At 47.5% G+C, this 288,358-nt stretch overlaps 1 protein-coding gene and 1 long non-coding RNA gene across 8 annotated transcripts; one reads left to right on the top strand and one right to left on the bottom strand.

Moving 5' to 3' along the window:
• Positions 1–103,573: 103,573 nt before the first annotated feature.
• Positions 103,574–281,624, bottom strand: LOC135047580 (mitochondrial glutamate carrier 1-like). 7 transcript variants are annotated; one of them, XM_063955462.1, is made up of 12 exons: positions 281,473–281,624; positions 199,540–199,635; positions 196,168–196,210; positions 150,322–150,419; positions 138,263–138,388; positions 138,090–138,145; positions 129,430–129,520; positions 108,988–109,106; positions 108,568–108,772; positions 106,709–106,863; positions 106,458–106,533; positions 103,574–105,770 (listed from the first exon to the last, which is right to left on the bottom strand). In XM_063955462.1, exons 4-12 carry the CDS (start codon positions 150,339–150,341, stop codon positions 105,608–105,610), a joined length of 1,011 nt encoding a protein of 336 aa, XP_063811532.1. In that variant the 5' UTR covers positions 150,342–150,419; positions 196,168–196,210; positions 199,540–199,635; positions 281,473–281,624; the 3' UTR covers positions 103,574–105,607. The 7 variants fall into 7 exon arrangements, with proteins under 7 accessions (XP_063811532.1, XP_063811531.1, XP_063811534.1 ...); XM_063955461.1 differs by lacking the exon at positions 281,473–281,624 and adding an exon at positions 281,170–281,329; XM_063955464.1 differs by lacking the exons at positions 196,168–196,210; positions 199,540–199,635; positions 281,473–281,624 and adding exons at positions 182,766–182,871; positions 182,968–183,064; positions 183,532–183,803.
• LOC135051198 (uncharacterized) lies at positions 190,492–192,301 on the top strand. Its single transcript, XR_010242110.1, has 5 exons — positions 190,492–190,635; positions 191,013–191,108; positions 191,574–191,670; positions 191,767–191,872; positions 192,053–192,301. It is a non-coding gene; the product is annotated as an uncharacterized LOC135051198 (long non-coding RNA).
• Positions 281,625–288,358: the final 6,734 nt, after the last annotated feature.

Below are 288,358 nucleotides of genomic sequence, written 5' to 3'. Positions count from 1 at the left end.
TGTTCTTTAACCAAGTTGGGTGATGATTGCTGTTTTTTGGGATGTATGACTTACTGTCAGTTGGTTTATTAAAGTTTTTCGTTTGTAAACAGTTGTTTTTGATGTCTATTGTCAGATCTAGGAAGGTTACCTCTTCTTTACTGATATTATATGTCAAGTTGATGTTAGCTTCGTTTTTATTAAGCTCCTGGCAGAAATTGTTTAGATCTTCCAGTTCATCTTCCCATATGAATATTATATCGTCGATAAATCGATGCCACAATACAATGTTATTAATAAATTTGTTATTGTTCAAAATAGTTGATTCCTCCCAATGTCCCATAAATAGGTTGGCGTATGCCAGTGCGAAACGAGTTCCCATAGCTGTTCCCCGTTTTTGTTCGTAGAATGCCCCATTATGCCAAAAGAAGATGTTCTTCAAAATAAACTCAATGCTTTTAAGGGTCAGTTCCTGTCTTGATGAATCCATATTCGATTTCTCTAGAAAGAATTTTGTGGCTTCTATTCCTTTCTGATGTTCAACTATTGTGTATAAGGTGCTCACGTCCGCTGTAATTAATGTATAATTCTCCTTCCATTCTATGGTCTTTAATTTCCTGAGAATGTCTGCAGTATCCTTTATATATGATTTTAATTTCAGGACTTCTGGTTGTAGATGGTAATCAAAGAAATGTGACAAGTTGGAGGTTATGGATTCTGTTCCTGCCACTATCGGCCATACAGGTGGATTTTTTTTGGTCTTTGTGGATTTTTGGTAGAATATAAAACACTGGTAGCATAGGATTGTTATGACCAATGTATTTAAATTCGTTTTCAGATAATGTTCCTTTTTCCTTGTACTCGCCCAATACATTTTTGAGTGACTTCTCTATCCGTTCACTGGGGTTGGTTTTCAGGACGTTATACGTTTCCTTATCGTACAGTTGTTTTTTTATTTCTGCTTCATATTTTTTGGTATCCATAATAACTATACTACCCCCCTTATCGGCTGGTTTGATGGTTATTTTTTCATTCTTTTCTAAATTCTTACGAGCTGTTCTTTCTTTCCTTGTAATATTTTGATCTTAATTCCGTTGGGGTTTAATTCCTTCTATTTCCATGCTTACTGCTTTCTGGAAGCTTTCGATGAAGCATCCTCGATTTAAGGTCGGATTGAAGTTTGATTTTGGTTTGAAAACTTCGCTTCTGTAATTTGCTTCTTCTTTCTGATTAATAAAATATTTTTTCAATGAAACTTTTCTTACAAACCTTTGTATATCTATGTAGGTGGCAAATTTATTTAGTTTATTATCAGGAGCGAATTTCAATCCCTGTAAAATGGATTCTTCCTCTTTTAATAAAGTGTGTTGACTGAGGTTGTAAATCTTCATAATAGTTGCTCCTTCATTATTTCGAGTGGGATCTCATGTTTTCTTTCCTAATTTTTCTTTTCCCTCTATTCCCCCTTTTAGTTTGTTTGTTGCTCCGCCTTTTTTCTAGAATCTTGTTTTCTTCCTCCAACTCCGCTCTAAAAAATGATCCTCGTTTAGTATTTTGAAACGATTGAATGTTGTCATTTGTTCAGGTCTTGATGTTCATGCATCAGGATACCATTCATCTTTCAAAAAATATTCTTGTCTTCTTGGGGCATTCCTATTTTTTCTCATGTTCAGGTTTCTTTTTGTCGTCCCCTCATAATTGTAATTTCTTTCTGTTCGAAATCTTTCTTTCCTGTATCTTCCATAATTATTCTCAGGTTTTGATGTTCTCTCTTCCATTTTTCTTCTTTCCTGGTAATGTGGTGTGATATTTTCTCTCTCCACTCGTCAACTCTCAGGTGTTCTTTTCTTGCATATTACAATCACAGTGGGAAAGTGATCTTTTCCTTTCTCTTTCTCTTCTTAGCCTTTGTTTTGGAGGAGTTTCTTTCCTTGCGGATCTGTCATCAATTTCCTCTATAGTGAGATCTTCATCAACATCCCTATTTTCATTATTACTTTCCTCTTTATCTCTAACATTTTTTCTCTTCTTTCTAAGGATGATTTCTCTTTCTTTCCTTATAACACGTGCTTCCATTTCTCTCTCAATATCTGGATAACCTTCTACTGATCTATAGGGTAAAATTCTAGTTGTAAGGTCTTCAATCTCTTTCTCTAAAATTTCTAGATCCTTCTTTCTTTCCCCCACTATGAGGTTCATTAGAGAAATGGAACACTCCTTCAAAATATTATCCCATTTTTCTAAAAAGGATTCTTCCTCGTTATTCCCTGATGCTATTTTAGTAATTTTTAATTCCTTTGGGATCATCCCTTCAGATATATATTTTTCTAAGGTTACTAATTCCCACCATGTTTTGCTTTCTTTGCATAAAATGTTTTCTAGAAGTTTAAGGTTTTCTCTGACTTCTTCATCTATTTGTGGAGATCTAGTCTCCCCGTCATCTACATCAAATAATGTATTAATTTATAATTTTCATTTGTCACGATATCCCAACATGATGCAACAACAAATTTAAATACAAGTAAAAGACAAATGCAATAAAGGTATAAATTTGGTGCTTCAAAACGGAAAGCTGCAAAAAGCTCTATGCCCACCTGTAGTGCTAAACAATAGTTCTAGAAGGTACAAGGGTGTGGTTTCTGCGCAATTTCCTATTGTGATATAATACAGTCACAGTTCCATATCCTTGTTCCCCCCTTATTAGGTGGGATTTATATAAAAAAAGTAGATTCACAATGTCTGATTCCAATAAAGGTGCCCAAAATACGTGATTCCCTTGTTCTCTCAAGTCCGTTTGAGTTATAGGTTCTCCAATTCTCTCTTCACTTTTGGTTCAGAAAAATTTAAATTCTTCATCTCCAGTATATGTAAAGAAAAAACAGGAGGGACCACAATAGTGTAACTCAATTTTAATGTAAGAACAAGGGTATTAAAACATAAGGCTGGCAGCGTACCTCAAATTAAGGTGTATAATTCACACCAAGTCTCTCTTTGTATAGTGTCTGTGGTGCCTCTCTGGAACAAGGATCCACCGTCAGAGTCCAAAACTGGGTTGCTGTCCAGGCAAATGCTGTTCACCGACGCGTTTCGGCTCACCAGAGCCTTTATCAAGGTGTTTGGGCTAGTGTAAATATGGGGGTATATATACCCCTTCCTGGAATCTCATTGGTGGATCCATTCCAGGAAGTAAAATTCCTTAATACATTCAATTGTTTCAAATTTCAATAAAATTCATATGAAAATAATCTCTCTTTTACATACATTTCATTATAATACACATTACTTTAAAATTATTTTTTATAAACCTCAAAATAATTTAATAAAATTTCTTAAAAATGGCTTCCGGTGTGATCCCGGACGTAGCCGATGTCCCTATGTGTGCACTTAATTCACTCCCCCCGTCTCAGAGCTCAGGCTGATTCTCTGTATAAGCGGAGCTCAGCGTGTGGTAGTGTACTAATCCCCCGGCAGAAGTGTCTCCTCCCGACTTCCGCCTTGCGTTCCACCTCGGCGCTTGCGTTCCACCTACGGCCGACGTTTCCTGCTTTGCGTTCCACTCGCTCTGGGACGTAGGAATCAGGAGTATTAGCCTCCACTGACTTTTCCTACTACATGGGGGATTTAGATAAAAAACTGTTTCCCTAAATTTTCTATTGAGGTGAAAAAACTCTGTTATTAAAAAAATATATAGAAATAAAGGAAGTTTATGACATGGCTTTTGTGTTTCTTATTCACTCCCATTAAAGCATATAAACTTGGAATTCTTATTTTGAATAAGACTAAAATAAATTAAAACAAATAAGGTGCAGTTATATAGAGCACTAGGTGGCTTTAGCTCAATTGTGCAGAAATTATATAGACGGGTTTTATCCTGCTGATAACAATTTCATGGAAAGTATGTATAAATATACAATAGGAACCATTTAATTTCGAAATCAGTGTTTATTCCATTTGGATGGAGGGTTTTCATCTCATAAATAGTTCTCATTTCAGTGGTGGCCAAATTATTTTTTATTGATTTTTTTCTCCATTGTTTTTCCACTATTTTAATCCCTATAACATTTTTAATTCCTGATATTGGACTTGAGTGTTTTTCTTTAAAATGTAAGGATAAGGAGTGTTTTTCATAGCCTTTCTTGATGTTTCGAAGATGTTCAGACCATCTCTCTTTTAATGGTCTTGTGGTCCGTCCTATATATTGTAAATTGCATTTACATTCTATGATGTAAATGCAATTGCTGCTGTTACACGTGATGAAGTTGGATATTTCAAAATCATGTTTAGGAGACTGCGAAGAAATTGCACAGAAACATCAACATTTTTAGAACAAGCAACAGATCTAAAGGAAAAATTCCTTACCAGAGGCTACACAGAAGATGAACTACAGAAACCTTTGGAAGAAATCACCAGTATGGAAAGAGAAGAACTGTTAGGAAACAAAGAGAAGATCAACCCAAACAAGGAAGAGATTCTACTGCCGTTTATTACCACGTATAATGGGCAATACAAACAAGTAGAGAAAATTATCTCTAAACACTGGCATCTTTTGACCAAAGACCCCATAATAGGTACCGTTATTCCAAAAAAAAACAAATTTATTTACAAAAAAGCTAATAATGTGAAAAGCAAACTGGTCAAGAGTTCATGCCACCCAAAAGAGAAGGTAGAATTAAAACAAAAGAATTCCATAGATGCGGACTGTGTCTAATGTGCAGAAACCATCAGGGACAAATCAATAAGACCACCCATTATTAGTCGGCATCTACTAAACAAGATTTTGAAATATCCAACTTCATCATGTGTAACAGCAGCAATTGCATTTACATCATAGAATGTAAATGCAATTTACAATATATAGGACGGACCACAAGACCATTAAAAGAGACATGGTCTGAACATCTTCGAAACATCAAGAAAGGCTATGAAAAACACTCCTTATCCTTACATTTTAAAGAAAAACACTCAAGTCCAATATCAGGAATTCAAAATGTTATAGGGATTAAAATAGTGGAAAAACAATGGAGAAAAAAATCAATAGAAAATTATTTGGCCACCACTGAAATGAGAACTATTTATGAGATGAAAACCCTCCATCCAAATAGAATAAACACTGATTTCAAAATTAAATGGTTCCGATAGTATAATAAGTTATGATATTTATACATACTTTCCATGAAATTGTTATCAGCAGGATCAAATCCGTCTATATAATTTCTGCACAATTGAGCTAAAGCCACCTAGTGCTCTATATAACTGCACCTTATTTGTTTTAATTTATTTTAGTTTTATTCAAAATAAGAATTCCAAGTTTATATGCTTTAATGGGAGTGAATAAGAAACACAAAAGCCATGTCATAAACTTCCTTTATTTCTATATATTTTTTTAATAACAGACTTTTTTCACCTCAATAGAAAATATAGGGAGACAGTTTTTTATATAAATCCCCCATGTAGTAGGAAAAGTCAGTGGAGGGTAATACTCCTGATTCCTATGTCCCAGAGCGAGTGGAACGCAAAGCAGGAAGCGCCGGCCGTAGGTGGAACGCAAGCGCCGAGGTGGAACGCAAGGCGGAAGTCGGGAGGAGACACTTCCGCCGGGGGATTAGTTCACTACCACATGCTGAGCTCTGCTTATACAGAGAATCAGCCTGAGCTCTGAGACGGGGGGAGTGAATTAAGTGCACACATAGGGACATCGGCTACATCCGGGATCACACCGGAAGCCATTTTTAAGAAATTTTATTAAATTATTTTGAGGTTAATAAAAAATAATTTTAAAGTAATGTGTATTATAATGAAATGTATGTAAAAGAGAGATTATTTTCATATGAATTTTATTGAAATTTGAAACAATTGAATGTATTAAGGAATTTTACTTCCTGGAATGGATCCACCAATGAGATTCCAGGAAGGGGTATATATACCCCCATATTTACACTAGCCCAAACACCTTGATAAAGGCTCTGGTGAGCCGAAACGCGTCAGTGAACAGCATTTGCCTGGACAGCAACCCAGTTTTGGACTCTGACGGTGGATCCTTGTTCCAGAGAGGCCCCAGAGACACTATACAAAACGAGACTTGGTGTGCATTATACACCTTAATTTGAGGTACGCTGCCAGCCTTATGTTTTAATACCCTTGTTCTTACATTAAAATTGAGTTACACTATTGTGGTCCCTCCTGTTTTTTCTTTACATACACTGGAGATGAAGAATTTACATTTTTCTGAACCAAAAGTGAAGAGAGAATTGGAGAACCTATAACTCAAACGGACTTGAGAGAACAAGGAAATCACGTATTTTGGGCATCTTTATTGGAATCAGACATTGTGAATCTACTTTTTTATATAAATCCCACCTAATAAGGGGGGAACAAGGATATAGAACTGTGACTGTATTATATCACAATAGGAGATTGCGCAGAAACCACACCCTTGTACCTTCTAGAACTATTGTTTAGCCCTACAGGTGGGCATAGAGCTTTTTGCAGCTCTCCGTTTTGAAGCACCAAATTTATACCTTTATTGTATTTGTCTTTTACCTGTATTTAAATTTGTTGTTGATCTCCACAAATAGATGAAGAAGTCAGAGAAAACCTTAAACTTCTAGAAAACATTTTATGCAAAGAAAGCAAAACATGGTAGGAATTAGTAACCTTAGAAAAATATATATCTGAAAGGATGATCCCAAAGGGATTAAAATTTTTCTTAAATAGCATCAGGGAATAACGAGGAAGAATCCTTTTTAGAAAAATGGGATAATATTTTGAAGGAGTGTTCCATTTCTCTAATGAACCTCATAGTGGGGGAAAGAAAGAAGGATCTAGAAATTTTAGAGAAAGAGATTGAAGACCTTACAACTAGAATTTTACCCTATAGATCATTAGAAGGTTATCCAGATATTGAGAGAGAAATGGAAGCACGTGTTATAAGGAAAGAAAGAGAAATCATCCTTAGAAAGAAGAGAAAATGTGTTAGAGATAAAGAGGAAAGTAATAATGAAAATAGGGATGTTGATGAAGATCTCACTATAGAGGAAATTGATGACAGATCCGCAAGGAAAGAAACTCCTCCAAAACAAAGGCTAAGAAGAGAAAGAGAAAGGAAAAGATCACTTTCCCACTGTGATTGTAATATGCACAAAAGAACACCTGAGAGTTGACGAGTGGAGAGAGAAAATATCATACCACGTTATCAAGAAAGAAGAAAAATGGAAGAGAGAACATCAAAACCCGAGAATAATTATGGAAGATACAGGAAAGAAAGATTTCAAACAGAAAGAAATGACAATTTTGAGGGGACGAGAAGAAGAAACCTGAACATGATAAAAAACAGGAATGCCCCAAGAAGACAAGAATATTTTTTGAAAGATGAATGGTATCCTGATGCACGAACATCAAGACCTGAACAAATGACAACATTCAATCGTTTCAAAATACTAAACGAGGATCATTTTTTAGAGCGGAGTTGGAGGAAGAAAACAAGATTCTAGAAAAAAGGCGGAGCAACAAACAAACTAAAAGGGGGAAGAGATGGAGAGGAAAAATTAGGAAAGAAAATATGAGATCCCACTCGAAATAATGAAGGAGCAACTATAATGAAGATTTACAACCTCAGTCAACACACTTTATTAAAAGAGGAAGAATCCATTTTACCGAAGGGATTGAAATTCGCTCCTGATAATAAACTAAATAAATTTGCTACCTACATAGATATACAAAAATTTGTAAGAAAAGTTTCATTGAAAAAATATTTTATTAATCAGAAAGAAGAAGCAAATTATAGAAGCAAAGTTTTCAAACCAAAATCAAACTTCATTCCGACCTTCAATCGAGGATGCTTCATCGAAAGCTTCCAGAAAGCAGTAAGCATGGAAGTAGAAGGAATTAAACTCCAACGAAATCAACATCAAACTATTACAAGGAAAGAAAGAACAGCTCTTAAGAATTTAGAAAAGAATGAAAAAATAACCATCAAACCGGCCGATAAGGGGGGTAGTATAGTTATTATGGATACCGAAAAATATGAAGCAGAATTAAAAAAACAACTGAACGATAAGGAAACGTATAAAGTCCGGAAAACCAACCCCAGTGAACAGATAGAGAAGTCACTCAAAAATGTATTGGGCGAGTACAGTGCCGGCCCTAGCCAATGTGATGCCCTAGGCAAGATTATGTCTGGTGCCCCCCCCCCCCCTCTTCCCCAAGACAGGGAGATAGTGGGTGACAGAGATAGTGATTGACTGGGGAGGGAGGGGTAGCACGGAGATGATGAGTGACTGGAGAGGGAAAGGGAGACAGGGAGATAGTGGGTGGCAGGAAGACACTGGGTGACAGAGAGAGGGTTAGAACAGAGGGAAAAGGGACTGGACAGAATAGAAGGGACAGGAGAAAGTGGTGACAGGGACATGACAGTGGGGACAGGACCAGGACAGGTGACAGGGACAGGACAGTGATGGCAGAACAAAAGGCAAGGCAGGACAGAAGTGACAGGGACAGTACATAAGTAATAGGGCCAGGATAGAGCTGGCATGAACGGGCTAGAACACAAGTGTCAGGACCAGGACAGGACAGAACAGTGGGAACAGGAGAGAGGAGTGACAGGAACAGGACAGAGGAGACAGGGAAAGGTCAGAGAAGATAGGGACAAGACAGAAGGGACAGGAGAGAGGAGTGATAGTGCTGGGACAGAGGGGACATGGATATGACAGTGGGGACTGGGACAATACAGTGAGGACAGGACAGAGGGGACAGGACAAAAGTCATAGGACCAAGATAGGGAGGATAGGACAGAAGGAACAGGAGAGAGGGGTGACAGGTACAGGACAGAGAGGTCAGGGACAGGATAGAGGTATGGAGGAGATAATGCTGCGGGCACCCGCAGCATAGGGGAAGTGGTAGAGAGGAAAACTACACACACAGCAGGATTTTAGTTAGGATTGTAGTTTTATTATAAGTGAGTGCCCAGTTCACTACATGGATATCAGGGACGTGCAGTCAGGGGAGGTAGGAGGCAGTGCCTCCCCTGTCATTAATGATTAAAATAATACAAAGAAGATACATAAGACACATATTAAGTGTCATATGTATCCTCTTTATATTATTCTAATCATTTTTAGAACATTTAATTAGTTTGGGAGGCACTGATAGATAGTGCCTCCCGTAGACGGTAGGAACGGGGACAAAGCAGGGGGGCCAAGCGCTGGGCTGTAAAAGCCCATTAGAAAAAAGGGGAATGCGGCACTTATACAAGTGCCTCGCTGGCAGGGGAAGCACGCTTCTGCCACATGTGATTGGACAGCGGATCCAGTGCTGGATCCGCTGGCCCAATCAAACATACGCAGCGGGAGAAGCGGCGCAGGACCCGGCAGTTTCTGTCACTACAGCAGCGGCCCCGGGAAGCTCAGACCAGGAATGTATGCGGCGGCGGTGGCCAGCACTCTCCCCTCTCGTTCCTCCTCCTCTGTCCCCCAGTCAGCAGCAGCGGCGCCTACCCTCTGGGGACATCTCAGGTGAGAGATGGGGGGCAGATATATATATATATATATATATATATATCTATGTGCCTCCCCTGACAAAGACTTCACCGCACGTCACTGATAGATATATATATATATATATATATATACATACATAGAGAGAGTATGTATGTATGTATATATATTATATATATGTATATATATATAATATATACACACTATACACATACATATATACACACCCTTACGCAGCCCACCAAAATTACAGAGACACTGACACCAAATTAATAAAACTGCCTTACTGTTTTTTGATATAGTACTGGCCACCCCTTCACTTTTAAAGCTGCTGCTCTGTTTTGCGTTGGTGGTCTAGAAGAGCAGTGGCTCAGTCACAGTTGCTGACTCGTTGCGCAGTGGTGCCCGGAGTCAGCCTGACTCCGCAAAGGAGTATGGGAGGAGGAGCTGCTGCTGCCGAGCATGTGCAGCAGCCCTCCTGCCGATGCGGTGGCCATCTTTGTTAGGGGCAGTGGGCGCTGGAATGCCCAGGCTGCCCTTCAACAGCTCCGTAACTGCAGGTACTGTCTGGAGCTACCGCAGGCGGCTCCGGTCCATGCACTATTGGGGTATATATATATATATATATATATATATATACACAGTCAACATTTTATATATCTTTTATTCATACATCTTTCGTCAGGTTCTGACAAAATATGTATGAATAGAAGACATCTGAAATGTTGACTATTATAACAGTACCACTGGAGTGTGCTTTGCCATGTATATTATATATATATGTATATATTTTATATACACATATGTATTTATAATATAGATATCTAATAAATATATATCGGCGGCAATGAGGCGACACTCACCAGACTTGCTACGATACTCGTCCCTGACAACGGGCGCAAGCCTGAAACGTAGGATTAAAGGACGCAAATTTTCTGTTTACAGAATTCCGATGAGTTCCGCCTCATTGTCGCCGATATACATAGGTTTACAGGGTTCACTACGATCTGCCGGCGGCCTGCTTCCCGGCGACCAGCATACCGGCGCCGGGAGGCCGGCCGCCGGCTTACCGACAGTGTGGCGAGCGCAAATGAGCCCCTTGCGGGCTCGATGCGCTCGCCACGCTACTGGCACGGTGGCGCGCTACGCGCGCAACACTATTTTATTCTCCCTCCAGGGGGGTCGTGGACCCCCACGAGGGAGAATAAGTGTCGGTATGCCGGCTGTCGGGCTCCCGGCGCCGGTATGCTGGTCGCCGGGAGCCCGACCGCCGGCATACTGAAGACCACCCTGTTTACAGGCCTTAGGATGGCACCTCAGCAAAGGTTACAATAGGAGTGCCAGCAAATTGAGGGAAAAAATAAATAAATATATATATATATATATATATAATATATATTATGTATTTACAGTATATATATATATATATATATATATATATATATATATATTGGCAAAATGACAGAGTGGACACTGAATTAATTAGACTGCCTTACTGTCAGCAGCTGTACTTTTGCTGCTTTGCGGTGGTGGTGTCAGGGTGGAATTAGCCGCTCCCTTGAGTCCCACTCCCTTCGGCCTTCCAACTACATTGATGGCGCAGTGCCCAGAGTCTTACTGACTCCGCTAAGGACCATGGGAGGAGGAGCTGCTGCGGCCGGACATGCGCAGCAGCCCTCCTCCCGGAGCGGCGGCCATCTTTGTAAGGGGCAGCCCGGCAGCAGACGCTGCTGGAATACCCACACTGCCCCTGAGTAGCGCCGCTGCGCCGGCGCCGTAACAGTTAAACGCCGCACGCACAGCCACGTACATTTTTCACCCTCACTCGCTCCATGCTCCGGCGCTACCGCAGGCAGCTCTGCTCTAATAATGGAAGAGCAGAGACGCCGACAGCGCCGAACAGCGGGTGCCCCCCCTCACTACCAAATGACAGCTAAATCAGCAACTAGGTAAAGGCAGATGCCCTAGGCAATTGCCTAGTCTGCCTATAGCTAGGGCCGGCTCTGGGCGAGTACAAGGAAAAAGGAACATTATCTGAAAACGAATTTAAATACATTGTTCATAACAATCCTATGCTACCAGTGTTTTATATTCTACCAAAAATCCACAAAGACAAAAAAAATCCACCTGGATGGCCGATAGTGGCAGGAACAGAATCCATAACCTCCAACTTGTCACATTTCGTTGATTACCATCTACAACCAGAAGTCCTGAAATTAAAATCATATATAAAGGATACTGCAGACATTCTCAGGAAATTAAAGATCATAGAATGGAAGGAGAATTATACATTAATTACAGCGGACGTGAGCACCTTATACACAATAGTTGAACATCAGAAAGGAATAGAAGCCACAAAATTCTTTCTAGAGAAATCGAATATGGATTCATCAAGACAGGAACTGACCCTTAAAAGCATTGAGTTTATTTTGAAGAACAACTTCTTTTGGCATAATGGGGCATTCTACGAACAAAAACGGGGAACAGCTATGGGAACTCGTTTCGCACCGGCATACGCCAACCTATTTATGGGACATTGGGAGGAATCAACTATTTGGAACAAAAACAAATTTATTAATAACATTATATTCTGGCATCGATTTATCGACGATATAATATTCATATGGGAAGGTGAACTGGAAGAGCTAAACAATTTCTGCCAGGAGCTTAATAAAAACGTAGTTAACATCAACTTGACATGTAATATCAGTAAAGAAGAGGTAACCTTCCTAGATCTGACAATTTACATCAAAAACAACTGTTTACAAACGAAAAACTTGAATAAACCAACTGACAGTAATTCATACATCCCAAAAAAACAGCAATCATCACCCAACTTGGTTGAAGAACATTCCAAAGGGACAAATGAGGAGACTGCAAAGAAATTGCACAGAAACATCAACATTTTTAGAACAAGCAACAGATCTAAAGGAAAAATTCCTTACCAGAGGCAACACAGAAGATGAACTACAGAAACCTTTGGAAGTAATCACCAGTATGGAAAGAGAAGAACTGTTAGGAAACAAAGAGAAGATCAACCCAAACAAGGAAGATATTCTACTGCCATTTATTACCACGTATAATGGGCAATACAAACAAGTAGAGAAAATTATCTCTAAACACTGGCATCTTTTGACCAAAGACCCCATAATAGGTACCGTTATTCCAAAAAAAAACAAATTTATTTACAAAAAAGTTAATAATGTGAAACACAAACTGGTCAAGAGTTTCATACCACCCAAAAGAGAATGTAGAATTAAAACAAAAGGATTCCATAGATGCGGACTGTGTCTAATGTGCAGAAACCATCAGGGACAAATGAGTAAGACCACCCATTATCAGTCGGCATCTACTAAACAAGATTTTGAAATATCCAACTTCATCACGTGCAACAGCAGCAATTGCATTTACATCATAGAATGTAAATGCAATATACAATATATAGGACGGACCACAAGACTATTAAAAGAGAGATGGTCTGAACATCTTTGAAACATCAAGAAAGACTATGAAAAACACTCCTTATCCTTACATTTTAAAGAAAAACACTCAAGTCCAATATCAGGAATTAAAAATGTTATAGGGATTAAAATAGTGGAAAAACAATGGAGAAAAAAATCAATAGAAAATAATTTGGCCACCACTAAAATGAGAACTATTTATGAGATGAAAACCCTCCATCCAAATGGAATAAACACTGATTTCGAAATTAAATGGTTCCTATAGTATAAGTTATGATATTTATACATACTTTCCATGAAATTGTTATCAGCAGGATCAAACCCGTCTATATAATTTCTGCACAATTGAGCTAAAGCCACCTAGTGCTCTATATAACTGCACCTTATTTGTTTTAATTTATTTTAGTCTTATTCAAAATAAGAATTCCAAGTTTATATGCTTTAATGGGAGTGAATAAGAAACACAAAAGCCATGTCATAAACTTCCTTTATTTCTATATATTTTTTTAATAACAGAGTTTTTTCACCTCAATAGAAAATAAAGGGAGACAGTTTTTTATATAAATCCCCCATGTAGTAGGAAAAGTCAGTGGAGGCTAATACTCCTGATTTCTACGTCCCAGAGCGAGTGGAACGCAAAGCAGGAAGCGCCGGCCGTAGGTGGAACGCAAGCGCCGAGGTGGAACGCAAGGCGGAAGTCGGGAGGAGACACTTCCGCCGGGAGATTAGTACACTACCACACGCTGAGCTCCGCTGATACAGAGATTCATCCTGAGCTCTGAGACGGGGGGAGTGAATTAAGTGCACCCATAGGGACATCGGCTACATCTGGGATCACACCGGAAGCCGTTTTTAAGAAATTTTATTAAATTATTTTGAAGTTAATAAAAAATAATTTGAAAGTAATGTGTATTATAATGAAATGTATGTAAAAGAGAGATTATTTTCATATGAATTTCATTGAAATTTGAAACAATTGAATGTATTAGGGAATTTTACTTCCTGGAATGGATCCACCAATGAGATTCCAGGAAGGGGTATATATACCCCCATATTTACACTAGCCCAAACACCTTGATAAAGGCTCTGGTGAGCCGAAACGCGTCGGTGAACAGCATTTGCCTGGACAGCAACCCAGTTTTGACTCTGACGGTGGATCCTTGTTCCAGAGAGGCACCACAGACACTATACAAAACGAGACTTGGTGTGCATTATACACCTTAATTTGAGGTACGCTGCCAGCCTTATGTTTTAATACCCTTGTTCTTACATTAAAATTGAGTTACACTATTGTGGTCCCTCCTGTTTTTTCTTTACATATACTGGAGATGAAGAATTTACATTTTTCTGAACCAAAAGTGAAGAGAGAATTGGAGAACCTATAACTCAAACGGACTTGAGAGAACAAGGAAATCACGTATTTTGGGCATCTTTATTGGAATCAGACATTGTGAATCTACTTTTTTATATAAATCCCACCTAATAAGGGGGGAACAAGGATATAGAACGGTGACTGTATTATATCACAATAGGAGATTGCGCAGAAACCACACCCTTGTACCTTCTAGAACTATTGTTTTGCCCTACAGGTGGGCATAGAGGTTTTTGCAGCTCTCCGTTTTGAAGCACCAAATTTATACCTTTATTGTATTTGACCTAATGGGTGTTGACCAAGAGTCCCATACCCTGCAAGACAGCCTTTGTATGTTTTAACTTTGATCATTTGTTAACGTGGCCAACCTAGCATTTCTATCATAAAAGGAATAACTACGCTTTGTAAATGACCCTTTAAATGGCACAGAAGGTCCCACAGGGGGCATAAGTTGTGTTACAAGCATATTTGAAAATGCAGCCCAAGGTTGATCCTGATTTGCCACAGGTGCTGCGGGCTGTCTAGGGGGTGCAGAACACCCAGTACCTGAACCCTCAGCAGAAATCTTTTTTTCAGGTAAATCCGTGGCGCCAGCACTGCATGATGCAGGAGCATCTGCGGATTTCCTGCCCTGTGTAGCGGGCATTATTGGGAATGTAGCCTTAGGCCATATCAGTACAATATAGCCAGACAAAAGAAATACCTGACAAAAAACCTCCTAAGATATGTGACTGCAATTGCAGAGCACAAACAGAGGATTTAAGTGGTATGAGGTGACTGAAACACAGTGAAAAATACAAAACAGTATATCCCGTGGAACACTATATGGTATATGAGACCCTGACACACTTAGACCCCCAGGTCACAGAATATAAGGATAGCAATATGTGTGATACACAGAATAGAATCCACACAGCAGCTATAGGCACACACAGTCACAGGTACAATGCAGAAATGATTACATATAAAAAATAAAACTGCACTGGACTAGCAATACTACATAAAGATATGTATGTATACAGATACAACAATGCACAGTAAACATTGGATGTATATCACAGAATACTTGTACTAAATATTCATATAGAAGTGCACTTGTTCTTAACTAACACTGTCTAAACGACATGTAGAATACTTAATTGTCCTGTAAATGCACAGCGCTGATGAGACAGGTGGCTTTACAGAGGAGAAAGTGCCCAGCAGTCCCAGGATGAGCGCAGCTATGTGAAATGGCGCCCAAACGCTGACAGGGAGTGAGGGAGAGAGAGAGATGCAGCTCCAGGGCAGGAACATCTGCTGTAGTTGCTGTACAGCTCAGCGCCTTATCCCCTCTGCTGGACTTCAGCACCGGGTACTATGGAGCCTATAATAAACGGATTTTAGTAAATCTGACCTGTGCTCCTTGACCTGGTGGATATAGTGGCGTCCCTACATGGCCACAGTGTCCACGCCAGTGGCGCGGTCCGTCTCCTGGGACCGCGACCGGATCGCAACCCTCTTACCTCCTCTCTGAAGTGCGGCCACACAATCCAGGAGAGTAGCACCGGTGATGTGTGTCTGATGACTGGAGCGCCTCCGCTGCAAGCACCCGGCCACCAGGGCGTGGGAGTATGCAGTGCCGCTGGGGGAGCATCTAGTTCCTGTGCTGCGGCCCTTAAAGTCTTCCTTCTTAAAAAGCTCTTATTAGGGCTGCCTAACGCAGCCCCCCCCCCCCCTGTTAGTGACCTGCACTGCAGGCACCAACTTGCAAACTGAGCTTAGCTCCAGTGCCTGGAGGTGGGGCTATAGAGGAGGTGGTGCAGTGCATCCTGGGAACAGTCAAAGCTTTAGCCTGTTGGTGCCTCGGATCAAGATCCAACTGTATACCCTGATGTTATTCCCTGTGGAATACCAGTGTACCCCGCTGCAGAAACAAAATTCTCTGGTCTGATGAGACAATGATTTAACTCTTTGGCATGAATGCCAAGCGTTATGTTTGGAGGAAACCAGGCACCGCTCATCACAAGGCCAATACCATGTTATGGGGATGTTTTTCAGCAGCAGGAACTGGGAGACTAGTCAGGATAGAGGGAAAGATAAATGTAGCAATAAACAGAGACATCCTGGATGAAAACCTGCTCCAGAGTTCTCTTGACCACAGACTGGGGCGACGGTTCATCTTTCAGCAGGTCCACGACACTAAGCACACAGCCAAGGTATCGAAGGAGTGGCTTCAGGACAACTCTGTGAATGTCCTTGAGTGGCCCAGCCAGAGCCCAAACTTGAATCTGAATGAACATCTCTGGAGAGATCTGAAAATGGCTGTTCACCGACCCTTCCCATCCAACCTGATGGAGCTTGAGAGGTGCTGCAAAGAGGAATGGGCGAAACTGCCCAAAGATAGGTGTGCCAAACTTGTTGCATCATATTCAAAAAGTCTTGAGGCTATAATTGCTGTCAAAGGTTCATCAACAAAGTATTGAGCAAAGGCTGTGAATACTGATGTACATGTGATTTCTTAGTTTTTTTAAAATACATTTTCAAAAACCTCAAAACTTTTTCACATTATCATTATGGGGTATTGGGACAGATGTATTAACCTTGAGACGGCATAAGGTAGTGATAAATCAGTGATAAGTGCAAGGCGATAAACGCAGCAGCCAATCAGCTCCTAACTGTCAATTTGCATTTTGGAGCTGATTTGCTTGTGCGTTTATCACCTTGCACTTATCACTGGTTTAACACATACTTATGCCTTCTCCAGGTAATACATCTGTCCCATTGTGTGTAGAATTTTAGTAAAAAAAATAGGATTTTAATTACCTACCAGTAAATCCTTTTCTCGTAGTCCGTAGAGGATGCTGGGGTCCACATTAGTACCATGGGTAAAGACGGGTCCCTTGGGAGCCATGGGCACTTTAAGAGTTTAATAGTGTGGGCTTGCTCCTCCCTCTATGCCCCTCCTACCAGACTCAGTCTAGAAACTGTGCCCGAGGAGACGGACATACTTTGAGAGAAGGAAATACACAGATAGTGGTGAGTTTCACACCAGCTCACACATAACAAGACAAACCAAGCTAACCAGCTTGAAATAGTCAGCAACAGCTGAACAACAGTACTTAACCAAGTAACAATGCAGTACTTAACCAAGGAACAAGGTAGTACCAAACCAAGTAAGAACTGCAGGAGAACAAAGCGCTGGGCGGGCGCCCAGCATCCTCTACGGACTACGAGAAAAGGATTTACCAGTAGTAATTAAAAATAAGAATTTACTTACCGATAATTCTATTTCTCGTAGTCCGTAGTGGATGCTGGGAACTCCGTAAGGACCATGGAGAATAGCGGCTCCGCAGGAGACTGGGCACAAAAAGAAAGCTTTAGGACTACCTGGTGTGCACTGGCTCCTCCCCCTATGACCCTCCTCCAAGCCTCAGTTAGGATACTGTGCCCGGACGAGCGTACACAATAAGGAAGGATTTTGAATCCCGGGTAAGACTCATACCAGCCACACCAATCACACCGTACAACTTGTGATATGAAACCCAGTTAACAGCATGATAACAGAGGAGCCTCTGAATAGATGGCTCACAACAAGAACCCGATTAGTTAACAATAACTATGTACAAGTATTGCAGACAATCCGCACTTGGGATGGGCGCCCAGCATCCACTACGGACTACGAGAAATAGAATTATCGGTAAGTAAATTCTTATTTTCTCTGACGTCCTAGTGGATGCTGGGAACTCCGTAAGGACCATGGGGATTATACCAAAGCTCCCAAACGGGCGGGAGAGTGCGGATGACTCTGCAGCACCGAATGAGAGAACTTCAGGTCCTCCTCAGCCAGGGTATCAAATTCATAGAATTTTGCAAACGTGTTTGCCCCTGACCAAGTAGCTGCTCGGCAAAGTTGTAAAGCCGAGACCCCTCGGGCAGCCGCCCAAGATGAGCCCACCTTCCTTGTGGAATGGGCTTTTATTGATTTAGGCTGCGGTCATCCTACCGCAGAATGCGCCAGCTGAATAGTGCTACAAATCCAGCGCGCAATAGACTGCTTAGAAGCAGGAGCACCCAGCTTGTTGGGTGCCATCAGGATAAACAGCGAGTCAGTTTTCCTGACTCCAGCCGTCCTGGAAAAATAAAATTTTCAGGGCCCTGACTACGTCCAGCAACTTGGAATCCTCCAAGTCCCTAGTAGCCGCAGGCACCACAATAGGTTGGTTCAAGTGAAAACCTGAGACCACCTTTGGGAGAAACTGAGGACGTGTCCTCAACTCTGCCCTATCCATATAGAAAATCAGATAAGGGCTTTTACATGACAAAGCCGCCAATTCTGACACACGCCTGGCCAAGGCCAAGGCCAACAGCATGACCACTTTCCACGCGAGATACTTTAGCTCCATGGTTTTAAGTGGCTCAACCAATGCGACTTTAGGAAATCCAACACCACGTTGAGATCCAAAAAGTGCCACAGGAGGCACAAAAGGAGGCTGAATATGTAGTACTCCTTTAACCAAAGTCTGAACTTCAGGCAGTGAAGCCAGTTCTTTCTGGAAGAAAATCGACAGAGCCGAAATCTGGACCTTGATGGACCCCAATTTGAGGCCCAAACGTCACCCCTGCTTGCAGGAAGTGCAGGAATCGACATAGTTGAAATTCCTCCGTCGGGGCCTTCATGGCCTCCCACCAAGCAACAAATTTTCGCCAAACGCGGCGATAATGTCTTGCGGTGACATCCTTCCTGGCTATGATCAGGGTAGGGATGACTTCCTTCGGAATACCCTTTTCCTTTAGGATCCGGTGTTCTACCGCCATGCCGTCAAACGCAGATGCGGTAAGTCTTGGAACAGACAGGGTCCCTGCTGCAGCAGGTCTTGTCTAAGCGGCAGAGGCCAAGGGTCCTCTGCCAGCATCTCTTGAAGTTCCGGGTACCAAGCTCTTCATGGCCAATCCGGAACCCCGAGTATGGTTTTCACTCCTCGCCTTCTTATTATTCTCAGTACCTTGGGTATGAGAGGTAGAGGAGGAGACACATAAACCGACTGGTACACCCACGGTGTCACTAGAGCGTCCCCAGCGATCGCCTGAGGGTCCCTTGACCTGGCGCAATATCTTTTCAACTTCTTGTTGAGGCGGGACGCCATCATGTCCACCCGTGGTCATTCCCAACGGTTTACCCGCATTTGGAAAACTTCTGAATGAAGTCCCCATTCTCCTGGGTGTAGGTCGCCCATCGGAGAATCCTTGTGGCTTCTGCCATCGCCATCCTGCTTCTTGTACCGCCCTGTCTGCTTACATGGGCGACCGCCGTGATGTCGTCTGATTGGATCAGTACCGGCTGGTTCTGAAGCAGGGGCCTTGCTTGGCTTAGGGCATTGTAAATGGCCCTTCGCTGCAGAATATTTATGTGAAGCGAAATCTCCTTGGAAATTTCTTCCCTGTGTGACTGCACCCCAGCCCCGAAGGCTGACATCCGTGGTCACCAGGACCCAGTCCTGTATTCCGAATCTGCGGCCCTCTAGTAGATGAGCCCTCTGCAGCCACCACAGCAGCGACACCCTGTTTCGCTGTTGTATCTGTAGATGGGACCCGGACCATTAGTCCCACAGGTCCCACTGGAACGTCCTTGCGTGGAGTCTTCCGAATGGAATTATGCTTCGTACGAAGCTACCATTTTTCCCAGGACTCGTGTGCATTGATGTACCGACACCTGTCCTGGTTTTAGGATGTCTCTGACTAGAGATGACAACTCCTCGGCTTTTTCCACTGGAAGAAACACTCTTTTCTGGTCTGCGTTCAGAAACATTCCCAGGAACAGAAGACGTGTCGTCGGGACCAGCTGTGACTTTGGAATATTGAGAATCCAGTCGTGCTGTTGTAGCACTTCCCGAGAGAGTGCTACCCCCACTACCAACTGTTCTTTGGACCTCGCCTTTATCAGGAGATCGTCCAAGTACGGGATAATAAAAACTTCCTTCTTGCAAAGGAGTATCATCACTTCTGCCATTACCTAGGTAAAGACCTTCGGTGCCGTGGACAATTCCACCGGCCGCGTCTGGAACTGATAGTGACAGTCCTGTACCACATATATGAGGTACTCCTGGTGAGGAAGATAAATGGGGACATGCAGGTACGCATCCTTGATGTCCTGGGAGACCCTGTAATCCCCCTCGTCCAGGCTCGTAATATCCGCCCTGAGCGATTCCATCTTGAACTTGAATCTTCTGATATAAAAGTTCAAGTATTTTAATTTCAAGATGGGTCTCACCGAAACGTTTCGGTACCACAACCACTGTGGAATAGTAACCCCTTCCTTGCTGAAGGAGGGGCACCTTGACAATCACTTGTTGTGATTTTATATGGTTGAATATCCACCAACACCGTCTCCCTGGCAGAGGGAGGTGCCGGTAAGGCAGATTTTAGGAAATGGCGGGGGGAAGAACGTCTCGAACTCCAGCCTGTACCCCTGAGATACTACTTGAAGGACCCAGGGATCCATGTGAGAGAGCCCACTGTCCGCTGAAATTTCTGAGACGGGCCCCCACCGTACCCGGGTCCGCCTGAGCAGCCCCCGCACCATGCTGTGGACCTACCGGACGCAGGGAGGACTTCTGCTCTTGGGAACTAGCTGTGTGTTGCAGCTTTTTCCTCTACCTTTGCCTCTCGGCAGAAAGGATGAGCCTCTAGCCCTCTTGCTTTTCTGGGGCCGAAAGGACTGTACTTGATGATACGGTGCTTTCTTTTGTTGTGGGGTAGCCTGTGGCAAAAAAATCGATTTCCCAACAGTAGCTGTGGAAACGAGGTCTGAAAAACCATCCCCAAACAGTTTTACCCCCTTATAGGGCAACTTCCATGTGCCGATTCGAGTCGGCATCGCCTGACCATTGCCAAGTCCATAACCCCCGTCTGGCGGCAATGGATCTAGCGCTTATTTTTGATGCCAGCCGGCAAATATCCCTCTGTGCATCACGCATGTATAAGACCACGTCTTTTATATGCTCTATTTTCAGCAAAATATTGTCCCTATCCATAGTTATTTTCCGACAGGGAATCTGACCACGCAGCGGGAGCACTGCACATCCATGCCAAAGCAACGGCTGGTCGCAATATAATGCCCTAGTGTGTGACTATATCTTATAGGGTAACCTCCTGCTTTCTATCAGCAGGTCCCTTCAGGGCGGCCGTATCCGGAGACGGTAGTGCCACCTTTTCTGATAAGCGTGTAAGCGCTGTATCTACCCTATGGGGTGTTTCCCCGCGTGACCTATCCTCTGGCGGGAAAGGGTACGCTGCCAATAACCGTTTTAGAAATTATCAATTTCTTACCGGGGGAAGACCACTCTTCCTCACACACCTCATTTAATTTCTCAGATGCAGGAAAAACTACTAATAGTTTTCGCTCACCAAACACAATACCCTTTTATGTGGTACCTGGGGTATAATCATAAATGTGTAATACATTTTTCATTGCCTCAATCCTGTAACGGGTGGACCTATTTGGAGGGTACACCAGTCTCATCGACGTCGACACTGGAGTCAGTATCCGTGTCGACATCTGTGTCTGTTATCTGAGGTAGCGGGCGATTTTAGAGCCCCCCATGACATTTGAGACGCTGGAACAGGCACAAGCTGAGTAGCCGGCTGTTCTGTGTCGTCGACCTTTTATGTAAGGAGTTGACAATTTCACGTAATCCTTCCATAAGTTCAACCACACCGGTGTCGACCCCGCAGGGGGTGACAACATATTTACAGGCATTCGCTCCGCCTCCACCTCATTATCCTCCACGTACCTGTCGACACAGCCGTACCGACACACAGCACACACACAGGGAATGCTCTGATAGAGGACAGGACCCCACAAAGCCCTTTGGGGAGACAGAGGGAGAGTATGCCAGCACACACCAGGGCGCTATATATCACAGGGATAGCACCTATAAAAAGTGTTTTCCCTTATAGCTGCATATATATATATGTATACTGCGCCTAAATTTAGTGCCCCCCCTCTCTTTTTAACCCTTTCTGTAGTGTATTAACTGCAGGGGAGAGCCAGGGAGCTTCCCTCCAACGGAGCTGTGAGGAAAAAATGGCGCCAGTGTGCTGAGGAGATAGGCTCCGCCCCTTTTTCGCGGACTTTTCTCCCGCATTTTTATGGATTCTGGCAGGGGTTAATGTACATCCATATAGCCCTGGGGGTTATATGCATACCCTCCAACATTTTACACAGAAAAATCGGTACAAATCCGAAAAAGGGGCGTGGCTGCTGGTAAAGGGGGCGTGGCCACGCCCCTTTTCCTATACTTTCAATGGAAGTTTGGAGAACCAAAAATCGGTACAGACCATGAAAAAATGGTACTGTACCTATTAAAAAGGTACAGTTGGAGGGTATTGTATATGTGATGTATTTTTGCCAGCCAAGGTGTTAATATTGCTGCTCAGGGCGCCCCCCCCCAGCGCCCTGCACCCATCAGTGACCGCAGTGTGAGGTGTGCATGAGGAGCAATGGCGCACAGCTGCAGTGCTGTGCGCTACCTTGATGAAGACTGATGTCTTCTGCCGCCGATTTTCCGGACCTCTTCTTGCTTCTGGCTCTGTAAAGGGGCCGGCGGCGCGGCTCTGGGACCGGACTCCGAGGCTGGGCCTGTGTTCGATCCCTCTAGAGCTAATGGTGTCCAGTAGCCTAAGAAGCCCAAGCTGGCTGCAAGCAGGCAGGTTCGCTTCTTCTCCCCTTAGTCCCTCGATGCAGTGAGCCTGTTGCCAGCAGGTCTCACTGAAAATAAAAAACCTAAAACTAACTTTTATCTAAGAAGCTCAGGAGAGCCCCCTAGATTGCACCCTGCTCGGTCGGGCACAAAAATCTAACTGAGGCTTAGAGGAGGGTCATAGGGGGAGGAGCCAGTGCACACCAGGTAGTCCTAAAGCTTTCTTTTTGTGCCCAGTCTCCAGCGGAGCCGCTATTCTCCATGGTCCTTACGGAGTTCCCAGCATCCACTAGGACGTCAGAGAAATCCTATTTTCTCTTACGTCCTAGAAGATGCTGGGGTACACATTAGTACCATGGGGATGTACCAAAGCTCCCAGTACAGGAGGGAGAGCGCGGAGGCTCCTGCAGAACCGATTGACCAAACCATAGGTCATCAGAGGCCAAAGTATCGAACTTGTAGAACTTAGCAAACGTGTTCGACCCAGACCAAGTTGCTGCTCGGCAAAGCCAAGACACCCCGGGCGGCCGCCCAGGAAGAACCCACTTTATGAGTAGAGTGGGCCTTAACGGATTTAGGACACGGCAATCCTGCCGTAGAATAAGCATGCTGGATAGTAAACTTGATCCAGCGAGAAATCGTCTGCTTAGAAGCAGGCCACCCAACCTAGTTGGGATCATAAAGGACAAATAGAGCGTCCGACTTTCTGTGAAGAGAAGTTCTCTTCACATAAATCTTCAAAGCCCTCACAACATCCAAAGACTTTGAAGAGATTGAGGAGTCAGTAGCCACTGGCACCACAATAGGTTCAAATAGTGAAAAAGTGACATCACTCAGTGCTCCCAAAGATGTAATCTACATAAATTTGTAATACACTCTCCTTTCGATTAGGAAGGATAATGCTTAATTCAAAGCCGCTGTGGGAATGAAAGAACAAACAACCACAATGGTGCAATATAGAAAAACTACATAGGATACAAAATTAATTTTATTGGTCCCACTCACAATTGTACAGGCTATTCAGTGCGTATCACCCTCATAGGGTCAGTCGTCCACAAGAAATAGGTCTCTTCTTTAAAACTGGAACTTAAAATCATGTATATAGTGCAAAACTGTTTGCTTAAAAACAAATAATTAATATACAAATGCACTCACAAAGATAAAAAAACAAGTAAGCATATCACCAAGCTGTATTGTCCCCACTGGAAACACCATTCAGTCCAAAGGTGGCACAATGAATCCTACGGCTCCGGAACAGTGGTGGATGGCTCCAATCCTTCTGGACATCCATGGTGTAATCGTTTGGAGAATTACAGCAATCTAATGTCCCACAGCTTAAATGTGTTTTCGGATGTATTCATCCTTCATCAGAAGCACGGATGTCCAGAAGGTTTGGAGCCATCCTCCACTGTTCCAGAGCCGTAGAGGGATTCATCGTGCCACCTTTGGACTGAATGGTGTTTCCAGTGGGGACAATACAGCTTGGTGATATGCTTACTTGTTTTTTTTATCTTTGTGAGTGCATTTGTATATTAAATATTTGTTTTTAAACAGTTTTGCACTATATACATACAGTTTTAAAGAAGAGACCTATTTCTTGTGGACAACTGACCCAATGAGAGTGATATGCAATGAATAACGGGGGTCATTCCGAGTTGTTCGCTCTGCAAATTTTTTCGCATCGCAGCGATTTTCCGCTTAGTGCGCATGCGCAATGTCCGCACTGCGACTGCGCCAAGTAAATTTGCTATGCAGTTAGGAATTTTACTCACGTTTTTTTCTTCGTTCTGGTGATCGTAATGTGATTGACAGGAAGTGGGTGTTTCTGGGCGGAAACTGGCCGTTTTATGGGTGTGTGCGAAAAAACGCTACCGTTTCTGGGAAGAACGCGGGAGTGGCTGGAGAAACGGAGGAGTGTCTGGGCGAACGCTGGGTGTGTTTATGACGTCAAACCAGGAACGACAAGCACTGAACTGATCGCAGATGCCGAGTAAGTCTTGAGCTACTCAGAAACTGCACAGAGATGTCTTTTCGCTATATTGCGAATCTTTCGTTCGCAATTTTAAGAAGCTAAGATTCACTCCCAGTAGGCGGCGGCTTAGCGTGTGTAAAGCTGCTAAAAGCAGCTTGCGAGCGAACAACTCGGAATGACCCCCAACCTGTACAATTGTGAGTGGGACCAATAAAATTCATTTTGGATCCTATGTAGTTTTTCTATATTGTGGTTGTTTGTTCTTTCATTCCCAGAGTGGTTTTGAATTAAGCATTATCCTTCCTAATCGAAAGGAGAGTGTATTACAAATTTATGTAAGATACCTTTGATTACATCTTTGGGAGCGCTGAGTGATGTCACCTTTTCACTATTTGCACTTATTTAAGATTTTTTGATGAAGGCTCTTTTTGTGATATTACTGGCAGCAACCCAATTCTAAGCGCGGTCTAGATCTTATAATTTTCTGTAATTCTGTCTTACTTACCACAATAGGTTGATTGATATGAAAAGCCGACACAACCTTCGGAAGAAATTGCTGACGCGTCCTGAGCTCAACTCTATCTTCATGAAAAATCAAGTAGGGGCTCTTGTAGGACAATGCCCCCAATTCTGACACACGTCTAGCAGATGCCAATGCCAACAGTGTGAAAGAAACTTGACCTCAACCTCCTGCAAAGGCTCAAACCAATCCGATTGCAGGAAGTGTAGTACCATGTTAAGGTCCCAAGGTGCCGTTGGAGGCACAAAGGGAGGTTGGATGTGCTGCACCCCTTTCAACAAAGTCTGAACCTCAGGGAGGGCAGCCAATTGTTTCTGGAAGAAAATGGACAAGGCCGAAATCTGGACTTTTATGGAGCCCAGGCGCAGGCCGACATCCACCCCTGCTTGCAGGAAGAGGAGAAACTGTCCAAGTTGAAAGTTCACCATAGGAAACTTCTTGGATTCACACCAAGACACATACTTTTGCCAAATCTGATGGTTATGTTTTGACGTTACTCCCTTTCAAGCCTGTATCAGGGTAGGAATAACTTTGTTCGGAATGCCCTTCCGAGCTAAGATCTGGCATCCAACCTCCATGCCATCAAACGTAGCTGCGGTAAGTCTTGATAAGTGAACGGCCCCTGTTGCAGAAGGTCTTCTCGAAGAGGAAGAGGCCTCGGATCTTCCAGCAGTAACTCTAGAAGATCCGTGTACCAAGCTCTTCTTGGCCAGTCCGCAGCAATTGAGAATCCTTGGGATGAGTGGAAGTGAAGGGAACACATACACTGACTTGAACACCCACGGAGTTACCAGGGCGTCCACCGCCACTGCCTGTGGATCCCTCGACGTGGAACAATACCTCCAAAGCTTCTTGTTGATGCGTGAGGCCATCATGTCTATTTGAGGTACGCCCCAAACACTTGTCACCTCTGCGAACACTTCTGGGTGGAGGCCCACTCTCCCGGAAGGAGATCGTGTCTGCTGAGGAAGTCCGCTTCCCAGTTGTCCACCCCCGGAATGAAGATTGCTGACAGCGCCACAGCGTGCTTTTCCGCCCACAGGATGATTCTTGTTACCTCTGACATTGCAGCTCTGCTCTTCATTCCGCCTTGTTGGTTTATGTAGGCCACTGTCATTACATTGTCCGACTGAACTTGAATGGCCTGATCTTTTAGATGATGTGCCACTTGTAGAAGACCATTGTACACGGTTCTTAGTTCCAGAATGTTTATCGGAAGGATGGATTCCAGACTTGACCACCTTCCTTTGAAGTTTTCCCCCTGGGTGACTGCTCTCCAACATCTGAGACTTGCATCCATGGTTAGGAGGATTTAATTCTGAATCCCAAACCTGCGGCCCTCTGTAGGTGAGAAGTTTGCAGCCACCAGAGGAGCGATAGTCTGGCTTTCGGTGACAGATGTATCATCTGGTGCATGTGAAGATGAGATCCCGACCATTTGTCCAGGAGATCCAGTTGGAAAGACCGTGCATGGAATCTTCCATACTGTAGAGCCTCGTTGGAGGCAACCATCTTCCCCAGAAGGTGAATGCACTGATGAACTGATACCCGGGCTGGCTTCAGGACATCCCGGACCATTGTTTGTATCACCAATGCTTTTTCCTCCGGCAGAAACACCCTCTGTACTTCCGTGTCGAGGATCATCCCCAGAAAGGACAGTCTCCTTGACGGCTGTAAATGCAACTTTGGAAGGTTCAGGATCCATCCATGATCCTGGAGTAGTTGAGTCGTGAGAGCAATGCTCTGTAACAGATTCTTCCTGGAAGACGCTTTTATCAGTAGGTCATCCAGATAAGGAATTATGTTCACACCCTGCATGTGGAGGAGTATCATCATCTCCGCCATCACCTTGGTGAACACCCTTGGTGCCGTGGAGAGGCCAACGGGCAGCGCATGGAATTGGTAGTGACAGTCCAGTAGAGCAAATCTGAGATAAGCCTGGTGAGGCGGCCAGATCGGGATGTGAAGGTACGCATCCTTGATATCCAGGGATACCAGGAATTCCCCTTCCTCCAGACCTGAGATCACCGCTCTCAGAGACTCCATCTTGAATTTGAATTCCCTCAAGTAGGGGTTCAATGACTTTAGGTTTAATATTGGTCTTACTGAACCATCCGGTTTCAGTACCACAAACAGGTTTGAGTAATAACCCTTGTGGTGTAGGTGAGGTGGAACCGGAACAATGACATTTGACCTCAGCAATTTTTGAATGACTTCCTGTAGGATCCACCGTCATGCCGAGGATTTTGAGGAAGCAGAACCAGGTTTCTCCTCCTGGGAACCTGCGGGTGTAGGTTTTCGGGACTTCCCCTGGCCACCTCCAAAGAAAGTGGGTGGGGATTTGGACTTTTTTGCTTTAGCGGTCCGAAAGGACTGCATCACAGACGTAGAATATGATTTCTTAGTCTGTGGGGCTGCAGCAGAGGGAAGAAAGGTTGACTTACCAGCAGCTGACGTGGAGATCCACGCATCTAACACTTCCCCAAATAGAGCCTGACCTGTGAAGGGTAGGTTCTCCACACTCTTCTTAGATTCTGCGTCCGCAGACCATTGGAGCAGCCAGAGTTCCCTGCATGCCGAGACAGCCATGGAAGACGTCCGTGCATTCAGATGACCAAGGTCCTTCATGGCCTCCACCATGAAACCTACAGTATCCTGTATGTGACTTAAAAACATTTCAATATCCCTTCTATCCATTGCATCCAAATCCTGACCACTGTTTAGACGCAGGGAAGGTAAGGGAGGCTTTCTTATTGTCTGTAAAGTAAGCCTCCTCGACCTGCTCAGGTACTTTGTCAACAATGTGTAAAATGTCCCTAATGGGCTCAATCATGAGCTGCACCCCCTTAGCAAGGGATGCCTCACCCCCCCCCCCCCCCCCCGTATATCCCCATCACTGTCTCCCGTATGAGAGTCGGTATCAGTGTCGACTTGCATTATCTGGGCAAGAGCGCGTTTTTGTGGGCATATACCAGGGGATCTTAAGGAGGCATTGGGAACATAACACGACAAAACCTCTACAGATTTCCTCAAAACCTGTGTTTCAGTCTCATTATGAGTTATTCTAGATGAAATCTGGGATATTATTCCCTTAATTGAAGCCACCCACAATGGTTCGAATTCAGCAGGCTGAGACATTCTATTACATTCCTGAGTACATGGAATGGATTCCTCTGGAGAAGATACACACTCTGCAGCACAAGATCCAAAGTCCCTGGACATGGCCATGTGAGATATATGTACACACACACACATACTTGTTTTTCTATCCTCATCGGGACATTTGTCTGGTACCTTCCTCATGGGGACACCTTTTTCCTTGCACCCCAGCATCATGACCAGGGGGTCCGCACCCAACGAGGGAATCACATTCACATTACGCCTTACCAAATTGACCGATAAATCAGTATCAAATACCAGAAGGACCCTGGACCTCATGGGGACCTATTCAGGAATACCTGCCTCGTGAGACACCCACATAACTGATTTATTTTCAGGGTTAACCAGAGATAGAGGAAACATGTATGCAGCAGCAGATACATTTTATTCAGGAAAGGCTCTTTCTCATTTCAGCAGTAATTCGGTTCTTAATGTAAAACTTAACCGAGAGCCAGTTCTGAGCCTTCAGAGCTTGTCGTTCTGCCCTTAGGCACGCATCACAGTCATTCTTGCCCGGCACCTTGAATGAGTGAATGAACCGAATCATGTGACGTTCAACAGCTTTCACTTCTGCTGGGGTCCACGGATTGCGCTTGGCGCCCCTTCCATCACCTGTGCGGGAGAGGAAAGGTCAGTCATCCCGCAACGCCACCACCAGTCATGGACGCATCTCAAATGGGATGGACAGTCACACCTACCTTTAGCTGCACCTCCATCCGCCGCCACCACCACGCTGCCGGCTTCTTTTTCCATGTGCCCCATGGGAACCTCGGTATCTTGACTCTCTGGCTCATCCCCAGAGTCATCGCTCACCACCTGGATCAGCTCTGTGGATAGAGAAGGACAGGGAAACCAATCACACCAGCCCACTTAGACAGTCAGTCCCTGGAGCCACACTGTCAAGTGATACCTACCGTTTGGATCAATGGAGATCTCTTCCAGACTGTGACCCCTGAATTCAGCCATTCTCCCTTGCTCGAGAGCCAGAAAGAGCTTGCTCAATTTGGCCAGTTGAAGGGTACCCTCCGGGAGGCGGTAATAATGCCGATGCACACGGATATCATGTCCAAGGAAATCAGCAAGCTGATCCATCTCTGTATCGCTCAGGTTGAGGACCCTGGAAAGTGTAGCCACATGCTTCCGTAGGCGGGTGGAAGATAATGCTTTGGGGTGTTTGGCCCCACACTCCCGGGCGTAGAGACATATGCAGTCGGATCCCCTGTAATGGGACATGGCTGCTGGCCTAGCAAACATGTAGATATTGTGTCGGGTCACACCACATTCTGTCCGCTTCTCTGTGAGGAGCTCCATTGCTTTCTGCATGCTTTGGGATAACAGAACGGGGACTTTCCTGCCTCTTTTCCCAGGTATCTCAATATGGGAGAAGTGACGACAGAGTGCCTTCTCCAGCTCTGACAGGGCCTGGGCCACATCACCCTGCAAATCGGCTGTGTGCCATAAATCGAAGGATGAGACCGCATCTTGGAAACCTCACCTTCTCTCCTGCGGTTGAAGAGAATCAGCTGCGTGAGGGTAACTTTGGCCAGCATGGACCACTGCTTTTTGGAAGGGTGGGCGGACAACTCATCAATGTACTTTTGCTGACGGTCAAGGAGGTACAGGTTCAAGTGCTTAACATCATCAGTGAAGGGCAGAAGCAGTGGTGCATTCCATTTTATTTCTCGAAATTGTCTTCAGGGCAGCAGTGGAGATGAGCTCGCTCCACCTCACCTCATAAATTTTCCGAAAGTTTCGGGCACGCTCCACTGTCAGGGCACTGCCCTCTATCAGTGCCTGACACTCCACCATAGCAGAAATTTTCTGCAAGCTGTGTCCCACCTTCAGAGCCAACGAGGGTATTTTATATATATTGGTGCGGTCATCGTAACCGGCCAGGCTCCTCGCAGCATGCACCACTTGCAGGAAATTCGGTGGGCCATTTAAATCTTCCATACACCACAACGGTGTGACCTTCATCGCCTGCAGCAGAAGCCGCCCCACCTCTCTGAGTTTCTGACGGATGTAATCATGCTTGCTGACATCAGACCCCAGACGGTTGTAGAGGTGCTGGCCGAACTGCATAATACAGCGGTTCCCTTTGATTACCGGTACCACATCATCGTAATTCATTTCGCTCAGCAACTTCCAGAGGCCGGTGCCAAAATCCTTCGGGACGGGTGTGGCGTAAGTGAAGATACCCTGCACCCTGGTTCTTCCAGGTTTGGGGCTGTCACTTTTGCGGAGCGGGCACCTCTTCACATGGTGCCACAGGTGCTTCCTGGAGAATAGCCCTTTACATTTTACACAGTGCATGAAATATTGGGGAGCCGTTGCTTCTTCCGGCTGCTTGCACAGTAGGAGGACTCCGCTGCCCTCACGGAGAACCCCGACATTATGGGCAAAGTTTCCCTGGGTGCGAATCAGGTCTAGCTGCACTGTCCTTTCCCTGGAGCGCTTCGGAAAGCTGAGTGCCCTTGTTACCTCATGCTCATTGTGGTGGACAGCTTGCACATGTCTCGCAATTTTTGAGAATGGCCTCTCGCACCACAGGCAGAAATTGTTCTTGTTACATGCAATCGAACCATCTGCTTTTCGGGTAAGTACCTGGACCGACACTGCGCAGGCCGGATGGAGACATGGGTCGGCCTCCGCGGAGCAAGCCCCGGAACACTTCCAGAACCTGCCTGCCGTGAAAAGACGTCTCGTCCCCTCCACTGTCATCCGAGCTGCTCAACTCTGACGAGTCGGGGAGATAGTCTTCGTCACTGCCGTCGGTTCCGTCCATTGCCTCAAGGGGACCGGCAGACCCAGGACTTCCGGGGTTTGTGGCGCACACACCGTACCAAGCCCGTGCTTTCTGTCTAGCCACGCCCACAGTGAATACAGGGTTCGGGGAAGCAAGGGGCCAGGGCCCGGCATGTGCTTCCTATTGCACATCTGGGGAAGGGGTTCTTATTAGAGTCGCGTATCGGGTGGCGCGCGCGACATTTTTGTGTCACATGCTCCGATTTTCCCCAGGTTCCTGGAAGCCTGTCCCGGCCCAAGGGGTGCCAGTCTCCACTCATCGGCAAGACTTCCACAAATCGCAGTACTGGATTCAGCCCACCAGGGGGCACTGCGATGGGCAAGTGGGGGAGGTATAGAGCGAGGCTGCACGCTCCGCGATTTTTCTGACGAATGCCCTTCTCACACGAGCTCCGCGGACTTGGGCAACCTTCCCGCTTGATTAAATTCAAATCAAACCCGATTTTCGAGCTCCACGAGTTTTTGGACGAATGCCCTTCTCATACGAGCTCCGCGGATTGGTCATCCTTCCCCCTGGATTAAATTAATGTCAACCCGTTATTCGGGCTCCGTGACCTTTTGGCCGAGTGCCCTTCTCACCTGAGCTCCGCGGACTTGGGCAACCTTCCCGCTGGATTAAATTAAAATCAAACCCGATTATTGGGCTCCGCGATTTTACGGCCGAATGCCCTTCTCACCTGAGCTCCGCGGACTTGGGCAACCTTCCCACTGGATTAAATTGATATCAGACCCGATTTTCGGGCTCCGCGATTTTACGGCCGAATGCCCTTCTCACCTGAGCTCCGCGGACTTGGGCAACCTTCCCGCTGGATTAAATTAAAATCAAACCCGATTTTCGGGCTCCACGATTTTACGGCCGAATGCCCTTCTCACGTGAGCTCCGCAGATTTGGGCAACCTTCCCGCTGGATTAAATTAAAATCAAACCCGATTTTCGGGCTCCACGATTTTACGGCCGAATGCCCTTCTCACACGAGCTCCGCGGACTTGGGCAACCTTCCCGCTGGATTAAATTAATTTCAGACCCGATTTTCGGGCTCCGCGATTTTACGGCCGAATGCCCTTCTCATACGAGCTCCGCGAACTTGGGCATACCATCCCTGGAAGCGTGCCCCCTGCTGGCCGAAATAATATAAATAATATTTAAGCCCGGCAAATGTAAGCGGGAGAGAGGGCCCAGGCCCCTGGGTGGCGGGCCCCTGGGTGGCGGAGCCCGGGCCCGTATCCCCGCAGCGGTGCCACCCGCTGGCCGCATGCTGTAACTGCAGCACTTTGTAGAAAAATAAACTGGAGAAAAAAAAAATTATACAGAAAGGGTAGAGTTAAGAAAGTGTAGAGTTGAGTTGGCCGCCTGACGCCACTGCGGGGAGATTTCACGTGTTTCGGGGAAAAAAACAAACAAAAAAAAAAGCCACACGCAAGCAGGCCAGAGGGCCTGGGCCGCAGGATGGCGGGGCTCGGGCACGTATCCCTGCAGCGGGGCCACCCGCTGGCCGCATGCTGTAACTGAAGCACTTCAAAGAAAAATAAAGAAACAGTGAAAAAAAAAATTATACAGAAAGGGTAGAGTTAAGAAAGTGTAGAGTTGAGTTGGCCGCCTGACGCCACTGCGGGGAGATTTCACGTGTTTCGGGGGGAAAAAACAAAAAAAAACCAAATAAACAGCCGGACGCAAGCAGGTCAGAGGGCCTAGGCCGCCGGATGGCGGGCCCCGGGCCCGTATCCCCGCAGAGGCGCCACCCGCTGGCCACATGCTGTAACTGCAGCACTTCGAAGAAAAATAAAGAAACAGTGAAAAAAAAAAATATACAGAAAGGGTAGAGTTAAGAAATTGTATAGTTGAGTTGGGAATAAATATCAATCCCACTCTCCCCACCCACGTAGCCCGGAACTTAAGCCTGGGGAAGGGTGTCCCCGCTGGCCCCGGAGCGGACCAGGGAAGGAAGCCGCCGCGGTCCGCTGCACTCGCGCTGGCTCTCTGTTCGAATGCGGCGCCTCCGGCCAAGTCCCCGGTCGGGACTTGGCTCGCAAGGGAGGGAGAGATAGGGCCTACCCCTCCCGTCGAGTCCACGCGCCCCGGACAGACCGAAGCTTAAGTCCGGCAGAGGAAGCGGATCGTCGGCCCCCTCCTCCCCTCCTGGTGAACCCGCCGGCTTCCGCAGCCCGGGCTCCCTCCGGCTTCCACAGCCTGGGCTCCCTCCGGCTTCCGCAGCCTGGGCTCCATACATACAGATAGAAAATGAAATAATGGACAGATGGATGGAAGGGAAGAACAGCCCGGGCTCTCGCCGGCCTCTGCAGCCTGGGCTCCATACATACAGATAGAAAATGAAATAATGGACGGATGGATGAAAGAGAAGAACAGCCCGGGATCTCGCCGGCGTCCGCAACCCGGGCTCCCGCCGGCTTCCGCAGCCCGGGCTCCGGACGGCTTCCCTTTGCGGAAGGGGGGAGACTGGTGAAGATCAGGCGAGAGGAGGGGTGTCCTCCGCTAGATGGGAAGCCCAGGCTGGGGAGCCACCGCAGGGGACGGCCGGACTGGGGGTTAACCGGGCCGGCTCTGGGCGGGACGAGGAGGAGGCGAGGCCCGGACTAGCTCCCGTCCGGACGGCCTGAGGCTTAAGCCCGGGGAGGGAGGTTGCCTTCCGGCCCCTCCTCCCCTCTCGGTGGACCCGCCCCCGACTATAAAGCCCAGCCAGGGAGTCCACGTCGGCCCCTGGGCGGACCAGGGAAGGACCCCCCTTCCACGCTCCACCATACTTGGAGGCGCTGATACGCCGGGCGGACGGGGCGCCTCCGGCCAAGTCCCTGGCTGGGACTTGGCTGGCGAGCGAGAAAGGGCGAGGTTAGGGCCTCACCCGCCCGTGATACATTCTAGTCCTGTATTCAAGTCCTGGCTCTTAGCTGTTATATTACTCACCTGCTGTCCATAATCAGTGTAAAGTGTGGTGCTGCACATTCCAGTATTAAAGGGAGAGTCCATAGTCTGCTAATCTTTAATTCTGCTACAATGTGCTCAAGTTATTACAGTATTCCCCAGTCAAGTCTGGTTAACCATTTCTATGTCACACTGCATCTGCCTGCACCTCCAGTAGTAATTCTCTCCTTGTAATTCACCTGCCAAACATTAGAGGCAGGTGAATCGTAACACTAAGAGGAAGTGAAAAAGCTTCTCAGATATACGTAACCCAAATTTAAAAAAACAACAATTAGATCACAAAATCTACGGGGGGTCGTGAAGGACAGAAAAAGCCAAAGTTGGAAAAGACACTGGACTTCAACCACCCACTCAAAGGGGTTTGAGGTGACGCCACAACCTAGACCACCCCACGGCATCCATCCGGCGCTTCTCCAAATCCCTTATCTTCCACACCTCGTGAAGAACATCACCTGCCACCACTTCACAAGGGAGGACTTTTTGTCTGATTGATACCTGACACCGTGCATTCCATGTGAAGTACCTAATCACTACACTAACTAGAAACTAAGTGGTTAAATCAAAATGACCCACTCTCTTGAACGCCCCACTCAGGGTAACTAAGACCCGAAAGGCCCGGGATGCCCAAGGCTCTGGACACTGTCCTATAAACCTCCACATTGAAAGGACACTTGAGCAAGAAATGGTCCATTGTCTCCTCCTCCCCCGGACACTCCTCCCGTGGGCAGCCACGATCATCGGCATTCCTGTATTTCAAGTTTCCTCTCACGTAGAGCCTTCCGTGAAAGGAGAGCCAGGCAATGTCACGAAACTTCAGTTGGATTCTCTGAGAGTTAACCAGAGCCAGCCCATCTGAAGACAAACTACCCGGGCAGTCCTTCAGTGCCAGCGGTTCCCAGAAGTGAGACCGCAAAATTCTCCTCTCCATCTTCCTTCTAGAGGAGTTTTTGACCTCCCCCGCTTCCAGGCCCCATCCCCTTGTAACCTTCAAGCTAGGAGCCACGTAGGCCGGGAGGTATCCGTGCATGACCCGCAAACTCTCACTCTAGCCAAGCGTTGAGGAAGGGAAACATCCAGGCTCTAAAACCCTCTACCCATCGAGGAGTCTCTAACTGGAGACTTTCCAGATGCAACTTAAGAAAGGTCAACAAAAAGAATAGCACTGGGTTGACCATTCTCAAGCCTCCTTCCCTCCTCGATCTGTAGATGACAGTCCTCTTAATCAGATTCAGCCTGTTTCCCCAGAGCATCTGGAAAAACAGAGCATAAATCTTGGTCCATCTAGACTCTGGCAAGAGGCACACGTAGCTGACATACAAAAAGACAGGAATCAGAAAAGTTTTGATCAAGTCAACCCTTTCCCTAAGAGACAGCTTCCATCTCTTCCATTGCTCTACCTTCCGGCCGGCCTCATCCAGTCTAAGAACCCAATTTCGAGTGGCATAATCGCCGGGGCCAAATCTAATGCCTAAAACTTTGATCTCCTGGCTCGCCCGGGGGAGGCCATCCGGAAGGTCAAATTCTTGACCCTCCTCCCCCACCCAGAAAACCTCACTCTTATCCTGATTGAACAGGGAACCCGAAGCATCCGAGTATTCCTGGACAGATGACATCACAGCATCCACCTCAGATGGATCCGACAAGACAACTGTGACATCGTCCACGTAAGCCACCACTTCCAGTGAAAAATCCTGGCTCAGATAGACCCCTCTCACAATGCCACCCTCCAGCCTTCTGACGAAGGGGTCGATAGCAAAGACATATAGGAGGGGGCTCAGAGGACAGCCCTGCCTGAAACCCGTATCCACCGAAAAAGTAGGGCCCACCCAACCATTTATCAGAGGGAAGCTCTCGGCTTGCCTATAGATGACACGCAGCCAATCAACCACCCTCACTGGGAGGCCATATACGCTCAAGCAGAGCCCACAGGTACTCGTGGTTAACCCTATCAAATGCCTTTGACTGATCCAATGCCAGCAGGTACTTTCCCCATCTCTCAGCACGGAACCGTTCCACAGCCTCCCGGACGCCAAGGACGGCACTAAAGGTGCTCCGGCCCTTCACAGTACAGTGCTGGGAAGGAGAAAGTAGAGACCCGGAACTTCCATCAGTCTTTTGAAGAGTACCTTTGCCAGAATCTTACGATCCGTATTAAGAAGGGCGATGGGGCGCCAGTTCTCAATACGGGACAGATCCTTCCCCTTAGAAAGCAAGATAAGGGCAGACAATCTCATGGAAGGAGGGAGCAAACCCTCACCCAGGCTTTCATTAAATACTTCCATAAGACACGGGGACAGGAGATCACCAAAGATCTTATAAAACTCGGAGGTTAACCCATCCGGACCTAGGGACTTCTTCACAGACAGGGAGTCTATGGCCTTCCTGACCTCGTCCACCGTTATCAAGTCTCCCAGGGAATCAAGAGAACTGCCAAAATTCTCGAGACCAGGAGTCTCCCTCAGAAACCGTTCCATCCTCTCTCTGATAAGCAGTTTCTCAGATAAAAGGTCGGAGTAAAAGGTTCGCACAACTTCCAGAATGCCTTCCTTATCCTCACGGAGGACACCCCAGTCATCACGCAACCCCCTCACCTCCTTACAGTTAACCGAGTTCCTGCATGTCTGGTAGGGATCAGGCGAGTGGTATTTACCATAATCCCTTTCCAGAACCAAGGACGCATACCGATCATATTGATACTCTTTCATCTGGGCCTTTACTCTGGAGATCTCACCACTATCCCCCTGCTCAGAAATTAAGAAATCCAGTTTCTTTCTCAAGGCATGGTAGACATTCCTCTTTAAATGTGGTAAATGACCCGCGCTAAAAAGTGTGGAGCTGCTCCTTTAAATTAATAATGACAGTAAAAAGATAAAAACAGGAGCGCTGGAAAGAGAGAAAGATTAAAAATAATAAATTGAAAAAAGTTGCAAACACCTGTGAACAAAAAAGAAAATGGTTACTTTATAATGTTTACAGCACTTCTGTGCTGATGTGAAAGTCCTGTGCGTGAGTCCTTTTGTGGACACCGGAGCTGTGATCCGTGCTGCGGCTGCAGTGGGGAAACCTAACTGTCTGTCTCTCCCTTACTCTGCCTACCTGTAGTCACGTCCGTCACTCTGTTCTCACATGTGGATCGTGTTCCGCTGCCCCGTTCTTGATGCCGTCTTCTGCACTGTCGTTTCCACACCCGTGTGGCGCAGGCGGGATGACGTAAGGCTTTCACTTGTAACTCCTCATCAACGCGTTTCGGACTTGTTTGTCCTTAATCATGGATGATAGATGCACTTCCCAATACGTCCTTTTTATACAGCTTTATTAATTGATGTGCTTAATTGGAGAAGGCTTAATTGGTTAAAAACAGCTGAATAAGATTAGCGTGTTCGTTTCTTTTTTCTAGGTTATTCACTGGTGTTTGCAAAAATAAAAAATAAAAATAAAAGAAGAATGTGTGCATTATGTTAAAATAAATTTTGTAAAAATGATAAATATGTTATAAAAAGGAATTTAAATCAAAATCTATATTGAGACCGGTGGGTTCCAAGGTTTGTAAAATAAAAATCCATTTGTCTTCTGCTCTTTTAAGTTTATCCACTATGTCTCCTCCCCTCCAGTGAGGGGTAATTTTTTGTATCCCCAAAAACCGTAAATTCGCTGGATCTTTATTATGTTTATCTGCAAAGTGTTTTGACACGCTATGCGTTTGCAATCCTTTTTTAATATTGTAGATATGTTCTGCTAAACGAACTTTAAGTTTCCTTTTAGTTTGACCTACGTATTGTAGGCCACAGGGGCACTGTAGAAGATAAATTGCTCCCTCTGTTTCACAGGTTATTTTTTTTTTTACTCTGTGGATTTTTCTTGTTACATTACAAGTAAACATTGTTTCAGGTTTAGTTGAGAATCTCTTCACTGTCCTACATGGTAAGCATTTTGTACATGAAAAAAATCCTTTTGTGTCAACTTTGTGCAGAGTCTCCTTCGGGATGAAACTTTTTACTAATTCTTGTTTGATTGAAGTAGCTCTTTTATAAATGATACGTGGTTTCTCTTGAATCATGGGGGCTATTTCCTTGTCCAATGATAAGATGTGCCAATGTTTGTTAAGTATTTTTTCAAAGGCTAGATGTTGGCTGTTAAATTGAGTGACAAATGTTAATTGAAAGTCCTTTTGTTCTTTCCGTTTGTATTTTAACATCTCATTTCTGTCTATGTTGGCAACTTGATCAAACTGTTTCTGTAAGTCTTCTTCTTTGTATCCACTTTGGACAAACTTCTTCTTCATTTGTGATGATTGTTCCATAAATGTTTCTAACTGTGAGCAATTTCTTTTCAATCGTTGAAATTGCCCACCTGGAATGTTTTTTTTCCAATTGGTATGATGATTGCTGCACGTGGAAATGGTGTTATTACCACTGACGTTCTTTATGTGTGTTCTTGTCTGGATTGTGTTTTCCTGTATGAAAATTTCCAAATCAAGGTATACAACCATTTTGTCACTGGTGACTGATGTGAATTCCAGTTTGTAAGAGTTGTTGTTAATGTATTCTAAAAATTGATGAAGTTCTTGTTGTGGACCGTTCCAAATGAAGAACAAGTCATCTATGTATCTTTTCCAAGTGTGTATGTATTGTAGGTAAGGGTTATTATTCCAGCGCTCCTGTTTTTATCTTTTTACAGACATTCCTCTTTAACAAGTTTCTCTTGGCTACGAGGTTGCGGAAAAAGCTGCAAGCCCTCTTCTTGCATACCTCCCACCACTCAGACCTACTCCAGCCTGCCTCCAAAAGCGACTCCTGAGATTGAAAGAAGTCCCTGAAAGACTGTCTGATCTCATCCTCCTTTAGAAGTTCAGAGTTCAGACGCCACAGGCCCCGTCCCTTCTGAGGAGTTTCCGAGGCGTTCAAGTATGCACACAGGAAAACGTGATCGGAGAATTCTACTAACTTCAGCACCGGAGCCGAAGTTTTCGAACTTTCCTTAACGAAAAACCTATCTATCCTACTCCTACACCTACCTCTAAAATAGGTGAAACCCGTGAGGTCTGGGGAATGGCGAATATGCACATCCACCAGGCCTGCCTGTCTAACCATACTAGCTAAAAAAAGGGAATCATAGCCCAGAGTAGTCTTTGAGCCTCCCCTATCTTTAGGCCTAAGGACGGTGTTAAAGTCACCACCAAAGATTATCTGCCGGGCTGAAAAAAGATATGGCTTTATCTCCCTGAAAAGACACTTCCTGTCCCATTTAGTCTGGGGACCATAGATGTTAATAAGTCTCAGGACGTGCCCCCTCAGGTTGACATCCAAAACCATACATCTGCCTACTTGAATCTCAATAACCCGTTGGACAGTTATCATGCTGGTAAAAAGAACCGCCAACCCACTGTACGGCTCGGCCGCAAGATACCAATAGGAGGGACCGCGGCTCCATTCGGCTTTCGCCTTATGGAGATCAGCAAGTCGACCAACCCTAGTCTCCTGCAAAAGCAAAATATCAACCTCAACTGTGTCGAAAAAATTAAAGGCCATGTAACGAGCACGCTCGGACAGAATAGATGCCACATTAATAGTGGCAAATCTAATAGGTTGGGAAGCCATCCTTACAGGGTTACTTCAAGCGGGACCTAATCACTTCTTCACTTGTCGGAGGGACACGTCTTCGGACGAGCCCAACCTCTTTACACTAACCCCCAGAGGAACCGCCTCACCTTCCCCGAGGTCAACCTCCTCCCCATCAGAAACTGAAATCACAGGGACAGAACCCGATACAACTGCCGACCCCCCTCCTCCATCAGGAGGTTCTGGGGCAGGACACACAGCCGGGTTGGTTGAAGACACAAGGCTAGGGCCAGGCGCAGGGACCTCCACATCAGTCACGAGCAGACTCTGTGTCATGACTACAGGTTGGTCCACAGTCCCAGGAGCCACCACCGGGTCCACCGCACCCCCCTTCTCAGAGACCCTTCGCAGGGTCGGAGCCAGCACCTGTGCCAGAGATGACACAACCTCCTTTCCTCCACTGGCAATGAACTCGCCAAGCACAACTGCCTCCCCTGCCTTCTCACTCCTCCCTCTGGACCTACCCGGGTACAGGGAACCGCCTGCCACCCTCCTTCTCTGCCGTAACTTCCTAGAGTTTAGCACTAACTCCCCAGAATCCTCCCTTACAATTTCACCCTCTTCCTCCTCCTCCTCCTCACTAGAAATCGTAAAGAAGCGATTTGTCAGGACAATGCTATCATCATTCTTCCCCTTCTTATTCTTCTTCGCCTTTGCCCATTTACCCTACACCACAAGTTTAAAGGGGGCCTCTTCGTGCACAACAACTTCAGCCACCGGAGCAGCACCCCCCGCCTTCTTCCATGGGGGCTACAGCGGGAGGCACCACCACAGCCACCGAAGTACTAGGAACCGGGCCCAAGACCTCCTCCTCCATTCTCCTAGAGAACGCCTCTAATTCCTTGTCAAAAGAACGATTGTGAAAGGCTTCAGGACACCTACTGTATGGATGTCCCATCATGCCGCATAGATTACAAGAGATGGTATCGCAATCTTTTGACAGATGGCCCATCCCGCCACATTTGGAACACTTCTGCTCTGGACAGTCCCGACTGAAATGCCTAAAATCGCCACACCTGTGGCATGTACGGGTAGAAGCATTGAATCCTGTCCCTACCTATGTAAGCAGCCGAGGGAATGTGGCTGCCATTCGCTAATTTAACTGTAGCAGTCCACGCGCCCCCCCATACACCAAGTGCACCCGGGACTTTTTCAATGGGGGGAATTACTTTTTCCACTAATCTTTTGAGCCAAAAGCACAAATCGATCTCACTCAGAGACTCGTTCCGGACCAATATGGTAATTTTGGTCCTCTCCTGCCTCTTTATTGCCAAGGCCCTAAACTTGTCCCATGGCCCACTCAACTTAGCCGTACCCCACTTTGCCCAGAAAGCCTGTAACCCATTATAACTGACAAAACTCAAATCGAACTCAGGCGTGCCCACCGGGTGTATACAGGCGAACAAATCAGACGCCTCAAAACCCAAAGAAAATACATTTTTCAAAAAGTCAACTCTACACGGAGGAGGCCCCTCCCCTAGCCATTTTAACTGAACAGCATTACGCCGCTTTGCTGGCTGCCCACCCACGGGGTTCTGCTGAGGAACTCTCCCAGGGCCGCTAACCATGCTGGCGTACGAAGTTACACCCGGGACCACTGAGCTCCGTCCAGCCTGATTAGCTGCTTCACTCACCACCAAACTCAGTCTCCGCTGAACAACCTCCATGGCGGCCAAGGCGGGCCCCACCCATGCAGGAACACTCAAACTATCACCGTAGATGGACTCTACTATCTGCTTCTGGCCGGAACTCAAACCACCCCTATCCAAACCTGTCAACCCCTGAGCCAATGTAACTGGCTTGACCGCAGGCACACCTTCAGGGGGAACCAAACCATTCGACTTCCCACCACCTACTAGAACCGCACCCCCCGCCTCAACAATAGCGGCATTCTCCACTACCATCACACCACCTGCCGCCACAACTGAAGGCCTCAGGGGACTCCACTGACCTTTCCCCCTCTAGACTGCGAATGGAGTTGTACATGGGGTGTTCTACTTCCGGGGGCCCCACAACCTCCAATGTTTGTCTGTTTGGAGGCAGTTCCACCGATGACTCCACCTCCAAACACGCCTTAGTCTCTTCCGCTTTAATTTTCAATCTCCATTCTTCTAACTCTGCCAACTTGGCATCCAGCTCACCCTCCAATGCAGCCAACTCGGCTGAAAGCACCGGCCTCTCCCTACTATAGGCCCGATTTCTATTTCTTCTTTTTGTTGTAACTGCCTTTCTGAGCCTAGCAATCTCTTGCTCCAGGGCAGGAAGCGCAGCACCCAGATCAACGATCGCAGCATCAGAAGACCCTGCAGCCACCACCTCCACAGACGCTGGAGGCTGTGGCTGCGATACATCAACCAAACTCTGCATTTGCACATCCCTCTCCACTGCCACCGATACATCCATTCGCTGATCTAACAGCTGACCTCCCACATCTGTAACTACAATTTGCTGCACCACACTCTGTTTTAATTCAGAAACCAGAATATCCCCACCAGAAACTGCAGTGGAATCAGGCTGTAAAACAGGAGACAGCTGTGCAGGCAAACCCAAAACCTGGACCTGCCCACACTCTCCCTCAGCCTCAGATGAACCTGGCTGCAGCTGCACATTTTGCTGCATATTGATCACCATAACATTTTGTACATTTAAACCAGCAGGTATTGAATTTGTTTCCTGGTCCTGCCCTTCCAGGGAGTTCAGCACCGGGCTTTGCCCGCACCCCCCTGCAGCATACTTGCCTACTTTTGAAAACTAGTTTCAGGGAGACTGCAGGTGGTGTTATACTACGCGAGTGCAGTGTGTCGTTGAGGGTGTGTGACTAGACACATCTAGCTCCACCTATGGGCGTTTCTATTGCCACTCAGGGGTGAGTCCTGCAGCGACAAATGAAAACTAAAGTACTAAGGGGTCTATTCATGAAGCAGTGAAAAGAGTGTAGAAAAAGACCAGTGGAGAAGTTGCCTATGGCAACCAATCCGCTTTGAAGGAAGGCTTTATCAAGTACATTCTATAAAATGTAAGGGAGATTCTGATTGGTTGCCATGGGCAACTTCTCCACTGGTCTTTTTCTCCACTCTTTTCACTGCTGCATGAATAGACCCCTAAGTGCAGCTTACTGCCTTACCCTGAGGGGTTTGTGTCTTCGTGGCATGTTAAGTCACAAGGGTACCGACACACATTGAAAAATAAGTAGTCTGACGTGCCGGCTCACTGCAATATCACTAACGTGCGGCACTCCACCAAATTATTGTACTTGTCCAGCTGCTCTTATACAATAAAGACTAAAACAAAATCCCACAATCGGCATTGGCACTCAGGGAACTTCAAATTGATGAGCCAGCATTCAAAAAATGCATTCCAACGTTTCTGAATTTAATTGTTTCCTTAGGGAACACTCATGTAGGGCCCTAATAAAGTATAAACATAGCCACATGTGCAAAATAGCTACATAAATAATTATGGAAATAAAACATATATGATAGAACTGTATACCACCTAAAATAAAGTTTGACAACAAGACATAAATCAGAAATGCAGAGCAGTGAAAAAAGCATCACATGTAAGACTACAAGCACATATAAACTGGACACCTATATAATAATAATAATAATTTTATTTATATAGCGCTCTTTCTCCAATAGGACCCAAGGCGCTTAACAGATACATAGCATAATATAGTACAGAAAATAATGAAGTACATTTTCATAAAATACAGAAGCATGAAGATACTAAAAGGGACATTATGGAAATGCTTGAGTAAACAGAAAAGTCTTGAGTCTACTTTTGAAGGATTCTATAGTTGGGGCCTCTCGCACTGTGCGGGGAAGTGAGTTCCATAGAGTCGGAGCCGCATGACTAAAAGCTCGACCCCCAGATGAATTACGGTAGATTCTAGGTACTGCTAAAAGTCCTTCATCTACAGATCGCAGTAATCGAGTGGGGCAGTATGGGGTCAGAAGCTGTTTCAGGTACCTTGGGCCTTGGTCATGTAATGCTTTGAAACTCAGTAAGCCAATTTTGAAGATGATTCGCGATCGTACAGGCAGCCAGTGAAGGAAGTAGAGGATGGGTGTTATATGGCTAGAACGGGGCTGGTTGGTTAATAGCCTGGCAGCTGTGTTTTGCACCAGCAGTAAGCGCTGCAATTCTTTTGCTGGTAGACCAAGGTAGAGGGCATTACAGTAGTCTAAATGAGATGATACAAATGCATGTATGACTTTTGGCATATCATCTGAGGGAATTAAGTGCTTGATTCTGGCTATGTTCAGGTGAATTCAGGTGAAAGAATGAGGATTTGATTGTGGCTGATATCTGATGTTTAAGTGTCAAGCCACCATCCAGGACAACGCCAAGATTCCGCACACGATCACTGGTCTGTAATTCTGAATCCCCGAGTGTAGGTCCAGTTGGTTGGCTATGCTGCAGTCTTGTCCTTTGATGTTGCGGTCGTATCATAAGGACCTCTGTTTTATCCGGGTTCAGTCGCAGCCAACTGGCGCTCATCCACTCCTGTAGTTCAGCTAGACAGCCATTTAGGGTTGCTATTGGGTTATCAGTGCCCGGAGCAAAGGACAAGTACAGTTGTGTATCATCTGCATAGCAGTGGTAGACCAGGCCATGGCGCCTGATTATTTCGCCCAATGGGAGCATGTATACTGCAAAAAGCATGGGGGATAGTATAGAACCTTGTGGGACACCACATGGCAATGGCAATGGTGGTGATGAGTATAATCCAGATGATACTCTCTGTGACCTGCCTGTGAGAAATTATTTGAACCAGCTTAGAACTGTGCCATCCAGACCACATAAATGTATCAGTCGCTCAATCAGAAGCCCATGGTCCACGGTATCAAATGCTGCCGAGAGATCCAGAAGGATTAATATTGAACAGTCACCTCTGTCTTTTGCCATCAGAAGATCATTTAACACACACACCAGGGCTGTTTCAGTGCTATGTCTTCTCCTGAATCCTGATTGAAATGGATCATAAATATCATGGGTTGTCAGGCGGATTTCCAGTTGATTTGCAACGACTTTCTCAATAACCTTTCCTAGGAAAGGAAGGTTTGATACCGGTCTGTAGTTGGTCATGCAGTCGGGATCTAAATTAGGTTTTTTAAGAAGCGGTCTAACAATTGCTTCCTTTAGGGGTCCAGGAAAAATGCCTGTCTGCAAAGAGCATTGAACAATTTTTGTAAAGACAGGACCAATTATATCCATACAACCTATTAGAAGCTTGGTTGAGGCTGGGTCCAGATCACAGGTGGTGGAACGCAAAATCCGAGCAATTTCAGCAGTGTCCTTTACATCCACTGGATCAAAGCTGGTCCATGAAGGCAGGTAGCTTATATTGGCAGGCTTTGTAGTTTGGCACTCCTTTGATGGCACTGTGGAGATTCCAGCCCGGATGGTGGATATTTTATCTGCAAAGAAGTTTGCAAACTCGTTGCATCTTGCCTGGGAGAGGGTCTCATCAGTCTGCAGGCATGCTGGCTTGCAAAGCATCTCCACTGTGCGGAAAAGTTGAGCTGGCCTATTGTTTGCTGCTGTGATCTCATTTGACAGGAATTGTGCTTTCTTACGAGTGATTGTCGATTGATATTCTACGTTATGCTTTATTAGTTTTATTTTGTCATCCACTAGGTTAGTCTTCCTCCATCGTCTTTCCAGTCTACGCCCCCTTTTCTTGAGCTCACTAACACTGTTGTCGAACCATGGAGCTTGACGTTGTGGTTTGCAAAGTCTTATACGCACAGGGGCGATAATATCAATTGTAGCCATAACATCCCTATTATAATAACGGACTAGGGAACAGGGATCTCACAGGCACCCAGTATAGCAGAGAGATCCAGATTTGCTGCAAGAGCCTGGGGAGTCATACCCCTCCTTGGACGATACCTGGTCAACTCCACGGGCAGAGATCTTAATTGAGGGGTTGCAACTGAGAACCAGAGGGGGTAGTGGTCTGACCAGATGACTGGGTTTATTTTTAGGTCAGTGACTTCTAATCCAATCTGAAAGACAAGGTCCAGAGTGTGACCACTTTTATGTGTGGCAGAGGGAATGACCTGTGTGAAGCCCAGACCATTCATTGTGCACAGGAGGTCTTGGCCAAGGCGTGAGAGCTCATCATCAACTATGGGCCGATTCAGACCGTATCGCTGCTGTGCGTTTTCGCACAGCAGGCGATTATCGAACTACTGCACATGCATATGCACCGCAATGCACATGCACGACGACAGCAGCAACAGGATGATGCAAAAATTTTGATCGCATGGGTGTTTGCAAGGTGATTGATAGGAAGAGGACGTTTGTGGGTGGTAACTGACGGTTTTCTGGGAGTGTCTGGAAAAACGCAGGCGTTCCAAAGCGTTTTCAGGGCGGGTGTGTGACGTCAGCTCCGGCCTCGATCAGCCTGATTTCTTCTTCAACATTTGATGGTGAGTGAGCTGCGACTGGATTGGCAGCTGCCTCTGACTGAGGGGAATTTTCGAACAGCGTACACATGCATTTGCACACTTGCGTTTTCACTCACCCTGGGCGGTGACTATCTGATCGCAGGACAGTGTAATTTGCAGCACAGCAATCAGGTCTGAATTAGGCCCTATATAAACTATTGAGATTAATCTGAAATACATGTACTAACAAGTAATGACTAAATACTCTAGGCGGGTGCTTTTGGTTAATTAGCGGGTAATTCGAATCTGCAGCAACCTCTCACAGACATGTACACCATCCTTCACCCAGCACACACATGTCAAAGCCACCTCAGAATGAAACATATGCCACAGCCACCTCTTACACACATGTACACCAACCCTGCACCCAGCAACCTCCCCCACACACATATACCATAACCCTGCTCCAGCAACTCCCCCCACACACATATATCCTAGCCCTGCACCCAGCAACTCCCCACACACACACTTATACCCTAGCCCTGCTCCAGCAACTACCCCCACACACACATACCCTAGCCCTGCATCCAGTAACCTCCTTCACCCACACTTATACCATAGTCCTGCCCCAGCAACCTCCCACACACACTTATACCCTAGCCCTGCACCCAGCAACTACCCTCACACACATATACCCTAGCCCTGCCCCAGCAACCTCCCACACAAACTTAAACCCTAGCCCTGCACCCTGTAACCTCCATCACACACATAAAGCCCAGCCCTGCACCCACCAACCCCCCTCCCCCCCTCCTTACATACACCCCAGCCCTGTCCCAGTCACCTCTATGTTCTGGTAGCAGCAGGTGTTCAGATAGCAGCAGTGGGGGGCAGGATCCCTCTGTGTCCGGATCCATTCCAGTCCTTCTGACTCTGTGTTGGAGCCGCAGTGTGCTGGAAGGGGGCGGGGCTACCAGCCAATGGATAAGTGAGACTGCGAGTGAAGAGCAGCCAGCCCAGCAGCAGCTACAGTTATGAGGTGATGGCCTGCTGGGGCTCGGGACTGCACGGGGGAATACTGAAGTTGGCCGTGCTATGACACTTTGGGGAAAGTCTGGCAGTGGCAAGTACAGACACCTGCCCCTCCTGTCCTTACAGTAGCAACTTCCTGGACGATGGTACATGCTCTCCCCCTTCCTCTCTTTGCCGCAGCTATTGGGCGCTAGGTCCCGCCCCCGTCCCTTACGGACTTGCGTATGCGCAGTCCGAATTCGCGAGGGGCATGAGAGAATGCGGGGGATGGATTCAGGTTTGCGGGGCAGCGGGAGACTCCACGCGAAATCGGGAGGCTCCCGCAGAATGCGGGAGTGTAGGCAACTATGCCCTGCAGACATACATAATTCTTTATGCGGCTCCATGTCCTGCCGCTCATAAGAATCCCGCACCGGGCTTTGCCCGCAACCCCCTCCCACCATAAACTTTTCACCCACATGATTAAAGCTAGAGGACCGGCTCCCAGCTGCTACGGGAAACAGCTGCTCTCCCAGTGCCTCTGGCAGCAGATTCACAGTAGCAGACATTGCAGGTAACACAGGAGCCGATTGCTCCATTTCTTCTGCACCTTTTAATTTTTTAGGCACCAATAAAGCCATGTCAAGGACCTGAAACATGCTTGTATTATGCTGCAGATCAGATGTTATATTATTGGCACAAAGCCCCACATTAACTGCTGGGACCTGTGGTTCCACGCTGTCCACATGCTTTATAGGCACATCGCTTTCAGCACAGTCCTGTTTTAAACTGCACACGCCATGCAAAGCCATTTTACCGCTTGGCTGCAGACCCACAGTAGCTGCTGGGACCTGTAGTTCCACATGCTTCATAGACACATTACTTTTGACACAGTCCTGTTTTAAACAGCACACGCCATGCACCGCCATCTTCCCGCTTGGCTGCAGACCCACAGCAGCTGCTGGGACCTGTAGTTCCACGTCTTCCACATGCTTCATAGGCACATCACTTTTAGCACAGTCCTGTTTTAAACTGCACATGCCATGCAAAGCCATTTTCCCACTTGGCTGCAAACCAGATGTTATATTATTGGCACATAGCCCCACATTAGCTGCTGGGACCTGTAGTTCCACACTCTCATAAACTTTTTGCTGTGCAGAGTGACTCCAACTTCTCACCGCATAAAGGCAATTTTCCGCATGGCTGCTGGCCCACAGCGGCCGCCGGGATCCGCAGTTCTTCTGGTCTTTTGGTCACCCCAACTGCGCAGGGGACCAGAACCACACTGTGGTTCAGCCTGCTCGGCGTTATTAACTTGCGTCGGCTAGGCAGAAACAGGCCAATTTCTTCCCCTTGGCTAGAGGTACCTTCACCCGAACTTTCTTCATCCACCAAACTCGCCGCTTGAGATGGGGCCACACCATGTGGCTTCTCCTCTTTTTTTGGGGGTACCCAGCTTGGGCCACCCCCCGAGGCTCTCCAGCTTGTATCCGCCACCTCCGTACTCCCACCCTGCCTGCTACGGCCCCCAGGTGGATCAGGGGGAGGACCAGGGCCAGGCCCTGCAGGCAGGGGACTCTCCTGGGAAGCAGCCCCAAGAGGCTCCATGATTCTGGGGAAAATCCCCCAGGAAAGGTCCTGGCTTCGGCCTAGACACGGTTCTCTGGAGCTCAGCAACTTCACTCCTTACACCGCAGCTGCTGGCACCAGACTTGCCCTCCAATGGGTCCTCGTTAAAGGATTTTAAGTGTAATTCCAATTACAGGGCCTCGAAAGAGTCCTGTATTGTTATTTTTCGTCACTACCTCCCCGAGTCGGGAGTGGGTAATTTGCGCGCCTGCTGCCTTCCTTGGATGTGGTAGCCGTTTCTCAGGCTCCCTCTCCGGAATCGAACCCTGATTCCCCGTTACCCGTGGTCACCATGGTAGGCGCAGAAAGTACCATCGAAAGTTGATAGGACAGACATCCGAATGCGTCGTCGCCGTCACGGGGACGTGCAAGCGGCCCGAGGTTATCTAGAGTCGCCAGAGAGGCCGGGGGCGGCGGGAGGCAGGGGCCGACCCGCCAGGAATCCCCGGATTGGTCTTGGACTGATAAATGCACGCATCCCTGGGGGTCAGCGCTCGTCGGCATGTATTAGCTCTAGAATTACCACAGTTATCCAAGTAACAGGGTCGAATGATCAAAGGAACCATAACTGATTTAATGAGCCATTCGTAGTTTCACTGTACCAGCTGTGTGTACTTACACGTGCATGGCTTAATCTTTGAGACAAGCATATGCTACTGGCAGGATCAACCAGGTAGCTCTCGGTATCGGCCGTTGCGCGCCGTCTCGAAAGCGGCGGGTCCGCCAGACAGGCCTCCGCCCACCAGCGTGTGGCGGGGCGGACCAGGCGCCGGGGCGGGTCTCGAGCCGAGTGGGCGCTCGGAAAGGGGGATGGGAGGAGGAGGACGGCCATCCCGGTCGAGCCGATTGGGAAGCTCGGAGTCAGAGTGAACGGCAGGGCCCGGACACTCCTGGGGAGGGGGACGTCGCCGCGCTCGATTTCACCTGTTTTCGCCTCACCCGACAACCCGTCCGCTAGGAAACCGGAGCAAACCGGCCAGGGGAGTGTTTTTTCTCCCTGGGAAAGCAGCAGCTGCTCCCAGCCCCACCTCATCCCGATCTACGCCTGACGGGTTTCATCTTGTCCCGGGGGGTGAAAGGGTGTAAAGAGGTTCCATCTCGCGGGGCTCCGTCGCCCTTCCAGGATGCCGCCGCCTGGCGCCCGGGCGTCCGCGGCTTCCGCCGGCTCCCTCCGAAAAGCGCCTCCCGCTCTCCCTGTGTCTCCTGGACGGTCTCCTGCCGGCCTCGCTCCGAGACTGCGCTTCTCTCTCGCCTTGCTGCGAGACTCGACTCCTCTCCCGCGCTCTCACTTGCTCTGACCTCCCGTCCATGGCGGGGTGGGACCCGGTGGGCGAACCCTTCCGTGTGGCCGCCGCGCCGGAGCGGGGGCGGCGCGCAGGGCCCTCTCCTGAGGCTGCGAGGAGTGGCCGTCGGGGCAAGCCGCGTCCTCGGATCTCGATGCGACGCTCGTTCGGTTCCTGGGAAATCATGTGTTCCACTGGGGTCCGGGGGCAAGCATGGGGGACACTTACCTGGCACCCCTGGTGGCATCAGGCACCTGCGGGTGCTGACAAACGGAGCAGACCATGCCGCATGGAGTCGGGTGCGAGCCCGCCTGGCTCCGGCCCAGAGCGCTCAGGCGGACACCTGGGGACCGGACGCCCTCAACAGCGGAGGGGTTCCGGGTGCGCCGTGGGCAGAGGGAGGGTCGGGTTCGCCTGAAGCCAGCCGAGACCCCTGGGTTCCGGCCGAGCAATCGTCCCTCCCCGCCGGGACGCAGGGTGCCACATCGATCGGGTTGCAGAAAGAAAAGAGTAATTTTGATTCGGTTCACTGTTTCCATACCGTAATCCATTCACCACCTGCAAATCTCGCTGATGGGTTCTCTCGGATGTAGTGGGACAGGAGGCGCACGCGATACTTTCGCGGTGCGCTCTCCAATTCCCCCCCCCCCCCCCGAGGTCTTGGAAGTGCCTCCCAGCCTGAGGAACACCTGTCCGCACTCATCGGCGAGACTTCCACAAATTGCAGTACCCGATTTGGTCCGCTTGGGGGCACTGCCGCCGGGGAGAGGGAGACGGGCCCGGGCCGTACGGCGGGCTCCAACGGACACCCGTCGCGGACCCTTTATCGGCCTCATAGGGGAGATGGCCCTGCCCCTGCTGTTCTCCGAGCTCCGCAACTCTCCTGTCATGGGCACTTTCGCAGGATCTCCAGGGAATTTGGCTTGTTGGACCCCGAATCCTGGAGCCCTGCCTGGGCAGAATCGGATGCAAGAAGGCCCTGCCCATGCTGATCTCTGAGCTCCGCGCATCTTCTGTGACGGGTCCTTTCGCAAAAGCTCCGGGGAACCAGGCTTCTCGGTCCCTGCCCTCCGCTTGCCCCTAGAGATCCGCCGGAGGTGTGCTGTGGCGGGTAGCGACACGAGTGACCGAGGGTGCGCTTGACCCAGGATTCCTCCTCTCCTCCCCGAACCCCTGGAAGCGCTGGCTGGCCGCGGGCACTCCGGTCTGCAGTCATCCGCAAAACTTCTGCACGGGAGGCGGCCGCTCGTCGGCCGCGTTCCCGGACCTGGGGTCGCCCGAGGAGAGGACCGGCACATGTGGGGGGAGGCGCCGGGTGGCGGGGGCGTCCCAGCGCCTCCCGCGGCGCCCCCCGGTGGCCGTAGCCGGCTCCGAGCGCGCCGCTGGTGAGGAAGGGGGGAAAGGTGGATCGCGAAGCGCCCCGGCCCCCGCGGCCGGGCGGACAGGGGGGAGGTGCTCTGCCTGTCCCGGGCTGCTCCTGCGGCCCCCCACTGGCCGCCTGATGCTACTGCGGGGAGATTTCACGCGTTGTTTCGGGGGGAAATAAATACCCCAGGTGCACGCAAGAGGGACAGAGGGCCCGGGACCTCGTATGTCGGAACCCGGGGCCTGTATCCCCGCAGCGGCGCCTCCCGCTGGCTGCTCGATGCCACTGCGGGGAGATTTTGTGGGTCCTCTCCCCAAAAAATGTACCTGGGCGAAAGTAAGTGGGAGAGAGGGCACGGTCTGCCGGGTGGCGGAGCCCGGGGTCCGTATCCTCTCAGCGGCACCCCCCGCTAGCTGCCCGATGCCACTGCGGGGAGATTTTTTGTGTCATCCCCCAAAATGTTTTACCTGGGTGAAAGTAAGTGGGGGAGAGAGCACGGTCCGCCAGGTGGCGGGGCCCGGGGCCCGTATCCCCGCAGCGGCACCCCCGCTGGCCGCCCGACACCACTGCGGGGAGATTTCACGTGTTCTCTTGGGGAAAAAAATCCCCCGGGGCGAAAGGAAGTGGGACACGGGGGCCCGTGCCCGGATCCCCGCAGCGGCGCCACCCGCTGGCCGCATGGTGTAACTACAGCACTTCGAAGAAAAATTAAGAAACAGTGAAAAAAATATACAGAAAGTGTAGAGTTGAGTTGGGAATAAATATTGGTCCCACTCTCCCTGCCCGGGTAGCCCCGGGGAAGGGTCTCCCCGCCGGCCCCGGAGCGGACCAGGGAAGAAAGCCGCCACGGTCCGCTGCACTCGCGCTGGCTCTCTGTTCGAACGGGGCGCCTCGGCCAAGTCCCTGGCCGGGACTTGGCTCGCTGGAGAGGGAGTCTGCGCTACCCGCTGTCCGCATGCTGTAACTGCAGCACTTTGAAGAAAAATAAAGAAACAGTGAAAGAAATTATACAGAAAGTGTAGAGTTGAGTGGGGAATAAATATTGGTCCCACTCTCCCCGCCCGGAGAATATTCGGGGAATGCTCCCCAGCGCTGCTGGGGAACTGTTTGCTTTAAACACACTCTGCATTGCACACACCAACACCCATTGCAGTCTGGTAAAATAAGATTTTAAACCTACCGGTATATCTATTTCTCCTAGTCCGTAGAGGATGCTGGGGACTCCGTAAGGACCATGGGGTATAGATGGGCTCCGCAGGAGATAGGGCACCTAAAAAGTACTTTGACTCTGGGTGTGCACTGGCTCCTCCCTCTATGCCCCTCCTCCAGACCTCAGTTAGAGAACTGTGCCCAGAGGAGATGGACAATACAAGGCAGGATTTAGCAATCCAAGGGCAAGATTCATACCAGCCCACACCAATCATACCATGTAACCTGGAACATACATAACCAGTTAACAGTTTGAACAAACTACAGTAACGGTCCAAGACCGATGTCAACTGTAACATAACCCTTATGTAAGCAACAACTATATACAAGTCTTGCAGAGTTTCCGCACTGGGACGGGCGCCCAGCATCCTCTACGGCAGGCATGTCCAAACTGCGGCCCTCCAGCTGTTGTGAAACTACATATCCCAGCATGCCCTGACACAGTTTTGCTGTCAGAGAATGCTAAAGCTGTGTCAGGGCATGCTGGGATGTGTAGTTTCTCAACAACTGGAGGGCCGCAGTTTGGACATGCCTGCTCTACGGACTAGGAGAAATAGATTTACCGGTAGGTTTAAAATCTTATTTTCTCTAACGTCCTAGATCCTCTAGGACGTTAGAGAAAATACGATTTTAAACCTGGGGACTCCGTAAGGACTATGGGGTTTATACCAAAGCATCCAATCGGGCGGGAGAGTGCGTATGACTGCAGCACTGACTGAGCAAACGCTAGGTCCTCATCAGCCAGGGTATCAAACTTGTAGAATTTAGCAAAAGTGTTTGACCCCGACCAAGTCGCCGCTCGGCAAAGTTGTAAAGCCGAGACGCCTCGGGCAGCCGCCCAAGAAGAGCCCACCTTCCTAGTGGAATGGGCCTTAACCAAATTTGGTACCGGCAATCCAGCCGTAGAGTGAGCCTGCTGAATCGTATTACAGATCCAGCGAGCAATAGTCTGCTTCGAAGCAGGAGCGCCAATCTTATTGGCCGCATACAGGATAAACAGAGCCTCTGTTTTCCTAATTCTAGCCGTCCTGGCTACATAAATTTTTAAGGCCCTGACTACGTCCAGGGATCTGGAATCCTCCAGGTCACCTGAAGCCACAGGCACAACAATAGGTTGATTCATATGGAACGAAGAAACCACTTTAGGCAAAAATTGCGGACGTGTCCTCAATTCAGCTCGATCCACATGAAAAATCAAGTAGGGGCTCTTGTGTGACAAAGCCGCCAATTCTGACACTCGCCTTGCTGATGCTAAGGCCAACAACATGACCACCTTCCAGATAAGAAATTTCAACTCAACCTTGTTAAGCGGTTCAAACCAGTGTGATTTTAGGAACTGCAACACCACGTTTAGGTCCCATGGTGCCACTGGAGGCACAAAAGGGGGCTGGATGTGCAGCACTCCCTTTACAAACGTCTGGACTTCTGGAAGAGAAGCCAATTCCTTCTGAAAGAAAATCGAGAGGGCAGAAATCTGTACCTTAACAGAGCCTAATTTCAGGCCCATATCCACTCCTGTCTGTAGGAAGTGGAGAAGACGACCCAGATGAAAATCTTCCGTAGGTGCATTCTTGGTCTCACACCAAGACACATACTTTCGCCAGATACGGTGATAATGTTTTATCGTCACCTCCTTCCTAGCCTTTATTAACGTAGGGATGACCTCTTCTGGAATCCCCTTTTTCGCTAGGATTCGGCGTTCAACCGCCATGCCATCAAACGTAACCGCTGTAAGTCTTGAAATACACAGGGCCCCTGCTGCAACAGGTCTTCCCTCAGAGGAAGAGGCCAGGGATCTCCTGTGAGCATCTCTTGTAGATCCGAGTACCAGGCCCTTCGAGGCCAGTCTGGGACAACGAGTATCGTTCGTACTCTTCTTCGTCTTATGATCCTCAACACTTTTGTGATGAGAGGAAGAGGAGGAAACACGTAGACCGATTTGAACACCCACAGTGTTACCAGAGCGTCCACTGCTATTGCCTGAGGGTCCCGAGACCTGGCGCAGTACCTCTGAAGTTTTTTGTTGAGGCGTGACGCCATCATGTCTATTTGAGGAGTTCCCCAAAGACGTGTTACGTCTGCAAAGACTTCTTGATGAAGTCCCCACTCTCCTGGATGGAGATCGTGTCTGCTGAGGAAGTCTGCTTCCCAGTTGTCCACTCCCGGAATGAAGACAGCTGACAGAGCGCTTACATGATTTTCCGCCCAGCGAAGGATCCTTGTGGCTTCCGCCATCGCGACTCTGCTTTTTGTCCCGTCTTGGCGGTTCACATGAGCCACTGCTGTGACATTGTCTGATTGATTCAGAACCGGTAGGTTTCGAAGAAAACTCTCCGCTTGTCGGAGGCCGTTGTAAATGGCCCTGAGTTCCAACACATTGATGTGTAGACAGGACTCCTGGTCTGACCAAAGACCCTGAAAATGTTTTCCCTGTGTGACTGCTCCCCATCCTCGGAGGCTTGCAGCCGTGGTAACCAGAATCCAATCCTGAATTCCGAACCTGCGACCCTCCAGGAGGTGAGCACTTTGCAACCACCACAGGAGGGACACTCTGGTCCCTGGGGACAGGGGCCCTCATTCCGAGTTGTTCGCTCGCAAGCTGCTTTTAGCAGCTTTGCACACGCTAAGCCGCCGCCTACTGGGAGTGAATCTTAGCTTATCAAAATTGCGAACGAAAGATTAGCAAAATTGCGAAAAGACACTTCTTAGCAGTTTCTGAGTAGCTCCACACTTACTCGGCAACTGCGATCAGTTCAGTCAGTTTCGTTCCTGGTTTGACGTCACAAACACTCCCAGCATTCGGCCAGACACTCCTCCGTTTCTCCAGCCACTCCCGCGTTTTTCCCAGAAACGGTAGCGTTTTTTCGCACACACCCATAAAACGGCCAGTTTCCGCCCAGAAACACCCACTTCCTGTCAATCACATTACGATCACCAGAACGAAGAAAAAACCTCGTAATGCCGTGAGTAAAATACCTAACTGCATAGCAAATTTACTTGGCGCAGTCGCACTGCGGACATTGCGCATTAGCGACTAATCGCTCCATTGCGAGAAAAATATAACGAACGAACAACTCGGAATGACCTCCAGAGTTATTTTCCGATGTAAGTGCAGATGGGACCCGGACCACTTGTCCAGAAGGTCCCATTGAAAAGTCCTTGCATGGAACCTGCCGAAGGGAATGGCCTCGTAGGCCGCCACCATTTTCCCCAGAACTCGAGTGCATTGGTGAACTGACACCCTTTTCGGTTTTAGCAGGTCTCTGACCATGTTTTGTATGTCTTGGGCTTTCTCTATTGGGAGGAAGACCTTCATTTGTTCCGTATCCAGTATCATACCTAGAAACGGTAGTCGAGTTGTCGGAATCAACTGTGACTTCGGTAGATTTAGAATCCAACCATGTTGCTGGAGCACTCTCAACGAGATCGCCACACTGTTCAGAAATTTCTCCCTTGATCTCGCTTTTATCAGGAGATCGTCCAAGTATGGGATAATTGTGACTCCATGCTTGCGCAGGACCACCATAATTTTCGCCATTATCTTGGTGAAAATCCTCGGGGCCGTGGAGAGTCCAAACGGCAACGTCTGAAATTGGTAATGACAATCCTGTACAGCAAATCTCAGGTATTCCTGATGGGGGGCATATATGGGTACATGAAGGTACGCATCCTTTATGTCCAGAGACACCATAAACTCCCCCTCCTCCATGTTGGCTATTATCGCTCTGAGAGATTCCATTTTGAATTTGAATCTTCTTATGTACAGGTTTAGGGATTTCAGATTCAAAATAGGTCTGACCGAACCGTCCGGTTTCGGGACCACAAATAGGGTTGAGTAGTAACCTCTTCCCTGCTGGTGCAGGGGAACCTTGATTATCACTTGCTGTATACACAGCGTTTGAATTGCAGCTAACACTACATCCCTTTCCGATGTGGAAGCTGGTAAGGCCGATTTGAAAAATCGGCGCGGGGGCGCCTCCTCGAATTCCAATTTGTAACCCTGGGAAACTATTTCCAACACCCAGGGATTCAGGTCCGAACTGACCCAGGCCTGACTGAAAAGTCGAAGACGTGCCCCCACCGGTGCGGACTCCCTCAGGGGAGCCCCAGCGTCATGCTGTGGGTTTTGGAGCAGCCGGGGAGGACTTTGGTTCCTGGGCACCTGCCGAAGCAGGTGCTCCTCTGCCTCTGCCCTTACCTCTGGCGAGGAAAGAGGATCCCCGACCTCTTTTGGACTTGTGCGACCGAAAGGACTGCATCTGATAGGGTGTTACTTTCTTTTGCTGTTGCGGAATATATGGTAAAAAATTTGATTTACCTGCTGTGGCTGTGGAAACCAGGTCCGTCAGCCCATCCCCAAATAATACATCACCCTTGTAGGGTAGTACTTCCATATGTTTCTTGGAATCCGCATCACCCGTCCATTGGCGAGTCCATAAGGATCTTCTCGCTGAGACAGACATGGCATTGGCCCTAGAAGCTAGCAATCCAATGTCCCTTTGAACATCCCTCATAAATAAGACTGCGTCTTTAATATGGGCTAGAGTTAGGAATATAGTATCCTTATCCATATTATCAAATTGATCTGTCAGCTCATCTGTCCAAGCTGCAATTGCGCTACACACCCATGCCGACGCAATTGTCGGTCTTAGCACAGCACCAGTATGAGAATAAATACACTTTAAGGTAGTTTCTTGCCTGCGATCTGCAGGGTCCTTAAGGGCTGCTGTGTCAGGAGACGGTAGCGTCACTTTCTTGGACAAGCGCGTCAGGGCTTTGTCCACAGTGGGGGGTGATTCCCAAATCTTCCTGTCCTGCTTAGGGAAAGGGTATGCCATATAAATTCTTTTGGGGATCTGCGGTCTCTTATCCGGAGTCTCCCAAGCTTTTCCAAAGAATTCATTTAATTCATGAGATGTGGGAAAGTTAATAATCTGTTTCTTTTCCTTAAACATGTGTACCCTTGTGTCGGGGACAGAGGGTTCATCCTCAATATGCAACACTTCCCTTATTGCCACAATCATACACTGAATGGTTTTAGTCACCCTAGGGTGCAATTTTATTTCGTCATAGTCGACACTGGAATCAGAATCCGTGTCGGTAGTAGTGTCTTGTGTTAAGGGACGCTTTTGAGACCCCGACGGGCCCTGTGAGTCGGTCCAATCTGAGGATTGACCTCCTGATGTCCCCCCTAAATCAGCCTTATCAAGCTTTTTATGTAAAAATGCCACACTTGCATTCAACATATGCCACATGTCCATCCAATCTGGAGTCGGCACAACCGACGGGGACACACCACTCATTTGCTCCACCTCCTCCTTGGAAAAGCCTTCCGCTTCAGACATGTCGACACCACGTACCGACACCCCACACACACAGGGTTTAACCTATAAGGGGACAAAACCCCAACCAGGCCCTTAGGAGAGACAGAGAGAGAGAGAGTATGCCAGCACACACCCAGCGCTTAATAACACTGGAAAAATATGACCAGATAGCGCTTTTATATATATATATATATATATATATATATATATATATATAAAATGACCAGATTCCCACTCACTGCGCTCAAAATGCCCCCCTCCTCAATGCCCCCCTCCTCTTTTTTCCAGCCTGAATGTTCAGTAGGGGAGAGACCAGGGAGCCAGCGTTTTCCTCATGCAGCTTCTGTGGAGAAAATGGCGCTGGTTAGTGCTGAGGATCAAGCCCCGCCCACCCGACGGCGGGCTTCGGTCCCGGTGATTTTTTTATAGAAAATGGCGGGGGATCGTAGAATTACTGCCCAGCAGCCTAATCTACCTTGTCAGTGCCCAAATGTGAGGTTTATTGCTGCCCAGGGCGCCCCCCCCCCCTGCGCCCTGCACCCTTCAGTGCTGCTCTGTGTGTGTGAATGGGAGCAATGGCGCGCAGCTTACCGCTGCGCGCCTTACCTCATGAAGATCTGATGTCTTCTGCCGCCTATGATGTCTTCTGCCTTCTCATACTCACCCGGCTTCTATCTTCGGCATCTGTGAGGAGGACGGCGGCGCGGCTCCGGGACGAACCCCAGGTGAGACCTGTGTTCCGACTCCCTCTGGAGCTAATGGTGTCCAGTAGCTTTAGAAACAGAGCCCAACTTGACAAGCCAGCTCTGCTTCTCTCTCCTCGGTCCCACGATGCAGGGAGCCTGTTGCCAACAGGACTCCCTGAAAATAAAAAAACTAACAAAATTCTTTTTCCACAGAAAACTCTGGAGAGCTCTCTGCAGTGCACCCATTCTCCTCTGGGCACAAGATCTAACTGAGGTCTGGAGGAGGGGCATAGAGGGAGGAGCCAGTGCACACCCATAGTCAAAGTTCTTTTTAGGTGCCCTATCTCCTGCGGAGCCCGTCTATACCCCATGGTCCTTTACGGAGTCCCCAGCATCCTCTAGGACGTAAGAGAAATGTGATTCTCGGGGACTTACGAGAATTGTATGCTGGGTAGTTGAGACATGACTCCCCTATCACCTCCCAGGGTCAGACTCGTGGGGACCTCATTTTAGGTCCCCACCATGTCGGAGGTCCCGCCAGTGTTGGTGTGCTGTCCGGCCCTTGTCCCCATTAGAATAAACAAGTGCGCGCACACACACACACATGAAAATGTCAGACACAGTTTCCCCCCAGTACCTTCAGAGAGACACAGAGTTAAGGAGCTAGCACACACAGCGCCCCAGTAGGCAGTTATAGAATAAAAGCCTGGCACTGACTCAGTAACCTAAATAGACTACACAGTTGTTATGTGATTAAAAAACACTCTCCCCCCCCCCCCTTCTATAACCCCCTGGTACCGCACAGGACAGCTGGAGATATGTGGAGGGTAAGCGCTCCCTGTCAGCGTATTTGTCTGTGGAACTGCAGGGAGAAAATGGTGCTGGTGAGTGCTGGATCGCCTTTGGGAAGAAGCTCCACCCCTTTGTAATGGCGCATCTTCCTGCACTTTAGAAGATTATACTGGCCTGAGGTAATACATTGCTGGCAGTAGACAGAGTCCCTGATAGCTCGAGTGACCAGTTTGTAGGGTATTGCGCTCCCACCCTAATGCCGCCATTCTCACCGGCTCCCCGCTTGTCGGGTCACCGGTGTCCTTATAGGAGTGCGCACGGGGGGTGCCTGGTGCGCACAGGCACCCCGTAATGTCCGGCAACCCCGACATTTGACAGGTGGCAGCGGAGAACGTAAGCGGGCGGGCAATCAGAGCTGGCCCTATCTATAGGCAAATGCCTAGGGCATTCGCAGTGCCTAGGGACATGCCAGAGCTGGCTCAACTAAACGTTGGTCAATGGAAGGACCTGCGAGTTCCCCCCACCGTGGACCAAATGTATTTTTTTTTCTAATGGGTCCATGTCCCGGCGATTGAAGCCCCGCCCCCTCATGGCTATATGCCGCGATTTGCGGGTCGGTGGTGAGGGGCGGAGCCATTATGACATGTTTCTCTTTGAATGGTGTCATATTGGCTCCGCCCCCGCCGACCCGCGAATCGCGGCATAAGCAACTAGGGGGCGGAGTTAAATGATTAAAAGTGCCCTGCACGACCCCCAGCACTGCCAGCACTGATCTGTTCCTGCAGCTACCGCCAGGCTCCATCCTCCAGGTGTCAGTGGGTTTGTGTGTATACTGTCTATATATGTGCATATGTATGTGTTCTGTGTGTGTGTGTTTATATTTACTGCATGTGTATGTGTTCTATATATGTGTATATGTATGTTTTGTATTTGTGTGTATATGTACAGTGTGCGTACTATGTCTGTGTATGTGTTAGGATGCTGGCCATTGTAAGTATAGCCAGAACTTTGACTACTGCCGGCGAAGGGGGGGGGGGGGTAGATTTAGCAAACACTGGAGGGGATAGGGTTAGGCTACAGGAGGTGAGAGGTTAGGGGGTTAGGCTGCGGACAGGGGGGGTTAGGGTAAGGCACCACCGGGTGGAGGTTAGGGTTAGACACTAAGAGGGGAGGTTAGGGTTAGGCTGCGGGAAGGGAGGGTTAGGCTTAGGGGGTAGGGGACAGGGGTTAGATTAGTTAAATCACCCCTGTCAGGATTTCATTCCTCTGGATGCTGGTGTCGGTATTTTGACTGCCGGCATCCCATCCGGCTGTCATGCATACCAGACCCATATGTGTGTTTATATGTATATGTTCTATGTGTATGTATATGTATGTGTTCTATACATAGGCGTGCACATGGGGGTATTGCACAGGCATACCCTAATGTCAGGTACCCCTCAGTGTTAGCCTATTACATATACCAGCTCCACAGTCACAGTGAAGCGGGTCCACTAAGGATCGTGGAGAAGCGGGCTGTGGGACCTTGGCTGCTGGTGGTACTGGAGAGGGTAGCCACCTGCAGCCAAGGTTTGTCCCACTTACCCAACTCTCTGCTTCATGCTGGCTCTTCCCCGTGTCTGTCAGGTCTCCACATTAATGGATGTGGTGTGGCCAGGGTACCTGGTCTTCTCTCAGCTTTTTCATTAGGAGCGTTCTCAATACAGTCCCACCTGCGGCCCACACATGCTCCACTCTCCCCTCACAGCTCCAAATGCCCATCTGCTGCACCCCCAACCTTCCTCCATGCCACCCAGTACGTATCACTAGTGTCTCCCTATGCATGTCACCCATAGTGTGCCCCTCTGTCTATCTCCCATTGCCTCACCCCATTGTCACCCTCTCTGCCTCTCCCCACTACATGTCCCCAGTGTCACCCTCTGCCTGTCATCTACTAAGTATACTCAGTGTCACCCTCTGCCTTTCTCCCACTGCCTCACCCCAGTGCTACCCTCATGGCTGTCACTCTCTCTGCCTGTCACCCACTACATGTCCCCAGTGTTACCATTTGCCTGTCACCCACTGTGTTACCCCAGTATCACCCTCTGTATCCCACTACATGCCACCCTCTGCTTTTCTTCGACTGCATCACCCCAGTGTCACCCTCATGGCTGTCACCCTCTGCCTCACCCCAGTGTCATCCTCTGAATATGAAAACTAGAATATGAATTTCTGCTCATACCGTGTGACATAATGTGAATTTCGGCTCATGCCTTGTGGCATAATGTGAATCTCGGCTCATACCTTGTGGCATATTGTGAATTTTGGCTCGTACCTTGTAGCATATTCTGAATTTCGTCTCATGCCTTGTGGCGTAATGTGAATTTCGGCTCATACCGTGTGGCATAATGTGAATTTCGGCTCATGCCTTGTGGCATACTGTGAATTTCGGCTCATACCGTGTTGCATATTGTGAATTTCGGCTCATACCTTGTGGCGTAATGTGAATTTCGGCTCATACCGTGTGACATATTGTGAATTTCAGCTCATGCTTTGTGGCATAATGTGAATTTCAGCTCAATCTGTGTGGCATAATGTCAATTTCGTCTCATACTGTGCGGCATAATGTGAATTTTGGCTCATACTGTGTGGAATAATGTCAATTTCGGCTCATACTGTGTGACATAATGTGAATAACTCAAATGTTCGCCCCCCTAAATCTCACATACTTTTCAGAGTGTCCCACTCAAAATCAGGGTGTAAGTGCTGGGGGTGCAAGAGAATGCATATGCACCTAGGCCCACCACTCTCTAGTTCTGCCACTGGGTCAGGGATAGGTTGGGGAAGTGTAAGCAGCGACAGGGCGCAGTGGCAGCTGGGGCTCAGGGTTATGCCATAGTGGAGTACTGGTCAGTGGTCTCGCCATTATGCTTCATTTTATTAATTTTATTTCTCTGAGGTGTATTATATCTACATGTACTATTAGGAACTAGGGATAAATTAGATTAAGCCATGTGATTTTACTGAGAGAATGTAAAATAGTGCTAGACAAGCCCCTCTGGCGGTGCACACAATAATAAAATAAGCTACTCACGCCTATGGGTGTCCTACTCACCACTCGGCTTCTTCTGGCTCTGCTAGGGGGTGGCGGCAGTGCTGCGGGAGTGAGCAGTCGCCTAAGGGGCTTGCGATCATCACCCTCAGGAGCTCGGTGTCCTGTCAGCAGAGACAGTGGCTAGTAACCTCTAGGGTTGGACACTACTCCCTCCCCTAAGTCCCACGAAGCAGGGAGGCTGTTGCCAGCAGCCTCCCTGTGCCTGAACTCTTTAAAAAAACAACAAAACTAAAAACTCCTAGGAGCTCCCCTAGCTGTGACCGGCTCCACCGAGCACATTTTCTAAACTGAGTCTGGTAGGAAGGGCATAGAGAGAGCAGCCAGCCCACACTATTAAACTCTTAAAGTGCCCATGGCTCCCAAGGCACCCGTCTATACCCATGGTACTAATGTGGACCCCTGCATCCTCTAGGACGTAAGAAAAAATAGGATTTTAATTACCTACCAGTTAATCCTTTTCTCGTAGTCCGTAGAGGATGCTGAGGTCCACATTAGTACCATCGGGTATAGACAGGTCCACTAGGAGCCACTGGCACTTTAAGAGTTTGAGAGTGTGGGCTGGCTCCTCCCTCTATGCCCCTCCTACCAGACTCAGTCTAGAAACTGTGCCGAGGAGACTGACAACTTCGAGAGAAGGACTTTACACAGAAAGTGGCGAGATTCACACCAGCTCACACACAGAAGTCAAACCATGCTAACCAGCTTGAAAAATCAGCAACGGCTGAACAATATTACTTAACCAAGTAACAAAACAGTACTTAACCAAATACTAAGCAGTACTATACTAAGTAACCACTGCAGGATCACGAAGCGCTGGGCGGGCGCCCAGCATCCTCTACGGACTACGAGAAAAAGATTTATAGGTATGTAATTAAAATCCTATTTTCTCTTACGTCCTAGAGGATGCTGGGGTCCACATTAGTACCATGGGGATGTACCAAAGCTCACAGAATGGGAGGGAGAGCGTGGAGGCTCCTGCAGAACTGATTGACCAAACTTCAGGTCCTCAGAGGCCAAAGTATAGAACTTGTAGAACTTTGCAAACGTGTTTGACCCAGATCAAGCAGCCCCTCGGCAAAGCTGTAAAGCCGAGACACCCCGGGCAGCCGCCCAGGAAGAACCCACCTTACGAGTAGAGTGGGCCTAATCAGACGTAGGGCACGGCAATCCTGCCGTAGAATACGCATGCTGGATAGTGAACCTGATCCAGCGAGACATCGTCTGCTTAGAAGCAGGACACCCAAGTTTCTTGGGATCATACAGGACAAACAGAGAGTCCAATTTTCTGTGACGAGCAGTCCTCTTCACATAGATTTTCAGAGCGCTTACAACATCCAAGGACTTTGATCAAACTGAGGAGTCAGTAGTAACTGGCACCACAATAGGTTGGTTGATATGAAATGCTGACACAACCTTCGTAAGGAACTGCTGATGTGTCCGGAGCTCAGCTCTATCTTCATGGAAGATCAAGTAGGGGCTCTTACAAGACAAATCCCCCAACTCTGACACACGTCTAGCAGAAGCTAAGGCCAACAAAGTGACAGCCTTCCACGTGAGAAACTTGACCTCAACCTCCGGTAGAGGTTCGATCCAATCCGATTGGAGGAACTGTAACACCACGTTAAGATCCCAGGGCGCCGTAGGCAGCACAAAGGGAGGCTGGATGTGCAGAACCCCCTTCTAGAAAGTCTGAACCTCAGGGAGGGAAGCCAATTGTTTCTGGAAGAAAATGGATAGGACCGAAATCTGAACCTTTACTCAGGCCCATATCCACATCTGCTTGCAGTAAGAGGAGAAACTGTCCCAGTTGAAACTCCACCATAGGAAACTTCTTGGACTCACACCAAGAGACATATTTTTTCCAAATAAGATGGTAATGTTTAGACATTACTCCTTTCCTAGCCTGTATCAGGATAAGAATAACCTTGTTCGGAATGCCCTTCCGAGATAATTTCTGGTGTTCAACCTCCATGCCGTCAAACGTAGTTGCAGTAAGTCTTGATAAGTGAACGGCCCCTGCTGCAGCAGGTCCTCCCGAAGAGGAAGAAGCCTTGGCTCTTCCAGCAGTACATACAGAAGATCTGCGTACAAAGCCCTTCTTGGCCAGTCTGGAACAATGAGGATTGCCTGAACTCTTATTCTCCTTATGAGTTTGAGAACCCTTGGAATGAGTGGAAGTGGAGGAAACACGTACACCGACTGGAACGCCCATGGAGTCACTAGGGCGTCCACCGCCACGGCTTGTGGGTCCCTCAACCTGGAACAATACCTCCGAAGCTTCTTGTTGAGATGAGAGGCCATCATGTCTATTTGAGGTACACCCCAAAGATCTGTTACCTCCTTGAACACCTCCGGATGGAGGCCCCAGTCTCGTGTCTGCTGAAGAAGTCCGCTTCCCAGTTGTCTACTCCCGGAATGAAGATTGCAGACAGCGCCACTGTGTGCTTTTCTGCCCAGTGGATGATTCTTGTTACCTCTGACATTGCAGCTCTGCTCTTCGTTCCGCCCTGTCGGTTTATGTAGGCCACCATCGTTACATTGTCTGACTGCACTTGAATGGCTCGATCTCGCAGAAGATGAACCGCTTGGAGAAAACCGTTGTAGACGGCTCTTCGTTCCAGAATGTTTATTTGAAGAATGGATTCCAGGCTTGACCACCTTCCATGGAAGGTTTCCTACTGAGTGACTGCTCCCCAGCCCCGGACTTGCATCCATAGTAAGAAGGACCCAGTCCTGAATCCCGAACCTGCAGCCCTCCAGAAGGTGAGGCATTTGCAGCCACCAGAGGAGTGAAATCCTGGCTTTCGGCGACAGACGTATCCTCTGGTGCATGTGTAGGTGAGAACCAGACCATTTGTCTAGGAGATCCAGTTAGATGGACCGATCATGAAACCTTCCGTACTGTAGAGCCTCGTAGGAGGCAACCATCTTCCCCAGAAGGCAAATGCACTGATGAACCGATACCCGGTTTGGCTTCAGGACATCTCCGGCAGAAACACCCTCTGCACTTCCATGTCGAGGATCATCCCCAGAAAAGACAATCTCCTTGTTGGCTCCAAATGTGACTTTGGAAGGTTCAGGATCCAACATTGTTCCCCAAACAGATGAGTCGTGAGAACAATGGACTGCAATAACATTTCCCGGGATGATGCCTTTATCAGCAGATCATCCAGATATGGGATTATGTTCAACCCCTGTCTGCAGAGAACCATCATCTCGGCCATCACCTTGGTGAACACCCTCGGTGCTGTGAAGAGGCTGAATGGCAGTGCCTGAAATTGATAGTGACTGTCTAACAGTGCAAATCTGAGATAAGCCTGGTGTGGCAGCCAAATCGGAATGTGGAGGTACGCATCCTTGATATCCAAGGATACCATGAATTCTCCCTCTTCTAGACCTGAAATCACTGCTCTGAGAGGCTCCATTTTGAATCTGAACACCCTCAGGTAAGGGTTCAACGATTTCAAGTTCAAAATTGGTCTGACCAAACCATCCGGTTTCGGTACCACGAAAAGGTTTGAATAATAACCCTTGTTTTGCATATGAGGTGGAACCGGGACAATGACCTGTGACTTTTCCAATTTTAGGATGGCTTCCCGTAGGATAGCCCTGTCTGTCAGCAAAGCTGGCAAGCCTGATTTGAAGAATTGTAGAGGCGTGAGTTTTTGAAACTCCAGTCTGTACCCCTGGGACACAATATCCTGTACCCAGGGATCCAGGCCGGACGACACCCAGATGTGTCTGAAACGTCCGAGCCTCGCACTCACAAGCCTGTCCTCCAGGCTGTGTGGTCCACTGTCATGCTGAGGATTTTGAGGATCCAGAAGTAGGTTTCTGATCCTGGGAGCCTGCGGGTGCAGGCTTTTGGGATTTTGCACGACCACCTCTAAAGAAAGTAGTAGGAGGCTTGGACTTTTTTTCCTTAGCGGTCTGAAAGGACTGTGACACAGCTGAAGAAAATGGTTTCTTCATAGAAGATGTAGCAGAGGGACAGAAAGGGTCTTACCCGCGGTTGCCGTGGAAATCCACGCATCCAACACTTCCCCAAAAAGAGCCTGACTTGTGTAGGGTAGGTTCTCCACACTTCTCCTCGATTCCACGTCTGCAGACCATTGGCTTAGCCAGAGTCCCCTGCGAGCGGAAACCGACATGGAAGATATCCGTGCAGTCAGCGTACCCAGGTCCTTCATGGACTCCACCATGAACACCGCAGAATCCTGTATGTTACGCACAAACAATTCAATGTCACTTCTATCCATTGCATCCAAATCCTCTAGTAATGTGCCTGACCACTTTACTATGGCTTTAGAAATCCATGCACAGGCAATAGTGGGCCTTAACGCCTGAAGCAGTGTATATGGATTTGGGCGTAGTGTCAATCTTACGACCAGCCGGTTCTTTTAACTCGGTAGATCCAGGAATAGGTAAAAGCACCTTTTTAGACAGTCTGGAGACAGATGCGTCAACTATGGGTGGGTTTTCCCATTTTTCCTATCCTCCTCAGGGAAGGGAAAAGCAACCAGAACCCTTTTGGGGATCTGTAATTTTTTCTCCGGGTTTTCCCAAGATTTTTCAAATATAGCGTTTAATTCTTTTGATGCAGGGAAGTTTAGTGAGATTTTCTTATTGTCAGTGAAGTAAGCCTTCCCAACCTGCTCAGGTGGCGTGTCATTAATGTTTAACACATCTCTAATGGCCTCAATCATGAGCTGCACCCCCTTTGCAAGGATGCCGTCCCCCTCAGCACGTCCCCAACACCGTCTGCTGTATCAGAGTCGGTATTCGTGACATCTTGCATAATCTGGGCAAGTGCACGTTTCTGTGGGAACATACTAGGAGATTTTGCAGGAATAGGAACAGAACCTGACCAAACTGCCATAGAGTTCTTTAGCACATGAGTTTCAGTCTCAGTATGAGCTACCCTGGTAGAGATCTGAGAGATCATCCCCTTAAGAGAGGACAACCACTCAGGCTCATTAATTGGGATCTGAGACAAAACATTACAATCCTGTGTACATGGAATGGATCCCTGCTGAGAGGAAACATCCTCTGCAGCATATGACAGAGTCCCTAGATATAACTATGTGAGATAACAAACACCCCCACACACAGAAATGTCAAACAGTTTCCCCCCCAAGTATGCCACAGAGAGACACAGAGATTGGAGCCAACCCACACACAGCACTTACTGAGGTAGATATAATACAACTACCTAGCGCTTACTGTGTACCTTAATAGACTACACAGAATTTACACAGCCTCACCCCTTCTACAACCCCCTGGTACCACACAGATTAGCTGGAGTTGCTTGGAAGGACAGCTCTCACTGTCAGCGTCCCTGTTAGGATCTGCAGGCAGGAAAATGGCGCTGAACGCTGCTGGGTCCACTCTGAGAAGCTCCGCCCCCTGAACATGGCGCTGCTTCCTGCTCTTCCATTCTTTATACTGGCCTGAGGATTTCTGCTGGCAGTGTAACCAAGGTCCCTGACAGGCTTTCTGACCAGTGTAGGGTATAGGCGCTGGCTCGGGGCGCCCCTCACAGCGCCGCACTATGTGCCGCTGAGCCTCCGGAACGCAGTTAATACTGCACTCCCACCCTGTTGCCATCTTCATACCAGCTCCCCGCTTGCTGAGGGGGCCAGTGACTCACTTGCCCCTGGCATCTTTTGGCTGTTAGGGGATGTCGGCATGCTGCGGGAGTGAGCGGTCGCCTGGGGGCGGCTAACGATCATCACCCTCAGGAGCTAATGTCCTGTCAGCGGAGATAGTGGCTGAAAACCCCTCAGGGTGGACACTGCTCCCTTCCTAAGTCCCATGAAGCAGGGAGGCTGTTGCCAGCAGCCTCCCTGTGCCTAACTTACTCTTAGAAAATTAATAAATCTAAAGAAGCTCTAGGAGCTCCCCTAGCACATTTTCTAAACTGAGTCTGGTAAGAGGCGCATAGAGGGAGGAGCCAGCCCACACTCTCAAACTCTTACAGTGCCAGTGGCTCCTAGTGGACTCGTCTATACCCCATGGTACTAATGTGGACCCCAGCATCCTTTAGGACGTAAGAGAAAAGTGGATTTATTACATTTTGGAATGAGGCTGTAACATAACAAAATGTGGAAAAAGTAGAGCGCTGTGAATACTTTCCGGATGCACTGTATAAACCTTAGTCTAACCTCACTCCCATCCTGCCATCATGGCAAAAACTTGTAAAAGCAATTCAGCACACTGGAGCCTCCCCTCCGGGATGTAGTTATGTGACCGTTTGTGTCCACTACACCCATAGAGTGGGAATAGAACCAGAGCTCACCACTGAGCCCACAAGGGGCTTTGTTGTGCTCCCCCCCCCACCCCCTTCACAAGACGATAATGGCTTGATGGAGTCTCCCCATGGTGCACACAGAACAGCAGAGGAGGGAAGTTAAAGCAACTAAATGTATGTCCAGAGGGTAGCACTGAATGAGTCTAGGGTAAAAGGGAGATGAAGCTACAACTTAAAACAGAATCTGATAGCGTGAGAAAACCCTCAGCAGTGAAGGGGCTAAACTAGCTTTGCAGTGGAGATTGTTACTGTTTCCAGCATCTGCAAAACCCCACAAAACTTACTATAGGTTAATTGTGTAACCAGTGCTGTAACAGGGCTGTGCTGCGCTCTGTGCCAGCAATACCACCTGACCAATGATGTCACGAAAAGGGGGGGAGGTCTCTATTGATGTCAGTAATTGCAGCATTGACCAGTGTCATATGCTGTGCTGTGGTTGGAAACTGTACCAGCTTTCAACAGAAACCGGTTTGATTTTAGGCACATTTTCTATTCTATAGGTGACGTTTCCATCTCTAATCTCCAATTAGCAGAGATTAAACATAATTACCTAGAAGGTGGAGGCATTCTCTTGCCTTTATAAGGGGACACTAGATCCTAGAAACCTGCTCCACCTCCACCACTGCATATTACTAGTCACTGTTTATGAAACGTGTCGTTGATACCTGCACAAACGTCCGATACATAAAAGCAATGTAGTTTTGGTTCTTGATGAATACAATGGAATTGTGATACATATGTAATACCCTAGCAATCTGTCATAGGAATCGGACAAACAGGAGAAAGTTACTCATTTTCTGAACTTTTGTAATTGCTAAATAAGCCTATATTTATGCACATATTGGGTAATTTTTTGTAAGTCCTCTGTTTTCCTGTCCTCCCTTTCTTGGTATTATCATACTTCAAAGGAGTAAGGAGGTTCATCAAGGAGAATCCTATTACGTTTGGAGTGTTTGATAATAGGATTTTGGTACTTACCTGATAAATCCTTTTCTTTGAATCCACAGGGGTCACTGGAGTACTCTTGGGATTATGGACGGGGAGTTAGCAGGATAGGCACAATTTAAATTAGTAACTCTCCTCCATACTCCATACTCCCATAGTACCTCAATGTTTTTTACTGAGCCGAGCGATAGAGAAGATGAACAATGGAGAATTACATATAAATATTTTAACATAATGGACAACAATGAAGTTGACACATAACGTAACGGACAACTAAACAGTTGGCACAATAATCGATATAACCTGAACATTTGAACAAGTTGGTGAGAATGTGTTACCATAAGATGCACTGAACTTACCACAAGACAGGTAAAACTGCTCTGGGTGGGCGTCCAGGGCCCCCTGTGGATTCAAAGAAAAGGATTTATCTGGTAAGTACCAAAATCCCATTTTCTTTTTCATCCACTAGTGGTCACTGGAGAACTCTTGGGATGTACCAAAGTTTCCCCCTTGGGCGGAAGAGCTGTTTGGTACCTGTAACACTAGACAGCCAAAGCTAGATGCTGATGCCGCAAACGTATCAAACTTGTAAAAGCGCACAAACGTGTGCACTGATGACCATGTAGCCGCACGGCAAAGTTGCGTCGTAGAAGCTCCACAACCTGCTGCCCATGACGTTCCCACAGAATGTGTGGAATGAGCTGAAACTGATGTAGGCAGTTGAAGCGTATAGTCAGCTTAATCCATCTGGATAAGTTGAGACCAAAAGCAAGAAAATCCTTCTGGATAAGGTCTGCTTGGAAGCTGGCCAACCCATTTTGACTGCATCATAGAGAACAAACAACGTATCTGTTTTACGTACAGTTGATGTTCGGGCTACATAAACGCGTAGTGCGCGTACCACCTCCAAAGTAGCTGGTTGATTGATGTGAAAAGATGACACTACCTTTGGTAGGAAAGCGGGATTCGTCCAAAGTTCAGCTCTATCATCATGAAACAGCAAATACGGTGGCTTGCATGACAAGGCACCCAATTCGGAAACACGCCTTGCCGAAGCTAAGGCTAGCAGAAAAACTGTTTTCCAAGTGAGAAACTTAACATCCACTTGTTGTAAGAGCTCAAAAGTTGAAGACTGTAAAAAATCTAAAACCAGATTCAAGTCCTATGGCGCTGTAGGTGGTATAAATGGAGGTTGTACTCTGAGGACACCTTGTAGAAAAGTGTGTACTGTTGGCAAAAGGGCCAACCGCCTTTGAAAGTAAATTGGCAAGGCAGAGACCTGCACGTTTAGTGTAGATAAACGTAGTCCTCCATCTAACCCAGTCTGTAAAAACAGCAAAAGACGGGATAACTTGAAAGATGATGTCGGATACTTCCAAGCTTCACACCAACCTATATAGGCACGCCAAATTCTGTGATAATGAGCTGCCGTAACTGGCTTCCTAGCGCGTAACATGGTTGGTATAACCGATTCTGGAATGCCCTCTCTTAAGGGGGCGATTTCAACAGCCACCCCGTCAAATGCAGCCGCGCTAAATCGGGGTAAAGGAACGGACCCTGTTGCAACAGGTCCGGATGTAGCGGGAGCGGCCAAGGATTGTTTGCGAGTAGCCCGCAGAGATCAGAGAACCATGCTCTCTGAGGCCAATGAGGCGCCACTAGTATGACTGTGGTGGACTCTCGTTTGATCCGTTTAAGCAACAGAGGAAGCAGCAGAAACGGTGGAAACAGATACACGAGGCAGTACGGTCACGCGATCATGAGAGCATCCACTGCCACCGCCTTTGGATCTCATGTTCTGGACACATACTGGGGTGTTTGATGATTTTGGAGAGATGCCATCAGGTCCACCTGTGGGTAACCCCACCTCTGGACCAACATGTGAAACACTTCTGGATTTAATGCCCATTCTCCTGGACGAAAAACCAGACGGCTGAGATAATCCGCCTCCCAGTTGTCCACTCCCGGAATGAACACTGCCAACAATATCACCTGGTGATGCTCGGCCCATTTGAGGATTCGAGCCACTTCCCGCATGGCCATGCGGCTTATTGTTCCTCCTTGTTTGTTTATGTACGCGACTGCTGTCGCTTTGTCTGACTGCACCTGGACAGTCTGAGACCGGAGCATGTGCACTGCTTGTTGCAGCGCGTTGTAAATTGCCCTGAATTCCAGGACATTTATATAGACAGCAATCTTTAATGATCTGACCAGAGACCCTGAAGCTGACAATTTTGGATCACAGCTCCCCAACCTCTGAGCCTCGCGTCCGTCGTTAGAATTATCCAATTTCAGATGCCGAACCTTTTCCCTGCGGTGAGATTGTGTTCTTGGAGCCACCAGAGTAGTGATACTCTGGCCCGTGGAGCCAACCGCACCATCTGGTGAATCTGCAGATGCGAGCCTGACCGGTGTGCGAGAACATCCAGTTGAAAAGGACGCGAGTGAAATCTTCCAAACTGGAGTGCTTCGAAAGCCGCCACCATTTTTCCTAACAGTCGAATGCACAAATGTACCAAGACTGTGCTTGGCTTGAGCATTAACTGTACCAGGTGACGAATACTTTGTACCTTCTGTTCTGGCAGGTAAGTTCTTTGATTCACCGTATTGAGAATCAATCCTAGGAATTGAAGTCGTTGAGACGGAATCAGATTTGATTTCTTGCAGTTGACAATCCAACCATGCTGAACTAGCACATTGTATGTCAGCAAGGCATGTAGGAGGAGTATCTGTTGAGACGGAGCTTTGATGAGCAGATCGTCCAAGTACGGAACTATGATCACTCCCAGGGATCTGAGATGAGCTATCATCACAGACATCACTTTGGTGAATACCCGAGGCGCTGACGAGAGGCCAAACGGTACAGCCTGAAATTGATCATGGTTGTACCGCAAACCTTAAGTACCCCTGATGCGGTGGCCAAATTGGAATGTGTAAGTATGCATCCTTGAGATCCAGCGTAATCATGAATTCCTGTGGCTCAAAACCTGCAATTACTGACCGCAGGGATTCCATCTTGGAGCTGTAGTAAGTGACGTACTGATTGAGGCCCTTTAGGTTCAAGATCGGTCTGACCAAGCCATCCGGCTTTGGTACTACAAAAATAAGATTTTACTCACCGGTAAATCTATTTCTCGTAGTCCGTAGTGGATGCTGGGAACTCCGTAAGGACCATGGGGAATAGCGGCTCCGCAGGAGACTGGGCACAACTAAAGAAAGCTTTAGGATTACCTGGTGTGCACTGGCTCCTCCCTCTATGACCCTCCTCCAGACCTCAGTTAGGATACTGTGCCCGGAAGAGCTGACACAATAAGGAAAGGATTTTGAATCCCGGGTAAGACTCATACCAGCCACACCAATCACACCGTATAACTCGTGATATTATACCCAGTTAACAGTATGAAATATATCTGAGCCTCACTAACAGATGGCTCAGAACAATAACCCTTTAGTTAGGCAATAACTATATACAAGTATTGCAGACAATCCGCACTTGGGACGGGCGCCCAGCATCCACTACGGACTACGAGAAATAGATTTACCGGTGAGTAAAATCTTATTTTCTCTGACGTCCTAGTGGATGCTGGGAACTCCGTAAGGACCATGGGGATTATACCAAAGCTCCCAAACGGGCGGGAGAGTGCGGATGACTCTGCAGCACCGAATGAGCAAACTCAAGGTCCTCCTCAGCCAGGGTATCAAACTTGTAGACTTTTGCAAAAATGTTTGAACCCGACCAAGTAACAGCTCGGCAAAGTTGTAAAGCCGAGACCCCTCGGGCAGCCGCCCAAGAAGAGCCCACCTTCCTCGTGGAATGGGCTTTTACAGATTTAGGGTGCGGCAGTCCAGCCGCAGAATGTGCAAGTTGAATCGTGCTACAGATCCAGCGAGCAATAGTCTGCTTAGAAGCAGGAGCACCCAGCTTGTTGGGTGCATACAGGATAAATAGCGAGACAGTTTTCCTGACTCCAGCCGTCCTGGAAACATATATTTTCAGGGCCCTGACTACGTCCAGTAACTTGGAGTCCTCCAAGTCCCACGTAGCCGCAGGCACCACAATAGGTTGGTTCACATGAAAAGCTGATACCACCTTAGGAAGGAATTGGGAACGAGTCCTCAATTCCGCCCTATCCATATGAAAATCAGATAAGGGCTTTTGCATGACAAAACCGCCAATTCTGATACACGCCTGGCTGACGCCAAGGCCAACCGCATGACCACTTTCCACGTGAGGTATTTTAGCTCTACGGATTTAAGTGGCTCATCCCAATGCGACTTCAGGAAATCCAACACCACGTTGAGATCCCACGGTGCCACAAACGGGGGCTGAATATGCAGCACTCCCTTAACAAAAGTCTGAACTTCAGGCAGTGAAGCCAGTTCTTTTTTGGAAGAAAATGTACAGAGCCGAAATCTGAACCTTAACGTAACCCAATTTTAGGCCCGTAGTCACTCCTGACTGTAGGAAGTGCAGAAATCGACCCAGTTGAAATTCCTCCGTTGGGGCCTTCCTGGCCTCACACCAAGCAACCTATTATTGCCATATGCGGTGATAATATTTTGCGATCACAGCTTTTCTCTGACGTCCTAGTGGATGCTGGGGACTCCGTAAGGACCATGGGGAATAGACAGCTCCGCAGGAGACTGGGCACATCTAAAGAAAGCTTTAGGACTATCTGGTGTGCACTGGCTCCTCTCCCTATGACTCTCCTCCAAGCCTCAGTTAGATTTCAGTGCACGGCTGAGCTGGATGCACACTAGGGGCTCTCCTGAGCACCTAGAAAGAAAGTATAGTTTAGGTTTTTTATTTTCAGTGAGACCTGCTGGCAACAGGCTCACTGCACCGAGGGACTAAGGGGAGAAGAAGCGAACCTACCTAAGTGGTGGTAGCTTGGGCTTCTTAGGCTACTGGACACCATTAGCTCCAGAGGGATCGAACACAGGACCCGACCTCGTCCCCCTTACAGAGCCAGAAGCAAGAAGGTGGTCCGGAAAATCGGCGGCTGAAGACTTCTGTCTTCTCCAAGGTAGCGCACAGCACTGCAGCTGTGCGCCATTGCTCCTCATGCACACCACATACTGCGGTCACTGATGGGTGCAGGGCGCTGGGGGGGGGGCGCCCTGAGCAGCAATATTAACACCTTGGCTGGCAAACTGACACCATATATAGCTCCAGGGGCTATATAGGTGTTTATTAACCCCTGCCAGAACTTTTACAATAGCGGGAGAAAGCCCGCCGAAAAAGGGGCGGAGCCATCTCCCTCAGCACACTGGCGCCATTTTCCCTCACAGCTCTGCTGGAGGGATCGCTCCCTGGCTCTCCCCTACAGTCCTGCACTACAGAAAAGGGTTAAAAAGAGAGGGGGGGCACAAATTAGGCGCAGTATATATATATATATATATATATATATTATGCAGCTATAAGGGAAAACACTCTCTATAGGTGATATCCCTGTGATATATAGCGCTCTGGTGTGTGCTGGCATACTCTCCCTCTGTCTCCCCAAAGGGCTTTGTGGGGTCCTGTCCTCTGTCAGAGCATTCCCTGTGTGTGTGCTGTGTGTCGGTACTGCTGTGTCGACATGTATGATGAGGATAATGATGTGGAGGCGGAGCAAATGCCTGTGAATGGGATGTCACCCCCTGCCGGGTCGACACCGGTGTGGATGGACTTATGGAAGGAATTACGTGACCGTGTCAACTCCTTACATAAAAGGTTTGACGACATAGGACAGCCGGCTGCTCAGCTTGTGCCTGTCCAAGCGTCTCACATGTCATCAGGGGCTCTAAAACGCCCGCTACCTCAGATGGCAGACACAGATGTTGACACGGATACCGACTCCAGTGTCGACGACGATGAGACTAGTGTACCTTCCAATAGGGCCACCCGTTACATGATTGAGGCAATGAAAAATGTATTACACATTTCTGATAATACCCCAGATACCACAAAAAAGGGTATTATGTTGGTGACAGAAAACTACCAGTAGTTTTCCTGCATCTGAGGAATTGATATGAGGTGTGTGAGGAAGCGTGGACTTCCCCCGATAAGAAATTGATAATTTCTAAGCAGCGTACCCTTTTCCGCCAGAGGATAGGTCACGTTGGGAAATAACCCCTAGGGTAGATAAAGCGGTTACACGCTTATTAAAAAAGGGGGCACTACCGTCACGGATACGGCCGCCCTGAAGGACCTGCTGATAGAAAGCAGAAAACTACCCTTAAAACTATATACACACACACGGGCATTATATTGAGACCTGCTATTGCCTCGGCATGGATGTGCAGTGTGGCAGCTGCGTGGTCAGATTCCCTGTCGGATAATATTTATACTATAGATAGGGACAATATTTTGCTGAAAATAGAGCATATAAAAGACGCTGTCTTATACATGCGTGATGCACAAAGGGATATTTGCCGACTGGCATCACTAATAAGCGCTATGTAAAACCACTGCCGCCAGACGGGGGTTATGGACTCGCAATGGTCGGGCGATGCCGGTTCAAAACGGCACATGGAAGTTTGCCCTAGAAGGGGGTGGAACTGTTTGGGGGATGGTCTTTCAGACCTCGTTTCCACAGCTACGGCTGGGAAATCAAAACTTTTGCCACAAGCTACCCCACAGCAAAAGTAAGCACTGTATTTTCAGGTACAGTCCCTTCGGCCCCAGGAAAGTAGAGGGCTAGAGGCTCATCTTTTCTGCCATGAGGAAAAGGTAGAGGGAAAAAGCTGCAGCACACAGCTAGTTCCCGGGAGCAGAAGTCCTCCCCTGCGTCCGGTAAGCCCACAGCATGAGGCTGGGGCTGCTCAGGCGGACCCGGGTACGGTGGGGGCCCGTCTCAGAAATTTCAGCGCACAGTGGGCTCTCTCACAGGTGGATCCCTGGGTTCTTCAAATAGTATCTCAGAGGTACAGGCTGGAATTCGAGACGTCTCCCCCCCGCCGTTTCCTAAAATCTGCCTTACCGGCAACTCCCTCTGCCAGGGAGGCAGTGTTGGTGGCTATCCAAAAAACTGTATTCACAGCAAGTGATTATCAAGGTACCCTTCCTTCAACAGGAAAAGGGTTACTTTTCCACAATGTTTGTGGTACCAAAACCGGACGGTTCGGTGAGACCCATCTTAACTTTAAAATCCTTGAACACATATAACAAAAGATTCAAGTTCAAGATGGAATCGCTCAGGGCGATTATTGCGATCCTGGACAAGGGGGATTACAGGGTCTCTCTGGACATCACGGATACTTACCTGCATGTCCCCATTTACTCTCCTCACCAGGAGTACCTCAAGATTGTGGTACAGGACTGTCACTATCAGTTCCAGACGCTGCCGTTTGGATTATCCACGGCACCGAGGGTCTTTACCATGGGTAATGACCGAAATGATGATACTCCTTCGCAAGAAGGGAGTTTTCATTATCCCGTACTTGGACGATCTCCTGATAAAGGCGAGGTCCAAGGAACAGTTGGTAAGGGGGTAGCACTTTCTCGGGAAGTGCTGCAACAGCAGGACTGGATTCTCAATTCCAAAGTCACAGCTGGTCCCGACAAGAATGATTCTGGAAACAGACCAGAAGAAAGTGTTTCTTCCAATGGAAAAAGCCGAGGAGTTGTCATCTCTAGTCAGAAACCTCCTAAGACCGGGACAGGTATCGGTACATCAATGCACACGAGTCCTGGGAAAAATGGTAGTTTCGTACGAAGCAATTCCATTCGGAAAGTTCCACGCAAGGATTTTCCAGTGGGACAAATGGTCCGGGTCCCATCTCCAGATACAGCAGCGGATAACCCGGTCGACAAGAACCAGGGTGTCGCAGCGGTGGTGGCTGCAGAGGGCTCATCTACTAGAGGGCCGCAGATTCGGAATACAGGACTGGGTCCTGGTGACCACGGATGCCAGCCTTCGGGGCTGGGGTGCAGTCACACAGGGAATAAAATTCCAAGGACTATGTCCAAACAGGAGTTTTTCACTTAACATAAATTTTCTGGAGATAAGAGCCATTTACAAGGCCCTAAGCAAAACAAGGCCCTGCTTCACCAACCGTACTGATCCAATCAGACAACATCACGGCGCTCGCCCATGTAAACAGGCAGGGCGGCACAAGAGGCAGGAGGGCGATGGCAGAAGCCACAGGGATTCCCCGTTGGGCGGAAAATCATGTGATAGCACTGGCAGCAGTGTTCATTCCGGGAGTGGACAACTGGGAAGCAGACTTCCGCAGCAGACTCCACCCGGGAGAATAGGGACTTCATCCAGAAGTCTTCCAAATGCTGGTAAACCGTTGGGAAAGACCACAGGTGGACATGATGGCGTCCCGCCTCAATAAAAAAGATATTGCGCCAGGTCAAGAGAACCTCAGGCGATCGCTGTGGACGCTCTAGTGACACCGCGGGTGTACCAGTCGGTTTATGTGTTCCCTCCTCTCCCTCTCATACCCAAGGTACTGCGGATAATAAGAAAAAGAGGAGTAAGAACTATACTCATTGTTCCGGATTGGCCAAGAAGGACTTGGTACCTGGAACTGCAGGAGATGATCTCAGAGGACCCAGGGCCTCTGTCACTCAGACAGGATCTGCTGCAGCAGGGGCCCTGTCTGTTCAAAGACTTACCGCGGCTGCATTGACGGCATGGCGGTTGAACACCGGATCCTGAGTGTAAAAGGCATTCCGGAGGAAGTCATTCTTATCCTGATCAAAGCCAGGAAGGATGTCAGCCTAAAGTTCAGACGTGTAAGGGAGTGCTGCATATTCAGCCCCTTTTCTTTGTGCCCCAGTGGCACCTTGGGATCTCAATGTGGTTTTGGAGTTCCTGGAATCACATTGGTTTGAGCCACTTAAAACCGTGGATTTGAAATATCTCACATGAAAAGTGGTCATGTGTTGGCTCTGGCTTCGGCAAGGCATGTGTCAGAATTGGCGGCTTTGTCATAAAAAAGCCCTTACCTGACTTTCCATATGGATAGGGCAGAGTTGAGGACTCGCCCTCACTTTCTCCCGAAGGTGGTATCAGGTTTTCAATTGTACCAACCTATTGTGGTGCCTGCGGCTACTAGGAACCTGGAGGATTCCAAGTTACTGGACGTAGTCAGGGCCCTGAAAAATTATATTTCCAGGACGGCTGGAGTCAGAAAAACTGACTAGCTGTTTTTCCTAGATGCACCCAACAAGCTGGGTGCTCCTGCGTCTAAGCAGACTATAGCGCGCTGGAATTGTAGCACTATTCAGCTTGCATTTTTTCTGCGGTGGGACTACCGCAGCCTAAATCTCTAAAAGCCCATTCCACAAGGAAGGTGGGCTCATCTTGGGCGGCTGCCCGAGGGGTCTCGGCTTTACAACTTGGCCGAGCTGCTACTTGGTCAGGGGCAAACACGTTTGCAAAATTTTATAAAATTGATACCCTGACTAAGGAGAACCTGGAGTTCTCTCATTCGGTGCTGCAGAGTCATCCGCACTCTCCCGCCCGTTTGGGAGCTTTGGTATAATCCCCATGGTCCTTACGGAGTCCCCAGCATCCACTAGGACGTCAGAGAAAATAAGATTTTACTCACCGGTAAATCTATTTCTCGAAGTCCGTAGTGGATGCTGGGCGCCCATCCCAAGTGCGGATTGTCTGCAATACTTGTAAATAGTTATTGTTACACAAATCGGGTTGTTATTGCGAACCATCTATTCAGAGGTTCCATTGTTATCATACTGTTAACCGGGGTTCCTATCACGAGTTATACGGTGTGATTGGTGTGGCTGGTATGAGTCTTACCCGGGATTCAAAATCCTTCCTTAATGTGTCAGCTCTTCCGGGCACAGTGTCCTAACTGAGGCTTGGAGGAGGGTCATAGGGGGAGGAGCCAGTGCACACCAGATAGTCCTAAAGCTTTCTTTAGATGTGCCCAGTCTCCTGCGGAGCCGTCTATTCCCCATGGTCCTTACGGAGTCCCCAGCATCCACTACGGACTACGAGAAATAGATTTACCGGTGAGTAAAATCTTATTTTCTAGCCTTAATCAGCGTAGGAATGACTTCCTCCGGAATGCCTTTTTCCTTTAGGATCCGGTGTTCAACCGCCATGCCGTCAAACACAGCCGTGGTAAGTCTTGGAACAGGCAGGGCCCCTGCTGCAGCAGGTCCTGTCTGAGCGGCAGAGGCCATGGGTCCTCTGAGATCATTTCTTGAAGTTCTGGGTACCAAGCTCTTCTTGGCCAATCCGGAACCACGAGTATAGTTCTTACTCCTCTCCTTCTTAGTATTCTCAATACCTTGGGTATGAGAGGCAAAGGAAGGAACACATACACCGACTGGTACACCCACGGTGTTACCAGAGCGTCCACAGCTATCGCCTGAGGGTCCCTTGACCTGGCGCAATATCTTTTTAGCTTTTTGTTGAGGCGGGACGCCATCATGTCCACCTGTGGCCTTTCCCAATGGTGTACAATCATTTTGAAGACTTCTGGATGAAGTCCCCACTCTCCCGGGTGGAGGTCGTGCCTGCTGAGAAAGTCTGCTTCCCAGTTGTCCACTCCGGGAATGAACACTGCTGACAGTGCTAACACATGATTTTCCGCCCATCGGAAAATCCTTGTGGCTTCTGCCATCACCATCCTGCTTCTTGTGCCGCCCTGCTGGTTTACATGGGCGACCGCCGTGATGTTGTCTGACTGGATCAGCACCGGCTGGTGTTGAAGCAGGGGTCTAGCCTGACTTAGGGCATTGTGAATGGCCCTTAGTCCCAGAATATTTATGTGTAGGGAAGTCTCCTGACTTGACCATAGTCCTTGGAAGTTTCTTCCCTGTGTGACTGCCCCCAGCCTCAAAGGCTGGCATCTGTGGTCACCAGGACCCAGTCCTGTATGCCGAATCTGCGGCCCTCTAGAAGATGAGCACTCTGCAGCCACCACAACAGCGACACCCTGGCCCTTGGAGACAGGGTTATCAGCCGATGCATCTGAAGATGCGACCCGGACCACTTGTCCAACAGATCCCACTGGAAAATCCTCGCATGGAACCTACCGAATGGAATTTCTTCGTAAGAAGCTACCATCTTTCCCAGGACTCGCGTGCATTGATGCACAGACACCTGTATTTGTATTAGGAGGTCTCTGACTAGAGAGGTCTCTGACTAGAGATGACAACTCCTTGGCCTTCTCCTCCGGGAGAAACCCTTTTTCCTGTTCTGTGTCCAGAACCATACCCAGGAACAGTAGACGCGTCGTAGGAACCAGCTGCGACTTTGGACTATTCAGAATCCAGCCGTGCTGTTGTAGCACTTCCCGAGATAGTGCTACTCCAACGAACAACTGCTCCCTGGACCTCGCCTTTATAAGGAGATCGTCCAAGTACGGGATAATTATAACTCCCTTTTTTCGAAGGAGTATCATCATTTCGGCCATTACCTTGGTAAATACTCTCGGTGCCGGGGACAGACCAACGGCAACGTCTGGAATTGGTAATGACAGTCCTGTACCACAATTTTGAGGTACTCCTGGTGAGGAGGGTAAATGGGGACATGCAGGTAAGCATCCTTGATGTCCAGTGATATCATGTAATCCCCTTCGTCCAGACTTGCAATAACCGCCCTGAGCGATTCCATTTTGAACTTGAACCTTCGTATATAAGTGTTCAAGGATTTCAATTTTAGAATGGGTCTCACCGAACCATCTGGTTTCGGTACCACAAACATTGTGGAATAGTAACCCCGGCCTTGTTGAAGGAGGGGTACCGTGATTATCACCTGCTGGAAGTACAGCTTGTGAATTGCCGCCAGTACTATCTCTCCTCGAGGGCAGCAGGCAAGGCTGATTTGAGGTAACGGCGAGGGGGAGTCGCCCCGAAACTCCAGCTTGTATTCCTGTGATACTACTTGCAGAACCCAGGGATCCACCTGTGAGCGAGCCCACTGGTCGCTGAAGTTCCCGAGACGTGCCCCCACCGCACCTGGCTCCACCTGTGGAGCCCCAGCGTCATGCGGTGGACTCAGAGGAAGCGGGGGAAGATTTTTGATCCTGGGAACTGGCTGTCTGTTGCAGCTTTTTCCCTCTTCCCTGGTCTCTGTGCAGAAAGGAAGCGCCTTTAACCAGCTTGCTTTTCTGAAGCCGAAAGGACTGTACCTTATAATACGGTGCTTTCTTAGGCTGTGAGGAAACTTGAGGTAATTTTTTTCCTTCCCAGCTGTTGCTGTGGATACGAGGTCCCAGAGACCATCCCCAAACAATTCCTCACCCTTATAAGGCAGAATCTTCATGTGCCTTTTAAAGTCAGCATCGCCTGTCCACTGTCGGGTCCCTACTACTCTCCTGGCAGAATGGACATTGCATTAATTCTGGATGCCAGCCGGCAAATATCCCTCTGTGCATCCCTCATATATAAGACGACATCTTTAATATGCTCTATGGTTAGCAAATAGTATCCCTGTCCTGACAGGGTAATAGACCACGCTGCAGCAGCACTATCCATGCTGAGGCAATTGCAGGTCTTAGTATAGTACCTGAGTGTGTATATACAGACTTCAGGATAGCCTCCTGCTTTTTATCAGCAGGCTCCTTCAAAGTGGCCGTATTCTAAGACGGCAGTGCCACCTTTTTTGACAAACGTGTGAGCGCCTTATCCACCCTAGGGGATATCTTCCAACGTGACCTATCCTCTGGCGGGAAAGGGTACGCCATCAGTAACTTTATAGAAATTACCAGTTTCTCATCGGGGGAACCCACGCTTCTTCACACACTTCATTCACTCATCTGATGGGGGAACAAAACACTGTCTGCTTTTTCTCCCCAAACATAAAACCCCCTTTTTTTTTTTTTGGTACCTGGGTTAATGTCAGAAATGTGTAACACATTTTTCATTGCCGAGATCATGCAACGGATGTTCCTAGTGGATTGTGTATATGTCTCAACCTCGTCGACACTGGAGTCACACTCAGTGTCGACATCTGTGTCTGCCATCTGAGGTAGCGGGCGTTTTTGAGCCCCTGATGGCCTTTGAGACGCCTGGGCAGGCGCGGGCTGAGAAGCCGGCTGTCCCACAGCTGTTACGTCATCCAGCCTTTTATGTAAGGAGTTGACACTGTCGGTTAATACCTTCCACCTATCCATCCACTCTGGTGTCGGTCCCACATGGGGCGACATCACATTTATCGGCAACTGCTCCGCCTCCACATAAGCCTCCTCATCAACCATGTCGACACAGCCGTACCGACACACCGCACACACACAGGGAATGCTCTGACTGAGGACAGGACCCCACAAAGTCCTTTGGGGAGACAGAGAGAGAGTATGCCAGCACACACCACAGCGCTATATAATGCAGGGATTCACACTACCCACAGTGATTTTTCCCTTATAGCTGCTATAATACACAGATTTTGCGCCTAAATTTAGTGCCCCCCCCTCTCTTTTTAACCCTTTGAGCTTGAAAACTACAGGGGAGAGCCTGGGGAGCTGTCTTCCAGCTGCACTGTGAAGAGAAAATGGCGCCAGTGTGCTGAGGGAGAAAGCCCCGCCCCTTTTTCAGCGGACTTTCTCCCGCTTTTTTATGGATCCTGGCAGGGGTATTTTTCACATATATAGCCTCTGGGACTATATATTGTGATTATTTTGCCAGCCAAGGTGTTAATATTGCTGCTCAGGGCGCCCCCCCCAGCGCCCTGCACCCATCAGTGACCGGAGTGTGAGGTGTGCATGAGGAGCAATGGCGCACAGCTGCAGTGCTGTGCGCTACCTTGTTGAAGACCGAAGTCTTCTGCCGCCGATTTTCAGGACCATCTTCATGCTTCTGGCTCTGTAAGGGGGGCGGCGGCGCGGCTCCGGGACCGGACGATCGAGGTCGGGCCCTGTGTTCGATCCCTCTGGAGCTAATGGTGTCCAGTAGCCTAAGAAGCCCAAGCTAGCTGCAAGCAGGTAGGTTCGCTTCTTCTCCCCTTAGTCCCTCGTAGCAGTGAGTCTGTTGCCAGCAGATCTCACTGAAAATAAAAAACCTAAAATATACTTTCTTTTCTAGGAGCTCAGGAGAGCCCCTAGTGTGCATCCAGCTCAGCCGGGCACAAGACTCTAACTGAGGTCTGGAGGAGGGTCATAGAGGGAGGAGCCAGTGCACACCAGGTAGTCCTAAAGCTTTCTTTAGATGTGCCCAGTCTCCTGCGGAGCCGCTATTCCCCATGGTCCTTACGGAGTTCCCAGCAGGGGCGGAACTCTGGGAGACAGTGGAGTCGGCTGCCGCCGGGCTCCTGGCCTCAAGGGGGCGCATCTCCTCCACTGTCCCCAGTGCCGCTCACCGCGCTGCTGCTGCTGTCTGTGAGGGGAGGGGATCGCAGCGTGCGCCTCCCCTGCCCCTCACTCTCCGGCGGCGGCGCGCTTCAATTCAGCGCCGGTTCGTGAGCCAATCAGAGCTCGCGGACCGGCAGCTAAGGCTGCCGGTCCACGAGCTTTGATTGGCTCATGGACCGGTGCATAATTGAAGAGGGACACAGCCGCCGGAGAGTGAGGGGCAGGAGAGGCGCACGCTGCACTCTCCTCCCCTCACAGACAGCAGCAGCAGCGCGGTGAGCAGCACAAGGGATGGGGGGGGGGGGTCATCTATATGTGGCACTGGGGGCATTGCTGGCACTGTGGGGACCTGTATACCTGGCACTGGGGGTCATATCTGGCACTGTGGGGACACTGGCATTGGGGGCATAGCTGGCACTGTGGGGACCTGTATACCTGGCACTGGGGGTCATATCTGGCACTGTGGGGACACTGGCATTGGGGGCATAGCTGGCACTGTGGGGACCTGTATACCTGGCACTGGGGGTCATATCTGGCACTGTGGGGACACTGGCATTGGGGGCATAGCTGACACTGTGGGGACCTGTATACCTGGCACTGGGGGTCATATCTGGCACTGTGGGGACACTGGCATTGGGGGCATAGCTGGCACTGTGGGGACCTGTATACCTGGCACTGGGGGTCATATCTGGCACTGTGGGGACACTGGCATTGGGGGCATAGCTGGCACTGTGGGGACCTGTATACCTGGCACTGGGGGTCATATCTGGCACTGTGGGGACACTGGCATTGGGGGCATAGCTGGCACTGTGGGGACCTGTATACCTGGCACTGGGGGTCATATCTGGCACTGTGGGGACACTGGCATTGGGGGCATAGCTGGCACTGTGGGGACCTGTATACCTGGCACTGGGGGTCATATCTGGCACTGTGGGGACACTGGCATTGGGGGCATAGCTGGCACTGTGGGGACCTGTATACCTGGCACTGGGGGTCATATCTGGCACTGTGGGGACACTGGCATTGGGGGCATAGCTGACACTGTGGGGACCTGTATACCTGGCACTGGGGGTCATATCTGGCACTGTGGGGACACTGGCATTGGGGGCATAGCTGGCACTGTGGGGACCTGTATACTTGGCACTGGGGATCATATCTGGCACTGTGGGGACACTGGCATTGGGGGCATAGCTGGCACTGTGGGGACATATATATCTGGCACTGGGGTCATATCTGGCACGGTGGGGACACTGGCAATAGGGGCATAGCTTGCACTGTGGGGACATATATATCTGGCACAGGGGGGCATATCTGACACTGGGAACACTGACATTGGGGGCAGAGCTGGCACTGGGGGGACACGTATATCTGGCACTGGGGGCAAAGCTGGCACTGTGTGGGGACATGTATATCTGGCACTGGGGCATATCTGGCACTGTGGGGACACTGGCATTAGGGGCATAGCTTGCACTGTGGGGACATATATATCTGGCACTGGGGCAGAGCTGGCACTGTGTGGGGACATGTATATCTGGCACTGGGGGGCATATATGGCACTGTGGGGACACTGCATTGGGGGCATAGCTGGCACTTTGGGGACATATATATCTGGTACTAGGGGCATAGCTGGCACCGGAGGCATATCTGGCACAGGAGCATAGCTGGCACTGGGGGGACACGTATATCTGACACTGGGTGCAGAGCTGGCACTATGTGGAGACGTATATCTGGCACTGTGGGGACACTGCATTGGGGGCATAGCTGGCACTTTGGGGACATATATATCTGGCACTAGGGGCATAGCTGGCACTTTTGGGACACTGGCATTGGGGGCATATCTGGCACTGGGGGGACAAGTATATCTGGCACTGGGGGTCATGTGTATCTGGCACTGTGAGGCATATATGTATCTGGCACTGTGGGGACATATGTTTCTGGCAGTGTGGAGGCACCCATTTTTTGACATTTTTATATGTATGTGGCACTGTACAGGGGCATTATAGGTGGTCTTCAGTTGCCAACTGTCGGGATCCCGGCGCACAGTATACCGTCGCCGGAATCCCGACAGCCGGCATACCGACAGTTTTTCTCCCTCGTGGGGGTCCACGACCCCCCCTGGAGGGAGAATAAATAGCGTGGCGCGCGTAGCGAGCCCGCAAGGGGCTCATTTGCGCTCACCACGCTGTCGTTATGCCGGCGATATGTAGGGGGGGCACCAACATTTATCATGCCTCCGGGCGACTGGGGCGAACTTACGCCACTGGTTCCCAGCATCCACTAGGACGTCAGAGAAAAGACTGGAATAATAACCTTGACCTTGTTGGTGAACTGGGACCGGAATCAAAACTGCTAAATCTAGCAGAGACTGAATCGCGATCTGCAGAAGCGCCTTCTTGTCTTCTGACACAGGCAGTCCTGTCTTGAAAAAGCGATTTGGTGGGAGACAATCGAACTCTATTTTGTAACCTTTTAACATTAAATTGCAGATCCACCCATCTGTGGATGTCTTGAACCATGCCAAATGGAACGACTGAAGGCGTGCCCCCACAACTGAAGATCCGAGATGGGGTGGGAGCCAGTCATGCCACTGGCTTGTCGGTGGTCTTCGCGTCCTGACGACCGGTGGTGGTTTGTTGAAAACCACATCCTCTACCACGTGTGGTTGTTCCTCTACCATTGCCTCGAAAGGGCTGAGGTCTAAAAGGATTTGAACGCTGGTCCAGAGTATTTCTGTCTAGCCACCTGTGCAGGGAATGGTAGGAAAACAGACTTTCCCCCCGTGGCCTCAGAAATCCATTTGGCCAATGCAGGACCAAACAACTTCTCGCCAGCGTAAGGTAATGCTTCTATTCCTCGTTTGGCCTCTGCCTGCCAAGAACGCAGCCAGAGTGCCCGTTGTGCTGTAACTAGTGACGCTGAAAGGCGCGAACTGACCTGGCAGATGTCCATAGAAGCTGTACATAGATACTCAGCAGCTTCACAGATGTGATCAGCGAGAAGTATAAGGTGGTCATCTTGTAGGGCTGACCTGAGCTGTGCTATCCATATAATCACAGCCTTATTTACCCAAATGCCAACCAAACCAGGTCTCAGCAGCACCCCTGCTGCTGTATACATTGACTTTAGCATAGCTTCTAGTTTACACTCTGATGGGTCTTTAAGCGTAGTAGCAGTTGGTACAGGAATGGTTAACTTTTTAGAAAGTTTTGACACAGACGAATCCACCATTGGAGGATTCTCCCATTTAGATGTCACCGACTCTGGAAACGGGTAACTAGACAGAAACCGGCGAGGTATAGAAAACCGTTTATCCAGATTCTTCCATGCCTCTATTAACTGCTTATTAAGAGATTCTGAAAAAGGAAAACACACCGGAGATCTGTCATTTAACAAATCTCCCCTCATCATTTGAAAGAGGTTCTTCAGTCTCTATAAAATTCAGAGAATGATGTACCGCCCGATGAGATTATCAATCCCCGGGCTGTCAATATCCTCACTATCTGACTCCTGGCCCACCTCACCTTCCTCATGTTCATCTTGCGAAGTGAGGTCTGGCATTGAATAGTCAGAATGCAACATAGCAGAAACTGGTAAATTATAAGACAAATGATAACTATCTTTGTGACCTGAACTAGACTTGGACCTTTGCAAGGTCCTAAACATGTCCCGAGACCCCTCTGGTATCTCTGGCGGTCTCACCCGAGCCTCAGATCTAGCCGTTTCCCGCTTTTGAGCGGCGGCCAATTCAGATTGTAACCCAGACATTAAATCCGCCAGCCTTGCCCATGGAGGATCAGAAGAAATCGTATTTGTAGCTGTATTTACAAAACATACTGTGCATGTGGTAGATCCATCATGTAACACACTGTTACAGACATTGCAGTTAAGCTTTTTTGATTTTGCCGGTGCCTTACTCATTATGTACACAGACAAACAAATATACAACGACAGACAAGTCCCACAACTCCATAAAATGTTACTAAAGTGTGTATACGGCCGAAGTGCAGTGCACGTGGCCAGACTATATGAAACCTGATCCAAATTCCTACTAACATCCCTGCTCCATCTGGCAGTGGAATGTTGTAGGACAACAACTTCCTGCAAGAAGAAGCAGGAAGTAGAGTTAAAATGGCCCCCAGCCATGTGGTTCCATGTCATACATGAATATTCACATTGTCAGGTTATACTAACACAGGCAGCATAATTATGTATAACCTATGTTAAAATAGACATTCCTCTTACGTTTACAGGCTTAATAGCCAGATATGATAATACTACTTGAGGTATAATGCTCGCCCCAGCGATCTCCCCCTGTGCAGCATCGCTGTTTGTGGCGCTGGCAGACAGCGGCAGCAGTGAGATCTGTCCATAGTCTGTGTGAAGACTGCCCACAGCAGAGCTTCCCCCCCCCACTCCCGCTGTTAGCGGAGAGCAGATGGAGGCGGGGAAGTGAGGCAGACGGCCAGCGGCGCAGCTTCCGCCACGATCAGGGAGCGGGTGCAGGAGCCGGAGCTGAGGGAACCGGCGGGGAACGGAAGCAGACGCCCAGTGGCGGCAGCGTGGCTGTCCGCTGCTGGGCGGAGAAGCAGTCAGCGAGAGGCAGGTGCTGGGACGCGGCTGCGGGCGCCAAGAGGCAGAGGGACACATGTTACACAATAGGGTGTCAGCATGATGAGTGCCCCGATCCCCCCACAAGTCTCAATAAAGGAGTGTTACCTTATTCCAGTGGAGGCTATGACGGGGCTTCTGTAGCAAACTCTGTCCAGCTCCTTTCTGCTCAGTGAAAGTAGCTGAGCTGTGGCTGGTCTATGGCGGTGCTCCTCTCTGAGCGCCCACAAGCCAGTAGCTGCTGCAGCAGCACCAACAATCCCGGACCCAAGCTTCTTTGTAAGCTGGGAAGGAATTGTGATTAAAAGTAAAAAATAGAAAATGGTAATAAAGAGTGTGCAAAGCTGACATCAAAGCAAATGGGGGCTACTTTGAGGAATCCAATATAAAACATATTTTGATTTAACACTGTTTACAACATAATTCCATATGTGTTCTTTCATAGTTTTGATGTCTTCAGTATTAATCTACAATGTAGAAATTAAAATAAGTAAAAACCATTGAATGAGAAGGTGTGTCCAAACTTTTGACTGGTACTGTACCCGTAATAGGTTTTTATTGTGCGCCATTTACTTGTAAATATTGCTTTCTCTGACGTCCTAGTGGATGCTGGGGACTCCGTAAGGACCATGGGGAATAGACGGCTCCGCAGGAGACTGGGCACATCTAAGAAAGATTTAGGACTATCTGGTGTGCACTGGCTCCTCCCCCTATGACCCTCCTCCAAGCCTCAGTTAGATTTCTGTGCCCAGCTGAGCTAGATGCACACTAGGGGCTGTCCTGAGCTCCTAGAAGTATAGTTTAGGTTTTTTATTTTCAGTGAGACCTGCTGGCAACAGGCTCGCTGCAACGAGGGACTAAGGGGAGAAGAAGCGAACCTACCTAAGTGGTGGTAGCTTGGGCTTCTTAGGCTACTGGACACCATTAGCTCCAGAGGGATCGAACACAGGACCCGACCTCGTCGTCCGTTCCCGGAGCAGCGCCGCCGCCCCCCTTACAGAGCCAGAAACAAGAAGGTGGTCCGGAAAATCGGCGGCAGAAGACTTCTGTCTTCTCCAAGGTAGCGCACAGCACTGCAGCTGTGCGCCATTGCTCCTCATGCACACCACACACTGCGGTCACTGATGGGTGCAGGGCACTGGGGGGGGGGGGCGCCCTGAGCAGCAATAATAACACCTTGGCTGGCAAAACTAACACCATATATAGCCCCAGAGGCTATATAGGTGTATATTAACCCCTGCCAGAAACGATAAAATAGCGGGAGAAAGCCCGCCGAAAAAGGGGCGGAGCCAACTCCCTCAGCACACTGGCGCCATTATTCCCTCACAGCTTCGCTGGAAGGAAGCTCCCTGGCTCTCCCCTGCAGTCCTGCACTACAGAAAGGGTAAAAAAGAGAGGGGGGGGGCACAATTTAGGCGCAGTATATATATATATATATATATATATATATATATATATATATATATATATATATATATATATATATCTATTATAGGCAGCTATAGGGGAAAACACTCTGTATAGTGATATCCCTGTGTTATATAGCGCCCTGATGTGTGCTGGCATACTCTCCCTCTGTCTCCCCAAAGGGCTTTGTGGGGTCCTGTCCTCTGTAAGAGCATTCCCTGTGTCTGCTGTGTGTCGGTACTGCTGTGTCGACATGTATGATGAGGATAATGATGTGGAGGCGGAGCAAATGCCTGTGAATGTGATGTCACCCCCTGCGGGGTCGACGCCAGTGTGGATGGACTTATGGAAGGAATTACGTGACAGTGTCAGCTCCTTACATAAAAGGTTTGACAACATAGGACAGCCGGCTACTCAGCTTGTGCCTGTCCAAGCGTCTCAAATGTCATCAGGGGCTATAAAACGCCCGCTACCTCAGATGACAGATACAGATGTCGACACGGATACCGACTCCAGTGTCGACGATGATGAGACGAGTGTACCCTCCAATAGATCCACCCGTTATATGATTGAGGCTATGAAAAATGTTTCACACATTTCTGATGATACCCCAGGTACCACAAAAAAGGGTGTTATGTTTGGTGAGAAAAAACTACCAGTAGTTTTTCCTGCATCTGACGAATTAAATGAGGTGTGTGAGGAAGCGTGGACTTCCCCAGATAAGAAATTGATCATTTCTAAACGGTTAATGGCTGCGTACCCTTTCCCGCCAGAGGATAGGTCACGCTGGGAAACACCCCCTAGGGTAGATAAAGCGCTGACACGCTTATCAAAGAAGGTGGCACTACCGTCTCCGGATACGGCCGCCCTAAAAGAACCTGCTGATAGAAAGCAGGAAAGTACCCTAAAAGCTATACACACACACACACACACACACACACTGGCATTATATTGAGACCCGCTATTGCATCAGCTTGGATGTGCAGTGCTGCTGCTGCGTGGTCAGACTCCCTGTCGGAAAACATTGATACCATGGATAGGGACAATATTTTGCTAACGATTGACCATATAAAAGATGCGGTCTTATACATGCGTGATGCACAGAGGGATATTTGCCGGCTGGCATCAAAAATAAGCGCTATGTCCATTGCCGCCAGACGGGGGTTATGGACTAGGCAATGGTCAGGTGATGCCGACTCCAAGCGGCACATGGAAGTTTTACCCTATAAAGGGGCGGAACTTTTTGGGGAAGGTCTTTCAGACCTCGTTTCCACAGCTACTGCTGGGAAATCGACTTTTTTGCCACAGGCTACCCCACAGCAAAAGAAAGCACCGTATTATCAGGTACAGTCCTTTCAGCCCCAGAAAAATAAGCGGGCTAGAGGCTCATCCTTTCTGCCGAGGGGCAGAGGAAGGGGGAAAAAGCTGCAGCACACAGCTAGTTCCCAGGAGCAGAAGTCCTCCCCTGCGTCCAGTAAGTCCACAGCATGACGCTGGGGCTGCTCAGGCGGAATCGGGAACAGTGGGGGCACGTCTCAGGTTTTTCAGCACACAGTGGTCTCTCTCACAAGTGGATCCCTGGGTCCTTCAAGTAGTATCTCAGGGGTACAGGTTGGAATTCGAGACGTCTCCCCCCCGCCGTTTCCTAAAATCTGCCTTGCCGGCAACTCCCTCTGCCAGGGAGGCAGTGTTGGTGGCTATTCAAAAACTGTATTAACAGAAAGTGATCGTCAAGGAAAGGGTTACTACTCCATAATCTTTGTGGTACCGAAACCGGACGGTTCGGTGAGACCCATCTTAAATTTAAAAACCTTGAACACTTATATCAAAAGGTTCAAGTTCAAGATGGAATCGCTCAGGGCGGTTATTGCGAGCCTGGAGGAGGGGGATTACATGGTATCCCTGGACATCAAGGATGCGTACCTGCATGTCCCCATTTACCCTCCGCACCAGGAGTACCTCAGATTTGTGGTACAGGACTGTCACTATCAGTTCCAGACGCTGCCGTTCGGGTTACCCACGGCACCGAGGGTCTTTACCAAGGTAATGGCCGAAATGATGATACTCCTTCGCAAGAAGGGAGTTTTAATTATCCCATACTTGAACGATCTCCTGATAAAGGCGAGGTCCAAAGAACAGTTGATAGTGGGGGTGGCACTCTCAGGAAGTGCTACAACAGCACGGCTGGATTCTAAACATTCCAAAGTCACAGCTGGTCCCGACGACACGTCTTCTGTTCCTGGGAATGATTCTGGACACAGACCAGAAAAGAGTGTTTCTTCCACTGGAAAAAGCCGAGGAATTGTCATCTCTGGTCAGTGACATTCTAAAACCAGGAAAAGTGTCGGTACATCAATGCACACGAGTCCTGGGAAAAATGGTAGCTTCGTATGAAGCAATTCCATTCGGAAGGTTCCACGCAAGGACGTTCCAGTGGGACCTGTTGGACAAATGGTACGGGTCCCATCTCCAGATGCAACAGCGGATAACCCTATCGGCCAGAACCAGGGTGTCGCTGCTGTGGTGGCTGCAGAGGGCTCATCTACTAGAGGGCCGCAGATTCAGAATACAGGACTGGGTCCTGGTGACCACGGATGCCAGCCTTCGGGGCTGGGGGGCAGTCACAAAGGGAAGAAATTTCCAAGGACTGTGGTCAAATCAGGAGATTTCTCTTCACATAAATATCCTGGAGCTAAGGGCCATTTACAATGCCCTAAGCCAGGCAAGACCCCTGCTTCAAAACCAGCCGGTACTGATCCAGTCAGACAACATCACGGCGGTCGCCCATGTAAACAGACAGGGCGGCACGAGAAGCAGGATGGCGATGGCAGAAGCCACAAGGATTCTCAGATGGGCAGAGAATCATGTGTTAGCACTGACGGCAGTGTTCATTCCGGGAGTGGACAACTGGGAAGCAGACTTCCTCAGCAGGCACGACCTCCACCCGGGAGAATGGGGACTTCATCCAGAAGTCTTCCAAATGCTGGTCAACCGGTGAAAAGATATTGTGCCCGGTCAAGAGACCCTCAGGCGATAGCGGTGGACGCTCTAGTGACACCATGGGTGTACCAGTCGGTTTATGTGTTTCCTCCTCTACCTCTCATACCCAAGGTACTGAGAATAATAAGAAGGCGAGGAGTGAAAACCATACTCGTGGTTCCGGATTGGCCAAGAAGAGCTTGGTACCCGGAACTTCAAGAGATGCTTACAGAGGACCCTTGGCCTCTGCCGCTCAGACAAGACCTGCTGCAGCAGGGACCCTGTCTGTTCCAAGACTTACCGCGGCTGCGTTTGACGGCATGGCGGTTGAACACCGGATCCTGAAGGAAAAGGGTATTCCGGAGGAAGTCATCCCTACCCTGATCAAAGCCAGGAAGGATGTCACCGCAAGACATTATCACCGCATTTGGCGAAAATATGTTGCTTGGTGTGAGGCCATGAAGGCCCCGACGGAGGAATTTCAACTGGGTCGATTCCTGCACTTCCTGCAAGCAGGGGTGACGTTGGGCCTCAAATTGGGGTCCATAAAGGTCCAGATTTCGGCTCTGTCGATTTTCTTCCAAAAAGAACTGGCTTCACTGCCCGAAGTTCAGACTTTTGTCAAAGGAGTACTGCATATTCAGCCTCCTTTTGTGCCCCCAGTGGCACCTTGGGATCTCAATGTGGTTTTGGCATTCCTGAAATCACATTGGTTCGAACCACTTAAGACTGTGGATTTAAAATATCTCACATGGAAAGTGGTCATGCTGTTGGCCTTGGCCAGGCGGGTTTCAGAATTGGCGGCTTTGTCTTGTAAAAGCCCTTATCTGATTTTCCATATGGATAGGGCAGAATTGAGGACTCGTCCTCAGTTTCTCCCAAAGGTGGTCTCAGCTTTTCACTTGAACCAACCTATTGTGGTGCCTGCGGCTACTAGGGACTTGGAGGATTCCAAGTTGCTGGACGTAGTCAGGGCCCTAAAAATGTATATTTCCAGGACGGCTGGAGTCAGAAAGACTGACTCGCTGTTTATCCTGTATGCACCCACCAAGCTGGGTGCTCCTGCTTCTAAGCAGTCTATTGCGCGCTGGATTTGTAGCGCTATTCAGCTGGCGCATTCTGCGGTAGGCTTACCGCAGCCTAAATCTGTAAAAGCCCATTCCACACGGAAGGTGGGCTCATCTTGGGCGGCTGCCCGAGGGGTCTCGGCTTTACAACTTTGCCGAGCAGCTACTTGGTCGGGGGCAAACACGTTTGCAAAATTCTACAAATTTGATACCCTGGCTGAGGAGGACCTGGAATTCTCTCATTCGGTGCTGCAAAGTCATCCGCACTCTCCCGCCCGTTTGGGAGCTTTGGTATAATCCCCATGGTCCTTATGGAGTCCCCAGCATCCACTAGGACGTCAGAGAAAATAAGATTTTACTCACCGGTAAATCTATTTCTCGTAGTCCGTAGTGGATGCTGGGCGCCCATCCCAAGTGCGGATTGTCTGCAATACCTGTACATAGTTATTGTTACAAAAAGCGGGTTTTGTTGTGAGCCATCTCTTCAGAGGCTCCATTTTGTTATCATACTGTTAACCGGGGTTCCTATCACGTGTTATATGGTGTGATTGGTGTGGCTGGTATGAGTCTTACCCGGGATTCAAAAATCCTTCCTTATTGTGTCAGCTCTTCCGGGCACAGTTCCTAACTGAGGCTTGGAGGAGGGTCATAGGGGGAGGAGCCAGTGCACACCAGATAGTCCTAAATCTTTCTTAGATGTGCCCAGTCTCCTGCGGAGCCGTCTATTCCCCATGGTCCTTACGGAGTCCCCAGCATCCACTACGGACTACGAGAAATAGATTTACCGGTGAGTAAAATCTTATTATATCGCTCTTTGGAGTCAAATGCCACTTTAACAGCTACCATTGGAACAGCCACCCCAGATGACGCTGATTGGTGGTTTAAACCACTATATACTGTCGTGAAGCTTTGAATTATTCCCTCCCAACTAAACATCTAACAATACATCAATAAACATTCATGGAAGTAAACAAAAAATTAAGGGTTGTGTTCTCATTATATATCTCTGTATTGAACAACCACAATATAAAACACAAAACTCACGCAAAAAACACAAAGCTTTATCATCAAAATGGACTTTATTTCAGTCACCATAATTCAAAAAGAAAAATGCACACATTTAGAAATATTTACTAAAATAAGAATTTACTTACCGATAATTCTATTTCTCGGAGTCCGTAGTGGATGCTGGGGTTCCTGAAAGGACCATGGGGAATAGCGGCTCCGCAGGAGACAGGGCACAAAAAGTAAAGCTTTAGGATCAGGTGGTGTGCACTGGCTCCTCCCCCTATGACCCTCCTCCAAGCCTCAGTTAGGATACTGTGCCCGGACGAGCGTACACAATAAGGAAGGATTTATGAATCCCGGGTAAGACTTATACCAGCCACACCAATCACACTGTACAACCTGTGATCTGAACCCAGTTAACAGTATGATAACAGCGGAGCCTCTGAAAAGATGGCTCACAACAAATAATAACCCGATTTTTGTAACTATGTACAAGTAATGCAGATAATCCGCACTTGGGATGGGCGCCCAGCATCCACTACGGACTCCGAGAAATAGAATTATCGGTAAGTAAATTCTTATTTTCTCTATCGTCCTAGTGGATGCTGGGGTTCCTGAAAGGACCATGGGGATTATACCAAAGCTCCCAAACGGGCGGGAGAGTGCGGATGACTCTGCAGCACCGAATGAGAGAACTCCAGGTCCTCCTTAGCCAGGGTATCAAATTTGTAGGATTTTACAAACGTGTTTGCCCCTGACTAAATAGCCGCTCGGCAAAGTTGTAAAGCCGAGACCCTTCGGGCAGCCGCCCAAGATGAGCCCACCTTCCTTGTGGAATGGGCATTTACATATTTTGGCTGTGGCAGGCCTGCCACAGAATGTGCAAGCTGAATTGTATTACACATCCAACTAGCAAAAGTCTGCTTAGAAGCAAGAGCACCCAGTTTGTTGGGTGCATACAGGATAACAGCAAGTCAGTTTTCCTGACTCCAGCCGTCCTGGAACCTATATTTTCAGGGCCCTGACCACATCTAGCAACTTGGAGTCCTCCAAGTCCCTAGTAGGCGCAAGACACCACAATAAGCTGGTTCAGGTGAAACACTGACACCACCTTAGGGAGAGAACTGGGGACGAGTCCGCAGCTCTGCCCTGTCCGAATGGACAAACAGATATGGGCTTTTTTGAGAAAAAAACCACCAATTTGACACTCGCCTGGTCCAGGCCAGGTCCAAGAGCATGTTCACTTTTCATGTGAGATGCTTCAAATCCACAGATTTGACTGGTTTTAAACCAATGTGTTTTGAGGAATCCCAGAACTACGTTGAGATCCCACAGTGCCACTGGAGGCACAAAAGGGGGTTGTATATGCAATACTCCCTTGACAAACTTCTGGACTTCAGGAACTGAAGCCAATTCTTTCTGGAAGAAAAATCGACAGGGCCGAAATTTGAACCTTAATGGACCCCAATTTGAGGCCCATAGACACTCCTGTTTGCAGGAAATGCAGGAATCGACCGAGTTGAAATTTCTTCGTGGGGCCTTCCTGGCCTCACACCACGCAACATATTTTCGCCACATGTGGTGATAATGTTGTGCGGTCACCTCCTTTCTGGCTTTGACCAGGGTAGGAATGACCTCTTCCTGAATGCCTTTTCCCTTAGGATCCGGCGTTCCACCGCCATGCCGTCAAACGCAGCTGCGGTAAGTCTTGGAACAGACATGGTACTTGCTGAAACAAGTCCCTTCTTAGCGGCAGAGGCCATAAGTCCTCTGTGAGCATCTCTTGAAGTTCCGGGTACCAAGTCCTTCTTGGCCAATCCGGAGCCATGAGTATAGTTCTTACTCCTCTACGTCTTATAATTCTCAGTACCTTAGGTATGAAAAGCAGAGGATGGAACACATACACCGACTGGTACACCCACGGTGTTACCAGAACGTCCACAGCTATTGCCTGAGGGTCTCTTAACCTGGCGCAATACCTGTCCCGTTTTTTGTTCAGACGGGACGCCATCATGTCCACCTTTGGTAATTCCCAACGGTTTACAATCATGTGGAAAACTTCCCCATGAAGTTCCCACTCTGCCGGGTGGAGGTCGTGCCTACTGAGGAAGTCTGCTTCCCAGTTTCCATTCCCGGAATGAAACACTGCTGACAGTGCTATCACATGATTTTCCGCCCAGCGAAAAGTCCTTGCAGTTTTTGCCACTGCCCTCCTGCTTCTTGTGCCGCCCTGTCTATTTACGTGGGCGACTGCCGTGATGTTTTATCCCACTGGATCAATACCGGCTGACCTTGAAGCAGAGGTCTTGCTAAGCTTAGAGCATTATAAATTTACCCTTGGCTATATTTATGTGGAGAAAAGTCTCCAGACTTGATCACACTCCCTGGAAATTTTTTCCTTGTGCGACTGCTCCCCAGCCTCTCGGGCTGGCCTCCGTGGTCAACAACATCCAAAACTGAATGCCGAATCTGCGGCCCTCTAGAAGATGAGCACTCTGTAACCACCACAGGAGAGACACCCTTGTCCTTGGATATAGGGTTATCCGCTGATGCATCTGAAGATGCGATCCGGACCATTTGTCCAGCAGATCCCACTGAAAAGTTCTTGCATGAAATCTGCCGACTGGAATTGCTTCGAAGGAAGTCACCATTTTTTTACCATGGCCCTTGTGCAATGATGCACTGATTTTAGGAGGTTCCTGACTAGCTCGGATAACTCCCTGGCTTTCTCTTCCGGGAGAAACACCTTTTTCTGGACTGTGTCCAGAATCATCCCTAAGCACAGGAGACTTGTTGTCGGGATCAGCTGCGATTTTGGAATATTTAGAATCCACCCCTGCTGTTGTAACAGTATCCGAGATAGTGCTACTCCGACCTCCAACTGTTCCCTGGACTTTGCCCTTATCAGGAGATCGTCCAAGTAAGGGATAATTAAGACGCCTTTTCTTCGAAGAAGAACCATCATTTCGGCCATTACCTTGGTAAAGACCCGGGGTGCCGTGGACAATCCAAACGGCAGCGTCTGAAACTGATAGTGACAGTTCTGTACCACGAACCTGAGGTACCCTTAGTGATAAGGGCAAATTTGGGACATGGAGGTAAGCATCCCTGATGTCTCGGGACACCATATAGTCCCCTTCTTCCCGGTTCGTTATCACTGCTCTGAGTGACTCCATCTTGATTTGAACCTTTGTAAGTGTTCAAATTTTTTTAGATTTAGAATAGGTCTCACCTAGCCTTCTGGCTTCAGTACCACAATATAGTGTGGAATAATACCCCTTTTCTTGTTGTAGGAGGGGTAATTTAATTATCACCTGCTGGGAATACAGCTCGTGAATTGTTTCCCATACTGCCTCCTTGTCGGAGGGAGACCTTGGTAAAGCAGACTTCAGGAGCCTGCGCAGGGGAAACGTCTCGACATTCCAATCTGTACCCCTGGGATACTACTTGTAGGATCCAGGGGTCCTGTACGGTCTCAGCGTCATGCTGAGATCTTGTCAGAAGCGGTGGAACGCTTCTGTTCCTGGGAATGGGCTGCCTGCTGCAGTCTTCTTCCCTTTCCTCTATCCCTGGGCAGATATGACTCTTATAGGGACGAAAGGACTGAAGCTGAAAAGACGGTGTCTTTTTCTGCAGAGATGTGACTTAGGGTAAAAACGGTGGATTTTCCAGCAGTTGCCGTGGCCACCAGGTCCGATGGACCGACCCCAAATAACTCCTCTTCCTTTATACGGCAATACACCTTTGTGCCGTTTGGAATCTGCATCACCTGACCACTGTCGTGTCCATAAACATCTTCTGGCAGATATGGACATCGCACTTACTCTTGATGCCAGAGTGCAAATATCCCTCTGTGCATCTCGCATATATAGAAATGCATCCTTTAAATGCTCTATAGTCAATAAAATACTGTCCCTGTCAAGGGTATCAATATTTTTAGTCAGGGAATCCGACCAAGCCACCCCAGCTCTGCACATCCAGGCTGAGGCGATCGCTGGTCGCAGTATAACACCAGTATGTGTGTATATACTTTTTATGATATTTTCCAGCCTCCTGTCAGCTGGCTCCTTGAGGACGGCCCTATCTATAGACGGTACCGCCACTTGTTCTGATAAGCGTGTGAGCGCCTTATCCACCCTAAGGGGTGTTTCCCAACGCGCCCTAACTTCTGGCGGGAAAGGGTATACCGCCCATATTTTCTATCGGGGGGAACCCACGCATCATCACACACTTCATTTAATTTATCTGATTCAGGAAAAACTACGGTAGTTTTTTCACATCCCACATAATACCCTCTTTTGTGGTACTTGTAGTATCAGAAATATGTAACACCTCCTTCATTGCCCTTAACGTGTGGCCCTAATAAGGAATACGTTTGTTTATTCACCGTCGACACTGGATTCAGTGTCCCTGTCTGTGTCTGTGTCGACCGACTAAAGTAAACGGGCGTTTTAAAACCCCTGACGGTGTTTTTGAGACGTCTGGACCGGTACTAATTGTTTGTCGGCCGTCTCATGTCGTCAACCGACCTTGGCGCGTGTTGACATTATCACGTAATTCCCTAAATAAGCCATCCATTCCGGTGTCGACTCCCTAGAGAGTGACATCACCATTACAGGCAATTGCTCCGCCTCCTCACCAACATCGTCCTCATACATGTCGACACACACGTACCGACACACAGCACACACACAGGGAATGCTCTGATAGAGGACAGGACCTACTAGCCCTTTGGAGAGACAGAGGGAGAGTTTGCCAGCACACACCAAAAACGCTATAATTATATAGGGACAACCTTATATAAGTGTTTTCCCTTATAGCATCTTTTTTATATATTTCTAACGCCAAATTAGTGCCCCCCCTCTCTGTTTTAACCCTGTTTCTGTAGTGCAGTGCAGGGGAGAGCCTGGGAGCCTTCCCTCCAGCCTTTCTGTGAGGGAAAATGGCGCTGTGTGCTGAGGAGATAGGCCCCGCCCCTTTTTCGGCGGCCTCGTCTCCCGCTCTTAACGGATTCTGGCAGGGGTTAAATATCTCCATATAGCCCCCGGAGGCTATATGTGAGGTATTTTTAGCCAAAAATAGGTTTTCATTGCCTCCCAGGGCGCCCCCCTCCCAGCGCCCTGCACCCTCAGTGACTGCCGTGTGAAGTGTGCTGAGAGGAAATGGCGCACAGCTGCAGTGCTGTGCGCTACCTTAAGAAGACTGAGGAGTCTTCATGCCGCCGATTCTGGACCTTCTTCTTGTTTCAGCATCTGCAAGGGGGCCGGCGGCGAGGCTCCGGTGACCATCCAGGCTGTACCTGTGATCGTCCCTCTGGAGCTAATGTCCAGTAGCCAAAGAAGCCAATCCATCCTGCACGCAGGTGAGTTCACTTCTTCTCCCCTAAGTCCCTCGTTGCAGTGATCCTGTTGCCAGCAGGACTCACTGTAAAATAAAAAACCTAAGCTAAACTTTTCTAAGTAGCTCTTTAGGAGAGCCACCTAGATTGCACCCTTCTCGGCCGGGCACAAAAATCTAACTGAGGCTTGGAGGAGGGTCATAGGGGGAGGAGCCAGTGCACACCACCTGATCCTAAAGCTTTACTTTTTGTGCCCTGTCTCCTGCGGAGCCGCTATTCCCCATGGTCCTTTCAGGAACCCCAGCAACCACTAGGACGATAGAGAAATATATATTACAAACTGTATATTACAATTGTAATGTGAAAAATAAAGTATACATTTCAAATATTTGCTTTTACACAACAGGGCATAATTGATACATTATCATGTCATGATAAACCCACTTATTATACACACCAGTGTGAAGCAGTCAGCTTCACAGGTTGAAGCTCAGAGGTTGTAGATGCATTTTGGAACAATTTAAAGTCATTTATTCCACAATGTGAACAATTCATTTCAAATGAACAATAAAAGGGCTGTACCATCATTCAAGGAGTAGAAATCCCAGTCACTTCACCCAAAAGATCAGACCTTGTTATATACATGTATATAATAAATAATCTATAAGCCAGATTCACAGATCTAGATGGTATTCTAGAGAAAACAGGGTGACCTCCCTGTTTTCTCTAGAATACCATCTAGATCTGTGAATCTGGCTTATAGATTATTTATTATATACATGTATATAACAAGGTCTGATCTTTTGGGTGAAGTGACTGGGATTTCTACTCCTTGAATGATGGTACAGCCCTTTTATTGTTCATTTGAAATGAATTGTTCACATTGTGGAATAAATGACTTTAAATTGTTCCAAAATGCATCTACAACCTCTGAGCTTCAACCTGTGAAGCTGGCTTTCTGAAAACGGAATCCTGGATGAAAATTAAGTATCCGGATTAAACCAGCAAATGTAATGAATAGCTGAAATAGAAAACAATCAAAAGACTTCTACCCCAGACACTACAGTAGGACATTAATTGGGCGATTCAATTTTTTTTTTCTTCTTCTTTTTACATGGCACTAACTAATGGGCGCACAAGGGAGCAGTTCAATTGCTTCTGCCTGTCTATTAATTATGGCACCCACACCACAAAAACTTCACACATTTCTGCTTCCCCCTCCCCCCGCAAAACCCTCCTCCAGGAGGCTGTGTGGTCAAGTGTGTCCACCTGTGGCAAACAGAGCAACAACTGAATGCTCTGCCAGGGGCACCAATTAGCCCCGTGATAAAAACAGTAAGATACCTGTGTGTGACTAAAAGTAGTACTGCAAGGAGGAGTGTGCCTAGCTTTCTCAAATAAAAAGAGAAGTAAAAACTTCTATTGAAAACAATTACTTTTTGTTGTATCTGCAAAAGGGATTTCCATAACTTAATTACATGTGAAGTGCACTTTGTTTTTATTTATTTATTTTTACACATGCCTTCTTAAATTTTTTGCTTATTTTAAGACAAATACGGAAACCATCTTATGTTTTTTTTTTTTTGTTTTGTTTTTTTGAGGGGGGGGGGGTTAGCACAGAAGGTTGGATTTATAATATTTAGTATTTGGTGAGCACTAGATGGTTGTTAATGATTATGTCTAGATACTTAAAACATTTTGAGACAAGCTGTACTTTTGCACATAAAAAAAGTACACGATTATCATGGCAATTGGATCACAGTGTGGATAAACAATCATGTACAAAACAGCAAATATGACTGTTTGCTCTGAGGCACCATCTCTATATACATAAAATAGCTCAGTATAATAAAAATATAAAGAAGCAATTTACTCAAATGCTTAAAGATTACAAAGCTGAAACAATTGTAAGCACACACAGAGTCGGGAATTATGTAACCGACACTATGACATCTGCTTCTTCTTCCACAAGACAGGCAAGGTTTCTCATTTCTCCCCTATGTGAGCCCTGTAGAAGATCACTATAAAAAAAAAATGCACATCTAATTTCATGTGACAAGTCTGGACAGAATAAAGCTTGGTTCAGGAATTTCTTTTTTTCTTTTTTTACAGATGTCCATTTACTAAAATAGGGCATGGATAGAACTTGTATTTAAATGTTACAATTTGGGAAACATTTTTCTGGACCAGACATGTTCTCACAAAGAGGAACTGGGACATAAAGCACTTTTTAAAGTTAGGTGAATCGAACGCAGCCCCAATAACCAAGGATTTAGCATAATCCAAATGATGCATAAAACAACACAGATTTCTATCTACAGTATTCATTATATTCTGTGTGCTAAAAACAGAACTCAAATATATAAGATGAACTCATAGCAGCACATTTGTACCTGTGAATTTATTGAGAGACAAAGGGCGGTATCCTATTAGCCGTGACCCGTTTTTCATGAATTTTCACAATTTTATTTTTTTACAGGTGATCCTATTAGATCACCCACAAAAAAAAAAAAAAAAAAAACCCTTCTCCCGAAAACACACAGGTTCAGTTAAACCTGTGTGTTTTCATGAGAAACAACTCAGTTTTTGCTTGTTTCCAGGGATTTGGTTCCACAAAGCAAAAACCTCAATAAGCTGCAGCTCGCGCAGGCTTGTCAGGGCTAATAGGATAGCCCCAGGGGAGACCTTTAGCCGCTGTAATTTACCACGGCCAAAAAGGATAACGCCCAATGTCTAATGTTTCTAGCAGCGATGATGAGGTACATATCAATACTTTATCATATCCATACTGTTATTTCAAGAGGCTTGTAATAAATAAAATAAAAGTTTTTAGGCATCAATGACCAATCTCGCTTTTTTCGAGAAAAGAGCAAACACTTTGTGAAAAGAACATTTTATTTTTATCCCTCATATGTGCTAGTGGTTTCCTTGTCTTGTCCACTGATTTCTTGATCTTTTAAAGCACTAATCCCAAACCGATAACCATAATCTTGGTATTTAACACTTCTCCTTGGTGTGTTGTTTTTCAGGCTATTCTTAATTTTTTATTCTGTATACATGGGAGAGCAAAGAGGTTTTGTACCACCCCTCTGAGCATCCCTCCCACCCCCTCTGCCTTCGCATGACATGCTGAGAGCATAAGCCATAGGGCGACTGTCAGCCAAACAGTATGTTTTGTATCTGCTTTGTACACTGGGAAAGCATCTTATTGCCCCCACCTCCATCTGCAATCACATGACATGCTGTGAGCAGTCACCTTGTGGCAGCCATATTTTATTGCCCTCCAGAATGGGAATGAAAACAAGATAATATGCACACTTAAAAGGGTACTTATCCTGCAATCAAAAAAACCAAAACCCTGTGGGATTATTGCTTTAAAAGCCATATATACACATGAAGAAAAAAATAAATCTTACGACATTCACAAAAGCACACAGTTTCTCTAGAGACTGTATATTGCCCTATAGTAACCAGAATACCACACACAAACATATGCACACAAGATCAGGAATCTGTAAATAGCAAACCACGGCGTTCGGTATAACTTTTCAGCACTTCTTGGCAAGGTCAGCAGTTTTTTTTAGATTTGTTCCTAGCCAATAACAGACCATGTTAAATACACTGACCAGAATTACCTACTGTGTGGAATCAATAGGTTCACCAAGTCATAAACCCCAATTTGGGTCTCAACACATTGTATTTACTGTACACCAATTCATTTGTTTACATGGGCAGCACTGAAGTGCCTCTGCAATAAGGTGCTTGAGACTTAAGGCTGTTCCCTTGATAGCCTTGCAGTTTGAAAGCTTGGTGTGCACAAATAGTATGTTTATAAATGAACAGAATAGACTGATAAAAAACAAAACAAAAACACAACACCTTTGAAAAGCCAAAGCAAAAATAAAAAAACAAAAACCACACACTGATATTCAAGTATACAACCCCCCAGCTACTCTTTTAGTAACCCTACTGTGAGTAAACATCTTCAATTTAGTTAAACTGCTGTGAATAAGTGGCTTCAGTCGCTGGATTTAAATCTAGTAGCCAAAAGTGTCAGAGTTGCGACTGCTTTGCTAAATGCAGCTTAGTAAACTCACTCCTTAGAGCTTTTAAATAGAGTGCTTTGACTATGAATGTTTAACCAAAGTTAGGAATGCAGGACCTATCGAGTCCCACCCATAGGAAAGAACTTCCACTAGCATGTAACAACGATTCTGTGTTCAAGTAAAGGGAGCAGAGGATACGCCCGACACATACAAATATGTCCGATCTTAACCATAATACTTTTACTATAGCTGCACAGAAGACTATTCAAGTTTTGGCACCAGAAGTTATAACAATCAAATATTTAATACTAAAAATAGAATTGGCCCCTATGACCCTTATAACATTCTCTCCCTGACTGCAAACCTATGTTCAGTGTGAAAATTCACCCAAACAAGTCCTGTAACATACCGAAGCTTTCATTTTGCAAGAATAGCAAAAATATCCAAAGTGAGACCATTCCAGCAAGTCTATCGATATCTTGCTAATAACATTTACAGGTGGGGGGGGAAGGGGGTTACGGGTGGGGGTGGAGACTCATTATCCACCACTACAACGGATATCTTCTATCAACATACATGAATGACCCTGATTCCTAAATAAAACAGGGAATGATTAGAAAACGTACAACTCCCTCATTAAATTATGTGTATGTCCTGACACTGCAACAAACAAGTGCTATTTTTCTGCATCAACGTATGGATGAAAGTGCTGAAAATAGAAGGGAACTGAAACCCTTTACACCCTTATTCAAATCAGTGTTAAGATACACCTCCTAGTTCATAAAAAACCAAGTTCAAAACAAAGTGAAAACACAATTTGTGGTCGCCCATTTTCCGTGCAGTGTAGTTCTGTGGAATGCTTCACCTATCCAGCTGTTAAACGGTTCAACTGGGCAAACTCGAGAATGGTTTCTCCCACACCAAGGAAGTACACAACTTGGGCTATGCCAAAAAGTGGAGCAATGACTAATGCTCGACATCCTGATCCCTTCAGAAATGCAGACGGGCCCTCTTTTATCCAAATTTTCCTGGAAAGAGAAATCAAAATTAAATTAAGATAGTGTCATGTAGACAATTCAAATGTACTGTTAAGAAGACTGCATTTGTGATGGTACATAACATACACTACCTAGCAATGTATGTTTGTTTGTATAGGCAGTGTTTTCCCCTCGCTATATAACTTAAGTAGTCTGCCTAGCAAAATTTCCCAGCTGTCCGGCCTTGTGATTCATCCAATAGTCGCACAGCAGTGAGAGTAACTTCAGAGTACTTCCGCTATTTGCTTGGAGCTGCCCTCCTCCATCTTGATCCTGGCCCGCCTTATCGCAACTATGCCTTCCGTTAGGAGGATGCCAGAGACCATGTTGCTGTATACAGGATTGTAGACCCAGGCTGAGACACACTGGAAACTGTTGCGACATGTCCGTTTGCCACCACTCCCTCATTACCTCTCGCAAACGGTGCCTAACTATCAATCACTCTGCAAAGAAAGCCTCTCTGCTACCAACCCCACAAGACCATAGCGGCACATGCAGAGTTGGCCGATAACATTTTTTTTTTAAATTGGGTTTGCGCACAACTCTGAGGCAGGCCTGCAAAAGCTGTGGTTTCCAAAGCAGGAAGCAATAAGGTAAATCTGTTCCACCTCATAACACCAATAGGGGATTAGAGAAACCAGTTCTCCATAAATAATAATAATAATAAAAATTAATTACCTGGCACAATCTATAATTCCACTGTAAGTCTCTTCATTTGCGCCTTTGTGCAGTGATTGAAGACGTGTCTTTATTACTGAAAAAGAACATTTACCAAGTGAAAAGACGCCATATTACAGTGGCAGCATTGTAGCAGATCAAGCTAAGCTTTGTGTATAAATATACATGTACACAAACACAGGGTATTTGAGTTTTTCCCAATACTAAAAATAGAAAATGCATAGCTAACGCATGTCTGAGAGAAGCCTTACCATCACAGGGATTGACAGCCACAGCTGCGGCAGAGCCAGCAATGCAACCTGCAATGAACGAATGGAAGAACGGAGCCCTCTCATCTGGAGAAGACTGCCCCAGTTTGTTGAGGTTGGAAAACAATGGGAAGTAGATAACGGAGAATGGAACATCCCTGTTAAAAGATAGCATGATCAAAAACCACACATAAAACAATTTATTCGGTAACCATGTCCTTTTTGGGGGCAATTAACATGCAGAATACATAAAATGCCTAGGGGCAATCTGTGCAGAGCTGGCAATGCATCATTTTTATATGGCACTAGGATTTGTGTAGCGGTAGCCTGATTGCTGCATCTTTTACTAAAGAATATTTTTTTTTTTACTGTATGTAAACCTGAGAATAAACGCATACAGGCTATTAAGCTGACACACAGGTGGGGGCAGAGGGGACACCACTTTCCATGGTACAGGTTGAGTATCCCTTATCCAAAATGCTTGGGACCAGAGGAATTTTGGATATGGGATTTTTCTGTATTTTGGAATAATTGCATACCATTATGAGATATTATGGTGATGGGACCTAAATCTAAGCACAGAATGCATTTATGTCACATATACACCTTATCCACACAGCCTGAAGGTCATTTTAGCCAATATTTTTTATAACTTTGTGCATTAAACAAAGTGTTTGTACATTCACACAATTCATTTAGGTTTCATATACACCTTATGCACACAGCCTGAAGGTCATTTAATACAATATTTTTAATAACTTTGAGTATTAAACAAAGTTTGTGTACATTGAGCCATCAAAAAACAAAAGTTTCACTATCTCAGTCTCACTCAAAAAAGTCCGTATTTCGGAATATTCCGTATTTCGGAATATTTGGATATGGGATACTCAACCTGTATTTGGGAATTCTTTATATATTGTTGGGGCGTGACTTAAAAGACATAGGGGGTAATTCCAAGTTGATCGCAGCAGGAATTTTGTTAGCAGTTGGGCAAAACCATGTGCACTGCAGGGGAGGCAGATATAACGTGTGCAGAAAGTGTTAGATTTGGGTGGGTTATTTTATTTCTGTGCAGGGTAAATACTGGCTGCTTCATTTTTACAGATATAACATGTGCAGTGAGAGTTAGATTTGGGTGTGGTGTGTTCAAACTGAAATCTAAATTGCAGTGTAAAAATAAAGCAGCCAGTATTTACCCTGCACAGAAATATAACCCACCCAAATCTAACTCTCTCTCTGCACATTTTATATCTGCCTCCCCTGCAGTGCACATGGTTTTGCCCATTAGTTAACAAATTTGCTGCTGCGATCAGATCTGAATTAGGCCCAATGTTTGTTGCAGAACAGCTAGCATTGTATGTCTCTCATTCCTGTTTGCTACGGCATTCTGAATAATGAATAATCTCTACTGCTTAACATCCTTAACAAGTGTTCTTTTTATTACATACATTTGGTCTTAGTGGTATTTTACAGATTGATTATGTAAGTATGCAAGGTTTGGGATAACTTGCAAGGCCACAAACAAATGAAAAAAAGTTTTAGTGCATAAGAAAATACCATAGAGTGGTGCCAGTATTAGATAGTAAGATATCTTGTTACCAGGCATAGGGATATATTTACTAAAGTGTGGGTTTACAAAAGTGGGAGCTGATGTCCATAGCAACCAGATTTGAGCTTATATTCTAGAAGGTGCCAGATAAATAAGTAGAATCTGAATGGTTGCCATGGACAACATCTCCACTTTTGTGGACCCGCACATTAGTAAATATACCCCATAGACTGTAGCTTTGAATTTAGGGACCTTTTCTAATTGTGTATTTTGCAGTAGAGCCCAGCTGCACATACTCATCTAAAAGACATACCTCAGTAAAGTTGCCCCCAATCCTTTGTAAAGTCCTTTAACCCCTTCTGTGCAAAGGAGTCCATAAGCTATCTGCATAGCGGACATTTTCGGAGCTACCAGTGCTGGCCCAACGTTATACGCCCTAGTGATTAGGGGAATGGTATTTAAATGCTTTGCTCCATGCGTGAGGCTTTGTATCCCTGCTGCAGTCTTCTGACAAGATGCTGAAGAACAAACCATAACACAATAAAAAAGTATCATTGATAGCCAATATGACCACACATTTCTTCTCATACTTCAAAAGGACTTACCAGAAAAAAAAAAAAACACAACACCATAGCAAACTGCAAAAAGGATACTTCGAAGAATGGTTCACACTTACTGATACTAATCATTGCAATTCATTCATGAGTTATGAAAAGGTTCAAAAGACAGATACCTAGTCTCCCAGCATCCTGTAGCTGAATCTTCAGCATTTCCATTGGGGTGGTTATAATAACCTGACATGTCCCAGCTCCACATCCTGCCAACATTTCTTGTAATAGGGTCAGTTTCTTGCTAAAAGAAAGGAAAACATAAAATACATTTTAATTAATCATTTTTATGCCCTCACATCTGCATTACTCTGTTCTCAAAGGCATCGGATAAAGCAAAAAGATCCCAGACAACGCTATTTTTAAACCTCAGAACATGAACATAAAGACATTTAGCAGATGGAGGATCGAGTCCAATTTCCCGCAGTGGTAAAATGCTACAGTACTAGGTCATCTGATATGTGGCTGCCATAACATACCTTAGTATGTAGGTCATGAACAGCCTGTGTGCAATCTTCATGTGAGACAGAGTTTGATATCAGCTCATATTAAAATGGAAATTTCCATTTCCTAGAAACAGGTGTTACATGTCAATCATGTCTTTATTCTGCTTGGCCAGAGAAACAAACCATGCTACATCATTATATGCAGCAAGAAGTTACTGCACTATAACGCCATTCAATGAAAAAGTGGACATTGCCTTTACAGCTTGAAAGCTAATAGTGATAAAACGCATTCATGAAAATCACCAGGAAACTGATAAAAATGATATTACAAAGCTTGTGTGTTTATCTGACAATAGAATGCATGTACAAAAGACTTAAGGCAACATTTTCAATAGGAAATGGAACCCACACATAAAGCTGTAGTTTATTTTATTGGCAGCAGTGCTTTCCATTTTTGTTAGTGTGAAGGAGAATACCTGCTCCTGCACACGTGTCCCTGTGAGGAAGTCATCTTACCCGAAGGGTTCCCACGTGAGCATTCAGGAAACCCTTCTGACATATGGATACATGATATCAGTGCGGGCACAATCACATGCGGAGGATGATGGGAGTACTGGACTGGATTTTATGAAGACTGGAGCTGATGTTCCACCCACTCTCTCAGACAGTAACTCATGAAAATGAGCTACAGATGTGTCCTTTTACACCTTTGCTGCAGTCATGCTAAATAGCCCTTCAAATCATGCCATGACGTGGCGGGACTCTGTAGCGCAGAGCTTCTTTTTGTGTTTTTCCGGCGAAAATGCATCTTAGTCACAAGCAATAGGATGCACAAGCAGATTCTGCTTATTAAAATTATATGCAGCATGTCTGTAGTCTGTGTGCAGTTGCAGCTGTATCTGCATCCAAATTGCCACGTTACAGCGATTGCCAGGAAAAAATACTGTAGCATAGCATTTTGTATGCAAATAAAGTCGCAGTCACACAGAATATAGGCATGCTGCATATAATTTTAATCGGCAGAAGCAGGTCATGCGATAGATATAGCATTACCTTGCGACTAAGACGAACATTCGTTGGGGGGGGACGCTCTGCACCACAGAGTCACTCATGCACACTCCAAAACATTGCCCTCTCTAGCACAGGCTTTGACTGGTTTATCTCTTACCTCACTAACTGCTCCTTCTCTGTGTGCCTCTGGCACCACCTCACACCCATCCATCATTCCTGTTGGGGTCCCTCAGGGTTCTGTCCTCTGCACCCTTCTGTTCTCCCTGTACACCTTTTCCCTGGGTGCGCTCATTAACTCCTTTGGCCTTCAATACCACCTCTATGCTGATGACACACAACTCTACCTCTCCTGATCTGTCCCCCTATGTCCTCTCTCAGGTTTCCAGTTACCTCTCCACCATCTCCTCCTAGATGGCTGAGCGCTCTCTGAAGCTCAACATGGACAAAACTGAACTTATCATCTTTCCCCCAGCCAGAGTAACACCCCCTACCAATATCTCTATCACTGTTGACAACACCATCATCTCCCCCGTTCCCCAAGTCCACTGCTTGGGCATCACTCTTGACTCCTCCTCCCTCTCCTTTGCACCCCACATCCAATCTCTGGCACAATCCTGTCCGTTCCAGCTACACAACATTGCTCGCATCAGGCCATTTCTCTCCCTGAGTGCAACTAAACTTATCATCCACTCACTGGCCATCTCACGTCTCAACTACTGCAACGTTCTCACTGGCCTCACATGCTACCCTCCAATCTGTCCTCAACTCGCCAGCTAGGCTTATCTTCCTCTGCAGCCGCTCCACATCGGCCACTCCCCTTTGACAAAATCTGCACTGGATCCAATTCCCCTACAGAATCCTCTTCAAACTCCTCACCCTCACACAAAAGGCCATGTCTAATTCCACTGCTCTGTACATCTCAAAACTCCTCTCCCTTCATACTCCCTCCCGCCCCCTACAGTCGGCCAATGACCGTCGCCTCTCATCTACCCTGGTCACTGCGTCCCATGCTCGAGTTTAAGATTTTGTCCGTGCTGCACCCCTTCAGTGGCACGCGCTCCCCCCGCTCCATTAGACTCTCCCCGACCTTGAAAAGCTTCAAAACGGGCACTGGAAACCCACCTATTCATCAAAGTGTACCCTTCCGATGCATAACCTAGTCCTGAGACTGCTCCTCCATCCCCCTGCCTCATGCCTTGACCATCTCTACTTTGCATACACCCTGCCATCTGGCTACCTCCCGCCTGCTTGCACCTTATGTCATCTGTCGGTCGCCCCTTTCTACTAGATTGTTAGCTCGTCAGAGCAGGGCCCCTCTTTCCTCTTGTTGTCAAAACCCTTTTCTCCACACATTTCACTCACAGCCCTCTCCTACTCAGCAACCATCTTTACCTGCTTTTTCTCCTGCTGGTAAAGACTCATCTCTATCTATGGCTGCCAGCTCCTAGTAGTGCGCTGATCACTCACTCGCTACTTACATCTAAGCTGTATTATGTTTTGAGAATTGTGCTGCTCTTTGTTGCCTGCACTCTATTTTTGTTATTTATTTACTGTAATGTAAAGTTTTATCTCCCTGTACTGGCCTTTGTATCGTGCTGCAAAACACTTGTGGTGCCTTATAAATAAAATGTGGTAGTAATAAAAATAAATAAACAACAACAAATAGGTGTAACATGACTTGTAGCGCACAGAGCAAAGATAACACATCTGTAGTATATCTGCATTTCCTTCTATACCACTCACCCTAATTTCCACTACAAATATTGGGAATATTGTAGATTGCTATGATAAGGACTTTAACATATGACATTTGGAATGTAGGATGGAAAGACAAAACATGGGAGGGACCATTATAAAAAGGATTAAGGCTGAGGTGGGATCCAGAGCAAATGCTGCCAAACTGATAGAGGGAATTGCTTTGCTGCAATATATGGAACCGCAGAGCTACTGCTGCTATCTGGGCATGAAATTGCTAGGATAATGCAATCTCAAAGGGATCGCTATATGGATATGTAAATTATATATGAATACTGAGCTACACTGAACTGTAATGGAACCTGGGATACATATACGCACACATCTCTAAAGCAGTCAATGAGTTTAGAGTAATGGAAACTAGCTATTGTATGTGTCAGATTGTGCTCTAATATTATAGGTTAATGAAAAAACACTACACCTTAAATAAGCCCCCTATCGGAATGCATTTTTGTGTTTTGTTATCTTAGCAGCTGATTCTATTTGTACTGTATGTAATGTACCATGTATACAATAATAAGTCCACATGTAAAGGCCCGTACACACTGGCCGATACATCGGCCATTCTCTTGAACGGCCGATATATCGCGGGTACGTCGGCCAGTGTGTACGGCCGATACGTCTGTGAACTCCGTCGTTCACAGACGTATCGCGTCGTCCCCGCAGCACAGCCGACTGCCAATATATCTACCGATATATTGGCGCATCGCTGTGTGTGTGTACGTACACATGCTGCGGCGGCCAGCGGTGATCGATAGCTGAACTGGGCGGGCGTGTGTACACGCTCGCCCAGTTCATGACGTCAGTCCCCGACGAATCAGGCAGTGTGTATGCTCAACACACTGCCCGATCCGTCCATAGATATATCTGCCGATCAATTGATCAGCAGATATATCTTCCAGTGTGTACCCACCTTAACACATCGGCTATGGTGTGCCTATTACTAGCACATAATAGGGGACGGCAACCCCAAACACGCAATATAGGGAGGCCAAACCCAGGCCACTCTTTCAATACTGGGATGGAGTTAATGGTGGCACTGGCAGGCAGCAATAGGACTCAGTGGCTGCACTCCATCCTCATCTCAAACCCCCCCCCCCCCCCCCCCCCTTCTTCATCTCTCTCAATCTTCCACATTTCCCCCAGAGTACCAGCCACTGCTTGTGTGCTCCTCTCTCTGCGGCAGGTTCCCCACCAAGCAGCAGACAGTTCTCTTCTGCTTGGCATTAAGCGTGGTGCTGGCCCGGCGCAGACTTGTGGGTGAGGCCAGTGTCAGGCTTGCGCAGCGTGACCTCTGACATCAAGTCACACTGTGCACAGCTGGGGATGGGGGCAGAATCTGATCCTCATGCTGCAAGTGCTCAGCGCTGCCTGGCATTTAAAAATAAAATCAAACATTTTTTACTACTCCCAAAATCCTGGGATTGGAAGCTCCAATCCCAGTATTCAAATTCCCAACGATTTTGGCCCAAAATCACGAGATCCCGCCGATTCTGATCCCGGGATTGGCCACCCTAACGCAGAACAGTTTTAAGTGGCACATCAAAGAGTATAAATTTACCAGCTAGTACCAATACCGTAAAATCCAGCTTTACATTATGAATTTAATATTTTAAAATTAAGAGCAATTTGCTTTTGTTCAATTAAAGATAGCAAACAATACCAATACGTCCAAAACTAACCAGATTCCCTATAATCTGAGTTAGTGTACTGGTCAGTCTGGCTGACACCAACTCATTCGGGGTCATTCTGACCCGATCGCACGCTGCAGTTTTTCGCTGTGCTACGATCGCCTCCGCCTGATTGACAGGCAGAGGCGGTTGATGGGCGGGAGGGGGCGAAACCGCAGCGTTTGGCCGCCGTTTCGTGGGCCAATCTCCCATGCTCTGTTCTTGGCACAGTAACAGCTAGTAAATCAGTCTGTTTCAGTAACGTGTGCGGCATCTTCTGATATACAGGTAGCTTGATCACTGCTGTGTAACCAAGCTATGCTTTGTTGTGATTGGAACTAGACAATTAAGAAACAGATCTGGATGTATGTGCCCAATACTCTTGGGGGCTCATTTATCATTGTGAGGATTAAAAAAAAAAAAAAAAAAAAAAAATTGCACATTAACATGAAATATCCCTGAAACGTGTCAGGCTATTACCGCATGGATTTCATGAAAATCTCTTTCCACAGTTCCCATCTTCATAATGGGAACTGTGGTCTTAGATGTTTTAAGCTCCAAAAGTAAAATACTTCCGGATCTTGCTGCACAAAGTCAACGACATGTTCAGATGGCGTTCGTATATAATTTACGGGTTTCACAAGGTTTAGCAACTGACTGGGTAAGGGGCTGTCTGGAGGGCTTTTGATGTGCGCAGAGTACATTTAGTTTGCGCAGGGTTGGGCTGGGCTGTGCACCATCAGATATTCTGAAATGTATGAAGCAATCTGCTGCATAGTACTGAAACATTATAGTAAGATATGGACAGAAAACAAATAAAATATAATATACTGAAACATAACAGATAATCTACACTACAGTATGTACAGAAACATGGTAGCAAGTCAGCTGTCGTAGAGCTACAAGCAGTGAAGAGCTTAATGAATGCTGCAAGTACTCAAGGGGTTAACGTCTGCAGGTCTCTCCCTGAAGTTGCACTTGCCTGGCTGCATGTGCATTGATTGGTCAGATGAAAGGGATGGGGGGGAATGGTCTTTAATTTGAGAAAGAATATCCCCATCTCATAATGCAGCTAATCGCCGGAACAGCCTTTTTCTGCACCTGCTGTCCCGGCACCCTCACCTTCATACAGTCAACCAGTACTGCAGAACACCGCAATGCGATCTGGAGCGATGTTATCGGGAAGATATGGCAATTTATTAATAAATTGAGCCCCTGAACTGTTGACAATGCAAAGCAATAGGTTGCTGACCTATTGGTGACTATGGTACATAGGGCCTAATTCAAATCTGATCGCAGCAGCAAAATTTGTTAGCTAATGGGCAAAACCATGTGCAGTGCAGGTGGGGCAGATATAACATGTGCAGAGAGAGTTAGATTTGGGTGGGGTGCGTTCAAATTGAAATCTAAATTGCAGTGTAAAAATAAAGCAACCAGTATTTACCCTGCACAGAAACAAAATAACCCACCCAAATCTAAATCTATCTGCACATGCTAAATCTGCCTCCCCTGTACTGTACATGGTTTTGTCCATTAGCTAACAAATATGCTGCGATCAGATCTGAATTAGGCCCATAGTGCGACAGTCACCAAACACTAAAAAGCAGGATCCACTTTTTTTTGGGACACACTGGACCGTGTCTTTGCGAGTGATTAATATATCATTCTACCTGTTGAACTGCACTGTATTTTGCACATTATAAAAAAAATAAAAAATAAGAATTTACTCACCGGTAATTCTATTTCTCGTAGTCCGTAGTGGATGCTGGGGACTCCGTAAGGACCATGGGGAATAGACGGGCTCCGCAGGAGACTGGGCACTCTAAAGAAAGATTCAGTACTATCTGGTGTGCACTGGCTCCTCCCTCTATGCCCCTCCTCCAGACCTCAGTTAAGGAAACTGTGCCCGGAAGAGCTGACATTACAAGGAAAGGATTTTGGAATCCAGGGTAAGACTCATACCAGCCACACCAATCACACTGTACAACTTGTGATAAACTTATCCAGTTAACAGTATGAACAACAACTGAGCATCACTCAACCGATGCTACATAACCATAACCCTTTGTTAAGCAATAACTATATACACGTATTGCAGAAAGTCCGCACTTGGGACAGGCGCCCAGCATCCACTACGGACTACGAGAAATAGAATTACCGGTGAGTAAATTCTTATTTTCTCTAACGTCCTAGTGGATGCTGGGGACTCCGTAAGGACCATGGGGATTATACCAAAGCTCCCAAACGGGCGGGAGAGTGTGGATGACTCTGCAGAACCGAATGGGCAAACACCAGGTCCTCCTCAGCCAGGGTATCAAACTTGTAGAATTTTGCAAATGTGTTTGAACCCGACCAAGTAGCAGCTCGGCAAAGCTGTAATGCCGAGACCCCTCGGGCAGCCGCCCAAGAAGAGCCCACCTTCCTTGTGGAATGGGCTTTCACTGATTTTGGATGCGGCAATCCAGCCGCAGAATGAGCCTGCTGAATCGTGTTACAGATCCAGCGAGCAATGGTTTGCTTTGAAGCAGGAGCACCCAGCTTGTTGGATGCATACAGGATAAACAGCGAGTCAGTTTTCCTGACTCCAGCCGTCCTGGCAACATAGATCTTCAAAGTCCTGACTACATCAAGCAACTTGGAATCCTCCAAGTCACGAGTAGCCGCAGGCACCACAATGGGTTGGTTCAAATTAAAAGATGACACTACCTTTGGCAGAAACTGCGGACGAGTCCGCAATTCTGCCCTATCCATATGGAAAACCAGATAGGGGCTTTTACATGACAAAGCCGCCAATTCTGACACACGCCTAGCTGAGGCTAAGGCCAACAGCATGACCACTTTCCACGTGAGATACTTTAGCTCCACTGTCTTAAGTGGCTCAAACCAGTGGGATTTCAGGAAACCCAAGACCACGTTAAGATCCCAAGGTGCCACTGGTGGCACAAAAGGAGGCTGAATATGCAGCACTCCCTTAACAAACGTCTGAACCTCAGGCAGTGAAGCCAGTTCTTTTTGAAAGAAAATGGATAGGGCCGAAATCTGGACCTTTATGGACCCTAATTTTAGGCCCATAGTCACACCTGACTGTAGGAAGTGCAGGAACCGACCCAGCTGGAATTCCTCTGTAGGGGCCTTCCTGGCCTCACACCAAGCAACATATTTTCGCCATATACGGTGATAATGTTTTGCTGTCACGTCCTTCCTAGCCTTTATCAGCGTAGAGACTTTAACAGCCTTTAACAGCAGAGAGTTGTGGTAAATGGAGTGCATTCACAGGAGGGAAATGTTACCAATGGAGTACCTTAGGGATCTGTACTTGGACCAGTGCTTTTTAATAATCTTTATTGGTGACATTGCAAATGGCATTAAAGGGAAAGTATGCCTTTTTGCAGATGACACAAAGGTATGCAACAGGGTAGACACACCAGGTGGGGTAAAACAAATGATTGAGGATCTAGGTAGACTAGAGGAATGGTCAAGAGTCTGGCAATTACAGTTTAATGCCAAAAAATGCAAAATCATGCACTTGGGTCTCAAAAATCCTAAAGCTAAATACAATATTAATGGCACTATACTGGAAACTGCTGAGGAGGAAAGGGATCTAGGAATCACTATTTCAGATGACTTAAAGGCAGGTAAGCAATGTAACAAGGCAATGAGGTAGGCTAGTCAGATGCTTGGCTGCATTGGGAGAGGAATCAGCAGCAGAAAGAAAGAAGTAATAATGCCACTGTATAGGTCATTGGTACGGCCTCATCTAGAATACTGTATTCAGTTCTGGAGGCCATATCTTCAAAAGGATATTAATACATTAGAAACTGTACAAAAGGAGGGCAACTAAAATGGTGCATGGCCTACAATCACAAAACATACCCAGAAAGACTAAGAAATCTCAATATGTATAGTTTGGAGCAGAGTAGGGAAATGGGGGACATGATAGAAACTTTCAAATATATCAAGGGTTTTAACAAAGTCCAGGAGGGAAACATTCTCCAAATGAAGAGAAGCAATAGGACACGAGGACATGCACTGAGACTGGAGGGGGGGAGGTTCAGGGGAAATTTGCGAAAAATTATTTCACAGAAAGGGTAGTGGACAAGTGGAATAGCCTCCCATCAGAGGTGGTAGAGGCTAAGACAGTAGAGCAATTTAAACATGCATGGGATAGACATAAGGATATCCTTACAAAGAAATAAGGATCAAATAAGGTTAGAGATAAAAATTCCCCGTGAGATACTTTAGCTCCACTGTCTTAAGTGGCTCAAACCAGTGGGATTTCAGGAAACCCAAGACCACGTTAAGACACACATATTATATTATATATATATATATATATATATATATATATATATATATATAATCTATCTATCTATCTCTTACCCGGGATTCAAAATCCTTCCTTATTGTGTCAGCTCTTCCGGGCACAGTATCCTAACTGAGGTCTAGAGGAGGGTCTTAGTGGGAGGAGCCAGTGCACACCAGGTAGTCCTAAAGCTTTCTTTAGTTGTGCCCAGTCTCCGGCGGAGCCGCTTATTCCTTATTGCGCCCGTTTGGGAGCTTTGGTATAGTACCCATGGTCCTTACAGAGTCCCAGCATCCACTTAGGACGTCAGAGAAAATAAGATTTTACTCACCGGTAAATCTATTTCTCGTAGTCCGTAGTGGATGCTGGGCGCCCATCCCAAGTGCGGATTGTCTGCAATACTTGTTTATAGTTATTGCTTAACTAAAGGGTTATTGTTGAGCCATCTGTTGAGAGGCTCAGTTGTTATCATGCTGTTAACTGGGTATTGTATCACGAGTTATACGGTGTGATTGGTGTGGCTGGTATGAGTCTTACCCGGGATTCAAAATCCTTCCTTATTGTGTCAGCTCTTCCGGGCACAGTATCCTAACTGAAGTCTGGAGGAGGGTCTTGGTGGGAGGAGCCAGTGCACACCAGTAGTCTAAAAGCTTTCTTTATTAGTTGTGCCCAGTCTCCTGCGGAGCCGCTAATCCCCATGGTCCTTACGGAGTCCCCAGCATCCACTTAGGACGTTAGAGAAAAAAAAAAAAAAGGGGCAGACTAGATGGGCCAAGTGGTTCTTATCTGCCGACAAATTCTATGTTTCTATGTAGGAATAACTGCATCCGGAATGCCCTTTTCTGCTAGGATCCGGCGTTCAACCGCCATGCCGTCAAACGCAGCCGCGGTAAGTCTTGGAACAGACAGGGCCCATGTTGCAACAGGTCCTGTCTGAGAGGCAGAGGCCATGGGTCCTCTGTGAGCATTTCTTGCAGTTCCGGGTACCAAGTCCTTCTTGACCAATCCGGAACAATGAGTATAGTTCTCACTCCTCTTTTTCTTACGATTCTCAGTACCCTGGGTATGAGAGGAAGAGGAGGAAACACATAGACCGACTGGAATACCCACGGTGTCACCAGTGCGTCCACAGCTATCGCCTGAGGGTCCCTTGACCTGGCGCAATACCTCTTTAATTTTTTGTTGAGGCAGGACGCCATCATGTCCACCTGTGGCAGTTCCCATCGATTTACAATCTGCGTGAAGACTTCTTGATGAAGTCCCCACTCTCCCGGGTGGAGGTCGTGTCTGCTGAGGAAGTCTGCTTCCCAGTTGTCCACTCCCGGAATGAACACTGCTGACAGTGCTTGCACGTGATTCTCCGCCCAACGAAGAATTCTTCCACCATTGCCACCCTGTCGGTTTACATGAGCGACTGCCGTGATGTTGTCTGACTGAATCAGCACTGGTTGGTCTCGAAACAGAGGCTCCGCTTGACTCAGGGCGTTGTATATGGCCCGTAGCTCCAGGATATTTATGTGCAGACAAGTCTCCTGACTTGACCACAGCCCTTGGAAGTTTCTTCCTTGAGTGACTGCCCCCCACCCTCGGAGGCTTGCATCCGTGGTCACCAGGACCCAGTCCTGTATGCCGAATCTGCGGCCCTCAAGGAGGTGAGCACCTTGTAGCCACCACAGAAGAGACACCCTGGCCCTGGGGGACAGGGTGATCATCCGATGCATCTGAAGATGCGATCCGGACCACTTGTCCAGCAGATCCCACTGAAAGATCCTCGCATGGAACCTGCCGAAGGGAATGGCTTCGTATGACGCCACCATCTTTCCCAGGACTCGTGTGCAGTGATGCACCGACACCTGTTTTGGCTTTAGGAGGTCTCTGACCAGAGTCACGAGCTCCTGAGCCTTCTCCTCCGGGAGAAACACCTTCTTCTGGTCTGTGTCCAGAATCATGCCCAGGAAAGGCTGACGCGTCGCAGGAATCAGCTGCGACTTTGGAATGTTCAGAATCCAGCCGTGCTGATGCAACACTTCCTGAGAGTGTGCTACGCTGATCAGCAACTGTTCCCTGGACCTCGCCTTTATGAGGAGATCGTCCAAGTATGGGATAATTGTAACCCCTTCCTTCCGAAGGAGCACCATCATTTCCGCCATCACCTTGGTAAAAACTCTCGGTGCCGTGGACAGGCCAAACGGCAACGTCTGGAATTGGTAATGACTGTCCCGTACCACAAACCTGAGGTACTCCTGATGAGGCGGATAAATGGGGACATGCAAGTAAGCATCCTTGATGTCCAGAGACACCATAAAATCTCCCTCTTCCAGGCTTGCAATGACCGCTCTGAGCGATTCCATTTTGAACTTGAATTTCTTTAGATAAATGTTCAGGGATTTTAAATTTAAAATGGGTCTGACCGAACCGTCCGGTTTCGGTACCACAAATATAGTGGAATAGTAGCCCCTTCCCCGTTGAAGGGGGGGAACCTCTACCACCACCTGCTGGAGAAAAAGTTTGTGAATTGCCGTCAACATTATCTCCCTTTCCATGGGGGAAGTTGGTAAGGTCGATTTTAGGTAACGGTGAGGGGGCGTCACCTCGAATTCCAGCTTGTAGACACAATTTGTATAGCCCAAGGATCCACCTGTGAGCGAACCCACTGGTGGCTGAAATGTCGGAGACGCGCCCCCACGGCTCCTGGCTCCGCCTGTGGAGCCCCAGCGTCATGCGATGGATTTAGTGGAAGCCAGGGAAGACTTTTGTTCCTGGGAACTAGCTGCATGGTGCAGCTTTTTTCCTCTACCCCTGCCTCCGGCAAGAACGGACGCACCTCTGACCTTCTTGCTCTTCTGAGAACGAAAGGACTGCATTTGGTAATACGGCGCTTTCTTAGGCTGTGGAGGGACATAAGGCAAGAAATTTGACTTCCCAGCCGTAGCTGTGTAAACTAGGTCCGAGAGACCGTCTATCCGTCCCTGCAGCTACCGCACTACACATCCAGGCCGAAGCAATTGCTGGCCTCAGCAGTGTGCCAGAATGTGTATAAACAGACTTCAGGATAGCTTCCTGCTTTCTATCCGCAGGATCCTTTAGGGCGGCCGTATCCTGAGACGGCAGGGCCACCTTCTTAGACAAGCGTGTCAACGCCTTGTCTACCCTAGGGAAGGATTCCCAGCGTAACCTGTCCGTTGGCGGGAAAGGATACGCCATAAGTAATCTCTTGGAAATTATCACCTTCCTGTCAGGGGAATCCCACGCTTTTTCACATAATTCATTTAATTCATGTGAAGGGGGAAAAGTCACTTCATGCTTTTTCTCCCCATACATATAAATCCTCTGGTCAGGGACAGGATTTTCCTCAGAAATGTGTAATACATCCTTCATTGCTACAATCATGTAGCGGATGGCTTTAGTCATTTTAGGCTGCAACTTTGCCTCATCGTCATCGACACTGGAGTCAGCTTCCGTGTCGACATCTGTGTCAACTATATGGGATAGTGTGCGCTTTTGAGACCCTGACGGCCTCTGCGCTGTAGGATCAGGCATGGGTTGAGACCCTGACTGTCCCAAGGTTACAGTTTTATCCAATCTGTTATGCAAGGAGTTTACATTATCATTTAACACCTTCCACATATCCATCCAATCAGGTGTCGGCACAGTCGGCGGCGACACCACACTCAGCTGCACTTGTTCTGCCTCCACGTATCCTTCCTCGTCAAACATGTCGACACAGGCGTACAGACACAGCACACACACAGGGAATGCTCTGACTGAGGACAGAACCCCACAAAGGCTTTTGGGGAGACAGAGAGAGAGTATGCCAGCACACACCCCAGCGCTATATAACCCAGGGATTACACTGTACCTTAGTGTTTACCCCGTAGCTGCTGTTAAATATATCTCTGCGCCTAAATTTATGTGCCCCCCCTCTCTTTTTTACCCTCTATTGCATCTGTATACTGCAGGGGAGAGCATGGGGAGCGTCCTTCCAGCGGAGCGGTGAAGAGAAAATGGCGCTGGTGTGCTGAGGAAGAAGGCCCCGCCCCCTCAGCGGCGGGCTTCTGTCCCGCTTTAATGTGTAAAAAATGGCGGGGGCTCTGGCATATATACAGTCCCAGACTGTATATATGTCTATTTTTGCCAAAAAGGTAATTAATTGCTGCCCAGGGCGCCCCCCCCCCCCCCCCTGCGCCCTGCACCCTACAGTGACCGGAGTGTGCGGTGTGCTGTGGGAGCAATGGTGCACAGCTGCAGTGCTGTGCGCTACCTTAAGTGAAGACAGGAGTCTTCAGCCGCCGATTTCGATGTCTTCATGCTTCTGCTGCTTCTGTTCTTCTGGCTCTGCGAGGGGGACGGCGGCGCGGCTCCGGGAACAGACGATCAAGGTTAGGTACCTGTGTTCGATCCCTCTGCAGCTAATGGTGTCCAGTAGCCTAAGAAGCGCTACCTAGCTGCCGTGAGTAGGTTTGCTTCTCTCCCCTCAGTCCCTCGTAGCAGAGAGTCTGTTGCCAGCAGAAGCTCTCTGAAAATAAAAAACCTGACAAAATACTTTCTTTTCTAGCAAGCTCAGGAGAGCCCACTAGGAGCACCCAGCTCTGGCCGGGCACAGATTCTAACTGAGGTCTGGAGGAGGGGCATAGAGGGAGGAGCCAGTGCACACCAGATAGTACCTAATCTTTCTTTTAGAGTGCCCAGTCTCCTGCGGAGCCCGTCTATTCCCCATGGTCCTTACGGAGTCCCCAGCATCCACTAGGACGTTAGAGAAATAGGGATTTTTGTTTACTTACCGTAAAATCTCTTTCTCTGATTCCATCTGGGGGACGCTGCGCACTTACTAATGGGTTAGAGTGTGTGGGAAGGGAGTTTGGCACAGAACCTATAGAAATCAACTCCTCCCCCCTCTAACCCCTCCCATCTACATCCTGTTCAGGAATTACCTCAGTTAACGTTTAGCAAAGCCGAAAGAGGCAGAACAGACCATAACCAATAAACTAGATAAAAAGACGGGAGGGATCGCAGCGTCCCCCAGATGGAATCAGAGAAAGAGATTTTACGGTAAGTAAACAAAAATCCCTATTTCTCTTTCATCCATCTGGGGGACGCTGCGCACTTACTAATGGGATTTCCCAAAGCAAGCTAATTAGAGGAGGGAGAACCAGACGGCATAGCTGTCTGTAAAATTTGACGCCCATAGAGGCAGTCTCCAAACCAAAAGTATGAAAATGGTAAAACTTTGTGAAAATATGCACAGACGACCAGGTCGTCACTCTGCACAACTGCTCAACAGATACACCTCTGCGAACAGTCCAGGAGGCTCCAACAGCCCTAGTTCAATGAGCTCTCAGAGGTCCAGGAACAGGAACAGTATAAGGTACATAGGCCTGCCGAATAGCAGAGGTCATCGAACAAGCCACTGTGTTCTTAGAGGCCGGTCAGCCACATCTGGATGCAATCAATCAAAATCAAAATATCTGTACGGCGAATAGACGCCATACGAGACAATAAATGTGTAAGGTCTTAACAACTTCCAATAATGCCAAATGACTATCCTCTCCGGAAGAATTTGGAACAAACGCCGGAAGTACAATGTCCCGATTCAGGTGGAAAACCGACACAATCTTTGGCAAAAAAAAAGAAGGTTTCGTACGCAAGACCACTCGCTCATCATGAAAAAACAAAAACAAAGCGCCGCTAACTCTGAAGAGAAAGCGCCGCTAACTCTGAAAAATTTCTGTCCAAATTAATGGCTAAAAGAAAAACCACCTTAACAGTAAGGAACCGCAATTCTACAGATTCCAGTGGTTCAAACGTAACTTCTGAAAAGCCTTAAGAACTAACTTTAAATCCAGGGAGGAACCGGAAGAACAAACGGAGGATGAAACCTAAGCACCTCGTGAAGGAACGTCTAGGTGAGAGAGCCAAAGATGTTGCCCTTTAAAGGGAAGAAAGATGAAGAACATTAGTCAGACCATCCTGAAGGTAAGACAACAGGCGAGATAAGCGAAAGATGTTCGGCGACAACCCACGTTCTTCACCCCAAGCAATATAGATATGCCATACCCCGTGAGAAATTCGAGAAGTGACTGGTTTCCTAGCTTGGAGCATAGTGCTCACCACCAGTAGAGATGAGCCTTTATTTCTTAGAATGCTAGATTCAAGAACCATACCGTCAAAGTCAGACGATTTAAATTGTGGTGGCGACAAGGTGCTTGTAGAATAAAATCTGGTCGCAGATGTAGACGGAACGGTTTCTTGGTCACCCTGCTGTGCAGAAGAGTGTACCACTGGCGACGAGGCCAGGCCGGAGTCACGAGAATGACCGGTAGACCTTCTCTCCAGATGCGCTGAAGTAGGTGTGGGAGTAGAGGAATTGGCGGGAACACATCCCAGTTGAAAACACTGTGGAGATGTCAAAGCATCGATCAGTGCTGACTTATGATCCTGATCTCGTGAGCCGTACAGAGGTAGTTTTCTATTGAGACGAGATGTCTGCAGGTAATTGTCGGAAGTACCCCACAGCGACATCAGGGTAAGAAAGGCCTCTTGAGGAAGCTCCTCTTCCGCCATATGGACCACCTGACGGCGTAAGAAATCTGCTTCCCAGTTTTCCACTCCCGGGATGCGAACTGCGGAGATGGTCGTAACCCAATGTTCCGCCCACTGGAGAATATGGGAGACTTCCGTCACAACTTTTTAGCTTCGACTTCAGCCTTGTCTGTTTATGTAAGCTATCGCCTTGGAGTTGTCTGATTGAAATCGTACTGGATGACCCCAAACGCTGATTCATAACTGAAGCAGACTATACCGGAGTGCTTTCAATTCCAAAATGTTGATTGGCCCCGTCAATACCTGGCTGTGCCAGAGGCCCTGGAAGTGCTGAAATTGAAACACCGCCCCCCAACCCGTGAGGCTGGCATCTGTGGTGACCGTCATCCAAGACCAAATTGTGAATGGCACCCCCTTGGTCAGACTGTGGCTGTAAAGTCACCAATGTAGAGACTGATGAGTCTGAACTGACAAATGGAACAATTGCAAGTCCAGATGTAGTCCCATTTGAGTCCAACAGATGAGAATCTGAGCCTGAAGGGGTGAAGCATGTAATCTGGCATATGGCACTGCCTCGGTTGCCACCATCTTTCCCAACAGCAGCATACATCTGAGAACTTGAACCCATCGGCAATTGTAACAGGGATCTGATTGTGGATTGTAGATCCTGAACATTGTCCTGAGGAACTTTCTGGCTTGTGTCAAACAAGACACCTAGAAAAAACCATCTTTTGAGAGGGAAGCAGCGAAGATTTTTGGGAAATTCACTATCCACGTGAATGAATGTAGGGTGTTTGTTGTGAGCTTCAATTGCTGGTGAAGAAGTGTCTGTGATGGAGAAAATTTCTAGTCTTGCCCGGATTTGAACACGGGATGTACACATTGCAGACGGACACTGTAACCACTATGCCACCGCTGACCACTCTTCAGCAACAGGTCATCTAAGTAAGGAGTAATGTTGACTCCCTGAGACCTGAGTATCACAGCTATGCGGGCCATGAGTTTCATAAACACCCAAGGGCCTATGGATGGGCCGAACGGGAGATCTCAGAAGATCTGGTGACCTGTCCAAATGGGAACATGTAGGTATGCGTCCTTTATGTATAAGGAAGTAAAAAATTCAGCCGGTTCCATGGAGGCGATGATTTAACGAATGGATTCCATTTTGAATTTCTGTACAGAGAGATACAGATTTAGGCATTTTAGATTTAAAATGGGCCGAAACGAACCGTCCGGTTTTTTAAAAAGAAAAAGACTTGAGTAAAAGCCCTGACTCTGTTGTTTGGGAACTGGAAGAATTACTCTGTAGTATAAAAGCGCGGAAGTTGCGTTAGGAGGGATCGCATGGGAGATAAATGGGACTGGTTCCTCGAGGTCCCAACATATATCTTCGGAATCCGACCCGTCACCCACCGATCTTGTTTTAACAACGGTCATACTTTCCTGAACTGAAGTAACCGAGCCCCAACCACCAAAGATCCCTCCGGAGGACCCGGACAATCCTGCAGCAGGCTTGTTGGTAGGTGTAAGGCTGGTTTATATTCTTCTTGGGCTCTGAGGGTGATTCGAACCCGGGTCTGTCTGTTTGCAGATAGGGGCCTTAGCCTCCTGAGCCACTCGGCTCCACTCTACGAGATGACTGGGTTCCTCTGCCTCAGAATGGTCCTCCGCATGGAAATTGTGAAGAGGCCCGAACGACCTGGAGAATTCACCTAGCTTTAGTACGAAAGGTCCGAAACTTTGTTTGATTCGGTTTCTGAGGAGCAGAACAACCGGAAGAAAGGGCTATTGTCCCCCAGTGTATTGATTTTTGTAAGTTCCGAGCCAAAGAGAAACCCTCCTTCAAAAGAGAACAGCTGTTAAAGTCTGCTTTGAATGCGAGACAGTTTTTTTTTTTTTTTTAACTAATTGTATAGCTTTGGATGGGTCGTCCGGTTGCATTTCAGACACCCCTGTGCAAGCCAAACATCTACGCTGTAAGGACCCAAGCTCCGGCGGGAATTGGACATAGAGAAATATCAAATAAGGCGAATATGGATTTAAGATTTGCCCATGTCTCCCTATCTGTAGGATCCCTCAAGGTCTCCTGGCTGCACCAAAGGATTAACCTTTGCTATCGCCAGATGTTGTAATAGGGGCATCTACCATCGGAGCTGTTTTCCAGGATCTTGTATCCTCTTCTGCACAGGGATACCGAAATCTCAATTAATTTATTTTGTAGGAATTTGAATAAGGAGAGTCTGGCTTCAGCCAGGCCTCTATTAAATCTCTGCAAAATGCGTATATGGAAGGAGTTCGACGTATGACATGTATCAATAATTTGACTCCTGAGCTTGTAGAGGATTCTTGAGCTGAGTCAGAGAGACACCTGCCCATCTTTCTTGCTGTAACATCAACCACATTCCTGGCCCACAGAGGTATTAACAGATCTACAGAACTACCCCGCTGCTCCGTCACAGGTGTTTTAGAGCATGCATTACAGAGGGGACCTGGATCCGTGTTAGCTCTTACAAGTGTGGAGCCGCACTGTGAAACAGGCCAAATAAACAACTGAGCCTGCTTCTTTTGGTAAATGTGTCCGGCTTATTGCCATAAATAATTCTTACAATTAGCTAATAGTAACCCAAATAGTAGTGAAAAATGCAATAGAGAAGTAAGTAGAAATCCCCTCTAATAAATGCCTTGTAAACATATGAACTCCCCTGTAGAAATAACAGGGTGAGTAAATGAATAACAGTGACTCCCCAAAAATAAATTAAGTGACTGTCACTGCACTACAGGCTATATAATTAAGAAAGTAACTATAAACAAGCACAGGTTAACTATAATACTTGCTGTGAGCCAATCCTGGCTGGGATCTCCAGTGTGCTGTGTTCCCGTATTATGCTGTATGCTGCGCAGCATCTCCCGCTGTGTAACTCTACCACAAGCGTGGAGAAGATGGCGCCGGTAAATCACGCCCGCCTAACAAGGAAAATGGAGGCAGACCGTTACTAACTAGTCGAGCGGGGAGAACAAGGCGGGAAGCGCTGACTTCTCCTTCTGTAACACTGCTACGGCTAGCCGTCCAAATCCACTTCAACAAGGGGACCTTCTTCCTCCCTCTGTATTGGGAGCGTGGCTCCTAATAAGGTACAGGCGGGAGCGGAAAGAGTTTACATCTCCGTCAGAACCGCTCTGTCTGTATAAGATCCCGCTGCCTCACCTCTGTGTACAGCAGCGGTAAATCACCGTGGCAGCGTGTCTCATGTAATCGGTCTCTGTCAGACCGCATCTCCCATGCTTAACATACAGTCGCCAGCGGAGGGGAGGGGAGGGGGGGGACTAAACAGACAGCATTTGTATAAATATTAATGCAAGTAATTTAACAGTCCAACTCTGCCCAGGCAGGTTGTGGCTGTCCTACCTGAATAGTGCCTCCTCGGATCTCTGCCCGGAAGAAAACAGAAAAAGCCCCAGTGACCTCAGTATGGTGGCTTCCCAGAGGCTATTTAGAGTGGGAAATCTGGCTTAAACAGCCTCCTCTAGCTAACCCCACTCTACCTATACTTGTCACCTGTAAACAGGGACTAAGTATCCAACAAAACTCAAATAAAAGGAAAAGAAAACCTAACTAAAAACTATAGGCATAGAAACTGTGCCTGTACTCCTCAGGCACAAAACTAAAACTGAGGTAATTCCTGAACAGGATGTAGATGGGAGGGGTTAGAGGGGGGAGGAGTTGATTTCTATAGGTTCTGTGCCAAACTCCCTTCACACACACTCTAACCCATTAGTAAGTGCGCAGCGTCCCCCAGATGGATGAAAGAGAAAGTTCTATGTACTATTTATATGATTTCACAAATATATTATTTGTACGTTCATGATAAATGAGATGCAGTAAGTGGAAATATGGTCCCAAACCTCAGAAAATGCAGTTTCCAAAGGTTTGGCCGCATACCCACCAAGCCCCGCAATGTGATCGATTCTGGAGGCTTGGATGCGGTGGGCAACTTCATCTTTGGATTATCGCACAGCCCCTTCCGATAGGTATCCAACTTCCCAGTATCCCCTGTGATAGTCACTCCACACATGCACAGATAGGACTTCCAGGTCCTAAACACGGAAGTCCCATCATTGCAAAGGACAGCTCTTACCGCAGGAGCGGTCCTTTGTGATTTTCTTCATGCATACGGTGTTAGTAAACACCGATATGCATGCGGAGAGTGGTGGGATATATCACAAGCAAAGTGCAAGCTTGCTGCATCCTGTCCAAAGAATGACTGAAAAGACTCTACATACAATACATTCTGGTTACTCATGAAATCCTAGCAGTGTGCGTTTCATGGTATTTTCTGAAATAATTAGTAACACCTGTCAATCCAGCGTGTTGGTTAACACTCCTGTGTTCCATAGCTTTCCATATCATCTAGCTGGAAGTGCTTACACCACAAGATGGCTCCCTACTTTAGGTAGCATAAGAGGGGGCAGGGGTTACCAGTACATTTAACATCCTGTTAGCTGTATGGGTGGTTGAGCACCTCACTTTCTTAAACGAAAAAAACCCAAGCAGAGAGCATGTTACATCTGCTTTCATGTTTAACCTGGCCGACATCTATACAATGGATGTAACCCTTGTTCAGTTACTGCTAATAATAAACTCTTAACTATGTGCATCACAAATCCTGGTAGCTGAAGGGGCAACATTTATACGGCATCCAAACTTTGATGACAAAAGCAACGAGTGTACATAGCAAATGCCAGTACCAAGGCACAACACTACTAAACACTGATCATTGATTTGATTTATTAAACACGGTAAGTACAATAACAAAATATTTATTCAACTCAAAAATAACTTACCCATCTTTTGCCAAGTTGTGTCTGAAGAAGTCATTAGCAGCTAATTTAATTGCCTTCTCCGGAGTTACAAGCGTTAAGTTTACTGCAGCACCTTTAAAGAACACAACTCTTTACTAAACCTCAAGGGATACATCAATTTCCTACAATGAATGTGCTGCTAATAGCACTAACAGACACTACAGGTAAAACAATATTTGAAGCATTACTTGGTGAACTTATACATACGAGAAAGACAGAAAAGCAGAAGTTGCAAGAGGGAATCGTTTAAATGGATCTTTGTGACTAAAATGCAATCTATTAGGTTCTCCAATCATCTTTTAAAACTCATTGATGACCAGCTGTTTCAGTCCTTATATATCAGACTAAACATGTACCAACTTCAGTGTCTATTTAAAATGTATGTAATAACAAGTGTATGTAAACATAAGCACACTTAATGGCCTATACAGGAGTCTAAATTATTGGACAGGTTGAGTATCCCATATCCAAATATTTCAAAATACTGAATATTACGAAATACAGAATTTTTGAGTGAGAGTGAGATAGTGAAAACTTTGTTTTCTGATGGCTCAATGTACACAAACTTTGTTAAATACACAAAGTTATTAAAAATATTGTATTAAATGACCTTCAGGCTGTGTGTATAAGGTGTATATGAAACAAATGAATTGTGTGTATGTACACACACTTTGTTTAATGCACAAATTAAAAATATTGGCTAAAATTACCTTCAGGCTGTGTGTATAAGGTGTAAATTAAACATAAATGCATTCTGTGCTTAGACTTGGGACCTATCACCATGATCTCATTATGGTATGCAATTATTCCAAAATACAGAAAAATTCGATATCCAAAATACTTCTGGTCCCAAGCATTTTGGATATGGGATACTCAACCTGCATATAGTTATTTATATATGTTATAGTGTACATTTAACATTCCACTACCACAAAAAAGTGGCAAACCATTTCAAAATGGCTACAGAACAGGGATGTGCTGTAAGTGAAAGAACCAATGAGAAATGTCAATGTCCAGGATTGTATCCTGCCATTGGTTCTTTTACTCACCCTACTCCCGTCAATCCAAAACATGTCACTGCCCAGTTTGCAGCCCAGGTTGCGAAACTAACCGCAGATCCTGGGGAAACGGCAGAGCAGCTTTATGGTACTGCAGCTTTGAGCATGTTCAGAACTCTATTGTCGTTGCTTACAAGGACACTGGAAGAGTATCATATGAAAGCAGTATTTGCAGACCGTTAATGATGAATAGCATATAAAATTGTTATCTAACTTGTGATTACAGCAAGCCTTTTGTGGGTGCAGAATGGAGAAAAAACAAGAATTGGGCATATCTAAAGTGAAAGTCTCATGTGACATATGAGGAGGGAGAAAACCACGAACAATATGAAGAACAGTTGATAGTGTTAATAGGAATGAAAGAAAGACAATGGGACATGCATATGCACTTTTATTTTCATCAAGACAGTTCTTGAAATTCCAATGCAAAAGAAAATAAGTTCCGCCTTTTGAGTTTTTAGGTTCAACTTTCATGCTACAACCACTTAACAGATTGGAAGTGGTATTAGATCAGACAACTGGTTCTAAAATTCAACAATTATAATATAGGTTTGTTTGTTTTTTAAATAGGTTTTAAATTATATTTGTACTCCCTAAACTGCTGCTTTCCAGGCAATAAAATGATTGGTTGCAAGGCTCTGGAGCGGTCTCACGTACTAATGCAATGATGCCAAGATTGGCTCAGACGTGCAAACAAAAATGTCAATTTCTTTAAATGATTTGTTCATAATAATAAAAAATAAAATAAAAATAATAGGGATAGATTTATACACTACACACAATATACTTGAGTTGTGATTCAATGATCATTCACAATTATGCACTGCCTTCTTAGAGGAAGAGAAATCAAAAGGCTCACCAATGTGTTTATTCATTGACAAGTCTCATAGGAGTTATCCTCGCTAAGCTTTTCAATGAACTGTCTTGCAGAAGGAGAAGTTAGCATAAGCTGCAGGAAAGCAAAGAAGGACAAAAAGCCTAACTTTTACAACAATAACAGAAAAAAACTCCAAAAAAGGAGAGAACAGAAAGGAAATAAATAAATATGAAATATGAGTTTTCCTAATTACAATTGTAGTACATTTAATGATCCACCGTGGCTTCGCCACATCGGCTAGCCCTCAAAATCCACGGCGATAGGTCTGCAATATGAAAAACACAGATGCAAACAAACATTCTACTGAAAACAGTCTAGCATGTGAAAATATAGGACTACTAAGACTGGAATTCTAATCAAATTAAAATGTAAGGATACCCAATTATAATAAATGTATTGCAAATAAACAATAAAATAACTGTTCCAAAAAGTGTTCTTTACTGTGCCAAGTTTAAAATGTAAAGACCATGTTTCTGTAACAATGCAATAATAATAGGATTTTAATTACCTACCGGTAAATCCTTTTCTCGTAGTCTGTAGAGGATACTGGGGTTCGTTTTAGTACCATGGGGAATAGACTGGTCCACTAGGAGCCATGGGCACTTTAATAATTTGATAGTGTGGGCTGGCTCCTCCCTCTCTGCCCCTCCTACCAGACTCAGTCTAGGAAACTGTGCCAGAGGAGACAGACATTCTTTGAGAGAAGAAGGATATAAAGGATAGTGGTGAGATTCCGAATCAGCACACACAAGTCAGAGGAAAGCTATGCTAACCCAACTTTAAACATGAACAGCAACAGCTGAACCAACAATACTTAACCATGTAACAGTGCAGGAAGAACAAAGCACCGGGCGGGCGCCCAGTATCCTCTACGGACTACGAGAAAAGGCTTTACCGGTAGGTAATTAAAATCGTATTTTCTCTTATGTCCTAGAGGATACTGGGGTCCATTTAGTCCCATGGTGATGTACCAAAGCTCTCAAACCAGGTGGTAGAGTGCTGAGGTTCCTGTAGAACTGATTGGCCTCTGAGGACCTTCAGTTTAGTCAAAGTATCGAACTTGTAGCACTTCGCAAACGTGTTCAAACCAGCCCAAGTAGCTGCTCGGCAGAGCTGTAAAGCCGAGACACCCCAGTGAGACGCCCAAGAAGAACACACCGACCTAGTAGAGTGGGCATGTACAGATTTTGGAACCGGCAAACCTGTATTGGAATAAGCATGCTGGATAGTGAGCCTGATCCAGCATGCAATTGTCTGTTTTCAAGCAGGACACCCAATTTTATTGGGATCATAAAGAATGAACAGAGAGTCAGATTTTCTGTGACGAGCTGTCCTCTTTATGTATTACCTTCAAAGCCCTCACAACATCCAAAGACTTTGAAGTAGCAGAAGTGTCGGTGATAACCAGAACCACAATAGGTTGGTTGATGTGAAATGCCAACACCACTTTAGGAAGAAATTGCTGATGAGTTCGGAGTTCAGCTCTGTCCTCATGAAAAATTAAATAGGGACTCTTGTGAGACAATGCCCCCAGCTCCGACACACATCTTGCTGAAGCCAAGGCCAACAGTGTGACTGTCTTCCACGTATGATATTTTACGTCCACCTCCTGTAACGGTTCAAACCAGTCCGATTAAAGGAACTGCAGCACCAAATTAAGATCCCAAGGTGCTGTGGGAGGCATAAAGAGAGGCTGGATGTGCAGAACACCTTTCAAGAACGTCTGGACCTCAGGGAGAGAAGCCAATTGTTTTTGAAAGAAAATGGACAAGGCCGAAATCTGGACTTTTATGGAGCCCAGACGTAGGCCCACATCAGTCTGCAGAAAAAGCAGGAAACGTCCCAGATAAAAATCCAACGCAGAATAATTTCTTCTCTCACACCAAGAGACTTATTTCTTCCAAATACGGTGGTAATGTTTACACATTACCCACTTCCTGGCTTGTATCGTACTATCTTTATTAGGGATCCCTCTTCTGGCAAAATCAGCCGTTCAACTTCCATGCCGTCAAATGTAACCGCAGTAAGTCCTGATAGACAAACAGGCCCTGTTGCAGAAGATCCTCGCGAAGAGATAGAGGCCAAGGATCTTCAAGGAGCATTTCTAGAAGGTCCGCATACCAGACCCTTCTTGGCCAGTCCAGAGCAATGAGTATTGCTTGAACCTTTTCCCTTTTTATTATTTTTAGAATTCTTGGGATCAGAGGAAGTGGAGGAACGTGTACACCATCTGATAGACCCATAGAGTCGTCAGAGCGTCTACTGCCACTGCCTGGGGGTCTCTCGACCTGGAACAATACCGCTTGAGCTTCTTATTGAGTCGAGAGGCCATCATGTCGCTTTGTGGATATCCCCACTGACGTGTCAAGCAGGGTGCAGGTCTTGTTTGCTGAGGAAATCTGCTTCCCAGTTGTCTACTCCCGGAATGAAGACCGCTGACAACGCCACAGCGTTTTTTCTGCCCAGAGGAGAATTCTTGACACCTCTGACATTGTTGCTCTGCTTTTCGTTCCGCCCTGTCGGTTTATGTACGTCACATTGTCTGACTGAACCTGAATGGCCCGATCGTGAAGAAGATATGAGGCCAGCAGAAGGGCATTGTATATGGCCCAGAGTTCCAGAATGTTGATTGGAAGGATGACTTCCTGACTTGACCATCTTCCTTGAAACTGCACCCCCTGGGTGATTGCTGCCCAACCTCTGAGGCTTACGTCCGTGATTAACAGGATCCAGTCCTGAATTCTGAACCTCCGACCCTCGAAGAGGTGAGAAATCTGTAGCCACCACAGAAGGGAGATCCTGGCTTTTGGCGATCGACGGATTCTCTGGTGCATGTGAAGATGCGATCCGGACCATTTGTCCAACAGATCGAGCTGGAAGGGTCTTGCATGAAACCTTCCGTATTGAAGCACCTCGTAAGAGGCCACAATTGTCCCCAGAAGGCGAATGCATAGATGCACAGATATCCAGGTTGGCTTCAGGACATCCCGAACCATCGACTGGATGAACAATCCCTTTTTCCAATGGAAGGAACACTTTCTGCGATTCCGTGTCCAGACTCATTCCCAGGAATGGTGGTCTCTGTGTTGGCTCTAGGTGAGATTTCGGAAGCTTCAGAATCCACCCATGATCCTGGAGAAGTTTGGTTGAGAGACCAATGCTGTCCAGCAACCTCTCCCTGGACGGCACCATTATCACAAGATCGTCCAGGTACGGAATTATATTCACTCCCTGTTTGCGGAGTATAAACATCATCTCTGCCATCACTTTGGTAAACACCCTTGGTGCCGTGGAGAGACCAAATGGCAGGGCCTGGAACTGGTAGTGACAGTCCTGCAGTGCAAACTGTAGATAAGCCTGATGAGGCGGCCAGATCGGGATGTGAAGATACGCATCCTTGATATCCAGAGACAATAGGAATTCCCCCTCCTCCAGACCTGAGATCACGGCTCTCAGAGACCCCATCTTGAACTTGAACATTCTTAAAGAACGGATTCAAGGACTTGAGGTTCAGAATCGGTCGTACCGAACCGTCCGGTTTCAGTACTACAAACAAGTTGGAATAGTACCCCTTGTTGTACAGAAGAGGTGGAACTGGAACAATGACTTGAGTCTGTACCAGTTTTTGGATGGCATGCTGGAAAGTTATACTTGCCTCTTGTGAAGCTGGTAAGCCTGATTTGAAGAATCTGTGAGGTGGGAGCTCTTGGAACTCCAGTCTGTAGCCCTGGGAAATAAGATCTATGACCCAGGGATCCCGGCACGAACTTGACCAGATGCGACGGAAGAATTTTAGTCGGGCTCCCACCTGGCATCGCGGTCCACCATCATGCTGAAGGCTTTGAGGAAGTAGTGCCTGAACGCTGCTCCTGAGAACCTGCAGTTGCTGGTTTACCTCTTGCGCTTCTGGAGGCTGTAGAAGCACCTCTGGATTTGCCCTTAAACTTGGCCGTCCGAAAGGACTGTAAATTTGAAGCTGAATAAGCTTTCCTGGCTGTGGGAGCTGCGGAAGGAAGATACGTAGACTTACCCGCAGTAGCTTTGGAGATCCATTTGTCTAGTTAGTCTCCAAACAAAGCAACTTCTGTGAATGGTAGGCCTTCCACGCATTTCCTGGAGTCCACATCAGCAGTCCACTGGCGTAGCCACAAGCCCCTGCATGCTGACACTGCGATAGCGGTGGTGCGTGCATTAAGCAAACCAATATCTTTTATGGCTTCCACCATAAAGTTTGCAAAGTCCTGTATATGCTACAGGAGTAAAACATCCCTCTAGACAAGGAATCTAACGCTTAATTAGGTTACCTGACCATTTAGCAATGGCTTTTGTGATCCACGCACATGCAATAGTGGGTCTCTGGGCCACCCCAGCAGCTGTATACAATGATTTGAGTGTAGTCTCAATTTTATGATCAGCCGTGTCTTTTAGAGAGGCTGCACCAGGGACAGGCAATACAATTTTTCTTGACAGCCGATGCGTCCACTATCGGTGGATTTTTCAATTTTTTTCCTATCCTCCAGGGGAAAAGGAAATGATTAGAGCAACCTTTTAGGGATTTGAAATTTCTTATCAGGATTAACCCATGGTTCTTCAAACAGGGTATTCAATTCCTAGGACGCAGGAAAACTGAGGACTTTTTTTACTTTAAAATATGAATCCTCACACTCCTCTGACGCCTTCTCAGGAATTTGCAGAACATCTCTGATAGCCTCTATAAGAGCCTCTATTCTCTGTGACAGAGTAGCAACCCCCCTACAAATCCACCTCAAAATGACCCTCCTCCATGTCTGACCCGTCAGTTAGGTCTTCCCGCTTTTTTTATACTGTCTGAGGTAATCTGTTGCTTAAAATGGAGAGGAAACAGTTTTAAGGGGTATATTCAATAAGAGTCGGATCCATTCCGACATGCAGTTGTCGGAATGGATCAGACAACCCCTATTCAATGGACGGCCAAATCAGTCTGTTTGATTTGGCCGTACACAGGGTCCTGTCCTGCGGCTGCGCTGACAGCAGCGGCCAAGAGCAGGACGGCGTCGGGGGTAAGCTGGGCAGCGGGGGGGAGCAGTGATCGGTGGCCGGAGTTGGCTGTGGGGGGACATGTCTGGGGCGTCGGGGGGAGGCGCTGCAGGGAAAGAGGTCGATCTCAGCTCCCACAGCACCGCTCGTCTCCTCACCTCAATCAGACTTGTTTTTAAGTCGGATTGAGTTTGTCGGAAAAGGAGCCAAAACCGGTCGGATTTGGCCCCATTTCCGACAGAAGCACGTGGATCTGCGGCTATTCCACCGATCCATGTGTTTTCCGACAACTCGGGAATTCCCGACTTGTCGGAAAAAAAATCAGCCCCTATTGAATAGGTCGGAACCCATCCGACCTATTTCTGTCGGAAGCTGCCGTCTTTCCGACAAGACGGCAGCTTCTGACCGTTATTGAATACACCCCTAATGCTGTTTTTGCCAGTGTGGGTACTGTGTACTGAGACGCAGCTTTGTGCTGTGTCTGGAGACGCATTCCGCCCCGGTTAGAAGCCGTGCGTCTCTGTACCCTCATGCCGCCATAATGGCCAGCGACCCGCTAGCCGGGACGCCGGCTTAGTACTCACCACTCTTCATTCTTCTGGCTCTGTTAAGGGTGGCGGCGTGCTGCGGTAATGTACGCTCGCGGTGATGGGGCCCGTGAATAGTTCCCTCAGGAGCTCAGTGTCCTGACAGCAGGGAATGGGACCATAAACCCTTCAAGAGGTTGGGCCGTTCCACCCCCTAAGTCCCACGAAGCAGGCAGGCTGGTGCCAACTAGCCCTGCCTGAAAATAACAAACATAAAATAAATGCAGAAAACTCTTCAGGAGCTTCCATAAGCGTGACCGGCTCATCCGGTTTTTACTAAATTTACTAAATTGAGGCTGGTAGGAGGGGCATAAAGTGAGGAGTCAGCCCACACTATCCAATTCTTAAAAGTGCCCATGGCTCCTAGTGGACCAGTCTATACCCCATGGTACTAAATGGAACCCCAGTATCCTCTAGGACGTAAGAGAAAAAAAGCTTATCAGTGCTACACCAATTGCTATTAATGATCACACTTGTGAAGAAAAAAAAAAACAAAAACAAAAAAAACACATGGCAGAAACAAATAAGCAGGGACCTATCATTACCAAGCAGCATTTATAACAAGTCTCCTAGCAGCATACATGGGAAAAAAACATTACGATGCACTAGTCAAGCAAACATACTAAAGGTGTGTACACACAGTGAGAGATTTTCTTTCGATTTTGACTATATAGTCAAAATCATAAGAAAAGTTAGTGCAGATCACAAGGTGTTATATCACTTGCGATCACGGTGCGCGGTCCCGCCAGGTCGGTATTGCAAGAAAAGATAGACTGTGCAGGCAAGTCGATCCTTGCTAGATCGGTGTACTATCTAGTTCATCTCACATGTCAATTAAATCTCACATAAGCCAAAATCGTAAGCACACACAGTCCATATCTCAAGAAAAGTTAGTCAAAATCGGTGGTGCTGGGCTCCGGGGAGTTCAGGGGAAATCACAAGTGAAAATCGGGCATAGCAAGGATCTCACCGTGTGTACACACCTTAAGGTATGCTTTACCATGTGTATTGATTAAAGCTGTAACTTTTTTGCAGGTCTAACATCTATAATGTTTATTATTTTGTGTCCATCTGAACTAAAACACCTCCCCCAAACAAACATACCTCTATACATGCCAAAGTAACCCTCCGACCGCACAGTCTTTCTCAAACAGTCCCATCTGCAATAGAGGTGAAACATGATTTTAAACACAGTAACTTGTTGAGCTGAACTTCTCCCTGATGCCTTCTCTTGCTGTCAGTAACCAGTTACCCCCCACCCCCCTCCCCCCACTCACATGTTTTTGTAGATTTGTTGCCCGTTCCTCTGGTTTTGAAGCCGTGTTTTGGTCAAGTCAATTGGAAAAACACAAGTCACTCCAATGATTCCGGCAATTCCACCACTGATGAGTTTGCCGGGTAAACTGGAAAAAAAAAAACCCAACCACATTTAACGGGCAAAGATAATAATAGAATGGAAAGAGTTTGCCATACCAACTGGGAGAGCACATTTTGTAGACAGTTTATAACCTTATAAATGTGAGCAAGCCTTGACTAATATAACCAAATTGTATTTAATAACAGTTTCAAATATAGCGCAGCAAATTCTGTTGCGCTTTACAATTGGAATATAAATTCACTAAAAGAAAGCCACACTGCATATTCACGAATATCATCACATTTCACTATCATTTTGCCACACTTGACTGTAGCTTTGACATGCACTAGTCCAAAAATATGTGTAACAGAAGGATAATAAGAATTTACTTACCGATAATTCTATTTCTCATAGTCCGTAGTGGATGCTGGGGACTCCGAAAGGACCATGGGAATAGCGGCTCCGCAGGAGACTGGGCACAAAGTAAAAGCTTTAGGACTAGCTGGTGTGCACTGGCTCCTCCCCCTATGACCCTCCTCCAAGCCTCAGTTAGGATACTGTGCCCGGACGAGCGTACACAATAAGGAAGGATTTTGAATCCCGGGTAAGACTCATACCAGCCACACCAATCACACCGTACAACTTGTGATCTGAACCCAGTTAACAGCATGATAACAGAAGGAGCCTCTGAAAAGATGGCTCACAACAATAATAACCCGATTTTTGTAACTATGTACAAGTATTGCAGACAATCCGCACTTGGGATGGGCGCCCAGCATCCACTACGGACTATGAGAAATAGAATTATCGGTAAGTTAATTCTTATTTTCTCTAACGTCCTAGTGGATGCTGGGGACTCCGAAAGGACCATGGGGATTATACCAAAGCTCCCAAACGGGCGGGAGAGTGCGGATGACTCTGCAGCACCGAATGAGAGAACTCCAGGTCCTCCTCAGCCAGGGTATCAAATTTGTAGAATTTAGCAAACGTGTTTGCCCCTGACCAAGTAGCAGCTCGGCAAAGTTGTAAAGCCGAGACCCCTCGGGCAGCCGCCCAAGATGAGCCCACTTTCCGTGTGGAATGGGCTTTTACAGATTTTGGCTGTGGCAGGCCTGCCACAGAATGTGCAAGCTGAATTGTACTACAAATCCAACGAGCAATCGTCTGCTTAGAAGCAGGAGCACCCAGTTTGTTGGGTGCATACAGGATAAACAGCGAGTCAGATTTTCTGACTCCAGCCGTCCTGGAAACATATTTTCAGGGCCCTGACTACGTCCAGCAACTTGGAATCCTCCAAGTCCCTAGTAGCCGCAGGCACCACAATAGGTTGGTTTAAGTGAAATGCTGAAACCACCTTAGGGAGAAATTGAGGACGAGTCCTCAATTCTGCCCTGTCCGTATGAAAAATTAGGTAAGGGCTTTTATAGGATAAAGCCGCCAATTCTGATACACGCCTGGCTGAAGCCAGGGCTAACAGCATTACCACTTTCCATGTGAGATATTTCAAGTCCACAGTGGTGAGTGGTTCAAACCAATGTGATTTTAGGAATCCCAACACTACATTGAGATCCCAAGGTGCCACTGGAGGCACAAAAGGAGGCTGTATATGCAGTACTCCCTTGACAAACGTCTGAACTTCAGGAACAGAAGCTAGTTCTTTTTGGAAGAATATCGACAGGGCGGAAATTTGAACCTTAATGGACCCTAATTTGAGGCCCATAGACAGTCCTGTTTGCAGGAAATGCAGGAATTGACCCAGTTGAAATTCCTCCGTAGGGGCCTTCCTGGCCTCGCACCACGCAACATATTTACGCCAAATACGGTGATAATGTTGTACGGTTACATCCTTCCTGGTTTTGATCAGGGTAGGGATGACTTCATCCGGAATGCCTTTTTCCTTCAGGATCCGGCGTTCAACCGCCATGCCGTCAAACGCAGCCGCGGTAAGTCTTGGAACAGACATGGTCCCTGCTGGAGCAGGTCCTGTCTTAGAGGTAGAGGCCACGGGTCTTCCGTGAGCATCTCTTGAATTTCCGGGTACCAAGTCCTTCTTGGCCAATCCGGAGCCACGAGTATAGTCTTTACTCCTCTCCTTCTTATGATTCTCAGTACTTTTGGTATGAGAGGAAGAGGAGGGAACACATACACTGACCGGTACACCCACGGTGTTACCAGAGCGTCCACAGCTATTGCCTGAGGGTTCCTTGACCTGGAGCAATATCTGTCCAGTTTTTTGTTGAGGCGAGACGCCATCATGTCCACCTTTGGTTTTTCCCAACGGTTTACAATCATGTGGAAGACTTCTGGGTGAAGTCCCCACTCCCCCGGGTGAAGATCGTGCCTGCTGAGGAAGTCTGCTTCCCAGTTGTCCACTCCCGGAATGAACACTGCTGACAGTGCTATCACATGATTTTCCGCCCAGCGAAGAATCCTTGTCACTTCCGTCATTGCCCTCCTGCTTCTTGTGCCGCCCTGTCCGTTTACGTGGGCGACTGCCGTGATGTTGTCCGACTGGATCAATACTGGCTGACCCTGAAGCAGAGGCCTTGCCTGACTTAGGGCATTGTAAATGGCCCTTAGTTCCAGGATATTTATGTGAAGTGACGTTTCCATGCTTGACCACAAGCCCTGGAAATTTTTTCCCTGTGTGACTGCTCCCCAGCCTCTCAGGCTGGCATCCGTGGTCACCAGGACCCAATCCTGAATGCCGAATCTGCGGCCCTCTAGGAGATGAGCACTCTGTAACCACCACAGGAGAGACACCCTTGTCCTTGGAGACAGGGTTATCCGCTGATGCATTTGAAGATGCGATCCGGACCATTTGTCTAGCAGATCCAACTGAAAAGTTCTTGCGTGGAATCTGCCGAATGGAATCGCTTCGTAAGAAGCCACCATCTTTCCCAGGACCCTTGTGCACTGATGCACTGACACCTGGCCTGGTCTTAGGAGTTTCCCGACTAGGTCGGATAACTCCCTGGCTTTCTCTTCCGGGAAAACACCTTTTTCTGTACTGTGTCCAGAATCATCCCTAGGAACAGCAGACGTGTCGTCGGAATCAGCTGTGATTGTGGAATATTTAGAATCCATCCGTGCTGTCGTAGTACTATTTGAGATAGTGCTACTCCGACCTCTAACTGTTCTCTGGACCGTGCCCTTATCAGGAGATCGTCCAAGTAAGGGATAATTAAGACGCCTTTTTTTCGAAGAAGAATCATCATTTCGGCCATTACCTTGGTAAAGACCCGGGGTGCCGTGGACAATCCAAACGGCAGCGTCTGAAACTGATAGTGACAGTTCTGTACCACAAACCTGAGGTACCCTTGGTGAGAAGGGCAAATTGGGACATGGAGGTAAGCATCCTTGATGTCCAGAGACACCATGTAGTCCCCTTCTTCCAGGTTCGCTATCACTGCTCTGAGTGACTCCATCTTGAACTTGAACCTTTTTATGTAAGTGTTCAAGGCTTTCAGATTTAAAATGGGTCTCACCGAGCCGTCCGGCTTCGGTACCACAAACAGCGTGGAGTAATACCCCTTTCCCTGTTGTAGGAGGGGTACCTTGATTATCACTTGCTGGGAATACAGCTTGTGAATGGCTTCCAATACCGCCTCCCTGTCGGGGGTAGACGTTGGTAAAGCAGACTTCAGGAACCGGCGAGGGGGAGACGTCTCGAATTCCAATTTGTACCCCTGAGATACTACCTGCAGGATCCAGGGGTCCACTTGCGAGTGAGCCCACTGCGCGCTGAAATTCTTGAGACGGGCCCCCACCGTGCCTGAGTCCGCTTGTAAGGCCCCAGCGTCATGCTGAGGACTTGGCAGAAGCGGGGGAGGGCTTCTGGTCGTGGGAAGAAGCTGTCTGTTGCAGTCTTTTTCCCCTTCCTCTGCCCCGGGGCAGATATGAGTGGCCTTTTGCCCACTTGCCCTTATGGGGACGAAAGGACTGAGCCTGAAAAGGCGGTATCTTTTTCTGCTGCGAGGTGACTTGGGGTAAAAAGGTGGATTTCCCAGCCGTTGCCGTGGCCACCAGGTCCGATAGACCGCCCCCAAATAACTCTTCCCCTTTATACGGCAATACTTCCATATGCCGTTTGGAATCCGCATCCCCTGACCACTGTCGCGTCCATAATCCTCTTCTGGCAGAAATGGACATCGCACTTACTCTTGATGCCAGAGCGCAAATGTGTCTCTGTGCATCTCGCATATATAGGAATGCATCCTTTAAATGCTCTATAGTCAATAATATATTGTCCCTGTCCAGGGTATCAATATTTTCAGTCAGGGAATCCGACCAAGCCACCCCAGCACTGCACATCCAGGCTGAGGCGATTGCTGGTCGCAGTATAACACCAGTATGTGTGTATATACTTTTAAGGATATTTTCCAGCCTCCTATCTGCTGGCTCCTTAAGGGCGGCCGTTTCTGGAGACGGTAACGCCACTTGTTTTGATAAGCGTGTGAGCGCCTTATCCACCCTAGGGGGTGTTTCCCAACGAGCCCTAACCTCTGGTGGGAAGGGATATAGTGCCAATAATTTTTTAGAAATTAGCAGTTTTTTGTCGGGGGTAACCCACGCTTCATCACACACTTCATTCAATTCATCTGATTCAGGAAAAAATAAGATTTTACTTACCGATAAATCTATTTCTCGGAGTCCGTAGTGGATGCTGGGGTTCCTGAAAGGACCATGGGGAATAGCGGCTCCGCAGGAGACAGGGCACAAAAAGTAAAGCTTTTTCCGATCAGGTGGTGTGCACTGGCTCCTCCCCCTATGACCCTCCTCCAGACTCCAGTTAGGTACTGTGCCCGGACGAGCGTACACAATAAGGGAGGATTTTGAATCCCGGGTAAGACTCATACCAGCCACACCAATCACACCGTACAACTTGTGATCTAAACCCAGTTAACAGTATGATAACAGCGGAGCCTCTGAAAGATGGCTTCCAACAACAATAACCCGAATAAGTTAACAATAACTATGTACAATTTATGCAGATAATCCGCACTTGGGATGGGCGCCCAGCATCCACTACGGACTCCGAGAAATAGATTTATCGGTAAGTAAAATCTTATTTTCTCTATCGTCCTAGTGGATGCTGGGGTTCCTGAAAGGACCATGGGGATTATACCAAAGCTCCCAAACGGGCGGGAGAGTGCGGATGACTCTGCAGCACCGAATGAGAGAACTCCAGGTCCTCCTTAGCCAGAGTATCAAATTTGTAAAATTTTACAAACGTGTTCTCCCCTGACCACGTAGCTGCTCGGCAAAGTTGTAATGCCGAGACCCCTCGGGCAGCCGCCCAAGATGAGCCCACCTTCCTTGTGGAGTGGGCCTTTACAGATTTAGGCTGTGGCAGGCCTGCCACAGAATGTGCCAGTTGGATTGTGCTACAGATCCAACGAGCAATCGTCTGCTTAGACGCAGGAGCACCCATCTTGTTGGGTGCATACAATATAAACAACGAGTCAGATTTTCTGACTCCAGCTGTTCTTGCAATATATATTTTTAATGCTCTGACAACGTCCAGTAACTTGGAGTCCTCCAAGTCACTTGTAGCCGCAGGCACTACAATAGGCTGGTTCAGATGAAATGCTGACACCACCTTAGGGAGAAAATGCGGACGAGTCCGCAGTTCTGCCCTGTCCGAATGGAAAATCAGATATGGGCTTTTGTAAGATAAAGCTGCCAATTCTGACACTCTCCTGGCAGAAGCCAGGGCTAGAAGCATGGTCACTTTCCAAGTGAGATATTTCAAATCCACCTTATTTAGTGGTTCAAACCAATGAGATTTTAGAAAATCCAAAACTACATTGAGATCCCACGGTGCCACTGGAGGCACCACAGGAGGCTGTATATGCAGCACTCCCTTCACAAAGGTCTGGACTTCAGGGACTGAAGCCAATTCTTTTTGAAAGAAAATCGACAGGGCCGAAATTTGAACCTTAATAGATCCCAATTTGAGACCCATAGACAATCCTGATTGCAGGAAATGTAGGAATCGACCCAGTTGAAATTCCTCCGTCGGAGCACTCCGATCTTCGCACCACGCAACATATTTTCGCCAAATTCGGTGATAATGTTGCACGGTTACTTCTTTCCTTGCTTTAATCAAAGTAGGAATGACTTCTTCCGGCATGCCTTTTTCCATTAGGATCCGGCGTTCAACCGCCATGCCGTCAAACGCAGCCGCGGTAAGTCTTGAAACAGACAGGGACCCTGCTGAAGCAAGTCCCTCCTTAGAGGTAGAGGCCACGGATCTTCCGTGATCATCTCTTGAAGTTCCGGGTACCAAGTCCTTCTTGGCCAATCCGGAACCACTAGTATCGTTCTTACGCCTCTTTGCCGTATAATTCTCAATACTTTTGGTATGAGAGGCAGAGGAGGAAACACATACACCGACTGGTACACCCAAGGCGTTACCAGCGCGTCCACAGCTATTGCCTGCGGATCTCTTGACCTGGCGCAATACCTGTCCAGTTTTTTGTTGAGGCGAGACGCCATCATGTCCACCATTGGTCTTTCCCAACGGGTTACCAGCATGTGGAAGACTTCTGGATGAAGTCCCCACTCTCCCGGGTGAAGATCGTGTCTGCTGAGGAAGTCTGCTTCCCAGTTGTCCACTCCCGGGATGAACACTGCTGATAGCGCTATCACATGATTCTCTGCCCAGCGAAGAATCCTTGCAGCTTCTGCCATTGCACTTCTGCTTCTTGTGCCGCCCTGTCTGTTCACATGGGCGACTGCCGTGATGTTGTCCGACTGGATCAACACCGGTTTTCCCTGAAGCAGAGGTTCTGCCTGGCTTAGAGCATTGTATATTGCTCTTAGTTCCAGAATGTTTATGTGAAGAGACGTTTCCAGGCTCGTCCATACTCCCTGGAAGTTTCTTCCTTGTGTGACTGCTCCCCAGCCTCTCAGGCTGGCGTCCGTGGTCACCAGGATCCAATCCTGTATGCCGAATCTGCGGCCCTCCAATAGATGAGGACTCTGCAACCACCACAGAAGAGACACCCTTGTCCTTGGAGACAGGGTTATCCGTAGGTGCATCTGAAGATGCGACCCTGACCATTTGTCCAACAGATCCCTTTGGAAAATTCTTGCGTGGAATCTGCCGAATGGAATTGCTTCGTAAGAAGCCACCATTTTTCCCAGGACTCTTGTGTATTGATGTACAGACACCTTTCCTGGTTTTAGGAGGTTCCTGACAAGCTCGGATAACTCCTTGGCTTTTTCCTCCGGGAGAAAAACCTTTTTCTGAACCGTGTCCAGAATCATCCCTAGGAACAGCAGACGAGTTGTCGGCATTAACTGGGATTTTGGAATATTTAGAATCCACCCGTGCTGTTTTAGCACTTCTTGAGACAGTGCTAATCCCATCTCTAGCTGTTCTCTGGACCTCGCCCTTATTAGGAGATCGTCCAAGTATGGGATAATTAATACGCCTTTTCTTCGAAGAAGAATCATCATCTCGGCCATTACCTTTGTAAAGATCCGAGGTGCCGTGGACAATCCGAACGGCAGCGTCTGAAACTGATAGTGACAGTTTTGTACAACGAACCTGAGGTACCCCTGGTGTGAGGGGTAAATTGGAACGTGGAGATACGCATCCTTGATGTCCAAGGATACCATAAAGTCCCCCTCTTCCAGGTTCGCTATCACTGCTCTGAGTGACTCCATTTTGAACTTGAACTTCTTTATGTACAGGTTCAAGGACTTCAGATTTAGAATAGGCCTTACCGAGCCATCCGGCTTCGGTACCACAAAAAGAGTGGAATAATACCCCTTCCCTTGTTGTAGAAGAGGTACCTTGACTATCACCTGCTGAGCGTACAGCTTGTGAATGGCTTCCAAAACCGTCTCCCTTTCGGAGGGGGACGTTGGTAAAGCAGACTTCAGGAAACGGCGAGGTGGATCCGTCTCTAATTCCAACCTGTACCCTTGAGATATTATCTGCAGGATCCAGGGATCTACCTGCGAGTGAGCCCACTGCGCGCTGTAATTTTTGAGACGACCGCCCACCATCCCCGAGTCCGCTTGAGAAGCCCCAGCGTCATGCTGAGGCTTTTGTAGAAGCCGGGGAGGGCTTCTGTTCCTGGGAAGGAGCTGCGTGTTGCTGTCTCTTCCCTCGACCTTTGCCTCGTGGCAGATATGAATAGCCCTTTGCTCTCTTATTTTTAAAGGAACGAAAGGGCTGCGGTTGAAAAGTCGGTGCCTTTTTCTGTGGGGGAGTGACTTGAGGTAGAAAGGTGGATTTCCCGGCTGTAGCCGTGGCCACCAAATCTGATAGACCGACTCCAAATAACTCCTCCCCTTTATACGGCAAAACTTCCATATGCCGTTTTGAATCCGCATCACCTGACCACTGTCGCGTCCATAAAGCTCTTCTGGCCGAAATGGACATAGCACTTACCCGTGATGCCAGTGTGCAGATATCCCTCTGTGCATCACGCATATAAAGAAATGCATCCTTTATTTGTTCTAACGACAGTAAAATATTGTCCCTGTCCAGGGTATCAATATTTTCAATCAGGGACTCTGACCAAACTACCCCAGCACTGCCCATCCAGGCAGTCGCTACAGCTGGTCGTAGTATAACACCTGCATGTGTGTATATACTTTTTTGGATATTTTCCATCCTCCTATCTGATGGATCTTTAAGTGCGGCCGTCTCAGGAGAGGGTAACGCCACTTGTTTAGATAAGCGTGTTAGCGCCTTGTCCACCCTAGGAGGTGTTTCCCAGCGCTCCCTAACCTCTGGCGGGAAAGGGTATAATGCCAATAATTTCTTTGAAATTATCAGTTTTTTATCAGGGGCAACCCACGCTTCATTACACACGTCATTTAATTCTTCTGATTCAGGAAAAACTATAGGAAGTTTTTTCATACCCCACATAATACCCTGTTTAGTGGTACCTGTAGTATCAGCTAAATGTAACGCCTCCTTCATTGCCAAAATCATATAACGTGTGGCCCTACTGGAAAATACGGTTGATTCGTCACCGTCACCACTGGAGTCATCGCCTGTGTCTGGGTCTGTGTCGACCGACTGAGGCAAAGGGCGTTTCACAGCCCCTGACGGTGTTTGAGTCGCCTGGACAGGCACTAATTGATTGTCCGGCCGCCTCATGTCGTCAAACGACTGCTTTAGCGTGTTGACATTATCCCGTAGTTCCAAAAATAAAGGCATCCATTCCGGTGTCGACTCCCTAGGGGGTGACATCCTCATATTTGGCAATTGCTCCGCCTCCACACCAATATCGTCCTCATACATGTCGACACACACGTACCGACACACAGCAGACACACAGGGAATGCTCCTAACGAAGACAGGACCCACTAGCCCTTTGGGGAGACAGAGGGAGAGTTTGCCAGCACACACCAAAAGCGCTATATATATATCAGGGATAGCCTTATAATAAGTGCTCCCTTATAGCTGCTTTGTTATATCAAATTATCGCCATAAATGTGCCCCCCCCTCTCTGTTTTACCCTGTTTCTGTAGTGCAGTGCAGGGGAGAGACTTGGGAGCCGTCCTGACCAGCGGAACTGTGAGAGGAAATGGCGCCGTGTGCTGAGGAGATAGGCCCCGCCCCTTTTCTGTCGGGCTCGTCTCCCGCTATTTAGAGAAATCAGGCAGGGGTTAAATATCTCCATATAGCCTCTAGGGCTATATGTGAGGTATTTTTAGCCTTTATAGGTAATCATTTTGCCTCCCAGGGCGCCCCCCTCCCAGCGCCCTGCACCCTCAGTGACTGCCGTGTGAAGTGTGCTGAGAGGAAAATGGCGCACAGCTGCAGTGCTGTGCGCTACCTTTTGAAGACTGCAGGAGTCTTCAGCCGCCGATTCTGGACCTCTTCTGTCTTCAGCATCTGCAAGGGGGCCGGCGGCGTGGCTCCGGTGACCATCCAGGCTGTACCCGTGATCGTCCCTCTGGAGCTTGATGTCCAGTAGCCAAGAAGCCAATCCATCCTGCACGCAGGTGAGTTGACTCCTTCTCCCCTCAGTCCCTCGCTGCAGTGATCCTGTTGCCAGCAGGAATCACTGTAAAATAAAAAACCTAGCTAAACTTTTTCTAAGCAGCTCTTTAGGAGAGCCACCTAGATTGCACCCTTCTCGGCCGGGCACAAAAATCTAACTGGAGTCTGGAGGAGGGTCATAGGGGGAGGAGCCAGTGCACACCACCTGATCGGAAAAAGCTTTACTTTTTGTGCCCTGTCTCCTGCGGAGCCGCTATTCCCCATGGTCCTTTCAGGAACCCCAGCATCCACTAGGACGATAGAGAAACTACGGGTAGTTTTTTCACACCCCACATAATACCCCTTTTTGTGGTACTTGCAGTATCAGAGATGTGCAAAACCTCCTTCATTGCCGTGATCATGTAACGTGTGGCCCTACTGGAAAATACGTTTGTTTCTTCACCGTCGACACTGGAGTCAGTGTCTGTGTCTGGGTCCGTGTCGACCCACTGAGGTAACGGGCGTTTAATAGCCCCCGACGGTGTTTGAGACGCCTGGACAGGCACTAACTGAGCTGCCGGCTGTCTCATGTCGTCAACAGTTTTCTGTAACGTGCCGACACGGTCACGTAATTCCTTAATTACGGCCATCCATTCAGGTGTCGACTCCCTAGGGGGTGACATCACCATTATAGGCAATTGCTCCGCCTCCACATCATTTTCCTCCTCATACATGTCGACACACACGTACCGACACCCAGCACACACACAGGGAATGCTCTGATAGAGGACAGGACCCACTTAGCCCCTTGGGGAGACAGAGGGAGAGTTTGCCAGCACACACCAGAGCGCTATATATGTATAGGGACAACCTTACAATAAGTGTCTATCCCTTATAGCTGATTATATCTGTTATTTTGCCAAATAAGTGCCCCCCTCTCTTTTTTACCCTGTTTCTGTAGTTGCAGGATGCAGGGGAGATTCTGGGAGCCTTCCTACCAGCGGAGCTGTGTGGGAAAAATGGCGCTGTGTGCTGAGGTGATAGGCCCCGCCCCCTTCACGGCGGGCTCTTCTCCCGCTTTTTTCTGGAATATAGCCCAGGAGCTATATGTGATGTATTTTTTGCCAAATAAGGTAAATTCATTGCTTCCCAGGGCGCCCCCCCCCCAGCGTCCTGCACCCTCAGTGACCGAAGTGTGAAGTGTGCTGAGAGCAATGGCGCACAGCTGCAGTGCTGTGCGCTACCTTATGAAGACAGGAAAGTCTTCTGCCGCCGATTTATGGACCTCTTCTTGCTTCAGCATCTGTAAGGGGGCCGGCGGCGCGGCTCCGGGACCCATCCATGGCTGGGCCTGTGATCGTCCCTCTGGAGCTAATGTCCAGTAGCCTAAGAAGCCCAATCCACTCTGCACGCAGGTGAGTTCGCTTCTTCTCCCCTTAGTCCCTCGATGCAGTGAGCCTGTTGCCAGCAGGTCTCACTGAAAATAAAAAACCTATTTAAACTTTTACTCTAAGCAGCTCAGGAGAGCCACCTAGATTGCACCCTTCTCGTTCAGGCACAAAATCTTAACTGAGGCTTGGAGGAGGGAGGGTCATAGGGGGAGGAGCCAGTGCACACCAGCTAGTCCTAAAGCTTTTACTTTGTGCCCAGTCTCCTGCGGAGCCGCTATTCCCATGGTCCTTTCGGAGTCCCCAGCATCCACTAGGACGTTAGAGAAAATAAGGATATCTGTTGGGATGAGGAGGTATGCAAGGGTTGTCGCTGGAGAAACAAATAAGCATTGCTCTGATGTTTCAGTAAATGTAAGGGAAACTTATATAAGCCACATACATCCTCAAATCCATATACACAAGCATTGCATCCTTAGATGTTCAAAAGGCTATTCTGTAATCTTATTTTAAATATTTGTCAATCTATAATGAAATGATTAAAAGCAGTAACTTTGCGTGTTTTTTCTTTTTCCATTTAAGAAAGTATAAAATGTAAACAAAAATCAAGTAGGGTAGAAACACTTGTCACATTACCTGATCTGCTTCTCAGCCATTTTTTAAATTTTCGTCTTAGGGAGATCTCTTTGGTCACCGGTGTACAGGCTCCGTGCTGCACGGAATCCAACTGTGCTCTGCAACGAGATGACAGTCTGAAGTACATGAGCTGTGTGTCTATAAATATACCAATGACATCCGCTCACGTGTAAAAAGATCAATGAACGCAAATTACTCCTTTACGGCTCACTACACATACCAATAAACTGAGCAATTTAACAAATCCTTGCACTAGAAAAGCAACAAGCATCACTCCACATAACAGACTAAGAGTCATGTGATTTCGCCTCAATAACATGAAGCATGCAAACGGGCTAGACTTGACATTTATCATGAACAAGAGAGGAGGATTAAAATGACTCCAGCTCAATAGCTCCTAACCCCCGGCTAACATTGCTGTATGACTAAAAACCTCTGCAATCTTTCTGAATCATTATGCAATAGGTAGCACCGATCCTTGTGTAGCAATGCCACTTTCCCTACAGATTGTAAGCTTGCGAGCAGGGCCTTCCTACCTATGCCTGTCTGTCATTACCCAGTTTTGTCCTATTACTGTTTCCAATTGTAAAGTGCAACTGAATATGCTGCTCTATATAAGAAATGGTTATTAAATAATGGCTAGTGCCAGGGGGAGTAGTCAGAACTTAATGGGCCCCATATCAACATTTAAAAGGGCCCCTGCCCCAATGCTTCAACAGCAGTTGTTAATTTTATACCAGATAATAGTGCCCTAGTTCATTTTTTTGAACCATAGTAGTGCTCTAGTAGATTTTATGAACCACAGTAGTGCTCTAATTCACATTATGTGTGACATTGTAGGGCTGCCAGTACACATTATGTAACACAGTACCCCCAATTCACATTATGACAGTGTCCCCAGTTCACATGCCACACTATAGTGCCTCCACTTTATATTGTGATACATTACAGTGCTTTAGTTTATATAATGTAACATTAGAATGCCCTCCAGTTCGTTTTATATCATATTACAATTAGGAAGTTCAGGGTCATAACTAGATATATTGTATGCCCCAAGGTAAAAGTTTGTAAGTGTCCCTATGTATCAACCAATGGCGAAAAATATATACTGTACAGCATGTAATTTTGACAGGGAAGATGGGCCCCTCTCAGGTCTGGGCCCCATAGCAGCTGCATTCCCTGCACCAATGGTAGCTACGCCCTTGGCAGGTGCTGAGAAATGCATATGATAGCCATCTGTGCAGGCTAAGAGCAAGGTCTGTGTTCTTGCACAGCAGAGGACACCACCATGTCATATACCTCTTTCACATTAGGCAAAGACCCCAAGCTATTGTATGGGGAGGGTTATTACAACACAACAGACTATGGTGTGTACACACGGTGAGATCCTTGCTATGCCCGATTTTCACTTAGCTATTTCCCCTGAACTCCCCAGAGCCCAGCACCACCGATTTTGACTAACTTATCTTGAGATATGGACTGTGTGTGCTTACAATTTTGGCTTATGTGAGATTTAATGGACATGTGAGATGAACTAGATAGTACACCGATCTAGCAAGGATTGACTTGCCTGCACAGTCTTTCTATTCTTGCGATGCCGACCTGGCGGGACCACGCATCGGGATCGCAAGTGGGATAACACCTTGCGATTTGCACTAACTTTTCTTGCGATTTTGACTATATAGTCAAAATCGAAAGAAAAAAATTTCACCGTGTGTACACACCATTACAGGAGATGTCTGCTGACAGAGAAATGGATTCTGGGTTGAAGAATGTAAACAACTAAATAATGCATGTACATGAAGCCACAGAAGTCTATGACTGGCCTCAGTGTGCTAGAAGCAGAGAAACATTTATTCTAAAGGCCCATACACATTAGACGATGTCGCTCTGTGAGCGACATCGTCTAACGTCTCCCCCTCCCGGGCCGACCGGCCGGCGGCCGCCTGTACGCACTGAGCGATATGACCGCTCATATCGCTCAGTGAAGGTCGTGGACGACAGTCCACATCCTTCATGCATGCCCTACCGACAGCGACGATCATTGCCGACCCGCGCATCGGTCGTCGCTGGCGGCATACACACTTAACGATACAATGAGCGACGTCGCTCAAGGAGGGGGAAAATGAGCGACGTCGCTCATTATATCGTTAAGTGTGTATTGACCTTAATGGTGTGCACTGTATATTTATAGCGTGAGTGAGGAGTACCATACATTGTCTACTGCCCAACAGCATGTGACATTTCTTTTCTTATTTAATTACAGAATATATGGCAGTATGTAGAGAGTACAGAAAATAAGAATTTACTTACCGATAATTCTATTTCTCATAGTCCGTAGTGGATGCTGGGGACTCCGAAAGGACCATGGGGAATAGCGGCTCCGCAGGAGACTGGGCACATCTAAAGAAAGCTTTAGGACTATCTGGTGTGCACTGGCTCCTCCCCCTATGACCCTCCTCCAAGCCTCAGTTAGGATACTGTGCCCGGACGAGCGTACACAATAAGGAAGGATCTTGAATCCCGGGTAAGACTCTTACCAGCCACACCAATCACACCGTACAACTTGTGATCTGAACCCAGTTAACAGCATGATAACAGAAGGAGCCTCTGAAAAGATGGCTCACAACAACAAAAAACCCGATTTTTGTAACAATAACTATGTACAAGTAATGCAGACAATCCGCACTTGGGATGGGCGCCCAGCATCCACTACGGACTATGAGAAATAGAATTATCGGTAAGTAAATTCTTATTTTCTCTAACGTCCTAGTGGATGCTGGGGACTCCGAAAGGACCATGGGGATTATACCAAAGCTCCCAAACGGGCGGGAGAGTGCGGATGACTCTGCAGCACCGAATGAGAGAACTCCAGGTCCTCCTCAGCCAGGGTATCAAATTTGTAGAATTTAGCAAACGTGTTTGCCCCTGACCAAGTAGCTGCTCGGCAAAGTTGTAAAGCAGAGACCCCTCGGGCAGCCGCCCAAGATGAGCCCACTTTCCGTGTGGAATGGGCTTTTACAGATTTTGGCTGTGCAAGCTGAATTGTACTACAAATCCAACGAGCAATCGTCTGCTTAGAAGCAGGAGCACCCAGCTTGTTGGGTGCATACAGGATAAACAGCGAGTCAGATTTTCTGACTCCAGCCGTCCTGGAAACATATTTTCAGGGCCCTGACTACGTCCAGCAACTTGGAATCCTCCAAGTCCCTAGTAGCCGCAGGCACCACAAATAGGTTGGTTCAGGTGAAACGCTGAAACCACCTTAGGGAGAATCTGAGGACGAGTCCTCAATTTCGCCCTGTCCGAATGGAACATCAGATAAGGGCTTTTTCAGGATAAAGCCGCCAATTCTGACACGCGCCTGGCCCAGGCCAGGGCCAACAGCATGACCACTTTCCATGTGAGATATTGTAACTCCACAGATTTAAGTGGTTCAAACCAATGTGACTTTTGGGACCCAAAACTACATTGAGATCCCAAAGTGCCACTGGAGGCACAAAAGGAGGCTGTATATACAGTACCCCTTTTACAAACGTCTGAACTTCAGGGACTGAAGCTAGTTCTTTTTGGAAGAAAATTGACAGGGCCGAAATTTGAACCTTAATGGACCCCAATTTCAGGCCCATAGACACTCCTGTTTGCAGGAAATGTAGGAATCGACCCAGTTGAATTTCCACCGTCGGGCCTTACTGGCCTCGCACCACGCAACATATTTTCGCCAATTGCGGTGATAATGTTTTTGCGGTTACATCCTTCCTGGCTTTGATCAGGATAGGGATGACTTCATCCGGAATGCCCTTTTTCCTTCAGGATCCGGCGTTCAACCGCCATGCCGTCAAACACAGCCGCAGTAAGTCTTGGAACAGACAGGGTCCCTGCTGGAGCAGGTCCCCTCTCAGAGGTAGAGGCCACGGATCCTCCGTGAGCATCTCTTGAAGCTCCGGCCACCAAGTCCTTCTTGGCCAATCCGGAGCCACGAATACAGTGCTTACTCCTCACCATCTTATCAATCTCAGTACCTTGGGTATGAGAGGCAGAGGAGGGAACACATACCCTGACTGGTACACCCACGGTGTTACCAGAGCGTCTACAGCTATTGCCTGAGGGTCCCTGGACCTGGCGCAATACCTGTCGAGTTTTTCCCAACGGTTTATAATCATGTGGAAGACTTCTGGGTGAAGTCCCCACTCTCCCGGGTGGAGGTCGTGCTGAGGAAGTCTGCTTCCCAGTTGTCCACTCCCGGAATGAATACTGCTGACAGTGCTATCCCATGATTTTCCGCCCAGCGAAGAATCCTTGCAGCTTCTGCCATTGCCCTCCTGCTTCTTGTGCCACCCTGTCTGTTTACGTGGGTGACTGCCGTGATGTTGTCCGACTGGATCAACACCGGCTGACCTTGAAGCAGAAGTCTTGCTAAGCTTAGAGCATTGTAAATGTCCCTTAGCTTCAGGATATTTATGTGAAGTGATGTCTCCAGGCTTGACCATAAGTCCTGGATATTCCTTCCCTGTGTGACTGCTCCCCAGCCTCGCAGGCTGGCATCCGTGGTTACCAGGACCCAGTCCTGAATGCCAAATCTGCGGCCCTCTAGAAGATGAGCACTCTGCAACCACCACAGGAGGGACACCCTTGTCCTTGGTGACAGGGTTATCCGCTGATGCATCTGAAGATGCGACCCGGACCATTTGTCCAGCAGGTCCCACTGGAAAGTTCTTGCGTGGAATCTGCCGAATGGGATTGCTTCGTAGGAAGCCACCATTTTACCCAGAACCCTTGTGCATTGATGCACTGAGACTTGGCTCGGTTTTAGGAGGTTCCTGACTAGCTCGGATAACTCCCTGGCTTTCTCCTCCGGGAGAAACACCTTTTTCTGGACTGTGTCCAGGATCATCCCTAGGAACAGAAGACAAGTCGTCGGAACCAGCTGCGATTTTGGAATATTGAGAATCCAACCGTGCTGCAGCAACACTACCTGAGATAGTGCTACACCGACCTCCAACTGTTCCCTGGATCTTACCCTTATCAGGGAATTGTCCAAGTAAGGGATAACTAAAATTCCCTTCCTTTGAAGGAATATCATCATTTCGGCCATTACCTTGGTAAAGACCCGGGGTGCCGTGGACCATCCATACGGCAGCGTCTGAACTGATAGTGACAGTTCTGTACCACAAACCTGAGGTACCCTTGGTGAGAAGGGTAAATTTTGACATGAAGGTAAGCATCCTTGATGTCCCGAGACATCATGTAGTCCCCTTCTTCCAGGTTCGCAATCACTGCTCTGAGTGACTCAATCTTGAATTTGAACCTCTGTATGTAAGTGTTCAAAGATTTTAGATTTAGAATCGGTCTCACCGAGCCGTCCGGCTTCGGTACCACAACAGTGTGGAATAATATCCCGTTCCCTGTTGCAGGAGGGGTATATTGATTATCACCTGCTGGGAATACAGCTTGTGAATGGCTTCCAAAACGGTCTCCCTGTCAGAAGGAGACATCGGTAAAGCCGACTTTAGGAAACGGCGAGGGGGAGACGTCTCGAATTCTAATTTGTACCCCTGAGATATCACCTGAAGGATCCAGGGGTCTACTTGCGAGTGAGCCCACTGCGCGCTGAAATTCATTGAGACGGGCCCCCCCACCGTGCCTGATTCTGCTTGTAAAGCCCCAGCGTATACTGAGGGCTTGGCAGAGGCGGGAGAGGGTTTCTGTTCCTGGGAACTGGCTGATTTCTGCAGCCTTTTTCCTCTCCCTCTGTCACGGGGCAGAAATGAGGAACCTTTTGCCCGCTTATCCACGAAAAGACTGCGCCTGATAATACGGCGTCTTCTCATGTTGAGAGGCGACCTGGGGTACAAACGTGGATTTCCCAGCTGTTGCCGTGGCCACCAGGTCTGAAAGACCGACCCCAAATAACTCCTCCCCTTAATAAGGCAATACTTCCAAATGCCGTTTGGAATACGCATCACCTGACCACCGACGTGTCCATAACCCTCTACTGGTAGAAATGGACAACGCACTTAGACTTGATGCCAGTCGGCAAATATTCCGCTGTGCATCACGCATATATAGAAATGCATCTTTCAAATGCTCTATAGGCAAAAATATACTGTCCCTATCTAGGGTATCAATATTTTCAGTCAGGGAATCCGACCACGCCAACCCAGCACTGCACATCCAGGCTGAGGCGATTGCTGGTCGCAGTATAACACCAGTGTGTGTGTAAATACATTTTAGGATACCCTCCTGCTTTCTATCAGCAGGATCCTTAAGGACGGCCATCCCAGGAGAGGATAGAGCCCTTACAAGCGTGTGAGCGCTTTATCCACCCTAGGGGGTGTTTCCCAACGCACCCTAACCTCTGGCGGGAAAGGATATAATGCCAATAACATTTTAGAAATTGTTATCGGGGGAAACCCACGCATCATCACACACCTCATTTAATTTCTCAGATTTAGGAAAACTACAGGTAGTTTTTCCTCACCGAACATAATACCCCTTTTTTTTGGTGGTACTCGTATTATCAGAAATGTGTAAAACATTTTCATTGCCTCAATCATGTAATGTGTGGCCCTACTGGAAGTCACATTTGTCTCTTCACCGTCGACACTGGAGTCAGTATCCGTGTCGGCGTCTATATCTGCCATCTGAGGTAACGGGCGCTTTATAGCCCCTGACGGCCTATGAGACGTCTGGACAGACACAAGCTGAGTAGCCGGCTGTCTCATGTCAACCACTGTCTTTTATACAGAGCTGACACTGTCACGTAATTTCTTCCAACAGTTCATCCACTCAGGTGTCGACCTCCTAGGGGGTGACATCACTATTACAGGCAATCTGCTCCGTCTCCACATCATTTTTCTCCTCATACATGTCGACACAAAAGTACCGACATACAGCACACACACAGGGAATGCTCTGATAGAGGACAGGACCCCACTAGCCCTTTGGGGAGACAGAGGGAGAGTTTGCCAGCACACACCAGAGCGCTATATATATATATATATATATATATATATATACACATACACACAGGGATAACATTATATAAGTGTTTTTCCCCTTATAGCTGCTGTATAGTTAAAACTGCGCCTAATTTGTGCCCCCCTCTCTTTTTTTAACCCTTTCTGTAGTGTAGTGACTGCAGGGGAGAGCCAGGGAGCTTCCCTCCAACGGAGCTGTGAGGGAAAATGGCGCCAGTGTGCTGAGGAGATAAGGCCGCCGATAAGGGGGCGGAGCCTATCTCCCGTTTTTTTTATGTATTTTGGCAGGGGTTAAATGCATCCATATAGCCCAGGAGCTATATGTGATGCATTTTTTGCCATCCAAGGTGTTTATTATTGCGTCTCAGGGCGCCCCCCCCAGCGCCCTGCACCCTCAGTGACCGGAGTGTGAAGTGTGCTGAGAGCAATGGCGCACAGCTGCAGTGCTGTGCGCTACCTTGTTGAAGACAGGACGTCTTCTGCCGCCGATTTTCCGGACCTCTTCTGCCTTCTGGCTCTGTAAGGGGGCCGGCGGCGCGGCTCTGGGACCCATCCAAGCTGGGCCTGTGATCGTCCCTCTGGAGCTAATGTCCAGTAGCCTAAGAAGCCCAATCCACTCTGCACGCAGGTGAGTTCGCTTCTTCTCCCCTTAGTCCCTCGATGCAGTGAGCCTGTTGCCAGCAGGTCTCACTGAAAATAAAAAACCTAAACTAAAACTTTCACTAAGAAGCTCAGGAGAGCCCCTAGTGTGCACCCTTCTCGTTCGGGCACAGAGATCTAACTGAGGCTTGGAGGAGGGTCATAGGGGGAGGAGCCAGTGCACACCAGATAGTCCTAAAGCTTTCTTTAGATGTGCCCAGTCTCCTGCGGAGCCGCTATTCCCCATGGTCCTTTCGGAGTCCCCAGCATCCACTAGGACGTTAGAGAAAATAGAAACAGCAGCTCACATTCCTCTGTTATAATTATTAATGTAGAATACCAAAAGAAACCCCAACGGAATCCAGTACAGTTGTGGACGAATGGTAATGCAACAAAGGAAAGAAATCCAAAATGAAACTAATGTAAACTAACCTTGGGGCAATGGCACACATTGGTTCTTTTGCTGTGCAACGCAATCTGTTCTAATATTATTTATTTATTACCAGTTATTTATATAGCGCACACATATTCCGCAGCACTTTACAGAGTATTTTGGTCATTCACATTAGTCCCTGCCCCCAGTGGAGCCTACAATCTATATTCCCTACCACATGTGTATACACACACACACACAGGTTAATTTGTAGGGAGCCAATTAACCTACCAGTACATTTTTGGATTGTGGGAGGAAACCGGAGTACCAGGAGGAAACCCACGCAAGCACAGGGAGAATATACAAACTCCACACAGTTATGGACATGCTGGGAATTGAACACATGACCTCAGTGCTATGAGGCAGTAATGCTAACCATTACACAGTCTGTGCTGCCCAATAACGCATTTCAGTGAGAGCATTTATAATTAATAGGATTTTAATACCTACCGGTAAATCCTTTTCTCTTAGTCCGTAGAGGATGCTGGGGACTCCAAAAGGACCATGGGGTATAGACGGGATCCGCAGGAGACATGGGCACTTTAAGACTTTAAAAGGGGTGTGAACTGGCTCCTCCCTCTATGTCCCTCCTCCAGACTCCATTAATAGAACTGTGCCCAGGGAGACTGACATTTCAAGGAAAGAATTTATCATTAAACATGGTGAGCGTCATACCAGCTCACACCTCCAGCATGCCGCAGACGTGGCATTCAACAGAACACCAGCTGACGGCATGAATAATATGCAGCAAAATGCTGCCAGAAAACGTAACACAACCTGTGTGTAAACACAACCAATAATAGCATATTGCCTGCCACGGCATGAACAACGTCAGCAACAGGCTGACTGAAAAGTAACACCGCATGTGTGTAACCAAAACTAACAACTGCAGAGACCGTACGCACTGGGATTGGCGCCCAGCATCCTCTACGGACTAAGAGAAAAGGATTTACCGGTAGGTATTAAAATAATATTTTCTCATACGTCCTAGAGCAGGCATGTCCCAACTGCGGCCCTCCAGCTGTTGAGAAACTACACTTTCCAGCATGCCCTGACACAGCTTTAGCATTCTCTGACAGCAAGACTGTGTCGGGGCATGCTGGGATATGTAGTTTCACAACAGCTGGAGGGCCTCAGTTTGGACATGCCTGTCCTAGAGGATGCTGGGGACTCCAAAAGGACCATAGGGATTATACCAAAGCTCCAGAATGGGCGGGAGAGTGCGGATGACTCTGCAGCACCGATTGAGCAAACATGAGGTCCTCATCAGCCAGGGTATCAAACTTGTAAACCAAGGTGTTTGAACCTGACCAAGGAGCCGCTCGTCAAATCTGTAATGCCAAGACTCCTCGGGCAGCCGCCCAGAACGCGCCGCCCACCTTTCTGGTAGAATGGGCCTCCACCGATCTCGGCAACGGCACTCCAGCCGTAGAATGAGCCAGCTGAATCGTAGCACAGATCCAGCGCGCAATAGTCTGCTTGGAAGCAGGAGCCCCAATCTTGTTGGGAGCATACAGGAGAAACAGAGAGTCTGTTTTCCTAATCTGAGACAATCCGGCAACATAAATTTTCAAACTCAGCCCACATCGAGATATTTCGATGTCGCCCAGGCGTCAGTGGCCACCGGCACCACAATAGGTTTGTTCATGTGAAACGATGAAACCACTTTTGTCAGAAAGTGCTGACTAGTTCTCAACTCCGCTCTATCTTCATGGAAGATTAAACAGGGCTCTTGTGAAACAAAACCGCTAATTCAGACACCCGCCCCGCGGACGTCAATGCCAACTGCATGACCACTTTCCAAGTGAGGAATTTCCACTAAACTGTATTGAAAAGTTCAACCAATGAGAATGCAGGAACTGCAACACCACGGTAAGATCCATGGTGCCACAGGGGCACAAGGGAGGATGGATGTGTAACACTCCTTTTACGAAAGTCTGAACCTCTGGAAAGGAGGCCAATTGTGTTTGGAAGAAACCCGATAAGGCTGAAACTGAACCTTCAATCGAGCCCAACTTAAGGCCCGCATCCACACAACCTTGTAAGGAAAGAATGGAGAAAAAACGACCCAACTGGAATTCTTCCGTAGGAACTTTCTTGGATTCACACCAAGACACATACTTTCTCCAAAATTGGTGGTAATGTTTTAACGTTACTTCTTTCTGTCTGAAGAAGAGTAGGGATGACTTCACTGGGAATACCCTTTCGGGTTGAGATCCGGCGTTTAACTTCTAAACAGTCAATGGAAACCGTGGTAAATCTAGGAACACACACGGCCCCTGCCGTAACCGATCCTCTTGCAGAGGAAGAGGTCAGGGATCTCCTATGAGTAATTCCTGAAGATCCGGATACCAGCCTTCCTTGGCCAGTCTGGAAGAATGAGGATCACCTGAACCTTAGTTCTTCTTGTGATCCTTTAGCATCTTTGGACAGACTGGAAGTGGAGGGAACACATGTACCGACCGAAACACCCATGGTGTCACTAGGGCGTCCACCGCTATCTTGAGGGACCCTAACCTTGAACAATAACGCTGAAGTTTCTTGTCGAGGCAAGATGCCATCTTGACTATTTTCAGAATTCCCCAAACTTGTCACTTCTGTAAAAAACCGCTTGATGAAGAAGACTCTACTCTCCTGGATGGAGAACGTGTCCACCGAGGAAGTCTGCTTCCCAGTTGTCCACTCTTGGTACGAACATCGCTGACGGAGCGCGTAAATGTTTTGTCGCCAAGCGGGATATCTGTCTGGCTTCTGCCATTTTTTCTCCGGTTTTTGTTTGTAGAAAACAGTTATAAACGGCCCTTAACTCTAGACCGTTAAAGTGGTGATAAGTATCCGAACTTGACACTTGTCCTCGGTGAGAATTTCGCTGCTACCACAAGAGTGACTTTCTGGTCTTGAAACCATGAATATCCCAGGAGGGAACCGGACGACCTGTCCAACAGGTCCCGCCAACACTCTGGCATGCAAACTGCCCACTGAAAAGGCCTCGTAGGCCGCAACACTCTTTTCCAGTAACTGAATGTATTAATGGATTGACCCAGTTGCAGGTCTAACCAGACTCTAAATCCTCAGAGCTTTTTCCACTGGAAGCAAATAATATCGCCCAAGCCGGCTACCGCGTCGTTGGGACCAACAGGGATTCTGGCAAGTTCTGCTGTTGAAGAACTGTCAGGGAGAAAGCAACGTTTTGTACCATTTGGCTTCTTGATCTCTCCGCAATTCGGAGAGCGATCCAGTATAGAACAACTAAGTCTCCTTACTATCGAAGGAAACCCATCATACCGCCATCACTCTGGCGAATTGGTAACGCCAATCCTGAATCGCAAACCTCAGGTAAGCCTAATGCGGAAGAAACCGTAATGAGACCTCCTTTCTCCGTTGTCCGTGTGCAGAAACCCTGCCATGAGAGATTCCCTCAAGGATTTTAAGTAGTAATTTTGAGATTTCAGATAGAGGATTTGGTCTGACCGAGCCTTCTGGCCTCGGAGGCCCCAAAAATTTTTAAGAACAGCTTCTTCCTTTTTTTTTTTATGACCGGGACAGCAGGACAATGACCTGATCCTGACACAACTCTTGTATTGCGTCACATACTACCTCCCTGTCCGGAGGAGAATCGGTAAGGTCTATTTGAAAAAAAAAAAAAAAATCGGTGAGGGGAAACGTCAGGAAAACTCCCATATGTCCTCCTAGGGATTCTATCCTTAACTCAATGGTCCATGTTCTTTGCAGGGCTGACTGAAGAGTTTTAGACGTGATAGACCCAACGTCCTGCGGTGGACGTGGCAGAAAACATAGGAAGAATTCTGCTCCTGCGAACTTGAAAAAGGCAATTGACCTCTTACCTCTTTGTACCTTCCTTTACCTGCAAAGAAAGGGGGAACCTTATCTACTCAGTCGAAATGACTGCATCCTACAAAAATGCGTCACCAACCGTAGGTGAGGGAACCTAGGGCAAGAAGGTAGACTTACCAGAGGCATCTGCCGCGAGAATATTAACAAAACCCTCACCCAACTTGGCTACACCTTCACAGGGAAGAGACTCCACTTGTTCTCGGAGTCCTCCTCAACATCCCGTTTGGTGAATCCACAACAGTGTTGTACCGTGAGACAAAGGGTATGATTGCCTGGTCACTCTTGATTTTGGGTTTCAGGAGATCATACCCTTTGTCTCACGGTACAACACTTCCAGTCCAGTGGTTCCTCGAGCTCTCAATGCGCTGTGGCCCATAGTGGTGACAGATAAAAATCTTACCACGTTACGGAAGAAGAGGCCCATGATGTGTCACACCAAGGGCAAAAGCATCAAAGATTTCGTGGTTCACTCTGATATCACAGGTTTCGACTCCACACCAGTTACCAACTTCTTAACAAAACCAGCAGGCTGCTACAAATGCCTAGGCTGCGAGACATGCAAACACATGATCACTGGCCCGACGTTTACCTCCAGTACGACAGGTAGAACATATAACATCAAGCATGTGCTCACATGCACAACGGCTTATATTGTTTATTTAATCACCTGTCCATGCAAGTACCAATACGTGGGCAAGACCATACGCAATGCCAGGGAACGCTTTGCGTTACATAGATCTGCGCTAAAGGCTGCACTAATACTGAAGAGATCTGAACAACCTGTTGCCAGACACTATGTAGAAAAACATTCCTTGAAGGATCTACATTTTCAAATCATTGACCACATACCCAACAATCTGAGAGGTGGCGATAGGGCAGGTACTCTGCTCAAACGTGAGGCCAGCTGGATGTTCAAGTTGGACACCGTGAGACCGAAGGGTCTTAACGACAGAATACAATGGAGTGTATTCTAAGTCGTATTCCCTTGATGGAACGGGGCCAAATGGAATGTGGTCTACAGTTAGTGCCACACAGTTGAAGCAGGATGTGTTGACAGTTTCTTTACATAAGCCCCATTCCATTAACACTGGTAGTTCTCAGGCAATATAGTTACACGTTGTATCTTTTTCTCTAATTTGGCTGTTTTAGCAATATTACCACTGCCATCTTTTCAGGATGTGTATTTGTTTGGATAAGCATTTGCCAATTTTACCCCATTTTGTCAGATTGACATTATCAGTATGTTTCCATACAATGTTTGTCACTCCAAGACCGTTGTATGCACGCAGCTTGTATTACACCATTTAGTCTCAGACTTATAGATCCTTCTTAAAAATTTATAACCGCACACGTTGTTTTTACACTTGTCACTTTTACTTTGCAGCCCGGTTCCTTGACCTCCGCGATCGGGAGACCACGGAAGTCCCAGGCAGCCATGACAACACCAGCTTGTTAGGATGCCATGGCAACGTAGGCATCCAACGACGCGCAGGACGATCATGTGACCGAGGCGCACACACGTCACACAATCCGGGACGGAAGCGTCACGTTCCCCCGGACACTGCTGTTCTTCCCGCCCGCGGGTCTTATCCACCATAAAGGTAACACTTTGTTTTTGTTCTTATTCACTCTGTATTTGGCTCACCTTGACAAAGGGGCTTTCGTGCCCCGAAACGTTGGATCACCCAGCCTTTACTATGGATTAAAAAGCACCAGCACTTTACTTGTTTCCAGCTGTGTCAGTCCCTGAGTGCCGCTGATTGTACTACAGTGTCCATTTGTGTAATGATATATATATATATATATATATATATAGAATTTTGTTATGCCCGGCACTCCCAATGCAATTAGATTAATCCGGGTGCCCTCCGCAGTAAATAATCCATGGAGTAGAAGAAAAATGGCAGCGGCACTCCGTTTGAAATTATTGAAAAAAATGTATTTCAAATATAATACAACATCACAGTGGTCACATATAGAACCAACGTTTCGGGGTCCTTGGACCCCTTTGTCAAGGCGTCACGCCTTGACAAAGGGGTCCAAGGACCCCGAAACGTTGGTTCTATATGTGACCACTGTGATGTTGTATTATATTTGAAATACATTTTTTTCAATAATTTCAAACGGAGTGCCGCTGCCATTTTTCTTCTACTCCATATATATATATATATATATATATATATAGATAGATAGATAGATAGATAGATAGATATATATACACACACACATATATACACATATATACAAAAAAAATAAGAATTTACTTACCGATAATTCTATTTCTCATAGTCCGTAGTGGATGCTGGGAACTCCGTAAGGACCATGGGGATAGCGGCTCCGCAGGAGACTGGGCACAAAAGTAAAAGCTTTAGGACTACCTGGTGTGCACTGGCTCCTCCCCCTATGACCCTCCTCCAAGCCTCAGTTAGGATACTGTGCCCGGACGAGCGTACACAATAAGGAAGGATTTTGAATCCCGGGTAAGACTCATACCAGCCACACCAATCACACCGTACAACCTGTGATCTGAACCCAGTTAACAGCATGATAACAGAGGAGCCTCTGAAAAGATGGCTCACAACAATAATAACCCGATTTTTGTAACAATAACTATGTACAAGTATTGCAGACAATCCGCACTTGGGACGGGCGCCCAGCATCCACTACGGACTATGAGAAATAGAATTATCGGTAAGTAAATTCTTATTTTCTCTGACGTCCTAGTGGATGCTGGGAACTCCATAAGGACCATGGGGATTATACCAAAGCTCCCAAACGGGCGGGAGAGTGCGGATGACTCTGCAGCACCGAATGAGAGAACTCAAGGTCCTCCTCAGCCAGGGTATCAAATTTGTAGAATTTAGCAAACGTGTTTGCCCCTGACCAAGTAGCTGCTCGGCAAAGTTGTAAAGCCGAGACCCCTCGGGCAGCTGCCCAAGATGAGCCCACCTTCCTTGTGGAATGGGCTTTTACAGATTTTGGCTGTGGCAGGCCTGCCACAGAATGTGCAAGCTGAATTGTACTACAAATCCAACGAGCAATAGTCTGCTTAGAAGCAGGAGCACCCAGCTTGTTGGGTGCATACAGGATAAACAGCGAGTCAGATTTCCTGACTCCAGCCGTCCTGGAAACATATTTTCAGGGCCCTGACTACGTCCAGCAACTTGGAGTCCTCCAAGTCCCTAGTAGCCGCAGGTACCACAATAGGCTGGTTCAAGTGAAATGCTGAAACCACCTTAGGGAGAAATTGAGGACGAGTCCTCAATTCTGCCCTGTCCGTATGAAAAATTAGGTAAGGGCTTTTATAGGATAAAGCCGCCAATTCTGAGACACGCCTGGCTGAAGCCAGGGCTAGTAGCATTACCACTTTCCAAGTGAGATATTTTAAGTCCACAGTGGAGAGTGGTTCAAACCAATGTGATTTTAGGAACCCCAAAACTACATTGAGATCCCACGGTGCCACTGGAGGCACAAAAGGAGGCTGTATATGCAGTACCCCCTTGACAAACGTCTGAACTTCAGGAACTGAAGCCAGTTCTTTTTGGAAGAAAATCGACAGGGTCGAAATTTGAACCTTAATGGACCCTAATTTTAGGCCCATAGACAGTCCTGTTTGCAGGAAATGCAGGAAACGACCCAGTTGAAATTCCTCTGTAGGGGCCTTCCTGGCCTCGCACCACGCAACATATTTACGCCAAATACGGTGATAATGCTGTACGGTTACATCCTTCCTGGCTTTGATCAGGGCAGGGATGACTTCATCCGGAATGCCTTTTTCCTTCAGGATCCGGCGTTCAACCGCCATGCCGTCAAACGCAGCCGCGGTAAGTCTTGGAACAGACAGGGTCCCTGCTGGAGCAGGTCCTTTCTTAGAGGTAGAGGCCACGGGTCCTCTGTGAGCATCTCTTGAAGTTCCGGGTACCAAGTCCTTCTTGGCCAATCCGGAGCCACGAGTATAGTCCTTACTCCTCTCCTTCTTATGATTCTCAGTACCTTGGGTATGAGAGGCAGAGGAGGGAACACATACACTGACTGGTACACCCACGGTGTTACCAGAGCGTCCACAACTATTGCCTGAGGGTCCCTTGACCTGGCGCAATACCTGTCCAGTTTTTTGTTGAGGCGGGACGCCATCATGTCCACCTTTGGTTTTTCCCAACGGTTCACAATCATGTGGAAGACTTCTGGGTGAAGTCCCCACTCCCCCGGGTGGAGGTCGTGTCTGCTGAGGAAGTCTGCTTCCCAGTTGTCCACTCCCGGAATGAACACTGCTGACAGTGCTATCACATGATTTTCCGCCCAGCGAAGAATCCTTGCAACTTCTGTCATTGCCCTCCTGCTTCTTGTGCCGCCCTGTCTGTTTACGTGGACGACTGCCGTGATGTTGTCTGACTGGATCAGCACCGGCTGACCTTGAAGCAGAGGTCTTGCTAGGCGTAGAGCATTGTAGATGGCCCTTAGCTCCAGGATATTTATGTGAAGTGATGTCTCCAGGCTTGACCACAAGCCCTGGAAATTTCTTCCCTGTGTGACTGCTCCCCAGCCTCTCAGGCTGGCATCCGTGGTCACCAGGACTTAGTCCTGAATGCCGAATCTGCGGCCCTCTAGAAGATGAGCACTCTGCAACCACCAAAGGAGAGACACCCTTGTCCTTGGTGACAAGATTATCCGCTGATGCATCTGAAGATGCGACCCGGACCATTTGTCTAGCAGATCCCACTGGAAGGTTCTTGCGTGGAATCTGCCGAATGGGATTGCTGGACTGTGTCCAGGATCATCCCTAGGAATAGAAGTCGTGTCGTCGGGATCAGCTGAGATTTTGGAATATTGAGAATCCAACCGTGCTGGCGCAGCACTATCTGAGATAGTGCTACCCCGACTTCCAACTGTTCCCTGGATCTTGCCCTTATCAGGAGATCGTCCAAGTAAGGGATAACTAAAACTCCCTTCCTTCGAAGGAGTATCATCATTTCGGCCATTACCTTGGTAAAGACCCGGGGTGCCGTGGACAATCCAAACGGCAGTGTCTGAAACTGATAGTGACAGTTCTGTACCACAAACCTGAGGTACCCTTGGTGAGAAGGGTAAATTGGGACATGTAGGTAATCATCTTTGATGTCCAGAGACACCATATAGTCCCCGTCTTCCAGGTTTGCAATCACTGCTCTGAGTGACTCCATCTTGAATTTGAACCTTTGTATGTAAGTGTTCAAGGATTTTAGGTTTAAAATTGGTCTCACCGAGCCGTCCGGCTTCGGTACCACAAATAGTGTGGAATAGTACCCCTTTCCCTGTTGTAGGAGGGGTACCTTGATTATCACCTGCTGGGAATACAGCTTGTGAATGGCTTCCAATACTGCCTCCCTGTCTGAGGGAGACGTCGGTAAAGCAGACTTTAGAAAACGGCGAGGGGGAGATGTCTCGAATTCCAATTTGTACCCCTGAGATACCACTTGAAGGATCCAGGGGTCCACTTGCGAGTGGGCCCACTGCGCACTGAACTTCTTGAGACGGGCCCCCACCGTGTCTGCTTGTAAAGCCCCAGCGTCATACTGAGGACTTTGCGGAGGCGGGAGAGGGCTTTTGTTCCTGGGAACTGGCTGTTTGTTGCAGCCTTTTTCCTCTCCCTCTGCCACGGGGCAGAAATGAGGCGCCTTTTGCCCGCTTGCCCTTATGGGGCCGAAAGGACTGCGCCTGATAATACGGCGTCTTCTTAGGTTGAGAAGCTACCTGGGGTAAAAATGTGGATTTTCCAGCAGTTGCCGTGGCTACCAGGTCTGATAGACCTACCCCAAATAACTCCTTCCCCTTATAAGGCAATACTTCCATGTGCCTTTTAGAATCCGCATCACCTGACCACTGCCGCGTCCATAAACCTCTTCTAGCAGAAATGGACAGCGCGCTAACTCTTGATGCCAGTCGGCAAATATCCCTCTGTGCATCACGCATATATAGAAATGCATCCTTCAAATGCTCTATAGTCAGTAATATACTGTCCCTATCTAGGGTATCAATATTTTCAGTCAGGGAATCCGACCACGCCAGGCCCGCACTGCACATCCAGGCTGAGGCGATTGCTGGTCGCAGTATAACACCCGTGTGAGAGTATATACATTTTAGGATATTCTCCAGCTTTCTATCGGCAGGTTCCTTTAGGGCGGCCGTATCAGGAGGGTAGTGCTACCTGTTTTGACAAACGTGTGAGCGCTTTATCCACCCTAGGGGGTGTTTCCCAACGTGCCCTATCCTCTGGCGGGAAAGGGTACGATGCCAATAACCTTTTAGGAATTATCAGTTTTTTATCGGGGGAAACCCACGCCTCATCACACACTTCATTTAATTCCTCGGATACAGGAAAAACTACAGGCAGTTTTTTCTCACCAAACATAATACCCTTTTTAGTGGTACTTGTATTATCAGAGATATGCAATACATTTTTAATTGCTTCAATCATGTAACGTGTGGCCCTAGTGGAAGTCACGTTTGTCTCCTCATCATCGACACTGGAGTCAGTATCCGTGTCTGTGTCTGCCATTTGAGGTAACGGGCGTTTTAAAGCCCCTGATGGCGTTTGAGACCCTTGGACAGGCACAAGCTGAGTAGCCGGCTGTCTCATGTCGTCAACTGTCTGTCGTAAAGAGCTGACACTGTCACGCAATTCCTTCCATAAGCTCATCCACTCAGGTGTCGACTCCCTAGGGGGTGACAACTGTATAATAGGCAATTGCTCCGCCTCCATCTAATTTTCCTCCTCAAACATGTCGACACAATCGTACCGACACACCGCACACACACAGGGAATGCTCTGATAGAGGACAGGACCCCACTAGCCCTTTGGGGAGACAGAGGGAGAGTATGCCAGCACACACCAGAGCGCTATATATAAACAGGAATACCACTATAAAATGTGCTTTTCCCTTTATAGCTGCTTTAAGTATCAAAACTGCGCCAAATTAGTGCCCCCCCTCTCTTTTTTACCCTTTTCTGTAGTGCAGGACTGCAGGGGAGAGTCAGGGAGACGTCCTTCCAGCGGAGCTGTGATGGAAAATGGCGCCTGTGTGCTGAGGAGATAGGCTCCGCCCCCTTCTCGGCGGCCTTTTCTCACGCTTTCTTGTAAGTTCTGGCAGGGGTTAAAATACATCCATATAGCCCTGGGGGTTATATGTGGTGTATTTATGCCAGCCAAGGTGTTTTACATTGCTGCTCAGGACGCCCCCCCCTAGCGCCCTGCACCCTCAGTGACCGGAGTGTGAAGTGTGCCCGAGTAACAATGGCGCACAGCTGCAGTGCTGTGCGCTACCTTGTTGAAGACTGATGTCTTCTGCCGCCGATTTTTCCGGACCTCTTCTTGTTTCTGGCTCTGTAAGGGGGCCGGCGGCGCGGCTCTGGGACCGAGCTCCAAGGCTGGGCCTGTGTTCGGTCCCTCTGGAGCTAATGGTGTCCAGTAGCCTAAGAAGCCCAATCCACTCTGCACGCAGGTGAGTTCGCTTCTTCTCCCCTTAGTCCCTCGATGCAGTGAGCCTGTTGCCAGCAGGACTCACTGAAAATAAAAAACCTAAAACTTTCACTAAGAAGCTCAGGAGAGCCCCTAGTGTGCACCCTTCTCGGCCGGGCACAAAAATCTAACTGAGGCTTGGAGGAGGGTCATAGGGGGAGGAGCCAGTGCACACCAGGTAGTCCTAAAGCTTTTACTTTTGTGCCCAGTCTCCTGCGGAGCCGCTATCCCCATGGTCCTTACGGAGTTCCCAGCATCCACTAGGACGTCAGAGAAATAAGATTTTAAACCTACCGGTAAATCTTTTTCTCGTAGTCCGTAGAGGATGCTGGGGACTCCGTAAGGACCATGGGGATAGACGGGCTCCGCAGGAGACATGGGCACTTTAAGAAAGTCTTTAGACTTGGGTGTGCACTAGCTCCTCCCTCTATGCCCCTCCTCCAGACCTCAGAGAAACTGTGCCCAGAGGAGACGGACAGTACGAGGAAAAGGATTTTGTTAATCCAAGGGCAAGATTCATACCAGCCACACCAAATCACACCGTATAACTTGTGACAAACTACCCAGTTAACAGTATGAAACATCGCATCAGTTCAGGACCGATGCAACTATAACATAACCCTTATCGAAGCAATATATATATACAAGTATTGCAGAAGTAGTCCGCACTTGGGACGGGCGCCCAGCATCCTCTATGGACTACGAGAAAAAGATTTACCGGTAGGTTTAAAATCTTATTTTCTCTAACGTCCTAGAGGATGCTGGGGACTCCGTAAGGACCATGGGGATTATACCAAAGCTCCCAAACGGGGCGGGAGAGTGCGGATGACTCTGCAGCACTGATTGAGCAAACAAGAGGTCTTCCTCAGCCAGGTTATCAAACTTATAGAATTTTGCAAAGGTGTTTGAACCCGACCAAGTAGCAGCTCGGCACAACTGTAATGCCGAGACCCCTCAGGCAGCCGCCCAAAAAGAGCCCACCTTCCTAGTGGAATGGGTCCTAACCGATTTAGGCAACGGCAATCCAGCCGTAGAATGAGCCTGCTGAATGGTGTTACAAATCCAGCGGGCAATAGTCTGCTGTGAAGCAGGAGCGCCAAGCTTGTTGGCAGCATACAGGTCAAACAGTGATTCAGTTTTTCTGACTCTAGCCGTTCTGGCTACGTAAATTTTCAAAGCCCTGACCACATCCAGGGACTTGGAGTCCTCCAAGTCATGCGTAGCCACAGGCACCACAATAGGCTGGTTCATATGAAAGGATGATACCACCTTAGGCAGGAATTGAGGACGTGTCCGCAACTCCGCTCTGTCGACATGGAAAACCAGATAAGGGCTTTTATGAGACAAAGCCGTCAATTCCGACACTTGCCTAGCCGAAGCCAAGGCTAATAACATGACCACCTTCCAAGTGAGATATTTTAACTCTACCGTTTTAGGTGGTTCAAACCAGTGTGACTTAAGGAAACTTAACACCACGTTAAGGTCCCAGGGCTCCACCAGAGGTACAAAAGGAGGCTGAAAATGCAGCACTCCCTTCACAAAAAAATCTGAACTTCTGGGAGAGAAGCCAATTCTTTTTGAAAGAAAAAGGATAGGGCCGAAATCTGAACCTTAATGGAGCCTAAGTTTTAGGCCCAAATTCACTCCAGTTTGTAGGAAGTGAAGGAAACGGCCCAGATGGAATTCTTCCGTAGGAGCATTCCTGGCCTCACACCAAGAAACATATTTTCGCCATATACGGTGATAATGTTTAGATGTCACGTCCTTCCTAGCCTTTATCAGTGTAGGAATGACCTCATCCGGAATGCCTTTTTCCGCTAGGATCCGGCGTTCAACCGTCATGCCGTCAAACGCAGCCGCGGTAAGTCTTGGAACAGACATGGGCCCTGTTGCAACAGGTCCAGCCTTAGAAGAAGAGGCCACGGATCTTCTGTAAGCCTTTCCTGCAGATCCGGATACCAGATCCTTCGTGGCCAATCTGGAACAATGAGGATTGTTCTCACTCCTCCTTTTTCTTATTATTCTCAACCCTTGGGTATGAGAGGAAGGAGGAGGAAATACATAGACTGACTGGAACACCCACGGTATCACTAGGGCGCCTACCGCTGCTGCCTGTGGGTCTCTTGACCAGGTGCAATAACTCTGCAGCTTTTTGTTGAGGCGGGACGCCATCATGTCTATCTGTGGCAGTCCCCACCGAACTGCAATCTGTGCGAAGACTTCCTGATGAAGTCTCCACTCTCCAGGACGAATGTCTGGTGAGGAAGTCTGCTTCCCAGTTGTTCACTTCCGGAATGAACACTGTTGACAGTGCTCTTACATAATTCTCCGCCAAGCGAAGAATTCTGGCGGCTTCCGCCATCGCCACTCTGCTCCTTGTGCCACCTTGGCGGTTTACATGAGCTACTGTGGTGATGTTGTCTGACTGGATTAGAACTGGTTGGTCGCGAAGAAAGGTCTCCGCTTGACGTAAGGCGTTGTATATGGCCCTTAGTTCCAATATGTTGATGTGAAGACAAGTCTCTTGTGACTCTGACCAAAAGACCTTGGAAAATTTCTTCCCTGTGTGACTGCTCCCCAGCCTCGGAGGCTCGCGTCCGTGGTCACCAGGATCCAGTCCTGAATGCCGAATCTGCAGCCCTCTAGAAGGTGAGCACTCTGCAGCCACCACAGGAGAGATACCCTGGCCCTGGGGGATAGGGTGATCAACTGATGAATCTGTAGATGTGACCCGGACCACTTGTCCAGTAGGTCCCATTTGGGGTGTAGTATGGCTGACCGCCGGTCAGCTTACAGACGCCGGGATCCCGGCGGGGAGGGGCGAGTGCAGCAAGCCCCTTGCGGGCTCGCTGCACTCACCACGCTGCGGGCTCAATGGCGACCTGCGGTCGCCACGGGTTCTATTCCCACTCTATGGGTGTCGTGGACACCCACGAGTGGAAATAGTCCCTGTTGGTCGGCATGCCGGCCATCGGGAAAGTGAGCCGTCGGGCTCGTGGAGGAGGTCATGTGACGGTCGGTCAGCTGACCGGCAGTCACATGAATACCACCCCCCATTTGAAGTCCTCGCATGGAACCTGCCTAAGGGAATGTTTTCCCAGGACTCGAGTGCAGCGATGCACTGACACCTGTCTTGGTTTCAATAGGTCTCTGACTAGTCATGAGTTCCTGGGCCTTCTCTATTTGAAGGTAAACCCATTTCTGGTCTGTATCCAGAATCATACCCAAGAAGGGCAGACGAGTTATAGGAACCAACTGTGACCTCGGGAAATTGAGAATCCAGCCGTGTTGCTGTGACACCTTCAGCGAAAGTGACACGCTGTTGAACAACTGCTCTTTTGTTCTCGCCCTTATTAGGAGATCGTCCAAGTATTGGATAACTGACTCCTTGCTTGCGTTGGAGCACCATTATTTCCGCCAATTACCCTGAAATTGGTAATGACAATCCTGTACCGCAATTGTCAGGTACGCCTGATGGCGAGGATAAATGGGAACAGGAAGGTATGCAGCCTTTATGTCTAGATACACCATCAAATCCTCCCCTTCCAGGCTGGCGATGATCGCTCTGGGCGATTCCACTTTAAATTTGAACCTTTTCCCGTATAGGTTCAGAGATTTTAATTTTAAAATAGGTCTGACCGAACCGTACGGTTTCGGGACTACAGCCAAGGTTGAGTCATATCGCCTTCCTTGTTGCAGGAGGGGAACCTTGAGCACCACCTGTTGGAGATACAATGTGTGAATTGTATTTAATATTATCTCCCTTTCTGAGGGAGAAGCCGGCAGGTCCGATAAGGAAAAACCGTCGAGGCACCTTTCGAATTCTAGCTTGTAACCATGAGAAACAATTTTTATTGCCCCGGGATCCACCTGTGAGTGAACTCAGATGTGGCTGAAGAGTCGAAGACGTGCTCCCACTGGGACGGACTCCCTTAGCGGAGCTCCAGCGTTATGCGGTGGATGTAGTAGAGGCCGGGGAGGACTTCTGTTCCTGGGAACTAGCTGTGCCCTTACCTCTGGTAAGAAAGGACACCCCTCGTACTTTCTTGTTATTCTGCGAGCGAAAGGACTGCATTTGATAATGTCGTGCTTTCTTAGGCTGTGAGGGAATATAATGCAAAAGATCAGAATTACCAGCTATAGCTGTGGAGACCAGGTCCGAGAGCCCTTCTCCACACAATTCCTCAGCCTTGTAAGGTAAACCTTCCATATGCCTCTTTTAGTCGGCATCACCTGTCCATTGCATGTTCCCCAGGACACGTCTAGCAGAAATCGACATAGCGTTGACTCTAGAACCCAGTAGACTACTGTCTCTTTGGATATATATATATATCTCTATCTATCTCTCTCTCCTTTGGGTATCCTGCACTCTCATCAATAAAACATGGATTCTAGACGCGGGTGCTCCTAATGGGCCCAATGGGTCCACTTAAATACAGAAGATTCCGGAAAACATGGAAGGTGCACTCTCGCTAATAAAGTCAATCAGCCAAAGACATGTCTTGTCCACCAGATTTTAATGTCGACGTTTCGGTCCAATAGCAGACCTTCCTCAGGACAGGTGGTACATCGAATTAACAGTTCACATGCAGCAATGAAAGACAATTTCTTATCTGAAAAGAACAATATTCACACTATTAATCACATGCCTCACCGGTCCCTGGAAGATAATAGACCCAAAAGTGATCAAATCACCAAGATCATTCAACAGATGGTGATACAACATCAGGCACTGTAACATTATGTAGTGCGGATGTGACTAGCCTCTACACCTGCATCCGTCATGATGCAGGTGTGGAGGCAGTCAGACAGTTGATTGTGGATAATCCATTATATATGGGTCCACCTATAGAATTTTTTCTGAAACTTTTGTGGCTAGTACTTACACAAAACTACTTTCTACATGATGGGAGATTTTACCTCCAGAGGGTGGGGTGTGCGATGGGGTCCTCTGTGGCCCCATCGTACGCCAACGCCTTCATGCACGCTATTGAGCAAAAGCTGTTTTGGAGGGGTAACATCAGGAACCCTGAAATATGTCTATATGTGCGATTTATAGATGACTTGCTTATTGTGTGGTTAGGGTCACAATCCTCATTGCAGGAGTTATTGGATGATCATAATAGAACTGACAGTACTGCAAAACTGACGTATGAGATTAGTGATAATACCATTCACTTCTTGGATGTTAATATAGTGATAAAAGATATGAAAATCAGTACATCTTTATATGTGAAGCAAACAGACAGGAACACTATCCTGAGGAATGACAGCTTTCATCCGCTATCATTAAGAAATAGCCTGCCACATTCACAGCTATTAAGAGCAAGAAGAATCACATTAGAACCGTCAGCATTAGTCCCCACATTGAGTAATATGGTAAATAAAATTTATTGATCGTGGATATAACAAAAAATTATTGGAACAAACTAAAAATAGGGTATTAAACACCCCACGAGTAGATACCCTGCGGTATGTAGAGAAACACAATCTGTCAAGGGTAAACACCAGTACCATTCCATGGGTGACACAATTTACAGCCAAAAGGTCAGCTCTGACTAATAAAGCAAAGAAATGGTGGCCAATGGTCAGTACGGATAAAGACTTACCATTATAGGAACAATCAAAATTAATGCCTAGCTTCACAAGAGGTAGAAATCTTAAAGACCGGCTTGTCAAGCTAGACATTACAGATATGGGCAAGAAACAGCCAGAACACTTTCTAACCAGAAGGAATGGCTGCTATAAATGCCTGGGTTGTGTAACATGCAGGGCACTCATAGCGGGAAGTACCTTTGGACATCCCCACACAGGTAAAAGATTCTCCATCAGATATGCCTTAACTTGCAGTACCATGTTTGTCGTGTATATGCTAACCTGCCCTTGCGGGTTGGCATATATAGGTAAGACACAGCGACAATTTAAAGAACGCATGGCCCAACACAGAACTGCAATCAGACAGGCATTAGAAACAGGAAAAAGCAAACAACCTGTAGCTAGACATTGTATACAGGCAAGACACAGTGTCGCTAGCATTCGTGCTATTATAGACCATATCCCGTTTAAAATACGAGGGGGTAATCGGGCTATGTTGCTCCTACAAAAAGAATGTTGGTGGATACATACCCTAGACACAATATCACCAAAAGGTCTAAATGAATCATTGGGACTACAATGTTTCCTATGAGTTAACCATGGCAAGCAACAGTGTAGTATTCCTGGGTAGCCTATCTTATAATGAAACAATTGTAACAGCTTTAGAATTATCAGATATGTTCAGTTTCCGATATGGTAGAGATATAGCGTATTACAATGTTATGATCTAGCAATTACGTTTACATAGCATAATATATTAGTAGTAATAATGCTACCTGTAATATGTGCAACGAAGATTGAAAATAAGATTTTACTTACCGATAAATCTATTTCTCGGAGTCCGTAGTGGATGCTGGGGTTCCTGAAAGGACCATGGGGATGCTGGGGTTCCTGAAAGGACCATGGGGAATAGCGGCTCCGCAGGAGACAGGGCACAAAAAGTAAAGCTTTTCCGATCAGGTGGTGTGCACTGGCTCCTCCCCCTATGACCCTCCTCCAGACTCCAGTTAGGTACTGTGCCCGGACGAGCGTACACAATAAGGGAGGATTTTGAATCCCGGGTAAGACTCATACCAGCCACACCAATCACACCGTACAACTTGTGATCTAAACCCAGTTAACAGTATGATAACAGCGGAGCCTCTGAAAGATGGCTTCCTTCAACAATAACCCGAATTAGTTAACAATAACTATGTACAACTTATGCAGATAATCCGCACTTGGGATGGGCGCCCAGCATCCACTACGGACTCCGAGAAATAGATTTATCGGTAAGTAAAATCTTATTTTCTCTATCGTCCTAGTGGATGCTGGGGTTCCTGAAAGGACCATGGGGATTATACCAAAGCTCCCAAACGGGCGGGAGAGTGCGGATGACTCTGCAGCACCGAATGAGAGAACTCCAGGTCCTCCTTAGCCAGAGTATCAAATTTGTAAAATTTTACAAACGTGTTCTCCCCTGACCACGTAGCTGCTCGGCAAAGTTGTAATGCCGAGACCCCTCGGGCAGCCGCCCAAGATGAGCCCACCTTCCTTGTGGAGTGGGCCTTTACAGATTTAGGCTGTGGCAAGCCTGCCACAGAATGTGCAAGTTGGATTGTGCTACAGATCCAACGAGCAATCGTCTGTTTAGACGCAGGAGCACCCATCTTGTTGGGTGCATACAATATAAACAACGAGTCAGATTTTCTGACTCCAGCTGTCCTTGCAATATATATTTTTAATGCTCTGACAACGTCCAGTAACTTGGAGTCCTCCAAGTCACTTGTAGCCGCAGGCACTACAATAGGCTGGTTCAGATGAAATGCTGACACCACCTTAGGGAGAAAATGCGGACGAGTCCGCAGTTCTGCCCTGTCCGAATGGAAAATCAGATATGGGCTTTTGTAAGATAAAGCTGCCAATTCTGACACTCTCCTGGCAGAAGCCAGGGCTAGAAGCATGGTCACTTTCCATGTGAGATATTTCAAATCCACCTTTTTTAGTGGTTCAAACCAATGAGATTTTAGGAAGTCCAAAACCACATTTAGATCCCACGGTGCCACTGGAGGCACCACAGGAGGCTGTATATGCAGCACTCCCTTAACAAAGGTCTGGACTTCAGGGACTGAAGCCAATTCTTTTTGAAAGAAAATCGACAGGGCCGAAATTTGAACCTTAATAGATCCCAATTTGAGACCCATTGACAATCCTGATTGCAGGAAATGTAGGAATCGACCCAGTTGAAATTCCTCCGTCGGAGCACTCCGATCTTCGCACCACGCAACATATTTTCGCCAAATTCGGTGATAATGTTGCACGGTTACTTCCTTCCTTGCTTTAATCAAAGTAGGAATGACTTCTTCCGGCATGCCTCTTTCCTTTAGGATCCGGCGTTCAACCGCCATGCCGTCAAACGCAGCCGCGGTAAGTCTTGAAACAGACAGGGACCCTGCTGAAGCAAGTCCCTCCTTAGAGGTAGAGGCCACGGATCTTCCGTGATCATCTCTTGAAGTTCCGGGTACCAAGTCCTCCTTGGCCAATCCGGAACCACTAGTATCGTTCTTACGCCTCTTTGCCGTATAATTCTCAATACTTTTGGTATGAGAGGCAGAGGAGGAAACACATACACCGACTGGTACACCCAAGGCGTTACCAGCGCGTCCACAGCTATTGCCTGCGGATCTCTTGACCTGGCGCAATACCTGTCCAGTTTTTTGTTGAGGCGAGACGCCATCATGTCCACCATTGGTCTTTCCCAACGGGTTACCAGCATGTGGAAGACTTCTGGATGAAGTCCCCACTCTCCCGGGTGAAGATCGTGTCTGCTGAGGAAGTCTGCTTCCCAGTTGTCCACTCCCGGGATGAACACTGCTGACAGTGCTATCACATGATTCTCTGCCCAGCGAAGAATCCTTGCAGCTTCTGCCATTGCCCTCCTGCTTCTTGTGCCGCCCTGTCTGTTCACATGGGCGACTGCCGTGATGTTGTCCGACTGGATCAATACCGGTTTTCCCTGAAGCAGAGGTTCTGCCTGGTTTAGAGCATTGTATATTGCTCTTAGTTCCAGAATGTTTATGTGAAGAGACGTTTCCAGGCTCGTCCATACTCCCTGGAAGTTTCTTCCTTGTGTGACTGCTCCCCAGCCTCTCAGGCTGGCGTCCGTGGTCACCAGGATCCAATCCTGTATGCCGAATCTGCGGCCCTCCAATAGATGAGCACACTGCAACCACCACAGAAGAGACACCCTTGTCCTTGGAGACAGGGTTATCCGTAGGTGCATCTGAAGATGCGACCCTGACCATTTGTCCAACAGATCCCTTTGGAAAATTCTTGCGTGGAATCTGCCGAATGGAATCGCTTCGTAAGAAGCCACCATTTTTCCCAGGACTCTTGTGCATTGATGTACAGACACCTTTCCTGGTTTTAGGAGGTTCCTGACAAGCTCGGATAACTCCTTGGCTTTTTCCTCCGGGAGAAAAACCTTTTTCTGAACCGTGTCCAGAATCATCCCTAGGAACAGCAGACGAGTTGTCGGCATTAACTGGGATTTTGGAATATTCAGAATCCACCCGTGCTGTTTTAGCACTTCTTGAGACAGTGCTAATCCCATCTCTAGCTGTTCTCTGGACCTCGCCCTTATTAGGAGATCGTCCAAGTATGGGATAATTAATACGCCTTTTCTTCGAAGAAGAATCATCATCTCGGCCATTACCTTTGTAAAGATCCGAGGTGCCGTGGACAATCCGAACGGCAGCGTCTGAAACTGATAGTGACAGTTTTGTACAACGAACCTGAGGTACCCCTGGTGTGAGGGGTAAATTGGAACGTGGAGATACGCATCCTTGATGTCCAAGGATACCATAAAGTCCCCCTCTTCCAGGTTCGCTATCACTGCTCTGAGTGACTCCATTTTGAACTTGAACTTCTTTATGTACAGGTTCAAGGACTTCAGATTTAGAATAGGCCTTACCGAGCCATCCGGCTTCGGTACCACAAAAAGAGTGGAATAATACCCCTTCCCTTGTTGCAGAAGAGGTACCTTGACTATCACCTGCTGAGAGTACAGCTTGTGAATGGCTTCCAACACCGTCTCCCTTTCGGAGGGGGACGTTGGTAAAGCAGACCTCAGGAAACGGCGAGGTGGATCTGTCTCTAATTCCAACCTGTATCCCTGAGATATTATCTGCAGGATCCAGGGATCTACTTGCGAGTGAGCCCACTGCGCGCTGTAATTTTTGAGACGACCGCCCACCGTCCCCGAGTCCGCTTGAGAAGCCCCAGCGTCATGCTGAGGCTTTTGTAGAAGCCGGGGAGGGCTTCTGATCCTGGGAAGGAGCTGCGTGTTGCTGTCTCTTCCCTCGACCTTTGCCTCGTGGCAAATATGAATAGCCCTTTGCTCTCTTATTTTTAAAGGAACGAAAGGGCTGCGGTTGAAAAGTCGGTGCCTTTTTCTGTTGGGGAGTGACTTGAGGTAGAAAGGTGGATTTCCCGGCTGTAGCCGTGGCCACCAAATCTGATAGACCGACTCCAAATAACTCCTCCCCCTTATACGGCAAAACTTCCATATGCCGTTTTGAATCCGCATCGCCTGTCCACTGTCGCGTCCATAAAGCTCTTCTGGCCGAAATGGACATAGCACTTACCCGTGATGCCAGTGTGCATATATCCCTCTGTGCATCACGCATATAAAGAAATGCATCCTTTATTTGTTCTAACGACAGTAAAATATTGTCCCTGTCCAGGGTATCAATATTTTCAATCAGGGATTCTGACCAAACTACCCCCGCACTGCCCATCCAGGCAGTTGCTACAGCTGGTCGTAGTATAACACCTGCATGTGTGTATATACTTTTTTGGATATTTTCCATCCTCCTATCTGATGGATCTTTAAGTGCGGCCGTCTCAGGAGAGGGTAACGCCACTTGTTTAGATAAGCGTGTTAGCGCCTTGTCCACCCTAGGAGGTGTTTCCCAGCGCTCCCTAACCTCTGGCGGGAAAGGGTATAATGCCAATAATTTCTTTGAAATTATCAGCTTTTTATCAGGGGCAACCCACGCTTCATTACACACGTCATTTAGTTCTTCTGATTCAGGAAAAACTATAGGTAGTTTTTTCATACCCCACATAATACCCTGTTTAGTGGTACCTGTAGTATCAGCTAAATGTAACGCCTCCTTCATTGCCAAAATCATATAACGTGTGGCCCTACTGGAAAATACGGTTGATTCGTCACCGTCACCACTGGAGTCATCGCCTGTGTCTGGGTCTGTGTCGACCGACTGAGGCAAAGGGCGTTTCACAGCCCCTGACGGTGTTTGAGTCGCCTGGACAGGCACTAATTGATTGTCCGGCCGTCTCATGTCGTCAAACGACTGCTTTAGCGTGTTGACACTATCCCGTAGTTCCATAAATAAAGGCATCCATTCTGGTGTCGACCCCCTAGGAGGTGACATCCCCATATTTGGCAATTGCTCCGCCTCCACACCAATATCGTCCTCATACATGTCGACACACACGTACCGACACACAGCAGACACACAGGGAATGCTCCTAATGAAGACAGGACCCACTAGCCCTTTGGGGAGACAGAGGGAGAGTTTGCCAGCACACACCAAAAGCGCTATATATATATCAGGGATAGCCTTATAATAAGTGCTCCCCTATAGCTGCTTTGTTATATAAAAATATCGCCATAAATTTGCCCCCCCTCTCTGTTTTACCCTGTTTCTGTAGTGCAGTGCAGGGGAGAGACCTGGGAGCCGTCCTGACCAGCGGAGCTGTGAGAGGAAATGGCGCCGTGTGCTGAGGAGATAGGCCCCGCCCCTTTTCCGGCGGGCTCGTCTCCCGCTATTTTGAGAAATCAGGCAGGGGTTAAATATCTCCATATAGCCTCTAGGGCTATATGTGAGGTATTTTTAGCCTTTATAGGTACTCATTTTGCCTCCCAGGGCGCCCCCCTCCCAGCGCCCTGCACCCTCAGTGACTGCCGTGTGAAGTGTGCTGAGAGGAAAATGGCGCACAGCTGCAGTGCTGTGCGCTACCTTTAGAAGACTGCAGGAGTCTTCAGCCGCCGATTCTGGACCTCTTCTGTCTTCAGCATCTGCAAGGGGGCCGGCGGCGCGGCTCCGGTGACCATCCAGGCTGTACCTGTGATCGTCCCTCTGGAGCTTGATGTCCAGTAGCCAAGAAGCCAATCCATCCTGCACGCAGGTGAGTTGACTCCTTCTCCCCTCAGTCCCTCGCTGCAGTGATCCTGTTGCCAGCAGGAATCACTGTAACATAAAAAACCTAGCTAAACTTTCTCTAAGCAGCTCTTTAGGAGAGCCACCTAGATTGCACCCTTCTCGGCCGGGCACAAAAATCTAACTGGAGTCTGGAGGAGGGTCATAGGGGGAGGAGCCAGTGCACACCACCTGATCGGAAAAGCTTTACTTTTTGTGCCCTGTCTCCTGCGGAGCCGCTATTCCCCATGGTCCTTTCAGGAACCCCAGCATCCCCATGGTCCTTTCAGGAACCCCAGCATCCACTAGGACGATAGAGAAATAATGTGGTATATGTGTATGTATTTGGGTTTTGTGAAACTCGGGAGGTTACTAGGCGACCGGGACTCTCTCGCCGGTGGAAGCGGTGCGCTAATGTCACGGATCTCGCGACACTGAGTTCAGACGCGGGCTCCGTGAATCGGGTGGCCGGCGCCGGCTGGGTGAGTACACCTGCTGCCAGTTTCTGTTAATTGGTGTAGGTATTTATAGGTTTGTATTGTGCACTGTTGTATTCAAGCTGTCCCTGACGACGGGGGATTGTCCCCGAAACGTAGGACCCTAATAAAGGACATTTCTATTCAAGCTATGCAGTCTGGTGAGTGCCGCTTACATTTCGCTATATATATATATATATATATATATATATATATATATATATATATATATATATATATAATGAAATAGAGGAGATGGCGCCAAGGGAGTTATATCAACGCCCTACCTAAAAACGGACCCTCACAGTACTCTCCGGATAAATTACGTCAGATAACAAATACTAACATAAAAATTTATTAAAACAACATATAAACCCGACACAAATGTTCATAAGTATACAGAGTTGATACATTTACATTTCTCGCACAATTTGAACAATCAGTTTGTAGTGATGAGGAAAAAGCGTAGATATATCACTACGATTTCCTCCTTCTCCTTATTGTAGATTCGGAGGTAACATCAGATAATAGATAGATAAATAACCCAACGCGTTTCGTCTTGTTCCAAGACTTCATCAGGGGTAAAATCTACAATTGTAGAATAATAAGTCAACAAATACATAGCAATAAGCATCTTACACTCACATATAACATGACATATTGGTATCAAAAGAACATGACATAGCAACATGAGGAGGAAAACAGAATAAATAACATGAAGAAAGAGGAAAAAAGAGAACCAAAAAGCACAGGTTATGAAAAACATACCTCTTCATTTCAGAACATATTGTCAGCACATAAAAGGTCATTCAAAGATGTATGAACAACGTTTCAATATTTCAATGGGACTTGATTGATACAGCGAGGACCATACCTAATTAAAAAAACGTTTAATAACCTTTATTAATTAAAGGACACTTTTTGTTCAATTAGGCAGAGATTGGGATTAATCCAAGGGAACGGCACATACCTCATATATCATCAGCTTGAGTCTGACATTCAGATATTCGAATATGGGGAAGATTCATATGTGTATAGAATCTAACTGGTTCGCAAGCATAAGGAACCTAATAAATTGATTAATTGGGTATTAATTATAAGAACACCTACGAGTTCATAAATAGACCCCTATCTTATTTTGACACCCATAATTATAAAAATTCTGGTATCATTAATGTCTGATCACTAATGAACAGATCTCATGACTAACCCGTGTGGTTTCTATATATGATACAGAACAAAGCCACAGAATTGGCTATAACAAACACCAATGTTACCACTATACAATGATCCTCTACTAAATGATCTGATTATAACCAGCCATTTATTCATATTTGGAAAACCCAGGACTAATTGTATTAACCATCAGTATAGTGAACCCACATGATATGTTTATTAGGGAAACCCATCCTTTATGGACGGTATCACTGATCTATGATCGAATAATTCAAAGAAATTACTCAAAGTGCTACCCACAGGGGGTGTAGTTCATTAGTGCCAATCATTAAAGAAATCTCTATAATATAGCACATACCTCGTCGGTCAGCAGCTTGAACCTGACACTCAGAGACTCAGGAGTGAAGGCAATTCAAATGGGTATAATGTCTAACCAATTTAGAACACGTGGTAGACCTGGTAAATTAATTGGGTTGATATCAATTAGACCATCTATTAAAGTACCAGTATGGTACAAAGAGTTCCCACCCCATGGAGAAACAAATACTCCTTTCACTTAGTAAGGGGAAGATCTATTAACTATAAAAATTATATAAGTGAGTGTATAACTCATACAACTTAGTTTCATATTCATGAATAAATCTGTCATATTTATATAGTGAATATATATAATTAGTGCATATCATATACTCTTTAAAAAAATTACATTTATAAATGATTAGTGGTTAACCAGTCAATAAAATACATATAGTTGGTACAAAGTGTATACTAATAAATGGGACCACTTTCAAAGTTGATAATAATAAGATTTTACTTACCGATAAATCTATTTCTCGGAGTCCGTAGTGGATGCTGGGGTTCCTGAAAGGACCATGGGGAATAGCGGCTCCGCAGGAGACAGGGCACAAAAAGTAAAGCTTTTTCCGATCAGGTGGTGTGCACTGGCTCCTCCCCCTATGACCCTCCTCCAGACTCCAGTTAGGTACTGTGCCCGGACGAGCGTACACAATAAGGGAGGATTTTGAATCCCGGGTAAGACTCATACCAGCCACACCAATCACACCGTATAACTTGTGATCTGAACCCAGTTAACAGTATGATAACAGCGGAGCCTCTGAAAGATGGCTTCCTTCAACAATAACCCGAATTAGTTAACAATAACTATGTACAATTTATGCAGATAATCCGCACTTGGGATGGGCGCCCAGCATCCACTACGGACTCCGAGAAATAGATTTATCGGTAAGTAAAATCTTATTTTCTCTATCGTCCTAGTGGATGCTGGGGTTCCTGAAAGGACCATGGGGATTATACCAAAGCTCCCAAACGGGCGGGAGAGTGCGGATGACTCTGCAGCACCGAATGAGAGAACTCCAGGTCCTCCTTAGCCAGAGTATCAAATTTGTAAAATTTTACAAACGTGTTCTCCCCTGACCACGTAGCTGCTCGGCAAAGTTGTAATGCCGAGACCCCTCGGGCAGCCGCCCAAGATGAGCCCACCTTCCTTGTGGAGTGGGCCTTTACAGATTTAGGCTGTGGCAGGCCTGCCACAGAATGTGCAAGTTGGATTGTGCTACAGATCCAACGAGCAATCGTCTGCTTAGACGCCGGAGCACCCATCTTGTTGGGTGCATACAATATAAACAACGAGTCAGATTTTCTGACTCCAGCTGTCCTTGCAATATATATTTTTAATGCTCTGACAACGTCCAGTAACTTGGAGTCCTCCAAGTCACTTGTAGCCGCAGGCACTACAATAGGCTGGTTCAGATGAAATGCTGACACCACCTTAGGGAGAAAATGCGGACGAGTCCGCAGTTCTGCCCTGTCCGAATGGAAAATCAGATATGGGCTTTTGTAAGATAAAGCTGCCAATTCTGACACTCTCCTGGCAGAAGCCAGGGCTAGAAGCATGGTCACTTTCCATGTGAGATATTTCAAATCCACCTTTTTTAGTGGTTCAAACCAATGAGATTTTAGGAAATCCAAAACCACATTGAGATCCCACGGTGCCACTGGAGGCACCACAGGAGGCTGTATATGCAGCACTCCCTTAACAAAGGTCTGAACTTCAGGGACTGAAGCCAATTCTTTTTGAAAGAAAATCGACAGGGCCGAAATTTGAACCTTAATAGATCCCAATTTGAGACCCATTGACAATCCTGATTGCAGGAAATGTAGGAATCGACCCAGTTGAAATTCCTCCGTCGGAGCACTCCGATCTTCGCACCACGCAACATATTTTCGCCAAATTCGGTGATAATGTTGCACGGTTACTTCCTTCCTTGCTTTAATCAAAGTAGGAATGACTTCTTCCGGCATGCCTTTTTCCTTTAGGATCCGGCGTTCAACCGCCATGCCGTCAAACGCAGCCGCGGTAAGTCTTGAAACAGACAGGGACCCTGCTGAAGCAAGTCCCTCCTTAGAGGTAGAGGCCACGGATCTTCCGTGATCATCTCTTGAAGTTCCGGGTACCAAGTCCTTCTTGGCCAATCCGGAACCACTAGTATCGTTCTTACGCCTCTTTGCCGTATAATTCTCAATACTTTTGGTATGAGAGGCAGAGGAGGAAACACATACACCGACTGGTACACCCAAGGCGTTACCAGCGCGTCCACAGCTATTGCCTGCGGATCTCTTGACCTGGCGCAATACCTGTCCAGTTTTTTGTTGAGGCGAGACGCCATCATGTCCACCATTGGTCTTTCCCAACGGGTTACCAGCATGTGGAAGACTTCTGGATGAAGTCCCCACTCTCCCGGGTGAAGATCGTGTCTGCTGAGGAAGTCTGCTTCCCAGTTGTCCACTCCCGGGATGAACACTGCTGACAGTGCTATCACATGATTCTCTGCCCAGCGAAGAATCCTTGCAGCTTCTGCCATTGCACTCCTGCTTCTTGTGCCGCCCTGTCTGTTCACATGGGCGACTGCCGTGATGTTGTCCGACTGGATCAACACCGGTTTTCCCTGAAGCAGAGGTTCTGCCTGGCTTAGAGCATTGTATATTGCTCTTAGTTCCAGAATGTTTATGTGAAGAGACGTTTCCAGGCTCGTCCATACTCCCTGGAAGTTTCTTCCTTGTGTGACTGCTCCCCAGCCTCTCAGGCTGGCGTCCGTGGTCACCAGGATCCAATCCTGTATGCCGAATCTGCGGCCCTCCAATAGATGAGCACTCTGCAACCACCACAGAAGAGACACCCTTGTCCTTGGAGACAGGGTTATCCGCAGGTGCATCTGAAGATGCGACCCTGACCATTTGTTCAACAGATCCCTTTGGAAAATTCTTGCGTGGAATCTGCCGAATGGAATTGCTTCGTAAGAAGCCACCATTTTTCCCAGGACTCTTGTGCATTGATGTACAGACACCTTTCCTGGTTTTAGGAGGTTCCTGACAAGCTCGGATAACTCCTTGGCTTTTTCCTCCGGGAGAAAAACCTTTTTCTGAACCGTGTCCAGAATCATCCCTAGGAACAGCAGACGAGTTGTCGGCATTAACTGGGATTTTGGAATATTCAGAATCCACCCGTGCTGTTTTAGCACTTCTTGAGACAGTGCTAATCCCATCTCTAGCTGTTCTCTGGACCTCGCCCTTATTAGGAGATCGTCCAAGTATGGGATAATTAATACGCCTTTTCTTCGAAGAAGAATCATCATCTCGGCCATTACCTTTGTAAAGATCCGAGGTGCCGTGGACAATCCGAACGGCAGCGTCTGAAACTGATAGTGACAGTTTTGTACAACGAACCTGAGGTACCCCTGGTGTGAGGGGTAAATTGGAACGTGGAGATACGCATCCTTGATGTCCAAGGATACCATAAAGTCCCCCTCTTCCAGGTTCGCTATCACTGCTCTGAGTGACTCCATTTTGAACTTGAACTTCTTTATGTACAGGTTCAAGGACTTCAGATTTAGAATAGGCCTTACCGAGCCATCCGGCTTCGGTACCACAAAAAGAGTGGAATAATACCCCTTCCCTTGTTGCAGAAGAGGTACCTTGACTATCACCTGCTGAGAGTACAGCTTGTGAATGGCTTCCAAAACCGTCTCCCTTTCGGAGGGGGACGTTGGTAAAGCAGACTTCAGGAAACGGCGAGGTGGATCTGTCTCTAATTCCAACCTGTATCCCTGAGATATTATCTGCAGGATCCAGGGATCTACTTGCGAGTGAGCCCACTGCGCGCTGTAATTTTTGAGACGACCCCCCACCGTCCCCGAGTCCGCTTGAGAAGCCCCAGCGTCATGCTGAGGCTTTTGTAGAAGCCGGGGAGGGCTTCTGATCCTGGGAAGGAGCTGCGTGTTGCTGTCTCTTCCCTCGACCTTTGCCTCGTGGCAGATATGAATAGCCCTTTGCTCTCTTATTTTTAAAGGAACGAAAGGGCTGCGGTTGAAAAGTCGGTGCCTTTTTCTGTTGGGGAGTGACTTGAGGTAGAAAGGTGGATTTCCCGGCTGTAGCCGTGGCCACCAAATCTGATAGACCGACTCCAAATAACTCCTCCCCTTTATACGGCAAAACTTCCATATGCCGTTTTGAATCCGCATCGCCTGTCCACTGTCGCGTCCATAAAGCTCTTCTGGCCGAAATGGACATAGCACTTACCCGTGATGCCAGTGTGCATATATCCCTCTGTGCATCACGCATATAAAGAAATGCATCCTTTATTTGTTCTAACGACAGTAAAATATTGTCCCTGTCCAGGGTATCAATATTTTCAATCAGGGATTCTGACCAAACTACCCCCGCACTGCCCATCCAGGCAGTCGCTACAGCTGGTCGTAGTATAACACCTGCATGAGTGTATATACTTTTTTGGATATTTTCCATCCTCCTATCTGATGGATCTTTAAGTGCGGCCGTCTCAGGAGAGGGTAACGCCACTTGTTTAGATAAGCGTGTTAGCGCCTTGTCCACCCTAGGAGGTGTTTCTCAGCGCTCCCTAACCTCTGGCGGGAAAGGGTATAATGCCAATAATTTCTTTGAAATTATCAGCTTTTTATCAGGGGCAACCCACGCTTCATTACACACGTCATTTAGTTCTTCTGATTCAGGAAAAACTATAGGTAGTTTTTTCATACCCCACATAATACCCTGTTTAGTGGTACCTGTAGTATCAGCTAAATGTAACGCCTCCTTCATTGCCAAAATCATATAACGTGTGGCCCTACTGGAAAATACGGTTGATTCGTCACCGTCACCACTGGAGTCATCGCCTGTGTCTGGGTCTGTGTCGACCGACTGAGGCAAAGGGCGTTTCACAGCCCCTGACGGTGTTTGAGTCGCCTGGACAGGCACTAATTGATTGTCCGGCCGTCTCATGTCGTCAAACGACTGCTTTAGCGTGTTGACACTATCCCGTAGTTCCATAAATAAAGGCATCCATTCTGGTGTCGACTCCCTAGGGGGTGACATCCTCATATTTGGCAATTGCTCCGCCTCCACACCAATATCGTCCTCATACATGTCGACACACACGTACCGACACACAGCAGACACACAGGGAATGCTCCTAACGAAGACAGGACCCACTAGCCCTTTGGGGAGACAGAGGGAGAGTTTGCCAGCACACACCAAAAGCGCTATATATATATATATCAGGGATAGCCTTATAATAAGTGCTCCCTTATAGCTGCTTTGTTATATCAAAATATCGCCATAAATGTGCCCCCCCCTCTCTGTTTTACCCTGTTTCTGTAGTGCAGTGCAGGGGAGAGACTTGGGAGCCGTCCTGACCAGCGGAGCTGTGAGAGGAAATGGCGCCGTGTGCTGAGGAGATAGGCCCCGCCCCTTTTCCGGCGGGCTCGTCTCCCGCTATTTAGAAAAATTAGGCAGGGGTTAAATATCTCCATATAGCCTCTAGGGCTATATGTGAGGTATTTTTAGCCTTTATAGGTACTCATTTGCCTCCCAGGGCGCCCCCCTCCCAGCGCCCTGCACCCTGTGACTGCCGTGTGAAGTGTGCTGAGAGGAAAATGGCGCACAGCTGCAGTGCTGTGCGCTACCTTTAGAAGACTGCAGGAGTCTTCAGCCGCCGATTCTGGACCTCTTCTGATTTCAGCATCTGCAAGGGGGCCGGCGGCGTGGCTCCGGTGACCATCCAGGCTGTACCTGTGATCGTCCCTCTGGAGCTTGATGTCCAGTAGCCAAGAAACCAATCCATCCTGCACGCAGGTGAGTTGACTCCTTCTCCCCTCAGTCCCTCGCTGCAGTGATCCTGTTGCCAGCAGGAATCACTGTAAAATAAAAAACCTAGCTAAACTTTCTCTAAGCAGCTCTTTAGGAGAGCCACCTAGATTGCACCCTTCTCGGCCGGGCACAAAAATCTAACTGGAGTCTGGAGGAGGGTCATAGGGGGAGGAGCCAGTGCACACCACCTGATCGGAAAAAGCTTTACTTTTTGTGCCCTGTCTCCTGCGGAGCCGCTATTCCCCATGGTCCTTTCAGGAACCCCAGCATCCACTAGGACGATAGAGAAATACTATTGTAAAATCAAAAACAAAACCTTACCCTCCAGTGGTGCAGTGCTGACAGCCAAGTCTCTGTATAATGAGGCATTGGACCTGATAACCACCCTTTATAAAGGGAAAAGTGATTACATCACTTCCCTTGCAATGTGATTGGTGCTCTATATATATGTGCTCCATTTACTATATCAGAATGGAGATAACTTAACCAAAAGTGCATAGATTTATAATTTTCAAATAATCAAACTAAGTGTATTAACGGTATTATTATGAGAATAACTCCTTAGGAGGAAATACCTAATTGATTAATATTACCCATAATGCTTTTCACTGTCTCTCTGGTTACTATTTAGGGAAACCAAACCTGGCTAAATGCCAGGAATGATGTTGGACACACCCCATCTCATTTAACTCAGTTTCATGTCCTACATATTAGACTGATCCCCTGTGGGTAATTCCCCTTGATCGTATTGCATGACGCTGGAGCTATAATAAATAAATAAATAAATAAAAGTAAAATTAAAATAAAAATGGAAATAAAAATAAAAAAACAAAAAATAAATAAAAATAAATACTAATAATAAAAATAAATAATAATAATAAAAAAAATATATGAAACTGAAACATGAAACTGAGTTAAATGAGATGGGGTGTGTCCAACATCATTCCTGGCATTTAGCCAGGTTTGGTTTCCCTAAATAGTAACCAGAGAGACAGTGAAAAGCATTATGGGTAATATTAATCAATTAGGTATTTCCTCCTAAGGAGTTATTCTCATAATAATACCGTTAATACACTTAGTTTGATTATTTGAAAATTATAAATCTATGCACTTTTGGTTAAGTTATCTCCATTCTGATATAGTAAATGGAGCACATATATATAGAGCACCAATCACATTGCAAGGGAAGTGATGTAATCACTTTTCCCTTTATAAAGGGTGGTTATCAGGTCCAATGCCTCATTATACAGAGACTTGGCTGTCAGCACTGCACCACTGGAGGGTAAGGTTTTGTTTTTGATTTTACAATAGTATATTATCAACTTTGAAAGTGGTCCCATTTATTAGTATACACTTTGTACCAACTATATGTATTTTATTGACTGGTTAACCACTAATCATTTATAAATGTAATTTTTTTAAAGAGTATATGATATGCACTAATTATATATATTCACTATATAAATATGACAGATTTATTCATGAATATGAAACTAAGTTGTATGAGTTATACACTCACTTATATAATTTTTATAGTTAATAGATCTTCCCCTTACTAAGTGAAAGGAGTATTTGTTTCTCCATGGGGTGGGAACTCTTTGTACCATACTGGTACTTTAATAGATGGTCTAATTGATATCAACCCAATTAATTTACCAGGTCTACCACGTGTTCTAAATTGGTTAGACATTATACCCATTTGAATTGCCTTCACTCCTGAGTCTGAGTGTCAGGTTCAAGCTGCTGACCGACGAGGTATGTGCTATATTATAGAGATTTCTTTAATGATTGGCACTAATGAACTACACCCCCTGTGGGTAGCACTTTGAGTAATTTCTTTGAATTATTCGATCATAGATCAGTGATACCGTCCATAAAGGATGGGTTTCCCTAATAAACATCATGTGGGTTCACTATACTGATGGTTAATACAATTAGTCCTGGGTTTTCCAAATATGAATAAATGGCTGGTTATAATCAGATCATTTAGTAGAGGATCATTGTATAGTGGTAACATTGGTGTTTGTTATAGCCAATTCTGTGGCTTTGTTCTGTATCATATATAGAAACCACACGGGTTAGTCATGAGATCTGTTCATTAGTGATCAGACATTAATGATACCAGAATTTTTATAATTATGGGTGTCAAAATAAGATAGGGGTCTATTTATGAACTCGTAGGTGTTCTTATAATTAATACCCAATTAATCAATTTATTAGGTTCCTTATGCTTGCGAACCAGTTAGATTCTATACACATATGAATCTTCCCCATATTCGAATATCTGAATGTCAGACTCAAGCTGATGATATATGAGGTATGTGCCGTTCCCTTGGATTAATCCCAATCTCTGCCTAATTGAACAAAAAGTGTCCTTTAATTAATAAAGGTTATTAAACGTTTTTTTAATTAGGTATGGTCCTCGCTGTATCAATCAAGTCCCATTGAAATATTGAAACGTTGTTCATACATCTTTGAATGACCTTTTATGTGCTGACAATATGTTCTGAAATGAAGAGGTATGTTTTTCATAACCTGTGCTTTTTGGTTCTCTTTTTTCCTCTTTCTTCATGTTATTTATTCTGTTTTCCTCCTCAGGTTGCTATGTCATGTTCTTTTGATACCAATATGTCATGTTATATGTGAGTGTAAGATGCTTATTGCTATGTATTTGTTGACTTATTATTCTACAATTGTAGATTTTACCCCTGATGAAGTCTTGGAACAAGACGAAACGCGTTGGGTTATTTATCTATCTATTATCTGATGTTACCTCCGAATCTACAATAAGGAGAAGGAGGAAATCGTAGTGATATATCTACGCTTTTTCCTCATCACTACAAACTGATTGTTCAAATTGTGCGAGAAATGTAAATGTATCAACTCTGTATACTTATGAACATTTGTGTCGGGTTTATATGTTGTTTTAATAAATTTTTATGTTAGTATTTGTTATCTGACGTAATTTATCCGGAGAGTACTGTGAGGGTCCGTTTTTAGGTAGGGCGTTGATATAACTCCCTTGGCGCCATCTCCTCTATTTCATTTCATATTTTCACACATTTAGTTCCTCCTAACAGGGAACTTAGAGGATACAGGCAGCCATATAATTAATTAATTTGTGTTTTATTTGAAATAGCGCAGTGGGAGAGTAATTCTTGTCATATATATATATAGACACACACACACACACACACACACACACACACACACACACACACACACACACACACACACATACACTAGGGTCAATAACATGGTATCCTTATCTAGGGTTTCATTCTCCGCTGATAAGGTATCTGTCCACGCTGCTACAGCGCTATAAACCCATGCCGACACAATCGCCGGTCTGAGTAGTGTACCAGAATGTGTGTAAATGGACTTCAAAGTACTTTTACTGCATGCTATCTGCAGGATCCCTGAGGATAGCTGTTAAGTCAGCGCTATCTTTTGGGTAAACGTGACAAAGCTTTGTCCACCCTAGGGGAAGATTCCCATCGTATCCTGGCCCTAGTAGGGAAAGGATACTCCGAGAATTCTTTGTGGGAATCTGCAGTCTCTTGTCTGGAGATTCCCGCTCTTTTTCTTCATGAGAGGAGGGAAATTTACCTCAGCTTTCTTCCCCTTAAACATGTGTACCATCGTGTCAGGGACAGATGAGTCATCAGTGATATGCAAAACATCTTTTATTACAATAATCATATATTGAATACTTTGCTGCCAGTTTTGGCTGTACTTTGCATTATCATAGTCGACACTGGAGTCAGACTCTGTGTCGATATCAGTGTCTATTATTTTGGATAGTGAGCGTTTTGAGACTCTGAAGGTCTCTGCAACACAGGGACAGACATGTGTAGATTCACTGTCTGTTCTCTAATCTTTTGTGCAATAAATTTACCTTAGCACTTAATTTCACATATCCAATCAGGTGTCGGCGTTGTCGACGGAGTCACCACTCTCACACACATTTGCTCCATCTCCTCCTTAGGAGAGCCTTTTACCTCAGACATGTCGACACACACGTACCGACACACCACACACTCAGGGAATGCTCATCTGAAGACAATTCCCCCACAAGGCCCTTTGAAGAGACAGAGAGAGAGTATGCCAGCACACACCCCAGCACTATATGACCCAGGAAAAAACACAGCAATTTAAATGTTTACCCAGTAGCGCGGTTATTATCTGCGCAGAATTATGTGCCCCCCCCCCCCTCTTCTTTAAAACCCTCTCTTCTACCGTGGTATAAGCAGGGGAGAGTCCGGGGAGCTTCCTCTCAGCGGTGCTGTGGAGAAAAATATGGCGCTGGTGAGTGCTGAGGGAGAAGCCCCTCGACGGCGGGCTTCTGTCCTGCTAAAGTGTAAAATTGGCGGGGGCTCCTGCATATATACAGTGTCCAGCTGTATATATGCTCCTTTTGCCAAATAAGAGGTTTATATTGCTGCCCAGGGTGCCCCCCCCTACGCCCTGCACCCTTATAGTGACCGGAGTATGTGAGGTGTATGGGAGCAATGGCGCACAGCTGCAGTGCTGTGCGTTACCTCAGTGAAGATCATGAAGTCTTCTGCAGCCTTTGAAGTCTTCTTTTCTTCTCATACTCACTCAGCTTGTCTTCCGGCTCTGCGAGGGGGACGACGGCGGCGCGGCTCTGGGACGGACGGCGAGGGTGAGATCCTGCGTACCGATCCCTCTGGAGCCAATGGTGACCAGTAGCCTAAGAAGCAGGACCTAGCTTCAGAGAGTAGGGCTGCTTCTCTCCCCTCAGTCCCACGATGCAGGGAGTCTGTTGCCAGCAGAGCTCCCTGAAAATAAAAAACCTAACAAAATACTTTCTATCAGCAAACTCAGGAGAGCTCACTGAAAAGCACCCAGCTCCTCTGGGCACAGTATCAAACTGAGGTCTGGAGGAGGGGCATAGAGGGAGGAGCCAGTGCACACCCAGGTCTAAAGACTTTCTTAAAGTGCCCATGTCTCCTGCGGAGCCAGTCTATCCCCATGGTCCTTACGGAGTCCCCAGCATCCACTAGGACGTTAGAGAAAGCAGAGTTTTTTTTCCTCTTATGTAGTTTATGTTGTAGTAACAGGACTGTGGAATCAATACACCAAACCTTCAACTCATATTTTACTACTCTCCGACTAATAAATGGCAAATGCAGATTTTACAAACTAGCTAGGTTACAATTTGAAACTTAGGGTAATTAAAGCTGTGCATTATATTATTTTATTAATCTTTAAATAGAGTTTAGGTCATGAGACAGTAGAAGAATACCTGTAACCTATGACAGCAGGATCAGTTACTTATACTGCAGTTTAAAGTGTGATGACTGGAAGTGGGTAACTGGTAAGTTTCACAGTGTAGTGGTGATTGCAGCATGGGTTAATGATTGCAGACAAGTAGTGGGTGATGGCGGCAGCTACCGGTAAATCCTTTTCTCGAAGTCCGTAGAGGATGCTGGGGTCCACATTAGTACCATGGGGGTATAGACTGGTCCACCAGGAGCCATTGGCACTTTAAGAGAGTTTGAGAGTGTGGGCTGACTCCTCCCTCTATGCCCCTCCTACCAGACTCAGGCTAGAAACTGTGCCCGAGGAGACGGACATCTTCGAGAAGGATTTTACACATATAGTGGAGAGATTCACACACAAGGCAAACCAAGCTAACTAGCTTGAAACATCAGCAACGGCTGAACAAGATTACTTACCAAGTAACAAAACGGTACTTAACCTAGACTAAGCAGTACTGAACTAAATAACCACTGCAGGATCACAAAGCGCTAGGCGGGCGCCCAGCATCCTCTACGGACTACGAGAAAAGGACTTACCGGTAGGTAATTAAAATCCTATTTTCTCTTACGTCCTAGAGGATGCTGGGGTCCACATTAGTACCATGGGGATGTACCAAAGCTCCCAGAACGGGAGGGAGAGCGGGGAGGCTCCTGCAGAACTGATTGACCAAACTTTAGGTCCTCAGAGGCCAAAGTATCGAACTCGTAGAACTTTGCAAACGTGTTCGACACAGACCAAGTAGCCGCTCGGCAAAGCTGTAAAGCCGAGACAGCCCGGGCAGCCGCCCAGGAAGAACCCACCTTACGAGTAGAGTGGGCCTTAACAGACCTAGGACACGGCAAGCCTGCCGTAGAATACGCATGCTGGATAGTGAACGTGATCCAGCAAGAGATCGTTTGCTTAGAAGCAGGACACCCAATTTTCTTGGGATAATTTCTTGGGTGCAATTCTAAAACTGGAGTCTGGAGGAGGGGCATAGAGGGAGGAGCCAGGTCATACCCCTTAAAAGTCTTAAAGTGCCCATGTCTCCTGTGGATCCCGTCTATACCCCATGGTTCTTGAAGCGTCCCCAGCATCCTCTAGGACGTATGAGAAATATGTTGTGTTTCTACGGGATGCAGAATCTGATTATCTGAGTGACCGTCGGTCATGTGAGTAACCCTCGAGTTACTCTGGATGGCTGGGTTATTCACACATGTGAAGCCACTGAAGCTATATTCAAGGACGCAGTCACTGGCTTCCGATTGCCTAGAAAACATGCCCCTGTATTCTCCAACGTTGCCAGTCACCGCCTCGCTCAGCCACAGCATGTCAGTCATGCTGTGACATGAGGTCACTGCATGCGATCTTGCAGAAAGAAATCTGCACATGCACAGTGTCGCATCCACACAGATCTCTCCCCATTGAAGTCGTACACAAACCATCGGGTTTGCGTACATCTCTGAAACAGGCCCAATATACACCAGCACAAACAGAACACCTTGTACATAGCCAAGCCATCCATCTATGAATTAGTTTGATTTCTTACCAGTCAAAGTATTGAATGTTGAGTTTACAAATTCTCCAGAGTTCTAAGATAAAGAACAACAATTAACATGGTAAAGATTTGTGCTCATCTGTCACTTGACCATTTTAGTCTACTAACATAAGCAAGTATTCAAACAAAAAGCATCTGAACAAATATGGACTAGGGCCTAATTCTGAGTTGATTGCAGCAGCAAATTTGTTAGCAGTTGGGCAAACCCATGTGCACTGCAGGGGGGAGGGGGAACAGATATAACATGTGCAGAGAGAGTTAGATTTGGGTGTGGTGTGTTCAAACTGAAATCTAAATTGCAGTGTAAAAATAAAGCAGCCAGTATTTACCCTGCACAGAAACAATATAACCCACCCAAATGTAACTCTCTCTGCATATGTTATATCTGCCACACCTGCAGTACACATCGGTGGTCATTCCGAGCTGTTTGCTCGCTAGCTGCTCTTAGCAGCATTGCACACGCTAGGCCGCCGGCCTCTGGGAGTGTATCTTAGCATAGCAGAATAGCGAACGAAAGATTAGCAGAATTGCTACTAAATATTTTCTTGCAGTTTCTGAGTAGCTCCAGACCTACTCACAGATTGCGATCAGCTTGGTCCGTTTAGTTCCTGGTTTGATGTCACAAACACGCCCTGCGTTCGGCCAGTCACTCCCCCGTTTCTCCAGACACTCCTGCGTTTTTACCTGGCACGCCTGCGTTTTTTAGCACACTCCCGGAAAACGCTCAGTTACCTCCCAGAAACGCCCCTTTCCTGTCAATCATTCACCGATCAGCAGTGCGACTGAAAAGCGCCGCACAGACAGCAAAACTGCTAAGTTTTTAAATAACTAAGCGCATGCGCCCTGCGTACCATGCACATTTAGCAACAAATCGCAGCATAGCGAAAATCAGCAATGAGCAAACAACTCGGAATGACCACCATGGTTTTGCATAACTGCTAACAAACTTGCTGCTGCAATCAACTCAGAATTACCCCCTATAGGAGTAATATTTACTTAAGTGCAGGTTTATAGAAGTCAAGGTTACCAATAGCAACCAATCAGCTTCTACTTATTTATTTAGCACCTTAAAGAAGAGAACAGTTAGAAACTGTTTGCTATCTGCAACATCGCCACGTCTATGAACCCACACTTTAGTAGCTATACCCCTCAGCAAGATTCAGAGGTGGACGCAGCTGCTGTGTGCAAATATGCTAATGCCGGATGAGTCCTGTGGTAACAGACACAGAGGACGCAGCATCGGATCACTCGTGAGAACATCTCTCAACGTCTCACGTCCATAGCCAAGGCCAGTAAATCTGCGTTGGATGAAGTAGGTAGTGGCCCATTTTCAGACATGCCGCCTGGCACCAAACTGACACAACCTGTCAATAAGGCAGCGGCATAGAGGGCCCAGCTTGTGACAACACAGAATCTGTTCTGTGCATGAATAGGTTCTCTGCAAAAAACACCTCTAAACACAGTGGTGGAACTACAATTGGTGCAGCAGGTGCATTGCAACCAAGGTACATACCACCTGCTCTCTGCACTGCGCAGGACATGTCCTTGTAACACTCACTGCTGTGTGGCATACAGATGTGTCCACTTACATTTAGCCTCCCTAAACAGCCCTTCTAGTCACGCCATGCCGTGGCATGACTTGGAAATGCAAAGCGTCTTTACGTGCAACTTTTTCCATAGTGATGCAAATAAGACACCTTTTCAGCAAAAAATAAATAAAAAATACACCAACGGAGTTGCACGAAACCTGTCAGCTCACTCATGCCAGGCATCTCCCGCTGCATGGTGGGGATCAGTATGAAATGCCTACAATCAAAACCCCGACAACAATTGACCGACGGTCATAATCGCGACAATTCCGACAGGTCAAAAAGTCGTTTTTTCATTTTCGGGATTTTTCCATACTTTACTATCCACGTGGACTATGACTGGAACGTTAGCATGGCGAGCGAAGCGAGCCATGCGAGGGAACACGGTGCACTAATTGGGGTTCCCCATCACTTTACGAAGTAAACAACACCAAAATAAGTCCAAAAACTCATATCGACCTAGTACATGTCAACTTAACTCCCATGTCGACCTAATGACTGTTGACCTAAGTTGAGTCGACCCAATGACCCATACCCGTATTATGCACTTGGGTTGGAGTGGAGGTGGGGAGCCAAAATTATATTTTTGCACATGAGTACACCACTGTCTAGACATGCTTTCTGGGATTATTTGGGCCAACGTTAAAACATTTGAATCGTCTCCTGTTTGTCTTGAAAATATGAAAAGTACATACAGGGCCTGATTTAGGGGTGGACGCTAACTGAACGCATTTACGATCTTTGAGGGGTTATGTGTTCATTCTACTCACTAAACATGTCCTCCTTTCGGTATTTAACAAACAGTGGTAATCTTAAACTGGGTACACACTTGCACGATATCGTGCCGATTTGTCAGAGCCGAGCGAATCGGAACAAAACATCTGTATCACGCAGTGTGCACGGCTGATTGCACACTCCCATGCGAGGTCAAGTGATTGGCCGTGCTAAACAGCCAATCCCATGACCTCGCATGTGATGCAGTGAATATTAATGCAGGATGGAACAGTGGGACAGATGTATTAACCTGGAGAAGGCATAAAGGAAGTGATAAACCAGTGATATGTGCAAGGTGATAAAGGCACCAGCCAATCAGCTCCAAGATGTAAATTAACAGTTAGGATCTGATTGGCTGGTGCCTTTATCACTTTGCACATATCACTGGTTTATCACTTCTTTATGCCTTCTCCAGGTTAATACATCTGCCCCAATGATTGTTTAGTCGCTCATTACTATCTGCCTAGTGTGTACCGGCAATCTCCCAATGTGCAGGGCAAAGGGTAATCGACCCTGTACATCGGCACAATTGCAGCTCACACTAGTGTGTACCCCTTTCCGGCTTCAGTGAAGTCTTCCAGGCATTGCAGAGTCACCGCTAGGTGAAAGTGTAATGTGAATGTGCGGACTTGCGTCACACCTGCGCATTACACAGCAGCAGCAGCAACAGACCGCCAGCCAGCAACACACCGCCGAGGAGGGGTATGTCACTGGACCTCACCGAAGTAATATTAACTACCAGGTGAATATACCTTAGTATCATTGTGCTATTAAATGAAACATGCTACTGATAATCAGCATTAATGTTACATGGGGCCCTATATCCTTTTTCAACATAAATATCCAGCTCCGAGCAGTCTCCACTAATAACCCCATTCCTCTGCGTCACATTACCAGCACACAGAGGAGCCATCCAGTCACGGCCGGGGCAGCGATATCAGAGGTCAGGGAGAGAGCCGCACATACACCCGCTCCCCCACACGGACTCTACTCTCCTTACCGGGTGTGTGCACGGGTGATAACGGAGCCAGCGTCCGAGTTGATGCCGAGGAGATGTGCTGTGCCGAGTCTCTGGCTGCGCCGCTGCTCAGGAACCCTGGAGAAAAAGAATGAAAGACTTTAGAAAGTTCTAGATCACAGCGCAATAGCGGCCGGGCGGGGCGTGACTGACACCTCCGCTGCCAATCATTGCACGGCGACTCGTGTCACAGCCAATCCTAGCGCTGCGTATGGGTTTGTTTGTTGTTGTTGTTTTTTTTTTTTTTTTTGGGGGGGGGAGTGCACAGAAAACACCCAAGTCTTCAGTGATAGTGAATGACGTAGTAAGGGTGTTGGGTGCGGGGCTGCCGCTGGGCTGTTGTTTAGTTTGCTCTCTGTTCTTACTTTCTGTTTAGAACGGGGGTGGCCAACCAGTCAGAGGCAAGGAGCCCAAAAATAGTTATGGTAAAGTTAAAGAGCCGATATCATGCGCAAAAATGGGGCATGGCCTAGCTCAGTGATGGCTAACCTTGACACTCCAGCTGTTGTTGAACTACACATCCCAGCATGCCCTGCTACAGTTTTGCTATTTGTCCATGCTAAAACTGATGCAGGGCATGCTTGGATGTGTAGTTCAACAACAGCTGGCGTGTCAAGGTTAGCCATCATTAGCCTATGCTAGCCATACATCAGACCAACTTTTCTCCAACACTCCAAACTTCCAACCATCCAACTTGTCTGTTCAACTAAAACAGTGCCCCACACATCTCACCAACTTTTTACCAGTGCTCCACACATCTAACCAACTTTTCATCAGACCAACCAACCTTCCAACTTCTGTCCAACTTGTGATGTCACCGAAGTAGGCGGACAGTGCCTGCCTACAGTTCTTCAGTTTTGTTTTGTTTTTTTCATTTCAAAACATGCAGTAGTGTCTTTTTTTCAGTGAAACTGGGCTTTTCTTTCACCACCATACATTTATTAGATTTACTTATTTTTATACTGAACTATGGATACCAGCATGGTTGGGCTGCCAAGGCAAATATATATATATATATATATTTCTCTGACGTCCTAGTGGATGCTGGGAACTCCGAAAGGACCATGGGGAACAGCGGCTCCGCAGGAGACTGGGCACAAAAGTAAAAGCTTTAGGACTAGCTGGTGTGCACTGGCTCCTCCCCCTATGACCCTCCTCCAAGCCTCAGTTAGATTTTTGTGCCTGAAGGGTTAAATCTCCTCTGTCATTGTGCATTGTGTAAATATTGTTTCTTTTTCTTTTGCCTTGGATTTAGCTTGCATTGCATAAAATGAATATAGCTCCACCCATAGTTTGTTGGGAACTGTGTGAAATCACCACCCCTAGATGAAGTACTAGGCTGTATCCTACATCCCCCCATGTAGCCTGTTTTATCCCTCCTATGCAGTAAAGTTAAACCAATAAAGTATTTACTTTTGCCTACCCCTCCCTGGACATTCCAATCCCTCCCTAGACAATGATGCCTTATATACCATTGTTATGAACAATAAAGGCAGAGTGATTCTTAATTACATGGTGTCGTGTATAATCTGTAATTTTAAGGATTGCTCTCACTGACGTCAGTGGCCATCAAATCGAGGGGTACAAGAAGAGGCTGATATCCTTTCAAGTGGGGGCTCAGTCCTGGATTCAGTTGATCGCCCCCGAATCGGTAAGATAGAGAATTCATTGTCTGTCTTTTCCGTAAGGGATTGCGTTCAAACACTGAATTTGAACTCGCTCCGTGTTCCGGGAACACGTGACAAGGTAATATTTAAGTCCGGGACTTAATATTACGTAGTTTTATGTAAAGCCATAAAACAGGTATCAGGGATACCATATAATCTTTAATGTCTGGGACTTAAAGATACGTCTGAGAAAAGCGCAATTCTCCAAAGACGTTAGTATCTGGGATACTTAAAAAAAATAGACCTGGGGTCTATACGTAACGTAGAAAATACCCCGATTTGATCGCCTATATATTCTTGTATGTTTGTAGTGTGATAAGTTCTTATATTTGGTCCAGACGGCTGGTAAGTTTTCGTCTGCCAGATATCTTACTCAAACACTTTTCTTGCTTCCTGTTTAAAACGCTGTATTTTTTCTGACATCTTGTACGAAGGTAAGCGTACCCGTCAAAAGATTTCATGTTCTCATTATACAGATAATATTGTGATATTGTCAATGACTAATTAACTGGTGTTAGCTAATGCATGCATAGAAAGTTTTTAAATTGCATTTTTTGTTGTGAAATTGCATAGAACGTATTTTTGTTGTGAAATTGCATAGAATGTTTTTTTTTGTAAACTGCATTTTTGTTGTGATATTGCATAGACAGTTGTTATAAGTTGTTGTAGAAATTGCGTAGAAAGCTGGTGTAGATTGTATTCTTTACTATGGCAGGGGGTCAGAGTAAGACAGTCATTTATCCTCCACCTTTACCAGGAGAAACATGTAAGGAATATGTTGCCCGTAACTCCACCACAGATTATTATTTAGTTAACCCTTGGGTAGATAACTTAGCGGGGTGGACAGAGAAAGTTGGCAGCCCCAGCCCATTCCCCCGTGATGGTATTAATTATCCATTTTATATGGACATGATCAAAGGGCTTTGTCTGGGAGACAAGGAAGCCTGGCCGTGGTATGATCATGACCCACAATGGGACATGACATATATGCGCGCTGGAGGAGAGCAATGGCTCACGATAGCACCTCATTGGTATGACAAAAATATCAAGCAGAAACAGCGTAGAATAAAATCTGTAACTTCCCGACTACACAAAGCTGAGGAATTTAGAAGCAACAAGTTTCTAAAAAACTCTTCTCCTCCGCCCTACAGTCCCCTATACCCCTCCTTAAAAGACACAGATCTGTTAGCTTCAGTTGCTTTGTCACGAATGCCGATGCAAAGGGGAGGGGGAGGAGGGGAAGGGGAAGGAGAAGGAGGCTCAGTTGCTTTGTCACGAATGCTGATGCAAAGGGGAGGGGGAGGAGGGGAAGGGGAAGGAGAAGGAGGCTCAGGAGGAATAGCCCCCCCTGACAGTACCCTCCACATAGACGTAACCACCCCCGCCCCTAGTGCCCCTACTCCTAACAAACAAATCACCTCCCGCCGTAACGCTGACTCAACTGTTATCATTCACCACCCTCTTACCCCCTCCATAACGCGATCCGGCACTGGTTTCCTTGAAAACAGTGCTGATGCCAGCAGTGTCGCCACCCAGCACCTGCCCTTTATGACAGTAGGGGATCAGTTGTTAAAGAAACCCATTGAAATAGAGGATTTGGACAGAATTGTTAAGAACTGTCCCAAACCCACTGTTGCACCTGACGGCTGCATAGCTTACTTGAAAAAGGCTTGCACAGGACGCAGCTATACTCAAGAAGATATGAAGCTGATCATAGATGGGGTTATAGACCATTACAACGGGTGGGATTGGAAAAAGATTCCCACCATAAACACTCCTACCACCTTTAACGATGCCGTTCGCTACCCTCTCAATACTGAGGACGGTGTAAAGGCGATGTGGACGGAAATTGAGACCCATATGAAAGGGATTTTTAAAACCCGGGCTTCTCTTCCTATTGCCGTAGCATGTAAACAAAAGCCCACTGAAACTGTCACTGAGTTTTGGAAGAGGTTTAAAAAGTGTTGGTCTGAAGATGCAGGTCTTACTCTTGTAGATACAGACCATTTACTAATTTCTACCTTTGTAAATAACTTGACTGGAAGGACCCACCGCTACTAACCTTGATTATAGGAAAGAGAGCAATCCCTTTCCTGGTGGATAGCGGGGCAACTACTAGTGTTTTGTGTGTCGACCTGTACGATGGTCATTTGGAAAAGACTGCTCCTTCAATGGGAATCAATGGGATACCCACAGATACTTACCTGACAGATGCCCTTAGTGTCAGAACCACGGGAGGCACGTATATGGGTAAACACAATTTCACTGTAATACCTGAATGTCCAATTAATCTTCTGGGAAGGGATCTTCTTAGCAAACTCGAAATCTCCATTCTCCCTTCACCCACTAGCAGTGGCCTGGAGGTCGAGTCCCCACACCTACCGGTGTGGGAGGCAACAGACATTACACCTGATTTTGACAAAGTGAACCCTGCTCTATGGTCGGAGGGTCCCTATGACACTGGCCTCATTCCTTGCACACCATATAGAGCAACCCTGAAACCTGACACACAACCTGTCTATCAAAAGCAATACCCCTTGTCACAAGAGAAGGTTGAAGGTCTTAGACCAATGATACAACAGTTTCTCCAACAAGGCATTCTCAGACACATAATCTCACCTTACTGCACACCAGTCAACCCTGTTGCTAAGTCAGATGGTAGTGTAAGGTTTGTACAAGACCTCAGGGCAATAAACCAACTCATTGTGCCCATAGCACCCATTGTACCTGACATTAACTCACTCATTTCAGCTATCCCTGCAGATGCTGCATTATTTTCTGTAATTGATTTAAAAAATGCATTTTTTAGCATTCCAGTGGATGCACAGACACAGTTACTTTTTGCATTTTCTTTTGAGGGCAAGCAACTCACCTGGTGTCGTTTACCCCAGGGCTATATTGACGCACCCGTTGTCTATAGCATTGTACTCCAGGCCACATTGGGGCCCTGGCAACCTCACCATGGTTCAGTCCTGCTACAGTATGCAGATGATCTGCTGCTCTGTAGTCAAACTGAGGAGGCCTGCCGGGAGGATGGTATATCACTGTTAAACTGGCTCTGTGAATGTGGACACAAGGTGTCCAAAACAAAAATGCAATGGTGTAAGAAGCATGTGGATTACTTAGGTTTTGTGCTCACTCAGGGGGAAAGGAAAGTCAGTCCACAGCGCATTCAGTCTGTATTGGGCCTGGTCACCCCAACTACCCAGAGGGAACTACTGTCTTTTCTGGGTATGGTAAATTACTGCAGACAGTGGATATCTGATTGTTCCTATTATGATAACATTTTGAGACAAGCCACACTGAAAGACAAACCTAATATTGTACAATGGTCACAAGAAATGTTAACTGCATATGAAAGCTTAAAGTGTATGTTAATGAAAAGTCCGGCACTTGGCCTCCCCAACTATGTACTACCTTTTCATTTGTTTGCAAGGGACAATTGTAAAACCATGGCGGGGGTGCTCACACAGTTTCATGGAGGAAAGTTGCGCCCAGTGGCATTTTTTTCCAAAGTAATGCCTGTCACTGTGCAAGGTATGCCTGCTTGCCTCAGGGCACTTGCAGCCTGTGCAATGGTAACTGAAATGGCCACCACACTCACCCTAGGCCACACAACAATACTTCACACCACTCATGATGTTCTAACCATTTTAAAAGGGTTACACACACAACACATGTCAGCTCAGCGCCTTAGTGGATATGAGGTTCTCCTTTTGAACAACCCCTCCCTCACCATTAAGTATGCCCTGGTCATTGTAGACATGTTCTCTCGATGGCCAGAGGTATTCCCCACTAAATCTGAGGATGCAAAGACAGTTGCTAGGATCCTAACTCAGGAAATCATCCCCAGATGGGGGTGCCCATTGCAAATCAATAGTGATAAAGGCTCCGCCTTTACAGCAAAAATTACACAGGCCTTGGTAAAGGCCCTGCAGGTGGAATGGAAGTTCCACATCCCGTATCACCCGCAGAGTTCAGGGGTCGTAGAACGCATGAATAGGACCCTCAAAGACAAGCTTAGGAAGGCCACAGGAGGCACCTTCCACAAATGGAAGCAAGTCCTTCCCATTATCTTGGCAGAAATTAGAATGACACCACAAAAGACTTTGGGTTACTCCCCCTTTGAAATATTAATGGGTAGGCCCTTCCCTACACCTTGGGCTAAGAAACCATTAGTAATACAGGAGGGAGATCTAGAACTTATCAGAAAAGAGTATGTCAGGTCCCTGATAATAAAACTGAATGAAATTGAACATGAGGTTGTTTGTAAAAACCCTTTGAATCCACAGGAACCTACACACCCCTTTAAAGTCGGAGACAGAGTCGTGGTGAAGGTGCTCCCCAGGAACAAGAGCCCAGGAGACTTTACCTACGGTCCAGAGACAGAGGTCGTAGCAGTAACCAGAACAGCAGTCCTGACAGAGGAAAGCCCCACCTGGATCCATGCATCCCGAGTGAAAAAGGTTCCTAGACCAGACCTAGAGAGGGAAGCAAGTGATTCCAGCGAGGTACAAACGGGGGCAGACAGCCCTGACCTCCCACCTAGCGAAGACAGAAGAACAGAGGAGGATGAGGAACCTGTCCCCTACCTCTATCCTGGGGACTATGTTGATAATCCTAATGGTCCTCACTTGCCAAGCTACAGCTGAAGTAGACATTACACAAAAATCCGGCACCTACACATTTTGGTATAACTCCTCCAATACTGAGGTTGCCGCCTATAAAATAGATTTCTGTACCATTGCTCCCTGTCTTAACAAACATTATGCCTGGCAGTGTGATCAGTATGGTACACGTAATACCCCCACTGAAGCCTATATTTGTGTTACTAGTAAATATTGGGGAAATAAATGTGCGTATTGGGGATCAGTGGGATGGAATTCTGGCCATAGTTATGGATACCAGCCCAAAGAGGCTCTCTCAAGAAAAGACAAATATGGTGAGTCCCTGCTTACCCGTCTTACCCTTCATAGACAAAACAGATGTGATAGTAAATTCATATTAAGAACAGATGTGATAGTAAATTCATATTAAGCATAAAACATCCCCAGTCTACTGATGCAGGCACCTATGTCCTAGGTGAATCTTTTTTTTTAAACCCATCCCTTACACCATTCTTGTTACAGGATATGTTTAACAATGAAAAGTATGCCCAGCTCAAGCCCCCTAAACCACGCCCCAACCTCTTGAAACCTCATATAACCACCTTCAAGGATATGATGGCCGTTAACAATCCCACCTTTAAAGACACCCTAGCTATTGAAACTGGTTTCTCTGACATCAATTTCTGGTTAGAATGGATGAAGTATAGTGCTAGCAAACATAATAAAAGTAACTGTTATGTCTGTGGCAAATCTAGGCCCCACCTAGGTACAGTGCCCCTTAATATACCCCTAGAACAGGAAAATTGTTTTTTCAGCCTTTTTAATGACACCAAAACAAATGACAGTCAGTGCGAAATGTGGAAAAGGGAATATCCCATATTGTCAAAAAATCCCAACCCAGGAAGCACCATAACCATATATCCTGGAAACTATACCTGTTATACATCTAACACCACCACAGGGAGAAATTTAAAAACCTTCCCACCAGGGTATTGTGCAAATAAAAGAACAACTGTTTTAGTCAACCAAACTAGATCATTAGGCGACATTTATTACATATGTGGGGATATGAAACTTAGAAGTAAATTAGACACACCATGGTATGGTGAGTGTGCCCTGGCCAAAGTCATAATGCCACTCCTAATGATCACCGATGACCCCACTCCTCCCTCTAATACTCCTGCTAATCGAAAGAAAAGAGCACTCCCAGGAGGTAGCTTTGACCCCCACGTATACATTGATGCTATAGGGGTCCCAAGAGGTGTTCCAAATGAGTTCAAAGCTAGAGATGAAGTGGCTGCGGGTTTTGAATCATTGTTCCCTATAGTAACTGTAAATAAAAACGTAGCCTGGATTAATTATATATATTATAACCAACAAAGATTTGTTAATGATACCAAAGATGCTCTTAAAGGTATAGCTGAACAGCTAGAAGCCACTTCCCAAATGACCTTCCAAAATAGAATGGCTCTTGACATGATTCTAGCAGAAAAAGGCGGTACATGTGTTTACATTAGTAAGGTGGAAGGCTGTTGTACATATATTCCTGACAACACTGGTCCTAATGGTAAGGTTACTTTAGCCATAAACAAATTAGAAACCTTATCCATAGAACTTAAGAAAAATTCAGGTGTTGATAACCCATGGAGCCAATATTTTGGGTGGATTGAAAATTGGAAACAGGCTCTTGTGCAAATAAGTATATTCATAATAATAACTTTAATCTTTATAGGTCTCATAGTTTATTGTGTGATTCCCTGTGGAAAGAAACTCACATCTAAAGGTATTGACACAGTCTTGATGTATTATGATGTTACCACTAGCCCCATCACCTCCTCTGATAGCAAAGGCCCCGATGATTATGTTCAATATCTAAAAAATTGGAGAAACAAAAAGGGGGCTCTACAGAAGAATCATGTCGTATAACAATCATGATTCTAAGAGGGGATTGAAGGGTTAAATCTCCTCTGTCATTGTGCATTGTGTAAATATTGTTTCTTTTTCTTTTGCCTTGGATTTAGCTTGCATTGCATAAAATGAATATAGCTCCACCCATAGTTTGTTGGGAACTGTGTGAAATCACCACCCCTAGATGAAGTACTAGGCTGTATCCTACATCCCCCCATGTAGCCTGTTTTATCCCTCCTATGCAGTAAAGTTAAACCAATAAAGTATTTACTTTTGCCTACCCCTCCCTGGACATTCCAATCCCTCCCTAGACAATGATGCCTTATATACCATTGTTATGAACAATAAAGGCAGAGTGAGTCTTAATTACATGGTGTCGTGTATAATCTGTAATTTTAAGGATTGCTCTCACTGACGTCAGTGGCCATCAAATCGAGGGGTACAAGAAGAGGCTGATATCCTTTCAGTGCCCGAACGAGAAGGGTGCAATCTAGGTGGCTCTCCTGAGCTGCTTAGAGTAAAAGTTTAAATTAGGTTTTTTATTTTCAGTGAGTCCTGCTGGCAACAGGCTCACTGCATCGAGGGACTAAGGGGAGAAGAAGCGAACTCACCTGCGTGCAGAGTGGATTGGACTTCTTAGGCTACTGGACATTAGCTCCAGAGGTACGATCACAGGCCCAGCCATGGATGGGTCCCAGAGCCGCGCCGCCGTCCCCCTTACAGAGCCAGAAGAGCAGAAGAGGTCCGGAAAATCGGCGGCAGAAGACGTCCTGTCTTCAATAAGGTAGCGCACAGCACCGCAGCTGTGCGCCATTGCTCTCAGCACACTTCACACTCCGGTCACTGAGGGTGCAGGGCGCTGGGGGGGGCGCCCTGAGACGCAATAAAAATACCTTAGATGGCAAAAAATACATCACATATAGCTCCTGGGCTATATGGATGCATTTAACCCCTGCCAGAATACATAGAAAAACGGGAGATAAGGCCGCCGATAAGGGGGCGGAGCCTATCTCCTCAGCACACTGGCGCCATTTTCCCTCACAGCTCCGTTGGAGGGAAGCTCCCTGGCTCTCCCCTGCAGTCACTACACTACAGAAAGGGTTAAAAAAGAGAGGGGGGGCACTAATTACGCGCAGTATTAAAGATACAGCAGCTATAAGGGGAAAAACACTTATATAAGGTTATCCCTGTATATGTATAGCGCTCTGGTGTGTGCTGGCAAACTCTCCCTCTGTCTCCCCAAAGGGCTAGTGGGGTCCTGTCCTCTATCAGAGCATTCCCTGTGTGTGTGCTATATGTCGGTACGTTTGTGTCGACATGTATGAGGAGAAAAATGATGTGGAGACGGAGCAGATTGCCTGTAATAGTGATGTCACCCCCTAGGGGGTCGACACCTGAGTGGATGAACTGTTGGAAGAATTACGTGACAGTGTCAGCTCTGTATAAAAGACAGTGGTTGACATGAGACAGCCGGCTACTCAGCTTGTGCCTGTCCAGACGTCTCATAGGCCGTCAGGGGCTCTAAAGCGCCCGTTACCTCAGATGGCAGATATAGACGCCGACACGGATACTGACTCCAGTGTCGACGGTGAAGAGACAAATGTGACTTCCAGTAGGGCCACACGTTACATGATTGAGGCAATGAAAAATGTTTTATACATTTCTGATAATACGAGTACCACCAAAAAGGGGTATTATGTTCGGTGAGGAAAAACTACCTGTAGTTTTCCTAAATCTGAGAAATTAAATGAGGTGTGTGATGATGCGTGGGTTTCCCCCGATAACAACTGATAATTTCAAAAATGTTATTGGCATTATATCCTTTCCAGCCAGAGGTTAGGGTGCGTTGGGAAACACCCCCTAGGGTGGATAAAGCGCTCACACGCTTGTAAGGGCTCTACCCTCTCCTGAGATGGCCGCCCTTAAGGATCCTGCTGATAGAAAGCAGGAGGGTATCCTAAAATGTATTTACACACATACTGGTGTTATACTGCGACCAGCAATCGCCTCAGCCTGGATGTGCAGTGCTGGGTTGGCGTGGTCGGATTCCCTGACTGAAAATATTGATACCCTAGATAGGGACAGTATATTTTTTGCCTATAGAGCATTTAAAAGATGCATTTCTATATATGCGTGATGCACAGCGGAATATTTGCCGACTGGCATCAAGTCTAAGTGCGTTGTCCATTTCTACCAGTAGAGGGTTATGGACACGACAGTGGTCAGGTAATGGGGATTTCAAACGGCATTTGGAAGTATTGCCTTATTAAGGGGAGGAGTTATTTGGGGTCGGTCTTTCAGACCTGGTGGCCACGGCAACAGCTGGGAAATCCACGTTTGTACCCCAGGTCGCCTCTCAACATGAGAAGACGCCGTATTATCAGGCGCAGTCTTTTCATGGACAAGCGGGCAAAAGGTTCCTCATTTCTGCCCCGTGACAGAGGGAGAGGAAAAAGGCTGCAGAAATCAGCCAGTTCCCAGGAACAGAAACCCTCTCCCGCCTCTGTCAAGCCCTCAGTATGACGCTGGGGCTTTACAAGCAGAATCAGGCACGGTGGGGGGCCCGTCTCAATGAATTTCAGCGCGCAGTGGGCTCACTCGCAAGTAGACCCCTGGATCCTTCAGGTGATATCTCAGGGGTACAAATTGGAATTCGAGATGTCTCCCCCTCGCCGTTTCCTAAAGTCGGCTTTACCGAGGTCTCCTTCTGACAGGGAGACAGTTTTGGAAGCCATTCACAAGCTGTATTCCCAGCAGGTGATAATCAAGGTACCCCTCCTGCAACAGGGAACGGGGTAATATTCCACACTGTTGTGGTACCGAAGCCGGACGGGCTCGGTGAGACCGATTCTAAATCTAAAATCTTTGAACACTTACATACAGAGGTTCAAATTCAAGATTGAGTCACTCAGAGCAGTGATTGCGAACCTGGAAGAAGGGGACTACATGATGTCTCGGGACATCAAGGATGCTTACCTTCATGTCCAAATTTACCTTTCTCACCAAGGGTACCTCAGGTTTATGGTACAGAACTGTCACTATCAGTTCAGACGCTGCCGTATGGATGGTCCACGGCACCCCGGGTCTTTACCAAGGTAATGGCCGAAATGATGATATTCCTTCGAAGGAAGGGAATTTTAGTTATCCCTTACTTGGACGATTCCCTGATAAGGGTAAGATCCAGGGAACAGTTGGAGGTCGGTGTAGCACTATCTCAGGTAGTGTTGCGGCAGCACGATTGGATTCTCAATATTCCAAAATCGCAGCTGGTTCCGACGACTCGTCTTCTGTTCCTAGGGATGATCCTGGACACAGTCCAGAAAAAGGTGTTTCTCCCGGAGGAGAAAGCCAGGGAGTTATCCGAGCTAGTCAGGAACCTCCTAAAACCGAGCCAAGTCTCAGTGCATCAATGCACAAGGGTTCTGGGTAAAATGGTGGCTTCCTACGAAGCAATCCCATTCGGCAGATTCCACGCAAGAACTTTCCAGTGGGACCTGCTGGACAAATGGTCCGGGTCGTATCTTCAGATGCATCAGTGGATAACCCTGTCACCAAGAACAAGGGTGTCCCTCCTGTGGTGGTTGCAGAGAGCTCATCTTCTAGAGGGCCGCAGATTCGGCATTCAGGACTGGGTCCTGGTGACCACGGATGCCAGCCTGCGAGGCTGGGGAGCAGTCACACAGGGAAGGAATTTCCAGGGCTTATGGTCAAGCCTGGAGACATCACTTCACATAAATATCCTGAAGCTAAGGGCCATTTACAATGCTCTAAGCTTAGCAAGACCTCTGCTTCAAGGTCAGCCGGTGTTGATCCAGTAGGACAACATCACTGCAGTCACCCATGTAAACAGACAGGGTGGCACAAGAAGCAGGAGGGCAATGGCAGAAGCTGCAAGGATTCTTCGCGGGGCGGAAAATCATATGATAGCACTGTCAGCAATTCCGGGAGTGGATAACTGGGAAGCAGACTTCCTCAGCAGACACGACCTCCACCCGGGAGAGTGGGGACTTCACCCAGAAGTCTTCCACATGATTATAAACCGTTGGGAAAAACTCGACAGGTATTGCGCCAGGTCAAGGGACCCTCAGGCAATAGCTGTAGACGCTCTGGTAACACCGTGGGTGTACCAGTCAGTGTATGTGTTCCCTCATCTGCCTCTCATACCCAAGGTACTGAGATTGATAAGATGGAGAGGAGTAAGCACTATATTCGTGGCTCCGGATTGGCCAAGAAGGACTTGGTAACCGGAACTTCAAAAGATGCTCACGGAGGATCCGTGGCCTCTACCTCTAAGAAGGGACCTGCTTCAGCAAGGACCCTGTCTGTTCCAAGACTTACCGCGACTGCGTTTGACGGCATGGCGGTTGAACGCCGGATCCTGAAGGAAAAAAGGCATTCCGGATGAGGTCATCCCAATCCTGATCAAAGCCAGGAAGGATGTAACCGCAAAACATTATCACCGCATTTGGCGAAAATATGTTGCGTGGTGCGAGGCCAGTAAGGCCCGACGGAGGAAATTCAACTGGGTCGATTCCTACATTTCCTGCAAACAGGAGTGTCTATGGGCCTGAAATTGGGGTCCATTAAGGTTCAAATTTCGGCCCTGTCAATTTTCTTCCAAAAAGAACTAGCTTCAGTCCCTGAAGTTCAGACGTTGTAAAAGGGGTACTGCATATACAGCCTCCTTTTGTGCCTCCAGTGGCACCTTGGGATCTCAATGTAGTTTTTGGGTTCCAAAAAGTCACATTGGTTTGAACCACTTAAATCTGTGGAGTTAAAATATCTCACATGGAAAGTGGTCATGCTGTTGGCCCTGGCCTGGGCCAGGCGCGTGTCAGAATTGGCGGCTTTATCCTGTAAAAGCCCTTATCTGATTTTCCATTCGGACAGGGAGGAATTGAGGACTCGTCCTCAGTTTCTCCCTAAGGTGGTTTCAGCGTTTCACCTGAACCAACCTATTGTGGTGCCTGCGGCTACTAGGGACTTGGAGGACTCCAAGTTTGCTAGACGTTGTCAGGGCCCTGAAAATATATGTTTCCAGGACGGCTGGAGTCAGAAAATCTGACTCGCTGTTTATCCTGTATGCACCCAACAAGCTGGGTGCTCCTGCTTCTAAGCAGGCTATTGCTCGTTGGATTTGTAGTACAATTCAGCTTGCACATTCTGTGGCAGGCCTGCCACAGCCAAAAATCTGTAATGCCCACTCCACAAGGAAGATGGGCTCATCTTGGGCGGCTGCCCGAGGGGTCTCGGCTTTACAACTTTGCCGAGCAGCTACTTGGTCAGGAGCAAATACGTTTGTAAAATTCTACAAAATTGATACCCTGGCTGAGGAGGACCTGGAGTTCTCTCAATTGGTGCTGCAGAGTCATCCGCACTCTCCCGCCCGTTTGGGAGCTTTGGTATAATCCCCATGGTCCTTTCGGAGTTCCCAGCATCCACTAGGACGTCAGAGAAAATAAGAATTTACTTACCGATAATTCTATTTCTCATAGTCCGTAGTGGATGCTGGGCGCCCATCCCAAGTGTGGATTGTCTGCAATACTTGTACATAGTTACAAAAATCGGGTTATTATTGTTGTGAGCCATCTTTTCAGAGGCTCCTCTATTATCATGCTGTTAACTGGGTTCAGATCACAGGTTGTACGGTGTGATTGGTGTGGCTGGTATGAGTCTTACCCGGGATTCAAAATCCTTCCTTATTGTGTACGCTCGTCCGGGCACAGTATCCTAACTGAGGCTTGGAGGAGGGTCATAGGGGGAGGAGCCAGTGCACACCAGCTAGTCCTAAAGCTTTTACTTTTGTGCCCAGTCTCCTGCGGAGCCGCTGTTCCCCATGGTCCTTTCGGAGTTCCCAGCATCCACTACGGACTATGAGAAATAGAATTATCGGTAAGTAAATTCTTATTATATACCAGATGTAGATATTCGGCACTACCAATGTAGTAAAATGTACAGCTTGCCTGGTGCCCTCCTGAGCTTCAAAAAGCAAACATATCACAAACGATAGGCGGCACTCTAGGACTTTTCAAAAATCAAGAACATACGTGACCCTGTTCTGACAGCTTAACGTTTCGGTTTCGGTCATTTTCAATCCGCCACAGTTTGCTGGCGGAATCTAATAAAAAAATTTCAAAACATGTTTTTTTTTGGTGTTTTTTTTTGTTTGGTAATAGCATATCTATTTATATTAGAAGGGATTAGGTACTTGGTTTGTCTTTTTTGGAGGCACAAGTATTATTTATATATTTTTAAAAAGATTATTATTATTATTATTTTTTTAAATGGAATGGGAAAAACCCGAAAAAAAATTGCGTGGGGTTCCCCCTCCAAAGCATAACCAGCCTCGGGCTCTTCGAGCCGGTCCTGGTTCTAAAAATCCGGGGGGGAAACGGACAGGGGATCCCCCGTATTTTTAAAACCAGCACCGGGCTCTGCACCTGGTGCAAAAAAATACGGGGGGACAAAGAGTAGGGGTCCCCCGTATTTTTTACACCAGCATCGGGCTCCACTAGCTGGACAGATAATGCCACAGCCGGGGGTCACTTTTATACAGTGCCCTGCGGCCGTGGCATTAAATATCCAACTAGTCACCCCTGGCCGGGGTACCCTGGGGGAGTGGGGACCCCTTCAATCAAGGGGTCCCCCCCCAGCCACCCAAGGGCCAGGGGTGAAGCCCGAGGCTGTCCCCCCCATCCAAAGGCTGCGGATGAGGGGCTGATAGCCTTGAGAAAATGGAAAGAATATTGTTTTTTTCCAGTAGTACTACAAGTCCCAGCAAGCCTCCCCCGCAAGCTGGTACTTGGAGAACCACAAGTACCAGCATGCGGGAGAAAAACGGGCCCGCTGGTACCTGTAGTTCTAATGGAAAAAAAATACCCAAATAAAAACAGGAGACACACACCGTGACAGTAAAACTTTATTTCACACGTCGACACACACATACTTACCTATGTTGACACGAAGCAGTCGGTCCTCTTCTCCAAGTAGAATCCACGGGTACCTGAAAATAAAAGATAATTATACTCACCTGATCCAGGGTCCAGATTATAATCCACGTACTTGGCAAAACAACAAACCGAACACCCGGACCAAACGGACTGAAAGGGGTCCCATGTTTACACATGGGATCCCTTTCCACGAATGCAGAGACACCCCCGTGACAGCTGTCACAGAAGTGTCTCTTCAGCCAATCAGGAAGCGCCACTCCGTGGCACTCACCTGATTGGCTCTGTGCTCGTCTGAAGTGACAGAAGCGCATCGCACAGCTCCCTCCATTAGTTTCAATGGTGGGAACTTTCCGGTCAGCGGTGGGGTTACCCGCGGTCAGCGGCTGACCGCGGGTGACCTCACCGCTGACCGCGGGTGACCTTACCGCTGACCGCGGGTGACTTCACCGCTGACCGGACAGTTCCCACCATTGAATATGTGTGTGTGTGTGTGTGTGTCAGTGTATGTGAGTGTGACAGTATGTGTGTATACCAGTGTATATGAGTGTGTCACAGTGTACATACATGTGTATCAAAGTGTATATGTGTGTGTATCACAGTTTACATATGTGTGTATCAGTTATATATGTGTGTGACAGTATATGTGAGTGTGTCAGTGTATATAGGTGTGTGACAGTGTGTATATATGTATATGTCAGTATGTGTGTGTATCTCAGTGTATGAGTGTGTCAGTGTCTATACAGTACGTGTCTATCACAGTGTATATATGTGTGTCTATCACAGTGTATATATGTGTGTCTATCACACTGTATATATGTGTATATCAGTGTACATATGTGTGTCAGTGTGTGTATATATATATATGTGTGTGTCAGTGTGTATATATGTGTGTCTGTGTGTTATTTTATTGAGATTGTGTCAATTATTTTTAATAAATTTTATTATACTGTTCAATGGCAGCGCTTCTCTGAGTATTTATTGTTCTGTGTATTTTTTGGGTTGAGGATCAGCATCTCGACCTTGGGAAGCTGCAGCCAGTGAACAGTTAAAATATTTTAGGTGTCGTATAGCCATATCTCCTAGCGCCCACCCACTCTCCCTTTTTTTGCTGTCTGTGTGTCTGTCTGGCGGGGTGAATTAGCGGTGCTGGAGCCGGTGCGGGCGGGGGTGAATTATCGGTGCGGGAGCCGGTGCGCTGGCTGAGGGAGGCTGGCGGCCGGGGGGGGTGAATAAGCGGTGCGGGAGCCGGTGCTGGCTGAGGGAGGCTGGCGGCTGTGATGGGAAGGAAGCTGGGCGGGTGAGGTGGCCGGAGGAATAAAGACTGGGCGGGATGGATGGGGCGGCCGGCGGAGGAAAGGGACTGGCGGGCGGAGGGAGGTTAATTTGCGGTGCGGGAGGCTGGCGGTGCGGGACAGAGATGGACGGTGCAGTGTGGCTGTGCGGTGGCTGGTCACTGCGGCTGGGCCGGCGGTGAGGTGGCCGGAGGGGGATTGGTCAGAGAGGGTCCTCTGCAGCCCGAGACAAAAGTAGGCGGACACTAGCAGCCAGTGTCCGCCTACTTATCGTTCAGTTGGGGGGAAAGTTTTCCCCTACACCTGAACGATTGGTTGGGAAAATCAAACAGGTTTGATTTTCCCAACTAGTTGGTCAGACCGTTTCTGACCGTTTTTTAGCGTGTGGGAGCAAACGGCTGATAATCGTTTGCTCCCACACACTGCCAGATTATCTTTCCAACCAGCCAACTAGTTGGAAAGATATCGTCCTGGTGTATGGCTACCATAACTCATACCTCCCAACATTATACGTCCCAACATGACCCTCTCCAGGAGGGACAACATATACTTCTTCTGGACTTTTTGTTTTTGATTGCCGCCGCCTGTTTTGAACACGTTGACCGTTAATGGATAAGAAAGGTGTTTCAGCACAGGTGCATACCCTCCAACTGTACCTTTTTAGCAGGTACAGTACTTTTTTTTTATGGTCTGTACCGATTTTTGGTTCTCCAAACGTCCATTGAAAGTATAGGAAAAGGTGCATGGGCACACAGTCTTGAGGAAGTCTCCAGTTGCTAGGAGACGAAACGCGTTGACGCCCATCCCCTCTCACTCGGCTCTCCAGGTGGTCATACCCGCTAAACAGAACACAGCCTTTCCACAGCCTCAGTCTACTGCCGCACAAAACCTCTGCTACCCGCCGGGTCAATCCAGCTTGACCTCCGCCGTGAGGTCTAATACCTTCTATAGAGAGTTATCTGGCAGTTATACACGCCGCAAGCGGTCAGCACCTACTGCATCTTCTTCGGAAACATGCAGTGTCTCTCATTGGAGTGGCAGACTTCCAGTGCCATTTGAGCTGCTGTATTACGGCACACTTTTACACCACGTGCAATTCACCATTAAAAAGGGCCCTGACTGCATCCAAGTGCAGGAACCAGCACGTGGGTAACTATTACAGATTGCAATTTCTTTTTCATCCACTAGGGGTCACTGGAGTACTCTTGGGATATGGACGGCTTACACAGGAACAGGGCACTGAATATTTAAATTTAGAACTCTCCACCCCTCCATATCCCAGAGTACCTCAGTGTTTTTTCTGTGCTCACAGCACTAACAAGGCTTGTGTGGGGCTCTCACACTTTCTTTGAATATTTTTTGATTTTAATTTTTATTTTTACAACTTCAGCACATCCCTTCCCAGTTTCTACTAAAAACGTGGGTCCGGTATAGTGCCGCTGCACGGAGGCAACACATGGCGTGTCGGTCCTCACAAAGAGCACCCTCACAGCCACACGCAGCCCACTGCCTGCTGCAAGAGCTGGACGGAGCTTACAGAAAGAAGCCCCGTCGCAGCCCTCCCTACAAGGAGACAAGGTATGCTGGGCGGGACGGGGCGGTCAGTGTTATAACCGCCGCCCGCACCCGCCGCTAATACAGCCCGCCCGCCCCAGCCGCTCCGTCCGCGCTGTACGTACCTCAAAGTTTGCTCCAGCGCTAAGAGGGGGAGAACCGCCGCAGCACAGCCGCTCACACTAGCGCCGCTGGAAGCCGCTATGCGCCGTTCCAGCCCGCCGAAATCAGTTCACACGGCCTCTCTCCTCATAAGCGTCCCCCGCCTCCCTGCAATGACACCAAAGTCATATACAGGGGTGTTAGGCTTCCCGGCAACCGCTCCCCGCTGAGACACAGCGCTACACGGAGCACAGGGGGGGGGGGGACAAGTCTGATCAAAGGCAGCGCTGCTGCAAGGGAGAAAAACTTATAAAGACCCTTCAGACGTAAAATAGAAGGGCATTTGGGAAGAATAGGCTGCATGACAGGCTGCCAGATTTCATATGCATAGGTTATATTCAGTGCCGTTTCTAGCGGCGGGCGAGCCGTGCAACCGCACAGGGCGCCCGCCGCGGCACTTTGTGTGTCCTTATCTCCTCTCCTCCCTCTTCCCGAGCGCTCCTGCTCGGGGGGCGGAGTTTCGCGGAATTACGCGTTTGCGTCGTGATGTCACGACGCAAACGCGTCATTCCGCGAAGCCCCGCCCCCCGAATAGGAGCGCTCGGGGAGAGGGAGGAGAGGAGATAAGCCTGGAAGGAGGAGGCGGCCGGCGCGAGGGACGTGAGGCGGCGGGACCCGAAGAGCGGGAAGATGTAAGTATTATCTCTATCTCTCTCTCTCTCCCCCTTCCTCCCCCCCCACTTGACACCTGCCTGCCGCACTGTGTAAAATGGGGATACCTGCCTGCCGCACTGTGTAAAATGGAGATACCTGCCTGCCGCACTGTGTAAAATGGGGATACCTGCCTGCAGCACTGTGTAAAATGGGGACACCTGCCTGCCGCACTGTGTAAAATGGGGGCACCTGCCTGCGTACTGTGTAAAATGGGGATATCTGCCTGCCGCACTGTGTAAAATGGGGGCACCTGCCCGCGTACTGTGTAAAATGGGAATATCTGCCTGCCGTACTGTGTAAAATGGGGATACCTGCCTGCCGCACTGTGTAAAATGGAGATATCTGCCTGCCGCACTGTGTAAAATGGGGACACCTGCCTGCCGTACTGTGTAAAATGGGGGCACATGCCTGCCGCACTGTGTAAAATGGGGGTACCTGCCTGCCGCACTGTGTAAAATGGGGATACCTGCCTGCCGCACTTTGTAAAATGGGGGAACCTGCCTGCGTACTGTGTAAAATGGGGATATCTGCCTGCCGTGCTGTGTAAAATGGGGATACCTGCCTGCCGCACTGTGTAAAATGGGGGCACCTGCCTGCGTACTGTGTAAAATGGGGATATCTGCCTGCCGCACTGTGTAAAATGGGGATTCCTGCCTGCCGCACTGTGTAAAATGGGGATATCTGCCTGCCACACTTTGTAAAATGGGGACACCTGCCTGCCGTGCTGTGTAAAATGGGGGCACGTGCCTGCCGCGCTGTGTAAAATGGGGATATCTGCCTGCAGTACTGTGTAAAATGGGGATACCTGCCTGCCGCACTTTGTAAAATGGGGGCACCTGCCTGCGTACTGTGTAAAATGGGGATATCTGCCTACCGTACTGTGTAAAATGGGGATACCTGCCTGCCGCACTGTGTAAAATCAAATGGGGATACCTGCCTGCCGCACTTTGTAAAATGGGGACACCTGCCTGCCGCGCTGTGTAAAATGGGGACACTTGCCTGCTGTAATGTGTAAAATGGGGACTTTTTTTATTTTTATTTTTTTTTCCCCTGTGGTGGGCGTGATGATATCAGACGAGGCCACGCCCACTTTAATGAGACCATGCCCATTTTAAACAGGCTACACACCCTTGTCGGGAGCGCGCGCGCCTTTGGCGCGCGCATGCTTTTTCTTTTTATAGCTATATGGGGGGGCACGCAATATTTTCTCTGACGTCCTAGTGGATGCTGGGGACTCCGTAAGGACCATGGGGAATAACGGCTCCGCAGGAGACTGGGCACAGCTAAGAAAGATTTAGGACTACCTGGTGTGCACTGGCTCCTCCCACAATGACCCTCCTCCAGACTTCAGTTAGAATCCTGTGCCCGGCTGAGCTGGATGCACACTAGGGGCTCTCCTGAGCTCCTAGAGAGAAAGTATATTTTAGGTTTTTTATTTTACAGTGAGATCTGCTGGCAACAGACTCACTGCAGCGAGGGACTAAGGGGAGAAGAAGCGAACCTACCTAACTGGTGGTAGCTTGGGCTTCTTAGGCTACTGGATACCATTAGCTCCAGAGGGATCGACCGCATGGAACCGGCCATTGGTGTTCGGTCCCGGAGCCGCGCCGCCGGCCCCCTTACAGAGCCAGAAGCAAGAAGAATCCGGAAAATCGGCGGCAGAAGACATCAGTCTTCACCAAGGTAGCACACAGCACTGCAGCTGTACGCCATTGCTCCTCATACACACTTCACACTCCGGTCACTGAGGGTGCAGGGCGCTGGGGGGGGGCGCCCTGAGAAGCAATAAATACACCTTGGCTGGCAAATATATCACAATATATAGCCCCAGAGGCTATATATGTGATAAATACCCCTGCCAGAATCCATAAAAAAGCGGGAGTAAAGTCCGCGAAAAAGGGGCGGAGCTATCTCCCTCAGCACACTGGCGCCATTTTCTCTTCACAGTGCAGCTGGAAGACAGCTCCCCAGGCTCTCCCCTGTAGTTTTCAGGCTCAAAGGGTTAAAAAGAGAGGGGGGGCACTAAAGTTAGGTGCAATGTTGTTTATATAAGCAGCTATTGGGGGAAAAATCACTCAGTTATAGTGTTAATCCCTGCATTATATAGCGCTCTGGTGTGTGCTGGCATACTCTCTCTCTGTCTCCCCAAAGGACTTTGTGGGGTCCTGTCCTCAGTCAGAGCATTCCCTGTGTGTGTGCTGTGTGTCGGTACGGCTGTGTCGACATGTGGGATGAGGAAGGTTACGTGGAGGTGGAGCAGAGGCCGATAAATGGGATGTCGTCCCCTGTGGGGCCGACACCAGAGTGGATGGATAGGTGGAAGGTATTAAACGACAATGTCAACTCCTTACAAGGCTGGATGACGTAAACCAGCTGTGGGACAGCCGGCTTCTCTGCCCGCGCCTGCCCAGGCGTCTCAAAGGCCATCAGGGGCTCAAAAAAGCGCCCGTTACCTCAGATGGCAGACACAGATGTCGACACGGAGTCTGACTCCAGGGTCGACGAGGTTGAGACATATACACAATCCACTAGGAACATCCGTTACATGATCTCGGCAATAAAAAATGTGTTACGCATTTCTGACATGAACCCAAGTACCACATAAAAGGGGTTTTATTTTTGGGGAGAAAAAGCAGCCAGTGTTTTGTTCCCCCATCAGATGAATGAATGAAGTGTGTAAAGTAGCGTGGGTTCCCCCAATAAGAAACTGGTAATTTCTAAAAAGTTATTGATGGCGTACCCTTTCCCGCCAGAGGATAGGTCACGTTGGGAGATATCCCTTAGGGTGGATAAGGCGCTCACACGTTTGTCAAAAAAGGTGGCACTGCCGTCTTAGGATACGGCCACCTTGAAGGAGCCTGCTGATAAAAAGCAGGAGACTATCCTGAAGTCTGTATATACACACTCAGGTTATATACTGAGACCTGCAATCGCCTCAGCATAAATAGTGCTGCTGCAGCGTGGTCTGATACCCTGTCAGATAATATTAATACTCTAAGACAGGGAAAATAGTTTGCTAACATAGAGCATATTAAAGACGTCGTCTTATATATAAAGGATGCACAGAGGGATATTTGCCGGCTGGTATCCAGAATTAATGCAATGTCCATTCTGCCAGGAGGGTATTAGAAACCCGGCAGTGGACAGGTGATGCTGCCTATAAAAGGCACATGGAGATTCTGCCTTATAAGGGTGAGGAATTGTTGGGGATGGTCTCTGGGACCTCGTATCCACAGCAACAGCTGGGAAGAATTTTTTTTTTACCTCAGGTTTCCTCACAGCCTAAGAAAGCACCGTTTTTTCAGGTACAGTCCTTTCGGCTTCAGAAAAGCAAGCGGGTCAAAGGCGCTTCCTTTCTGCACAGAGACAAGGGAAGAAGGAAAAAGCTGCACCAGCAGCCAGTTCCCAGGATCAAAAATCTTCCCCCGCTTCCTCTGAGTCCACCGCTTGACGTTGGGGCTCCACAGGTGGAGACAGGTGCGGTAGGGGCGCGTCTTGGGAACTTCAGGGACCAGTGAGTTTGCCCACAGGTGGATCCCTAGGTTCTGCAAATAGTATCACAGGGATACAGGCTGGAGTTCGAGGCGACTCCCCCTCGCCGTTACCTCACCTCAGCCTTGCCTGCTGCCCTCGGAGAAAGGTAGTACTGGCGGCAATTCACAAGCTGCACTTCCAGCAGGTGAAATCTAGGTACCCCTCCTTCAACAAGGCCGGGGTTACTATTCCAAAATGTTGTGGTACCGAAACCAGACGGTTTGGTGAGACCCATTCTAAAATTGAAAGCCTTGAACACTTATATACGAAGGTTCAAGTTCGAAATGGAATCGCTCAGGGCGATTATTGCAAGCCTGGATGGTATCACTGGACATCAAGGATGCTTACCTGCATGTCCCCATTTACCCTCTTCATCAGGAGTACCTCAAAATTGTGGTACAGGATTGTCATTACCAATTCCAGACGTTGCCGTTGGTCTGTCCACGGCACCGAGGTATTTACCAAGGTAATGGCCGAAATAATGATCCCGTACTTGGACGATCTCCTTATAAAGGCGAGGTCCAGGGAGCAGTTGTTCGGCGGAGTAGCACTATCTCGGGAAGTGCTACAACAGCACGGCTGAATTCTGAATATTCCAAAGTCGCAGCTGGTTCCTACGACGCGTCTACTGTTCCGGAGTATGGTTCTGGACACAGAACAGGATAAAAAGGGTTTCTCCCATAGGAGAAGTCCAAGGAGTTGTCGTCTCTAGACAGAGACCTCCTAATACGTATACAGGTGTCGGTGCATCAATGCACGTGAGCCCTGGGAAGGATGGTTTCTTACGAAGAAATTCCATTCGCCAGGTCCCATTCAAGGATTTTCCAGGGGGATCTGTTGGACATGTGGTCCGGGTCGCATCTTCAGATGCATCGGCGGATAACCCTGTCTCCAAGGGCCAGGGTGTCGTTGTTGTGGTGGCTGCAGAGTGCTCATCTTCTAGGGGGCCGCAGATTCGGCATACAGGACTGGGTCCTGGTGACCACGGATGCCAGCCTTCGAGGCTGGGGGGCAGTCACACAGGGAAGAAACTTCCAAGGCTATGGAAAAGTCAGGAGACTTCCCTACACATAAATATTCTGGAACTAAGGGCCATTTACAATGCCCTAAGTCAGGCTAGACCCCTGCTTCAACACCGGCCGGTGCTGATCCAGTCAGACAACATCACCGCGGTCGCTCATGTACACGACAGGGCGGCACAAGAAGCAGGATGGCGATGGCAGAAGCCACAAGGATTCTCCGATGGGCAGAAAATCATGTGTTAGCACTGTCAGCAGTGTTCATTCCCGGAGTGGACAACTGAGAAGCAGACTTTCTCAGAAGACACGACCTCCACCCGGGAGAGTGGGGACTTCATCCAGAAGTCTTCCAAATGATTGTACACCGTTGGGAAAGGCCACAGGTGGACATGATGGCGTCCCGCCTCAACTAAAAGTTACAAAGATATTGCGCCAGGTCAAGGACCCTCAGGCGATAGCTGTGGACGCTCTGGTAACACCGTGGGTGTACCAGTCGGTGTATGTGTTCCCTTCTCTGCCTCTCTTACCCAGGGTAATGAGAATAATAAGAAGGAGAGGAGTAAGAACTATACTCATTGTTCCGGGTTGGCCAAGAAGAGCTTGGTAACCAGAACTCCAAGAAATGATCTCAGAGGACCTATGGCCTCTGCCGCTCAGACAGGACCTGCTGCAGCAGGGGGCCTGTCTGTTTCAAGACGTACCGCGGCTGCGTTGACGGCATGGCGGTTGAACGCCGGATCCTGAAGGAAAAGGGAATTCCGGAGGAAGTTATCCCTACGCTATTTAAAGCTAGGAAAGAAGTGAACGCTAACCATTATCACCGCATATGTCGGAAATATGTTGCGTACTGTGAGGCCAGGAAGGGCCCAAAGGAGAAATTTCAGCTAGGTCGATTTCTGCACTTCCTACAGTCAGAGGTGACTATGGGCCTACAATTGGGTTCCATTAAGGTCCAGATTTCGGCTCTATCGATTTTCTTCCAAAATGGAACTGGCTTCACTGCCTGAAGTTCAGACATTTGTCAAGGGAGTGCTGCATATTCAGCCTCCTTTTGTGCCTCCAGGGGCACCGTGGGACCTTAACGTGGTGTTGGGTTTCCTAAAGTCACATTGGTTTGAGCCACTCAAAACCGTGGATTTAAAATATCTCACGTGGAAAGTGGTCATGCTTTTGGCCTTGGCTTCGGCAAGGCGGGTGTCAGAATTGGCAGCTTTGTCATGCAAAAGCCCCTATTTGATTTTCCATATGGATAGGGCAGAATTGAGGACTCGTCCCCAGTTTCTTCCTAAGGTGGTATCAGCTTTTCACTTGAACCAACCTATCGTGGTGCCTGCGGCTACTATGGACTTGGAGGACTCCAAGTTACTGGATGTAGTCAGGGCCTTGAAAATTTATGTTTCCAGGACGGCTGGAGTCAGGAAGACTGACTCGCTATTTATCCTGTATGCACCAAACAAGATGGGTGCTCCTGCTTCAAAGCAGACTATTGCTCGCTGGATTTGTAGCACAATTCAACTTGCGCATTCTGTGGCTGGCCTGCCGCAGCCTAAATCTGTAAAAGCCCATTCCACGAGGAAAGTGGGCTCTTCTTGGGCGGCTGCCCGAGGGGTCTCGGCTTTACAACTTTGCCGAGCTGCTACTTGGTCAGGGGCAAACACGTTTGCAAAATTCTACAAATTTGATACCCTGGCTGAGGAGGACCTTGAGTTCTCTCATTCGGTGCTGCAGAGTCATCCGCACTCTCCCGCCCGTTTGGGAGCTTTGGTATAATCCCCATGGTCCTTACGGAGTCCCCAGCATCCACTAGGACGTCAGAGAAAATAAGATTTTACTCACCGGTAAATCTATTTCTCGTAGTCCGTAGTGGATGCTGGGCGCCCGTCCCAAGTGCGGACTGTCTGCAATACTTGTATATAGTTATTGTTAACTACAAGGGTTATTGTTGAGCCATCTTTTGAGAGGCTCTGTTGTGTTCATACTGTTAACTGGGTATATTATCACGAGTTATACGGTGTGATTGGTGTGGCTGGTATGAGTCTTACCCGGGATTCAAAATCCTTCCTTATTGTGTCAGCTCTTCCGGGCACAGTATCCTTATTGAAGTCTGGAGGAGGGTCATAGTGGGAGGAGCCAGTGCACACCAGGTAGTCCTAAATCTTTCTTAGCTGTGCCCAGTCTCCTGCGGAGCCGCTATTCCCCATGGTCCTTACGGAGTCCCCAGCATCCACTATGGACTACGAGAACTAGATTTACCGGTGAGTAAAATCTTATTTTTTTATAGCAATGGGGGGGGGGGGCACATTTTGAAATCTCGCACTGGGAGCCAAATTGTCTAGAAACGGCCCTGGTTATATTAATAGACTATTAAGCCTATATTAAACTGCAGTCAGGTACAGGTTATAAAGGCATGTATTGTAACCTGTAATTGATTCTAACTGTAAGCATGGCATGGGGGCCATTTTAACCATGCTTCCTGTTTCTTCCTGTTTGTGATTCCAGAACGTTCCTGTCCTACATCTCTACTCCACCGGAGGCGCAGGGGTGTTAGTGGGAATTTTGGTTCAGGTTTCATATAGGCTGGCCACATGAACTGTACTTCGGCCATATATATATATATATATATATATATATATATATATATATATATATATATATATATATATATATATATATATATATATATATATATTACACACCTTAAGTAACAATTTTACTGAGTCGTGCAAGTTGTCTGTCTTTGTCTATTGTATTGTCTGTCTGCATAATGAGTAAGGCACCAGCAAAGACTAAAAAGAAGTTTTACTGCAATGTCTGTACATGAATCTACCACATGTACAGTATGTTTTGTAGTGATGTGCACCGGAAATTTTTCGGGTTTTGTGTTTTGGTTTTGGGTTCGGTTCCGCGGCCGTGTTTTGGGTTCGGACGCGCTTTGGCAAAACCTCACCGAAATTTTTTTGTCGGATTCGGGTGTGTTTTGGATTTGGGTGTTTTTTTCAAAAAACCCTAAAAAACAGCTTAAATCATAGAATTTGGGGGTCATTTTGATCCCATAGTATTATTAACCTCAATAACCATAATTTCCACTCATTTTCAGTCTATTCTGAACACGTCACATCTCACAATATTGGGGGTCATTCCGAGTTGTTCGCTCGGTAAAAATCTTTGCATCGCAGCGATTTTCCGCTTAATGCGCATGCGCAATGTCCGCACTGCGACTGCGCCAAGTAAATTTGCAATGCACTTAGGAATTTTACTCACGGCTTTTTCATCGTTCTGGCGATCGTAATGTGATTGACAGGAAATGGGTGTTACTGGGCGGAAACAGGCCGTTTTATGGGCGTGTGGGAAAAAACGCTACCGTTTCCGGAAAAAACGCAGGAGTGGCTGGAGAAACGGGGGAGTGTCTGGGCGAACGCTGGGTGTGTTTGTGACGTCAAACCAGGAACGACAAGCACTGAACTGATCGCAGATGCCGAGTAAGTCTGAAGCTACTCAGAAACTGCTACGAGGTGTGTAATCGCAATATTGCGAATACATCGTTCGCAATTTTAAGATGCTAAGATTCACTCCCAGTAGGCGGCGGCTTAGCATGAGCAAATCTGCTAAAATTCACTTGCGAGCGAACAACTCGGAATGACCCCCATTATTTTTAGTCCTAAAATTTGCACCGAGGTCGCTGGATGGCTAAGCTAAGCGACCCAAGTGGCCGACACAAACACCTGGCCCATCTAGGAGTGGCACTGCAGTGTCAGACAGGATGGCCCTTCAAAAAAATTGTCCCCAAACAGCACATGATGCAAAGAAAAAAAGAGGCGCACCAAAGTCGCTGTGTGACTAAGCTAAGCGACACAAGTGGCCGACACAAACACCTGGCCCATCTAGGAGTGGCACTGCAGTGTCAGACAGGATGGCACTTCAAAAAAATACTCCCCAAACAGCACATGATGCAAAGAAAAAAAGAGGCGCACCAAGGTCGCTGTGTGACTAAGCTAAGCGACACAAGTGGCCGACACAAACACCTGGCCCATCTAGGAGTGTCACTGCAGTGTCACGCAGGATGGCCCTTCAAAAAAATACTCCCCAAACAGCACATGATGCAAAGAAAAAAAGAGGCGCAATGAGGTAGCTGTGTGACTAAGATAAGCGACCCAAGTGGCCGACACAAACATCTGGCCCATCTAGGAGTGGCACTGCAGTGTCACGCAGGATGGCCCTTCAAAAAAATACTCCCCAAACAGCACATGACACAAAGAAAAAAAGAGGCGCAATGAGGTAGCTGTGTGACTAAGCTAAGCGATCCTAGTGGCCGACACAAACACCTGGCCCATCTAGGAGTGGCACTGCAGTGTCACGCAGGATGGCCCTTCAAAAAAATACTCCCCAAACAGCACATGATGCAAAGAAAAAAAGAGGCGCAATGAGGTAGCTGTGTGACTAAGCTAAGCGACCCAAGTGGCCGACACAAACATCTGGCCCATCTAGGAGTGGCACTGCAGTGTCAGACAGGATGGCACTTCAAAAAAATACTCCCCAAACAGCACATGATGCAAAGAAAAAAAGAGGTGCACCAAGGTCGCTGTGTGACTAAGCTAAGCGACACAAGTGGCCGACACAAACACCTGGCCCATCTAGGAGTGGCACTGCAGTGTCACGCAGGATGACCCTTCAAAAAAATACTCCCCAAACAGCACATGATGCAAAGAAAAATGAAAGAAAAAAGAGGTGCAAGATGGAATTGTCCTTGGGCCCTCCCACCCACCCTTATGTTGTATAAACAGGACATGCACACTTTAACGAACCCATCATTTCAGTGACAGGGTCTGCCACACGACTGTGACTGAAATGACTGGTTGGTTTGGGCCCCCACCAAAAAAGAAGCAATCAATCTCTCCTTGCACAAACTGGCTCTACAGAGGCAAGATGTCCACCTCCTCCTCATCGTCCGATTCATCACCCCTTTCACTGTGTACATCCCCCTCCTCACAGATTATTAATTCGTCCCCACTGGAATCCACCATCTCAGGTCCCCGTGTACTTTCTTTGGTGCTGGTGAATGTCTCCACGGAGGAATTGATTATAATTCATTTTAATGAACATCATCTTCTCCACATTTTCTGGAAGTAACCTCGTACGCCGATTGCTGACAAGGTGAGCGGCTGCACTAAACACTCTTTCGGAGTACACACTGGAGGGAGGGCAACTTAGGTAGAATAAAGCCAGTTTCTGCAAGGGCCTCCAAATTGCCTCTTTTTCCTGCCAGTATACGTATGGACTGTCTGACGTGCCTACTTGGATGCGGTCACTCATATAATCCTCCACCATTCTTTCAATGGTGACAGAATCATATGCAGTGACAGTAGACGACATGTCAGTAATTGTTGGCAGGTCCTTCAGTCCGGACCAGATGTCAGCACTCGCTCCAGACTGCCCTGCATCACCGCCAGCGGGTGGGCTCGGAATTCTTAGCCTTTTCCTCACACCCCCAGTTGCGGGAGAATGTGAAGGAGGAGCTGTTGACGGGTCACGTTCCGCTTGACTTGACAATTTTCTCACCAGCAGGTCTTTGAACCCCTGCAGACTTGTGTCTGCCGGAAAGAGAGATACAACGTAGGTTTTAAATCTAGGATCGAGCACGGTGGCCAAAATGTAGTGCTCTGATTTCAACAGATTGACCACCCGTGAATCCTGGTTAAGCAAATGAAGGGCTCCATCCACAAGTCCCACATGCCTAGCGGAATCGCTCTGTTTTAGCTCCTCCTTCAATGTCTCCAGCTTCTTCTGCAAAAGCCTGATGAGGGGAATGACCTGACTCAGGCTGGCAGTGTCTGAACTGACTTCACGTGTGGCAAGTTCAAAGGGTTGCAGAACCTTGCACAACGTTGAAATCATTCTCCACTGCGCTTGAGACAAGTGCATTCCACCTCCTTTGCCTATATCATGGCCAGATGTATAGGCTTGAATGGCCTTTTGCTGCTACTCCATCCTCTGAAGCATATAGAGGGTTGAATTCCACCTCGTTACCACCTCCTGCTTCAGATGATGGCAGGGCAGGTTCAGGTATTTTTGGTGGTGCTCCAGTCTTCTGTACACGGTGCCTGAACGCCGAAAGTGGCCCGCAATTCTTCGGGCCACCGACAGCATCTCTTGCACGCCCCTGTCGTTTTATAAATAATTCCGCACCACCAAATTCAAGGTATGTGCAAAACATGGGACGTGCTGGAATTTGCCCAGATGTATTGCACGCACAATATTGCTGGCGTTGTCCGATGTCACAAATCCCCAGGAGAGTCCAATTGGGGTAAGCCATTCTGCGATGATCTTCCTCAGTTGCCGTAAGAGGTTTTCAGCTGTGTGCGTATTCTGGAAAGCGGTGATACAAAGCGTAGCCTGCCTAGGAACGATTTGGCGTTTGCGAGATGCTGCTACTGGTGCCGCCGCTGCTGTTCTTGCAGCGGGAGGCAATACATCTACCCAGTGGGCTGTCACAGTCATATAGTCCTGAGTCTGCCCTGCTCCACTTGTCCACATGTCCGTGGTTAAGTGGACATTGGGTACAACTGCATTTTTTAAGACACTGGTGACTCTTTTTCTGAGGTCTGTGTACATTTTCGGTATCGCCTGCCTAGAGAAATGGAACCTAGATGGTATTTGGTACCGGGGACACAGTACCTCAATTAAGTCTATAGTTGGCTCTGAATTAACGATGGATACCGGAACCACGTTTCTCACCGCCCAGGCTGCCAAGGCCTCAGTTATCCGCTTTGCAGCAGGATGACTGCTGTGATATTTCATCTTCCTCGCAAAGGACTGTTGGACAGTCAATTGCTTACTGGAAGTAGTACAAGTGGTCTTCCGACTTCCCCTCTGGGATGACGATCGACTCCCAGCAGCAACAACAGCAGCGCCAGCAGCAGTAGGCGTTACACTCAAGGATGCATCGGAGGAATCCCAGGCAGGAGAGGACTCGTCAGACTTGCCAGTGACATGGCCTGCAGGACTATTGGCTTTCCTGGGTAAGGAGGAAATTGACACTGAGGGAGTTGGTGGTGTGGTTTGCAGGAGCTTGGTTACAAGAGGAAGGGATTTACTGGTCAGTGGACTGCTTCCGCTGTCGCCCAAAGTTTTTGAACTAGTCACTGACTTATGATGAATGCGCTGCAGGTGACGTATAAGGGAGGATGTTCCGAGGTGGTTAACGTCCTTACTCCTACTTATTACAGCTTGACAAAGGCAACACACGGCTTGACACCTGTTGTCCGCATTTGTGTTGAAATAATTGCACACCGAAGAGCTGATTTTTTTTGTATTTTGACCAGGCATGTCAATGGCCATATTTCTCCCACGGACAACAGGCGTCTCCCCGGGTGCCTGACTTAAACAAACCACCTCACCATCAGAATCCTCCTTGTCAATTTCCTCCCCAGCGCCAGCAACACCCTATCCTCATCCTGGTGTTCTTCAACACTGACATCTTCAATTTGACTATCAGGAACTGGACTGCGGGTGCTCCTTCCAGCACTTGCAGGGGGCGTGCAAATGGTGGAAGGCGCAAGCTCTTCCCGTCCAGTGTTGGGAAGGTCAGGCATCGCAACCGACACAATTGGACTCTCCTTGGGGATTTGTGATTTCGAAGAACGCACAGTTCTTTGCTGTGCTTTTGCCAGCTTAAGTCTTTTCTTTTTTGTAGCGAGAGGATGAGTGCTTCCATCCTCATGTGAAGCTGAACCACTAGCCATGAACATAGGCCAGGGCCTCAGCCGTTCCTTGCCACTCCGTGTCGTAAATGGCATATTGGCAAGTTTACGCTTCTCCTCAGACGCTTTTAATTTTGATTTTTGGGTAATTTTACTGATCTTTTGTGTTTTGGATTTTACATGCTCTGTACTATGACATTGGGCATCGGCCTTGGCAGACGACGTTGATGGCATTTCATCGTCTCGGCCATGACTAGTGGCAGCAGCTTCAGCACGAGGTGGAAGTGGATCTTGATCTTTCCCTATTTTTTTAACCTCCACATTTTTGTTCTCCATATTTTAATGCGCACAACTAAAAGGCACCACAGGTATACAATGTAGATGGATGGATAGTATACTAATTATTATTAATGGATGACGAGTGACTGACGACACAGAGGTAGGTACAGCAGTGGCCTACCGTACTGCTATATACAGTATAATAAATGGACCTGGTGGACACTGTCAGCAAACTGCTAAACTAGTATAAAGAAAAAAAGCCACCACAGGTATACAATGTAGATGGATGGATAGTATACTTATAGACGACGAGTGACGACACAGAGGTAGGTACAGCAGTGGCCTACCGTACTGCTATATACAGTATAATGGACCTGGTGGACACTGTCAGCAGACTGCTAAACTAGTACTACTAGTATAAAGAAAAAAAGCCACCACAGGTATACAATGTAGATGGATGGATAGTATACTTATGGACGACGAGTGACGACACAGAGGTAGGTACAGCAGTGGCCTACCGTACTGCTATATACAGTATAATAAATGGACCTGGTGGACACTGTCAGCAAACTGCTAAACTAGTATAAAGAAAAAAAGCCACCACAGGTATACAATGTAGATGGATGGATAGTATACTTATGGACGACGAGTGACGACACAGAGGTAGGAACAGCAGTGGCCTACCGTACTGCTATATACAGTATAATAAATGGACCTGGTGGACACTGTCAGCAGACTGCTAAACTAGTACTACTAGTATAAAAAAAAAGCCACCACAGGTATACACTGTAGATGGATGGATAGTATACTTATGGATGAGTGACTGACGACACAGAGGTAGGTACAGCAGTGGCCTACCGTACTGCTATATACAGTATAATGGACCTGGTGGACACTGTCAGCAGACTGCTAAACTAGTACTACTAGTATAAAAAAAAAGCCACCACAGGTATACAATGTAGATGGATGGATAGTATACTTATGGATGACGAGTGACGACACAGAGGTAGGTACAGCAGTGGCCTACCGTACTGCTATATACAGTATAATGGACCTGGTGGACACTGTCAGCAGACTGCTCAACTAGTACTACTAGTATAAATAAAAGCCACCACAGGTATACAATGTAGATGGATGGATAGTATACTTATGGACGAGTGACTGACGACACAGAGGTAGGTACAGCAGTGGCCTACCGTACTGCTATATACAGTATAATGGACCTGGTGGACACTGTCAGCAGACTGCTAAACTAGTACTACTAGTATAAAAAAAAGCCACCACAGGTATACAATGTAGATGGATGGATAGTATACTTATGGACGAGTGACTGACGACACAGAGGTAGGTACAGCAGTGGCCTACCGTACTGCTATATACAGTATAATGGACCTGGTGGACACTGTCAGCAGACTGCTCAACTAGTACTACTAGTATAAAGAAAAAAAGCCACCACAGGTATACAATGTAGATGGATGGATAGTATACTTATGGATGACGAGTGACGACACAGAGGTAGGTACAGCAGTGGCCTACCGTACTGCTATATACAGTATAATAAATGGACCTGGTGGACACTGTCAGCAAACTGCTAAACTAGTATAAAGAAAAAAAGCCACCACAGGTATACAATGTAGATGGATGGATAGAATACTTATGGACGACGAGTGACGACACAGAGGTAGGTACAGCAGTGGCCTACCGTACTGCTATATACATTATAATAAATGGACCTGGTGGACACTGTCAGCAAACTGCTAAACTAGTATAAAGAAAAAAAGCCACCACAGGTATACAATGTAGATGGATGGATGGATAGTATACTTATGGACGATGAGTGACGACACAGAGGTAGGTACAGCAGTGGCCTACCGTACTGCTATATACAGTATAATGGACCTGGTGGACATTGTCAGCAGACTGCTAAACTAGTACTACTAGTATAAAGAAAAAAAGCCACCACAGGTATACAATGTAGATGGATGGATAGTATACTTATGGACGACGAGTGACGACACAGAGGTAGGTACAGCAGTGGCCTACCGTACTGCTATATACAGTATAATAAATGGACCTGGTGGACACTGTCAGCAAACTGCTAAACTAGTATAAAGAAAAAAAGCCACCACAGGTATACAATGTAGATGGATGGATAGTATACTTATGGACGACGAGTGACGACACAGAGGTAGGTACAGCAGTGGCCTACCGTACTGCTATATACAGTATAATGGACCTGGTGGACACTGTCAGCAGACTGCTAAACTAGTACTACTAGTATAAAAATAAAAGCCACCACAGGTATACAATATAGATGGATGGATAGTATACTTATGGATGAGTGACTGACAACACAGAGGTAGGTACAGCAGTGGCCTACCGTACTGCTATATACAGTATAATAAATGGACCTGGTGGACACTGTCAGCAAACCGCTAAACTAGTATAAAGAAAAAAAGCCACCACAGGTATACAATGTAGATGGATGGATAGTATACTTATGGACGACGAGTGACGACACAGAGGTAGGTACAGCAGTGGCCTACCGTACTGCTATATACAGTATAATAAATGGACCTGGTGGACACTGTCAGCAAACTGCTAAACTAGTATAAAGAAAAAAAGCCACCACAGGTATACAATGTAGATGGATGGATAGTATACTTATGGACGACGAGTGACGACACAGAGGTAGGTACAGCAGTGGCCTACCGTACTGCTATATACAGTATAATGGACCTGGTGGACACTGTCAGCAGACTGCTAAACTAGTACTACTAGTATAAAAAAAAAACCCACCACAGGTATACAATGTAGATGGATGGATAGTATACTTATGGACGAGTGACTGACGACACAGAGGTAGGTACAGCAGTGGCCTACCGTACTGCTATATACAGTATAATGGACCTGGTGGACACTGTCAGCAGACTGCTAAACTAGTACTACTAGTATAAAGAAAAAAAGCCACCACAGGTATACAATGTAGATGGATGGATAGTATACTTATGGACGACGAGTGACGACACAGAGGTAGGTACAGCAGTGGCCTACCGTACTGCTATATACAGTATAATAAATGGACCTGGTGGACACTGTCAGCAAGCTGCTAAACTAGTATAAAGAAAAAAAGCCACCACAGGTATACAATGTAGATGGATGGATAGTATACTTATTATTAATAATGGATGACGAGTGACTGACGACACAGAGGTAGGTACAGCAGTGGCCTACCGTACTGCTATATACAGTATAATGGACCTGGTGGACACTGTCAGCAGACTGCTAAACTAGTATAAAAAAAAGCCACCACAGGAGTGTTTTTCAGGCAGACAAACGTATACTGGTGGTCACTGTCAGCAAAACTGTGCACTGTACTCCTGCTATAGCTGCTCCCCAGTCCCCACAATTAAGCAGTGTGAGCACTCAGCACAGATATATCATGCAGCACACTGAGCACAGATATGGTATGGAGCGTTTTTTTCAGGCAGAGAACGGATAAAAAAAAACTGGTGGTCACTATCAGCAAAATTCTGCACTCTACTCCGAGTCCTAACAGCTGCTCCCCAATCCTCCCCACAATTAGTAATAAAACAAGCAATCAACTGTCTCTTCTACAATTATAAACGGAGAGTACGCCAGCCACGTCCTCTCCCTATCAATCTCAATGCACGTGTGAAAATGGCGGCGACGCGCGGCTGCTTATATAGAATCCGAATCTCGCGAGAATCCGACAGCGGGATGATGACGTTTCGGCGCGCTCGGGTTAGCCGAGCAAGGCGGGAGGATCAGAGTCTGCTCGGACCCGTGTAAATAAGGTAAAGCTCGGGTGGGTTCGGTTTCTCGGAAACCGAACCCGCTCATCACTAATGTTTTGTAGGTTTCCACTCCGGAGGCCGGTTTCATTCCCGGGTCCTATGTTAAGCAAATATAATGGCTGGGTTGAAATCAGAATTGGCCGCCGCTTGACACGAGTGGCAAGCGGCAAGATCGGAGTCTCGGGTGAGACCGCCAGAACTAACGGAGGCGTCTCAGTCTTTGCAAAGGTCCAAGTTCACTTTGAGTACAAGGGATAAATTTAATTTGTTATAATTTACCCATTTCTGCTATGTTGCAGTCTGACGATTCTATGCCAGACCTCACGGCGCTAAATAAGGGTGAGGAGGGCAAATTAGACCAGAAGTCAGATAGTGCAGCTTTTGACAGCCCAGGCATTGATAATCTCATCAGGCCAGTGCGTCAGTCTCTGAAGTTTACAGAGACTAAGGAGCCTCTGACATATGATAAAGTCGTATTTACTAAACGACAGAGATCTCCAATGGGGTTCTTATTTAAGAATATCTTAATAAGATGTTAGTAGAAACATGAAAGAATCAGAATAACCAGTTCTATACCTCACAGATTTAAGACTAGTTACCCGTTTCCACAGTCAGTAACATCTACATTGGAGAATCCGCCATTGGTGGATTCGTCTGTGTCAAAACTTATAAAGACCCTTCAGACGTAAGATAGAAGGGCATTTGGGTCACTAAGGCACTAATTGTATGGATAACAGAACTCAAGTCTGCTCTACATGACGATATACTTATCGCTAATCAAATCTGAGAAGCTGCTGAGTATCTAAGTACAGCTTCTGCAGCCGGCTGTCAGCTCACTTCTCGCTTTTCATCGTCGCTAGTTACAGCACGACAAGCACTCTGGCTGCGTTCTTGGCAAGCAGAGTCAGAGGTCAAAAGAATACGGTGGCCAGAAGTTGTTTGGTCCTAAATTGGACAAATGAATTTCTCAGGCCACGGGGGGGGGGGGGGGGGGGGGGAGTTTAGTTTTCTGCCATTGCCTCCACCGGTACCGAAACGGAAATACCCTGGGCCGGCGTTCAAATTGACGGGCACCCAGGCCATCGCGGATTTCCAATTGTGGGAGCACGCCTTCAGACGTTCCATTTGCCGGGGTTCCAGACATCCACTGATGGATGGATCCGCAATTTAGTGTTAAAAGAAAGCTGTCTCCCGCCAACGCGCTTTTTCAAGACAGGACTGCCTCTGTCGGACGACAAGAAGGCGGTTCGGCAAATTGCCATTCAGTCTCTGCTGGATTCAGCAGTTTTAATTCCAGGCCTTGTACACCAACAAGGTCAGGGTTATTATTCCAGTCTGTTTGTGGTACCGAAGCCGGATGGCTCCGTCAGGCCAATATTGAACTTAAAGGGTCTCAATCAGTAAGTCACTTACTACAGATTAAAGATGGAATCTCTGCGGTCAGTAATTGCAGATTTAGAGCCACAGGAATTCATGATTGCGCTAGATCTCAAGGATGCGTACTTACACATTCCGATTTGGTCACCTCATCAGAGGTTCTTGCGTTTTGCAATACGCCACAAACATTACCAGTTTCAGGCTCTACCGTTTGGCCTCTCGTCAGCGCCTCAGGTATTCACCAAAGTGATGTCTGTGATGATAGCTCATCTCAGATCCCTGGGAGTGACAATCGTTCTGTACTTAGACGATCTGCTCATAAAAGCTCCGTCTCAACAGATGCTCCTCCAACATGCGCTGCTAATGTACAATGTACTGGTTCACCACGGTTGGATTGTCAACTTCAAGAAATCACATCTAATTCCATCTCAACGACTTCAATTCCTAGGTATGATTCTCGATACGGTAAATCAAAGAATTTACCTACCACAACAGAAAGTACAGATTATTCGCCATCTGGTACAATTAGTGCTCATGCCACGCACAGTCTCGCTACATTTGTGCATTCGCCTCTTAGGAACAATGGTGGAGGCTTTCGAATCGCTTCAGTTAGGAAGTTTTCACTCACGTACATTTCAACTGGATGTGCTCGCACAGTGGTCGGGCTCACATCTGCAGATTCACCACAGGGTGAGGTTGTCGCCAAGGGCAAGGGTGTCTCTACTCTGGTGGCTCAAGGTACACAATTTAACCGCAGGGAAACTGTTCGGCGGCTGGAATTGGATAATTCTAACGACGGACGCGAGTCTCAGAGGTTGGGGAGCTGTAGTTCAAAATTGTCAGCTCCAGGGTCTCTGTGCGGATCACGAAAGATTGCGGTCTATAAATGTCCTGGAACTCCGCGCAATTTACAATGCGCTACGACAAGCAGTACACATGCTTCGGTCTCAGACTGTCCAGGTGCAGTCAGACAACGCGACGGCAGTCGCATACATCAACAAGCAATGAGGAACGAGAAGCCGCATGGCAATACGGGAAGTAGCTCGAATCCTCAATTGGGCAGAATACCACCAGGTGATATTGTCGGCAGTGTTCATTCCGGGAGTGGACAACTGGGAGGCGGATTATCTCAGCCGTCGGGATTTTCATCCAGGAGAATAGGCATTAAATCCAGAAGTGTTTCACATGTTGGTCCAGAGGTGGGGTTACCCTCAAGTGGACCTGATGGCGTCTCGCCACAATCACCAAACGCACCAGTAGGTGTCCAGAACGAGAGATCCAAAGGCAGTGGCAGTGGATGCTCTCACAATCGCGTGGCCGTACAGCCTAGTGTATCTGTTTCCACCGTTTCCGCTGCTCCCTCTGGTGCTAAAACGGATCAAAAGAGAGTCTGTCACAGTCATACTAGTGGCGCCTCATTGACCTCGGAGAGCTTGGTTCTCGGGTCTCCGCGGGCTACTCGCACACGATCCTTGCCCGTTTCCACTACGTCCGGACTTGTTACAACAGGGTCCGTTCCTTTACCCCGATTTAGCGCGGCTGCGTTTGACGGGGTGGCTATTGAGACCGCACTCTTAAGAAGAGAGGGCATTCCAGAATTGGTTATACCACCCATGTTATGAGCTAGGAAGCCAGTTACGGCAGCTCATTATTACAGAATTTGGCGTGCCTATATAGGTTGGTGTGAAGCTCGGAAGTTTCCGACATCATCTTTCAAGTTATCCCGTCTTTTGTTATTTCTACAGACGGGGTTAGATGGAGGACTGAGTTTATCTACACTAAAGGTGCAGGTATCTGCGTTGTCAATTTATTTTCAAAGACGATTGGCTCTATTGCCGTCTGTACACACCTTTCTGCAAGGTGTCCTCAGAGTACAGCCTCCATTCATTCCACCTACAGCGCCATGGGACTTGAATCTGGTTTTAGATTTCTTACAGTCTTCACATTTTGAACCCTTACAACAAGTGGATATTACTTGGAAAAAAAATTTCTCCTAGCCTTAGCTTCTGCAAGGCGTGTTTCAGATTTGGGTGCCTTGTCATGCAAGTCACCGTATTTGGTGTTTCATGATGACAGAGCGGAACTTCGGACGAATCCCGCTTTCTTACCAAAGGTAGTGTCATCACTTCACATCAATCAACCAATAGTAGTTCCTGTGTTAACCGGACATTCTGGAACTCTGGATGTGGTGCGCACATTACGCGTTTATGTATCCCGAACGTCTACAGTTCGTAAAACGGATACGTTGTTTGTTCTCTATGATGCTGCCAAGATAGGTTGGCCAGCTTCTAAGCAGACCTTATCCAGATGGATAAAACTGACTATACGTCAGGCTTACCTTCATGCTAGGTTACAGCCGCCTACATCAGTAACAGCTCATTCCACATGTTCTGTGGGAGCTTCATGGGCATCTGGTCGTAGAGCTTCTACGACGCAGCTTTGCCGTGCGGCTACATGGTCATCAGTGCACACGTTTGTGCGCTGTTACAAGTTTGATACGTTTGCGGCATCAGCATCTAGCTTTGGCCGCATAGTGTTACAGGTGCCAAACAGCTCTCCCGCCCACAAGGGAAACTTTGGTACGTCCCAAGAGTACTCCAGTGACCCCTAGTGGATGAAAAAGAAAATAGGATTTTGGTACTTACCAGGTAAATCCTTTTCTTTGAATCCATAGGGGGCACTGGACGCCCACCCAGAGCAGTTTTACCTGGTTTGTGGTAAGCTCAAGGGATCTTATGGTAACACACTTTCACCGACTGGTTCAAATTATAAAGTTGTATCGGTTATGGTGTCAACTGTTTAGTTGTCAGTAACGTTATGTGTCAACTTTATTGTTGTCCGTTATGTTATATGTAATTCTCCATTGTCAACCTCTCTATAGCTCCTGTTCGGCTCAGTAAAAAACACTGAGGTACTCTGCGATATGGAGGGGTGGAGAGTTCTAAATTTAAATATTCAGTGCCCTGTTCCTGCGTAAGCCGTCCATATCCCAAGAGTACTCAAGTGCCCCCTATGGATTCAAAGAAAAGGATTTACCTGGTAAGTACCAAAATCCTATTTTTTCTACTGTTGTACCAACTAAGACTGCGTTCATTCATTACGGGATAGCCATACCAATACACACTGGGACGCCAGTGTTTTGACTTTTTGCTGTCACCACCTGAAAAGAGCCTATATTAGTTATAATTGCATGCCTATATACCATCTTTGCTAACAAACAGCTCTTGCTAAAGAGCGATTAACAAGTTATTAACTGCATGTTTAATGTCTGTTGTGTATGTTGTTTTCTCTGACGTCCTAGTGGATGCTGGGAACTCCGCAAGGACCATGGGGAATAGACGGGCTCCGCAGGAGACTGGGCACTCTTAAAAGAAAGATTAGGTACTATATCTGGTGTGCACTGGCTCCTCCCTCTATGCACCTCCTCCAGACCTCAGTTAGAATCTGTGCCCGGCCAGAGCTGGATGCACTTAGTGGGCTCTCCTGAGCTCACTAGAAAAGAAAGTATTTGTTAGGTTTTTTATTTTCAGTGAGATCTGCTGGCAACAGACTCACTGCTACGAGGGACTGAGGGGAGAGAAACAAACCTACCTGCTTGCAGCTAGCTTGTGCTTCTAAGGCTACTGGACACCATTAGCTCCAGAGGGATCGAACACAGGGCCCGACCTCGATCGTCCGTTCCCGGAGCCGCGCCGCTGTCCCCCTTGCAGAGCCAGAAGACGGAAGATAAAGATGAAAAACGGCGGCTGAAGACTCCTGTCTTCATTAAGGTAGCGCACAGCACTGCAGCTGTGCGCCATTGCTCCCATAGCACACCACACACTCCGGTCACTGTTGGGTGCAGGGCGCTGGGGGGGGCGCCCTGAGCAGCAATTAGTTTACCTTTTGGCACAAATAGCACATAATACAGTGTATAACACTGTATATGTGCAAAAACCCCCGCCATTAACATTATAAAAAGCGGGAGAAGCCCGCCGCTGAAGGGGCGGGGCTATCTTCCTCAGCACAGCCAGCTCCATTTTCTCTTCACAGCTCCGCTGGAAGGACGCTCCCCAGGTTCTCCCCTGCAGTATCCAGTACAACAAGGGTAAAAAAGAGAGGGGGGGGCACATAAATTTAGGCGCAAATTGGTCTTAATAAGCAGCTATTGGGAAAAATCACTCAGTATAGTGAAAATCCCTGTGTTATATAGCGCTGTGGTGTGTGCTGGCATACTCTCTCTCTGTCTCCCCAAAGGACTTTGTGGGGTCCTGTCCTCAGTCAGAGCATTCCCTGTGTGTGTGCGGTGTGTCGGTACGGCTGTGTCGACATGTTTGATGTGGAGGGCTACGTGGAGGCGGAGCAGGAGCCGATAAGTGTGATGTCGCCCCCTACGGGGCCGTCACCGGAGTGGATGGATATGTGGAAGGTATTAACCGACAGTGTCAACTCTTTACATAAAAGGTTTGATGACGTAACAGCCTTGGGACAGCCGACATCTCAGCCCGCGCCTGCCCAGGCGTCTCAGAGGCCATCAGGGGCTCAAAAACGCCCGCTAGCTCAGATGGCAGACACAGATGTCGACACGGAGTCTGACTCCAGTGTAGACGAGGATGAGACAAATGTACAGTCCACAAGGGCCATCCGATGCATGATTACGGCAATGAAAAATGTGTTGCACATTTCTGACATTAACCCGGTTACCACTAAAAAGGGTATTATGTTTGGGGAGAAAAAGCAGCCAGTGACTTTTCCCCCATCTGATGAATTAAATGAATTGTGTGAAGAAGCGTGGTGTTCCCCTGATAAGAAACTAGTGATTTCTAAGAGGTTACTGATGGCGTACCCTTTCCCGCCAACGGATAGGTTACGCTGGGAGACATCCCCTAGGGTGGACAAGGCGCTCACACGATTATCTAAAACGGTGGCACTGCCGTCTCAGGATACGGCCGCCCTAAAGGAGCCTGCAGATAGAAAGCAGGAGGCTATCCTGAAGTCTGTATATACACACTCAGGTACTATACTGAGACCTGCTATTGCTTCAGCATGGATGTGTAGTGCCGCAGCAGCATGGTCTGATACCCTGTCAGACAACATTGATACCCTCGACAGGGATGCTATTTTGATACCATAGAGCATATAAAGGACGTTGTCTTGTATATGAGGGATGCACAGAGGGACATTTGCCGGCTGGCATCTAGAATTAATGCAATGTTCATTTCTGCCAGGAGAGTATTATGGACTCGGCAGTGGACAGGTGATGCTGATTCTAAAAGGCACATGGAGGTTTTGCCTTATAAGGGTGAGGAATTGTTTGGGGACGGTCTCTCGGACCTCGTATCCACAGCAACAGCTGGGAAGTCGACTTTTTTACCTCAGGTTTCCTCACAGCCTAAGAAAGCACCGTATTATCAAGTACAGTCCTTTCGGCCTCAGAAAGGCAAGCGGGTCAGAGGCGCATCCTTTCTGCCCAGAGGCAGGGGTAGAGGGAAAAAGCTGCACCAGACAGCCAATTCCCAGGAACAAAAATCCTCCCCTGCTTCCACTAAGTCCACCGCATGACGCTGGGGCTCCACAGGTGGAGCCAGGTGCGGTAGGGGCGCGTCTCCGGAACTTCAGCGACCAGTGGGTTCGCTCACAGGTGGATCTCTGGGTTCTACAAGTGGTATCTCAGGGATACATGCTGGAGTTCAAGGCGACTCCCCCTCGCCGTTACCTCAAATCTGCCTTGCCAGCGGCTCCCAGGGAAAGGGAGGTAGTGCTGGCGGCTATTCACAAGCTGTACCTTCAGCAGGTGATAATCAAGGTTCCCCTCCTTCAACAGGGACGGGGTTACTATTCCACAATGTTTGTGGTACCGAAAACCAAACGGTTCGGTGAGACCCATTCTAAATTTGAAATCCTTGAACACTTATGTAAGGAAGTTCAAGTTCAAAATGGAATCGCTCAGGGCGGTTATTGCAAGCCTGGAAGAGGGGGATTTTATGGTGTCGCTGGACATCAAGGACGCTTATCTGCATGTCCCCATTTACCCACTTCACCAGGAGTACCTCAGGTTTGTGGTACAGGACTGTCATTACCAATTCCAGACGTTGCCGTTTGGTCTGTCCACGGCCCCTGAGGGTATTTAAGGTAATGGCCGAAATGATGATACTCCTTCGGAAGAAGGGAGTTATAATTATCCCGTACTTGGACGATCTCCTTATAAAAGCGAGGTCCAAGGAGCAGTTGTTAGTCAACGTAGCACTATCTCGGGAAGTGCTGCAACTGCACGGCTGGATTCTGAATATCCCAAAGTCGCAGCTGATTCCTGCGACGCGTCTGTTCTTCCTGGGCATGATTCTGGACACAGAACAGAAGAAGGTGTTTCTCCCGGTGGAGAAGGCCCAGGAATTGTCATCTCTGGTCAGGGACCTCCTGAAACCAAAACAGGTGTCGGTGCATCACTGCACGCGAGTCCTGGGAAAGATGGTAGCTTCTTACGAAGCAATTCCCTTCGGCAGGTTCCATGCAAGGATCTTTCAGTGGGATCTGTTAGACAAGTGGTCCGGATCGCATCTTCAGATGCATCGGCTGATCACCCTGTCCCCGAGGGCCAGGGTGTCTCTGCTGTGGTGGCTGCAGAAGGCTCATCTTCTCGAGGGCCGCAAATTCGGCATACAGGACTGGGTCCTGGTGACCACGGATGCAAGCCTCCGAGGTTGGGGGGCAGTCACTCAGGGAAGGAACTTCCAAGGACTGTGGTCAAGTCAGGAGACTTCCCTTCACATAAATATTCTGGAACTAAGGGCCATTTACAACGCCCTGAGTCAAGCAGAACCCCTGCTTCAAAACCAACCGGTGCTGAATCAGTCAGACAACATCACGGCGGTCGCCCATGTAAACCGACAGGGCGGCACAAGAAGCAGGATGGCGATGGCAGAAGCCACAAGGATTCTCCGATGGGCGGAGAATCACGTGCTAGCACTGTCAGCAGTGTTCATTCCGGGAGTGGACAACTGGGAAGCAGACTTCCTCAGCAGGCACGACCTCCACCCGGGAAAGTGGGGACTTCATCCAGAAGTCTTCACGCTGATTGTAAATCGTTGGGAACGGCCACAGGTAGACATGATGGCGTCCCGTCGCAACAAAAAGCTAAAAAAATATTGCGCCAGATCAAGGGACCCTCAGGCGATAGCTGTGGACGCACTAGTGACACCGTGGGTGTACCAGTCGGTTTATGTGTTCCCTCCTCTTCCTCTCATACCCAAGGTACTGAGGATTGTAAGAAAGAGAGGAGTAAGAACTATACTCATCGTTCCGGATTGGCCAAGAAGAACTTGGTACCCAGAACTACAAGAAATGATCTTAGAGGACCCATGCCTCTCAGACAGGACCTGTTTACAGCAGGGGCCCTGTCTGTTCCAAGACTTACCGCGGCTGCGTTTGACAGCATGGCGGTTGAACGCCGGATCCTAACGGAAAAGGGCATTCCGGATGAAGTGATTCCTACGCTGATAAAGGCTAGGAAAGACGTGACAGCACAACATTATCACCGTATATGGCGAAAATATGTTGCTTGGTGTGAGGCCAGGAAGGCCCCTACAGAAGAATTCCAGCTGGGTCGATTCCTGCACTTCCTACAGTCAGGAGTGACTATGGGCCTAAAATTAGGATCCATAAAGGTCCAGATTTCGGCCCTATCTATTTTCTTTCAAAAAGAACTGGCTTCACTGCCTGAAGTTCAGACGTTTGTTAAGGGAGTGCTGCATATTCAGCCCCCTTTTGTGCCTCCAGTGGCACCTTGGGATCTTAACGTTGTGTTGGATTTCCTGAAATCCCACTGGTTTGAGCCACTTAAGACCGTGGAGCTAAAATATCTCACGTGGAAAGTGGTCATGCTATTGGCCTTAACTTCGGCTAGGCGTGTGTCAGAATTGGCGGCTTTGTCATGTAAAAGCCCTTATCTGATCTTCCATATGGACAGGGCAGAATTGAGGACTCGTCCCCAATTTCTCCCTAAGGTGGTATCAGCGTTTCATTTGAACCAACCTATTGTGGTGCCTGCGGCTACTAGGGACTTGGAGGACTCCAAGTTACTAGATGTAGTCAGGGCTTTGAAAATATATATATAGCCAGGACGGCTGGAGCCAGGAAAACTGACTCGCTGTTTATCCTGCATGCGCCCAACAAGCTGGGTGCTCCTGCTTCAAAGCAAACTATTGCGCGCTGGATCTGTAGCACGATTCAGCAAGCTCATTCTGCGGCAGGATTGCCGCATCCTAAATCAGTAAAAGCCCATTCCACAAGGAAGGTGGGCTCTTCTTGGGCGGCTGCCCGAGGGGTCTCGGCTTTACAGCTTTGCCGAGCTGCTACTTGGTCGGGTTCAAACACATTTGCTAAGTTCTACAAGTTTGATACCCTGGCTGAGGAGGACCTTGCCTTTGCTCATTCGGTGCTGCAGAGTCATCCGCACTCTCCCGCCCGTTTGGGAGCTTTGGTATAATCCCCATGGTCCTTACGGAGTTCCCAGCATCCACTAGGACGTCAGAGAAAATAAGAATTTACTCACCGGTAATTCTATTTCTCGTAGTCCGTAGTGGATGCTGGGCGCCCGTCCCGAGTGCGGACTCTCTGCAATACATGTATATAGTTATTGCTTAACTAAAGGGTTATCTGTTACTGAGGCTCAGTTGTTGTTCATACTGTTAACTGGGTATGGTTATCATGAGTTGTACAGTGTGATTGGTGTGGCTGGCATGAGTCTTACCCTGGATTCCAAATCCTTTCCTGGTAATGTCAGCTCTTCCAGGCACAGTTTCCCTAACTGAGGTCTGGAGGAGGGGCATAGAGGGAGGAGCCAGTGCACACCAGATATAGTACCTAATCTTTCTTTTAAGAGTGCCCAGTCTCCTGGGAGCCCGTCTATTCCCCATGGTCCTTACGGAGTTCCCAGCATCCACTACGGCAGGGCTGGCCAAACCGGTCCTCGAGATCTACCAACAGTTCATGTTTTCTAGGCCTCCTGGAGATCTGTAGAATTGTCAGTTAGGAATGAATGCAGCACATCTTAATTAGTAATGACTACACCTGTGCACCAGCTAGGTGATCTGGAAAATGTGAACTGTTGGTAGATCTCGAGGACTGGTTTGGCCAGCCCTGCACTACGGACTACGAGAAATAGAATTACCGGTGAGTAAATTCTTATTTTTAATAGTTTTTTGATAAATGTATTAATTTATATCTAAGTCTCACTAAGTCAATTACTCTCTATGACAGACCGCATATATTTAATTTACTAAGTGTTTTAGAGCGCAGAGTAATCTCTCTCTATTAGTATTCATTTATTTGCAACATAGCAAGTTGCTTTTACTCAGCTGCTGATAAAAACCAATTTTTATTGTAATACAATTTTAGCGCCGGATTATAACAATCGTGACAATCGTCCCAGTTTGTTTACTAATCTTTTTCTTCCTCCTGGAGAGGGCCATGTTGGGAGGTATGCCTAACCGGCACAAGGCCACGCCCCATTTTTGTGTGCCCCCTTCTCTATGTGCCTCTCAGCCTGCCCCCCCCCCCCCCTTTACTGTGTCTCTCAGCATCCTTCCCCTCTCTCTCTCCTCCGGTCACTGGTAGCTAGCCGCCTCACATGTCACTGGCTATTTCACACTAATATTGGCACTGGCAGGAGGTCAGGCAGCGTGGCCGTGACAAAATGCCGGCATTGCGTTCCCACCTCCTCTCCTGTCCCTCTCCCCTGCACTTTCATTAACCAGTACCTATCTGGGTACAGAAAGAGTTAACAGCAGATGCAGGTCATGGGTCACGTACATAATTACATATGCTTCACAAGGTCCTCTGATTGTAGATTTACAAAAGCAGAAACCAGGTATATGTGATGTACCCCTCTTTTTTCTGAACTTTATCTTGTGGCACCACCCCCCACATGGTAATGAAACATCACTCATAAAACGGAGATTAGAGCTCTCGTGTGTCTCAATTTCAGTATATCTATACCACAAAGGTGGTTAGTATTGACTAAACAATTGGATTTACTTTGTTTCTGAATGAGGCTAGTAATAGATACAATTGTTACCATTAATTAGTGTGACTCAGGGGGTAATCCCAGAAGCTACATGTTGGTAGACTGTTAGTCTGTGGATGTATCAAAACCACAGAATGGATGGAACACTATATATAGGATATAAGTTCGGATACAATAGGAATAATTTAATTCCCAATAAACTACTGAGTAGGAGATACCCAGCGCTTGATATATTTAGTTGTTATCATATATATGTTGCATGTTATGTCTATGTAAGTCATTTAAAGTTATAATAAAAAAAATATATATTTTTACAACAGTGCCCCAAACACTAGTGTTGTCTTTTCTTCTCCTCCATTTTAACAGCACCTATGTTGAACAGGTTAATGGATAAGAAAGGTGTTTCAGCACAGTTGATGGCATTCCTAAATTAAGAGGGAAGTCCAGGAGCACAGCATTCTGTCCCTCCCGGAGATGGTCATGTTGGGAGGTATGATGCAGTGGCGCACCCAGGGGGGGTTTCCGAGTACCCAAAAACCCCACTCCACTAAAAAAAAAAAATTTTTTTTTTTTTTTTTTTTTTTTTTTTTTTTAGCTGCATGAGTATTATTAATGACTGTCTAGCGTCCTCTGCAGCCTGCTGTCTTCCTGGTGACACTTGTAAGTGCAATAAAAGTTTTTATTTTAATTATAGTACAGGTTGAGTATCCCATATCCAAATATTCCGAGATACGGAATATTCCGAAATACGGACTTTTTTGAGTGAGAGTGAGATAGTGAAACCTTTGTTTTTCGATGGCTTAATGTACACAAACTTTGTTTAATAGACAAAGTTATTAAAAATATTGTATTAAATGACCTTCAGGCTGTGTGTATAAGATGTATATGAAACATAAATGAATTGTGTGAATGTAGACACACTTTGTTTAATGCACAAAGTTATAAAAAATATTGGCTAAAATTACCGTCAGGCTGTGTGTGTATAAGGTGTATATGTAACATAAATGCATTATGTGCTCAGATTTAGGTCCCATCACCATGATATCTCATTATGGTATGCAATTATTCCGAAATACGGAAAAATCCGATATCCAAAATACCTCTGGTCCCAAGCATTTTGGATAAGGGATACTCAACCTGTACATATATATCCATGTGCATACATATATACACATGTATATACATACATACATACATACATATAAACACACACACACACGATATATATATACATGTGTATATATATGTGTACTGTATGTGTGTGTACATATATATATATATATATATATATATATATATATATGTATGCATGTTTAATATGCTATGTATATATGTATATGTATGTGTGTGTGTGTATGTGTATATATATATATATATATATATATATACACACACACACACACACACACACACACACACACACACACAGACACACTAGTTTTACGGACCCAGCATATACTGGGTCACCTCAGTCCCCACCCCCGTGATTGGCTCCGCCCAGTTCTGGAAACCCCCCCATGCAAATCCTGCGTTTGCCACTGTGATGGCATGACGTGCCAGTAACTGGTCTCTCTGGAAATGCAGCAGTACAGTCCAGTGGTGTGACACTTGATAATGGGTAACTGTGTCGCTGGGGGTCTATTCAACTATCCCCAATAAGCTGGCATGAGATGCGGCTGATCTGGGATTTTGTTTCACCTGCCTCAGCCAGGCAAAGCAAAGTCCCTGAAAATAGCCACTGTTTCTACCGAAACACACAGGTTTCACTGAACCTGTGTGTATTTGGGTGAAAGCGTATTTTTTTTTAGGGGGTGACCTAATTGGTTAGCCCGAAAAAGAGATTGAAGAAACATCAGGAAGAATCCTGAAAAATGTCAGTTTTTTTGCTCCCGATTCTTCTTCACAGGTGATTGAATACCCCCCAAAGAGAGGGCAAGGATCAGTTATTTCCCTGCCTACAGATGCCCATCACTCAGGGGAAGTGAAATTCATGTTTTATGAAACTGCCCTGACTGTATAGGTGGTGATTTAATTGGTTTTATTTCACGCCTGTAAGTAATGAGCAACAATTGCTCCACTGGTGCCCATTACTTATAGTGCTTGAATGGTAAGAAAGCACTGGGTTTAAAGTGGCTAAAATCCATTTTACGTACTTATTAGGGCCACCAAGCGACGATTTGTGCTTGCCACCTGAAGAGGATGTGAGCAGAAATATGTGCGCTAGCAGGTGCCCATTACTCAGAGCCAAGAAAAAAATGTAACCTCCCCCTTAACCACTTGCCTGGCATGGTCGCATCAGATGCGACCATGCCTGCAAGTGCTCTATCTGACCTGGTCGCACAAGATGCGACCAGTCAGATAAACTGTGTTAGCAGCGGCAGGGAAGGGAAACTTCCCTCCTCTGCTGCTGTCAGAGGGACCGGAAGGTCCCCGTGCCTCCCTGCACTCTCCCCTATTGATTGTCGTGCTGCCGATCACTGCTGATCGGTCAGCACGGCAGGGTCCCCCTCCTCCAGCGGCAGCAGACAATGGCAGCCGCTGGGGGGTGTAAATTAACCCTACAAAGCCATCCCCAGAACACCCTCCCCCCCCCCCCCGTATAGCTGGAGGATGTCCCATCTTTCAAAATGAAAGCCGATATGTTTCCGATGGGCGCGATGTTCCTATCGATGTTTCGATGTTTGGGGGGAACTATTTAAAAATATATATATTTTTTTTTTTTATTATTATTATTTTTTAACTAAAATCATTTTGGATAGGGTTCAATTCATGTTCTTCACCTAATTAACTCATTAAAAACCCCGACAATTTCGGAGCGGTTTTTGGCCAAATAAATCGTCAGTCAAGTGGTTATGGTTTCATTAATTTAAACGAAGGTACCATCTGAACCTTGTTCAGTCTGCAGCTGCCCATAGTTCTGGCCAGTAGGGTAAAGAACCCTCGCTAGTTTTGCCTACATTTCTATGTGGTGTGCTCTGAAACGAGAGATTTCCCAGCAGAAATCTTGCAATAAATTAATAAGCATTGTTGTACCATAACCTAGTGCAGTGATTTTCAACCTATTTCAACTCGCAGCACACTAAACAAGATTTAATAATTTTCAAGGCACACCATCATTTTTTTCTACTCAAATATAATGGTGATGCATTGTGCAGCTGTGTGTCCTAGGATGTCATGCCCCAGCTTCTCCATAGGTCACGGCCTGAACCGCGTCTGAGAAAGCCAATTTGAATTGGTGATGCAACCGGTATCCGGACTCCAGGTCGACAACAAAAAGGTCGACACACCTTATGTCGACGCCAATTGGTCGACACGCCTTAGGTCGACATGGACAAAAGGTCGCCATGGGAAAAAAGGTCGACAGGAACAAGGTCGACATGGAAAAAGGTCGACATGAGTTTTTGTCACAATTTTTTTCTTTTTTGGAACTTTTTCATACTTAACGATCCATGTGGACTACGATTGGAATGGTAATCTGTGCCGAGCGAAGGCACCATGCCCGAAGCATGGCGAGCGATGCGAGCCATGCGAGGGGACGCGGTGCACTAATTGGGGTTCCCGGTCACTCTACGAAGAAAACGACACCAAAAAAACATAAAAAACTCATGTCGACCTTGTTCCTGTCGACCTTTTGTCCATGTGGACCTTTGTCCACGTCGACCTAAGGTGTGTCGACCAATTGGCGTCGACCTAAGGTGTGTCGACCTTTTTGTTGTCGACCTGGAGTCCCAGACCCGATGCAACCACTAGGCCCACCAGTATTGATCGTTCCAGGGCCCCGGTGGTGACTGCGCATTGGCGGGCCTGGTTCTGCTTCTACGGCGGCACACCTGAGGACTGCTTGCGGCACACTAGTGTGCCACGACACAGTAGTTGCAAACAACACTGAATCAAGACCTAAAACAAATAGCACACACCCAGACGCGCTGTCACAGCTGCCAGTAGGGATTGTCAATCCCATGAAGAACTGTAAAAAACGAATGAAAAACTGGCGCTGGATGTTTCCCCAATAATAAAGACTGTGGGTGAAATCTGATATAATGACATAAATTTATTAATTAATTAAGCTAGACATTACAATCTAAAAATAGGAAATATTCCAATAAAAACATATAATAAAGGGCATTGATGGAGCTCAGAAATAGTTGGAAATGGCTGCTAGCAAGTGTCCACAATGGATCCCGGACTGAAAGTATGCAAAGTTCCCTGGGAAAAGGAATTAGAAACAGCTGGTGTTACCCTTTAGCGATGGAGACTTCCAGAGGAATGTAATTGCCAGCCGGCAAGCTGTGCTGTTTTGTGTGAGCACTGGGTCTCTCCAATCCGTGCTGTCTAGTTGAAAATCCCACAGGAAAAATTCCAAAGTGTTTGGTTCAAAAGTCCATATCTGGATCCGTTTGAAATGCAGGACACTGGTATGATGGCAGCATGAATCCTTAACGCGTTTCCCTAGGCTCGGTCACCTAGCTTCATCAGAAGTACAATCAAGACCTGTTGGTCACAGAGGTTACATATTTTATACCGGCGGACGGGATGCCAACTTTCAATATCCCGACAGCAACATCCCGCCCACCAGAATTCTGGCAGCAGGGCGAGCACTAAGAGTCCCCTTGCAGGCGTCGTGGACACCCTGGAGTGGGAATAGCCCTGGTGAGCCGGGATTCCGTCTGTCAGCATTGTCGGCTGTGGGGATTTCGACATTGGTATCCTGAATGCCGGGATCCTGACAGCCATCATTTTAACTGCACCTTGGTCACAGGAATGTGACAGGATATTTCCATTGAAGATGTTTATTTCTCAGTAACATTTAAAAGAGCTATTATACACCAATTAAAGGGAATGGTGTTACATATAGCAAATATGGGCTGCTTTTTACAGTACATAGGGCATAATTCAAGGGTGATTGCAAAACAACATTTTCGTCTAATGGGCAAAACCATGTGCACTGCAGGTGGGGCAACACTTGTGCAGAGAGAGTTATACCATGTAACATGTGCAGAGAGAGTTATAACATGTAACATGTGCAGAGATAGTTAGATTTGGGTGGGTTATTTTGTTTCTGTGCACGGTAAATACTAGGGAACTGAACCCGCCCAAACTTGTGGATCCGAGCCCGGATCCGAGTAAGGAACGGTTTTTCGCATCTAACTCGGATCCGAAAACGAGGCAAAACATCATCTTCCTGCTGTCGGATCTCGTGGGTTTTGAATTCTATATATATTCCAGGTGATTGGAGCCATATTCACTCCGGACTTGGAGAGTGCACTGTAAGGACATATTCCTTCTGTGCTGAATTCTATGCTGTAATCGGATAGGCAGGTTAGGGAAGGGGGGCAGGAGAGACCAGTGGGGTAGCAGCAGGAGAGAGTTGAGGTAACCTGGGGTGCTGCTTGTGTAGGTGTGCTGTGACAGTCACTGGGTTAGGGCTCTGCATAGTAGACAGTGCACTGCATAGAGCATACTGTGGCTGTGTATAGGACCAGGTGTTGTTCTCTGTCTAAGGGGCTGTGTACTGCCGTACACTACTGCTATATTTCTATTGGTGCATCACTCTGACTACTAGTACTGCGGCTGCTGTACACTACTGCTATATATCCTCTGTGTGTGATCCAGAGCAAAGAATATATTTCTATTGGTGCATCACTCAGTGACGACTACCAGTACTGCTGTACACTACTGCTTTATATCCTCTGTGTGTGATCCAGAGCAAAAAATATATTTGTATTGGTGCAACTAGCACTGCGTCTGCCGTACACTACTGCTATATATCTGTGTGTGATCCAAAGTCAAATATATATTTCTATTATGTATTTGAAAGGGGTGCTCTGTCTGCTGTATCTGAAAGGGATGATCTGTCCGTCCATCTAGGGGCTCCTCCCCAGTGTAAAATTAAAATAATAAAAGCTAAAAACAAGGGCCCTCATTCCGAGTTGATCGCTCGCTAACTGCTTTTAGCAGCAGTGCACACGCTAAGCCGCCGCCCTCTGGGAGTGTATCTTAGCTTAGCAGAAGTGCGAACGAAAGATTAGTAGAACTGCACGGGAAAAATTTCATGACGTTTCTGAGTAGCTCCAGACCTACTCCTATCTTGCGATGACTGCAGTCTGTTTAGTTCCTGGTTTGACGTCACAAACACGCCCTGTGTTCGGCCAGCCACTCCCCCGTTTCTCCAGCCACTCCTGCGTTTTTGCCTGGCATGCCTGCGTTTTTTAGCACACTCCCTGAAAACGCAGAGTTGCCGCCCAGAAACACCCACTTCCTGTCAATCATACTACGAACACTCGAGCGACTGAAAAACGTCGCTCGAGCTTGGGTAAAACTACAAAGTTTTGTGTGAAAGTACTTAGCGCATGTGCGCTGCGTACCATTCGCATGCGCAGAATTGCCGCTTTTTCACTTGATCGCTGCACTGCGAAAAACAGCAGCGAGCGATAAACTTGGAATGAGGGCCAAAAAGCCTAAAATTATAATTCTAAATTTTTTTTTATTTCTCTAACGTCCTAGAGGATGCTGGGGACTCCGTAAGGACCATGGGGATAGACGGGCTCCGCAGGAGACATGGGCACTTTAAGAAAGACTCTGGATCTGGGTGTGCACTGGCTCCTCCCTCTATGCCCCTCCTCCAGACCTCAGTTTGATACTGTGCCCAGTGGAGACTGGGTGCTTTCAGGGAGCTCTCCTGAGTTTCCTGTCAGAAAGTATTTTAGTTAGGTTTTTTATTTTCAGGGAGCCTGCTGGCAACAGACTCCCTGCATCGAGGGACTGAGGAGAGAGAAACAGACCTACTTCTCTGAGTTTCAAGGCTCTGTTTCTGAGGCTACTGGACTCCATTAGCTCCAGAGGGATTGGTACGCAGGTCTCACCCTCGCCGTCCGTCCCAGAGCCGCGCCGCCATCCTCCTCGCAGAGCCGGAAGATAGAAGTCGGGTGAGTATGAGAAGAAAAGAAGACTTCAGAGGCGGCAGAAGACATCTTGATCTTCATAGAGGTAACGCACAGCAGTGAAGCTGTGCGCCATTGCTCCCATTCACCTCACACACATCTGTCACTGTAAGGGCGCAGGGGTGGCGCCCTGGGCAGCAATATAAACCTCTCCTGTGGCAAAAGTACATATATACATGTACAGCTGGGCACTGTACATGTATATAAAGAGCCCCCGCCATGTTTTTAAGAATTTTGAGCGGGACAGATGCCCGCCGCCGAGGGGGCGGGGCTTCTCCCTCAGCACTCACCAGCGCCATTTTCGCCACAGCACAGCGCTGAGAGGAAGCTCCCCGGACTCTCCCCTGCTTACTCACGGTGACAGAGGGTTTTCAAGAGGGGGGGGCACATAATTGGCGCATATACATACATAAAGGTGCTACTGGGTAAACATTCTGTGTTTTTCCTGGATCATATAGCGCTGGGGTGTGTGCTGGCATACTCTCTCTCTGTCTCTCCAAAGGGCCTGGTAGGGAACCGGTCTTCAGGAAAGAGCTTCCCTGTGTGTGTGTGTGTGTGGTGTGTCGGTATGCATGTGTCGACATGTCTGAGGTTAAAGGCTCACCTAAGGAAGAGGGGGAGTGTATGAATGTAAGGTCTCCGTCGGCAGCGCCGACACCTGACTGGTTGGATATGTGGAATGTCTTAAGTGCTAATGTAAATTTATTGCACAAAAGATTAGACAAAGCTGAGGCTAGGGAACAGTCAGGGAGTCAAACCATGTCTGTCCCAATGTCGCCGGGACCTTCGGGGTCTCAGAAGCGCACACTATCCCAAATAGTTGACACAGATACCGACACGGATTCAGACTCCAGTGTCGACTATGATGATGCAAAATTACAGCCAAAAGTGGCTAAATGTATTCGATATATGATTATTGCAATAAAAGATGTTTTGCATATCACAGAGGAACCCCCTGTCCCTGACACGAGGGTACACATGTATAAGGGACAAAAGCCTGAGGTCACCTATCCATCCTCACATGAGCTGAACAAATTATGCGAAAAAGCTTGGGAAACTCCAGACAAAAAACTGCAGATTCCCAAAAGGATTCTTATGGCGTATCCTTTCCCGCCAAAGGACAGAATACGGTGGAAATCCTCCCCTAGGGTAGACAAAGCATTGACATGCTTATCAAAAAAGATAGCGCTGCCATCCCAAGATACGACTACCCTCAAGGATCCTGATGACCGCAAGCAGGAGGTTACCTTGAAGTCCATTTGCACACATTCTGGTACGATACTCAGACCGGCAATTGCGTCGGCCTGGGTTTGTAGTGCTGTAGCAGCATGGACAGATTCCTTATCAGCGGAAATTGAGACCCTAGATAAGGATACCATTTTAATGACCCTAGGGCATATAAAAGATGCTGTCTTATATATGAGGGATGCTCAAAGAGACATTAGTTTACTGGGTTCCAGAAATAAACGCTATGTCTATTTCTGCTAGGCGAGTCTTATGGACCCGACAGTGGACAGGTGATGCCGACTCAAAGAGGCATATGGAGTTTTTACCTTACAAGGGTGAGGAATTATTTGGAGAAGGCCTCTCGGACCTCGTCTCCACAGCTACGGCAGGTAAATCTAATTTTTTGCCTTATGTTCCCTCACAACCTAAGAAAGCGCCTCATTATCAAATGCAGTCCTTTCGTTCAAATAAAAGCAAAAGAGTACGTGGATCGTCCTTTCTTGCCAGAGGTAAGGGCAGAGGGAAAAAGCTGCACAACACAGCTAGTTCCCAGGAACAGAAGTCCTCCCCGGCCTCTGCAAAATCCACCGCATGACGCTGGGGCTCCCCTGAGGGAGTCCGCTCCAGTGGGGGCACGTCTTCGACTTTTTAGCCACATCTGGGTTCACTCACAGGTGGATCCCTGGGCAATAGAAATTGTTTCTCAGGGATACAAGCCGGAATTCGAAGAGGTGCCCCCTCGCCGGTTTTTCAAATCGGCGCTACCGACTTCTCCCCTAGAAAGGGAGATAGTGTTACATGCGATTCACAAATTATGTCTTCAACAAGTGGTGGTCGAGGTTACCCTGCTTCAAAGAGGGAAGGGATACTACTCAACTCTGTTTGTGGTCCCGAAACCGGACGGTTCGGTCAGACCCATTTTGAATGTAAAATCCCTGAACCTTTACTTAAAATGGTTCAAGTTCAAAATGGAATCGCTCAGAGCGGTCATCGCCAGCCTGGAAGGGGGAGATTTTATGGTATCTCTGGACATAAAGGATGCATACCTGCATGTTCCCATATATCCTCCTCATCAGACGTACCTGAGATTTGCGGTACAGGATTGTCATTACCAATTTCAGACGTTGCCGTTTGGGCTTTCCACGGCCCCGAGGATTTTCACCAAGGTAATGGCGGAAATGATGGTGCTCCTGCGCAAGCAGTGTGTCACAATTATCCCATACTTGGACGATCTCCTCATAAAAGCGAGATCACGGGAGAAGTTGCTGAAGAGCGTATCACTTTCACTGAAGGTGTTACAGCAACACGGCTGAATTCTCAATATTCCAAAGTCGCAGCTGAATCCTACCCTTGACCGTCTTGGGCATGATTCTGGACCCAGACCAGAAAAGGGTTTTTCTTCCGACAGAAAAAGCTCAAGAACTCATGACTCTGGTCAGGAACTTATTGAAGCCAAAACAGGTGTCAGTGCATCACTGCACTCGAGTCCAGGGAAAGATGGTGGCATCATACGAAGCCATTCCCTTCGGCAGGTTCCATGCAAGGACTTTCCAATGGGACCTACTGGACAAGTGGTCCGGGTCACATCTACAAATTCATCAGCGGATCACCCTGTCCCCCAGAGCCAGGGTATCTCTCCTGTGGTGGCTGCAGAGTGCTCACCTCCTAGAGGGCCGCAGGTTCGGCATTCAGGACTGGATCCTGGTGACCACGGACGCGAGCCTCCGAGGTTGGGGAGCAGTCACACTGGGAAGAAATTTCCAAGGTCTTTGGTCAAGTCAAGAGAATTGTCTCCACATCAACATCCTGGAACTGAGGGCCATATACAACGCCCTACGTCAAGCGGAGGCATTACTTCGCGACCAACCAGTTCTGATCTAGTCAGACAACGTCACCGCAGTAGCTCATGTAAACCGCCAAGGCGGCACAAGGAGCAGAGTGGCGATGGCGGAAGCCACCAGAATTCTTCGCTGGGCGGAGAATCATGTAAGCGCACTGTCAGCAGTGTTCATTCCGGGAGTGGACAACTGGGAAGCAGACTTCCTCAGCATACACGACCTACATCCGGGAGAGTGGGGACTTCATCAGGAAGTATTCGCGCAGATTGCAAGTCAGTGGGGACTGCCCCAAATAGACATGATGGCGTCCCGTCTAAAAAAAAAGCTACAAAGGTATTGCGCCAGGTCAAGAGACCCTCAGGCGGTAGCTGTGGACGCCCTAGTGACACCGTGGGTGTTCCAGTCGGTCTATGTATTTCCTCCTCTTCCTCTCATACCCAAGGTGTTGAGAATAATAAGAAAAAGCAGAGTGAGAACAATCCTCATTGTTCCAGATTGGCACGAAGGACCTGGTGTCCGGATCTGCAGGAGATGCTCACAGAAGATCCGTGGCCTCTTCCTCTAAGACAGGACCTGTTGCAACAGGGGCCCTGTCTGTTCCAAGACTTACCGCTGCTGCGTTTGACAGCGTGGCGGTTGAACGCCGGATCCTAGCGGAAAAAGGTATTCCGGATGAGATTATTCCTACACTAATAAAGGCTAGGAAGGACGTGACATCAAAACATTATCACCGAATATGGCGAAAATATGTTTCTTGGTGTGAGGCCAGGAATGCTCCTACGGAAGAATTCCATCTGGGCCGTTTTCTTCACTTCCTACAAACTGGAGTGAATTTGTGCCTAAAATTAGGATCTATTAAGGTTCAGATTTCGGCCTTATACATTTTCTTTCAAAAGGAATTGGCCTCTCTCCCAGAAGTACAGACGTTTGTGAAGGGAGTACTGCATATTCAGCCTCCTTTTGTACCTCCGGTGACGCCTTGGGACCTTAATGTGGTGTTAAGTTTCCTTAAGTCACATTGGTTTGAACCACTTAAAACGGTGGAGTTGAAATATCTCACTTGGAAGGTGGTCATGTTGTTAGCCTTGGCTTCGGCTAGGCGAGTTTCGGAATTAGCGGCTCTATCACAAAAAAACCCCTATCTGGTTTTCCATATGGATAGGGCGGAATTGCGGACCCGTCCTCAATTCCTACCTAAAGTGGTCTCATCTTTTCATATGAACCAACCTATTGTGGCTGTGGCTACGCGTGACTTGGAGGATTCCGAGTCCCTTGATGTAGTCAGGGCTTTGAAAATTTACGTGGCCAGAACGGCTAGAGTCAGGAAGACAGAAGCACTGTTTGTCCTGTATGCAGCCAACAAGGTTGGCGCTCCCGCTTCAAAGCAGACTATTGCTCGCTGGATCTGTAACACGATTCTACGGCAGGATTGCCGTTACCAAAAACGGTTAAGGCCCATTCCACTAGGAAGGTGGGCCCTTCTTGGGCGGCTGCCCGAGGGGTCTCGGCACTACAGCTGTGCCGAGCTGCTACTTGGTCGGGGTCAAACACCTTTGCAAAGTTCTATAAGTTTGATACCCTGGCTGAGGAGGACCTCCTGTTTGCTCAATCGGTGCTGCAGAGTCATCCGCACTCTCCCGCCCGTTTGGGAGCTTTGGTATAATCCCCATGGTCCTTACGGAGTCCCCAGCATCCTCTAGGACGTTAGAAAAAAATAAGATTTGAAACCTACCGGTAAATCTTTTTCTCGTAGTCCGTAGAGGATGCTGTGCGCCCGTCCCAAGTGCGGACTATTTCTGCAAGACTTGTATATAGTTATTGCTTACATAAGGGTTATGTTATAGTTTAATCGGTTTTGGACTGATGCTCTGTAGTTTTTTCATACTGTTAACTAGATAGTATATCACAAGTTATACGTTGTGATTGGTGTGGCTGGTATGAATCTTGCCCTTGGATTAACTAAAATCCTTTCCTCGTACTGTCCGTCTCCTCTGGGCACAGTTTCTCTAACTGAGGTCTGGAGGAGGGGCATAGAGGGAGGAGCCAGTGCACACCCAGATCCAAAGTCTTTCTTAAAGTGTCCATGTCTCCTGCAGAGCCCGTCTATCCCCATGGTCCTTAGGTTTAAAATCTTATTTTTTTTCCATTTGTGCTGTACCCCAGTGTACTATACAATTTTTATTTTATTGTCATAAGAACTGTGACACTGCCGGTCAGACCGCAGTATATTATTTCCTACTCATAAACGCATTGTGCGACGCTGTCGGTGTAATCAACCGCAGTGTGTAATTATTATATATATTTCTGATTCATTTGTGCAACACTGTAACCGCCAGTATGATATAAAAAATACTTCTCCATATTTTTGACTCGTTTGTGCGACACTGTGACCGCAGTATGTGATATAAAAAATAATATATATATTATTTTATTCAAATTAATATTTTGTTCTGTGACATTGCAGTATACAACCAGTGACTGCAGCTACTCCGTCCATCTAGGGGTGTTCTGTCAGTCCACTCATAATAAAAGACATCTTTGTTTAATATTTTGTGCTGTATCCTCCCAAAATACATCCAGGCGTGCTACATCCATTTCAGGGTGTGGTGTCTGTAGCTCATATTCTTATTATAACTTATTGTCCTATATTTACAATGCTTCTTATCACTACATTGCATTTAATTGAAATGAATATTAACAATAATTATAAATTAGAAACAGTTCAATTAAATGAATATAAATAAACTCTCCACTCTCATATAGTGAACTTTTTGAATATTGAATACATATTGAGGGAAATGAAAAATTTGATTCCAAATAAATGAAATAAAATAAATTGAAATCAAAATAAATTAAATCTATAAAATATTGTCTTTTTTTATTCTTCTTTGCCTTAATCATCTTTTTGTGAACTGAAATTTTGAGCCTTGCCTAATGTGTCTTTTTTTTAAATACATTGGTGGTCATTCCGAGTTGTTCGCTCGCAAGCTGCTTTTAGCAGCTTTGCACACGCTAAGCCGCCGCCTACTGGGAGTGAATCTTAGCATAGTAAAATTGCGAACGAAAGATTAGCAGAATTGTGAATAGACACTTCTTAGCAGTTTCTGAGTAGCTCCAGACTTACTCGGCAACTGCGATCAGTTCAGTCAGTTTCGTTCCTGGTTTGACGTCACAAACACACCCAGCGTTCGCCCAGACACTCCCCCGTTTCTTCAGGCACTCCCGCGTTTTTCCCAGAAACGGCAGCGTTTTTTCACACACACCCATAAAACGGCCAGTTTTTCCGCCCAGAAACACCCACTTCCTGTCAATCACATTACGATCACCAGAACGAAGAAAAAACCTTGTAATGCCGTGAGTAAAATACCTAACTGCATAGCAAATTTACTTGGCGCAGTCGCAGTGCGAACATTGCGCATGCGCAGTTAGTGGAAAATCGATGCGATGCGAAGAAAATTACAGAGCGAACAACTCGGAATGAGGGCCATTGTGTATTATGTGATTTGGGAACACTGTGCATCACGTAATGTGAATTGTGGCACTGAGTAGCATATAATGTAGTTTGGGGGCACGTTGCGTCACATAATGTAAATCAGGGCATTGTATGGCATATAATGTGGTTTGAGGTGTTGCGTCATGTAATATGAACTGGTGCACTGTGTGGCATACAATATAAATATAATGGGCATTTCAGTGTCAGCTGGTGACAGGAGTATTAATAAATCAATATCCTGACAGCGGCATCCCGCCCACCAGAATGCCGGCAGCAGGGGGCAAGCGCTAGGAGTCCCTTGCGGGCTCTCTGCACTCGCCACGCTGCGGACACGGTGGCTCATTGCGCTCGCCACAGGTTCTATTCCCGCTCTATGGGTGCAGTGGATACCCACGAGTGGGAATAGCCCCAGTGAGGCTATCAGCATTATCGTCTGTGAGAATTCTGGCATCGGTATCCCGGATGGCGAGATCCCGACAGCCGGGATATTAACTACATCCCATTTCTTCCCGGTAATAATAGTTATAAGACTGAAAAATGACACCAAAGTGCTAATACTGTGTACCCCTGAGTATCAACCCCAAAAATCCCTGCCCTGCAGTAAGGATCATTATACACAGGGTCGGACGGGCCCACAGGGTTACCAGGGAAACCACCGGTAGGCCCCACTGCCTGAGTGCCCACTCCTTCCTCTAGGGATCAGGTTCCAGGCTGTGCACTTGTATTATACATGGTAGATATGTTGCATTACACTGCACTAGACTATTGTGTATTTCAAGCCTCTGTGGAGGCTGGCCACACACCCTTTGTAGGCTGGCCACACCCTTAAGTATGGGCCCCTATCACTGCATTCCCCCGGTGGGCCCTTCATGCCCCAGTCCGACACTGATTATACATTACTGAATATCATAGCAATATAAACATGGATGTTTTAGTATTGTAATATTATTATTATTATTATTATTATTATTATTATTATAAAATAATGTTTTATTATTATAATTATCCTCCAGGTCTTCAACTAAGGTTTATCCTGGTTACTAGCAGCCTATTGCACATAGAGAGAAGGGATAAAATTAACCTCTCGGGCTTTGCTGGTCTCTATTGCAAGGTATAGGTATAGGTAACGCCATCCTGAGCTTTTCATCGCTTGTTAATTTAACTCAGGGCGTTGACCTGATAAAGATATGTGGGGACAGCGGTAAGCAATATAAAAAGAGGTACTGCAGCAGGTAAATTATTTCTCCTTGGTAAATTGTGAGGGCTGACATATAGTAAGTCCTTTCTGTGGCGAAAATGCAGGAGAGAAGGTTTACTTCAGCTTTATAATTGCGTTGGTGGGCAGTGGGGATGGCGGTGATCAATGTAGTTTTCCATGTAGAACTTTTACAGTTTATATACTTCTAATTTTCATGATCCAGTTTATTTAATTAAGGCCAAGGACAGTAATACCCTTTTCACACAGAGCTTTTGCCCTGGTTAATTGCCGGGGCAAGCCGTCTCACTCTCAACCCTTTCTCTGTGTAAAATGGTCTACCCGGGTTAAAAATGGCTTCAACCTTGGGCAGTCAAGGAGATGGGACTTTGGACCCATGTGAAAGGGGATACTGAGCTGGGACCGGGATCGAACCCATGTTCCGAAAGCCGGTTAGAAGCCCCGTAAATGAATGGCTCAGCAGACAAAAAATAGCAAAAAAATGCACCAAACCAAGCTTCTAACAAGAATTCAATTACTAATACTGTACATAAAGGAAGAACTATATATGAAGGTCTATAATCCATACCTCCCAACCTTGAGGAGGTTGGGAGAAGAATGCTCTGCATTTTGAAGGCACACACTCAAAGAGTGGGTGGAGCCATGCTGAATGGGGGTGTGGCTTCATGGTACGGGGGCATGTCTGCACTGCATGCCACCGTTTTTAGTTATGCTGAGGTCATGCCTAGCACTTCCTTGAGCTGCTGGGCTGCCCCCAAGCCCTGCACTAGTGCTTAGATTCTGCGCTCATCAATTTACCTGTGCAGGTGGCAAATACAAGAAACAGCCTGAGCCCTACACCCCAACGACGAGGGACAGAGGGACAGTTCTCAAAAAGCGGGACTGTCTCATCAATAGTGGGATTGTTGGGAGGTCTGTTATCAGATATTAAGCTGCAATTCAGGAAAAATTATATTAGCATTATCCCTGCATGTTACCAGAATGAGCTGTCTACATGGTTTGGGAAATATGACTGCTGTTTCTTGATATCACATTTTTTTTTAAATGGGTTAATAATATTTGAGGTGCACCTGCCACAAACACACATTGAAGGCAGGCCATTACTTTACATTACTGTATGTGTGATTTTCTGCCGCTTTTTAACAGCTGCAAATATTTTCCATTTTATCAACCTACACAACGCGTTACAATACACACAAGTTTATATAGAAAACAATAGCAGTGTTTATGCAACACATCATCAGTGTGTATACCACACAAACATTTTTTGTTACTATCACAAGAGTGGGGTGGAATCCAGGTAAACAGGATTTTGTTGCCACAATAAATTGTTAGCTAAATGACAAGACTCACTAAATTACTATTCCTATATTGATGTTGAACAATCTGAAACCTGAAATTAACCTCAGTTTGTTTTAAAAATCTTGTCATTGTCCCCATTTTCTTTGATCAGCCCCAGCGCTAGCCGGCCTGTCCTAGCATTGTAGTAGGGGGACTCCATGCTGATTTCTCATCTGGTTTTATTGGGAACCAGTCCTGGCCTACTGCTGTATGCTTTCTTTCTATTTAAATGATTTCTTTTCTGATTAATTCATCGGAATGTTAATTAATTCTCCCATTCACTCCAGTGGGCCTCATTCAGAGATGGGCTAATGGGGGTCATTCCAACCCGATCGCTCGCTGCAGTTTATCGCTGCGCATCGTTCGTGTCGGATCTGCACATGCGCCGTCGCCGCAGTGCGCCGGCGCATGCTGGGCAGCCGAAGGCCTTTGTATTGTTGGGATCGCCTCTGCCTGATTGACAGGCAGAGGTGGTTGCTGGGCAGGAGGGGGCTGGATGGCGGCGTTAAGCCGCTGTTTAATGGGCGCGGTCCGGCCAACGCAGGCGTGGCCGAATCATTGGGGGGGCGGGCCACGGAGGCTGCGTGATGTCACACGCAGCCGCTGCGACCCGGGCAGCGAGGAGGTTCTCCCGGCCAGCCGCAGGAGCTGCACTGGCCCTCCCGCTGTGTAATGCTTTTGCATTTCTGCGGGGGGGGGGGGGGGCTGACACTGACATGTGGGGCAGACTAGCCCTGTGCTGGGTGTCCCCCCGCATGTCTGAGTGCCTGATCGTAGCTGTGCTAAGTTTAGCACAGCTACGATCAACTCGGAATGACCCCCAATATCACATAGCCACTGAGTCTTCTTTGTATGCAGCAGCTGTATCACTCTCACTCTAGCTCTGCTGTCCGCGAATGTGCTGGTTGCTGGGAGGCGGGGCCAGCAACAGAAATCTTGGGTCCCGGGACAGTGATATCTCTGGGGCCCCTATATATATATATATATATATATATATATATATATATATATATATATATATATATATATATATATATTAGTGATGTGCACCGGAAATTTTTTGCGTTTTGTGTTTTGGTTTTGGATTCGGTTCCGCGGCCGTGTTTTGGATTCGGGCGCGTTTTGGCAAAACCTCCCTGAAAATTTTTTGTCGGATTCGGGTGTGTTTTGGATTCGGGTGTTTTTTTTTACAAAAAACCTTCAAAAACAGCTATCATAGAATTTGGGGGTAATTTTGATCCCATAGTATTATTAACCTCAATAGTCTATTCTGAACACCTCACACCTCACGATATTATTTTTAGTCCTAAAATTTGCACCGAGGTCGCTGGATGACTAAGCTAAGCGACCCAAGTGGCCGACACAAACACCTGGCCCATCTAGGAGTGGCACTGCAGTGTCAGACAGGATGGCAGATTAAAAAAATTGTCCCCAAACAGCACATGATGCAAAGAAAAAAAGAGGCGCAATGAGGTAGCTGTGTGACTAAGCTAAGCGACCCAAGTGGCCGACACAAACACCTGGCCCATCTAGGAGTGGCACTGCAGTGTCAGACAGGATGGCATTTCAAAAAAATAGTCCCCAAACAGCACATGATGCAAAGAAAAAAAGAGGCGCAATGAGGTAGCTGTGTGACTAAGCTAAGCGACCCAAGTGGCCGACACAAACACCTGGCCCATCTAGGAGTGGCACTGCAGTGTCAGATAGGATGGCACTTCAAAAAAATAGTCCCCAAACAGCACATGATGCAAAGAAAAAAAGAGGCGCAATGAGGTAGCTGTGTGACTAAGCTAAGTGGCCTTCTGTACCGTACTGCTATATATTATATACTGGTGGTCAGCAAACTGTGCAAAACTGAAATGCACCACAGGTATGGATGGATAGTATACTTGACGACACAGAGGTAGGTAGAGCAGTGGCCTACTGTACCGTACTGCTATATATTATATACTGGTGGTCAGCAAACTGTGCAAAACTGAAATGCACCACAGGTATGGATGGATAGTATACTTGACGACACAGAGGTAGGTAGAGCAGTGGCCTACTGTACCGTACTGCTATATATTATATACTGGTGGTCAGCAAACTGTGCAAAACTGAAATGCACCACAGGTATGGATGGATAGTATACTTGACGACACAGAGGTAGGTAGAGCAGTGGCCTACTGTACCGTACTGCTATATATTATATACTGGTGGTCAGCAAACTGTGCAAAACTGAAATGCACCACAGGTATGGATGGATAGTATACTTGACGACACAGAGGTAGGTAGAGCAGTGGCCTTCTGTACCGTACTGCTATATATTATATACTGGTGGTCAGCAAACTGTGCAAAACTGAAATGCACCACAGGTATGGATGGATAGTATACTTGACGACACAGAGGTAGGTAGAGCAGTGGCCTTTTGTACCGTACTGCTATATATTATATACTGGTGGTCAGCAAACTGTGCAAAACTGAAATGCACCACAGGTATGGATGGATAGTATACTTGACGACACAGAGGTAGGTAGGTAGAGCAGTGGCCTTCTGTACCGTACTGCTATGTATTATATACTGGTGGTCAGCAAACTGTGCAAAACTGAAATGCACCACAGGTATGGATGGATAGTATGCTTGACGACACAGAGGTAGGTAGAGCAGTGGCCTTCTGTACCGTACTGCTATATATTATATACTGGTGGTCAGCAAACTGTGCAAAACTGAAATGCACCACAGGTATGGATGGATAGTATACTTGATGACACAGAGGTAGGTAGAGCAGTGGCCTTCTGTACCGTACTGCTATATATTATATACTGGTGGTCAGCAAACTGTGCATAACTGAAATGCACCACAGGTATGGATGGATAGTATACTTGACGACACAGAGGTAGGTAGAGCAGTGGCCTACTGTACCGTACTGCTATATATTATATACTGGTGGTCAGCAAACTGTGCAAAACTGAAATGCACCACAGGTATGGATGGATAGTATACTTGACGACACAGAGGTAGATAGAGCAGTGGCCTACTGTACCGTACTGCTATATATTATATACTGGTGGTCAGCAAACTGTGCAAAACTGAAATGCACCACAGGTATGGATGGATAATATACTTGACGACACAGAGGTAGATAGAGCAGTGGCCTACTGTACCGTACTGCTATATATTATATACTGGTGGTCAGCAAACTGTGCAAAACTGAAATGCACCACAGGTATGGATGGGATAGTATATTTGACGACACAGAGGTAGAGCAGTGGACTACTGTACCATACTGCTATATATATATATATATATAGTTATACTGGTGGTCAGCAAAATTCTGCACTTTCCTCCTACTATAAACTACAATGCAGCACAGATATGGAGCGTTTTTCAGGCAGAGAACGTATAATACTGGTGGTCACTGGTCAGCAAAACTCTGCACTGTCCTCCTACTATATAATACTGCTGGTCCCCAGTCCCCACAATAAAGCAATTAGCTCACTGAGCACAGATATTTGCAGCACACTGAGCACAGATATGGAGCGTTTTTCAGGCAGAGAACGTAGATATTTGCACTTGCAGCACACTGAGCACAGATATTTGCAGCCCACTGAACATAGAAACTGAGAGGACGCCAGCCACGTCCTCTCACGATCATCTCCAATGCACGAGTGAAAAATGGCGGCGACGCGCGGCTCCTAATATAGAATACGAATCTCGCGAGAATCCAACCGCGGGATGATGACGTTCGGGCGCGCTCGGTTTAACCGAGCAAGGCGGGAGGATCCGAGTTGCTCGGACCCGTGCAAAAAAAGGTGAAGTTCGGGCGGGTTAGGATCCCGAGGATCCGAACCCGCTCATCACTAATTGGTATATATATATATATATATACCAAACTCCTTCAGCCGGCACTCCATGGAAAATATAAATAGCCTGCCAGGGTGCACTCACAGGGCCTGCCAGCCCCCTCAATACTCTCCAAGAAACAGAGGCACTCCTGGACTAAATACTTAGTGAAAACTCATGGTGGTTTATTCAACGTTTCGGGGTACTGCCCCCCGTCATCAGGACACATGTGTGTCCTGATGACGGGGGGCAGTACCCCGAAACATTGAATAAACCACCATGAGTTTTCACTAAGTATTTAGTCCAGGAGTGCCTCTGTTTTTTGGAGAGTATATATATATATATATAAAAGAACAACGGAATTTCCTGCGTTATATGAGAAACTGTTATATATATATATATATATATATATATATATATATATATATATATATATATATATATAGGCTGCTGGGAGGCTCGGCACTCACTTGTGGGTGAGGGATACTTGCTGTGGTGCCTTCTGGGGATATAATAATCCAAGATACAAGCTTGTTAACAGCAGGACTCAGCAGACTGATTGAAGTAAATAAATGCCTTTATTCCGGAATAAAGGCATTTATTTACTTCAATCAGTCTGCTGAGTGCCGCTGTTAACATGCTTGTATATATATATATATATCTGGCAACTATCTGCAGTGCTGTGTCGTTTTGTTCTGAGTGCCGCCGTCCAAGAATTGCATATTTTGGGGAGCTGCCTTACTCTCCTAATTACGGAAGGCAACAGACAAAGTAATCCTGTTATGCTGAGAGTGCCGTGGTTTATATATATATATATATATATATATATATATATATATTTATACACAAATATAAATATGTATATCTCTCCTTCCTCCCACACACACTCCACAGTCTGTCTCTCCCCAATGACTCTATGCTGCATTCCCAGCTCCCCCACTCCATCCCATAGTCCTGTATCCCCTCACCAAGGCACTCTTACCCGTAGAGAGAGTCACCTGATCTGCACTCCCCAGTACCCGAACACCTCACAGCAGACCCCTCCAGAAGAGTCCGGCCCAGGGAATGGGAATCCTGGCCAACACACTCGCGCCGCACAGCCTGTGTGTGTGTGAGAGACTCCTGTCACACTGAGGCTGTGCCCACACTGCCTACAGCAAGCTGCCCTATTTGTATAAGACGGCTCACATCCCTGCCGTGCACTAAGTCGCATAGCCTGATCCTTGGGGCCCAGTACAAGTGTCCCCTTTGACCCACCCTGTCACCGGCCCTGCTGGGAGGTGAGGAGGTTCAGCATGGAGCACAGATGTCTGTGTGTGGAGTTCTACCACTGGGGCCAGCGATAGACATCCAAGCCAGCAGCCAGCATAAACAAGTAAGAGTTAATAGAAGCCCATATGGCTGGACAACGATCAGGAGAGATGAGGCTAGTGAACAGTGTGAGCGACAGCCATGCGGACAGGAAGAGGAGGGTTCAGAAAAACGGACACAAAAAACAAGTTGAAGTCAGTTGGGACTGGTGGAGAGATCAGATCTGCGCTGCTGACTCAACATACAGTGACTCCTGGACAGCGGCTGCTAAATCATACTTGCCTACCTGACCCTCTCCATGAGGGAGAAAATGCTCTGTTCCTGGTCTTTCCTGGTAATGTATGATTGCCATCACCTGTGGTGAGCTAGTTAATTGATAATAAAGGTGTTTCACCACAGGTGATGGCAATCATACATTACCAGGAAAGTCCAGGAACAGAGCATTTTCTCCCTCATGGAGAGGGTCAGGTAGGCAAGTATGTGCTAAATCCTACAGAAATCTCTACTTGAGATTAGCCCCATGTGAGGCACCTGGGGGAGAGCGGTACTCTGTAAAGCTGGCATAAGACGGAGTGAGGAAGGACTGAGGAGAAGCTTGCAGTCTGTAGAGAGGGTTGGACAGACATTTCTGACCAGAGAGGCAGCTTGCCGCCGGAGGTATGCACATACCACACCCCTGTGAGAGCAGCAGGTTCAGACCTTAGCCTTGTGCCAGGTTGCTACAGTACTCTGGAGAGGTGGGTGCCACAGTAACACACAGCACTTGGCATAGTGACCCCATGATACAAGTGGAGACCACCCTATGATACAGTTCTTTATCCTATTATAAACTACATATTCCAGCTACACACTTTTCTCAAGTTACCTCAAACATGCTAGCTAGTCTTTTCTTCAGGTGCATCCAAGATGGAAGTGGTAGCAATAACCAATAATCTGGAATTACCAATTATCAGGGCAGCTATACTTAACTAACCCTGTGTTGCCCAAAGCATCGTTGACTTGTTAACTATAGAGATCCTTTCAAGTGTAGTCACTTTGACATCAATATACAACTGGATAAATTATCCTATTTGAGTATATAACCTGCTACTGCTGACTGTTGTTGACACAAAATTAAGCAAAGGGATGTGTCCATTTCAGAACAGGATCACCATCTAAATCCCTCATTACAGACCAAGGATAATCAGTTTCTAAAATTGAAACCTGGGTTTCTAATAGTTTAAAAGAAAGGTGCAACTCTGAGACTATGGCCATAAATAAACTGAATTCACGATGAACTATTACATGAAGTGTTCAGTGTAAGATACAAACTCTAGCCCAATTTCCCCCTTTTAAGCGATATAGTTTATAATATTGCCTAGTGTGTACGAACTGTATAGGTAACGAGGCGCGCTCCCATTGGTGGTTAAAGATGTGGTCTGTCATCTGTTCATACAGGTCATTTTTGACTATGTCGTTGACAACTGCATGTTCAGGGCTGGACCTGGTGTTGTCACTGAACGATATCGTTAGTGTGTATGCATTATATAGTTTGTCGGAGAGATGTCAGGAACTTCAAGGGAAGTTGTGGACGATATTGCTCATGGAGCATGTTGTCTAGTGTGTACCCTGCTTTAGACTTAGGTGAAGGCACTGTACTGAAAACTTCTCAATATAAAGGGTAATGATTAACTCCCCTCATTAGGAGGCACATAAAGGGGGGGTTACATATAAATCATATATATAAAACAGACAGTATATAAAACAGACAGATTCTTATAGCTAAATTCTGCAATCCAAGCAGTAATTGTACACACCGTACATACACTGGGAATACATACCTTTTACCGGCGGCTGGGATCCCGACTGTCATGTTCCCGACAGCGGGATCCCGGCCACCAGTATGCCGGCAGCGGGGCGAACGCTAGAAAGCCCCTTGCAGACTCGCTGCGCTCGCCACAGGATCTAGTCTCCTTCTATGGGTGTCATGGACACCCACAGAGGGAGAAAAGCCTGTGGCTCCGGTATTCCGGCAGCAAGATTTCACCGCCTGGGATCCGGACAGGTGGTCTTGTGATCGCCTCCCTGTACACTGTATATAGTGACACATCACAAAATAGCCGCATATCCTGCAGAAGACTAGAAGCTTATATTCCTTTCACATTCTGCCTCGGTGTGGATCATAGGGTCAACAGTAACTAGGTTGACAGTCATTAGTTCGACCACTATTGGTCGACAGTGACTAGGTCCACACCTGAACTAGGTCGACGCAGGTTGACATGGAAAAGGTCGACATGAGTTTTTTAAATATTTTTTGGGTGTCGTTTTCTTCATAAAGTGACCGGGAACCCCAAATAGTGCACTGTGTCCACTCGCAGCAAGGTGTCTCGCTCCGCTACCACTGGTGGCAGGTTACTATTCATAATCGTAGTCCACATGGATTGTAAGGTATGAAAGAGTTAAAAAAATTAAAAAAGAAATGTGAAAAAATCATGTCGAACTTTTCATGTGTCGGCCTTTGTCATATCGACCTAGTGACCATGTCGACATAATGACCATGTCGACCAAGACTGGTCGACCTAATGAGTGTCGACCTAAGTGCTGTTGACCTAAAGACCGGATACTGGGCCGGCGCTACCATTAGGCAGCTTTAGGCAGCTGCCTATGGGTGCAGGCATTTGAAGGGCGGTGCTAAGTGCAACCCCCCAAAAATGGAAGTGACTGTGCAGGTGCGCTCGCCATGAGGGATGTGATGTGAGGAGGATCCATTCCATGCTCACCCGGTGTCCGATCTGCCGGGTTAGAGCTACCACCACCCCCTACTGCGTCACTCACTCCCCTGCCCCCGCCCGACCAGGACCACAAACAAACCATGTAAGCAGGACACGGAGCTGCTGGAGCCTGAGAAGGAGGCCGGGGGCCAGTGGCGTTTAAGAGATTATTTATTTATAATGCAGCCTGGGACCCGCCAGCAGGAGCCAGAGACGGAACTTTACTATGTGGATAACGGCTCAGGGTGCTACTGACTGCCTATAAGTCGGCTCCAGGACACATTGCTCCAGGGCACATAGGGTCGGCTAAGCTACATCATGTACTTGCAGGTGGCTGGCTGACCCCTCCCTAGGGACAAGCGGTCGCCTCTCTGCAAAAGTTCCTCCGGCTCAAACACCGATCATCTGAGGGTGGTGCGGAATTCAGTGATTCCGTCCTTCACAGGATCTGCCACGGGGAGTGAAGTGAACATTCCATGAGCACCAGCATTGGACACAGGAAGCCGGGGCACCGGGTCTGGCACTGCTGCTGCTACTACTTCAGGTCAGTCACTGTTACTTGCCTGATGTACAGTACACTTACAGCAGGTCTCTAATACAGCCCCATGCCCTACATTATGCTGTACATCTGACTGACGTCCCTGATACACCCTGACTGTCCCCTATTCCCCTGTTCCAGAGCCGGATTAAGGAGGGAGCCCAGGGGACACATTACCCTGGGCCCCCCATATTTAAGGGCCCCCCGTGCCTGCCGTCAAGCACTGCCAGTTTCTTTTTTATGAAGTTCATTCATTGGTGGCAGTGGCGCAAACTATCCCCCTGCAGACAAATTTTGTGTTTCAGAGACGGAGACAGCCTTGTCTCCGTCTCTGCACCCGGCGGGGCCACCCACAGGCACTAACGAACTGCCGTGAATGCAGTGCACGGCTACTCCTGACTGAGAGCTCTGATCAGCAGAACTCTCTAGCCTCTCGAAAGGGCCCTACACACTGGCCGACATGACTACACGATATGAACGATCTCGTTCATTAATGAACGAGATACCATTCATATCGTGCAGTGTAGAGGCTCCAGCGATGAATGTTGCGCGGCCCCACGCTCGTTTATCGCTGGTCCCCCGTCGGCTGTACATGCAGGCCAATATGGACGATCTCGTCCATATTTGCCTGCACTTCAATGCAGCCGGGTGACGGGGGGAGTGAAGCGGCGTCACTGCCCCCCCCGCCGCCGCCGGGTCGCTCGTCGGCCATATCCGCCGTCGGGCAACTCGGCGGCGGATCGGCCAGTGTGTAGGACCTATAACACACAGTGGAGGGAGCTGCTGAGCATGTGCAGCAGCAGCAGCAGCAGCTCCTGTGTTTAACTCACATGCACTCCGGCAGAATCTCCTCCTCTTCTCCTTTATTCAAATGGTTAGTGCTGTATGTGTGTGTGTGTGTGTGTGTGTAGTGTATGCTTTGTGTGTATTTGTAGGTACTGTATGCTGTGTGTTTGTTGGTGTGTAGTGTGTGTGTATGTATGCATGCTGTGTGTGTGTGTGTATGCATGATGTATGTGTGTGTTTGTTTGTTTGTATGTATGCTGTGTGTGTGTTGTATGTATGCTGTTTGTGAGTGTTTAATTTATGTATGCTATGTGTGTGTTGTGTGCATGTATGCTATGCGTGTGTGTGTGTGTGTGTGTGTGTGTGTGTATGTTTTGTGTGTATGTATGCTACGTGTCTATATGTGTTGTGTGTATGTATGCTATTTTTCTATTCAATAATATGTGCTATCCTTTGTTGCTGCCTCCAACAGCTTTCTGCTTACACTTTTATCTATCTTAAGGGCCCCATGCACTACAACGATATGTCTGAGGCTGAAGTCGGATGTAATTTCCCTTGAACTACCCCGGGACCTTCCCGGGAGTGATTCCATACGATTTGGTACTTTTGGGCTATTTTTGCATAAGATATATTGCATGTGATTGATGAAGCCGCTATACATTGCATGCAATATATCGTACGGCATACAATTGCACCATGAGATATATCTGATGGGCTGGATAGAGGGCTACGGGGGCTGGGAGTGTCTTGAGAATGCCAGTCAAACTTCCCTGTGATACATCGCATGCGATATATCACATGCACAAAAAAAACACACTTTTTTCATTCGATTCCATCCAATTCCGATATATCATTAGTGCAGCACCAACCACCTACGGGATCCTATCCGACAGCCACGGGGACGCGCATCAGATTGGATATATCATTAGTGCAGCACCAACGACCTAGGGGACTCTATACGACAGCCACGGGGATGCGCATCAGTATATACACTATATTTAGTCCTCAGGAGCCCCCTTTGTCTAAAGTACCCTGGGCCCCTGGAGCCTTGATCCGGCCCTGCCCTGCTCCCTATGCCCCTGATACACCCCTGACTGCCCCCTATTCCCCTGCTTCCTATTCCCCTGACTGCCCCCTATTCCCCTGCTTCCTATTCCCCTGACTGCCCCCTATTCCCCTGACTGTCCCCTATTCCCCTGCTCCCTATTCCTCTGATACACCCCTGACTGCCCCCTATTCCCCTGACTGCCCTCTATTCCCCTGATCCCTATACCACTGACTTCCCCCTATTCACCTGACTGTCCCCTATTCCCCTGCTCCCTATGCCCCTAATACACCATTGACTGGCCCCTATTCCCCTGCTTCCTATACCCCTGACTGCGCCCTATCCCCCTGACTGTCCCCTATTCCCCTGCTCCCTATGCATCTGATACACCCCTGACTGCCCCCTATTCCCCTAACTGCCCCCTATTCCCCTGATCCCTATACCCCGGACTACCCCCTATTCACCTAACTTGCCCATTCCCCTGCTCCCTATGCCACTGATACACCCCTGACTGCCCCTATTACCCTGACTGCCCCCCTATTCTCTTGACTGTCCACTACTCCACTGCTCCCTATGCCCCTGATAGACATCTGACTGCCCCCTATTCCCCTGCTCCCTATACCCCTGGCTGCCCCCTATTCCCCTGCTCCCTATACCCCTGACTGCCCCCTATTCCCCTGACTGTCCCCTATTCCCCTGTTCCCTATGCCTCTGATACACCCCTGACTGCCCCGTATTCCCCTGATCCCTATAATCCTGACTGCCCCCTATTCACCTGACTGTCCCCTATTCCCCTGCTCCCTATGCCCCTGATACACCCCTGACTGCCCCCTATTCCCCTGACTGCCCCCTATTCCCCTGCTCCCTATACCACTGAGTGCCTCCTTTCCCCTGCTCCCTATGCCCCTGATACACCCCTGACAGCCCCCTATTCCCCTGCTTTCTATGCCGCTGATACACCCCTGACTGCCCCCTATTCCTCTAACTGCCCCCCTATTCCCCTAACTGTCCCCATATTCCCCTGCTCCCTATGCCCCCGATACACCTCTGAGTGCCCCCTATTCCGCTGACTGTCCCCTTTTCCACTGCTCCCTATGCCCCTGATACACCCATGACTGTCTCCTATTTCCCGGACTGTCACCTGTTCCCTATGCCCCCGATACACCCCTGGCTGCCCCCTATTCCCCTGACTGTCCCCTATTCCCTTGCTCCCTGTGCACCTGATACACCCCTGACTGCCCCCTATTCCCCTGACTGTCCCCTATTCCCCTGCTCCCTATGCCCCTGATACACCCCTGACTGCCCCCTATTCCCCTGACTGTCCCCTATTACCCTGCTCACCATACCCCTGATACAGCCCTGACTGCCCTCTGCTCCCTTTGCTGCCACCTATTCCCCTAACTGCCCCCTATTCCCCTGATCCCTATACCCCGGACTACCCCCTATTCACCTGACTGTCCCCCATTCCCCTGCTCCCTATGCCGCTGATATACCCCTAACTGCCCCCTATTACCCTGACTGCCCCCCTTTTCCCCTGACTGCCCCCCTATTCCCCTGCTTCCTATGCCCCTGATACACCTCTGACTGCCCCCTATTCCCCTGACTGTCCCCTATTCCACTGCTACCTAGGCCTCTGATACACCCCTGACTGCCTCCTATTCCCCTGATCCCTATAACCCTGACTGCCCCCTATTCACCTGACTGTCCCCTATTCCCCTGCTCCCTATGCCTCTGATACACCCCTGACTGCCCCCTATTCCCTTAACTGCACCCCTATTCCCCTAATTGTCCCCCTATTCCCCTGCACCCTATGCCCCTGATACACCTCTGACTGCCCCCTATTCCGCTGACTGTCCCCTTTTCCACTGCTCCCTTTGCCCCTAATACACCCATTACTGTCTCCTATTTCCCTGACTGTCACCTGTTCCCTATGCCCCCGATACACCCCTGACTGCCCCCTATTCCCCTGACTGTCCCCTATTCCCCTGCTCTCTATGCCACTGATACACCCCTGACTGCCCCCTATTCTCCTAACTGCCCCCTATTCTCCTAACTGCCCCCTAATCCCTGATACACCTCTGACTGCCCCCTATTCCGCTGACTGTCCCCTATTCCACTGCTCCCTATGCCCCTGATACACCCATAACTGTCTCCTATTTCCCTGACTGTCACCTGTTCCCTATGCCCCCGATACACCCCTGACTGCCCCCTATTCCCCTGACTGTCCCCTATTCCCTTGCTCCCTGTGCACCTGATACACCCCTGACTGCCCCCCATTCCCCTGCTCCCTATGCCCCTGATACACCCCTGATTGCCCCCTATTCCCCTGACTGTCCCCTATTACCCTGCTCACCATACCCCTGATACAGCCCTCACTGCCCTCTACTCCCTTGACTGCCACCTATGCCCCTAACTGCCCCCTGTTCCCCTGATCCCTATACCACGGACTACCCCCTATTCACCTGACTGTCCCCCATTCCCCTGCTCCCTATGCCGCTGATACACCCCTGACTGCCCCATATTCCCCTGACTGCCCCCCTATTCCCCTGACTGCCCCCCTATTCCCCTGCTTCTTATGCCCCTGATACACCTCTGACTGCCCCCTATTCCACTGCTACCTATACCTCTGATACACCCCTGACTGCCTCCTATTCCCCTGATCCCAATAACCCTGACTGCACCCTATTCACCTGACTGTCCCCTATTCCCCTGCTCCCTATGCCCCTGATACACCCCTGACTACCCCCTATTCCCCTGCTCACTATACCACTGACTGCCCCCTATTCCCCTGCTCCCTATGCCCCTGATACACCCCTGACTGCCCCCTATTCCCCTGCTCTCTATGCCACTGATACACCCCTGACCACCCCCTATTCCCCTGCTCACTATACCACTGACTGCCCCCTATTCCCCTGCTCCCTATGCCCCTGATACACCCCTGACTGCCCCCTATTCCCCTGCTCTCTATGCCACTGATACACCCCTGACTGCCCCCTATTCCCCTAACTGCCCCCTATTCCCCTGACTGCCCCCCTATTCCCCTGATACACCTCTGACTGCCCCCTATTCCGCTGACTGTCCCCTATTCCACTGCTCCCTATGCCCCTGATACACCCATAACTGTCTCCTATTTCCCTGATTGTCACCTGTTCCCTATGCCCCCGATACACCCCTGACTGCCCCCTATTCCCCTGACTGTCCCCTATTCCCTTGCTCCCTGTGCACCTGATACACCCCTGACTGCCCCCTATTCCCCTGCTCCCTATGCCCCTGATACACCCCTGACTGCCCCCTATTCCCCTGACTGTCCCCTATTACCCTGCTCACCATACCCCTGATACAGCCCTGACTGCCCTCTACTCCCTTGACTGCCCCCTATTCCCCTGACTGTCCCCTATTCCCCTGCTCTCTATGCCACTGATACACCCCTGACTACCCCCTATTCTCCGAACTGCCCCCTATTCCCCTGACTGCCCCCTAATCCCCTGATACACCTCTGACTGCCCCCTATTCCGCTGACTGTCCCCTATTCCACTGCTCCCTATGCTCCTGATACACCCATAACTGTCTCCTATTTCCCTGACTGTCACCTGTTCCCTATGCCCCGATACACCCCTGACTGTCCCCTATTCCCCTGACTGTCCCCTATTCCCTTGCTCCCTGTGCACCCGATACACCCCTGACTGCCCCCTATTCCCCTGACTGTCCCCTATTCCCCTGCTCCCTATGCCGCTGATACACCCCTGACTGCCCCATATTCCCCTGACTGCCCCCCTATTCCCCTGACTGCCCCCCTATTCCCCTGCTTCTTATGCCCCTGATACACCTCTGACTGCCCCCTATTCCACTGCTACCTATACCTCTGATACACCCCTGACTGCCTCCTATTCCCCTGATCCCAATAACCCTGACTGCACCCTATTCACCTGACTGTCCCCTATTCCCCTGCTCCCTATGCCCCTGATACACCCCTGACTACCCCCTATTCCCCTGCTCACTATACCACTGACTGCCCCCTATTCCCCTGCTCCCTATGCCCCTGATACACCCCTGACTGCCCCCTATTCCCCTGCTCTTTATGCCACTGATACACCCCTGACCACCCCCTATTCCCCTGCTCACTATACCACTGACTGCCCCCTATTCCCCTGCTCCCTATGCCCCTGATACACCCCTGACTGCCCCCTATTCCCCTGCTCTCTATGCCACTGATACACCCCTGACTGCCCCCTATTCCCCTAACTGCCCCCTATTCCCCTGACTGCCCCCCTATTCCCCTGATACACCTCTGACTGCCCCCTATTCCGCTGACTGTCCCCTATTCCACTGCTCCCTATGCCCCTGATACACCCATAACTGTCTCCTATTTCCCTGATTGTCACCTGTTCCCTATGCCCCCGATACACCCCTGACTGCCCCCTATTCCCCTGACTGTCCCCTATTCCCTTGCTCCCTGTGCACCTGATACACCCCTGACTGCCCCCTATTCCCCTGCTCCCTATGCCCCTGATACACCCCTGACTGCCCCCTATTCCCCTGACTGTCCCCTATTACCCTGCTCACCATACCCCTGATACAGCCCTGACTGCCCTCTACTCCCTTGACTGCCCCCTATTCCCCTGACTGTCCCCTATTCCCCTGCTCTCTATGCCACTGATACACCCCTGACTACCCCCTATTCTCCGAACTGCCCCCTATTCCCCTGACTGCCCCCTAATCCCCTGATACACCTCTGACTGCCCCCTATTCCGCTGACTGTCCCCTATTCCACTGCTCCCTATGCTCCTGATACACCCATAACTGTCTCCTATTTCCCTGACTGTCACCTGTTCCCTATGCCCCGATACACCCCTGACTGTCCCCTATTCCCCTGACTGTCCCCTATTCCCTTGCTCCCTGTGCACCTGATACACCCCTGACTGCCCCCTATTCCCCTGACTGTCCCCTATTCCCCTGCTCCCTATGCCCCTGATACACCCCTGATTGCCCCTATTCCCCTGACTGTCCCCTATTACCCTGCTCACCATACCCCTGATAGAGCCCTCACTGCCCTCTGCTCCCTTGACTGCCACTTATTCCCCTAACTGCCCCCTGTTCCCCTGATCCCTATATCACGGACTACCCCCTATTCACCTGACTGTCCCCCATTCCCCTGCTCCCTATGCCGCTGATACACCCCTGACTGCCCCCTATTCCCCTGACTGCCCCCCTATTCCCCTGACTGCCCCCCTATTCCCCTGCTTCTTATGCCCCTGATACACCTCTGACTGCCCCCTATTCCCCTGACTGTCCCCTATTCCACTGCTACCTATACCTCTGATACACCCCTGACTGCCTCCTATTCCCCTGATCCCAATAACCCTGACTGCCCCCTATTCACCTGACTGTCCCCTATTTCCCTATGCCCCTGATACACCCCTGACTGCCCCCTATTCCCCTGCTCTCTATGCCACTGATACACCCCTGAATGCCCCCTATTCCCCTAACTGCTCCCTATTCCCCTGATACACCTCTGACTGCCCCCTATTCTGCTGACTGTCCCCTATTCCACTGCTCCCTATGCCCCTGATACACCCATAACTGTCTCCTATTTCCCTGACTGTCACCTGTTCCCTATGCCCCCGATACACCCCTGACTGCCCCCTATTCCCCTGACTGTCCCCTATTCCCTTGCTCCCTGTGCACCTGATACACCCCTGACTGCACCCTATTCCCCTGACTGTCCCCTATTCCCCTGCTCACCATACCCCTGATACAGCCCTGACTGCCCTCTACTCCCTTGACTGCCCCCTATTCCCCTGACTGTCCCCCATTCCCCTGCTCCCTATGCCGCTGATACACCCCTGACTGCCCCTATTCCCCTGACTGCCCCCCTATTCCCTTGACTGCCCCCCTATTCCCCTGCTTCTTATGCCCCTGATACACCTCTGACTGCCCCCTATTCCCCTGACTGTCCCCTATTCCACTGCTACTTATACCTCTGATACACCCCTGACTGCCTCCTATTCCCCTGATCCCAATAACCCTGACTGCCCCCTATTCACCTGACTGTCCCCTATTCCCCTGCTCCCTATGCCCCTGATACACCCCTGACTGCCCCCTATTCCCCTGCTCACTATACCACTGACTGCCCCCTATTCCCCTGCTCCCTATGCCCCTGATACACCCCTGACTGCCCCCTATTCCCCTGCTCTCTATGCCACTGATACACCCCTGAATGCCCCCTATTCCCCTAACTGCTCCCTATTCCCCTGATACACCTCTGACTGCCCCCTATTCTGCTGACTGTCCCCTATTTCACTGCTCCCTATGCCCCTGATACACCCATAACTGTCTCCTATTTCCCTGACTGTCACCTGTTCCCTATGCCCCCGATACACCCCTGACTGCCCCCTATTCCCCTGACTGTCCCCTATTCCCTTGCTCCCTGTACACCTGATACACCCCTGACTGCCCCCTATTCCCCTGACTGTCCCCTATTCCCCTGCTCACCATACCCCTGATACAGCCCTGACTGCCCTCTACTCCCTTGACTGCCCCCTATTCCCCTGACTGTCCCCTATTCCCCTGCTCTCTATGCCACTGATTCACCCCTGACTGCCCCCTATTCTCCTAACTGCCCCCTATTCCCCTGACTGCCCCTAATCCCCTGATACACCTCTGACTGCCCCCTATTCCGCTGACTGTCCCCTATTCCACTGCTCCCTATGCCCCTGATACACCCATAACTGTCTCCTATTTCCCTGACTGTCACCTGTTCCCTATGCCCCCGATACACCCCTGACTGCCCCCTATTCCCCTGACTGTCCGCTATTCCCTTGCTCCCTGTGCACCTGATACACCCCTGACTGCCCCCTATTCCCCTGACTGTCCCCTATTCCCCTGCTCCCTATGCCCCTGATACACCCCTGATTGCCCCTATTCCCCTGACTGTCCCCTATTACCCTGCTCACCATACCCCTGATACAGCCCTCACTGCCCTCTGCTCCCTTGACTACTACCTATTCCCCTAACTGCCCCCTGTTCCCCTGATCCCTATACCACGGACTAACCCCTATTGACCTGACTGTCCCCCATTCCCCTGCTCCATATGCCGCTGATACACTCCTGACTGCCCCCTATTCCCCTGACTGCCCCCCTATTCCCCTGCTTCATATGCCCCTGATACACCTCTGACTGCCCCCTATTCCCCTGACTGTCCCCTATTCCACTGCTACCTATGCCTCTGATACACCCCTGACTGCCTCCTATTTCCCTGATCCCTATAACCCCTGACTGCCCCCTATTCACTGACTGTCCCCTATTCCCCTGCTCCCTATGCCCCTGATACACCCCTGACTGCCCCCTATTCCCCTGCTCTCTATGCCACTGATACACCCCTGACTGCCCCCTATTCCCCTAACTGCCCCCTATTCCCCTGACTGCCCCCCTATTCCCCTGATACACCTCTGACTGCCCCCTATTCCCCTGACTGCCCCCCTATTCCCCTGATACACCTCTGACTGCCCCCTATTCCGCTGACTGTCCCCTATTCCACTGCTCCCTATGCCCCTGATACACCCATAACTGTCTCCTATTTCCCTGACTGTCACCTGTTCCCTATGCCCCCAATACACCCCTGACTGCCCCCTATTCCCCTGACTGTCCCCTATTCCCCTGCTCCCTATGCCCCTGATACACCCCCGACTGCTCCCTAGGCCCCCGGGACACCCCTGAATGCTACCTAGGTCCCCAATACACCCCATCTGCTCAACTAGTCCCTCAATACACCCCAGACTGCTCCCTAGGCCCCCGATACACCCTATAAACACACACACATCCATATACATACATACACACCTCTCCCTATTCATTACACCTAACACTAATACCTTAACCCAAAGTGGTGCATCAACTCTAATATCCTATCCCTAATACTCTAACCCCATCCCCGAGACTAACCGTAATACTTTAACCCAAACCAATAAATTATCAGGCGGTGGCTGTGGAACTTGTAAGTGATGCAGTGTCTGCACATTTTCTCCTGAGGGGCTTGGTATTTTGCCGAGTGGGGGAAAGGAAGGGGGGGGGGTGTTGCTGTCGACTTGCCTAGGGTGCTTAGAAACCTTGCACCGACCCTGACCGGATACCTTCTGTCTTACCATATACCAATAGTACCACAAAAAGACAGAAGAGTCATGGACTCATGAACAGAACAGAAAAAAACAGGGTGTACAGCTGAATCACACCATGCTTGCATCCTGGTTTTGTAGGTACAGAGTTGCAGTAGTGATTTGAACCCACAGTAGCAGAAATGTAAGGGGCATTCCTGGATAGTGACTGGGAAGTTACTAAGAAGATGGGTGGAGATGTTGCTTCTTATGGGGTGTTGTAGACATGACGATGAATGTGGTCTTATATAGGAGGCCATACTCAGATGGGGAAACTGTGCCTGCCATAGGGCTGATGCAGGCATCGATAGTGCGACCGATGGTACATCTAAAGATGCACCAAGCAGTATGTCAGCATCTATGGATGCTGACAGTGGGTCTCAGGCCTTACACATTCAGGCTCATGGTTGTAGACCAGGGAAGGGCTTTGAAGCTGCATTAGCATGAAGTAGCAGCTGCAACTGAATCAGACCCTGCATTTATTGCAATTATCAATAGCATTACTCAGCCGATAGCTCTCCATAGTCAGATGCATGTGTTAGCTGGCTTGCCAAAATTTGGGCTTTCAATACTGCAACCTAAAACAAAATGTAAATAAATTGTAAGTATGTAATCCCCTGAGTCATCACATACCTCAGTGTATCAGAAGAGTCGAGAGATTCTGTCCCCGTCAGATCCACCAGAAGCCTCAAAAGTTTCTTTCCTCAAGCGGTCCGCCTGCTGAACTCCTGAACATTGACTGACTAGACGTACATGTAACTAACTTGTGTCCCTACGGTATACCTATCTGTGTAACTTTACACACACACACACACACACCTGTTACCTACTTGGCTGTTGTATAGCAAACCGAAGACAAATTCCTAGTATACGCAAGTATACCTGGCCAATAAAGCTGATTCTGATTGAGATATTGGCCACTTAGGGTAAGCTCACCTCTTCTTAAATTCTTAAACTCAGTGCCTCCAAACCCGCTTTCTGAATCCTATAAATAAGTGGTGTTGACTCGAACAAACATCAGTCAGGAGAGGGGGAAATCACATAAGTAATAGGCTTGCAACCGGATAATATAAGTGTAAAGGTTAAACGATAAAATATTCTGGAGCTGGTGCAGAGCTGCTGGCAAAGTGATCATATGCAAAGCTGCATCTCTCTTGTGCTGATAGGAAACAGTTGCATATGCACCTGGTTTACAGGCACATATATAACAGATGTGATCTGTTTATTTGTTCCCTTTGTGAGAAACTGTTATTTTTTCATTTGCACCTTAGGAGAAGCGCAGGTCAATGTTTTGTGTTTTTTCTTTGGGGAATACATGACCTCACTAACATCCCAGCTGCATACCCCCCACATACTCCCACAGGTGTTTTGAGTAGCATAACCTTTGCTGCAGTTAAGGTGCTTTTTGTTTGTATATAGCTGAAAAAGTTTAACCCATTCTTCTCCCAAACAGCATGGAATATCCTCAGAGAAAATAATCTAAATTGATAACAAATGAGAAATACAAAAGTTATCTATAAGCCATTTGTAGCATTTTATACATCAAGTCTTACAAATTACTGGGCACCCAGGGTATTCATGTGAATGCATCTAATAGTGCAAACTGCTTATACAAATCTATTCCTGGCATCAAACGTGGCAATTATAAGGTTGCTTCTTAACTTGGCTTCTATTGCCTGTTGGATTTACTGTTACTCGCCATTGCTTTGTTCATGACCCAGAGCCAGACTGCCACATGAAGGGCTCACAGGGGAAGTGCAGTGTTAGGGTACCACTGAAGGAAGGCTGCACAAAACTAAAGAGGTATCATCAGCTGATTGAAGAGATGTGGTACAGAGTATTGCAATGCCCTCCATCTCTTGCCGTGACATCCATATAATGAAGGGAGCATCACAATGCCTGCCATATAATACAGAGTTAAAACAGTGACCACAATATAATGCAGAGAGTATCACACTGACTGCCATATAATACAGAGACAATGCAGTGACTGACATAGAATACAGAGAGCAATGCAGTGCCCAGCATATAATACAGAGACAATGCAGAGACCACCAAATAATACAATGTGTGATGCCTTATAATACAAAGAGCAATGCTGTGACCACCATATGATACAGACTGCATTGCAGTGACTGCTCTATAATGCAGAGATAATCGCAGTAACTGCCATATAAGGTAGAGAGCAATGCAGTGACCGCATATAGGGGGTCATTCCAAGTTGATCGCCCGCTAGCAGTTTTTAGCAGCCGTGCAAACGCTATGCTGCCGCCCACTGAGAGTGTATTTTAGCTTAGCAGAAGTGCGAACGTTTTTATTGCAGAGCGCCTGCAAAAAAAAATTGTGTAGTTTCAGAGTAGCTCAAAACCTACTCAGCGCTTGCGATCACTTCAGACTATTCAGTTCCGGATTTGACATCACACACCCGCCCAGCGTTCGCCCAGCCACGCCTGCGTTTTTCCTGGCACGCCTGCGTTTTTCCGAACACTCCCTGAAAACGATCAGTTGCCACCCAGAAACGCCCTCTTCCTGTCAATCACTCTGCGGCAACCAGTGCGACTGAAATGCATTGCTAGACCCTGTGCAAAACTGCATCGTTCGTTGTGCCCGTACTGCCGCATAAGCATGAACAGAACTGCCGTTTTTTAGCCTGATCGCTGCGCTGCATACAAATGCAGCTAGCGATCAACTCAGAATGACCACCATAATACAGAGAACAACACAGTGACCACCATATAATGCAGAGAGTGATGCAGTGCCTACCATACCATGCAGAGAGCATTGCAGTGTAGGTAGGGGAGGGATTACATGTTGGGTATCTAATTCCACAGCTCAGGCAGACATTTCAGAGTCAGGAAGAATCCACCAGTGCAGCAAAGCGTACTCGGAATGAGTGCTCAGTGCAGCCACATGCTGCATGCATGTAATTGACAGCAGGGAAACAGACAGAGGGGTAAATTTACTAAGCTCCCGATTTTGACCGAGATGCCGTTTTTTCATCAAAGTGTCATCTCGGTAATTTACTAAGCAATAATCACGGCAGTGATGAGGGCATTCGTAATATTTTGAAGTCCTAGGAAAAAAATCACGAATGAATACACCATCGGTCAAAACGCGGCTGTTTAAGTATGAATCTCGGTCATTTACTAAGAAGTGCAAAGCAAAAAACAAACAAACACTGCCGTGAAAAATTACAACTCGTAAAAAAGTGCTAAAAAAAAACAGACCTTTTTTTTTTATTCGTGATTGGATAGGCATGCACGGATCCATGAGATCCGTGCATGTATATCAGTGGGAAGGGGTGGGAAAGTGCTTATTTTTTCAAAAAAAATTGCGTGGGGTCCCCCCTCCTAAGCATAACCAGCCTCGGGCTCTTTGAGCCGATCCTGGTTGCAGAAATATGGTGAAAAAATTGACAGGGGTTCCCCCATATTTAAGCAACCAGCATCGGGCTCTGCGCCTGGTCCTGGTTCCAAAAATACGGGGGACAAAAAGAGTAGGGGTCCCCCGTATTTTTAAAACCAGCACCGGGCTCCACTAGCTGGACAGATAATGCCACAGCCGGGGGTCACTTTTATATAGTGCCCTGCGGCCGTGGCATCAAGAATCCAACTAGTCACCCCTGGCCGGGGTACCCTGGGGGAGTGGGGACCCCTTCAATCAAGGGGTCCCCCCCCCCAGCCACCCAAGGGCCAGGGGTGAAGCCCGAGGCTGTCCCCCCCATCCAATGGGCTGCGGATGGGGGGGCTGATAGCCTTTGTTGTAAAAGAAAATATATTGTTTTTCTCTAACGTCCTAGTGGATGCTGGGGACTCCGTCAGGACCATGGGGAATAGCGGCTCCGCAGGAGACAGGGCACAAAAGCAAGCTTTTAGGATCACATGGTGTGTACTGGCTCCTCCCCCTATGACCCTCCTCCAAGCCTCAGTTAGGTTTTTGTGCCCGTCCGAGAGGGTGCAATCTAGGTGGCTCTCCTAAAGAGCTGTTTAGAAAAGTTTTTTTTTAGGTTTCAATCTCAGTGATTCCTGCTGGCAACAGGATCACTGCATCGAGGGACTTAGGGGAGAGATTTCCAACTCACCTGCGTGCAGGATGGATTGGAGTCTTAGGCTACTGGACACTTAGCTCCAGAGGGAGTCGGAACACAGGTCAGCCTGGGGTTCGTCCCGGAGCCGCGCCGCCGATCCCCCTTACAGACGCTGAAGAGACGGCAGAACGGAGGTCCGGAAAACAGGCGGCAGAAGACTCCACAGTCTTCATGAAGGTAGCGCACAGCACTGCAGCTGTGCGCCATTGTTGTCACACGTCTCACTGACTCAGTCACGGAGGGTGCAGGGCGCTGCTGGGGGCGCCCTGGGCAGCAATATAATTACCTTTAGTGGCAAAATAAATACATCACATATAGCCATTAAGGCTATATGTATGTATTTTAACCCAGGCCAGTTTATTAAAAACCGGGAGAAGAAGCCCGCCGGAAAAGGGGCGGAGCTTATTCTCCTCAGCACTCAGCGCCATTTTCCTGCTCAGCTCCGCTGGTGAGGAAGGCTCCCAGGACTCTCCCCTGCACTGCACTACAGAAACAGGGTAACAAAGAGAAGGGGGGCATAAATTGGCGATATTTATATATTAAGAGCGCATATATAGTAAACAACACCTTCTAGGGTTGTTTATATACATTTATAGCGCTTTTGGTGTGTGCTGGCAAACTCTCCCTCTGTCTCCCCAAAGGGCTAGTGGGTCCTGTCCTCTATCAGAGCATTCCCTATGTGTGTGCTGTATGTCGGTACGTGTGTGTCGACATGTATGAGGAAAATATTGGTGAGGAGGCGGAGCAAATTGCCTGTAATGGTGATGTCACTCTCTAGGGAGTCGACACCGGAATGGATGGCTTATTTATGGAAATTACGTGACAATGTCAACACGCTGCAAGCCGGTTGACGACATGAGAGGGCCGGCGAACAAATTAGTATCTGTCCAGGCGTCTCAAACACCGTCAGGGGCTGTAAAATGCCCATTTACCTCAGTCGGTCGACACAGACCCAGACACGGACACTGATTTCAGTGTCGACGGTGAAGAAACAAACGTATTTTCTTTTAGGGCCACACGTTAAGGGCAATGAAGGAGGTGTTACATATTTCTGATACTCCAAGTACCACAAAAAAGGGTATTATATGTGAGGTGAAAAAACTACCTGTAGTTTTTCCTGAATCAGATAAATTAAATGAAGTGTGTGATGAAAATTATTGGCGGTATACCTTTTCCCGCCAGAAGTTAAGGCGCGGTGGGAAACACCCCTCAGGGTGGATAAGGCGCTCACACGCTTATCAGAACAAGTGGCGGTACCATCTACGGATAGGGCCGTACTTAAGGAGCCAGCTGATAGGAGGCTGAAAAATATCCTAAAAAGAATACACACACATGCTGGTGTTATACTGCGACCAGCGATCGCCTCAGCCTGGATGTGCAGAGCTGAGGTGGCTTGGTCGGATTCCCTGACTAAAAATATTGATACCTTTGACAGGGACAGTATTTTATTGACTATAGAGCATTTAAAGGATGCATTTCTATATATGCGAGATGCGCAGAGGGATATTTGCACTCTGGCATCAAGAGTAAATGCGATGTCCATATCTGCAAGAAGATGTTTATGGACACGACAGTGGTCAGGTGATGCAGATTCCAAACGGCACAAAGATGTATTGCCGTATAAAGGGGAGGAGTTATTTGGGGTCGGTCCATGGGACCTGGTGGCCAGGGCAACTGCTGGAAAATCCACCGTTTTTTACCCTAAGTCACATCTCTGCAGAAAAAGACACCGTCTTTTCAGCCTCAGTCCTTTCGTCCCTATAAGAGTCATATCTGCCCAGGGATAGAGGAAAGGGAAGAAGACTGCAGCAGGCAGCCCATTCCCAGGAACAGAAGCCCTCCACCGCTTCTACCAAGTTCTCAGCATGACGCTGGGACCGTACAGGACCCCTGGATCCTACAAGTAGTATCCAAGGGGTACAGATTGGAATGTCGAGAGGTTTCCCCCCTCGCAGGTTCCTGTAGTCTGCTGTACCAATGTCTCCCTCCGACAGGGAGGCAGTATTGAAAACAATTCACAAGCTGTATTCCCAGCAGGTGATAATAAAATTACCCCTCCGACAACAAGGAAAGGGGTATTACTCCACACTATATGGTGGTACTGAAGGCTAGGTGAGACCTATTCTAAATCTGAAAAATTTGAACACTTACAAGGGTTCAAATCCAGATGGAGTCACTCAGAGCAGTGATAGCAAAGAACAAGGGGACTATATGGTGTCCCGGGACATCAGGGATGCTTACCTCCATGTCCCAAAATTTGCCTTTTCTCACCAAGGGTACCTCAGGTTCGTGGTACAGAACTGTCACTATCAGTTTCAAGACGATGCCGTTGGATTGTCCAAGGCACCCCGGGTCCTTACCAAGGTAATGACCGAAAGGAGGATTCGTCTTCAAAGAAAATGGACGACCTCCTGATAAGAACAAGGTCCAGAGAACAGTTGGAGGTCGGAGTAGCACTATCTCAAGTAGTTCTACGACAGCACGGGTGGATTCTAAATATTCCAAAACCGCAGTTGTTCCGACGACACGTCTGCTGGTCCTAGGGATGATTCTGGACACAGTCCAGGAAAAGGTGTTTCTCCCAGAGGAGAAAGCCAGGGAGTTATCCGAGCTAATCGGGATCCTCCTAAAACCAGGAAAAGTGTCAGTGCATCATTGCACAAGAGTCCTGGTAAAAATGGTGGCTTATTACGAAGCGCTTCCATTCGGCAGATTTCACGCAAGAACTCTTCAGTGGGATCTGCTGGACAAATGGTCCGGATCGCATCTTCAGATGCATCAGCGGATAACCCTATATCCAAGGACAAGGGTGTCTCTCCTGTGGTGATTACAGAGTGCTCATCTTCTAGAGGGCCGCAGATTCGGCATTCAGGATTGGATGCTCGTGACCACGGAGGCCAGCCTGAGAGGCTGGGGAGCAGTCACACAAGGAGTGTGATCAAGTCTGGAGAATTCTCTCCACATAAATATACTGGAGCTAAGAGCAAATTTATAATGCTCTAAGCTTAGCAAGACCTCTGCTTCAAGGTCAGCCGGTATTGATCCAGTGGGATAACATCACGGCAGTCGCCCACGTAAACAGAAAGGGCGGCACAAGAAGCAGGAGGGCAGTGGCAAAACTGCAAGGATTTTTCGCTAGGCGGAAAATCATGTGATAGCACTGTCAGCAGTGTTCATTCCGGGAGTGGACGACTGGGAAGCAGACTTCCTCAGCAGGCACGACCTCCACCCGGGAGAGTGGGAACTTCATCGGGAAGTTTTCCGCATGATTGTGAACCGTTGGGAAAGACCAAAGGTGGACATGATGGCGTCCCGCCCGAACAAAAAATGGGACAGGTATTGCGCCAGGTCACGAGACCTTCAGGCGATAGCTGTGGACGTCCTGGTAACACCGTGGGTGTAACAGTCGGTGTATGTGTTCCCTCCTCTGCTTCTCATAACCAAGGTATTGAGAATTATAAGACATAGAGGAGTAAGAACTATACTCGTGGCTCCGGATTGGCCAAGAAGGACTTGGTAACCGGAACTTCAAGAGATGCTCACAGAGGACTAATGGCCTCGGGAGCTAAGAAGGGATTTGCTTTCAGCAAGTACCATGTCTGTTCCAAGAGGAACCGTGGCATCGGCCTTTAAGAAAGGACCTGCTCCAGCAGGGACCTTGTCTGTTCCAAGACTTACCGCGACTGCGTTTGACGGCATGGCGGTTTGAACGCCGGATCCTAAGGGAAAAGGCAT

This window comes from Pseudophryne corroboree, chromosome 2 (assembly GCF_028390025.1).
Source record: "Pseudophryne corroboree isolate aPseCor3 chromosome 2, aPseCor3.hap2, whole genome shotgun sequence".
In the NCBI taxonomy this organism is placed as follows: Eukaryota; Metazoa; Chordata; class Amphibia; order Anura; family Myobatrachidae; genus Pseudophryne; species Pseudophryne corroboree.
This window is presented reverse-complemented; position numbering and strand designations above follow the sequence as displayed.

What these genes read in the sequence shown, in the direction of transcription:
- LOC135047580 (XM_063955462.1), bottom strand. Translation starts at nt 150,341, where the DNA reads ATGGCTGAGAAGCAGATCAG. An exon ending in ACAGGATGCTGGGAGACTAG is followed by an intron (nt 108,773 to 108,987) that starts GTATCTGTCTTT and finishes TTTGTTCTTCAG; the next exon opens with CATCTTGTCAGAAGACTGCA. An exon ending in GGAATTATAGATTGTGCCAG is followed by an intron (nt 105,771 to 106,457) that starts GTAATTAATTTT and finishes TTCTCTTTCCAG; the next exon opens with GAAAATTTGGATAAAAGAGG.